This window comes from Phoenix dactylifera, chromosome 1 (assembly GCF_009389715.1).
Source record: "Phoenix dactylifera cultivar Barhee BC4 chromosome 1, palm_55x_up_171113_PBpolish2nd_filt_p, whole genome shotgun sequence".
In the NCBI taxonomy this organism is placed as follows: Eukaryota; Viridiplantae; Streptophyta; class Magnoliopsida; order Arecales; family Arecaceae; genus Phoenix; species Phoenix dactylifera.
In genome coordinates, this window is record NC_052392.1 from 38,643,291 (window position 1) to 38,852,241 (window position 208,951).

The 208,951-nt window shown below is 39.2% G+C and overlaps 15 protein-coding genes and 1 long non-coding RNA gene across 37 annotated transcripts; 9 read left to right on the forward strand and 7 right to left on the reverse strand.

Annotated features, from left to right (window-relative positions):
* The first annotated feature begins 5,244 nt into the window (after positions 1-5,244).
* Positions 5,245-10,687, forward strand: LOC103719497 (11-beta-hydroxysteroid dehydrogenase B). The gene is made up of 6 exons (XM_039134085.1): positions 5,245-5,598; positions 7,208-7,400; positions 8,294-8,379; positions 9,134-9,265; positions 9,403-9,567; positions 10,142-10,687. Exons 1-6 carry the CDS (start codon positions 5,299-5,301, stop codon positions 10,391-10,393), a joined length of 1,128 nt encoding a protein of 375 aa, XP_038990013.1. The 5' UTR covers positions 5,245-5,298; the 3' UTR covers positions 10,394-10,687.
* An 896-nt stretch (positions 10,688-11,583) lies between these two features.
* LOC103719506 (ethylene-responsive transcription factor ERF020-like) lies at positions 11,584-13,233 on the reverse strand. The gene has a single exon (XM_008808785.4). It carries the CDS (start codon positions 12,783-12,785, stop codon positions 12,303-12,305), a length of 483 nt encoding a protein of 160 aa, XP_008807007.2. The 5' UTR covers positions 12,786-13,233; the 3' UTR covers positions 11,584-12,302.
* A 3,428-nt stretch (positions 13,234-16,661) lies between these two features.
* LOC103719496 (protein ABHD11) lies at positions 16,662-26,023 on the reverse strand. The gene is made up of 13 exons (XM_008808772.4): positions 25,660-26,023; positions 23,088-23,234; positions 22,860-22,886; positions 21,852-21,942; positions 20,594-20,637; positions 20,047-20,145; positions 19,365-19,422; positions 19,227-19,279; positions 19,014-19,115; positions 18,079-18,144; positions 17,757-17,881; positions 17,489-17,660; positions 16,662-16,951 (listed from the first exon to the last, which is right to left on the reverse strand). Exons 1-13 carry the CDS (start codon positions 25,798-25,800, stop codon positions 16,877-16,879), a joined length of 1,200 nt encoding a protein of 399 aa, XP_008806994.2. The 5' UTR covers positions 25,801-26,023; the 3' UTR covers positions 16,662-16,876.
* Positions 26,024-27,122: 1,099 nt separating this feature from the next.
* On the forward strand, positions 27,123-30,097 carry LOC103719495 (pentatricopeptide repeat-containing protein At1g71490). The gene is made up of 2 exons (XM_026809401.2): positions 27,123-29,544; positions 29,614-30,097. The coding sequence occupies exon 1, from the start codon at positions 27,187-27,189 to the stop codon at positions 29,368-29,370; it is 2,184 nt and encodes a 727-aa protein (XP_026665202.2). The 5' UTR covers positions 27,123-27,186; the 3' UTR covers positions 29,371-29,544; positions 29,614-30,097.
* Positions 30,098-32,180: 2,083 nt separating this feature from the next.
* LOC103719493 lies at positions 32,181-42,716 on the forward strand. Of its 7 annotated transcripts, none has more exons than XR_005515038.1 (11): positions 34,476-34,539; positions 34,976-35,066; positions 35,534-35,720; positions 36,550-37,338; positions 38,719-39,075; positions 39,530-39,591; positions 39,692-39,789; positions 39,900-39,993; positions 41,543-41,635; positions 41,881-41,966; positions 42,047-42,716. XR_005515038.1 is itself a non-coding variant. In XM_039134098.1 (7 exons), the coding sequence occupies exons 2-6, from the start codon at positions 35,649-35,651 to the stop codon at positions 39,738-39,740; spliced, it is 1,329 nt and encodes a 442-aa protein (XP_038990026.1). In that variant the 5' UTR covers positions 34,455-34,539; positions 35,534-35,648; the 3' UTR covers positions 39,741-39,789; positions 39,900-39,994. The 7 variants fall into 7 exon arrangements, 1 of the variants encoding a protein (XP_038990026.1); XR_005515039.1 differs by lacking the exon at positions 34,476-34,539 and adding an exon at positions 34,541-34,658; XR_005515036.1 differs by lacking the exons at positions 34,476-34,539; positions 34,976-35,066 and adding an exon at positions 32,181-32,342.
* A 2,103-nt stretch (positions 42,717-44,819) lies between these two features.
* On the forward strand, positions 44,820-50,257 carry LOC103719492 (cytochrome c). 2 transcript variants are annotated; one of them, XM_039134107.1, is made up of 3 exons: positions 44,820-45,046; positions 46,053-46,186; positions 46,913-48,701. In XM_039134107.1, the coding sequence occupies exons 1-3, from the start codon at positions 44,935-44,937 to the stop codon at positions 46,928-46,930; spliced, it is 264 nt and encodes an 87-aa protein (XP_038990035.1). In that variant the 5' UTR covers positions 44,820-44,934; the 3' UTR covers positions 46,931-48,701. The 2 variants fall into 2 exon arrangements, with proteins under 2 accessions (XP_038990035.1, XP_008806985.1); XM_008808763.3 differs by lacking the exon at positions 46,913-48,701 and adding an exon at positions 49,842-50,257 and having other exon boundaries at positions 44,821-45,046.
* A 4,419-nt stretch (positions 50,258-54,676) lies between these two features.
* Positions 54,677-101,142, forward strand: LOC103719491 (non-lysosomal glucosylceramidase). Of its 5 annotated transcripts, none has more exons than XM_008808756.3 (20): positions 54,677-54,818; positions 72,817-72,875; positions 79,351-79,455; positions 81,799-81,855; positions 81,988-82,058; positions 83,815-83,914; positions 89,454-89,521; positions 89,666-89,766; positions 89,859-89,962; positions 90,045-90,098; positions 90,310-90,365; positions 90,480-90,518; positions 90,680-90,824; positions 94,467-94,648; positions 94,731-94,801; positions 97,899-97,971; positions 98,053-98,114; positions 98,207-99,131; positions 99,662-99,952; positions 100,699-101,142. In XM_008808756.3, the coding sequence occupies exons 2-20, from the start codon at positions 72,831-72,833 to the stop codon at positions 100,973-100,975; spliced, it is 2,826 nt and encodes a 941-aa protein (XP_008806978.1). In that variant the 5' UTR covers positions 54,677-54,818; positions 72,817-72,830; the 3' UTR covers positions 100,976-101,142. The 5 variants fall into 5 exon arrangements, with proteins under 5 accessions (XP_008806978.1, XP_026665199.1, XP_008806979.1 ...); XM_008808757.4 differs by lacking the exon at positions 54,677-54,818 and adding an exon at positions 59,791-59,971; XM_026809397.2 differs by lacking the exon at positions 54,677-54,818 and adding an exon at positions 60,125-60,258.
* Positions 60,503-72,808, reverse strand: LOC120113254. The gene is made up of 2 exons (XR_005515058.1): positions 71,320-72,808; positions 60,503-60,583 (listed from the first exon to the last, which is right to left on the reverse strand). It is a non-coding gene; the product is annotated as an uncharacterized LOC120113254 (long non-coding RNA).
* A 4,526-nt stretch (positions 101,143-105,668) lies between the features above and the next one.
* On the forward strand, positions 105,669-152,054 carry LOC103719489 (phospholipase SGR2). 9 transcript variants are annotated; one of them, XR_003387977.2, is made up of 24 exons: positions 105,672-105,858; positions 106,520-106,827; positions 107,299-107,399; positions 116,628-116,792; positions 121,237-121,392; positions 122,088-122,159; positions 122,240-122,389; positions 125,763-125,813; positions 127,017-127,187; positions 129,817-129,966; positions 134,893-134,958; positions 135,054-135,653; positions 135,861-135,960; positions 136,072-136,184; positions 136,396-136,468; positions 137,703-137,805; positions 138,663-138,756; positions 138,874-138,936; positions 139,380-139,428; positions 139,529-139,629; positions 145,931-146,022; positions 146,130-146,403; positions 148,996-149,073; positions 151,638-152,054. XR_003387977.2 is itself a non-coding variant. In XM_026809395.2 (23 exons), exons 2-22 carry the CDS (start codon positions 106,584-106,586, stop codon positions 146,359-146,361), a joined length of 2,916 nt encoding a protein of 971 aa, XP_026665196.2. In that variant the 5' UTR covers positions 105,671-105,858; positions 106,520-106,583; the 3' UTR covers positions 146,362-146,403; positions 148,996-149,262. The 9 variants fall into 9 exon arrangements, 5 of the variants coding, with proteins under 5 accessions (XP_026665197.2, XP_026665196.2, XP_026665194.2 ...); XR_003387978.2 differs by lacking the exon at positions 151,638-152,054 and adding an exon at positions 149,756-149,871; XM_026809395.2 differs by lacking the exon at positions 151,638-152,054 and having other exon boundaries at positions 105,671-105,858; positions 135,861-135,927; positions 136,069-136,184; positions 148,996-149,262.
* Positions 152,055-152,269: 215 nt separating this feature from the next.
* On the reverse strand, positions 152,270-156,007 carry LOC103719505 (receptor-like protein EIX2). The gene is made up of 3 exons (XM_039133183.1): positions 155,308-156,007; positions 154,396-155,241; positions 152,270-154,185 (listed from the first exon to the last, which is right to left on the reverse strand). The coding sequence occupies exons 1-3, from the start codon at positions 156,005-156,007 to the stop codon at positions 153,017-153,019; spliced, it is 2,715 nt and encodes a 904-aa protein (XP_038989111.1). The 3' UTR covers positions 152,270-153,016.
* Positions 156,008-159,885: 3,878 nt separating this feature from the next.
* On the forward strand, positions 159,886-163,869 carry LOC103719487 (mitogen-activated protein kinase kinase kinase 18-like). Of its 2 annotated transcripts, XM_026809392.2 has the most exons (4): positions 159,886-161,771; positions 162,315-162,454; positions 162,542-162,776; positions 163,503-163,869. In XM_026809392.2, exon 1 carries the CDS (start codon positions 160,624-160,626, stop codon positions 161,692-161,694), a length of 1,071 nt encoding a protein of 356 aa, XP_026665193.1. In that variant the 5' UTR covers positions 159,886-160,623; the 3' UTR covers positions 161,695-161,771; positions 162,315-162,454; positions 162,542-162,776; positions 163,503-163,869. The 2 variants fall into 2 exon arrangements, with proteins under 2 accessions (XP_026665193.1, XP_008806975.1); XM_008808753.3 differs by lacking the exon at positions 162,315-162,454 and having other exon boundaries at positions 159,889-161,771.
* On the reverse strand, positions 163,720-169,288 carry LOC103719488 (TVP38/TMEM64 family membrane protein slr0305-like). 2 transcript variants are annotated; one of them, XM_039134153.1, is made up of 7 exons: positions 168,842-169,288; positions 168,178-168,230; positions 166,308-166,400; positions 165,990-166,213; positions 164,898-164,994; positions 164,192-164,302; positions 163,720-163,885 (listed from the first exon to the last, which is right to left on the reverse strand). In XM_039134153.1, the coding sequence occupies exons 1-7, from the start codon at positions 169,227-169,229 to the stop codon at positions 163,862-163,864; spliced, it is 990 nt and encodes a 329-aa protein (XP_038990081.1). In that variant the 5' UTR covers positions 169,230-169,288; the 3' UTR covers positions 163,720-163,861. The 2 variants fall into 2 exon arrangements, with proteins under 2 accessions (XP_038990081.1, XP_038990087.1); XM_039134159.1 differs by having other exon boundaries at positions 164,898-164,964; positions 168,842-169,286.
* Positions 169,289-170,939: 1,651 nt separating this feature from the next.
* LOC103719486 (putative pentatricopeptide repeat-containing protein At5g52630) lies at positions 170,940-173,765 on the reverse strand. Its single transcript, XM_008808752.4, has one exon. It carries the CDS (start codon positions 173,424-173,426, stop codon positions 171,147-171,149), a length of 2,280 nt encoding a protein of 759 aa, XP_008806974.2. The 5' UTR covers positions 173,427-173,765; the 3' UTR covers positions 170,940-171,146.
* A 988-nt stretch (positions 173,766-174,753) lies between these two features.
* Positions 174,754-180,786, reverse strand: LOC103719485. The gene is made up of 4 exons (XM_039134167.1): positions 180,555-180,786; positions 180,427-180,480; positions 180,242-180,293; positions 174,754-175,153 (listed from the first exon to the last, which is right to left on the reverse strand). Exons 1-4 carry the CDS (start codon positions 180,647-180,649, stop codon positions 174,971-174,973), a joined length of 384 nt encoding a protein of 127 aa, XP_038990095.1. The 5' UTR covers positions 180,650-180,786; the 3' UTR covers positions 174,754-174,970.
* Positions 180,787-182,791: 2,005 nt separating this feature from the next.
* Positions 182,792-185,772, forward strand: LOC103719484 (probable protein phosphatase 2C 74). The gene is made up of 5 exons (XM_008808750.3): positions 182,792-183,492; positions 184,185-184,358; positions 184,779-184,949; positions 185,054-185,233; positions 185,342-185,772. The coding sequence occupies exons 1-5, from the start codon at positions 182,866-182,868 to the stop codon at positions 185,483-185,485; spliced, it is 1,296 nt and encodes a 431-aa protein (XP_008806972.2). The 5' UTR covers positions 182,792-182,865; the 3' UTR covers positions 185,486-185,772.
* An 11,282-nt stretch (positions 185,773-197,054) lies between these two features.
* LOC103719504 lies at positions 197,055-202,752 on the forward strand. Its single transcript, XM_008808783.2, has 2 exons — positions 197,055-198,030; positions 202,381-202,752. Exons 1-2 carry the CDS (start codon positions 197,236-197,238, stop codon positions 202,510-202,512), a joined length of 927 nt encoding a protein of 308 aa, XP_008807005.2. The 5' UTR covers positions 197,055-197,235; the 3' UTR covers positions 202,513-202,752.
* The last annotated feature ends 6,199 nt before the right edge of the window (positions 202,753-208,951 follow it).

Genomic DNA, 208,951 nt, shown 5'->3' on the forward strand with positions numbered 1-208,951 from the left:
CACTCAACTGGGTTCGGACCCAAATCAATTTGGGCCTAATTTGGTTCGGATTTGACCCAATTTGTAGTTTGGGCTCGTCCGGACTTAGCCCAATTAAATTGGGCTCGGGTTCAGGTTCAATTGGGTTCAGATCCCACTCAATCCCTCATCCGGGCTCACCCAACTAGATTGGGTCCGGTTTAATTGGGTTTACTTAACCCATTTCGATTTTTAGGCTTAACGGGTTGCGGGTTCGGATGTGGATCCGAACCCGATTTCGGCCCGTTAACCCACTCTTTTCTTTTCTCTTCTCTTTTTCTTTCTTTTCTTTTCTTTTTGTTTCTCTTTTTCTTTCTTTTTCTTCACCGTTTCTTCTTCTTTTTTTTTTCTTCTCCTTCCCGAAGCTTCCTTTCATCCCGATCTCCCATTCCTCCTCTCCTCTCCTCTCCGGCAAAGGGAGGTCGATGGTCTCCTCCTCACGGGGAGGGGGTCGGACCGCGATCGGCGACGCCCGCAGCCGAGCTCTCGGCTTCCTCGATCGAGCCCGCGGCCGAGCTCTCGGCTTCCCCGGCCAAGCCCGCGGCCGAGCTCTCGGCTTCCCCGGCCGAGCCCGCACCGGCGACGCTCACGGCCGTACACGGGCAAGTCCCCTCCTCCTCTCCTTTTTCTCTCTCTCCTTGGTTCCGATCGGAAACCCTAGCCATTTCGGCCGGTCCTCCGGCCTTCTTCTTCTCCTCCGGCCGGATCTACGGCCTCTTCCTCCTCTCTCTTTCTTTCTTTCTTTCTTTCTTCTTCCCTTCTTCCTTTTCTTTTCTTTGGTCCTTCCCTCCGGCACCACCGCCTCTTGCCGGAGAGGAGGCAGTGGTCCGGCCGGGGCTGGCGGCCTTGTGGCCACGCCGGTTGCCGGCTCAACCTGACCGGCGGCCCGGGGCTGCCCTCCGAGCCCTAGAGTAGCCGCAGCCGAGGCTGCGGTGCCCTGCAGGCGGCTCGGCCCGAGTGGTCATCGGGCCTGGCCTTGGGCCGCGGCCATTCTCAGGCCGGTCCGAGGTCTATGGGTCCGGCCCGTGACCCTTCTCCCTTCTGCCGGTCTCCTCCTCTCTGTCCCATAGTTGAAACAGAGGGGAGAATACCCCACAGAGGGTTTCTCCACTCCCTAAAATTTTATTAAAAAGGGGCCTCTTACCTGGATTTTTGCCGGTTACCGTTGGGCAGTTCTTCCCCCTGGTAGTCCCTCCTTCCTCTTGGAGCTTCAGGGCTCCTTCGCCTTCGGCTCCAGGGCTTCGGCTCTCTGTGTTCTAGGGGGTCTGTGATTTTTGGTTACCGGCAGAGGCTTATATAATTTGTTTGAGGGATGAGGCTTCCTCTGAGAGGTCCCATCCTCTCCTAATTTCCTCCTTGCTCCGGGACTGACAGCTGCTTCCCCCGGTCTCAGGCGCGCCGGAATCGGCTGCCAGTAGGGGGTTGAGGTGGCGGCTCCAGGTTTTGCATGGCTGGGGGCCCCTCAGTGAGGTCCCATCCCCCCTGCCCTCTTAGCTCCGGGAGCTTCCAGCTGCCCCCCCTTGCTCTGCCGTTGCGTCTGGCCTTGCCACGTGGGGCATGAGGTGGCCCTCCCCTGTCGGCCAATTGTGGCCTCATCCTTTCTCTTCTCAGCATGATGTGGCAACCTCTTCCCGGTTGTCACTCTAATAGTACTGCCCACAGTAAAAATTTGGGCCCAAACCCCTAACTGGGCCTACTTCTTATTGGGCCTAGTAGGTTGTGGGCCCGGACATTACAATTTTCGCTCCTTATTCTACTCAATCCACGACATCATACAAAGACCATGTCCACCGAGTCGGAATCCTCTAGGGCACATGTTTTGCACCACATAATATCATGCAGTTCTAGATAGCTGCTACATCATTCATATCGGAGATGGATGCATGTAGCTTATGTTCATGGCTTGTCATGTTTGGCACTCACTGTGACCATATCTATTCTCGAGATAAATCACAATCATCTGTCTCCGAGATGGATGATGTGGCAACTATCCTATATTGTCCTACATTTTGTGATACAAAACTAAATTGTAGAGGATCCTACCTCTATATCTACTAGTCACAAGCTGCAATTCTATCATGTTACATGCATCAGAAAAACTACGTAGAATTAAAACTTTAGTGTGAACAAGTTTTTCTTGAAGGTTAGAAAATAGTCCTTACATTGGCCTTCGATAATATTGATTACGGGGGAAGAAAGGCATCGGAGACATTTTGTAGCTAGATGAAAATCAATTAACATTATTCCAAGGAGGATTGGCTGGATTGTTTATTAGGTAATTAGGTGTGACTTTTTATTTTTTTTGGATAAAGGGGATGTAAGGATCATTTTTTTTCTATCTTCAAAAACAAAAATAAAAAATTTTCATGGCGATGAGCACGATTGTTACTGAAGATAGCCGTGGTGGCAATAATAGCGGAGGCAGTGACGATTTTATTAAAGGTAATGGAGTTGGTAATGATAGAAACGGAGGAGTAGTAGAGAAAATAGATGGTAGCAAAAGGTGATGGAAGTGATAGAGGGCACACCAATATTAGTGGTGGTATCGAAAGGGATGGCAGTTGTAGTGTAGGAAGATGGAGGTGGTGATGGAGGTGACAACGTTAGTGATAATGACAGCATCGATGATGATATTAAAAATCATAAATATCTTAGTTTTTAAAATATTGAAAGTTATTATTTATATTTTTAAAATGATAAAATATTTTTTTTAAAAAATAAAAATAATAGCATATAACATGCTTTTTCTTAACGCCCTTTTTATATTTTAATTTTAGAAATAGAAAATATAACGTTTTCGACCGAGACAACTACGTAATGGCTTGGTCCATTCAACGACACCTCAACATCTGGGAACTGTCACAAAATAGTTGTGATAGCATCCGCTAATGACTACGCTGTTCAACACGCGGCTGTCCATTTGCCGAGTCATTGAAGGGCAGCTTGTGCTTGGCTGGATCACATTTTGCTTAGAACCTGATGTCTATGAAGCTCAAACTACCTACATATAAAAACATCATATATATCATAACTTTTTTAGTTGTTAATATAAAACAAATAATTATTGTTATATTAATTTGTCAAATTAATACTAATACATATTCTACATCAAGCTTGCATATTAGTCATTCCCAAAATGAGGTATGTGCAAGAAAGTCAGATTTTGCTTGAAACTAGCTAATTTTGGTTAAAAAGAAGCTCATCACGAAGTTAACTCATTCGAGTCAGCTGTATCCGACCACAACATGAATAGAGATTGAAGGACTGTTCCTAACCACAAGAAAATATATTGGCCTAGTGAGAGAAATTTCCATGAGGCTCCTATTGAAAATATATATTTTGCCTAAAAATATTATATCTTTATTTTATAAAAATATTATAAAAGAAGTATTCGCTTGAATCAAACCGTGTGATTCGCCCTAAGAACGTAATTTACCTCCTATGTGTAAATTTGAGACGATCTCGTCCCTAAGGTACAATAACCAGGCTCAGTCCGATTCTCTTATAACAAGCACGATCGCTAGAAAGTAAGGTTGCAAATGGGTCGGGTCGACCCGTGACCCAATCCGTGTAAATCCGATCCGAATTTAAAAACCTGCGGGTCCGATTTGGGTTCTAAAATTGAACCCGAATCATTTTCTGGGTCGGATCCGAGTTTACCGAACGGATCCGATCTGACCTGAATGGATCCAGAGAGAGAGAGAGAGAGAGAGAGAGAAGGGGGGGGGGACACTCGGCCCGTCAGGATTCTCTCTCGATCTATTACACCGTTGATACCTCTGGTGTCTCGGTAGCTGGCCTTTTTTTTTCCTTCTGTTTTTAGGCTTTTGTTTCTTTTAACTTTTGAAGGGCGAAAGTGAGGGAACACTGAACTGAATATGGGTCATGTGCCGGTTTTCTGCAATGGAATTGGATTTTGGAAGAAGGTCTAGGATTGTTTTTGTCCTCGTGAGAGGGGAGCTAGGAGACACCAAGTTCCGTCCAATCAGTCATATAAATAAAAAGTGGCCTGGTATGACATTTGGCTTGTAGACCGACTTAGTTAGTCATGGGGTCACCTGTTCTGACTCAAGGTAACCCATGACTTAGCCAGTCTTTTCGAGTCATGGGTCGCCCAGCACCTCATAATTATGATATGACCAAATTAGATTTGCCCAAATTCTTTTTCCAAAGCATAAAAAATTGGATCCGATTCGGATCCGAACCCGATCCGATCCTCCGATCCGATCTTCAACCAGATCGGGTCTGGGTCCAAAATTAGAATTCGAACAAAAAATTGGATTAGGTCGGAATCACTCAGAACCCGACCCGACCCAATCTATTTGCACCCTTACTAGGAAAGTTTTACCAAACCAACTTCTTCATATTCCAAATGAAAATAAAACGTTAAAAGAATTTCGGAAAAAAAGAAGAAAAAAAGAGAGAGTAGAATTCTTTGTCTCTCCTCAAAAAACAGAAAAATAATAATGTGAATTAAGTAATCCAATATTGGACCCAGAGCCTATTAAATATTTATAGACTCTGTCTGGTGATCGATGTATGGTGCAATATTTTTGAGATATACGATGTTCCAAAAACATCGCATTTTTATAGAAGCTGAGACCAACATTCTTTTTCGAAGAGTCGCAGTTTTTCTGAAAAAAAAAGTCCCAAAAAAATAAATATTTTAAAATATTTAAACTATCAAAATTTTAATCGGTAAGGATTATTTATTTATTTTTTGAAATTTATTTTTTTAAGTTAAAACTCCAACAGCTCCTAGGATTGCACTTGAAGTACATTCGTTGAAGGAATTTTCTATGGCCTTATTCCCTTCTTCAATGAAAAAAAAAAGAAAAAGCAAAGCAAAGACAATGAAGTCATGCCATGTCATGCCAACATCAGCTTGATAAGCACAAGGACCCTTTAGTTTGTCATGAGATCGATATGACCATGTACATCCATCCGAAGTCCCAGTCGTTTCCAAGCAATCAAAGATTCAACGAACAAGCCCAAGCCTAAAAAGCTTACAAAAATGGGGTCCATTCCTACGCATGAATAGTTCAAGCTGGGTTTTTTTTTCATGTGGCTCACAAGATGGCCCAGGCCATGGCAACTTTTATCATGCATGGCTGAGTCCAGCATGAGTTCAGAAAGAGTGGCAACAAGACGAAACGGCTTTCAGAACCGATCCGGAAGGCTAATAGCGCAACCCGGAACCGAATTCAGAAGCTCCAAAATAACTCTTCCACCTGTCGACACACTGCCACCTTTTCAAGCACAACGTGTTCTTCCATTCGCATGCACCTCTACTTTATTCTCTCTCTCTCTGTGTATGCGTGTGTTCTCGTGCTTATCGCCTCCTGGAAGCACTCCTCCCATCCCCACTCTCTTCTCTTTTCTGTGTTATTTGGGGTGATGGATCTTTTGAACTCCATCCTAAATTTTGTGGTGCCACCAACGAGCATGGTCATGATGGCCCTTGCATGGCCGACCCTGTCCTTCCTGCACTCAGTGGAGTGGATATTTCACAGCTTGTACAAAGAGAACATGGAGAACAAAGTTGTTGTCATCACCGGGGCTTCTTCGGCCATCGGAGAGGTAATTCGCATAGAACAGTTAATTTGCATGAATTCTTGGTGTTCTAATTATAAGTCAATGCGTGGAATAGACATGAATTCCCCTCCCCCCCCAAAAAAAAGGATGATGATTTTATTACTTTCTACTCTTTTGTTCAAAATTTTCTGAATTGGTCCTTGTTGTGTTCAATAGCAATTATATCTTATTATTCAATAATTTTACTTTTAGAGCCACTTTTCTCATGGTCAATGTTTAGAATATAGCTACTCTTGAGATAATGAACCTAATTAAGTTAATCATTTGATGTTAATAGCCACTGCTTTAAAAGATTGCCTGTGGTATTTTTTTTTTTTTTAAATTATTTGGTTCCATGAAATGTACCACTATTTTGCTTGGAATCATCAAATGCATCTTGATCAACCTATGCTCAAGATCTTAGAGGCTAATTAATTTACCTAGAATTACCTACCCTGTGCTAAATTGCTAAGGTTCAATATCCTATTTTCAATCATGATTTATTTTGAATGGTATCAGTACTCTTTTCAGAAGATGAAAAGAAAATGTTGGTCACTGTCCTGACTCCTGTCCCACATAAAACTGGACAAACAGATGTGGGCATATTTGCTTGTTCCCCTGTGTCCTGATCCTCTATTAGGCTTTGGGTCCTTCATCTTATTGTATAGACACAGTAATAGTGCAGGTCTAGAGCATAGTAGCAAATCTTGTTCTCAGACTAATAATAGCAAATAATTGCCTAGAGAGGTTTTCTGTATTTTACTTTCCTTCTGTTCTTGAGGAGAAGTTATCAAAATGAAATCATTAGGACTTCATGCAAACGAAGTAAAGAAAGTGAATAAGTACTCTAAGGATTATAGATCCTCATAGTTTTCACCATAATGTATGTCCAAATGCCAATGTTGATTATATTCAGTAATATATATATATATATATAAAAAAAAGAAGAGAACTCTTTTTTCTTTGGTCTTACTCATTTATGCAAAATCTATCACTCTAAATAATAAAAACATAGATATTATTATAGTTTATCATGAGCCATCATCATGATTAATGGTGGCTTGAGTCAGTTTGCATTCTCTTTAAGTTAATCTTTAAGTCCCTTGGCTATCCTATTAGTTAGAACCTAATTATATAAATATGTTTACTAGTCTTAAATTGAATACAGCTAATGGAAGTCAAAGTAAAAACTAGATGATAAAATGATCAAGCAACTACTCTAAAGGGCACCTCCAAGAAAGGGAGCAGTACTTGCATGGACCAATTTATCCTTGCTAACAAAGGACGCGGTATGCATAAAGGGTTATTATGAAGTTGTTAAGGTAGCTCCATTTTTACTCCTCTGTCCAACAAAATCTTCAGTCGCCAAGGATATCTTGTTAGGAAATGACTATTATTATTTGGATCAACATCTGTGGACACCTTTTCAGTGTTATCTTTGTAATTTATAAACAGAAAGCTATCTTAATGTAGGAAAATCATCAAAGTTATTAATATTTCTCATGGTTCATATTTTACATAGATGCATGCATATGTAAATTATCAGCGTCTGATCATATTTTATTAATCGTTTTCCCCCGTAAGGATCAAAATGATTGAGTAACTGCAATTGCAGCAATTAGCTTATGAATATGCAAGGAAGAAGGCAAATCTGGTGCTGGTGGCAAAGAGGGAGCAGAGACTGAGAGGGATAAGGGAGAATGCTAGGCTCTTGGGTGCAAAGCAAGTCATTGTGATAGCTGCTGATGTTGTCAAGGAGGAGGACTGCAGAAGATTCATCAATGAAACTATCAGTTACTTTGGCCAATGTGAGTACCTCTCATCCATCTCATCATGCATTATGCAGGCAAAAATCACATAGGTGAAGGTCTGGGAGAAAAAGAAAAGCCTCCGAATTACTTTGGTTCGCCATTGCAATCCATACACGTGTTTTCAATTCACTCCACATTATAACTATCGCATGCATTTGATTTACTATGGAAGGTCCTTATGAATTATTCATAAATTCTCCCAAGTACTTATGAAATTTGCATTCGTTGATCAGTTGCTTGAATTCATGTCAAAATGATCTTTAAGTTGTATGATATTTCCCATATTTATAAGGTATTTGAGACTTTATCAAAGATCCAAGCATGTCATTGATCTCATTTTTGTCTTTCCAATGTCATGCTTTTTCTTTCAGCTGGCACTAGTATAAGATTTATTGATTTGTTTCTTATGTGTTTTCTTTGTAATTTGCTTTCTCGAAATTATTTCTGAAAATTCCATGAATCCTTCACATTTTTTGGAATTTCAGATTTTTCCTCCTATACGGTTAAGTTTTTAAATTGTTAACTGTTACAGAAAACATAATAGCCAAGAAATTGTCAAGATGGGTGATTTGCAGCTCTTTGTTCTGATTCCTCAATGAAGCATGTACCAAAGAGATGACCAAACTATATTAGCAGTACAAAGCAACTTTCAATTTAATGGAATAAAGTGAAGAATCTGAGCAATTTGACAACTCTAGCAAATTCAATCAAGGAGTTATATTTTTATATTTTAGATTCAATAAAAATTTAGCAATCTCAAGCTTGTGACTATTAAAGTAGGAGAACTGTAAATACTAAGGTTACACAAAAAAAAAAAGTCCAAGAGTTTAGTTTTTTCCTTTTTTTTTACTTTGCATATCATTACTTTATTTTTATTTTTTGACATGCAGTGAACCATCTTGTGAACTCTGCAAGCTTGGGCCATACCTTCTTTTTCGAAGAGGCAACAGACACTTCAGTGTTTCCACATATGATGGTACAATGACCGTTTAACTAATTTTCCTCTTAACTCATTAATTATAATTTCAGTAGATTCAGAGATGCAGAGGGTAACTACATTGGTTGAGAGTCATGGTTTTACTTTAGAAGGTTTGAGTGTCTTAATGTTTATGAAGCCTGAGTATGAAGGTAGGTCACTAGCTTAATCTTACTGAGCTACAGTTATATGTGTCTGGAAAATTGCAGAACACATGAAGATTTAAAATTTATTAAGATCCTCTATATTGCTTTTCTTCCTTTGTTGATTGAAGGGTTTTGTTATCTAGAAGAAAGGCATTAATCTTCTACTTGTAAATAACAAACATGCTCAATTATATTCTGCCACACCAACCTACATCAGCAAGTTGGCATCCTTCTCCCCAGCAGTTAATTCTTTGGTTCAAGCACTTTCACTACATATTTGCTTTCTCGAAAAAGGAGGAAATTGTCACATTGTTTTCTTCCTCCACTAGTCAATGTAGAGGCCTGGATATTCACAAAAGACCATTTTTTTAACAGTTTAAGTAAGTATTTATGGAGTGTCATGATATAGAAGTATGAAATGTTTATTTGCTGTTGCAATGCTAAAAAGGTCTACTTGATCTTGAAATGCGACCAATCTCTCAAAGTATAGAGCATGAGCCTTATGAATCCATCATCACCAGAGATAATTTTAAGGGCTAGCTAAAGTATTACTGCAAGCTTTTCCAACTCTTTTCCTGCAAATTCCATTTTGAGTGGGTTTGTATCAGGATATCAATTTCTGGGGAAATGTGTATCCCACGTATGTTGCCCTTCCATACTTGAGGCAAAGCCGTGGTCAGATCCTTGTGAATGCTTCTGTGGAGAGCTGGTTACCTATGCCAAGGATGAGCCTGTTTGCAGTGAGTACTGAAAGAACACTTTCTAAGTCTATTACTTCAGGAAGAAAAGAACAGAATCTAAGCATAATCAATTAATAGATGAGCTTAATAATGAACACGAATTGTGTAAAGCCATCTCTTCTTTGTTTATTTATTAGGCAGCCAAGGCAGCTCTGATAAATTTTTACGAGACACTTAGATTCGAAATGAAGGATGCTGTCGGGATCACGATTGCAACCCATGGCTGGATCGGTGGCGAGACAAGCCGGGGAAAATTTATGATTGAGGAGGGCGCAGAGATGCAATGGAAGGAAGAAAGAGAGGTAACCACTGTTTTTAATAGACTATAAGCAGACCCAGACACATCAACACACACATATTGAAAACATGCAATTCTGTAAGCAAATTTATAGAGCCAACATGCATGCTTTTGTTGCCTCATCTGTATATATGTTTGATGAGGCAACCCCTTTCTAGTTGAAGATACACTATTGGTCCATAATAATGTTTTTGTCTTACATTTAAGTGCTTGATATTTATGCACAAACTTGATCTTTGTAAAGGTATATTTTTGGGTTTTCTTCTTATTGCATCTTCAAAGTGTTAAAATTTTTAATTAGGCCATCAAACTTTTCGCCATTTATCCATCTTTTGGTAGTGTTGCGTTAGTAGATATATGGTAGAAATACATCTATGCCTTCATACACATCGAAGTGGAATGAGAGAACTACATTATTCCTCTTCCTTTATTGACAATTTAAGGTTCTTTTTTCTAAATGACTGTCAATATATTATCCACCTTCACCATTTTCAGCTAGTCTAAGGGCTAGCATTCTGGGATAAAATTTTAGAGCATGTATAATGAACTAACAATATCTTGTACTTCTTTGTGTGCAGGAGCCCCTTACAGGAGGACAAGTCGAGGAGTTTGCGAGGAAGATGGTCTCTGGGGCTTGTAGGGGTGAAGCATTTGTCAAGCATCCCAGCTGGTATGACATATTTCTACTCTACCGGGTGCTCATTCCTGATGTTCTAGGTTGGACTTTTCGCTTGATATTCTCGAACACGGGAACTGGAATGCCGCCGCCACCTCTTGATGCCTCGCCTTCTCGAAAGCTCCTCCCAGGGCCTCAACCAATGGCTGAATAAAGCTTTGTAAGCAATTCAGAATGCAAGGTTTTGTTAGTTTTTTTGGATGAATTTGTTCTTGATCAGGAGGAAGGAAACTGAATTCTGTGATAGCTAGTGCTTGAATAAAACATGAACTAGTCTTCTTTCAGAGAGTTGGTAGTATTGTCCTATCAGAATTCTATTAAGTACTTAATTAACCATTGCATCCTTGATGACTTGTAGGACTGGTTGCGGCTCCATAAGCTATTAGAATTATACTCTTGAGAACTACCAGGTTGAGTTTATCAATAATTAAGACAGTAATGGTAGCTAGTGCTTTTCTTCTTCCTTGGTGAAAGAAGACCTTTGCAGAACTTTTGCCACATTTGTGTTGTAACCAAAAAAAAATCTCCCCCTGTTGAAGGGAAGCTGCTCAAAACATTTGCTGGTTAGCTCCAATTTTATCGAGGACAATGAAGCAGAGTTATAGTAGGATCATGATTTATGGTATAGTTTTCCATGAGCCCATCATGGGATATTGGGTTTGTGTGTTGAATGTTAAGAATCTTAAAAAATTAAATTTATTTTTGTCGGTGTAAAATGATTTTTTTTTCTTTTAGCGCAAAAGCGGCCTCTTCTGATTTTTTTTTTTTGAGAGTAGACCAATTCTGAACTTTACCAAACCATTATAGACCCATCCTCAAATAAATGGTATAATAATTCAACACAATTTCAACATACATAATTCATTTATTTAAAAATAATAGGAAAATATGTTTTTCTTAAAAAATTATCAGTAGAAATAGACCTATTCTCAATGAAGAGAATTGTTTTAGGGTTGTCTTTTCGTCTATCTGGACAATTTGTTTAAAAATTTATTAGTTATTTATGACCTGCATCTAGCACATGCTATGCTTGTCTTCTTATTTATGGAACATATGAGAAATCAAGAATTATTCCGCCCCCAATCTCCTGCATGGGGTTTTCTTTCCTATGATATCATTGTTACTCGAGATGAAGTCAAAACAATTTAGGTTGGTCTGATTTCAGCCTGCAGGAGCTGAATGCACACAAGGTTTTGCTCCAAGATCGACCTGGTTACGGTAATTTCATGGATCAAAAATTAGAGATTTAATAATGCTGAATATCCTCATTCGCCATTACTTAGATATTTGGTATTTAATTGCCATCTTTTATTGTAGAGACTTGTTGCAATTAGTATGTACGAGGAGGGAAATTAAACTCATAGATTTGGTTTTGCCAACTAGTTGTTGCTAATCCAGCAGTTTGGACTTCCTCACAGCCTAATAGAGCTTAGGTCTAGTGGTGTGATTATATATTGCTTATGTCCACTTTTTTAAAGATTATTTTGACAATTATAAGGTGTATTTGAAACTTTATTCACGGTTTATTCCCTAATCAAATCCTGCCTCTATCCAAGGAATTGATCCTTAAAAGCTTGACCTCTTATGCATGCAAGTCTTTGGATTTCTACCTGTACAAAAAGCTAAGCCACTAGTAGTCAAAAATTTTCATTGGATAGATCCTCTCCCACTTCTCCGTACTTGAAATAATAGCTAGTGATGTACACCACAAGTTCCCGAAAGCCACGTTTTTCTCTTCTTTTCTTTTTTTTTTATGTCACCAGATGCTGAGTTTGAAACGGAAGCAGGAAACAGTCAAAAAGTCTTCAAGCGATCAAAGTTCTGAACCATCCAGATATTAAGAAACAGCAAGAGCAGTATCTCAGGATTCTTTTTCTAGGAAAAAAAATTTCTAACCATTTTTTTCAAATAACAAAAGTCATAGCATATTTCCCCCCACTTGAAGTGGATCAAATAAGACCTTTCAGTATAGGCTTCTTCCCTCCTTAAAAACCAGGAATCGAACTTGTCAAATGGTGTCAAGTGTAGCTCTTCATCTCCAAGTTTAACTTCTGATAGCGATTCTACATATAGATGATATCCATGTCTTCATTGCATATATCTCCTCCAAGTTCACTCCCCTCATACAAATAACCATGCTCTCCACCCTCTCTCCCATTGACATCCTCCATTGCACCAACCTCAGCTCTCTGTGCCGGCGGCTGCATTTGGGCTTGGGGCACTCGGACCGCCAACTGCGCGTCGACCGCCATCCCGGAGTCCGACGCCACCCTCTGTATCGACGTCGGCGACAAGCCAGTCCATGGACACGTTGCGACGCGGTCGGGGAAATTGAGACCTTGCGACCAGTCAGGCCCTCTGAGGAAGAACACGGCGGTGTCATGGGCCACCGCTGCAGCCTCCGGGGTAGCGTAGGAGCCGAGCCACAGGCGTTCGTGGCTTCCCGGGACCCGGATCTCCGACACCCATTTCCCCCATTTCCGACGACGCACCCCTTTGTACTTCCTCTCACCGGCGGTGGCGGCGCCTTCTTGCGTTCGGCTCATGTTCACCGGAATCCGGCAGGTGGTTGGCGTTTATGCTTGGTCGAGCGTTCTTCTGTATCTCGAGCTAGGGATGTTTGAATTGGAGCTCATGTGTCTGTAGTTATATGAAGAGAGAGGGTGGTAAACCCCGGGGTGGACTTCTTGGATTTTTGTACAGGGGTTGACCAAGAATACTATTACCTATTGGGATGGGCATTTGGGTTCTTGGTCAATATTTTCGAAGTCAAAAATCGGTGAGGGAGGAGGAGGGTGGAATAGGTGGCTAGTATTTGCCATGCAATCTGAATCATATGGATTGGATTGGGATAAGGAGAGCACTTTGGTTTTGAGAATGGAGTCAACGTGGAAGAATGATATAAATATATAATATTACTTTGTGGCCTTCGGAGTCTACCTACAATTGGATTCAGCTTTGGGGGCTCATGTGTGACGTGGATGCTCACGCATGAATGTATGTAGCATATATCATCGATATAAGATGTAATGTTTACATTTACAATAAAAATTTTATTATTTGAGTTCCAAAATAAAAGCCGACAACATTGAATAATATTTATAAGGTGTAAATTATCTGCATACAAATAATTATGTACTTTAGAAATTGTTTACCTGTACATCAAGCTTTCTCTAATATATAGTGTTTTTTTTTTTTGGAAAAAAAAAAAAAGAGGAAGTGAACTACTTCCCCCAACGTTTATTAATATATAGTTTTTTTTCTGAGAAAAAAATATAGTTCTAATATCAGAATGTATCTGTTGATATTAGTTAGGAAAAAAAAAAAGCTTTACCATCAAAAAGAAAAACCACTTGATGGTAGAATCTATTCCAATACCAAAGTCTATTTAGTACAAAGGGTTTGTCTTGTACGTGCCCCTCGCCTGAGGACGATGCCACAGCTTTGCCACGTGGCTTATTCTAAGCGTTTCACGTCACAAAGTTGCAAAATATAATAATTTCCAAAAGTCATGGTTTCTTCTCGAAGGTGTCCACCGTCCACGAGACCAAGGCCATGCACTCTGGATCACGTGTTAAATTGACCACCCTTTTTCTTTTGAACTTTTTCTTTTGATGATTTCTAAATTTGGTATCACCATGTCGGCAGTTTGGCTTCCACATCAAGATTCTCAAGTCAAAATTTACTAAGATTAGGACAGTTCATAACCTATTCTAGACATATTTGGTTGGAAAGAGTTGAATTCTAAAATAAAAACAAAAATGAGTGGCTTTAATTTCCACCTTTGGTTGGAAGGAGGCCCATAGAAATAGATATATCCCAACCATCAAAATCAAGTCCCTACTTTTCTCTAGTATTCAAATTTTATTCAAATTCTAATCCTGATGCCAAATTAACGTATCGGAAAATATGGTCATTTCGATTTTTATTCTAATTTCAATTCTGAGTCCTGCATCACCATGTCGGCAATTTCACTTTCACATCAAGATTTTCAAATTAAAATCCACCGAGATTAGGACTGTCCATAATTCATTCAGGATATGTTTGGTTGCAAGAAGTTGAATTCTAGAATGGAAATAGGAATGAGTAACTTTTATTCCTACCATTTGGTTAGAAGGAGGCTCATAGAAATGAAAATATTCCAACCATCAAAATCAAGTCCCTACTTTTCTCTATTATTCAAATTATATTCCAATTCTAATTCTGATGCCGAATCAACATACCGGAGGATACGATCATTTTGATTTATATTCAAATTTCAATCCTGAGTTCCGCATCACTTTGTCAGCAATCTCACTTCTGCATCAAGATTCTCAAGTCAAAATCCACTGAGATTACGATAGTTTATAATCTATTCAAGACATGTTTGGTTGGAAGGAGTTGAATTTTAAAATGAAAATAAAAATAAGTGACTTTCATTTCCATCATTTGGTTGGAAGAATGCCCATAGGAATGGAAATATCCCAACCATCAAAATCAAGTCCTTATTTTTCTCTAGTATTTAAATTCTATTCCAATTCTAATTCTGATACCGAATCAACATATTGGAGGACATGGTCATTTTGATTTCTTTTTTAATTTTAATTCTGAGTTCTGCATCACCATGTTGGCAGTTTCACTTCCGCATCAAGATTCTCAAGTCAAAATCTACTGAGATTAGGATGGTCCATAATTCATTCAAGATATATTTGGTTGAAAGGAGTTGAATTCCAAAATGAAAATAGAAATGAGTGACTTTCATTTCCATCGTTTGGTTGGAAGGACGCCCATAGGAATGGAAATATTCCACCCATCAAAATTAAGTCCCTACTTTTCTCTAATATTCAAATTCTATTTCAATTCTAATTCTGATGCTGAATCAGTATATCGGAAGATATAGTCATTTTGATTTCTATTTTAATTTCAATTCTGATTCTAGTGATGAACCAAATGCAGCCTCAATAGATTTAAACTTCTTCCTATTGACGAACCAACCAACTCATGGAATCATTTGTTAACAATTCTTCAATATTTTTTCATTTAGTTGTGAATAATTGATTACCAAAATATAAAATTCATGAATAATCAAAAGTTTCTTGATTAAACTTGTCAGTGGCTTGCAACCATCTACGCTACCAAACACCATACAACTTCTAATGAGTTTGCGCTCTTCCCCAAGCCATTTCCAGTAGAACTCGACGCGTGGGAGTGGAAGTAATAAGAAATTAAATAATAAAAGATTTTTTTTTTGCATGAATATCCTATTAAATATCGAATTTTATATGAATATCCTTCCAAAAGTATTAATTACATATATATCCTCATAAAACATATGTTTTGCTATTTTGGCCATTTTTTTATCTTTGTTTTTGCATATGTACCCACGTCATATAACGTCGTTAAAAAATTAACAGTTTCAAATTAAGATAACCAACATATCCTTAATAGATAGATGTAAAAAAAAATATTTATAAAACGATCACGATGAAGGATAAAAAAGTAATTTCAAAATTTTATTCTATTTTTAATTTAAATAAATATTGTTTTTATTAACGGTGTTGAAACAACCGTTATATTACGAGCATTCATGCAAAAACAGTATTTTATGAGGGTATGAAAATAAATATAAGTTTTAAGAGGGTATTTACACAAATTTAAATTTTTAGAAGGGTATTGATGTAAAAAAAAAACTCAAAAATAAAATAAAACGAAACTTATTGGGGCGGTTGCCAACAGTTAAAGAGGAGGTTAACGACCGTTGCCATAGGAAAGCTCCTAGCCATCCTTGCCACCCATTTCCCACACAAATCCTTCAAGCTTTGGCATCTCCTAAGACTTACGTGTTTCCTTTGTTGTCCTTGCTGTCGGCCTAGTTTCTGTCTCTTTTATGATGCGTTGAAGACTTTGCAAGTATGATGCACATGTTTTCATAGCGTAAATTATGATGAAAATAGTTTACAATTTGATGGCATCTTTATATCTAACCTAATGGTTTGGCAGTCTTTTCTGAAAACAAAAATTTGATTAGAAGAGAGAGGAATTGATTGAGATGCATCGATCATGGTTCGGGCTTATAAGATACTGCTCAGGTACAAATACAGAAACTTCTTGTATGAGAAAAGGAGAACTTTTTATTATTTGTATCTCATCGGTTTTTAGCCTTCATGGTTGATGTTCTTAAACATTAAATTATTATCTTCGGCCGCATATCTACATTTTTAAACATATTATTTTAATGGCATAGAGGTCGACAGTCTTTTTTGAAAATTAAAAAAAAAAATAATTTGGATGGTTACCTGAACTTTCTTTTCATCATGTTGGTAATGCAAGCTATGGAATGCCCATAGATCTTGCAATCAAGAAAACAATGGAGATTGGTGCCAAAAGCTGATTAGTCTTGCAATGATAGAGAATGAAAATTCAAGAAGATCATTAGAAGAACATATCATTAGAAGAGAGATGCCTTCATATAATTGAATAGAATTATAAATCTGCAGAAAATAGGGTCGAAAGTCGATCATACATAATTAAATGGATCAATGAATAAACTTGTGTTTACAGGAAAAAACTTTGCAGTATACTTCCTCTTCTATTTTTGTGTCCGGTGGCATGGCCTCCATATCGGAGTTCGTGTATCTGAGCCTAAATAGCACAGACATCACATACTGGGTCTCAGTAGCTGGAAAGAGGAAGAAAGAATCCTAAAGAGCCCATCCGGGTTGTCTGCATGCACCTGAAAGGCAAAACTAGAGAGTGAGACGCATTGTTGGAGCTACCTCACGATTGCCATGCCTAGGAAAAGATAATAACATGAAGCCGAGTTCCAAGCCATTCTTAGAAGAAGAAGAAGAATAGTTTCCTATATTTTATCGGAGATAAAACAACATAGATTAGAAGATTGTAGCAGATCAGCCCATAAGATCATGGAATGTAGAAGAGCAACAGGCATATCTCAGCTTTTCAGAGAGGGGAAAAAAAAAAACTCAGTTTGCCAAAAGAACTGCCCAAAGCTGAAATCAAGAATGTTTTTTCCGGCCGATTTAACTACAGGTAAATATCAGCTTTTCACAGAGTAAAAAGAGTTTACCAAAACGAGCTGCCCAAAGCTGAAATGAGTATGTTTTTCAGGCTAATTTGCAACCCCAATGTTCTTCATTGCATGGCCACCCACCCCAGGAGGATGACGAGAGGGTTGGAACAATGGACATTATAACCACAAAGCCTATTTGTATCAGAAGCAAAATGCCATAAAGTAAGCTAGGTAGCATACCCAGTGTCCCGCATCTTCAAGTACATGCATCTCAACTCCAGCTCCCTCGTCTGCAGCCAACTCCTCTGCAGCATGAATCCTTTGAAGATCTTCAAGAGCCCATCTGTGCAAACTTCTTTCAGCTTTCAAGAAATTCACATGAACCCCCCGGGGCACATTCTCCACAGTTTCCCTGCGCATGTTAAAATAATGGTCAGTAGTAGAAATTTAAATTAAGATAACTTCCAATAATCTTAATTCAAACATCATATCGCTCAAGGGGTATCACCAGAGAATTGTTTCTTCATATGACTTGTACATCTCAGCAATGCCCTTGAGGTCAAAAATCCATGAGAAGCCTGGTGGCAATGATGAACCAGTCTGACTAACTGGCCGGAGATTTGTCACCACCCACTGAGACAAGTAAAAAAGGAGCAACCTAATTAGCCTGCCAAGCAAGCAGCTGGACCTATTTTTCCTCCTTTTTCTTTTAGTCTTTTCCCAAAATCCAACTAAGCCAAACTGCTATAACTGGTAGTCTTACTATGCACAATATCATGTCTGATTATGAGAATTGCTACAAATGGTCAATATTCATATTGAAAGTATACCCTTGCCACATCTGTAGAAAATCCTTCTCGAACTAGAGCATCCACCACTTCATGCTTTGATGAAACCTGCAATGAACTCAAGGTTTCAATCCAAGAGCAGCCATGAAATCAAAGCTTCAATTCAAGACCAGTAATATAATGTTAGTGAATTTTGAACCAACTTGGTAAAGCAATGAATGGTGGGATGGAGAAAGGGAAAGAGAAGAGGAAGTTAGGGAGACCATAGTAATGGTTTCAAGTTTCAACATTACTGAATCCTTTATATAGTGGGCATTTCTACAGTTAAGGAAGAAGTTTGAGGGATTATACAAAGCTCATAGATCCCATAAGATTTTTAGGATATTACAACTCTACTCCAGATGGGATCCAGTAACACCCCCCCCCCCCACCCCCCGGGCACCCGCCCGGGCAAAATAAAAAAATAAAAAAATAAAAAACAAAACTCCACAAAAAAGAAGAAGAAAAAGAGAAAAGCCTTCCACCTGCAAGGGAGATTCTCATCAAACAGGTCCTACATCTTAAGACATGATCCAGTATACTGTATAATTGAATGGATCAAAAATGTTTTTCTACTAAATATCATATGATACATTAAACGCCACCAACCACTGAGTGTAGGTTTATAATGAAGAAACATTTTCTCAATAAATAAAAGCACTCAAAGATCATGATTTGACAGGAAACTCCACCATATGGTGACTGGTAATCAAAGTATAAGTTCAACCCGCCAGTATGTGGTTGCCAAGCAGTATATTTTTTTATTTTAATTCAAGTAAGAATATCTTGATGTCCTACGTAGCAAATCTGACACTTTATGTTTGCCTTGTCAAGTAAAAACTCAATATATTTGTGAACAAGAAATGATAAATCTGTGTCACTTAACATTTTTGCATTATGGATAATAAATAGAACCAATTTACTGGGAAAAATCTTACCTGTTGTGGCATGCTACTTAGAAAAGAAATCAGTTCACCAGGATGATCTTCACCATCTCCACCAGGGCGAACTTTCCCAGGAGTAGCATCAAGAACCCAGACCTTCAAAGAAGAAAGCATTATTAAATAAAAATGTTTTTAAAACATTGAATCAAGTAACAAAGATATAGGACAGAACATATAGGGTCATGAACTATCAAATTTTAATCTTACCCTGACAGGTCGAGCAAGAGGTTTTGCAGCTTGTTCTACCATGCTTAAGGCAACTGAGCAGCATATGTTACAAATGCACAACAGAATGATTTAGTGCAAAATAATCTTATTTTCCATAGAACTTGCAAATGAAAGTACCTTTGCCACCAAAACTGTGACCAACTAAGACTCGAGGGGTTACTCTGAGTTGTGCCACCTGTTTCAGGCAAAACATGTCAGTTAAATCCATTGTAATAACAAAGAAAGAATGAGATAACAACCTGCAATAACTCTTAAAATCATAAAATAATAAGAAATAATGGTGATTAAACTAAGGTCGATGCACAGAAACAATAATATGCATAGAAAATTAACAACCTCCAATAACTCTTAAAATAATTTTCTATATCCATGTCATTCTTAGGATGATTCTTTATCCTCGTACATAACCCAAACATCGATTTTAAGTCAGACAAATAGACTAAGGTCTAAAGCCAAATAGATAAAAGTATATGCTCGCAACTTGAACTAGCTAAATAATTCATTCAATATTAATATCTCTGCATAGGGTTGCAAGTATGTGCCTTCATTAGATATGCAAAAGATTTCCTAGGTGGGTTCTCATAAAGTTTGTCATTTCAAAATTGAGTACTAAATATGTTATTCTGAAGAAAGATAACAGGAGTGTAGAGTGCATGCAAAACCTTTACAAGTAAAGATCAAGAGGGTTCTCATAAATTTTGCGACTTCAAATATGAGTATTAAATATGTTATTGTGAAGCATTAGATAAGAGGAGAGTAAACTACACGTGAAACATTTACAAGATCAAGAAATACGCACGAGCTTTAGAACATCAAGAGCAGCTGAAGCAACAGTATGCGGTCCATGCTTCTTAATTGATGCTGAATCACCATGACAACGCAAATCAACCAAAAGAAACTGCACTAGCCATAGTGGACAACAAAATTGGTGAACAAGTATAACAATAATCATTATAAGGATGCACAGTAATATCCAAATTTTAAATGTGGGACCATTTGCTAAGCAAAAATATATGTATGCTGCTCAAGTAAAAGCATGACCAAACATGAAAAGTGAACTAAGCATTAGGTGGTAGAGAAGAACAAAACTTGCTTTGTCCATGCTTCGCTACCACGAAATGCAAGTCTGTGATTGGTGATCACACAAGGTTCTCCCATAATTCAAGAACTGGAAGGAGCAGTTATAGGACTGGAAAGGAACATAGAAATGCATAGATAGGAGAAATAACAACTAGCCAAAGCAGTGTTCAGGGCAAGTGGAGACAAAGATGTGCAGAAATGGAAAGAAAGAGGTGTGACGAAGTGATAAGTGACAAAGAGGTCTCCTTAGGTAGTAGGTAAAATACCTGCCACGTGGGAAATTCTTGAGCCAATCTCCTTGCAAAAGATCCTGAGAAAATTTGAGCCATCACTGACATGCATCTAGAAGAAAATTCAAAAATATACTGAACATACATAAATTAGAACCACAACTACATTTGTGTTTATGTAAGTACTTGAAGATATTCAATAATGATGTTTCACATATGTATAACTTTTCAATAACCAGATCAGAACATTCCCAATTGAGAAAATTGAGAAAATGTATTAGTTCTCCAAGCAGATGGTCTATACCCAAAATTTGGAGACTCTTCACGCATAACAGTTTGTAAATCAATGAAATGGAAATGACTTCTCATAAACAAGGGGACTAGATATATTAATAAGCAATAACATTGCAAGGGTGGATTAAATTTTAAAGAACCAGCATTTTTGCATTAACCATAGCCAACCCACTGTGTGGTGGAAGTGTTTGATGCATCAAAAACATGTAGCCTGCTAATGGTAGAAAGATATGTAAAGATAATGAGGAGCATCCTACGGATCCTTTAAAATTGAAAATAAGGAAAAAAAAGTCTGCAAATAATTTCTTAAAATTTGGTAACAAGAGGCATTGGCATTTTTCTTTTCCATTAAGAGTGCAAAAAAGTAAGAATTGAGGAAATACATACATAAGTTGCCAGACCAAAGATTTTTTAAATAGGGAAATGTTATCCCCATTAAAAGGGCCAATCACCTGGTGCAAAAGACTAATGCCAACATTGCACAAAATACAAATCAGTAACATGACAGCCAATATTTACAAATATACAAACTGACTAAGGCTAAGTAACTCAGAATAGTTGAGTTGGAGACTTGAACCAAATATTAGTATCAAAAGTAATCAGCATTTCTTCAATGAATAGTGAGATCTGTTCTGTTAAGCAGGGCCATTTTCACATGTTAGGTTCTGGAATCCACTCATTGTAATGAAATCTTGCATGAAATACATTAAAACATGCAGCAGAAGCTTTCAGTACTAACAATATGAATAGGAAAAGACCTCGACCACAAAACAGTACCAATCTTTGGTGAGCAGCCATATTTGTTCATTGCTTTAAACTATAAAATTCAGTCAAAGATTAATCTTCTTAATTCAAATGTGCAAATTTATCCAAGAATATCTGACAAGTAAAATTGAATGAGGGTGATAAATTTATGCAAGCATGATAGAATTATAATCTTGGGAGGAACCACAGCATTAAGGAAACATCAGGACATTAAAAGTACAAGTAGTTTACTAACCCCAATTCTTCCTGCCACCAAGAATTCCATGCAGGAGAACAGCAGTAGGCGGATCAGGCACTGACTTGTCCATAAAAGAATTCCACTCAACCTGTTCCAAAAAAAATAAGAAAAGATTAGTATATGAAATTTATACAGGCCCCACAGATTATGCTTGACCAGAAGTTTAATACATAAGAGACCCATTAAGCTTTAATCAAAAAACAACTGGAAGACGGTGGTGATTATTTGGCGATCATCCTTGCTGCATGCTATGGCATATGCGAGTAATTACTCACTAGTTATTTGGTAATCCATCTAGTATGGAATTCCCACAAGGCACACTCTACTCTTAGGTGTAACTTGAACTGTAAGTGACATGTAAATTCATCAACTGAATCGACATAATAAACATGATAAGAATTTTAGAATCTGAGATAAACATCATTTTATCAAATTTATAAGCCATGATGCATCCTCTGACCATTTGAATAATGAGGTTTCTACTGTGTTAAGGAAACATGATATAAACGCAGTTTTTCCCCCCCCAAAACATCCACAAATCAGTCTACTTATACTGTCTTCTAGCACGTACCTCTTTGCAAGAGAAAAATTTATTATGGATGATGGAATAGCATGAGTATATCCTTTTTCCAATAAATGTCAAGAAAACATTACGCATTGCTTCTACAGAAATCGCTATTCTGGTGAAAAATGGTCTAATAATCCACAAGAAAAGGCTAAAAGATAAATATTAAAAATCGTTGGCATTAAATTACCCTGCTTATGTAATATGTTCTGAATTTGCAGAAAATTTGACCGGTCATAAATGTCACATTACTCTAATTTCAATCTCCACTGATTATGACTACAAGTGAAAAGTGTCAATTACCGATCGAATAGAAACAGCTGAATTATTATATCTAAACAGTATGACAAACAAATAACATTTACAAGAAAATTCAAATACTCATGAAGTCAACAAGCAACCAAAAAGGTGAAGGGAGGTGGATTTGACATTGAACTTACAAGGCTTCCTTGAACCAGATCATAAGCCTGCAAAAGATAAAGAGCTAAATTTAATTTAGTAAGAACTAAGACATCAAAACTCTAAATTTTTGAAAAGACATCATTGTATATAATCCTTCAATCAACTCTTCTAAAAGTCAAATTAATCTTTGCATATTTTAACATTTTAGTAGTTATTATCCAAGTTATTTCATCCTTGGTATGTCCAACAATAAAGTTACAAATTACCAGCACTCCGCTAGATTTGGCGACATCTGGATGCTGAACAATTTTCTGGCCTAGTAAAGCCATACGAGTGCTAAATCTTTGATGGGATTCCAAAGGTTTCATCCTGGAACTGTTTGCAAATAACCGGCCAACATGGTATGCCTCATCCTAAAACCAACCACAGAAATGAATGTAAACAGAACAGAATTTCCTCATAACAGGTTTCTATAATAAATGGAGAAGAGAGAGGCAACTGCCATATAATCACCTCTGTTTTCAGAAAGAAGACAGTGCCTAACATCAAAAAAAAAATCGACACAATCAACGGCAGCCAGATTATTATTTGCAAGGATATTAGGCTCATTCCACTGAAAGGACCACTCAGATCACTGACCAAGCATTTACTTGCAGGTATAATTGAACTGTCAAAGTTGCAACAGCATGATAGGTTTTACCTTTCTGAGACAGAAATATCATAATTTACCCATTCTTTCAAAAGGCCCAAAGACAAAATCTGAAAGGGTGGATGCTGCACCTTCAACACAGGTGTAAACAGGCAAATTATCACGGCACAGAGTTGCTATTCTTCATTATTTAAAATTAAACTAATACTTTTTTCTATTTTAAAAAAGAAACACTTAACCATTGAGTTGTCATGGTCACTGACAATCTAACTCATTTCCACCAGTAATCCGATCCATTTGCATCCCTAAACAAGTTTAGTAATTTTCTTTAAGGAAGTTATCATATAAGTGGATTTCAGGTGTACCCTAAACATGCACCTATGAAACAAGACTACAACCTTAGCCACATCTCAGTTGTAGTTACTAGTAGAAGAATGATTTGTTTACATTCTTTTATACTAATCGTAAACTTCAATCTTATAAAGTTTCAGGCAAACCCAGTCAGTGGGGCATATCCAAAATTTCCCCCCAAAATCCTCCAGCTCAAAAACCGCAGAGTTCCACTTGGAAACAAGTCAGAACACCAAGATACCAACATAGTCCAATTATGTAGCAAGGCATGTTCAATTCAGAGTAATGGATGCAAGAATGATTGAAGTGCACAAACATGTAAATCCTCCATGATGAGTTTTCAGAATGTGTTGCAAAAGCCTTATTAAGGGAAATCAAGCTAGGGATGAGCAAGCCTCAAGTATTAATAGCACTATAGTACTGCACCAAAAACCTTTTTTAAAAAAGAAAACTATCACTGTAAAGTATACCTTGCTCCGTTATGTTATTATAATGTGAGTAATGGGCTGAACTTTTACTTGAAACTGAAACTGAAATGCTTCATTTTCACTCAACCAATCCAAAACTAGGGTCAGTTTTGGACTTTAGACTGAAACAAACTAATTAGGCCAACTGCATCATATAACAGAGCAAGTTTATCAATAATTCCAATTCCATCTCTCATGATACAAACTAGATAGAGCCAGTGTCTCTCGCTTTTTCAAGCCATGTGTGCTGTCCATAGAAGATACTGAATGAGAATTAATAGCTTACTGTTACTGGTTACGGAGCCAAATGACCAAATAAGCTACATCCCACTTGACACATGGATCTTGGGTAGACTCAACCTGATCCACCTTGTGTGAACATAAAATTGTAAGTTCATATTAGAACGACTGGCTAACTGATTGTAGTTTAAAGTTCTGTATGCATTTAAGTCTCATAGTAATCCTCCTAAAGGCCCCTCACTTCACCTGCTTTCTATATGGGCTTTGCAATTTAGCACAAGTCCTTCCAAGCAGACCTAGCCATGAGTATTGCAGAACCAGAAAAGATCAGCAGTTGTCCATAGAGTGCATGCTGACTGTAGATAAATGCGCGCAAGCATGTTTATACCATATCAAAGCCTAAGTTGTTGAAGTTCAGCAACATGCAAACTTGCGATAGTCAAAGAAAACAGTAGTTTTGGTAAATAACCTCGGCATTATGTGCTGCTTACAGCTATCACTAATTAAGATAGACTAAAGCTTGTTTCAACCCAACTACCACCTAAGTTTTAGGTTAAGATAATATGTTCCTCCCATGAACTTTAGCTCATATTATTGATTATTGGAGCAGTAGTTGAGCTACAAAGCTCTATAAGCACACATGACTGAATTGGCTTCTACCAAAACAGGGGACTAAACTGTGAAATAACCAAAATCCCCCTCTCATCAAGAGCTATTATTCACAAACTTGTAAGAAAATTTTTGCTATTTCACCAACATCAAGCTTCCAGATTCCTTTTCTATAAATTCAAACTTATTAATTAATCAAATTCACAACAACTGCTAAATTATAAGCACGCTCATTATTATGATCTTAACTGCAGTTATTGCATTTAAATTTAGGATCATCCACGCTAATAACCAGCAGATTTTTGCAAAGCATTCGTCAATGTAAATTAAGAGGAAAAAGGGAAAAGGCACCAATTTTGTAACTAAAATTCGAATCCGATTCCGAGATAAAAGTTTACCACACCTGCAATCCGATTTCCTCTCGCCAAAAAACAAAGCAAAATTGTTTTTTTCTCTTCGTAAATGAGCAAAGAACATAGGATTGTATTTAAAAAAGAAAGCAACTTCAAGATCCGATCGAACCTTTGAAGACCTCAAAATCCGAAGCGTCACCCTTCGATCGATAGAGGCAGCAGCGAAGATCCCCATCCCCTTTCCTCCACCACCAGCCACCCACCTCGGCTCGCATCCGCACATCACCCCAAGATTCGAAACCCCCGCCATTTCGATCGAAGGACTAATGCTGCGCTCCCGTAGAGGAAATCAGGTTTCGAAATTGTAGAAATTAGGGTTTCTCCGCCTCTCCGATCGTTTTCGTGGAGGAGGGCGGAGAAGCCGAAGTCGGCGACGCGAGCGTCCCCGACCACGTGGCGCGGCGGCGTTACAGGCAGACCGCGTGCGCCGTTAAGACAGTGGGCCGGGTTGACCCATGATCCGGACCGATCCCTTTCCGGATTTGATTCCTAAAATTAGATCTGTCCTATTTTTCATGTTAAATCTAAATTTTCTAAATTCCGACCTAATCCAATCCGAACCTAATAAACTATCAAAGTGCTGGCCCAGCCGCCCAGCTTAGTGCTTAAGGCTCCGGCCCAGAGTGCTTAAGAAGTTTGTTTTTTTTTAAAGATGTAAAGGAAGACAAAAAGAAGTCATCCGATTTTTATTGAAGATTAGAGTACTTAAGAAGTTGAGAATCTCTCGTCTATATGACTCTAACTCCCTTCTATTCCATCGGTTTCATATTTTGATTTTCTGCTGAACTTCATCTCTTGCTGTCTTCCATCCAGCTAATCATATTTTCAGTACCATTATTATGTTTTCTACATATTGCTACTTCTTCTTATTACATATTTTGTGCATATTTAGTAGATTTTTTATTTTTAATTATCAAAAGTAGAGTATAAATCTTCAAAGAAAACAAAAAAGAAAAAAAAAAATCCCTTTCACCTTCCTTTTCAAAATAAATTTCTCAAATCTCACATCCCTTTCTAGTCCTCCCAGCTCCATCTACATATAAGATGCTTGCTTGGGTGTGGGAAGGAGAAACCTTGAAGAACTTACGGCTCGTTTGGTTCGCGGAAAGTATTTTCCCTCCTAGGAATATGATTCCTGGGAATCAGATTCCTAGGAAGAGGATACCTAGGAAAGTATTTTTGGCATGTTTGGTTAACCATGGGAAAGTGACAAATTTCCAAAGTGCTTATGTTTGGTTGACCATCCACTTTCCTAGGAAAGTTATGTATAATTCCTATTATGCCCTTAATAAAAATTAGGTCTTTAATGCCTCTTTAATGCTTCTTTAATGCTGAAGGGTTTTTTTGGGAAAAAATAAAAAAGGAGTGATTCCCACCTCATGGGAAAGTAACTTTCCCATGTTTCTCATGGGAAAGACTTTCCCATGAAATGTGGGAATCATATTCCCATGGGAATACAACTTTCCCATCTCTCTCCTTTGAAAACTCCAACCAAACAAGAGGCATTTCATTACTTTTCCGTTGACCACACTTTCCCCCCTCCTTTTTCTGCGAACCAAACGAGCCCTTAAGGATTTTGGCTGCAATATAAGCAAGTCTAATATGAAAGTTGGGAGCACCAAGCACCCAAACTTTGATGTCCACTCCATCCCTTCTCTCCAAAACCCAAGCCCATATCCAAAAACCATGGAAGAACCCCCTTCCACTCCCCCACCCCAACATTCCAACTCCACAAGCATCAAAATCCCAAGTAAATCAAGAAGAAGAACAATCCCCCAGCGTTCCTCCCCTCTCCAACCATCCCCTTCACTCCCTCATAGACTCCATCAAATCCTTCTCCTCCCATGGCTGCCTTTCCAAGGCCTTCACCACCTTCTCCTTTCTCCGCCTCCACCCCTTCTCCTGCGCCCTCCTCCCCCGCCCCCTCTCATACCTGCTCTCCTGCTCCACCTCCCAGAGAGCCCTCCCCGAGGGCCACCAGCTCCATGCCCTTATCCTCTCTCTTGGCCTCCAAGACCACCCTTCTCTTCTCCCCAGGCTCACCACCTTCTACGCCACCTTTGACCTCCTCTCCGACGCCCGTGCTGTAGTCTTTTCGTCGAACACCTTCCATGTCCTTCCATGGAATCTGCTCATCTCCGCTTGGGTTCGAGATGGCTTCCCTGCGGACGCCCTCCTCGCCTACAAAGAGATGGTTCGGAGGGGCGTCGAGCCCGATCACTTCACTTTTCCATCCGTTCTCAGGGCTTGCAGCGAGGTTCTTGACCTGGATTTGGGAAGGGAAGTGCATCGGTGCATCGAGAACAGTAGCATGGGGTGGAATTTGTTTGCTTACAATGCTTTGGTGGCAATGTACTGCAAGTGCGGGGAGCTGGTCCTTGCCCGCAAGCTGTTTGATGAGATGCCTGAGAGAGATGTGGTGACTTGGAATTCGATGATCTCGGGCTATGCTTCAAAGGGGATGTGGGAGAAAGCTTTTGAATTGTTTGAAATGATGCGGGCGGAGGGCTTGGAGGTGAACTCCGTGACTTGGAATACAATCGTTGGAGGCAGCTTGCAGATGAGTAATTATGGAGAAGCACTGAGACTGATCTCGCAAATGAGAGCGAGTGGGTCTGATATGGACTTTGTGACATTGATTGTTGGCTTGAATGCATGTTCTAGGATTGGGTCTCTGAGATTGGGGAAGGAGATTCATGGGTTCGCAATTCGTACCTTTTGCGATGGTCTTGAGACTGTGAGGAATGCATTGATCACAATGTACTCGAGATGTAAGGATATGGACTCTGCTGATGTTTTGTTTCGGATGGCTGAAGTCCGGAGCTTGGTGACATGGAATGCTATGATTGCGGGCTTCGCCCTCTCAGAGAAAGCAGAGGAGGCTTCCCAGGTTTTCCGAGACATGATCTACTCAGGAGTTGAGCCAAATTATGTGACAGTTGTGACCTACCTTGCTCTCTGCGCTCGTGTTGCAAACCTCCAGCACGGGCGAGAGCTCCATTGCTTCATAACCAAGCATGGATTTAAGGGCTACCGGTTGTTGTGGAACTCTCTCATTGACATGTACTCAAAGTCAGGCAGGATCTTGGTAGCTCGAAAAGTCTTTAACGTGATGAGTGACCGTGACGAGGTCTCCTACACTTCGATGATTGCAGGGTATGGAATGCAAGGTGAAGGAATCACTGCATTGAAGCTTTTTGATGAGATGATTGATAGTGGGATCAAACCAGACCATATAGCCATGGTGGCTATCCTCTCAGCTTGCAGCCACTCAGGACTTGTATCCCAAGGCCAGACACTCTTTGAAAAGATGCTCCATTCTTACAACATTGTGCCGCGAATGGAGCACTACTCTTGCATGGTAGATTTATTCAGTCGAGCAGGTTTATTGAGGAAGGCAGAGGAAATTCTTGATAGAACACCATTCCCACCGACGTCTGCAATGTGGGCAGCTCTTGTTGGGGCATGTCAGGTCTATGGGAACACAGAGATTGGGGAGAGGGCAGCGAGGAAGCTGATGGAGATGAGGACCGACAACGCCGGGCACTATGTTTTGATTGCTAACATGTATGCAGCTGCCGGGTGTTGGGAAGAACTAGCGAAAGTGAGGACAGTGATGAGAGACCTGGGGGTTAGGAAAGCACCAGGTCTGGCATGGGCTGATCTGGGGAACGGATTCCATCCATTTGTTGTGGGTGATAGATCAAATCCGCTTGCTCCTGAGATCTACGAGATGTTGGAGGGGTTGACTGACCAAATGAGGGATGCTGGATATTTTGGCAATCTGGATTTGTGGTTAGAGGAGGAAACTAAGGGTTAAAGTTGGGGAGAAAGTCCAAGTTGTAAGTAGAACTCTGAGATGAAATTCTCAAAGACGAGGATTGAGGAGGAAGTCTTCTTTTATATTTTTTGTACATAAATTTATAACATCCTCCATTCAGATGATTGGTTTGACTAATATTGATGGTCATGGATACCAGAGGAGAAATTTAAGGTCCTCTTCTCTGCCTACTGACTCTTATGGGATGTCTTCTGCAACTTATTGTGTTCTGATTTTCTTCAGGAATCATTTTATGACAAGAACTGCAGCAAAAGCTGGTGATTTGGCACATTTGGATTGACCTCTTCAATTATGTTGTTACCAATGATGTTCGACAGAATCCACACCTGTTTATCTGCCGGCGATGCTCATCCTAAATGACTGGCTTTAGAGTGGATGTGGGTGAAAAAAGACTAGAATGCAAAAACAGGAATTCCATGATCAGAATCTGGTTATACAAGGACACTTTAAACATGAAGCCCGCATCCCAAGCTCAAGCTACTAACACCAGAAAGCTCCCGGAACTGATGAAGCAGTTGGGCACCTACAGATAATTTAAATTGAGGAAGCAGGAAAGAGAAGAAAATTCATTTTTCTTAAAGTTCTTTGGAGCATATTTTCAGCGATTTGTTTGGAGATTAAAAAAGAATACGGGGGTCAATGTTTCTTGGATTTTTTTTTTTCCTTTTTGTTATGAAATTACTATATTATGACTTCTTTGCCTTGAGAGCTTTTCAGTAAGATTTCGTCAAGGGGCTAAAAAATGGTTCACCAAGTTCTAGGGAAGTACTAATTCTAGACCACAGAGTTAACTAGTTTTATCCACATCTTGCATGGATTTTTTTGTGTGTGTCAAATTAGGAGGGGCTAATCTCACATGGAATAAGCTCTTGCCTATGATTTGTACCAGGATAACATAATCAAGCTTCAAAAGGGTCCTATTCGCTGTTTATGTGGAATTGCAGATGGGAGACAAATATGAAGCTAGAGAATTAGTATAGTTTACAATGTAATTATTTATTGTATGATTCTAGTGTTATCATTTATTTTTTAAAAATTTCGAATGAAACTTTCATGAACCACAAGCACAAGCAGATCCAAGAATATCAGTGAGAATAATGATGAGAAAAATTTGAAAGATGAGAGTTGCCACCGGCATTGAGAGACTAGAGATCATTCTAGTACACTTAGCCAGAATGTGGAGATGGATGGACTTAATTTTGTGGTTGTGTCCCTCAATCTCGGGTCCATCTTTTATAGAAGTGCTCCTGACATTCAGATTCCATAATGAGAGAAAAGTTGCAACAACTCCATTTCATCCCTTCTCCAACGGATAGATTAGTTCTGGATAAATTAATTTTCAACTCAATCACAAGGGCCAACAAATAAAAATTCTAGCCCTTAAAAAGATTATAATCCTGATTCCTAGGCACATACAATGCATCCGAGGTAAATCATGGATGGCTCTAATCGTAATCATGTGAGAGATGTCTATGATTGTAGTCTGACCTTAAAATTCTAGATGTGTATTTTTATTAAATTTCTCTCCAGTAAAAGCTTGAGGTGTGTTTTTGAGAACCCGACAAGCAGGAATATTAGACTTTGTACGGAGGCTCAAGACCACAGATGAAGCCTCCGAAGTTCGCTGTTTTAACAGCAAAGCACCAGTGAGAGCCAAGCTGCTTGGGGAAAGAAAACAAAAGAAGTAACATGCCTAGCCACCCCACGGCCTCTATTTAATTGTCTCAACACCTTTGTCCTCATTTGTATTAATTAAATAAACGTAACCAGAAAAAGTCAAATAAAGGAAACCAAGATTACTATATGAATCTTGTGGGGAAAGATTAAATATAACGAATGAACGACCCTCAGCAAACAACTCAAAGAAGCAGGTCAATGCCTTTGTAATATATGTCAATTATGAGAAAATTCATTGGCTTGAGGACTCATTTAGTTCGTAGAAAGAAAAAAAAAAAATTTTTTTTTTACAGTATTTAAATAATTGAAATAAAAAAGTAGCTTTTTTTTTATAAACATAAGATTTTTATATTTTATGTAAAAAAAATTCATATGGAACATAGAAAAATCTAATTCTCATCCTACTGAGAATTGGATAATTTTTTTTTCAAAAATCCTCTTAAACTTTTAGATAAAATAAGTTAAAATCATTTTCTTTATTAAGAGCATAATAAATATTTTATATAAATTTTTTAAAAAAATAGATACTCAATCAAACATAAATCATTCTATAATGTGCTGATCTTTTATGGTCAACTAAACATACAAAAACTATTTTATCAGATATCATCAAGATCCATCTATCTAAATATCATCATATACATCTAGAAAATCGTATACTTTACAAGAAGCCTGTACAATTCGAAAAAGAATTTTTATTAATAAAAAAAATCTACTTCAACTGATATGCCTTTAGGCACGGCCATACATAACATAAAAATTACACTTAAAAAAGATGGACAATTAGCTAGAGCAGCAGATGCTATAGCGAAACTGATTGTAAAAAAAAGGATAAACCGGGCCCGAGCGATGCTGAGGCAATCTTTCTTCGTTGTCTTATGGCTCATGGCAGCTAACTTTTACACCTTTTTAGGGTGGGAATGACTCAGAGATTTCAACCCAAGTCCAAAGACATCCGGTCAAAGTAATACAGTGCTGGTCCCCAATGCTCTCCCGCCGGTTTCAGATCCAGCCAACTAAACGCTTGGAGATCCACCAAATCAACGGCTCTCAGTGAATCACGGCACGTGAAGTTTCTGTCTCTTCCTCACGTGAAACCATGTGCCCGCGACCTTCGGCTCTATGTCTACTATAATGGTTTTATCTCCTTGATATCCAAGAGAGAAGAAATTTCTTCCATCTGCTTCCTCCTGTCTTCCAAGAAGGCTCGAAAGCTCTTCCTCCCTTATCACTCAGACCTAAAGATCTATCTTCTCCTCGGATCTCATCAAATGGTACGCGCTTTTATCTTCCTTAATTCCTCTCAATCGTAGCATCGAACGATTTTTTTTTCCTTGATATAGCATCAAGACTCTCCATTGATTTATTTAGTCCATACCTATATTCTAACTTATCGTTAGCTCACAATGAATTACACCACCATTTTTTTCATAGATTTTTTTATGAATAGCCATGTGTATCAAATTGGACATCGAAAAGACATAAACTGAAATTGAAGTGGGTGTTGATGTTATTTAGGATAATTAGTGGAACAAAGACCATAGTTCTTATTGAAGTAGTTCTTAACAGGTTTTTAAGTGTGTTGGATTTCGGTTTATGAGCTGTTTCTGAGGAAATGCTCGGATCTGCATGAAGTTCCAGGAGCATCAAAGTAGTGGAAAACATCGATGGAAGTATCGCAAAAGCGTTTCGTACTTTTTATTTTTTTGGGTATAACGGTCGCTCATATTAATCTGGCATGAAAACTGCAATCAACTAAGTCAATATACAATATATGGAATAAAAATGGGATACAATATCAGCCTATGTCCATAAGATCTCTCTGGAGTGATGAGCAGCAAAGAAGGCAACTCAATCAGCCGTCATGTTCACCTTTCGGTATACATGACCAGCTTGAAAGGAGTCAGGATCTCTCACCATCCGCTGTATATCGCTCGGGAGAGTATGACCGTCGATCTGTTTCGCGCTTTACACAAAGGCTCTTTCTTCATTTAGCGGAATTCCCGGAGAAACACACTCTATGGGAAACGTCTTATTGTCCTCCAGCTGCTGGCTCTCGTAAATTTTTCAACCCTCTTGACTTGACGAGGTGATGGCCAAAGCCCAACTACTAATTAAACGATTGGTTAAATCCAGCCGTTCGATGCAAGTTGATGGATGAACAGCATTGATTCAAGCATGGGCCCTTACGGTATACAAAACTCGGCTATTCTGCCTTTTGGATCGAGAAGGGAATCCCCTGCTCCTTTTTGTCTTGGTCCTTTTCAGTTGAGTTCCTTTTTGCGCTTATTTTATCTTTTCACCTGATTCTTTGGGACATCATGACCCATTGTTAAACCTAAAAGATAGGCAATGAAACCCCAATCATGGCTTTAGTGTACTTCCTTGTGGGGGATCCTGCCAAGCCAACGCAATTATCTTATCCAACTGCATAGCTTATCCTCAATTATAATATTTGTGAGATATCTTGTACATGGATCGAAGAAGGAAGGTATTTCAGAATGGTACTATGAGGATCCATGTGGGCGTGTATTTAGTCCTATATCAGTTATTCGCTAGAGAAATTTTGGATACTTATACAGAACTAAAGAATTCAGAAAATATTTTCTGCCTAATGAAGTATTTTAAAGCTAAAAAAATGTATACAAAAAGTATGTCACACATGAACTTTCCTGCTAGGAGTGTATGTTTAACCATGACTAACCTTACATCTATTCTCACCATACCAATCTTATTCAAGATAGCCTCATGAATACTCAAGAATTAAATAATTGGTCACATCCATAGTTGCTGTTCCTGTGGGGAATGGGGTGTGTGTGCATGCATGTGAGCTGTCTTTGGCCCATCTCTCCACCCGAAGACAATGACAAAACCTATGATCAAGTGAGTCCCAAAGACGTAGGAAAATGAGCACAGAAAGGCAAAAGAAAGCCCGCTTTATTCCTCTCCCACTTCAATAATTAAGAGTCCTTTTCATGCCAGTAGAAAATCTTGCATCGTTTAAATCAATAGCTTAATCAAGAAACCATAACTCTAAAAGCATGATATTCGTACCCACCAGTATCCTTACATCCACCCCTTTTCTTCTTTTTTTAATTAAAGTTTTATGTTAGGTACAAATGGAAGCATTTCGTTTTTATTTCTTTTTTTTTCTTTTTCCCGGAGTCGCTTTTTTTTTTTTTTTTTTTTTTTTTTGGCGCAATATGAAAGGATGAGGAGATTTGGGGTCACAGATTGCCGGTTTCCTTTCCTGCTTTGTTAGGGTGCGAACTGCCGCTAAAAAAAAAAAAGAAAAGAAAGAAAGAGAGGGAGATTTGGGGTGGAGAATGAAAAATTGGAGTGGGAATATCGGTGCCCTAAGAAAATGGTAATATTTAACGCTACTGGTTGGAACGGTCCGTGCACAGCTCTGCTCGCTCGGGGCTGCGGTTTTGGCGGTTGAGGTATAAAGGATTGAAATCGAAGGGCTCGGTGAGGTTTTCGCCGTCGTTTAATTTCACTCGCTTTTGATCTCGCCGTCTGCGAAGGGGAAATTTTTTCCTGAATCTTTTTTGGATCACAAAATGGATGATTTGACGCCTAGTACCAAGGTTCTCGAGCTAGATTTTCTGGGTTTTCTTTCTTTCTTTCTTTCTTTCTTTTGGATTTGATTTTATGGCAAAGATTTGATTTGGATTCTTTGTGTTGATATCTTTAAATTTTTCATCGTCTTCTCTCTTTTTTTCGTTTGGGCGAATTCTTTATTTCTCATTTGCGCTGTTATTTTAGATCTTTCTTCCTTTTTTTCCCCCGATGATGCTAGGGATTTAGAGTGAATTATCGAGTGCCGGATTTTGGATTTTATAGGATCATTGAAGAGCTGCATTGATGATTTTTCCTGATTTTAGTTCCTTTTTATTGGAAATAGGAATTCGCTGCTGCTATTTCCACGAATCAAATTTCTGCTTGAGTTGTGAAAACAAAAGGTTACTGTTCAAGAATGGGAGATTGAAGAATAGGTAGCAAGATTCGAAGCCATGATTTTCTTCTTCTTTTTTTACCGATTGTTTAGCATGTTCAAGAATGTGTTGAACTCGTGAAAGTAGATTATTATGATATGTTTTCAGATCTTGTTTGACTCTGACAGTAGTGAGTGTTGGGGTAACTTTGGTTTACTGTCTTAGCTTATTTACAGAACTTTGTTTATTTTGGATTGTTTAATGATCAGAGGAGCCTCTTGTTGACATGATAGAGTTTTTGACCCAATGCTATTACAATGGTCTTTACAAACATTACTTAAAACTTTATCGATGATTTAGAGTATTGTGAAAAATCATCTCAATTTATTAAATTTCCTTTACCAAAGTTGTATTCTGTCTTTGTTATTGTCACAATCTTAAAAAGTTCATTATTCTCAGTATTTTGACTTTTGCATTATTGAGTTTAAGGACTAAAATTATACTTATTCTTTTTCCCTTTAATGCAGGGATTTGCCCTTACTTATCTTTTTGTAGAATGGAAGGCAATCTCAGGTGATTGATCTTGCCTCCACAATTGTTGTGCAAGTGTGCAACAATTCTGAAATAACTGGTTGATACGAAATGGCGACTGATGTTGATCAGACTTTTTATGGATGGTCTCAGGATGAGTCATCTGATCAAGATGGTTCTCAAGTAATTTTTTTTCCTAATCTCTCTGGATTGTTCACCATCATAATTATCTGTCTTAAATTTTCTTCCATGACTTTAGAGTGCTAAATTTTAACAGCAATTCATTCTTTTGTATATCAAACCATCTATTCTTTGCTCTTTAACCTTATTATGATGACATTGTCCAACTTGTATAAATGCTAAGTACAATGTTAAGATTTTTATGTATTACTTGTTTCAATTTGCAGTTCATATTTTATAATGTGTGTTCTTATATGTAATATACTGTATCAAATTCTACATCATATTTACAACAGAAATGGTGTGGGTTCCTTTTATTCTCTGTTTTGCTCTTATTGGTTCTATATTGTCTGTTTTCCTCCCCTTGCAGTCTCATTGCCATGTTTCTGAAGTATACACAATTGGAGCGATCTAAACTTAACACATCTGCTTATCAAGTTAGACTGCAACACAAAAAGTCTATGATGGATATAATTTTCCTAGTCTGTTGTTATTGGGGAGTTAAATGGGTGTTTGGGGCATTGTTAAGTACCTGAATATCATAGCTCTGTATTTCCTGATCTACTTCATCATTCTTCTCGCCTATAGAAATCTGAACATGTGATACATTAGCTTTCAGCTGTGGTAGGATTTCTTTTTCTCCTTTTGTGCCTTAGTTTTCTGTTGATTGATGTGGATATTATATAAATTTTAATATAAAAGGTTGGGTCAGCAGAGAATGCAGCATATGGTACAAAGGGGCCTAAGAAAGATTATTGGGATGTTATAATTGTTTAAATACATTATTTTCTTTCATTCGTGCAGAGTATTGATGCTATGAATCTGATTGCAGGAAGCTTCGGTCTCCCAAATGCTTGATCACGGGTCTATATCCTTTGGAAGATTTGCAAGTGAGCCATTGTCATGGGAGAGAAGGTCAGTCTTCGCTCATGACAGACGTCAGGAGGAACTGGAGAAAGTTAATGGCTTAGTTGCCAAAAAGAAAGCATTCTTTGAAGAATATTACAAAAGGCTTCGAGCTTTGAAGGCCTTGCAACAGAATCAGCCAACTGAGCTCACATTGGATTATGGTGGTGATGGTAGTAATTCTAGCCAGACTGGAGAAGATGATGAAACAGCTTTGCAGGTTGGAACTCTTCGAGATGAGGCAGCAGAAACTATTGATGCCTCTTCAGGGGAACCTGCAAATGAACTTACCTTCACGCAAGATATGAATTGCAGCGAAGATCTTCAAACTAGACAGTTGTATCCAGCATCCACAACATCAGATATTGACTCATTGAGAAAAAATATAGAAAAAATCGAGCTGGAGAAAAACTCTAACCATGCTGTGCGGACGCAGGACTTGGAGACAGAATCCTTATTGCCAGTAACTAGGAGCACAGAAGAAATTGAACAGAACTATATCAGTAGTGTTGATGACAAAGAGATTCTGAGGGAACAAGAGAGTTCAGTGTCTAATGTTGAACCTGGACCTGCTCCCGATGGGTCTGTCTCAAACCTGACAAATTCAAGAGCCAGTGAATCTCAGCTTGCACCAGATCACAACTTAATACCAAACAAAACCAAACTGGCTGTTGAGAAATCTCCAGACTGTAAATCAGATCCTGAAGTGAAGAAGGTTTGTCAAACTTGGATTGTCTTCTTGCATTTGTATAAAACCTTCTTGTTGCTTTGAATAGGCTGGTCGGTTTTTCTTTACTAACCAAATAAAATTAAGACTGCTAAGGACCTGAAATGTTTCTTTCAGTATGCTGCGGCCACTCCAACTCCCCAAGTAGATTCCGATGTCCAATTTTATTTAACAATAAAGACATGCTTGGGGCATGCTCAGGCAACATCTTATTTAGGAGGATTATCTTGACAACCATGGATCATCTGGTCCAGAAATTGACCGATATAGGATTTTGGGTGCAGTGGTTTGTACACATTTTCCAACTATAATAGCTCCTCTTCCGTAATCCGGCTCAGGGCTAAACCAGGGCCTTATTCTTACTGATCATCTCCACAGAGTCCCAGCATGATTTCTTGATTAGAAAATGTTTCTCCATTTCATCCCTTTAACCATCCAGTTAGATAAAACTCATTTGTATATTACTTATGTGACCAGGGAATATATCATGGCCAGCACCCGTAGTTTGAAGAAGCATAAAAAAGAGAAATTGGCATAACCCATACTGTGGAATTTTGAAAATGTGAAATATTGCCTATCATACAGTTTTTTTTTTATAGATGTATACTCAATGTATATGCTAAGTATTGTTTTGTTCCTACTGGTCTAACAAATATATTCAGTCAGGATGGTAGTTTAAGCCTCATACCATATACTGTAAGAGTGATTCTCAAGATTCTAGTCAGATCACGAGTAAACATCACACCGCATATATCCTAGAGAGCTTGTTTTATGATATTATTCTCCTTTTAAGGGCCTACAGACATCTGCATTTTATTCAAGTGATCAATGTAGATATTCAATGCGGACAGGAGGAATTGATTGTTCCCCTCTCTAGCAAATCATATTAATAAATACGTGGTTATGAATATGATTTGATGTCATGAAAATAAAGCTTCATGATGAACCGAGGAGTCTGCAACTTAAGGATTCTTTCATGCGATCGCACAATTTAGCAATTTGCTTGTCATGTTTGCTATGTTTATTTCCACATGCAAGATGGTTATCTTGATTGTTTAGAGTCATTTAAGATGCTGAAGTTACAGACCACAAGATAAGTAGACCTTTACCATCACCTATGGGGCACCGAAAGTAACAGTTGATTTTTCACACTATTTGTAATGCCCCCTCTGCTTCTGTCATTGCTTTTAATGCATATGCTTTTGTAAGATTAAATGCAGTGTTTCTTGTAGAAAACATTAGAATGTTGGAACAAAAAATCCACTTTGTTAAAGTCCAGATCAATGACATCCCAGCTGCTTTTTTCTTTTCTTTTTCCTTTTTAATACTGGATGACCAGGTTTATTTTTCATTTGATTCTATTTTCAGGAGCGTGCTGCTTCTGTTAGGACTGGCCTGGAGCTAACACATGGAACAAGGAGAGAAGTGGTTAAGTCATCGAGGGGAGCCGAACATCCAGGACAGAAGCTTATTGGCAAGGCAGATAGCAATCCCCATTCAGGCAAAGCAATTGCCAGTAAAGGCACAGGCAACAATACATCTGCCTCAGTTGCTTCGCGTAGGTCAGTTACAGAAGTACGTTCCAGTATTACTAGCGCACCACCATTTTCTCTTTCCCTGGAAAGAAGATCAGGCATTAGGGAAAGTGCGGTGAGATCGGAATCCAAAACCTCCAACAGATTAGCATCATTGCAAAATCGGGAAAATGGCGGGTCAAGTGTGCAGGTGAGTTCAGTTGGTATTTAGTGTTTGCGAGCATTTGGCTTGGTGCATTTCCTATCTGCTTTTGATGTTCTTTTTCTTCCAAGTAATCTGTGTATTTTCTTGCTCCACTTGATGTTTTCTGTCAAAGTCATCTCAAGCCATGTAATTCAAGAATCCATGAAATGTAGAGAGCACAAAATTTTAACATTTATAGAGCCAGTTCAAATTTCTTTTTCCTATGTCATGTTCTAGGGGCCACATGATGTAATTACTAGCATTTCCTGTAGTTACTCACGGATGGTGCTGTGGCTACAGTGTCTTTACTGATTTGCTCAATATTGTAATCTTTGCACCTTCAAACTCACTTTTTCCTTTTTTTCTTATTCTGAAGAACACTGGTACGTCTTCTGATTTCAATTATCGTGATAATCTTGCTGTGATCGCTGATTCGCTATCCCAATTGCCATTTTTATAGGGTGGTACAAAGAAGACAATTGCAACCTGTTGCGTGAAGAGCCGAGGACTACAAAATAAAAGGTCAATCTTGTTACAAGATCATGGCATCATTTGGAGAAGACATATGTTGCACTTTAGATACTCATATTGTTGCACTGCAATATCTGCATTTAATTTTCAGGGACTGCAAAGAAGTGATAAAAAATCTTTGCCATCGGAGAGCCAGGTGACCAGCCTGAAGGGCAGAGATGCGCATGTTCTCAGACAATCCAAGTCAAGGTTAAAAGCTCAACTGCATACGAGATTATTATTTTCTAATGTTTTTCACTTGTTTTCCAATCGTGCATTAGAAGACTAAAATCCAAAAACATTTTTTTTTACATTTCCAGATCAAATAACCTTCCTGTGAGGAACAAGTCTAACTCTGATGGTGGATCTGAAGTACAGTTCATGAATACCATCCAAAGGAACAAACCAAAGGAGGTAAAATGGCATACATTAGATGCTTCTCTTGTTCAGCAAATTTTATGTTTAGGTGCCATGCCTAGTTGGGACAAGCAAAAGTTGTTTTACCTAGTAATCATATATTGATTCCATTTTACTATTTTCTCCTGAAATTTGATAATGCAAAGAGGTAAATGGTCTACTTTAACAACTTTTTGTGCTGATTGTTTGTTTTATGTTTCATGCATAATTTGGCAATCTAAAGAAAAAATTTTGACTTCATGTGATCAAACATATATTATTCCTCCAAACAGTTAAAGTATCATAATAATTTCCTAGCAAGGGAAAGTGTCATATTGACATGATCAGATGTGGTTAAAATATGGAGATAAATTTAACCATCCCAGTAATATGGGGTTGCCTTCACAAAATCTGCTTCACTAGTGGTTTTCATTCGACATCCAGTCTTTCATAATGGAATACCTTAAGCAAACATTTGTCACTTATTTCTCTTCTCTGTATAATTTATTAGGATTTCGCCAACAATCTCTTGTAATGAGCTGTATCAATTTACACATATCTGGACCATGAAGTTTTTCCTCAGTTTATCCTCTTGGTGTTATTCCTATTACTGTTTCAAAGTTATCATTGAACTTTATCCTTAGTTTTGCAATTCATTCAATTCAACTTCCTCATGTGTGTTAGGTTTACCATATGCTCAAGGGCCTGTTCCACCACCTAACATACTAATTATATAAAATAAAGCCATCTTTGTGGTCATCTAATATTTTATGTTTGCTCCTGATCCTTTGAGGAAATATGGTCTTTGTAATCTGGCCAGTCGGATAGAAGAATAGATTCGGTTGCAATTTATTCAATAATACATTCATCAATCAGTAGACTCTAGTAATGTCAAAACTGTCAGTATGATTTTGTCATATTAATGTTCAACAGTACAGCCAGTTTAATGCTAATTTAGATTTATGATATCTGAGCAAATCAGACTGATGATTTGGCACCATAGTACTCATCTCGTGGATGTGAATTATCCATTGTTTTGAATCTATACAATTTTACCCTAAGATTTAGATGTTTCTTTTCTGTTTTTAATTGTTGTGCTGGTTGTCCCATTTAATAATGTTTTTGGAACTCTTATATGTTGTAATTGCAATTAGAAAGTTGAGGCTTTAATGTGTGATGCATTTTCTGCAAGTAGGAAGACATCGTTTGAGTTCCTGAAGTATTAAAGCATGTAATCTCATGTAAACGAGAGGGTTTTAGTTTTTGATTCATAGTCGAGGGGACTCTCTTGTGATGTGTGGAACATAGTGGCTATACATTACACTCAGCACAACTGATCGACATGCGGCATTGCAACTCAAATAGTTCTTGGTGGTTGAGTCTCGTGGATGAGGAGGGGGTTTCCTGTGACATAGAGGAGGCCATCTCTAAAGTTTCTGCAGTAACTCTTCCACTGGCAACAGACCTTGCTTTATCTTACTAGCAGAGCTGGAAACGTAACACTTTTCTAGATTGTCGTAAATTCTCTCTTAGATGTTTTGTGATTCTCATGGAGTTGATTGTGCAGGAAAAAGGGGACATAAGGTTGAAGGAGCCTCGAGGACCTACTAAGAAGATCGTTACTCCTGTCACTGGAAATCCTGGGACACGGTATAAAAATGTGAGATTCATTCCCATGTATCCAATAATCATTATTATTGAAGAACAGTAGTTCATCGTGAAACCGTCTGTTGTTGCTACTGAGCAGTAGTGCCTGGCGAACATCAGATGACTGATAACTGTGGGTCTGACACATTCCTGCGAGTGTAACACCTTCTTTTGACACTTGCACAACGGGCAGTGTTATCTTGTGGAAAATAGGAGTCATGCATCTTTTTCTACTCACTGTTATTCTGAAAACTACAGGCATTTCAATCCTGGACTGGTGTGCAATCAAATGGTGGGAGGAAATCCCAAGCCAATAGTATGTCACTGGATGGGAGGAAGCCAAAGTACGCCACTCTTTTGCACCCATTGAAGCTTCTAGTATTGAGGCCTTACTGCTTACTTTTTTTTCATGTTGTCTATACAGGCGTGGAACACCACCGTGGCGATGACTTATCTGAAGATGCAAAGCCTCGGGCTTTCTGATTAGTAGGAACATTGCATCTGATAGCTGCATTCATGCATGTGAAGTAGTATCAGTACCTGTCTACTGAGTATTGTTGTAATATCTCCGCTGAGTGTTGTTATAATGCCTTATTTCTCTCGTAGTTACCATGGCTGCTGCTGCTGAACGGTGTCAATCTGTAGTTAGTTCTTGAGTTGCTTTAGAGAGGTGGTCCTGTTGCTAGAAGTGCCATCAGATATTCTAAAGATAGTGTATAGCTAAAAGGGAAATGGATGGACTTAGAGAAATAGAGGTTGAACATACTAGATTGTGAAACTTCTAGTTTTGATTGATGTGCTCTGCTTTATGGTGGTCATTCAAATGGATTTCCCGACCTGCAGCCCAAGCAAACAAAATAAGCTGGCTAAAAGTGTACTCTATTTCAGGAATAAAGTCTCTTGATGCTTGGGAGAAAGGGTTGTCATTGGTGCAATTCTTTTAAAATGAAGCTCCACAAAGAACAACTTTCATCGATAAGGTTGGTAAATCAGTTTGTTCCAAATTGTGCTTCACATGTTCTTCGTGCAATCGATGAAAATTTTATTGATTGTTAATATAATCAGTACAACATTCTAAGATATACTTTTCGACTTCTATCTTCTTCAATAATGCAAATGTTATCCTTGGAAAGAATGGATAATGCTAGTGCCGCAGAATATGAATTACATTTAGGTGTCACTGTTGGATTCTGCACCTCTGGGTTTTTATCTTCCTAATGCTGTCTTATCAGAGATTTGTTTCCACTGCATAAAACCCTTTTCAACAAGCCTTGAACGTGTGAAGAAAATGAGATGAAGAGTTGCGCTAGGAACAGAAGTAGTCATATGTGTCCGTGTGGGCACCGTAGAGTATCGCCTAGGGGAATTTCTTCTTTTCTAAAAGGTAGGACAGTAGGGAAAGACAGGAGGGGACTCTAGTAGTAGAAGTCCCCTGCCATCTTGCCTCGTTTCTTACCGTTTCAAGATTTGTATCAGGGGTACATGATATTAAAAAAATAGTTCCCAAGAGGATTTCTGTTCCTTTCTATCTGGCAATATAGAAAGAGGTTTGTAGTTGCTGACATGGCATTCCAGAACATCATGTTATATTAGCAAGTAAATTGGTGAGGCACTATGTATGTATAATGTATTATTAAAGTATTTTGTTTTTTTTTTTTCACAAGACAAGTACCTCAGGACACGAGTACGGACACACCCAATAAAATTTGAAAACAAAATATCGCGGAGAGCTGTAGGTAGCTCTCCCTCCTGCATCCATAGAGTACTGCTTGAGTGACTAGCTATATAAGAAGCCACCCAATCTGTGACTCTGTTGGCCTCTCTATAAACATGCTATATCTTAGAAACATGCTATATCTTAGAAGATCTTATCCTACTTATTTGGTATCATAACAGGTCATCTATTTTTTTTTCAACCAAGACAATAACCAAATATGTCAAAGAAGTATAGTTCTATATCCTACTTTACCATCATGTTATTAACATCGGATCCCGACATGATGCATGCACCATCATCCCCATTTTGAAAACTAGAAATCACCTAACCATGTTGATGTTGGGCTGTAGAAACCTTCTACTACTAGATATCCATATCTAATGAGGGTTTTAGTATGAAGCGGTGGATACAAAATGTTAAGCATATGACCTATATGTGACCAAAGTGATTGGGAGACTTGCCTTCTAAAAGTCTTTCTACTCATCCATATTTTCCTTGACTAAAGTTTGGGAAATACAGTACACATGGTGTGAAGACAGATGACAACCTAACCAAATCCTCACCATATGCATGGAAGTTTAAGTTTTACATAAGCTTGCAATTTTTATTTTATTATAATAAAATTTACTAAATATTTTTTAATAGTATTATATCAAAATTTTGACCTGTGTAAGGCCATAGGTGCAAGTATATCTATTTGGTCATTTGTAAGCCTTAGTAAGAAAATATAATAACTAAATTTGAATTAATAGAAGTGGCTTTTCAGGTCATGCATGTCTATAGAGAGGCTAACAGGACTGCAGACTGGATGGCCTCGTACGTGACGAAGCACTCTGGAGACACTTTTTGGGTTGGAGAGAATGAGGTGCCCAGTGCGTTTTATGATATATTGTATCTTAATTTTTTTAAATATATCCGTATTAGAAGTGTATGAATCATCTGTGTCAAAAAAAAAAATTTTTTATGTAAAACGGATTCTATAAGGATCAAGAGACACTTATTTGCCATAAATTTATTTTTCAGAATTTTGATCATGATTTTTTCACACAAATTATTTCATAAAAAGCAGCCAATCTCAAATAAGTGGTCCAGATTGTTGCTCATAAAACCATCGAACGAGTCCATGAATTTTGTGGTCCAGATTGTTGATCAAGCAAATTACATTAGCCTACATTAGCCCACATGTTTCTTTTTGCACAAGGATTGAATAATAATTCTGAATAATAATTTTAATCAAACTTGCCTACTTTCACGTCGTTCCAACAAGAACCGGGAACCTTCGCCAGCCACGCTTCCAGACACGTGGCACCTTTTCCTACCGTCCAACCCACCAAACACGAATCCAAGCTTCCAGAACCATCGTTTATTCCTAAATTACCCCTAACATTTTCCAATCTTCTATTACAATAAAGGTGGATAACAATGCCATTTCAAGAGTTGGGGAGGGTATTGTAATAATTTCAGCGAACACCTATATATATAAGGGGGAGCGGCACGCGACCCTTGGGAAATCATAGTTGCTGGTTGGAGGCGGCGCCGAGAGGGTAGTCGGTCTTTGCCGCGTGAAAGGAGCAAACCCTAACCCTAGATCTCAAATGGCGTCGTTCGCGGAGGCTCCTCCCGGCGATCCGAAGGCCGGGGAGAAGATCTTCAAGACCAAGTGCGCCCAGTGCCACACCGTCGAGAAGGGGGCCGGCCACAAGCAAGGTGAACCTCTCCCCCTTCCACGATCTCCGTGTATTTCTCTTGATCTTTTTATGTGCGATTGATTTAGATCTAATGTGTTGTTTTCCACTGATTTTTGTGAGAGTCCTTTGTTCGAATTTGTTTGATTTGAACCTTCTCTGATCGGTGTTCTGTGGTTCCGAAGCTCGATCTGTAGGTTCTAGGCCTATGAAATTTTGCTTCCTTGTTGTTTTCTTTCTTTTTTTTTCCCAGGTGATTGTTGTTTCTTAATTTATTTTTATGTGACCGATGATTTTCTTTCCGGCGTTATTTTATGCTGAATATTCTGTAGTTGAAGTCTTCGAGGGTTTCTGTTGGATTTGCAAACTCCAATATATTCCCCTTCTGTTTGTGGGGGTTATCTTTAATCTATATGTTTGCTGATCTCATGGCATTCTTTTTTATATACAGCAAAAGTTTTGATGTGGCTTCTACCCCCAATAAAAAGTTTTAATGTGGCTGGTACTAGGGCCCCAGAATTCATTGCTTGAGATTTGCTGAATCCAGTGAACACCTGATACGTCTCTATTGTCTTTCATAATTAGACACTGCTAATTTTGGAAATAAGGATTGTTGCCCGATTTCATAGTTGGCTTGTTTCTTTTCTTTCCTTTTGTGCTTTGAGGTTAATTAGCATCAAAATAAACCATGTATGCTGGTGTAAGAAATTATCTTGAATGAGAATTCTGCCATTGAGGCTTTGGGAGATAAAAAGAGGATCGACTTTTATTATTGGTTACGTATCAAAACCAGTGAGTTTCATAGTGCTCATAATTCATAGCATTTGTTGATGATCTGTGGACTGGTAAAAAATTATTTCCTGTTTTCATTCACAAACTCATGTTTACATTTGCTATTTCCAATGTTTTGGCCGTCTTTATGTGCATTTAATGCAACAACTTCATCCGTCCTTCTTTGGCTAGTAATAGTTTAGTGTTAATTGTGCATAAATTTTTGTGACAATTTTTTCGTTTTGCTCTGTATGCAGGACCTAATTTGAATGGACTTTTTGGGAGGCAATCTGGTACTACACCTGGCTATTCATACTCTTCTGCAAACAAGAACATGGCTGTGACGTGGGAGGAGTCAACTTTGTATGATTACTTGCTTAATCCTAAAAAGGTGTGGAATCCAAACTCAATATCATTGATTACATATCGAACTCAGTTATTTGTTTATTGTGTTATTATTTATAAGATATGCAACATGATAGCTAACACAAGCATTCAATTTTTTTAATCAACCAGTTCAGATTTTTTTTTTCATATACATGTTAGGAAGGGTTGTGTAATCTAGATTTTCCACCTGAACTAAGACAGTAATATCAGAGACGAATTGGCACTAATTTTAGTAGGATCTTCTTGGTTGCTAGAATCATTATTTTATTGGAAAGATCTGTGGATTCTACATATTGGATATTAAGGAGTCAATTATGTATTAATATATTTCTTTGCTGTCAAAAAATCCACTGGAATAGTGAAATATATACAAGGCATGAAGTATGTGAGGGACATATTGTATTCCTAAGAGGCATAGATAACCTTTATTCAGTATTCTGATTGATTTATAATTTAGTAAATCAATTGATTTTAGGACATACTACTTTTTGAGGTACTTTTTCCCCTCTTCTTCTTTTGAAAGAAATCAGTTGAATCAGTGAAATGATAGCTTCTGTTGAATTCTGCATAAAGTTGGATTCAGCAGTGGGTGGGGAATGGCTTGTGTTTTAGTGATTGTTCACAGCTTTAGGTGCTTAAATGGTTAAATATTCTGGTGGATATCTTTGTCTCTTTAAATTTGTCGTGACTGCTGGGTTGGATTAATCAACTTATCATGCTTGATATACAGAATCAGGCTGATCATTAGGAAATGGTGGAAAACTTGGCTGATATGGGGTTTCCAATGAGCTTCTAAAATGACTAGGTACATGATCTTTTAGTTTTTCTTTTCTCTCTCATAAATGGAGTGTGGACCATGCTTAGGGTTGTCATCATGCTAGCTGGGCTTACGCCAAACCTTAACCTGATCTGGAACCATAGGCTTCATGAATTGGGCATGGTACCAACTGTATATGTCACTCCTCTTCGTTCTTGTCAAGTGGCTATATTGTTAGCTTTGTTTTTAAAGTTTTTTTTTACATCTATTGGTTTTCTTTTTTTTTTTCTTTTCCATGTCGTGCAATTTTAAGTTAGAAAATTAAAATAGTTTAGAACCTGAAGAAGGCTTGTTGGAGTTTCATCATTGGAGATGAAACAGGAATGGCTTAGTAATCTTGTTAACTAGGATGTGTTTTACATGATTGATAGTGAATTGTGGTGGTATATGGCGAGGCAGAATGTCTACCATGATCCACCATTGTAAGCTAGATAAAATTTGATTTGATTTTGTTGTATAGCTAGACTAGTAGGTAACCAGCTTGTTCTTGCTACTGGATCTAGTGCCAAGGCAGCTAAAGTTTGCAAGAATCATTTTTATTGGTCGCAACACTTTTCATGTAACTAAGGAGTTTATAGCTTAGTGAACTTGTGAGCTAGGTTATATTTTATAGTTAATGGTGTATGCTGGAAAGTGGAATGTCCACCAAGATTCACCATGATAAGTTGGATATGTCTTGATTTGATATAGTTGTGCTGTAAACTAGTGGCTCACTAGCTTGTTCTACCTACTTGACCTAGTACCTTGGCAGCTAAGGTCAGCATGTATAAGTTTTAATGATGTGAACACTTTTTTGTTTGGGGAAAAGAAAACATGGCTAGCAGCATCCACATTGACAAACAATGTTGACACTTTCATGGAACGAAGAAGCTAACAACAAAGTAGTTGATACCAATGCCGGCGGAACCAATTCGAACCGGCCAGTTCCGTCCGTTTCGAATTGTACCGGTGGCTTAGAAAACGAGACGCATTCCCGGAGACGGAGAAGGAGAAGGAAAGAGAGAGCGAGCGGGGAAGGGAGGGAGGGAGAGGATGCTGGCGGAGCCCGGTGTAGGCCGTGAGGGGGCTAGCGCCGGCGAAGAAGGCCTCTTAAGCGAAACAAACGGTCGGTCACTTAAAAAAATTCATGATTCGTAAGTAAAGTTAGCAAATCGATTGTCGACTTCACTTACGAATTCACAAATTTTTTAAGCAGCCTTTTTCTCTAGCACCGGCCCCCTTGCAGCCTCCGTCGAGCTCCGCCGACTCTCCTTCGGCGTTCTCTCCCTCCCTGCCTCTCTCTCTCTCTTTTCCTCTCTCGTTTTGCCACTCCCTTGTCTGTTCACTGTGTTGGTACGGGCTTGGCACGATGCGGGCCCATACCAAACTGTCCTGTCGAAGAACCGGTACAGAGTCCGGTACCGATTTCTCCGATCTTGGTTGATACATTAGTTGGTGGGAAATGCACATGGGACCTTGAGAGCGTGGCAATGGGTGTCTATAACCTGTTTCCTGAATGTAGCCAAAATTCTTTACTTGAGATCCAAGGAAATGAACTTGAGTAGCTTCTAGGTTGTTTGGGTCCTAGAAGCACATGCTAGAAGCTTTCAGCCGGGTCCGGTACCTATAAGAGGGAATTGATTTGCGAGAGCGAGAGGGCAGAGGGTCATAGGGCACAATCCATACCGGATTAAAGAATGGCCTCTTGTAGTCTTTTTTTTTCTTTTTCAAAAAAAAAAAATCCCACCAGATCGGACCTGCAACTCTTGTACTCCCTCTCCCTTTTGCTTGCTCCCTCCCTTCTCCTATGATGTCTTCTGAACCGATGTTGCCAGATTTAGCTAGAAATTCCCAAACATGCCTAATTGGTTATATATATCCACAACCCAAGATGCTTTGGAAGTGTTTGAAAATATATTTTGGCACAGGCCTGTTGCTTCCCATGATTGAGGGTGCTCTTGACCTCACAGATTCTAGATGATGATGACGTAATTTTGTTTACTTGCTGGGACGAATTTTTTGGGGGGTTGGTTTTGAAAAGCTCACGAGTAGATGATATCTATTTAGATTTGCATTATGGTGGCAATTTAATGTTGCAATGTTATATACTCTGCCAAGTTATGGCTGTGTTGAGATCAAAGCTTTTCTTCTTCACGGGAGTCTTTTACTGAAGCCTTGTTCATCGTGGTTCATGGAGATGGATGGAAGGATTGTCTCTGGATAGAAATGTGACGGTGGGCTGGGGATGAGGTGGGGCCATGGAGTCTAATTAGGTGAGGCAAACTGTTTTTTCCCCAAAATTATAAATTGTTTTGTTACCTGTTCATGGGTACACAAATGCCTTACCTGTAAGGAGCCTATGGATGAAGCATTAATTTTATGCGCGGGTCTGCCTAGGCTGTTATGCCACATATATCATGCTCGATGATTGCTTGTATCTAATGAGAAAAAAAGGTAAACTTATAATGTTAAGTATTGCACGTCTCATGCTATGCTATGTCACAATCATCTCTCCGTTTCTACCCAATGAGTGAGAGAGAGACTTATGATCCTAAGATTTGCATGCCTCATGCTATTATCACAGTCATCTCTCCATTCCGCCCATAACTAAATCATATCTCGTCCAAGATTCTTCGTACTGGTTACATTCAATTTTATCTCTGCAATTTTTTCGCATTCTCATTGTTCTTTAGGGGTGTAGGGAACTGGAACTGGAGAAGTGTTAAATTATTTTGTGTGCATTCGTGGTTCTCTTTCCATAATCATTATTTGTAGTTTTCCGCATGTAACGACAATGAACACACATTTGGAAACTATGTGGAAATCTTGTATGATGTCTCATGGGCGTTTTCTGGTTGTGCAGTACATTCCGGGTACCAAGATGGTTTTCCCTGGACTGAAGAAGCCGAAAGAGCGTGCGGACCTTATTGCTTATCTCAAAGAGTCCACAGCACCTTAAATCCGTTGCATCCTATTATGCTGCGGACAAATTTTTTGGGCTAATAAGACCTATAGGGTCACCTTGCTTTTTTCAAAGCAGTGGAGCCATGATAACATTTATTCTTTAACGAGTTCCTCTTGAATTGTTTCCCTCCATCATGGGATTGTTTCCCTGAGATAAATTTATTTTGACTGTAAAATTTAGCCTTGCATCATTTTCAGGAATACACACTTGTGGTGAGATTATTTGTGACATCCAGCAAATGCCCCAAAATAAACAAATAACAATTATTCAGGACAATCGTTTCCTGCTTCGGATGTTGTACGCAGGAACTTGTTTGTGGTCGGTTTGCTTGTTATGATTTTTGAGGATTGGAGATGGGGATGGGGATTGGGCTGGACTTTGGGAAAACGTGGTTGGGTGTTTGGAGCTTGTTCTGCTGGCAATTTATGTTTTGTGTGGCTCTCGCCTATGTGGGTATTGGCAAAAGTTTAGTTTCCTTGGGGAAACAGAGCTTTTTAACCCAGTTTTGGGACTTTATAGATGTTTTAAAAAAAAAGCTCCCTATTAGCACATACCATCATTATATATCATTATATTATTTTGTTAGCATAATTTTTGGAGATCATATAACAATCTATATCATTTATAATATTTTTTTATTAACATAATTGTATATTAATTTATATTATTTTTTAATGATTTTGTTAGAGTAATTTTGTAGATCATGTGATTTGTATTAGTCTATATTAGTTTTTTATATAAAGTCTATCTATGTGTATAGTATTTGAGATATACAGAGATGGCAGAATAGAGAAATAAAATTATATATTTTTTAAATATTTTAATATGGTATTAGAGCTATCGATTATCTAATTTGCTGTTGCCATTTCTTTCGTTTTTGTAATGGTTGTCGTTGCCATGTCTAAAAGTTTGGAAGATTTTTATTTTTGATTTATTATTTTTTTTTGGATGAATCTACATTCGAAGATTTTCTATTTTTTGGTGTATTTGTAGATCCTCTATTTTCTAGTGAGTCAGATTTCATATTTTTTAGTAGATCTATGTCCTCTATTTTTGAGAGTTTAATTTTTGAACTTTTTTTTCCAACAGATTTACAGCTTTTTCACATCGTTTTTCTTCTCAATTTCAAAACTTCAGTTGTTTATTCTCACAGTTGTTGGACCTCTTTCATTTCCAATTTTATTTACTGTCTCCAGCTTCTTTACCATCCATTTCGAGATATTTTGTATGGTACTTCCATCTATGAGAATTGTCGTTATCTTTTATGCCATCAAGCAAATCAATCAGTCACATCCTAGATACGTTAATCTATCACGTCAATTAGACACATCAACAGACATACCAGTTTATATTAGTTAGCTATGTTTAGTCTGCCACGTTAATTAGTTCTTTCAGCATTGTTCTGCCATAGCAAATTATATATTGTTAAATCAGTTTGATACATCAGTCTACCATATGGGCTATTGAGTTGCTATATCAACTTATAATATGCTACATCAACTTTTAAGCTGCTATAACAGCTTGTGCTCTACGCCATATTAGCTTTTGATCTATCACGACGTTAGCATCTGAGCTACTAAGTCAGTTTCTAGTTTATCACATTAGTTTCTGAGCTACTATTTTAGCTTTTGATATAGTACATCAGTTTCTGGGTATATTCGGGATTTAGTTTTCAAACTTAAGTTGGCACTTAGAGTACTATATTAGGAGGATATTAGCATAATTTTAGGGATCACATAACAACCTGTATCACTTATGATATTTTTTTTTATTAACGTGATTATATCAACATATTTTTTTTTTTTGCATTATCTTGTCAAGATAATTTTAGGGATCACATAATAACTTGTATGTCAGTAATATTTTCAATTGCTAGCGTGATCCTATATTAACCTATATTATTTTCTTATATGGAATCTGTATACGAGTATATATAACTCTAAGATCTATTGAAACGGAACAGAGAAATAAAATTATTTTTTTTATATTCTCATCTTTTGCAAATATTTTAACACTCTAAAAACGTTTTAATTTTTGCTTTCGTCTCTATTGTCCCATCTTTTTCTCTTGTGCTCATTTTCTTACGTGGGAGCCAAGCAAGTCTCCGGGGTCATTGTTTTCCACCTGTATATCGGTAGAATAGATGTTGATATAATGTGTCATGAAGGCCTATAGTCAATGATCTAGGGGCTTTTTGTGAACGTAGGCCTTTCAAGATGGGGATTGCGGATTTTATTTACTAAGTAGTGCCTTGGGTGATGCCAACTCCGTGCAGGAAAGCTTCAAGTTTCTGATGGCAATTGTTGGTGTGACCGGTGGGCCAAGGTATTTAACAAAAAAATTGAAACGAGTGGTTTTTAATATGATTCTGATATTATTAGTTTAGTACGATACTTCCGTTTCAGCAAACAATAGTAATAAAAAAAAAGAACTAAATTTATTAAGGATGATGTTTGAATGACAATAGATTTGTTTTGAATGATCCGAAGCCCCTGGATCCAACATTAATACATTTATAATGACGGAAACTGCTGGCGATATTGACATGTTGGGCTGGCAACGTGGACCGATTACGCACTCTCCATAACTTTGAAAACCTTTATCCAGATATCATCATGAAATATTACGAGCACCGGTCAGATTACCGGAGTCTAGTCTTACTCGCTTAAATTCACAACTAATAACCATCTAACTGGCATGCGGATTAAATAATGCTGCTGATGCGCATCTTATGAGGATCCATGCGGAAGTGTGTTTAGTTCCGGAGAAGTATATGAGGAGCTATGCAGACATGTCTTTAGTCCCATCTTGGTTATTTGCTGAATAGTTCTTGGGTACTTATATAGGATAAAAGAATCCAAATAATATATTCAGGCTATTCATTTTCGATAAGCTCCTGGATTATTACAATGGTATTAAAGTGGATCCGGCCCATAACATATGTGTACTAGGGGACACTGTAGCACATATTTATTGAAGTTGACTATAGGCCTGATCGTGGTGGTTGTGATTAGATTTGAACTCTTAGCCTGATGAGAACGTCAAGACTTAAACGAAAAGAGTATATGAGGATACATGCAGTTGTGTGTTTAGTCCCGAAGAGTATATGAGGATCAATGCGAGTGTGTGCTTAGACCCACATCGTTTATTCACTTGGTAGATCTTGGATATTTATATAGGATTAAGAAATCTAAATAATATCTTCGCCTAGCCATTTTGAGTGAGCTCCAGGTTGTTACACATCTTGATTTACGGAACATATAAAGAACGCATTATGTCATCAAGGACCAGTTCCAATGCTCCAATGTCAACGAGTAAGGACTTTAGGGCAGTCAGGATATCCCAACTTGTGTCTGTAGAATGGCTTTAGTCCTTGGGTTTTGCAAGTTTCAAGGGAGGTTGTTGACCATTAAACCAAGGTGAAGCTTTTTCCTGTTTCTTTCTTCTAGATGGCCTTGGTATTTTTATCACTTCACAAGAATTTTGACGAAGACTGACTGAGAGCAGTTTCATTTGTTTAAGCAAAGAATAACGCAGCCTTTGAATGGAATTTCTTATAACTGGATTACTTTTAGCAAAACATCTTTTGCTTAGCAGAAAGAAAGTATAAGCAATTTGAGGGTAAAATAATCGGATAATAATTTAAAGAAAGATAACAAACTGTAACTTGAGATATTTGAGAATTCTAGTTAAGTGATATTTGCCTAATTTTCTCAAAAAAATGGCAAATCTCTAATGAGAAGAAAAAAGATCTTTTTGTATTTCTTGATTCATGCTTGCTTGATTTTTGAGAAAAATGGTTGCAATCAAATTATTGGAAACATAACAAAATTGTTGTGGAATAACAGTTTTTATTTTTTTTTTTATTTTTGATTATGAAATCATTGTTAAAGATAAGCAGTACATACTATTTGTTTCTTTATGAACGCTTGATGAGCAGCACTTGGTGCTTAGATCAACTTGCATATTAGAGCGAAGTAAGATTCTAAGTCCTTCAAATTAACATGACAACCGGGGCAAGTCTTATAAATCCCAATTCGAATTAGTAAATGAATTCTTAGTCATTTTCAAAAATATCTTGTCCTTTTAGTTACATCATTTTATTATGACTATATGATTTATCCTAGCTATAACCTTGGAACACCTTTATATCATCCTATATATTATTACTTTACTCTAACGACATTCGATAACCCATGCTATTACCTTATTTTTTTTTAAAATAAAAAAAAAGAGTCTGGAGAGCCCCCTTCATCAATTTTCCACACCCCCACAATGCATGATATCAGCAGGTGGATCCACTTCGCATCACCTTTACTTGTTCGTCATTTTAAATTACTTTGTGTTTGTATATATAGATGTTTTTTATGTCAAGAAAATTCATAGTTGAAAACTTAGGTTCATGATATTAGATAGATTTCATAATATAAAATTTTAACAACTAGATTAACCATTTTTCCAATATGGACAACTTTTTGCGTGTCCGAATACCTTAACTCATCCAAGAATATTAAAAGTGCCAAGTTGTTTGGTAGAAGACATTCATGTAGCTCTCTTGGTGCCAAAATGTCCAAGAATATTATCTTTAAGCATAAATTACCATAGAATAAAGCAGTCCCCTATTATCAAATGAGCTTCCAAGACCTATGACATAGAAAGGTAGGTGACCTTTCTAATTGTCAAATGGATGATGCTGCACCAACCATGGGGCTGTGGAAACTTGTCCTGGCTTGGGCGTAGGAATCGAACATTGGAAAAAGAATGAAGTAAGAATACAAAGTCTATAAATAAGCCTCAGCTCCCGGCTATATATAGCTGCTACTCTCTCTGAAGCTCTCAAGTTTCTCCCTTCATCACTTTGATTGGCTCACAAAGGTAAGGCTCTTGATCTTTGGATTTCTTTTGTTTCTCAATCATCCCTTGGATACGAATTTCCTGCTCTTGTATGTTTGAATTGTGAAAGAGATTTCCTGGTGGTTACTCTTTTCTTCTTCTTTTTTCCCTTCCTTTTCTCAGATGTGCTTTGTATCTATATGGTTCCATTTTCTATGCCTTCTTCCCCACCTTTAGTGCTTATTGTTGTGGAAGAATGAATTGTAGTTTATCAAGAGAGTCAGCATGCTGCTTCTTGGCCACACCCACCTTGATGCTTGATCTAAATTCTAAAATAGAAAATTGATGCTCTTATCTCTACTTGTCAACAACTACATCCCCTCTCAACTTTTCAGATTGGCTAAACAAATTACTCTAGAATTTTTCAATGGAAAAAAAATAGAGGGGAAAGATTATTTTTCTAGATTTTGGTGGCACTAAGATTTCTTAGTTGGGTATAAAGCTTTAGATATCAAGTCTGAGTCTGACACCTTTTTATTGGTAGGAAGAGGGACAATTTCCCACTTTCGTTTCCTGTAGCTTGATATTGTAAGAAAATAGAAAATATATAAATAATTCTATCTCATCCTATCAACTTAAGTTTTTAGAATAAATAGTAATTTTTATATGATATCAGAGCAGAGATAGTCTTATTATTAAAGATTTCATAGGTTGGGCTTACTTCATCCTATCAGCTTAAGCTTTTGAGACAAGTGGTGATTTTATATACCATTATAGAAATGGTATATAAAATATTATAGAGATTTACAGTCCACATTAAAAAGTTCATTTTAGCATTGGACTACTCACATAGGTGAGCACATTTTTTTTTTAATGATGCAACGTATATTTTTATCTTGAATTTACCTTGCTAAGGGTTTGGTTTTTTTATTGTTGCTGTTTGTTGGATAAAAAATTTATGAGAAATGGGTTACTTAGTAACTTAACAGACTTCTCCCCTGTCTGGCCACATATATAAGATTTTAATCCAAGTTTGAACCAAAAAGTTTCACCATCCTGACAAGCTATTGGCTTCGATCTTGATTTCTTATTTCGATATCGAGCTTGTTTAATCAAATGACAACTATAAACTTCAATCTTGATTTTTATTTTAGACGTGTGGCTTGCTTAAGCAAAGTATGTCTCTATGTTCTCTTAGAAAATAGAAAATGAAAAAAATCAAATCAACTCGTCTATATGGAGAAACTAAAAAGCTAAATTAAGCGAGGAAGGTGGGAACCCACTTTTCTGCTTGGTTCCAATGAATCTAATGACTGCATGGAAAGGCAAAGCTAGTGAAATAATTAAGTTTTTCTCCCCTCTTCCGAAGAACAAAATATTACAATGTTCAACTGGCCAAAAAATGTTGTGGTTGAAACCGAAAGATTCAATATTTATTCATGTGCATCAAACTAAGTGCTGATATGACCATAAGTATAGTTGAAATAGATGGTTACGGACCAAATACTAGTATACCCATATTCGTAGCTATATTTTTCAACACATATGAATATATATTAAACATTAAGCATATTTGTATTTGTTATAAATGGATTGAAATATTAGTCGAGTATTAAATATATAAATATTCTTTATATCTGAATATAAATTTAAGTCAGATAGAGTGGAATTCTATAAGAAAAATTGAGATAAATAATAGTCATAAAGGATGGAAAAGGAGTCGGCTATCCAAGTTGCACGCGACACACAGATAATTAGGTATGGAATTAATTAAGGCATAGTTACTAAATCTATATAAAAATCGACCCAATTAAGGATTTGCACCACTTGTCATCTAACTAGATTTGTATTAAAATACTAAAAACTAAAATTATTCAAAATAAAATATATAACATAATTTTTAAAATTATCAATTTTTCTACATCAAATACCATCATTCCTTTTTAATTAAGCATATATAAAAATTAATAACACTGCTAATCAAAATTATGAGCGGAGAAATGGCAAGTCGGAAAATTTGGAAAATATAACAAGAATGGCGAGATAGCGCAGCTAAGTATTTGCAAATCGTTAATGGTAATTAGTATTGTGCACCTCCAATACCAAGCCAAATATTAGAAAAATGAATTTGAGGTTAGGGGAAGTGGAAAATGTCACGGTTTCCATCATACTAGTACGACAAGAAAGCAACCTTAACAGATGTCTAGGATAATATAGAGAGAACCAAATGGAGGCATTCCTTTCTTTTCACAGTGCGAGTCCAGCCAATATTTTAGGGAGCCTGAAAGCACTAGACTTTGGCATTCTGAAACAGGGGGACAGTAACGTTAGGTATTGTGTTCTCATATCATAGTAATCTTTTTTGTTTGTAGTAAAAATCGCATTCATATAGTTCTTACATGAGTACATTCTGCCAAGTCAAAAGTAATAAAATGATACAAAGAAGAAGGAATCTCAGTGACACTAGTCCAAAAAAATCTCTACAGAGTGCCAAGCCATATAGGAGGCGACTCAGTCTGCAGTTCTATTCATCTTTCGATACACACTATCATAATAATCTTTGGTGTCATTTTCTGATATGAGTCCTGCGTGCATTGTATGCTTTATATGAGGTCTATGACCACCAAACGTGTAGTCATTTGGCTCCATTCGGCACAAGTCTTTTTCTTATAAAAAATAACTCGCTCGTAGCCATTTGAAACCATTTCTCGGAAGTCCTTTTCTTGGGAAGAACAATTGCACATTCCCTTTTGACAAGGTGCAGATTCCATTGCATGATGAAGAAATAAATTTAAGTTCAGCTACCGAAGACGTGGCTTGAAGCTTTAGATATTTTACGTGTTTGTTGGAGCTTTCAATGTCTTCCACATGTTTTGGAAGATGCATACAAACAAGGAGAAGATGATTGAAGGATAATAAAAGAATATTTTATTGCATAAATGTCTTTAAAAATTATATTTTATTCTTCGTACTAAAATTTTATTACATAAAGATTACTAGAAAATTATTTTGTCCCTGTAATAAAGTTTTATTACATAGTGAGAACAGTAGGAACCAACATGTAATAGCATGCTTAATTACATCTGTTTTGCACATTACATGCTTTATTTATATGTTATTTAATCTGTTTATGTACAAATAAAGTATTGTCGGCCTGATTTTATGTTCTTGATTGACACTATTCGCAAAGAATTGAAGGTTTTTGGTTTGATTGCGACCTCGGGTATGAAAAACTAGAAATTTTCTATAATATGTAATTTTGGATAAATATAATTGATTCAATAAAATTTTGATAGTGCCATAATTGCATACCTGAGGTATTGAAATATTGAGTCATTACCAAAGAAGCATCTTCCAATTCAATGCTTAGATGGATGAGATGGTAGAAGTGTGCACTAGATCAAATGGCACTTTTATGCCCAAAGGTGTGGTGTTTGCTTGAACCCGATGTGCATATCTTGCTAGGTTCAATGGCGGTGATATATCACTAATCAAGTATTGCTATTAGCATGTTATGGCACTCGCCTAAAATAACGAAATAATGATACAACTGATTGCCCGCCAAAGTTAAATATAAAGAAATTAATTTACTTTGGACAAGTTTAATTATTATTTTGTCTCATTATTTGATGATTATACAAGCATGTATTATAGTCTCATTATTTGTTAACGATGGGACCTAGCTTATAAGGGCCTTTTGGTTGCATATTATATGGAATCTTTTGTGGATGGAATATTTTTACGTAATTTGAACTTTTTTAATTATAAATCAGTTATTTGATGATTTACGTTGGACGTACTTGTAGTAAACCAAAAATATATCCAGTTTTTTCTCAAACAAAAGAAAATGCATAGATGTTATTGGAGAGAAAAAGTCTAAATCTGGCAATCTAACAGCTAAGCATACATATTAAAAATATGGTAATGTACATAGTATTATTTTTATATTATTAATTTAATCTATAATCATATTATTATAGATTAGTCTAATCTAATCTATAATAAAATTAAAGTTTTGTCCTTACTAAAATGTGATGCTAATTGCGTATGGTATATTTGATATTCTGAAGATTTGTATGGATGTATGTTTATCCCATGCCGGTTGTGTGGTGCCATAGATTTTGAATATAATTATACAAGAATAATAAATTCAAATAATACCTCGTGATTAACCTTTTTCATAGAGGCCTTTGATTATGACAATATTTTAGAGCTGACCGAGTAGATAGACATGTGAAAAAGGGATAGATGCACTGATCACTATTATAATAATAATTATTATAATAATAGCTATATAATAATAATAATTATAATAAAAATTATAATAGTTATTATTATGTGAAAAAGAGGGGGCCGACGACGGCCAGGCTAGACTGGTGGAGAGGAGGAGGAGGTGGGATGGGGATGGGGGGTGGCTAGATTGGTGGGGGGAAGGAGGATGGCTGGAAGAGGAAGTTGGGGTAGAGAGACCGGCATCAGACGAGAAAAAAAAATATATTATATTATATAACTACCGGAATAAAATCGGGATCGGGCTTGGGCTCGGGCTCGGGCTCAGGCTGGACGATGTAAATCGGTTCTTGAACTATTAATGGGCGAGCTTAAATTTTAGGCCTAATCTGATCCTTCGAGTTTAAAAATCAGACTCGGATCCACCCCAAATGATTTGGGCTTAGATGGGCCTGGCGGGCCGCTCAGATTTTGATCAAGTCTAGTTATCGAGCCGGAACGCCTCATCAAGTCTACTTACCGTTAAATAGATGTCAGCTTATCCTCTTATTATTGCTATTCGTCTTCGGCGCAAAGCACGTGCGTGGGCAAACTGTCAACCCACGTGCCGTGCCGTGTCCGGTCGGCCGGTCAAGATCCGGTATCGGAGCCTCGAGATCCTCTTCATCTCCCGTAGCCGTACAGTTACGAGCGCCATCCTTTTTTTTTTCGGGAAATTACTTTCCCGTCCCTCAAAAGACCCCGCTGGAACAAGAGGTCTTTACGAGCGCCATCCTTTGGGATAAGAAGTTGCTTGAACGAAGAACAAGAGGTTTGACCATTGCTCTAAGATGAGACCCACCGACGGTCCAACTACCACCGTTCGGATCTCTTTCTGTCCTCACCAAACTCACGGGCCCACAACCGCATCCCGCCACCCCCCACCCCTCTCTCTCTCTCGTTCTGCGGTCGGTTAATTTCCAAAGGTTAGAGTTGTTGATCCTTGCGGCTCTTGTTCTTGTTGTTTTGTTATTCGTCTATTCTATTGTAAGGTTTTGCGCGTTGAATTCGTGTTTGAGATATTGATGTTGGAATCAGTTGTGATTTTTGTTTGTTTTTTTTTTAAGATTTCTTTTGTTTAGCTAAGAAAGGAAAAATCTTGGTGGAGAATGGAACGCAGAGTCTCAAGGGAGCAGCTATAATCTTCTGTGCATTACAGCGAATCTAGTGGATGGGTCCAGTGGTTGAACTATAAAATCGAAGAGGAGTTTAGGTGTTGTTTGATGTTTCCTTTTCGATCTTTATTATCTATTTCCAGTTTTTTGGTGATTAATGAGGAGGCATCATTCAACTAAGGGATAGCTGGGGAATTAGAAAGGAAGAGACAAATAACAAAGATGTCAAGGAATAAAACAAAAGAACAAAAAATAGAAAAATGGAAATACTCCAGTAAGATTGAACCAAGTGTGTTTCAAAATGGTCTGATATAGTAATAGTCTAAATAACTGGTTAAGAAAAGATTATTTATTGATAACTTGAGGTCTGGGAATCTCAATCTGTCGCAACCTGTTGCGCCCCAACTATATAACGAAATGGACCTGTTGCTGGAAATTGGACCCGGGGGCAATCTTCGGTCGAGGAGAGGGAGCGGGAGGTGGTTACTCACGGTGGGGCGGTGGTTCGTCGACGGGCGGCGTCCTCCGTCTGGGGCGATCGGCGAGAAGGAGCGGCTGATTCCCGCGGCTGGGCGACGATCCGACAGTGGGCGGCGTCCTCCGTCTGGGTGCCTGCACACGAGCCGGTGGCCGGGTCTCCCGGCGCCGGCCCTCCGACGCTCAAGTCAGGGAGGGGGCAAATCGTGTAGAGTAGAGGTAAACGGTGCGTCTCCCCAGTATCGATTTTCCAACCCCCTTTTATAGACCGGGGGTCGGTTTACCTGCGATGTAACGGGGCGAAGCCGTAGTACGGCTCGGCATGTCGTTCAGGTCGGCGCTTGGTCAGGCGAATAATTGCACTGATGTCGGCGATGAGGGCGTTGTACAACCCGAACTAGCACGCTACCAGGCGAATTTATTGCATCAGTGTCGGAGGTATGGCCGAGATCAGAGACTTATCACAGTTGACTAGACTCTGCTGGGCTTATTTGCCGTGGAGAGCTGGGAGTCCGTAGATGACAGGAGTCACGTGCATTAATTGTTGAGTGAGCCGGAGATCCACATTTATTGTGGAGTAAGCCGGAGATCCGCATTTATTGTGGAGTAAGCCGGAGATCCGCATTCATTGTGGAGTAAGCCGGAGATCCATATTTATTGTGGAGTAAGCTGGAGATCCATATTTATTGTGGAGTGTGCCGGAGGATCACAGCGGTCATGCGCAATAAATGCCGGAGGGGCGTCATAGTACGGTCTCTGGCCGGACCTCGGAGACGTATAGCCGTAGTAGGTGGCTGACAAAAGTAGGCCTCGGGCATTGGGGTTTCTCTTAGGTCGGAGGTTCCGAGTTCGGGTGCCGACTTCGGCCTTCCAGGGTCGACGATTGTGCGGCTTCTTTGGGGCATTCGTGTCATTTGGGGGAAAAACCTTATTCCCCCAACACTACCCCCCGACTTCCGAGTTCGAGCGGCTTGTGGGCTCGGACGTAGGAAGTAAAGTCCATCGTTAAAGTTGGGGGGCGAACTTCGTCCGCACCCTCATGTTTCTTGGAATTTTCGTGGTAGGACCTGCGCCCTTGGGCGTTTCGAGGTTACTTTGTTCGGCGAATTAATGATGGGGTCCATATCCCTACGTCTTTTGAGGCGACTATAGCGGGGGCGGTGTCTCTTGGATTACCGAGGTTGGTTTGTGAGGCGGACCCAGGATGAGGGTCCTCGGGTTCGACGGGGTGGCGCCTCGGCCCCACAATCGAGAATTCCCGCTCATCAATGAGCGTGCCATTTTGGGTTTCAAAACGGACACGCGGCATGACCAGGGGTCGGACGCTTCCGATTTCGTGTTACCGGGTCATAATTTCGGAGGAGTGGAGGCCACACCGGGGCTCCACGTGTCCCAGATTTTATTAAACGAGGGGAGCGGGGGTGCCGTCCGCTCATTCTTCGAGGCGATGGGGTTCTGTGGACCCATAATGAGGTCCCGAGATCCGATGGGACAACACTTTGATTTCGTATTCGATTTATTGATCCGGAGTGGATGCAGTGCCTCGGCCTCAGAGGTCGCCACGTGGCGCAGCCCGATCGGGGGATGGGAACCGACCCCATCGATCTGGGCCGTCAGGGGGGTCCGACGTGCGAGCCCTTCCCACCATCCTGACATCCGAGGCGGGAATATATGAGCAAGACCCCGCCGAGCCTTCGACGAGGGTAGCCGAGGCGGACGGTGTCATGGAGGTGGCTCTGGCGGCCGAGACGGACGCTGTCCCGGAGGTGGTGCCCGAAGCTCCTGCTCCCGACCCCGAGCCTGTTCCGGAGGAAGGTCTTGAGGTCATCAATGTGCCGGACGACCCCCCGGATGTGGCTCCCGCCGCTTAGGACTTAGCGTATTTTTCTTTCTTTTTCATTGTATCCGAGGTCGGCCCTTGAGCGGCCGACTTCCAATTTTGTAATTGGCCTTCCGGCCCTTTGTTAATGAAAAAGTATTTTTGCCATTCCGTGTTCATCTTTCCCTCTGTTGTCGTGACCGAGGCCAGGGCCTTAGCGAACAGCCTCGATGGCCTAGCTTTGCATTTTAATTTCCGGGCTGCTTAACGAAGTTGCCCTTCTTCCCGGGCTACGTCTTAGCCTTCTCGGGTTCCAGTCATCCCGACGAAGAGGAGCTCCGAGTCTTGAGTTTTTTAGAAAATTTCCCTAAGTCCTATAGCTCGGATTTGGGAGACGTGGAGGTCATCGCGTTTAGCCTTTAGGGAAGTCCCAAGGTGTCGAGGTCGGGCCTTAGCCCTTTAACTAAGACCGGACTAGGTCTGTATGTGCCGCTAATCGGGGAGTTTAGTCGGGTCTCCGAACTTAACTCCAAACTCCTCAGAGGGAGCGCGGGCCAATAGGCAGGTTATTACCGAAGGTTTTCGTAGTTATTGTTCTCGGACTCTGCGAGGCTTCGGTGAGCAAGGCTGGGGTTTCCAGAGATTGCCTTGGTACCCGTGTTTGGCTGGCGCATTCGTGGCCGGGACCACTTTTTAGCCGGACATAGGAGTTTACGTCGAAGAGCCAAGTCGGGCACTAATCTATGAAATCCTCTGTACCAGTTTCGGAGACTTGACGACCGGTGCATGCATAATGTAATTAGGAGGTCGATCCTAAGCCGACCCGTTAGAGAGGCCCGACTTTGGGGCGAGATAAGGCTTCAACATTAAGATTCCGTTCAGCAATATGTAAATAAAATTTGACAAGGAGGGCGTCCAGTTGAATGTACCTCTTTCATTCTCAGAGTTATGCTTCGCATGGTGGAGTAGGCTGCTTCCCTTCCTCGTCGACCTGCGGAGTCATTTTTGACTTTAAGGGGGCTCGGGCTTCTCACGGACCCGATAGCACCCGCCGAGGTTGAGAGGGCTTGGGGAGGCTTTATTGATTTGTAGCTCTTTGCGAGGTCGAGGGAGTTTGAGACCCTGTGGTCGGACCTCGGGGCACCTCAACTTTGGCCGAGGGGTCTTGTGTCAGGTCGGCGGGTCCGCGGACGCTTTGCTGACCTGTGGTACCTCCCGAAGTCGAGGGAGTCTGATTCTCTACGGTCGACCCTCGGGGCATCCCGACCTCAGTCGAGGGATCATACGTCAGGTCGGCGGGTCTGGGCACGCTCTACCGACCTGCGATGCTTTCCGAGGTCGAGGGAGTCTGGTTCTCTACGGTCGATCCTCGGGGTATCCCGACCTTAGTCGAGGGGGCGCTACGGGGGACCGCGAAGGTACTACCCCGTTGTTGGTGATGAGCGCCACGGGGGCCGCGAAGGTACTACCCCGTCTTCCCGAAGTGTCGAGGGGTCTGGGCACGCACTGTCGACACTCGGGGCGTCTCGACCTTAGTCGAGGGATCGCTCGCTTCGGGGATCGGGGATCGTCGACCGCTCCTGGGGGTCCACTTCGTGGCGCCCCAGGTGGAGCCACCCTTTCCACCCCTCACGGCGCCTTCCCGAGGTCAAGGGAGTCTGGTTCTCTACGGTCGACCCTCGGGGCATCCCGACCTTGGTCGAGGAATCGTTCGTCAGGTCGAGGGGTCTGGGTACGCACTGTCGACCTGCGACGCTTCCCGAGGTCGAGGGAGTCTGGTTCTCTACGGTCGACCTTCGGGGCATCCCGACCTTAGTCGAGGAGGCGCTACGGGGGGCCGCGAAGGTACTACCCCGTTGTTGGTGATGAGCGCCACGGGGGGCCGCGAAGGTACTTCCCCGTCTTCCCGAAGTGTCGAGGGGTCTGGGTACGCGCTGTCGACACTCGGGGCATCTCGACCTTAGTCGAGGGATCGCTCGCTTCGGGGATCGGGGATCGTCGACCGCTCCTGGGGGTCCACTTCGTGGCGCCCCAGGTGGAGCCACCCTTTCCACCCCTCACGGCGCCTTCCCGAGGTCAAGGGAGTCTGGCTCTCTACGGTCGACCCTCGGGGCATCCCGACCTTAGTTGAGGAGGCGCTACGGGGGGCCGCGAAGGTACTACCCCGTCTTCCCGAAGTGTCGAGGGGTCTGGGCACGCACTGTCGACACTCGGGGCATCTCGGCCTTAGTCGAGGAATCCTGCTCCATTCCACGTTTCGTCGTCTTGCGATCCTTCCGAGGTCGAGGGAGTTTGGGACTCTACGGTCGAGCCTCGAGGCATCCCGATTTTGGCCGGGGAATCTGAGGATCACAGACGACCCAATATTAAAAGAGGATTACAGTTATCAAGGTGAGAGAAATTTTTGCAGAAAAAGGAGCTGAGTCCATTGTCCTGATTGTTTTGAACCCCTTAGGGTTTCATTGGTAATACATCCGTAGATTTTCGGAGTTCCAGCTTCGTGGGATCAGAGTCCCCTCCAGGGACTTCAATTTGTACGCCCCTGGTCGTTGTACCCGGGCGATTTGATACGGCCCTTCCCAATTTGGGGCGAGCTTTCCTTGCTCGGTCGGTTGAGAAGCCTCGACTCTCCTGAGGACGAGGTCCCCTACTTTGAAGAGCTTGGGCTTGACTCTGGAGTTGTAGTATTGGGCCGTTCGCTGTTGGTATCTCGCCATGCGAACCCGGGCGACCTCTCTCGTTTCTTCGACAAGGTCCAAGTTGCTCCTTAGCTGGGAAGAATTGGTGTCGGGGTCGTAATGCTCCATTCTGGGAGAAGGCAGGCCGATCTCCAGCGGGATGACGGCCTCAGTGCCGTATGCTAGGTTGAAGGGGGTCTCTCCCGTGGGTAGTCGGAACGTGGTCCGGTACGCCCAAAGGACATTGTACAAGTCCTCGACCCACTGTCCTTTGGACCGATCAAGCCTAGCTTTAAGTCCCTGCAAAATAGTTCGGTTAGTTACCTCGGTTTCCCCGTTTGTCTGGGGATGGGCAACCGAGGTGAAGCGATGATGGGGTAGTCCGAATCGGCAGATTATAGACTTCCATACGAAATCCCGCATCCTTTGCTCGGTGATCCGGGCGACAGGTTCGGCCTCGACCCATTTGGTGAAATAGTCGATGGAGACGACCAGGAACTTTCTCTGTCCGGTGGCGAGGGGAAAGGGCCCCAGGATGTCGATCCCCCATTGGGCAAACGGCCAGGGGGCGATGATGGAGGTCAGCAGAGCTGAAGGTCGGTGCTGGATATTGGCGTTTCGCTGGCACCGATCGCACTTGCGGACGAAATCTGTTGCGTCTTTTTGGAGTGTGGGCCAGTAATATCCCTGCCGCAGGATCTTATGGGCCAAGGCCCGGCCCCCCAGGTGATTTCCGCAGATCCCTTCATGGACCTCTCGGAGAGCATAGTCCGCCTCGGAGGGGCGGAGGCATCTGAGAAGGGGGGAAGTAAATGATCGTCGATAGAGCCTGTTCTCGTATAGGACATATCGGGGGGCCTGGCGCTTGATTCGGCGAGCCTCCATCTCGTCATGAGGTAGGGTTCCGTCCTGAAGGTAGCAGACGAGCCCGTCGATCCAGCTTGGCTCGGAGCCGATGCACATGGTAGGCTCGGGTTCCTCCGTGCTGGGGGTCTGAAGATACTCGAGCGCGGTTCCCTTAGGAAGCTCGCTCATGCGGGAGCTTGCCAGCTTGGATAGCTGGTCTGCCCTGAGGTTTTCCGTTCTGGGAATGTACTGAATGTTGAAAGAATTCAGGGCAGATATGAGTTCCCGCACCTTTTGGAGATACTTTTGCATGGATGGCTCTTTAGCTTCAAAATCTCCTTGGACCTGGTTTACCACCAGCTGGGAGTCGCTGAATGCCGTCAAGTCTCCCACGTTTAGTTCTTTCGCCAGTTTGAGCCCGGCGATCAGGGCCTCATACTCGGCCTCATTGTTCGAGGCCGGGAACTCGAGGCGCAGGGCTTGCTCAGCCACCACTCCGTCTGGACTAGTGAGGATAAGTCCGGCCTCGTTACCCCCCGAGGTCGAAGACCCGTCCGAGTGCAGGACCCATGGCTGCCTCGGGGCCTCCTCCGCGGGTCCAGATGGCAGGTCGGGGTCGTCCGGAAGGGTGCACTCCACGATGAAGTCGGCGAGTATCTGAGCTTTGATAGCCGGCCTGGGCCGATATTCGAGGTCGAATTCCCCGAGCTCGACCGCCCATTTGGCGATCCTCCCCGCACGATCCGACCTCTGCAATATTTGCTTCATGGGCTGGTCAGTCAATATAACTATCGTGTGGGCTTGGAAGTAAGGCCTGAGTCTCCGAGCCGAGATAATGAGAGCGAAGATGGTCTTCTCAAGTTTAGAATATCGGGTCTCGGCATCCCTGAGAACCCGGCTGGTGTAATAGACCGGCTTTTGGAGCTTGTCCTCTTCCCGGACGAGAACTGAGCTCACTGCGGCTGGGGAGACGGCCAGATATAAGTAAAGGACCTCGCCTTTCCGGGGCTTGGTGAGCAGCGGGGGAGAAGCCAGAAGGCTCCGAAGATCTTCAAAGGCCTGCTGGCATTCTTCTGTCCACCGGAAGTCTTTCGGCCGTTTGAGGCTCTTGAAGAAGGGGAGGCAACGCTCGGCTGACCGAGAGACGAACCTTCCCAGGGCGGCTACCCGCCCCGCGAGCCGCTGCACCTCCTTAACTGTCTTTGGAGGCGACATCTCTTTGAGTGCCCGGATTTTCTCCGGGTTGGCCTCAATTCCGCGCTGGGTCACTATGAAACCCAGGAACTTGCCCGAGGTGACCCCGAACGCGCACTTCGCCGGATTGAGTTTCATTTGATATTTTCTGAGCTTGGCGAACGTCTCGTCGAGATCGGCTATGTGGTGTTCCGCCGCTCGGCTCTTCACCAACATGTCGTCCACGTAGACTTCCATGTTCCGGCCGATCTGGTCTTTAAAAATCTGGCTGACCAGCCTCTGATAGGTGGCCCCAGCATTTTTCAGGCCAAAGGGCATCACCTTATAGCAGTAGGTGCCCTTGTCGGTGATGAAGGCCGTCTTCTCCTCGTCTTCTGGCGCCATTCGGATTTGATTGTATCCTGAAAAGGCGTCCATAAAAGTTAGCAGTTGGTGTCCCGAGGTGGAGTCGACGAGCTGGTCGATGCTCGGGAGGGGGAAACTGTCTTTTGGGCAGGCCTTGTTCAGGTCGGTGTAGTCCACACACATACGCCATTTTCCGTTGGCCTTCTTTACGAGGACTATGTTGGCGAGCCAGTCCGGGTAGGAGATCTCCCGGATGAAGCCGGCTCCGAGGAGTTTGTCCACCTCCTCGGCCGCAGCTCGTTGTCGCTCGGGGGCGGAGCCTCTTTTCTTCTGCTTTATAGGCCTGCTGGTTGGTTTCACCTGAAGTCGGTGGACCATGACCTCAGGGTCAATTCCTGGCACGTCCGCGGGCGACCAGGCGAAGACGTCGGCATTATCCCGAGGAAGCTGACGAGGCGATCCCTCTCATGGGCGCCGAGGCCGGAGCCGACCTGCACGGTTAGCTTGGGAAAATTTTCTCGTAGTGGGATTTGAATAAGGAGCTCACCGGGCTCTACTTGCTTCTTCCAGGGGGTGTCCCTTGCATCGAGGGTTTCTATGGGGAGTGAGGGGCGCGTCGGGCGGTCTGGCGCCTCAGCTGGTTGTTTCACTGTGTGGGCCGCCATGTAGCATTGCTTGGCGACCAGTTGGTCTCCGCGGACCTCGCCTACTCCTTGGCCGGTGGGGAACCGCATGAGTAAATGGCGGGTTGAAACCACGGCTCGAAGGGTGTTTAACCCTGGGCGCCCAAGGATGGCGTTGTAGACCGAGGGCAGACGGACCACCAAGAAGTCCATCCTCACAGTGCTCTCCCGGGGGGCGAGGCCAACTGTGACAAGGAAGCTAGCCTCACCTTCAACCGAGACCGCATCTCCGGTAAACCCGACTAGCGGGGCATTGATTCTCCGGAGATGTCTTCCTGTCAACCCCATTTTTTGGTAGGCATGGTAGTACAAAATGTTGGCTGAACTTCCATTGTCAACTAGGACACGCTTTACATCAAACCTATTTACAATCATGGAGATGATCACAGCGTCATCGTGAGGGGTCTCGACCCCTTCTAAGTCCTCGTCCGAGAACGAGATGACTTCATCAGTACGTGGGCGCTTCGGGGGTGTTCCCTGGGCGGCCGTTCCTGCCGAGGCCCGCCCGATCATGTTGATGGTGCCGGCGATGGGCCTGTTGTCGCCTGGATTTTCGGTTGGTGCGACATTCTCCGCCGGCCTTCTTTCCTCAGGTCGATTCCTCACGAACCGGTTGAGTACTCCCCGTCGGATGAGCGCTTCTATCTCGTCCCGGAGTTGGAAGCAGTCCTCCGTGTCGTGCCCACGGTCTCGGTGGAAGCGGCAATACTTCCTGGTATTTCGGGGAAATCCCGTGTCTCGCATAGGAGGCGGGGGTCGGAAGAAGTCCCGACCCTCAATTTCCATCAGGATCTCGGCCCGGGGAGCATTGACGGGTGTATAGTTCTCGTACCTCGCCTGGTACGTCCGGGGCCGTGGTTGAGACCTCGGACGAGGAGGTGTCCTTTGCTGAGGTCGCCCCTGCTGACGGGGCGGACTCCTCAGTCTGGGGAGATTTTTCTCTCTGCGGGGAGACCGGCTCCTTTGTCGGCCGCGCTCCTCGCGGCGCTTCTTCTGCTTCTTAGAGGCGGGCTCGATTGCTCCCCGCCTGGAGGCGACTGCCTCCTCGGCCTTGGCATACTTCCGGGCTCGGGCCAGCATTTCGGTGAAGTCGGCCGGGAAGCTCTTCTCGATGGAGAAGAGGAATCGGTAGGAGCGAACCCCAGTTTTCAGAGCCGACATGGCTATCGACTGGTCTAGCTCGCGGACCTCCCATGTGGCGGCGGTAAAGCGGTCCAGGTACTCTTTGAGGGACTCCCCCTCCTTCTGCTTGATGTCCAGGAGGGAGTCTGATGTCCGTCGCTGGCGCCGGCTGGCAGCAAAGTTGGTGGCGAACTGCCTGCCGAGCTGCTCAAAGGAGGACACCGTGTTCGGCTTCAGTCCAGAAAACCAAAGCCGAGCGGTCCCTCGGAGGGTCGCTGGAAAGGCTTTGCAGAGTATGGCCTCCGAGGACCCTTGTAGGGCCATGAGGGCCCGATAACTCTCCAAGTGGTCGAGGGGGTCGGTGATTCCGCTGTAGGGCTCCACCTGAGGCATTTTGAATCTCACGGGAACCGGCTCGTCCTCGATCTGGCGGGAGAAGGGGGACTTGGCAGTGAACTCAAAGTCCCCTTCCTGTCTTGCCTTCTTGCCGTGGAGTGCCGCAATCTGGCGCTCCAGATGCTCAACTTTTCGGTCGAGCTCCCCCACCCGTGGGATTGTCGTTGTGGTTTGCGCCGGCCCTTGGCGGTCCGGGGCTGACTCCGCCTCGGAAAGTTGGGGTCTCCGATCGAAACCTTCTCTCGGTAACTCCCTACGGGGAGTAGCCCGTTCTCCGTTGTTGGCTCTGGAGGAGCCATGCAGATTTTGACTGGGGAGAACCGGGCCGTTGGGGAGACACTCCGGCGGGGCCTGGGCCTGCGGGGGAAGCGCCGATGAAGCTTCCACGCGCCGTAGGCCCTGCACGGCGGCGGCCAGGACCTGGACTTGCTGTACCAGGGCATTGAACTGTTCCAGCTGGACCTGAGGACCTGGGTCAGCTGGAGTTGGGAAATTCTGGACGGAGTGTCCAGGACTTTGCGGGGGACGCCGGGAGACGTTAGAGGCTCCCTTACTTCTCAACTTCATGACTGCTACTCGGGCCCTTCCTCTAGCGCCAACTGTTGCTGGAAATTGGACCCGGGGGCAATCTTCGGTCGAGGAGAGGGAGCGGGAGGTGGTTACTCACGGTGGGGCGGTGGTTCGTCGACGGGCGGCGTCCTCCGTCTGGGGCGATCGGCGAGAAGGAGCGGCTGATTCCCGCGGCTGGGCGACGATCCGACAGTGGGCGGCGTCCTCCGTCTGGGTGCCTGCACACGAGCCGGTGGCCGGGTCTCCCGGCGCCGGCCCTCCGACGCTCAAGTCAGGGAGGGGGCAAATCGTGTAGAGTAGAGGTAAACGGTGCGTCTCCCCAGTATCGATTTTCCAACCCCCTTTTATAGACCGGGGGTCGGTTTACCTGCGATGTAACGGGGCGAAGCCGTAGTACGGCTCGGCATGTCGTTCAGGTCGGCGCTTGGTCAGGCGAATAATTGCACTGATGTCGGCGATGAGGGCGTTGTACAACCCGAACTAGCACGCTACCAGGCGAATTTATTGCATCAGTGTCGGAGGTATGGCCGAGATCAGAGACTTATCACAGTTGACTAGACTCTGCTGGGCTTATTTGCCGTGGAGAGCTGGGAGTCCGTAGATGACAGGAGTCACGTGCATTAATTGTTGAGTGAGCCGGAGATCCACATTTATTGTGGAGTAAGCCGGAGATCCGCATTTATTGTGGAGTAAGCCGGAGATCCGCATTCATTGTGGAGTAAGCCGGAGATCCATATTTATTGTGGAGTAAGCTGGAGATCCATATTTATTGTGGAGTGTGCCGGAGGATCACAGCGGTCATGCGCAATAAATGCCGGAGGGGCGTCATAGTACGGTCTCTGGCCGGACCTCGGAGACGTATAGCCGTAGTAGGTGGCTGACAAAAGTAGGCCTCGGGCATTGGGGTTTCTCTTAGGTCGGAGGTTCCGAGTTCGGGTGCCGACTTCGGCCTTCCAGGGTCGACGATTGTGCGGCTTCTTTGGGGCATTCGTGTCATTTGGGGGAAAAACCTTATTCCCCCAACAGGACCTATATATAAGGTCCACTTATTAAACCTCATAAATAACCTGAGCCATTTGTTTCCATGATGCTTTTCCTTATTTTTTCCTCTTGTTGCATCACCATCTAGCTCCTCTAGTTGATGATTTTTCCATTATCGCCTATTGAAGTGGCACCTTCTGCAAGTTTAGATGGATTTGATGCTCAGCTATGTTTAGGGCTCATGATCATTCTCCCTCCTCTTGGTTTAGCAGAAATGCTCTGCCACATTTGATATCTGATACCCCATTGGAGCTTTGATTTAATTTGATTGCTGGACATTTCCATTCAACCATCTCTCAGCTCTCGCCAGGATATTATGCATTATATTCATGTCATGAACTAATTTCTCACCCCCCTCAATCTACTATGTGTTTTTGCATCCTTCAAATACCTTTTAGGTATCGTTTTTGCTCACTTCTATCTTTAACATTTTCCGTTTTACACTTTTTTGCCAACGGTTGACAAGGAGGGTGAACCTACCAATTTATACTTCAGTACTGACTTAGACATCTTAAATAGACTCTTTATCCTTTTGTAAGGTCAAGAAGGATGAAATCATCACTTAAGTACAAGCATTGTGTGACATTTGGCATGACCATTGAGTTAGTCTTTTTTCCTTGTTTTCTTTAGATGCAGTGTGTTGCTTCTTCAGTATGAAATGCAATTTCCATGAGCGATGAGTACAATGTAAAAGATTATCACCTTGTTTGACATTATTATCTAGCTGTGGTCCAAGCTCTCTACCTCTGATTTTAGTGATTAGCATATCACTCTGCCTTATGATATCCAAATTTTTGATATCAACCTGGCAAACTCCCAGTTTATGTCCCTTGTGAATTTGAAAAGAACACTGGATGGGTGGAGGAGCCGCAGACTACTAGTTTCTAGCATATATGTTTATATACATATTATAACTATTGTTCTTGCTGTGGCAATATTGTTTGCGGTGGATAAGTTCTACTGTATGTGCACATATTTGGCTATTTCTCCTCACTAGTTCATTATTGCATTTGATTCAACTCTTGCTCGAGTTTTGGAATATTGTGGATATATATTAAGGTGCCATAGGCTGCCACGGTAATTGCTCCATTGTGATATGGATGTCATGGATTCAAAATGAAGAAATGGCATCGTCGTATATAGAGGGTAAGGCTGTGTACATCTGATCCTTTTCAGACTCCGCAGTGGTGGAAACCTCATGCACTAGGATGCCCTTAGGCTGCTAAAACAAAATATGTTATCTAGTACTACAGAAAAGGGATTTATTTGTGTCCTCAGTGAGATATTTTTATTCCCAGTATCTTTTTTGGCACATTACCTTAGATCATTAGTATCATGTTTTAGACTTATGCAAGACAAAAACTTCGATGAGGGGTAGATATTTTTTTCTTGCATGTTTGGTAAGTAAGATTTGACTGTTGAATGTTAATTGACATTCTGAACATTTGTTGATCTAAGTTTTTATGTTTTCTCTTGTTGTTTCAGATAATTTGGTCAGGATGACTGAGACTGGATTTGACAATACAACATTAAATGCTCCTATGGTATGACAGTTTAAGTGCAGTTCATATCTTGCTTAAACTTACTACTGAGAACTACATGTTTATTTGTTTTGTTCATTTTGCATGGTCTTTTGGAACATATTGCAAAATCTAGTTTGCCGGTATGGGCCAATAGAAGGAACATCCTAATACATTTTGTTGTAATTTTGTCAACAGAAGGAACTAAGTGTAGCTTCAATGCATAGATTTCCTTCCTTGTATAAAAGATGGACCATAATATTGTATTGTTATTAACAAATATAGATGCAAATAAGTTGTACTATTTGTTTATTTTGTACATAAGTGCTATAGTTGGTTCTCTTCTTTAGTGATGATAAGAGTGCTTGGCAAATAAGCGGAAGCATGCTCATTTTACTTGTCAAGAAGAAGGTAAAAAACTTAGATGATGTCAGCATGTGTATTTAAGATCAAAGGAGGCCCACTTTAGGGTCTGGATTCATATTTAGGGCCAGAAAGAGAAGGAAATTATGTGAAACTACGGGGAAGGATTTGAAAAAGGTTTTTGTTTGCATATTAGGTGTCCTTAATAGAATGGATGGTGAAGAATTCATAAAGCCAAGCCTACATATATGCACCCAAAAAATGATATATTAAAAAACTGAGAAATATAAAAGGATTCTTGACAAAAAATAATTATATTTCAAAAAATAAAAATAAATATCATGTCATTCACAGTACCAAGTAGGCAATATTTCTTCTCTTTATATAATACAAAAGGCTTGGAGCAAGGTACGCCAACCATCCTAAACCGCTTGGTTCGGGGCATATCGACCCGAACTGGTTGGTTATCGGATTGGTTTGTGGGTTTGGCATGGCAAGATATTCAAATAGGGCCGAACCAATCTGAAACTAGTAGAACCATCTAGTTCTGCTCGGTTCGAAATGGTTCAATCCGGTTTGGAGCCCTTGCACTCTTTCTGTCCCTTTTCATTCTTCTTTCTTTCTTTCCTTCCTTTTTCTTCTCCCTTCCTTTCATGCTTTCCTTTTTCTTTTTCTTTCCTTTCCTCCTTCCTTTCCTTTTCTTCTTCTTTCCTTTCTTTTTTCTTTCCTTTTTCTTCTCCTTTTCTTTCCTCCTTTCCTTTTTCTTCTTCTTTCCTTTCTTTCTTCATTTTTCCTTTTCTTCTTCTTTCGTTCCTTCTCTTCTTTCCTTTTTTCTTCTTTCCTTCCTTCTTTTTCCTTTTTATTTTTCCTTTTCTTTCCTTTTTTCTTCTTTCCTTCCTTCTTTTTCCTTTTACTTCTTTCCTTCATTTTTCTTTCCTTTTTTCTTCTTTCCTTCCTTCCTTTCTTTATTTTTCTTCTTCTTTCCTTTCTTTTTTCTTTCTTATTATTTTTTCTTTCTTTCCTTTTCTCCTTCTTTCCATCCTTTTTTCTTTCCCCTTCTTTTTTTCTTTATTTTTCTTCTTCTTTTCCTCCTCCTTTTTTCCTTTCTTCTTCTTTCTGTCCTTCCTTTCTTTCCTTTTCTTCTTCTTTCTGTCCTTCCTTTCTTTCCTTTTCTCCTTCTTTCCATCCTTTTTTCTTTCCTCTTCTTTTTTTCTTTATTTTTCTTCTTCTTTTCCTCCTCCTTTTTTTCCTTTTTTCTTCTTTCCTTCCTTTCTGTCTTTCCTTTTCTTCTTCTTTCTGTCCTTCCTTTTTTTCCTTTTCTTCTTATTTCCTTTCTTTTTTTCTTTCGTTTTCGTTCTTCTTTCCTTCCTTTCTTTTTTTTCCTTTTCTTCTTCTTCCTTTCTTTTTTCCTTTTCTTTTCTTTCTTCTTTCCTTCCTATTTTCTTTCCTTTTCTTCTTCTTTCCTTCCTTTTTCTTTCCTTTCCTTTCTTCTTTCTTTTTCTTTCTTCTTTCCTTTCTTTTTCTTACCTTCTCTTCTTCTCTACTTCCTTTCTTTCTTTTCATTGTTCTTTCCTTCTTTTTTCCTTTCCTTGTCTTCTTTTTTTCTTTCCTTTCTTTTCTTTCTTTCCTTTCTTTCTTCTTTCCTTTCCTTTTCTTCTTATTCCTTTCCTTTTCTTCTTATTCCCTTCCTTTTTCTTCTTCTTCTCCTTTCCTTTTTCATCCATCATGAGAACCATACATCTCAAATTTTTGTGCAATATTAATTGATTAATTACTCTCATTTTCCATACCCAAACATGATGCATAACATCGAGATGGGCACCTAAATAGCCCCACCTAGGGAAACACCTAGGTGGCCAAAGTGGCTATCTATTAAAACATTGAATGCTTGTGACAAGTTTTATTGGTCATAAATATGTTATAAGTATGCCAATATATTATATCAAATGTTTACTCAAGAAGCTCTTATAGATAAAAATTTGTGTTTACAAATTTTTTTTATGGCTTAACTACCAACAAAAAAATGTAAACTTCACATAATTTTAGGAGATATTGGTGCACAACATTTGCAAATTTCATTATGAAACAAGAGATTTGAGATTTATCAACAATTTGAATCACTTTGGATCAGGGGTTAAAGTATCGATACTCATACTCATACTAGCAAGGGTCACAAACTCACAATCTTAGTATCTGACCCAATACCTGCACTATATTGGTATAGTGTCAATACGCTCAAGTATGGGGTTGGTCGGGCATAGTGACCTCTCGTACTAAGTATAGATTTGGTACCAGTATGGTATGGTATGCTTGGTATAGTATAGTATGCCCAATACGGGGTGGTGTGCGCCGATACTGCGAACCTTGCATACCGTTACTTTTTCGGTGGTACCATACTAACAGTTGTCATGCATATCAGTATCAGCACGAGAAAACTAAGATACATGCCATGCACATTATGGTACCCAAGGGTATATTGGTATAGTACGGTATGGTATAGTCAATATGCATTGGTGTATATTTGTAATTAAATCCTTGGTCTGGAAGGATCTACTTTAGAAAGAGATAAGATTGGTTAGAGACAAACATTGGGGAGGTAGATAAGAGATTATTTTCTAATACTTATGGGAGTATGCCATTAGAATATTTTTATTTACTTAAATCGATGTTAGTTTTGATAGAAAAATGTAGATACCCAAGGGCTCAACTCACTCTTTTCTTATATGGTATAATTAAGTCCATTTTTCCCATAAATTTGGGATTTTCATTAATATGTTATTTGTTATTCAACTACTTGAATGCATGGACCTTTTTTATTTATTTAAATCTTATTTAAACATGATGTATGACTATTGGAAAGTTGCAAATGGATAGTAATTTGCGAAAAGATGCCAATAGCCTAATATATACAGATGGAATGGAGCATGAGCCCTTAGACACATATGAACACAATAGATGACTGAATCAATCGATCTACATGAAAAATATATCACTACTTAATCCAATATACAGTGATTTTTCCAAACCTCCCATTTCTGATCATGCCTTTGCAATTATCATCAAGTGAAGACCAATAGTTAGGTCACCGGATAGTAAAATTCACGATAGTACAAATACTAATGGAAGAAGCCAACATGATGCTTTGTGGAGTAGAAATAGTTAAAGGATAACATAGTATAAAGATAAAAGTGACTGATGGCATCGCAACAACTTTCGGCAAGTTTCATATATTTGTGATTGCTCGTCACTTGATTCTCTATGATCTTAATTGCGATCACATGTGCTGCCTTCCAATTGCTCTACCATCCTTCCTTTGTGAATACCCTTTCTTTTGTTGTTCTTATCATGCATGCGTACAATGCCATAGCTCTCCCCCCACTCGGTGTCACCTCGCCATTTAACTTTTACTAGATGGCTTTTGGCATTGCAATATATTAGACTCCGTATATTGCTTAATCTTCTTTTTATCTCCTTTAGATTTCATGTCTCATTATTAATGACCATCTTTCTCAGCATCCACGATGTTACATAATTACATGATGTATGCTTTCATGTCTCATTATTAATGACCATTCTGACCTTCATTGTTGGTGTTGTTCTGTCCACTTTTGACTGTCTTTCTCAGCATCTGTGATTGGGACTTGCCTTTGAGTCATAACTGCATTTTGTTTCTACTTCATGGATTGCACTTATGATTCATCATCTCATGTATCATCCCTCTTATATCTTGGAACTAAACTGATATGCTCAAAAATTTTAGTTTCTTCTTTGACTAGCACTCTAGTCCTTTCAGCCTCATATTTGTCTCCTGGACTACATTTCTTTTTTGCTTAGAAGTAGAAAGGAGAGCTTTCTGCGGTTATGTTAGGGGTAATAATAACATGATCAAGGTTCGTCGTCTCAGTACCGGACCCCGTACCAGTGCCACACTAGCACAGTGTCAGAACAATACGATGCAAAATTTTTTGGTTACCGAGCATCGGTATTCCACCCGTATCGAATACCGTTACTGAACTGGTATGGTACGGTACCGTATGCCCTGTGCTATCCAGTTCAGGCCGGTACGGCGTACCTTGAACATGATAGTGCCTCTAGGTGCAAGCTTGCTTTTTGGACATCTTTAGCTAGGTTTCCAATTAGGAAGTAAAATTAAATGATAAAATACCACTAAAAGTGAGGGGATGAAGACCACTAAAACCAAATAAGCACAACAACACATAATAAGCTTCAAGCTACATTTAAGGCTTGAATGTCTAGGTGAGTCTCCTTGAAAACAAGCTTGCCAATTGTAGACTTGGAATGTAAATTTTGGTCTTAATGAAGCAATTTGTCCTTATTTCCTCAAATTGAAAGTGAAAGCAGTGTGGTGGAATGATAGTTGTCATGTTCTGTAAGTTTGGCTAGAAGTCTGAAACTGAATTGAAATGGAGGTTCATTTATAATTTTAGCTGAAATTAACTTATGATGTCAAATTTAAAGAGGTTCGTTTATAATTTTAGCTAAAATTAACTTATAATGTCAAATTTAAAAGATATACATATGTATACTATGAATATATATTGGCAATCTTGTTAGAATTTGAATTTTACAAGTTTTGAGAGAACTAGAAACATATAGTGTCCAAAAGAAACATAGAGAAGTAATTTTTTGAAAAGTTGACTCTCCTAAACCATAAATCACTTATATATTTAGATCACCATGTGCTAGATTGTCATTAAATAATAAATGATATACTGCACACCAAGGTTTGCTGTGCCGGTACAGGGCACCGTACCGGTTGTTTAGCGGCATAAGTTGGTACGAGCCCGCGCCATGCCATGCTGGGCCTGTACCGACACAGGCGACCGTGGGAGAGAGGAAAAGAGAGAGCGAGCGAAGGAGAGAGGGAGAGGTAGAGGGAGGGGGGCCGGTGCTGGTGCAGGTGGCGGAGGCCGCAGCCGAACTCCTATTTCGTTCCAAACAAGGGTCCGACCACTAAAAATTTTTAAAAATTTTAAGTAAAATCGGACGATTGTTTAGTGAAGTCGGCAAACGATATGTCTACCTTACTTAAAATCGCAAAATTTTTTAGCGGCCGAAGCCCTATTTTGAACAAATCAGGGATCCGGCCGCAGCCTCCGTCATTTACACCTCCATTGGCCTCCGCCACCCTCCGCCGGCCTCCCTCCCTCTTCCTCTCCCTCCCTTCCTCCCCCACTCGCTCTCTGTTTTCTTCTCTTTCCCTCTCCTTCTCCTCCTCTGACGACGACGTCTCAGTTTCTTTGTCGGAACCATCCCGGTCCCCCACTGGTATAGCTCAGGACGCCCCAAACCGGGCGGTTCGGGACGGTTTCTCCGACCTTGCTGCACACTAATAGGATGCGAAACATGATATCTAATTCATTCTGTTGACTATTTTTATTTTTCGTCTTAAACACCAAGACCGGCCACTTTATGTGCGAGCAGCCTAGCAATTTCATACAATGAGGGTACTTGGTACGCTCATTAAAGATTACAAAACACTCTTGTCATCATTACACAGCACTCTTGCCATCCGAATTCTGAAAACTAAAGGAAGCGTTCATACTTCGTATTCATCTGAAGCCACTCTTGATTGGATGATGAGATAATTGAGTTACACTTTTTGGATTTATCTTATCAACATTCAATTGTATGAGAAAAACATCTGATAATCTGCACTTAGGATAATATGTGCCCCGAGCTTCATATACCACCGATCCCCTAAAAGGTTGCCATCTTCCATTGGCATACTTCTTAAAATATTTATATAAATTATATAAAATGCTTTTATTGAAGGAATACAGAATTCCCTTAAATGCTTGTTTTTTGATTGTTTATTTTGTGTTCTGAATTAGCTAGTAGTTGAGGCTTCGAATGCATCTTTTTGGCATGAAAATTGAGAAATACTACTGATCCTCCAAATGACTTAAATTCTAAGGTGAGAATAAACCTTAATGACACCTTAAAAAGAATATGCATGATAAATAGAGAAGTTGTTGTAACACTGATCACAAAGAGATAGAAAATGCTCCAATAATTTTAATTTCTTCAAGTTACATTTTTTCAGTAAAATGTTAGTCATCTTCAGAATTTTATCTTACATTGCTTTAATTAGCTATTGCTCTTCTTGATTAAGGTGGATCCCGGACAACCTGCCCCTTTGACTTGGCAAAAGAAAATAAATGATGATGGGAAGGCAAAATCAGAATTTTCTCTAAACATCCTAGACAAGCTCATTTTGGTAAGTATTTAACATTAGATGATGTTTTTAATTAGAGCAATACATAGTACTACATTTTAATGAGATTGGTTATTAGATGAGCAAATTGTAATTGCCTATTATTATCGATTTGGTTTTTTCCTTTCAGTAATTTAAATGAAATGCTTGTAGGTTTTGAGCTTCTTTTGATTTAGTTAAATTGTCTCAAATTGCAACCACCATACCTAGAGTATTGTATCATTTGATTATTGTCCAAATTACACTCTTAAGTCTTAATCTATTTTCTTTTAGATCTTAATGCACTTCCCTCTTATACATGTCTATACTCATGATTATTGAAAAAAGAACTTGTATTGTAGACACCTTCATCGAGCCTGGTTTTTCTTCATGAGTAAATTGTAATCACCCCACTGGGCAAGGCGGGGTCGAGGGATTTAAGTATACCCGCTGGGTGGGTTAGGTTAGGGGTGACCTAACCCACCCCACAAGGCAGGTATGGGTCAGGGATGGGTATGTAGTTCCCCATCATAGGGAGGGTGTGGGTAATGGCATGCCTGCCTCATACCCACCCTATTGCCATCTCTGTTGCTAGGGTAGAAATTTTAGCTCCACTCATTTTATCCATGTGTCCTTCATCTCCCACACCCAAAGCCTTAGCCATAAACCTTATCCATCCAAAACCAAAGCTTAGCGACATGAACAATTCTTTTCCCATCTCCGATATTCTGAAACCTTGGATATTCACTATTAACCATCCAAAAACAAGCCTTTGCTTCTGTTATAGTGTCCATGACATGAAGGCCCATCCTAAAGCCAGTACTCTCAAAAATAAGTACTTCCCACAGTCTCCAAATTTAAGATCTTAGCCAACAACCCTAACCGCTTAACTTTTTCAAATGCATTACCTGACCAGTTTCGTTCTCTAATAGCCAAACCAAAGGTCTTGGGTGCTAGATGACATCACTAGCATCTATGGTTGTTGCATTCCATTTCTCTTTAATCTTTACTCTCTCTTCATCTCATTTTTTGTTTACTTTCCTATTATACTTTTCAACTGTCTCTTTAAGCTATCTTAAAGACTGTTTTTGTTGAGTTTTTCTGGGTACCTAACACCTTTGTGCTGCACAATGGACTCCTAATTCATCCTCTAGTATGCATGCTGGGACCTTTTCCCTCTATTTCCCTTAATTGTTTCTAATTCTCTCTTTGATTAGGTGTCTTGGCATCCTTAATTGTCTAGTGGCAGTTCTATCGCATCCTATATCCTCTTATAACCTCCCTCTCTAGAGTCTGAAGAGCTTTCATCACTTTTGTCTTCAGAGTAAACTCCAAGAACTGCACACTTTGTAGTGTGGATAGCTCAGGTTCATGCCCAGTCTAAACAGCTGAATTAGTTATGAGCTTACATGTTAGGTGCAAACCCAACCCGTACACTTAATGACTTGGGCCAAGTCTGTTTTCAGTCCATTGTTGAGCTTGGTTCATGCATGTTTTCTGCTGAAATCATTATCCGAAAAATATTTTTTAATCAGGTCTTATATGTCTTGATTGGTCCTAAAGAAGTTGCCTCTACATATGTTGGGCATGGGTCATGTCATAAGTATAGTTCAAATTCGGGTCCCAACCCATTTTTATCTCTATGCACAACATACTTCAAGATTGAGGTTACATGGCAGTAAACATATTGCAAACAATAATGCAATTAGCAAGTAGAATCTACAGCATATCTTTAGCAAAACCAATATGTATTTTAACATCTGTAACTTGTTATTAAGTTAGATGCTGTGTGTTCATTTATGATTGTCTCTCTAGCTATATGCAATCTTTTAGTCATGCAGCAATTGCAATTAATTATCAAAAGACATCACTTCTACAGTCACTTTTGAAGAAGGCATTCTATTAGTTGGTCCAATTAATTGGAGGGGTGCTTCCTCTTGTCATCTATTACCCATAACTTGATGTAGTGAAGGAATCTAAGTTTCTATCTATGCACATATATTTTGAATGATTTATTTGAAAATGCTCATAAATGGAATTCTCCTATCATGTCTGATCTGAAAGATGCATTTTCTTGTTGCCTAGTTCAGATGGGGTCCTCTGATTGACTGTGAAATCAGAACTTTGGTTTTCTTACCTTTGATTTTAGTTTATCTAAAAGTAATTTAATCCCTTACTATTAATATGGATGGATCATGAATAGATAGGTAGATGCATACATACATATATACATATATTGTGCATTTTTCAGAATCAAGTGTTTGTTATTGCATCGGCATGCATGGAATGGTAGGTATTTTGCATGCACTTTCTTTTTCCCCCATCACTGTCCAGAGTAGCTGACTCTTTTACCTTATTTTATGGAAGGCTCCCTTTATTTTTCAATTAGGCCGCCATTACATAGAAGAAACTGCAAAAGGACAGGTAAGCTATTCTTGAACTGCTAGTGAAGTCTGTTACATTGATAAATGTTTGATTCATGCTTTCTGCATAATTAGGCAATATTCCTATTTCATGATCTTTGCAACAACTTTTTGTCATTATTATCCTTTTCAGGTTGCACTATACGACCCCTTTAAAAAGTGGATGTCTGTGTCTTCTCTAGGCATTCCCTTAGGTGGCATCGGGTAGGCCTTTACATTTAACTGCTGCAAGTAATATTCTACGCATTTATTGACCTGCATCCATGTTTGATCTGATGCTTAGTGTAAAGTTCACAATAACAGATTATTGTGCAATCTGTTACCATGCCGTCCGTGCAAGTGGTAAAAGTTGCTTAGCTCCTAGTTACGCAATGCAAATCCACATGCAATCTTCCTTATGCTTAAGTTCACAATAACATGCTTAATTTCTATAACTAGGAGCTCTCCATGCAAGCTATGGAACTCATTTGTACATTAACCTGGCGAGTTATGTGTGTCCATAAAACTCTATGCATGCATGAGTGCATGTGTGTCTGTCTGTATTTGACAATGCAATTCATTATGCAAAAAAACAAGTGAAGTTAAATGCATATTAGACTATATATAACAAATTCATGTACAAGTGAATTGTAGCTAGAATGACTAGTGCAAAGGCCCATCAGGCTCTACAAAGGAAAAAAGGACGGAGGGGTAGTGATTCACCAAAATGCAATCCATAATATACAGAACAACTCCAAGGAGCGTTATTCCTGTATGCGTGTCATTTTAGGGCAATAAGCAACATTGTAAGGTCAGGGTATAGCAATGATTGCTAAACCGAGCCGAACCAGCCGGTTCCACCTGAACTGAGCCGACCCGGTCGACCAGATTGGTTCTTCAATGGAAAATGGTTCCGGCCGAACTGACTTGAACCGGCCGAATCGGCCAAAAATTGACGAAACCGGACAGTTCCGTTTGGTTTGAACCGATACCGAACCATACCGGTCGCCGACCAGTACGTGTCTCGATACTGGTTCGACGAACTTTGGGGTATGGTAAGGTGGAGGACGATTGCTAACCGTAGTTGAGCCTTAACAACTACATAGAGAAGAGTAGAATGAATGCTGGTGAAGAAACATTGCTAATTAATATTACGTATCAAGGATATAAAGGGGAAGGTTTGAGATGTTCTGCATTGCCATATCCACAAAAGATAATGAAAATATCCATGTTTGTGTGTGGTGGAACATTATTTTATGAAAGTTTAAATTGATTTATGTAGGAAATCAGGCTGTTCTTGTATTTCCAAATCAGCAAGTGTTATCTTTTGTTATTTACGACATTCACTACCTTTTGCATAGGCATGTTATTGTTTTGTGTTGGGTGGGACATTAATTTATAAAAGTTTAGAACTGATTTGTGCAGGAAATCAGGTTGTTCTTGTATTTCCAAATCGGCCAGTGTTATCTTTGTTATCTACAACGTTCACTACCTTTTGCATAAGCTTGTTATCATAAAATGCATGGAACCATTTCTAGGATCAGTAGTAAATGTCTGATCTAGAAAAATGGAGGTTGACCTGCCTAACAACCTACCTTACACATCTCATTTCTTTTTTTATAGTTTGTGCCATGTTACTGCTTTGCTGACTATATCGCATTTATGCTTGTATGATGCTTGCATTATGTATGCATGCATTTATAGTTTGTCTTGCTTTATCCAAGCTCTTTCTTTGAGTATCATATACTTGTGCCATTCATGACACATTATAGATAATAATTCTTTTAAGGGTATTCATCTCATAACTGTACCAGTAGATATGCGATAAATCTTGGTAGTGAGTTCTTTTTCAATTTAATAATTACTGTTTTGCTGTGATTATCTCAGAAATAATTTCTCAGTGACAAATTTTTGAATCCAATGCTTGGAATTACTGCAATTTCTATTTTTCCCCTTATGGTTCTAAAACTACAACTTTCAGTGCAGGTAGTATAGGAAGAAGTTTTAAAGGTTATTTTCAACACTGGCAATTGTTCCCCAACATATGTGAAGAAAAACCTGTTTTAGCAAATCAGTTCTCTGTAAGTTATTTATTGATGATAATATCATAAAGATTAATAAGTAATGCATTTTTGACAGGAATGCTTTCTATTTTATCTGCTTCTTACTTTTGTGACATTTTGAAACTATACCTATATAATTTAGTGAAAAAGAAAGATGTGAAAGAGACAAAGTCTCATTCAGAAGTAATAAAGAGAATCTAGTGTAAATGCTATGGTGTTTTGTTAGATGTACACATTTTTTGACTATTCCAAGTTTCCAACCATAGTATGCTAAACCAGGCCGAACCATCCGGTTCACCTTATACCGAACTGAACCGGTGCAGAATCAGCATGGTTGGGCCGTTATTTTCGAAAAAAGCCACGAATCGCTCCGAACCGAATGGTTTGGAGTGGAACCGGTGTGAACCACTCGGTTCGCAGCGGGTTGAACCAGTTGCACCCCCGCCCTCCCTTCTTTCAAAAATAGAGAGGCCTAAGAAGGCCTCCTGAGCCTTCTCATGAAGGCCATCTCAAAGTTTTCTTCATTTTCCTTTTCAAACCCCCTCCCTATTTTGCTAAAAAATCGGTGATTTCGACGATTAAAGAAGGGTCCAACCCAAAACGTGGTACAGTGGCTCTCTCCCATCTCATTTCTTTCCCTTTTTTTCCATGTCGAAAAATGTCGAGAAAATTGAAAAATAAAGGAAGATCACGCCAAATTTTTTGATTTTGGTATGATTTCATGATATATTGTAGATCCATGGATGATCTACATAATGAGACTAAATTTTTTAATTTTTATTAAATTTATAATTTTTAAATTAAAAATAAAATAAAATTTAAAAATAACTATAAAATTAGAAGCTCATTTAGAGGATGCAAGATACTCTAGATCTAAATTTGGTGTCCATTTATTTAAGTTTGGATGTGATCATGCATATAGTGGCCTAGGCCCAAATTTGAATAAAATTGAAAAATAAGTAGTCTTTGATACAGGTCCATGGACTGAAAAAAATATATGTAACATCCATTTTAAGATTATACATGGATTTGAGCTCAACTTAATTTGATAAAATTTTTATATTTTAAAAAAATAAAAAAATAAAAATATATATTTCATAAAAAAATATAAAAAATATTACTATATATTAGATAATTCAGAAGTATTTTCTGAAGTAGAAAACACATTTTTATGAATTTATGATATTATGATTATTTTTTACTTAAAAATTTATTAAAAGTATAAAAATAATAAAAATATAAAAAAATTATTACTATGCATTAGATAATTGAGAAGTATTATATGAAGTCAAAAAAATTTATTTTTTCATCATAACAAAATTTTACTATTTTTAAAAATTACTATTCATCGTGTAATTAATTGTATCATTGTATATTTTGTATCTTACTAATTGATTTTAGAATATTTTTTATTGCTTCTCGTAACATGCGAAGCTAGGATCATTGCTTTTTTTCTTTATATTTTGCTTTTGACCTAATGCTAATGCAAAAGGCTGGGAGTAGCAAATCTAATGATATAGATTTTTCAGATTTTTGCCTTCTTAAGGTAGCATTATTTTAGAGCAATGCCACAGTAATGCAGAAAAATTACTCCAAAATATCAGAAAACATTATTTACGGTGTACCGGGGTGATAGACACATCAAAAGGCATCAATAAACATCAAATTAAATCTAAAATTTTCAAAAAACCCAAACAATTGATTATTTTTCATTAAAGCTTAAAAATTAAAAAACAATAAAATAGCATGTTGGTTTGGAACTGGCACGCCATTGCATACCGTATATCGATACAGTACCGGTTCGGTACCATACTGAACTGATAGCCAACTGGTACCGATCACGGTACCGGTTCGACTAACCTTGATTTCAACATTTCTTAACGTGAATCAGTTTTGTTCATGTTTTTAAGAAAATTCTGTTATTAGATCAGTTGCGGTCAGTTTGTTCTCAATTATTTGTGCATACCATTGAAGCCTATCCCCAGATAAATGGAGTTTTCTCAACTTCTTGTCGAGATAGAATATGGCAGATTTTGCATGTGGCTGTCAACTTATTATTAAACCAATTCATCCCAAATTCTTAGCCAAGCAAATATAAAAAAAAAGAAAACTGTGCTGAAAACAGAAGACCAATTAGCACGTAGAAAAGTCTATCCTTTTCATCATAAATAAGTTCTTGTAACCAATAGGCCTGTTAACGAGCCGAACCGAGCCCGAGCCTGGGAGGCTCCGGCTCGGCTCGTTTCACAGAATCTCGGGCTCGGGCTCGGGCTTGGTACCGAGCTCTGTATTAGGCACAGCAAAGGCTCGGGCTTGCTTGGCACAGCAAAGGCTCGAGCTTGAGCTCATAAAGCTCGTTTCAATTACGAGCTCAAGCCCGAGCCCGAGCTCGGGGATAGGGATGGGGATGGGGATGGGGCGGGCAGGGGAGAGAAGAAAGAAGGAAAGAAAGAAAGAAAGAAAGGGAAGAAGGAGAAGAGAAGAAAGGAGGAAAGAAAGGAAGGAAGAAAAAAAGAAAAGAGAAGAAAGGACTCACCGGTTCGTCGTCACGTGCGGCAGCCGCCGGCTTTGGCCGCGAGCGCCGCCGACACGGGCGTCGGCCGCAGGAACGGCCGAGGACGCTGCGGGCTCGGCCGCGGGCACCGCCGGCCGTGGCCCGACCCTCTTGTGTGAGGGTCTCCTCCCTTGATTCGCCGGTGGAGGAGGGCTTCTCCTCCCCTCCTCTGTCGTGTTAGAACGGGAAGGAGGAGTCGGGAAAGAGAGGGAAAGAAAAGGGGAGAAAGGGAGAAGAAAGGGAGTCGGGAAGGTTCTTGAGAAAGGAGAAGAAAAGAAAAAGAAAGAGAAGGAGGGAATGAGTTAACGGGTTGGATTCGGGTTAACGGGTTGAGTCCGAACCCGAACCAATCTAATCCGATTTAAAGAAATTAAATGAATTTGGGTTAGCTTGGGTTGGGTCTGATCTAAATCCAACTGGGTTCAATCAGATCATGGAATGCCGTACCGGTCCGTACCGGCCGGTACGGGCCGGTACGTACCGGTCCGGCCGTGGACCGGTACCGGAACGGATAAAAAACCGGTATTTCCCGGTTTTTATCCGAACCGGCCGGTACGGGTGCGTACCGGCCGGTTCGGCGCCCGTACCGGCCGGTTCGGCGCCCGTACCGGCCGGTACCGGCCTCGTACCGGTGCGAACCAGCCGGTTCACACCAGTATGATTTTTTTTTTTTTTTAGAACTACAGCGCCGCGCGCTGTGGTTTTTGAAACCACCGAGTACCGGCCGGTACGGGACCGGTACCGGCCGGTACGGACCGGACCGGACCGGTACCGTACCGGTCCGGCCGGCCACCGGTACGCCGACCGGTACCGGTACGGCGGACCTTGAATCAGATTGGGATTTAAATTGATTAAGCCAAATAAAGTTTGATTGGGTTGAGTCCAAGTTTAATTGGGTTTGAACCCAATTAAATTGTTAATTAAACTGAGCCCTCATTTGGGCTAGTGAGTTGCTCGGGCTCGAGCTCGGGATCGGGCTCGGATTTAAACGAGCCTCATTTTGGGCTTGGGCTCGGGCTCGTTTGACTAACGAGCCGAGCTCGAGCCAAGCTTTTACCAAGCCGAGCCCGAGCAGCTCGGCCCATTAACAGGCCTAGTAACCAAGTAGCAACTCTCTGAAATACCCGAAGATTATCTAAATTGAAGAGGTTAACGCACAAGGTTTAATATTGGGAATTTCATTTACTTCTGAAGCACAGTTATAGCCCAAAGTGTCAAAATGAAAGACTGGCACTTGCATCCTTGCATTCATGATTTTCACATTTTATGCAAATCTATCATTTTTTCTATGATTTTGAATTTGTAATATTTCCATCAATAACACTCATAGTAGAGTTGGTATTGCTTATCTAAATTCGCCACAAATGTTTGCTTCTTGGATTTCAGATGTCAAATTCCTTTTTTCCTGGTGCACTTTTCATAATTTTGAATAGAACCTTGTTGTTCATGTCCTATTTAGCTAGTTTCAGAAATTAAAAAACATTCAGGATTTTGTTGCTCCCTATTTTGCTTGTTTCATTCAATCAGCTGACTGAATTGCTGGATGCAGCATCAGTAAGAAGTTTGATATATGCTATTGACCATTTGATAATTTTAAGTGAATATCATCAAATCAAGTTGTGCTACAATATTTCAATGAAAAGAAGAAAAATCAGAGTGTGGAAGCTTACTGAATACTGTTACCTTGAAAAGCGAAAGAAGGAAAGAACAATGTAACTTAGTAAAGTTTTATAGAGAAGTCCTATTTTTTGAGAGATGGGGTGCAAATCAATCGACCTCTTTCAGTGTGTATAGGTTGAGTCCAAGTCTTAACTATCACTAATAATTGTTTTTATAATTAGATATATTATTATATTATGACTTTTCTTGCATTAAGGTTTATAGTTTAGTAATTTCTTCTGATTGTGTCTGATTATTGATGCTTGTGCTCTCTACCCTTAGTAGGAAATCATATGCATCATGATCTATTTGTTATACATTAGCGATTTTATTATTAAATCATGGTAAATCCACTTTTGCATTTAAAGAGATATCTTTAATTCGATCTTTAATGAAGGACCTTATGCATGACATGCTTGTTAAATATGTAGTGACTATATCGATATCCATGTTTACTTGATATTTGCACTGAATTTACATTAATGGAGCTTTGTTGTCTCCTCCACATGAACATCTTTTTCCTAACACTGCATGTCATTTATGAACAAGCTCATTAGTCAATATGCACATGGTTTATGTTGTAACTCTTTCACATGCATCGGTATCTATAAGGATTTAGGACCTATACTGATGCTCTTTTTTTCTTTTCTGTACCTCCATGCTGGTGCCTAAACTTTGATTAAAATGGTCCCACAAGACTTTTCTTTGTACTGTTATTTCTATGTCTTTATTTGTAACAACATGACACATGTTACCATAAGTGATGGACAATGTTTCTCACTGTTGCTGTCTTTGTTCCCTCATCTCCAGCTTTGGCTTTACCTATGTTGCTTATACTCCAACACTTTTCAATATTCAAGTGTTACTTCAATAAAAATTTGTTGTCACTTTTCTTACAATTACTTAATTTCATTAGAAATGGTAATATATGATGCATTTTCATCCTCTCCAGTCTCCACCTTAAACTCTAGTTGCGGACAGTTGTTCATAAGTTCGGATGGATGGAATTTTATAAGCTTGATAATAACCATGATAGAGGATAAAGTGAGTATAAATGCATGTTCAGATGGTTAAGCCATGCATTCTTAGATCAAAGAAAGACCTTAATTAGATTGAAGCTTTAAACATGCCAGATATACATAAGAATATTTGAATGGAGGAAGTGAGAAGGGATTTGAAGATAGTTTCCACCAACAGGACTCCACTGTAGATAATAACAAATAGTAGAGAAGTACTTAGAGAGCTTATATGCAATAGATTGGATGTGGCTTCTTGTTTAATTAAGTTTACTTGCTCTTTCATAATAAGAAAAAAAATGTGAAACTAAGTATCATTTTTGTTTAGGTTTTTGTTTCACGCCCTAATGGTCAAAAGTATTCTACTGTACTGTCTCCAAGGAGCCCAGAGATTAAGTAAGCGAACTCTTTTATCTGACAAAATTGTCTTACTTTTGGAATGCAGTTTTGTGATTAAAATTTTAATTAAGACATTTCTAGATTCATTAATTCAGATTCAAATGGTTCTTATTTAGATTGACTCTGTTTCTGCGATATCAGAGAAAGTGAAAATCCTGGCATTGAATCTTGGGACTGGAATCTGAATGGCCAGAACTGCACCTACCATGCTCTGTATCCAAGGTCCTGGACAGTGTATGATGGTAATCATTATAAAAGGAATCAAAATATTAAAACTGATATGTCATCCAAAACCTTGTGTATCAATAGTAACTTTTTATCATTGTCAATGTAGGTGAACCAGATACAGAACTCAAAATAACATGCCGTCAAATTTCACCAGTGATACCCCACAATTATCAACAAAGTAGCTTTCCTGTTGCAGTATTTACATTTACGGTGCGGAAAGTAGTTATATTGAGTTTATTTTTTTTTCCATACACTAGTATAGTTTTCCTTAAGCTGCTTAATTTTTTTCCAGCTAATGAATTTGGGGAAGACTCCTGCTGAAGTAACACTGCTTTTCACTTGGGCCGTAAGTCCTATGCAAATACTTATTTTGCTGCTTCTTGACATTTTCTCCCTAATAGAATCTCTAACTGCATTTCCTTTAAATTCTATCAATCTATTTGATGTTGTATGAATGCTAATCGCTTTCCTTTGACTCCATAAATCTGTATTCTCACATTTCAATGCAATATTTATAAGAATGGGGTCTGACTTATTGGATTCCATTGTTCATACAGAATTCAGTGGGTGGAAACTCTGAAATTTCTGGAAATCATTGCAATTCCAAAATGAAGTAAGTTTGTAGACAAAGGGATTTCTTGACCATCTATTTCTTTCTTATACCATCAATTTTATTCATGTATGTATATCTAAGAAATATATTTCATATTTTATTGCATTATGCTAGAGTACAAGATGGTGTGCATGGGGTACTTCTGCATCACAGGTATCTTCAGAGTCTTAACTCCAAACTTAGCCACTACTCCATTAAGTGTTTCAATTCCTCAAAAATTACTTCGATATTCAAGGGGCATTAGATTGGCTCTAAATATATGAATATTCTTGTGTATGTTTTCTTTTCTGAAGCAAATGAATTTATAAATGCAGAACTGCAAATGGACAGTCCCCAGTAACATTTGCAATAGCAGCTCAAGAGACAACTGATGTTCATGTTTCAGAGTGTCCTTATTTTTTGATATCCGGGAATTCCAAGGGGTTTACAGCAAGGGACATGTGGGATGAAATTAAAAAGGTTAGATGGTTTATAAATTCTATTTGCAATTCTTTTGCTTTGGTATTCCCTGAATTTCTTTTCCTACCAAAGATTTCTCTTGCAGATTAACCCAATCATTTATAAAGATGTTCTCTTGCAACTTGACCATTTTCATATTTCTTGTATGGTGCATTTGAGCCATGGAAAGATACTCATGAATATCCTATCATGGTGCTCTATTACATCAGCACTTTGCGAGACATATATGACTCCTTATGAGATTATGAAATTTTAAAAGCAATTCCTACAACTTGACTATGCGCCAAAATGCGAGGTCCACAATCTCGGTACCTGGTATCGTATCGCTTCAGTACGATACGATACGGTATGCCTCTGCCTCAAAATAGCTCTCTAGCCATTTTTCTCAATTTTTATCTTAATATATCTTGATATAGGTCAGTACGCTTCGGTACGGGCCAGTACACATCTTGGTACATCTCAGTATGCCTCGGTACTGGTCGGTACATCTTGGTATGGGATGGTACATCTCGATGCGGAGTGGTACGGGATTTGTATTAACTCGAAGTTAAGTTTTGTACTTGTTTTCTCTTGGTACGGTATGGTAGACCATGCCAAAATGTTATTTGTTTCTTTCTTGGGGGTCAAGTATCAATTATATTATAGCTTAGAGAAAGCACAACATACAAGTTAATATTGGACTAGTACATTGTAAAATAAGGAGATATAGTGGGTATTTCTTTACGAGGGTGTTTGGTATGGGCCTAACAAATAGAAAACCATTTTCGAGCTTGAGTACACATGTGAAGGAAAAAAAAGGCAAAAACACACTTGCATGCACGCGCGTGCACATACACGGAGCATATGGGTAGCTTTTCTATCATTCTTTTATTTCACCTTTACATTGAATTCAAGTTGAGGTTATCTGATTTTTGTTTTAGTCTACATTGACTCCATTTTGCTTATATAAATTCAGAGATTCCTATCATACTATAGTCATGTTGGATTTATTTTATCATTCATTTATGTTTAAATCTGTCCTTTCTAGGACTCTTTGGCTTACTAAATACTAGGATTTCATTGATGACATAACATGCCTCAAAACACAAAAACACCAAACACAAGGATCAAGGTTTACCATCTCGATATTGGACTTCGTACCGGTACCATCCTATTACAATGTTGGTATGCGGTATGGTACGAGATGGTGAGGCGTATCGCGTGTCAGTATAGTACAACATTGCATATTGGTTCGATACCGGTAAGGTACAGATCTTGCAAGAATCTCAAAGGGCGCGGATCTTGCAAGAATAAAGTGCAATCTCTAGAACACATGAAAAATAAAAATCATGTTAGGCCAAATTTAACAAAGTATTGAGAGTGACTTGAGACAAATATGATCACAAGAAAGTTTTTGAATCTTGAGAAGATTATGATTCTTCTTCGTAGTGACACCATTTTTCTATAATGTGCTCACAATTGTTAAGATTGATGTAAGAGCAAAACATATTGCCAATCTTAAAGAAGAGGTACTCCCTGCTCATTGATGTAGGAAAGATGAAAATGTTGGGACCTTTTTTTTAAAGTAATATCGAGGATGGAAATCTAGACCTCCTTCAAGGGCAAGCCCATAGGGGAGAGGAGCCGACCAATTGAGTTAATAGTTCATGGTGAATGTTGAGACTTGGAAAGATGGATGGTACAACTAAAGAGGATTGTGAAGTGTATTGTAGGAGGCACAGAAGCTTCCCTAAGGAGAAGGTGAAGTAAGATCAACTAAGATGGTATGACAAACAGAATTTTGTAGGAGTTTGTAAGGAAGTTGATATGTACCTAAGGCAAGGTTCGCTGTACCGGTCGGTACCAGTCGGTACCGAGCGTACCGTATCCGTACCGATGGGTACCGGTATCGGTACACCAATGTCGGTACAGTCGGTATCGAGCGTACGGTACCGTACCGACACTCGATACGCCTATACTAGTGCAGCACCGGTACGGGGTTCGGTACCGGTACGGCGAACCTTGACCTAAGGTAACATGAAAAGAAGTTTTGTGAGGATTTGGAAAGTTTTTCAGTAACACCAGAATTGGATCTCAACAAAACGATTATTAAGGATACATAAAGCCATATGCCATATCCAAATTAATTAGGATAAAGCTTGATGGTCATGGTTATTTTAAGTACTCTTACCATCTGAAGTAGGCTAAAATAGCTAATGAATGGAAGCAATAAAATCTTGATAGAGGCAGAAATTATCAAGATTTTATGAGTTACATCCAGGTAATGCATGGGAACAAGGTTTGCTGAGCTAGTACTGAGGAAAGTACCAGCTGGCGGCTGGTTTCATATGGTACTGATACATATCATATTGAGCTGAGTTATACCAGAAATGGGGGAAGGAGATGGAGAGGGGGGAGAGGGAGAAGGGGAAGGAGAGGGAGGGAAATAGAGAGGGAGGAGGGGCAGAGAGGCACAATCTCATCATCACGGAGTCAAAACCCTAGTTAGTATTATTATTGTGGAGTTGTTGTCATTGCAAAGTTGGTGGTAGCACCGAACAATTGAGAGAGGGGGGCAAGGGGAGACGAAGCTTTTAAGAGTAGAATCAAGAGAGAGGGAGAGAGGGGGGAAGAGAGCCGCATACCTCAAAGCCATTATTGTCTCTGTGTTGTTTGCAGCAGTGGAGCATTGAGAGATAGGGGCGAGGGGAAAGGAAGCTCCTGAGAATAAAATTGAGAGAGGGAAGGGACCAGGAGGGCAGAGAGGGTTTTATGAAAGAAGGGAGAATTGGATCGACCCACCAAACTATCTCGGTAACCATTATGTCCAGTTTGGTACACCTCAAAGGTTTTGCTTTGAACCGTCCGGTTCGCACCAATTTCACTTCAAGCACGGCATGTTGCCCCAAACCATCACTATCTGCTTTGGGATTGTTTGGAGGTCCTTTCATGAGACATTAAAGAGATACATGATAAAATTAACCACTTTTGGAAGGCAAGAGTATTAGATCTCATATAGTCATATATTAGGAGTCAAAGACTCTTGAATTTACTATCATGAATCTAAGTGAAGTGGCATGATAGTCCAATTAGGAACAGGAATCCAATTTCAGTTCTGTAATCTCATAGTCTGGTGACAGTAGAGGACAAACAAGTACAGTTGCAATGTAATCCTGCATCCAGAATACTTTCATAGTATTTGAAATCAAGATGCATACCCTTGTTTCCTCTGCCTATTTTTCATTGTCCAATTCATTTGCTGCAGATGTGACCTAGAAATTCCAAAATTTCGTTAGCTGTTTATCAGTAGTTTTTCTTTTATATCCTAATTTGTCATTAGGCCTCTCGTGAGTATGTTTTTAAATATTTAAAAAGAACCTTATTATCAGTAGCATACTTCCTTTTTTGTGATTGTGGTATTATCTTATGTAAACTGTACCCTTACAATTATTGTTACTGTCTACAATTGTATTATCTGAAATTGTTTCTCTTTCCTTATCAACTCTATTATATGTTCATGATGTGCATAGTGTTATATGTCAACGTTCAACCAATAGGGAAGTTGCATTAAATAGAATCAAACTTTGACGTCAAGGCTCGACACTTGCTGTTAAGTTTCCCACTTTGTGTTCACAACTTTGCCATTTTTTTATATTGCGCTAGCATGGATCCTTCTGCCACCTTGATTACATGGACACACCAATGCTGTCGGAGCCAGGATCGTCTATTGGAGCTGCTGTTGCAGCTTCGGTGACAGTACCATCTCAAGCAATTCGGACAGTTACATTTTCTTTGGCATGGGCTTGCCCAGAAGTAAAGTTTTCTAGTGGAAAGATTTATCACAGGTGAGTGGGTCAATTCTGGTATAACAGAATATTGAGGAGATATGCAATTTCAATGATTTTGCTGATGAAAATATAAAAACAGGCGCTACACAAAATTTTATGGCACTGATGAAGACAAGGCAGCTGCAAATCTTGTTCATGATGCTCTTATCGGTAAGCTTTCTTCAGAGAACTCATATGATCATTGGGATTTTTTCCTTATAGAACTATGATAACTAGCTCTTGTACATCTACTTCTGACTATTTTGGCAAGCATTTATCCTTGGAAAGTATATAAATTGTTGATTGGCGGAAAAGAGCCGCAAGCAGTTTCTGTTAACTAATCAATTGAACCCAAAAGCTTAAGCTGATAGGCAAAGGGTCAACAAATATTAGGTTCAACACCCCTGCTCATGTGCAGCCCTGGTTGTGGAAGGACCATGTTGACTGAAATGAGTGAAAAATAACAAAAATAGTGGCTGAAATGAGTCAACGAATAACTGGGATAGTTAAATAAATAATTAATATAGAGGGTATTCAACTTGCAACCTCCAACAAACCTAAGTTTAACTAGCCTATTGACCCCTAAAGCTATAGCTGATTGGGGAAAGGTCAACAATGTATGTAAGGCTTAACAGTTTGATGGATGTTGATATCATTAAGATTGTGTTTTGGTGATCCCCATGTGCGTGGAAAGAGTTTGGAATATGTAAAGATGATTACGTAATGCTAGCAAATTTTTTGAGCATTAAGATGAAAACAGATGTGGATAATTGCAATCATTTTGAACAAGGTTCACCATCTCGGTACCGGACCCCGTACTGGTGCCACACTAGCACAATGTCGGTATGTAATTTTTTTGGCATACCGAGTGTCGATATGCCATCCGTACCGGGTACCGGTACCAAACCGGTATGGTACGGTACGCCCCATACCGTCTGGTTCAGGCTAGTATGGCATACCTTGATTTTGAAGAAGATTTATGGCTGGTCACCTTTTGATACTTCAAAAGGCCTATCAAGAATCAAGAAAGATTTTGCGAACATGATTTTTTTAGCTTTAAACTATCTGGAGATATTGTATATTACTACAGAATACTCACCATATGTCCAGCTTAACATAGGTGCAAGATTCTCCTTTTTGGGGCCAATCTCTTTAAGCATCAGTTTGTATCATATGATACTCTGTCCATGTCAACTTTGTACTGTTTGGTGTTCAACAATATTTAGCCATGTTGCTTGAAGCATAAAGTTTTTAAGCATAAAGTTTTTAAGCAAACATGACATCATCCAATGCTTATTAATTTGGCAGGTAACTGATGCTTTTCTTCGACAGATTCATTTTAATTTTTAAGGACTAAATGCATGCTTTATATGACGAGAACTAACCTCAAATTCATATTAAGTTGTTTTTGTATAAAATGATTCATTATAGTAACATGGTTTATTTAATCATGAACTAGGTTCCCTCTGGACAAAATCAATGAAATCAAAACAATTAATATAAATCTTGTATGATTTGATAGAAAAAATAACATTATAATTTTATTACTATATCCATTGTATAATACATACTGAAAAAAGAAAAGATATTGAGAAATGGATAGGTTGAATGCTAAATCAAAGTCCACATCATCATCAGGTCAGAGATCAGAAGACAACTAGCCCATAGCCCCATACAATTGTCTAACTTATGTTTGTGCCGTAGTTTTCACTGATTCACCTTTCTTTATTTCAGTTGTGATGAACGTGAGATCAGTTTGTCTACTTATTCGTAGTCCAAGTTCTAGTTTTAATGAAAAATTAATAGCTAGTTATTGATTATGTTGCTTAAGAAGTATCTTAAAATGTCATAAATCGAAGTGTTTTAGAAATCTTATTTTGAATTTTAGTCCATTACTCCACACAAAGCACGCATTTATCTATCTTTTATTTTATATGAACTTGTAGAAGTGTATTTTGAGGAGGCAAGGTAAAATAAATAGGTAGAGTGCCCACATGGTCATGACTCATGAATATATAATAGTAAGTCAGCTTCCCAGAAGAGATCTATTTCAAGATCTGGCAGACTCCCAAAAAAATGAAGTGTACATTCCAACGTTTGTCAGCAGAGTTTACAGTATAAAAGAAGGCTTAGAGAACAAGTTGGTCATGCATTATTTTTTAGAATATGTTTGTGTTAACAATAAATACCTTCAAGGCAATATTGACTTTTGTCTAATACCAAGGAGTCAATCCCTAAAGCCATTTAGTTTTAAAGCATTTCAGTAGTGTTAGTTGTTAACTCTATAAAGAGCCACTTCAGGCTCTATTTGGTTTCCAAGAAAATGAAAGAAATGAAAAGCAAATTGAAAGACAAAAAAAAGAAAAGAAAATTGAGAAATTTCTCTTGTTTGGTTAATATTAGGAAAATCGCAAAATTTTAGAGAAAGTTGTTGGATGTAAATTAGTTATTCTGATTGACTAACCTTTCATTATGTTCTCTCCAAATCACTTCCTATCGGAAAAATTTTGGGCCTCTTGGTGAAAATATTTGACCTTAGGATCTGTTTGGTTGCCAAGAAAATAAAAGAAAAGAAAGAGAAATTTGTGGAAGAAAAATGTTGAAAGAAAAGAAATGAAATTTGAGTATTTTATCATGTTTTCTTGAAGTATGAGAATTGGAGAGGAACTTGTTGAGAATGTGGTCAAGACATTATTAAGTTAGCTTGAGTCATTTCCTGCTTGTCATTTACTTTCAAAATCTCTATCTTTTGGAGAAGAGAAATTTTAGACTTGTTGAAGAAAATTTTCACTCTATAATTTCTCTGACTTTCTCTTCCTGAATTTACATTTTATTATCAAACAATGGAAATGAATATTTCTTCACAACAGACTTTCTTTTCTTTCACTTTCTCTGCAACCAAAAAGAGCCTTGATTTTCTTGTCTCTCCTTGATTCCGATAGAAAAGAAGATTCCCTCCAACGAACTTCATTTTCTCCACTTTCTCATGAATGAAAATGGAGCATTAAGAGACCATAATTTTGCTTGAGCAGATAGAGAACAACAAATATGTATGGATTCACATATTGACTGTAGAAGCTGCTCTAACGGAGCCCTCTGAGTTGTGATCTGCACAATATTTTTTTTTTCCGAGATTGTTACAATGAATGTTCCACCAAAATATAATATCATTATACTTAGTTTAATTAAAAATCTTATCTTGGTTATTAATATGAACATTTTTTATCTTGGAATTTCATAAATCTTTTCTCTTCTTGTTTTAACCTAGAACATCACCATTGGGAGTCTCAAATTGAAGATTGGCAAAGACCCATTCTGCAAGACAATAGGCTTCCAGAATGGTATATTCGAAATTTCTCCCCCATTAACCAACTTCTTATCTTGCAGCGGAAGCAATCTGAACTTTTTATGGTTCTATTCAGGTACCCAATCACTTTATTTAATGAGCTCTATTATCTGAATGCTGGAGGATCAATTTGGACAGGTAATATGGGATTTTTAATTGATTATTTATGTTGCCCTAATAGATACAGTTTAGTTTGTTATGTAAGCATAATCAAATTTTCTGTTATTCAGATGGATTGCCTCCATCACAGAGTTTGGCAGCAATGGAGAAAAGGAAATTTGCCCTAGATATGTCCAGTTCAGAATATAAAGAAATGAATGGTTTCATCCCAATAAACAATACAGCTTCTGATATCCTTAACAGCTTGTCATCGATAACTAAGAAGTTAGATTCTCGTATTGCATCAAGTGCTGCTCTCGGTACGTCATTGCTTCAAGAAGGAGAGGAAAATATTGGTCAGTTTCTCTACCTTGAAGGGGTAGAGTATCACATGTGGAACACCTACGATGTCCATTTCTACTCATCATTTGCTATGACCATGCTATTCCCCAAACTTGAACTTAGCATCCAAAGAGACTTTGCAGCAGCGGTAATGATGCATGATCCTTCGGAGAAGAAATTATTTGGTGGCACGTTGGTCCCAAGAAAGGTTCTTGGTGCCGTTCCTCATGATCTTGGAACAAGGGACCCATGGTTTGAAGTAAATGCTTACAACATGCACAACACAGATAGGTGGAAAGACTTGAATTCTAAGTTTGTTTTGCAAGTTTATAGAGACACAGTTGCAACAGGTGACAAATCCTTTGGTCGAGCTGTTTGGCCTTCTGTCTATATGGCAATGGCTTACATGGATCAGTTCGACAAGGATAAAGATGGAATGATTGAAAATGAAGGTTTCCCTGATCAGACCTATGACGTATGGTCAGTTACTGGTGTGAGTGCTTATACTGGGGGCCTCTGGGTGGCTGCTCTACAGGCTGCTTCAGCCATGGCAGGTATTGTTGGTGACCAAGCTTCTGAAGATTATTTTTGGAATAGATATCAGAAAGCAAAAGTTGTATATGAAAAATTATGGAATGGTTCTTACTTTGAATATGATAATAGTGGTGGATCAATAAGCTCATCTATTCAGGCTGACCAATTGGCTGGACAATGGTATATTCTGAATCTCTGATAGACTTGCTATACCTTTTCGCTACTCATCTGAACTTGCTGTCACTTTGAGATTTGAGATATTTGAAATGAAATGCTATATTTTCTTTGTTTATTCTTACTGCTAATGGATACATTGATGGCTGTAAATTTCTAAACTTCTTATAGAAGTTTGTTTACATGCTTTCTTTTTTTTTCGCTTGAAGAATGTAATATGCATAGCCTGCATTCTATATTGTTTATTCTCCTTGCCATAACATTATATTTTGCTTTATTTCCTAGTTCTTCCATAGTACATGGGTAGAATATTTTGCAGCTAGCTGTATTATCCTAATTCTTGCCTTGCTGTATTTAGCTGTAACTTGATATGATGTCACATCCATTTCTACATTGCACTGTATATTCAGGAATTTCAATCCATCAGCATAGCCAACCTTTTCTTCTACATTATAAATTAAGATGTTTCACTTATAGCTATTGTAATTACTTTGGAGTTTGCTGTAGTGAAAATTCATTCATACACTCCCTTTTAGGTATGCTAGAGCATGTGGTCTTCTCCCAATTGTTGATGAGGACAAAGCACGAAGTGCATTTGAAAAGATTTTTAGCTTCAATGTCTTAAAGATGAAGGATGGGAAGCGAGGAGCAATTAACGGGATGAGACCAGATGGTACTGTTGACTTTTCATCACTGCAGTCAAAGGAGGTATGGTCTGGAGTGACATATGCTGTTGCAGCTGCAATGATCCAAGAAGGCATGACAGAAACAGCTTTCAAAACTGCGCAAGGAATATACGAAACAGTCTGGTCTGAAGAAGGACTTGGGTAAGCTTTGACTTCTCTTCCACTTCTTTATAGGACATTGGGATTAAACTAGTTGTACTTTGACAATAAGTTCTTGTTTGTTAGACAACAACTCCATCATAGCAGACTGGGTTTGAAATTTGAATCTAGGCTGATTGCTGATTGTTCTTTTTTCATTTCTCTGCATTATGAATTCATATGTACAGCTAAAATGATCGGATTAATAGAATGGGTCAACCTAGCACTTGTGGGACATAGCAGTCCAATTTGATATTAGAATCCTGCTTAGAGTATATTATTTATGTGGTATCAGGACAATGGGGAAGTCTTGTACTTCTATATTTGGATTGTGTTGATTGAGGTTTCTAGCAGAATGGGAAAAACTGGCAGAATTTTTTTCACTGAGGTCTCGACCTGACATGGACTTATTGGTATGACTGAAGTTATCTGTTCCTCATGTTTCTTTTCCCTGCCATCTCTCAAGCTACCTTGGATTTAGATTTTTGCTTCAATAAGCAGCCGTTGAAAATCATATCTGCACTACTTAATACATGTTTTCCAAATTAAGGTTACATAATGCATGTTCTTCTTGTGCTCTTAGTGGAAAATCTCTCTCTCTCTGTCTCTCTCTTGTGCATGCGTTAGAGAGACCATCACATTTTATGATATCGAGCTTGTTATATATTAAACTACCTCCAAAAAAAGAATGTCGTGTTCTTGCTTCTACTTTGTGTTTATGTTTTCTTAATTTTTAATTCCAATCACAGGTACTCCTTTCAGACTCCTGAAGCATGGAATACAAAAGACGAGTACAGGTCTCTGCAATATATGCGCCCTTTGGCCATATGGGCAATGCAATGGGCATTATCCCCACCAAAGCTCTGCAAGGACGAATCAAGGACGGATAGAAACAGAGATTCGACCACTATGAGCAATGTGGAATTCTCTAAAGTTGCTAAATTTCTCAAGTTGCCAGAAAAGAAAAATACTAAAAGGACACTTCAAGTCATCTTTGACATTGCTCGTCAGAAGCTATGGACATAATAATGAATCATCTAAAACTTCTTGCTTGGACAGGCAGATGAATTTATTATTTGAGACATTTGAAATTTGATCGGAATGTACTAATAGATTATACATGCAAAAACAGTAGTGATTATAAACAAATAAATGACTATTGTCAGTTTATAATAGAGTTATTGTTACTGTCACGTCTCCGCCTGCGCAGGGCACGTAAGGCACCTAGTGCCCATATGAGAGGGGAACACGAGGCTCCTCTGCCAGATATTATCCGGTTCTGGGGCCCGCACACGCACACACACGCCGCTCAGATCTCTCCCCGGTTTTGTTTTCTATCCAAAACGCGTCTGCAGGATTTGGAGACACCCGTCTCATATATCTAGGCTCTGGAACGAGTCTAGCCGATGTGGAATCTTTCATTCACCCATCCTCGGACTAGAGTCATTCTTAGCTCTGATACCAAAATATCACGCCCTGCCTGCACGGGGCATGTGAGGCACCTAGTGCCCACGTGGGCGCCACATGAGAGAGAAACTTGGGGTTCTCCTGCCAGATATTGTTCAGTTCCGGTGCCTGCACGAGCGCACACGCGCCGCTCAGACCCTCTTCGGTTTTGTTTTTTATCCAAAATGTGTCTGTAGAATTTAGAAACATCCGCCTCATATGCCTAGGCTCTGGAATGAGTCTAGTCGATGTGGGATCTTTCAGTTACTAGATTGAGTCAAGTTGAAGGGAAAGTTGCAAGGTGAAAGTCAAAAAAGTGAGTCTTATGGAAGAAATTGTTTGTATAGTGTTTAATGTTGCTTTGCAACTTATTATGATTTGTTTTGTCTTGCACTACTATTTTGCTTGCTTGTCTCAATAATAATCATTGAAGTGACCGAGGAAGCATCCTTCGTGTTGATCTGATCAGGCAGCATGAAGAATTTTCTTAACATGCTCAACTTTTTAATTTCTCAAAAGAAATTTAGAAGATGGAAAAATTGCAAAATTAGAGCTTAAATCCCATTTTATTTCATTGATGATCTACAATTAAGGCACACATCATCTATTTATAATAGTGAAATCCGTTCTTGTATAATTCAGATCAAATTTTTTTTCTAATTCTAACAGGACTCTCTTTCCTAAAATAGATATAACTAGTAGAAATAAACTTGAAAAAGCTAAAATTCTTCGAGAGGTGAATCTCGACTTTTAATCAACTCTACATTCTATCTTTTTGCTTGATTCTTCTCTAATTGGAAAATATACCTGGTCAAAATCTTATCTGAAAAAAAAAAATGATTTGATCGGTCCATCAACTTGCCCACAACCACAAAATAAAGGGTAGTAGCATGCGAGCCACGGATTCCATCAACTTCTAAGTTTTATAAACTTGAGTCAAAAATAAAATTTAAAACAATTAAATCTGGGCAACCACACTATAGTTTTGGTGAATGAAGGCCTCCTTTTTTGGGGAAAGAAATGATGCTATCTTCCACAAGGGCATTCTAGCCCATTTTTCTCGTCATACAAGAAAAGACATACCATGTCTACGTAGGGAGATGGCATTGTTCCCTAAATTCATAATTTATACAATTAAAAGAGAAGATCCACCATCTCAAATATTTTTCACCATCCAAGACTGATCAAACAAGGGAGCTAAGAGTTGAGCTTTTAGGGATTGACAAAACAAGTGGACATTTACAATGACTCAAAAGATCAATCAGCAGTCCCGTCGAAGCCGTACAGTGACAAAGATCAAATGGTGATGATTAATTTGGTGTGCATTAGCAAAAGTAGCACAAGCCAAACCTGGTCGATTAAGTGCAATGGGTTCCTGAGCCACCAATCCATATACCATGGGTCTGCACATAGTACCTATTATTTCTTTGTAAGAAAGAGGGGCCAAGCCCCCAGAGATATGAGAACACATCACAGATTCACAGCCTAGCAAACAAGCAGCCTTGTGCATTCAGAATGTACAAACCTAAATGAAGCATTCGAAGACAAACCAAAATACACTTATCAGCATACTTTTAAGACCACTGTTGTGCTTTACTACACATAACACAAGGGGAACAGAGGGAACCAGAATGAATAGACATAGAAGTTCTATGGTAAAACATCCATAAAAAAAATCTTGAAAAGCATGAGTCTCAGGGACCAAATTAATAAAGCCTAAGATCCTAGATGTTAAAAAATGAAAACTGCATCCAGAGCTTTAATACTAACTCCTAAATGGCATCAGTGGTGACAATACATCTGGACAGGATCATACTGCGCATCAAATCCAGGCTGCGGAGATAAACCCTTGGTGCAACCAATCGGTGCAGTCTCTGGATGGCCATCATAGGCTGACTAACGGGATATGAACTGCTCATAGACTGTTGGATTTGATGGAGGCTGCCCATAACTTCTCTGTCCATGACCTGCCTGACTGTTAACTGGGGCTTCCCTGTATCCTGAACTTGAAAGGCTATCGCCATAGCCCACATCAGCTGATCCTCCTTGGTGCCAACAGTTTACATTATTTGGGACTTGTTGATCTCCATTGCTACGTTGGGATGATGGATGCTGCCACAAGGACCAGACTGTGTTTCATGTTGAATGTAGGAAGGTACTGCCGAGCACCTGGTCCATACCCAGGAGCAACGTGACCACCATGTCGAGAATAATCAGCTGGTGAAGGTTGGCCATACCCATAGGTTTGGCTGTAAGCAGGTGCAACTGCCCCACAAGACAATGCCCATAGTCCTCTGGTAGATGGTGTCCTCGCTGACTGGCTCCACCATAAGCAGGCTTGCTATAAGGTCCAGGCTGATGGAGATAGCCTGACTGGGATCCTGGCTGAGAGCTTATGGGATGTTGTCCACAGAGCTGCTGAGTAGGTGCTTGGCTGTCGTGCTTGGGCTCATCATACCCCATCCATAGTTCTGTTCGTTAAGGACAGATTGTGTGTATGGAGTTGGTTCTCCATAACCTGGAGCTTGTGGCTGCACATCATTATGGTTCACAGAGTTGGGTGACTGGGTGTTCAATGGCTATACTTGTCTGTAGTAATCATAGCCACCTATCTGTGGAGCGTGAACAGGAGGAAAATGATGCGGGAGCGTGGAGAAAAGAAGGAAGACGCAACGCTGTCAGAACTGAGGAAAACTCAGAACTTGGTGAACGCCGCGAAGATCACGCGGAACCCTGCTTTGGAAGGAGAATCAATCCTCAAAAAAGGCTGCCGTGGGTGTTGGATCGTCCTGTAAAGGCCTGTATCAAGGCGTCCAAGCAGGAGGTTCAACGAAGCAAAACAAATCAATCCAAACTCGGTTTTGTGGAAAAACAGGGCACGGGAAAATATATAGGGGATACGCTGAAGCCTCAAGCGCTCCTCTCTTCATTCACGACGGCTGGAAAAAAAAAAAAAAAAAAAAAAAAAAAAAACCAAGAAGAAGGGCACAGCCCCTTCCTACGATCCTTATATAGGATCACAAAGACAGCCTAATTCCTTTGGACCCAAAGAAAGCTAAACCCAAACCAACAAAACTTCTAATCCCAACTTAAGCCAAATCCAAAACAAACATAATTCAGCAATCCACAAAGACTCCACACTCGGTCCAACCAAAATATAATTCTAAAACAAAAAGAACTCCTAATCACGGCTCCACGGCTGGGTTTTAATGACGTTCATCCCTACCACACCCTGAATTCCAGAGATCTTCCACGTCCAACGCTCTATTCCCCTGTTCCACGGTTATTGTTCGATGGGAAGAAGGTCCTATTCGATGGGGAAGGACCTGTCCTGCATCAGCCCTCTCCACTTGAAAACAACTCGTCCTCGAGTTATTGTTTAGATATAGCTGATTTTCGATCAATTCACCTACCTCCTTTGATACAATGAGAAAAGACTTCCCCTCCACTTTAGAAGCTTCGAGGGTAGTACTTTCATTCCCTGGCACTAGTAGAATCTTCTTACATTGCCAATGAAACATATAAGTGATATCTCGACCCCTGTATGTAATATCCATATCATACTGCCATGAACGTCCTAGTACACCATGGCATGCATCCATGTTTACCACATTACACAGAACCTTGTCCCTGTAGTACCGCCCAATCGACAGTGGCACCCTGCAAATCTTGTATATAGATGCAGACAACCACTCTTATATATATATATAATCAAAATCAATCTCCCGAATTTATTTTCCATAAAAAATCTACTTTGACTTATCAAATTTTAAAATATTTGTTGTCCATGTAAACTGATAAATTATACTCATTTTTTAACTGGTATACAAACACTTCTTTAGATTTTTTTACCTAAAATTATAAAAAATTTGATCTTGCTTTTGATAACCTTTGAATAGGTGCAGAGATATGGAACAAGTCGTAGTCCACAGACCAATATGAATCAAAGTTTCAACCTTATGCTATCAGCATCCAGTAGGAAGCAAAGAAAATACATGAAAATTTAAATTTAAGAAGTGTTGAATTAATGTAAGCTATATGCAAATAGACTGTCCACTTCACCAATGCATCATAAATCCAAGCCTAATCCTTCTGTGTTGTCCAATCAGACTCCAAATAGAAAGAGCCGTTGTTCCCCTCTTGATAACTTTCAAATGGCCACGGAGATATACCGTTCAGATTCTTTGATGCCCTCGGTTGAACGGACCTGAGCCACCTTTGTAACAGCTAGAGTTTTACAATAACTTGGAAAAGAAAAAAGAAAAAAGAATAAACTCTGTGCGTTTTCGGTGGCGGCGGGGGACCGATAACCGTTCACCTTTCCTTTTCGACGCAACCGCCGTTCTCCCCTCGGCTCTTCTCCTAAGTACCAAATTCCCAACCCGTCGTTCAAACCCTAACCTAACTCTCCTTCCCTTCTCTCCGCCCTTCTATCCCCATTTGCCTCGTTCCGTGATCGCGCGGTAAGCTTTCTCCGCTGCTGGATCTCTGCGTTAATTGCTTGCGATCTCGCTCTTTCTTGCATGGGATTCGTCCCTGCGGCGTGTTTTCGTTTTCTTTTTTGTATCTTTTAACCAGTTTCATTTGGTTTTGGGAGAGGAGGTTTTAGGTCAATTATCGTTGTGCAATAGTTCTAGCGTCGAACGTTTTCCTGTTTTTGGATCAAGATCCGTTCTTGTCTTGTTTGAATGGTTATTTTTGATCTGGGTTTGCTTTGTATCGGCATCTACTCGATTTCATAGGCGGATTTTGAGAAATTTATCCTCTCCTCTTGTATTTTTAGGGTTTTAGCTTACCTTCGATGGTTTGCAGGGTGCGCTAAGTTCATTAAATTTCATGCTTTTCCTTTACCCTTCTTTAATTTTAGGTTTGGCTTTATTTTCTTGTTAGACTTTTCACTCATCTGAATTCCTTCCTTTTCATCATGTTTCCTGTTTCTTTTCTTCTAATTTCGTTTCAGCGACGTCGGGCGGCTCTTAAGTTTTTCAGTTCTTTTCTTGTCAAGATTGAGGAATACTCACTAACTCGATTTACGTTGTTGGATTTTTTTTTTTTTTAAATAGTCCGAAAATTTGCTTGGGCATCGCTTGATAATCCTTTTGTTTTCCTATTATTTTTGGCTAGCTCAGAGGCTTCCAGCTAGATTTTCGGCTCTGTACTCTTATTAAGCTGCTGTAACATTGTTCTAATGGCAAATCTTGAAAAAAGACGTGAGAATGAAGCAATAGCTTCAGTGTCGGAGGCAGCTAGTTTTAGTCAGGTGGAAGAGACTTCACCGGATTTATTGAAGAACACTCCTTCTAACATAGCCAGATTGGAAGATGTGATTGAACACTGCAAGGGTCGGCAGAAGTATCTTGCACAGACAAAGAGCCCATCTGATGGGGAGGATGTCCGTTGGTACTTCTGCAAAGTGCCTCTAGCAGAGAAAGGTCAGTTAGTATATTTGAGATTGATTTATATTTTAGCTTGTAGTTTCAGATTCGATCCATATGAAGCTGGCTTCTAGATGCAAATAGTTGAAACTCTTTAGGCGCAGATGCTCTCGCTAGTTGCAATTATGTTAAAAACATATGAAGCCTCAAGAGACTATAAATATCTAGCAAGTGCCGACACCATTTCTATTTTCTAGCACTGTTCCTCTGCATTCCATTCTTTTCTTGAGTTCTGCTGGAAGCTTTTATGACCATGGAAAAAAATTGAAATCACCATATAGCAACTTGGAAGCTGATCATGAACAAATGCTGTTTTAGTAGAAGTGGCAATTATGCTTTTGCTTTCCCTTTACATGACGCCTTGTTGACATGAATAGTGGTGGGTCTATATGAGAATTGTAGTTGCTGCTGCAAGCTATGGATAACATATGTTTTAGTATAGTTGTTAAAATTTTGTTTATTTTACAGAACTTGCAGCTTCAGTTCCTCAAACAGAAATAGTGGGGAAAAGTGATTATTTCCGATTTAGTATGAGAGACTCACTTGCACTAGAGGCTTCTTTCTTACAGGTAATTATTTCCTACTACAGAATTGGGTTCTGTTTTTTGAGAAAAATTCCGTGGTCTTAATTAATAGCGTCTTGGCATGCTATCTTTCTCATAAATCATTTTCTGTTGTGAGCTTAAGCTTTGTATTTATACATTATGTTTATTTCTAGTCTTTTATCAGATTATTTTGGTAGGTCATTCTCGTCGAACTCCTACATGCTACTTGTAGGGAATCTTTATGTTTTTAGTCCATACATGCACTGACATCCACCTATAAGAGATTCAAATAATGTGGAACAAGGAGAAAGAAAGCATGAATACTTAGCAACAATATATCAAAATGTGTAGGAAAAAAATGTTTCAGTCACTCATGCAACAGCATTGTTGCAATTTACCTAGCAAACACATTCTTCTGTGGTGTCCCACTCTGAGTGAATCATGCTTTGAGAATTTCTCCAGCTAGAACATGTGAAGTTTGAGACTCTGTAAAGACACTAATTAGATGAAGAGTTGACAAAGGGCCTGGTGATTATAATGCTAGGGTGAAACAGCGGATGTGACAATTGATCTTAATGCATTATTTTATGTTATTACAGTTCTGTTCTTGCCTTTCTCAGAAACAGGAAGGTCATATTTGAGTTTGTTGTATCTAGCAGTAGAATTCTTAGATCTTCAAAGTAGTATTGCATGCCTATATGTCACCATAATAGGTCTAGTTGGATTAAAGTATGATGCAACTACTGCATGGTAAACAATCACGTAGGTCATCATTAGTTAACAGAACATAGAGAAATATTTGATGAACAGATGCATGTAAGCAATGTTGGATCCAAGTAGTAGGATGGACTAGGTTCTGTATGAGCCAAGGTATGCTGAACCATGCTAAACTAGGCAGTTCAGGGTGTACCAAACTAAATCGGCTAGTAATTGGGACGGTTCGGCCAATCAGAGCAGTTCCGCTCATTCTGGTAAAATTCCTTACCCATTGATTACCCCGACTATGTTGACTTCGATCTCTCCTTCTTCCCACTTCTTTGAACTCTAGCCAATGTTGTCGTCCTTGATTGACGTCGACACTAATGTCGTTCCCTTCAGCGTGTTCGAAGTGGTATGCCTCTCTCCTTGTCACTTTCCTTCTTCCTCTTACCCTCCCTCTCCCTCTTTCTCCCTTTCACCTTCTCTCTCCTCTCTGGTTCTCCTCCTTATAGGGTTAGGGTTAGAATTTCTCCCTCTCTCCCCTCCTTTTCTCTTGATTGTTCATCTTCGGCTCAGTATAGTACATATTGGTATTGTACTATACTGAGGGTGGCTAGTATGACCATCGATACCGATTCGGCGAACCTTGAACTATTTGCTGATAAGAGGGTGGTGCCATGAGGAGACTTTCAATTGTTAGGCTCTATTGAGATTAAACTCATTTACAATAAAAGGATCGAATTATTAGCTAAGCATGTAGGGAAAATTAGATCCAGAATTTATATTCTTGGAAAGTGAACAATAATGTGCTTAGACCAAACTTGTGCAAATATATTTTTTGAAGATTGTATCCCAGTAGAGTTTGCAGCATCATGATCATTGACATAAATATAAATGGGTAACTTGAGACGAGGAAGAGTATATGCTGGCATAGCATAATAAGGCCAGCCTGAAGGATGATTCCTTCAAGTTTTGAGAATTCAACTACAAGTAGTTTCCATTAAATCAAGGAGCACAGAAATAGTTAAATGCATATGCAAAGGATTAGGTGGGTTATGCATGTGGATCTTGTTTCAATCATTGTGAAAAGGAGCTTTTCAGATGAATTTGAGAAATAATTAATGTGTCATTTGATAACAACTTCAGCAAAGGTCCTGCTGTTATTATTTTAGTGAATTTGCAACCTTTATGCGAGACTTATACGGTTTTTTAAAATTATAATTCTTGAAGTCAATCTTGAAATTGTAAGTCCACTTGCAGCAAACAAAATTTAAATGTGAAAGAAGAGGCATGTGGTTTCGAGTCCAACAAATTCCAAAGCTATCATCTCCTGCCATGTGGACTGCTATCGATCCGCATATGGCCTGCTTATCCTGATAAGACCGAATGATGCAAAAAATTATGGGTATTTTGCAGAGAGAAGATAGTTGTGAATTTGGAGGTTGTTGATCATAAACTGTGCCATTCGGCACAAAATAGAAGATGGAACTATAAAATGCACCTTTGGAGTATGCAAACAGTGTCAAGATTTGGTATTATGTATAGGTAGTGGGATGTGAGAGCACCTTTGATGTTCATAGGTATAAATACTAGCAGGATAAGAATAAGTATGACATGAAATCAAAAATACCTCTTTAGATGGATGGTATGAGTAAATGTAAAAACCTGAAATCATAGGCCTTCAATTATATGGAGTAGGAATGGAGGTGATTGGAGAAGGAAAAGAATGGTGCTGCTTGTTTGTTTGAAGGTTATGTGGTGAGAGACATGTTTGCGTTTCAAGAGAAGTATTTGCAAAGTGTTAATGGTTGTGCTTGATATATGCCTTGAGAAATTGCATTTAGCGTAATGAGTAAGAAATTTGTGTGATATGTGGAAGGGATGTGCTGTTGTTAAAGATATGAATGATAAAAGGAAAGAAATGCCAGCCTTTTATAGTGTATGGAATGATAAAGGGAAAGAAATTCCAGCCTTTCAAAGGTTATGAGGATGTTTATGGTCTATAACAGCTCAGTTGTAGTAGAACTAGTATTTTGATATTTTACGTTAAGCTGAGAGGTAGTAAAAAAAGGCATTTGACAGGTATTCATGATAAAAATCAAATCAAAAGATATTTATTTGGGGATTATAGGGTGAGCTTTATTTATGAAGTGAAAGCAAGCAAGAGCTGTAATGTAATTATAATTGGTCAGCTACATCAAGCATTTTATGTTGAGTTGGCTGGTTAATTTGTTTTTTACTTTGTATACTTATAAAGCTCTACCAGAAGTAGAGGTGAGTTCCTTGCACTCTTAATGATATGATCAAGAATTATCACCTCTGTTAAGCTTAAAGCCCAGAAAAATTGATGCCCCATTATGTACAGGTATAAGCATAAAGGCAAGGCTTCAAATAGGTCTAGCACTGAGGTTCTATTTGGATGGTGGAAAATTGTGTTGGTCTGATAAGATCTTTTGTTGGGAGGGTTTTATTTAAAAACATTTATGAATTAGGGTGGGTGGAAGAGATCAAGGAAGGTAGGCAATAACTAGTTTTATTTTTAGGGGATAAAATCAATTACCTTGGAAAAAATGGATTAATGATCCTCGAAAAATAGGGAGCAAGTGTCGACCGATTGTTGTGATCTCATAGAGCCACTTCTATGTATTTTTAAAATAGAAGACCCCACTAAGATCTAATTAGACCAATAAAATCTTTTGGATTCCAAACAATCCTTTAGTGTCTTGTTAGGTGATTATGGTCTCCCAGAATAAACTAGTTCATGGTATAGGAATCTATTATTGTCTTGATTGAATTTGTGATTCCAATATAGGAATTCCAGGGGATTTTAAAACTGGGAGTTTGGTATGGTGTTGTTAGTACTATACTATTTTGATGCAAAAGTGGCATTGGTATGAGATATTTGAATGCTGAAACCATATGTATTGGTACTTATTTGTCATACCAGCTCATACTGTTCCATATAGATGCATATTGATGGCGATGAAAGTATGATTGATATTGATGTTTTACATTCTCTTTGATGCTATCAGTTTTGGTATGTATCGTTGGTACCAGTGTCATGCCAATACAATACAATTTCGATGGAAGTATAGGGTTTGGTCCTAGTATTTAAAATCTTGGGACTAATGGAGACCAAGTTCATCGAACCGGTACCAAGACCCGTACCAGTCGCTGACCGGTTTGGTACCGGGTCGGCTCGGTTCGGGCTGAACCGGCCGGTACGGCTCGGTTCCGCAATCCTCGATGGAGACATGATTGACTATAGACTAATCAATTTCATTACATCTCACATTGTTACTTGTGCCTAAAATGTAAGGGACCTAGGAAGATGATGTTATGTTGAATTCATTGTATTCAGGGTTATCGTGAGAATTCCCCATTTTTATGAGAATGTGGAGGATCCTCTTATATTCTAATATCTTGAAATTAGTCCCTGATACCTGTACATTATCTAACCTATAACCTACATGCATCTTGGTCCTAAGTCATAGATTTTGACACCAGAGAAATATTTCCTTCAATAACTCCACAAACATATATATACTTATACGAACTTTATTGAAGCCCAGGATTAAGGCACTGCTAGAAACAAACATGTACTACTCATTGCATATTGTACTGGTTGGAGTGGTACATGACACCCTTAAAATTGTTCTAGAGGTAAATTGCCCTCACCCAACTCATATTTCTTGTATCGCTTGGTGCACTTCTTTTTTTCTTTTTCGTTAGTTTTTGCTTATTTATATCGGTTGGTGATGGCACAAGCCAACTTGTACAATTCTTGTCTATAGTGTGTAACTTGTGAACTGCTGATTGGTATGTAACTTACCTCCATTTTTTTTGGTACACTTACCTCCATTTTTCAATCCTTGATTGAAACACTATCAAATTCCCCTTGACAAGTTGGAGCCAATATCATGTTCAAGAAGAGCAACTATTTTGATAGTCAATAGAATCATTTTAACTGGTCTATTCTTAAGCCTGGCTAACAATTTATAAGAATGCAATCATGTAAAGGTGCAAAGTCTCTGTTCTAATGCGTAATGATAATTCGTACCTTTGTGGTTGTCATGCACAAACAACGGCAATGTAATTGAACTATTGAGACTCACCCTTAGCTGTAATAATTGAGGTTTTAATGTTGATGTCCCAAAATAATAGACTGTGGAAAATACTTTTTACCATGATCCCAAAAATAATGGCTGTTACGTTTGTTGGCTGGATATTTTCATAAATTGAGTTATGGTTGTTATGATGGTTGTATTTAGCTGCTATAACATGAAATAATGGTCATAATTGGGAAAATTTACCGTGATCCTCAAATAAATTTCCATATAATAAAGATATTTGCTCAAATTGGTAGGAAGATATGATTTGAATTCCGAACTCCGCAAAGTTGAATAATAGCCGTTATTAATGGGATGACTTGAAATCAGAGCAGCTATATAAGATCTTGACATTTATATAAATCATATGAAATGTAGGGTTTTGAGATGAAAGGCTGCTATAGTGTATGATGCTTGACTGTTATATCAAACTGTCATGACAATTTTAGGGGTAAGGAACTAGATTCTTAGGCCTTGTTTGGTATCACTTTTTTCCTATTTTTTATTCTTAAAAGTGAAAACACGAAATTCGATATCTTTAAAAGTGACTTCTAGAATTAATGGAAAAAGTCAAAGTGACAAAAATTCTTCCTTCTATTATTTCTAAAAATAACTTTTGAACCACGAAACTAACTCACCAAGTCAATTCCACCCCCGCCATATAGGAACCCTTCGGCCTCTTCCCCAACAACTTGACTTCAAGTACTCATGGTGCCGGACTCCATTGTGTGCCTAGATGCAATTGGTTCCCTATTACTTGCCTTCACTCCAATTTTTAATCATGCCATTCCATGCGAGTTAATAGAAACTAAGAGAGAAAAAAGGAAAAAAAACATGTGGAGGAGGAAGGCGGGGTGGCGGCGGCCGATGGTGACAAGGGTGCAGATGAGGGAGAGAGAGGAAGGTTGGGGCGAATTGCAGTAGAGGAGGAGAGGATGAGGTGGGTGTCGCCAAGCATGGATCTTGGAGCGGAGAAGCAAGATTGAGGGCAAGGAGGTGGACATGGATGTGGCGGACAGTGGGGAGGTTGTGTTGCGGCCTGTGCCTCCTTATAGGAGACCTTACAAGGCACGTCCTCCTCTATTCAATCCTATTGGAAAGCTGCTAGAGTGGATTGATCCTGGTGCTTGAGGCCTCGACCTCAAGTATAGGTTCCGATGAGATTGAGTGAGGGTGATAAATGATGATGATTGGTATGGCATGGACAAAGGAAAATTTAGGGGAGGGTGCAGATGAAGGCGAGGTGGGCGGTGCTGCGAAGGGGGTAGGGAAAGCGGAGGGTGGAGAGGAGGTTGGGGGGTGGGGGAGGAGAATGGAGGCAAGGGTGGAGGCATTGAAGGAGGTGAGGCACTGGAGGGGGGTAACTAGAGGGGCCACGGGCATGGTGGCACGGTGAAGGGTGGTGATGTTTAACCATTTAACCCATTTAACTTTTTTCAACGTGTTTAATAAAATGGTCAAGTTTGGATGTGGTTTTTTGACCCATTTAATAAGCAAGTTAGGTTCAAGTTGATAGATTTTCATTTATGTATCCGAGCTGGCCTATGTTTTGTTCGGCCCGACCCATTTGCCACCATGTAGGGGTGGCTGCCAAGAGCACTGTAAAGTGGGTTGTGGTGGTTTGTAGCATATCTTAAGGCGAGTGGGGGGTAGGAGGCGATGTCAATGGAGAAGCAGATGTAGAAGTTGAGGGTGGGCCCCACAACTGATCTCGTGGCACACCTACCAGAATAATGCGTCGACGATGAGGAAGCTCTTAGAGGCTGATCCTAGATGTTGTTGGTGTTGGATTCATCTCATAATGGAATAGAATTTTGAATTCTATAGCTTTTGCTGTATGATACAAATTGATTTATGTTTAGATTTTTAGCTACATGGTTTTGGTTTTGCAAATCGAAGTAAATGCAGTCAGAGTGGTGGACATGGCCTTGAGGAGGCTATGGATCTTGAACTTGTTGTACTTGGCTTGATTTCAAGGATCGTTATGTCGATATTGGAGGCCCATATTGGTTGCTTGCCGTTTTGTGCTAGGCCCATAGTGACAGGAAAGCCGGAGAGGGCAGGGAAGAGGGAGAACGAGAGAGAGGAAAATACAGAGAGGGGGAGGGAGAGAGGGTGAGGAAGAGGGAGAGAGAGGGAGAAGGCCGGCGAAGGCTGGCGGAGGTCAGTGAAGGGCCGGAGAGGGGTGCAGAGCGGCGGAGGAAGGGTTCCACCCATTCTCCTATTTTTTACGAAACAGGGGTCTCAAAGGGGCCCCCCTTTTCATTTTGAAAAAATCAAATAAAGTCGACAATCCCCTTGTTGATTTCGCTTAATTTTTCAAAATAAAAAAAAGCTAAAAAGTAAGTGAAGTTGGCAACCCCTATGCCGACTTCACTTACTTTTTTCAAAATAAAAGAAGGGCCCTCCTCTGGACCCTTGTTGTGAACAAAATAAGGAAATTGGAGGGTAGAGCTCTTCCTCCGCCCCTCCAGGCCCCTGACCCTCCATGCCTTTGTCGGCCTTCTCTCTCTCTCTGCCTCCCTCCCCCTTCTCTCTCTTTTCCTCTATTTCCTTCTCGCTCCTCCCCCTCCCTCGCCAATTTCTCAATGTGAAGGCCTGAGCCGTGCTAGTTCGTCTCCAGTACGGCTCAGTACACGCTGAATTGGGCAGCTAGAAATGGTACCGCCAACCTTGCTTGATCCAATGGTGATCCTTGATGAAGGGCGGGGTGCTTCTTGTTCTTGGGGGGGGGGGTCGTTGCTTCAAAGGACTTCTCAGCAATGGCCGCAGACAAGGAGAGGAGAAGGAGCTTGGCATTGTGTATCATGTGCTTTTGGATTTGATGATAGTCTGCTATGGGAAAAACACCACTAGAGGGATTTCCCATTTTGCCTACCAAACATGTTTTTCTTTTCTTTGTTGTGGAAAATAGAAAAAACAATTGTCATTACCAAACATGTTTGTCAAATATTTTAAGAAAAAAAGGAGAAATAGAACTTGTTTTTAAATTTTTTAAAGAAGTAAAGTGACAACGATGCCAAACTCAGCTAGACACAAATATGTACTAGTGAAACTATTTGAGCAAATGGACAAGACAACTTCACCTCTCCATTGTAGTTGTAGCGAGACATTGTCAAATTCTAACTGCAATTACATAATTAGATCAATTCTTAATTAGATGTTTGATGCATGAAAATTTTAATATGAGGGTTTAGGCCTGTGCATTATCGTAAGGGGGAGGGTACAAATCATGTATTGCCTTAATGAGTTTTAGTTCATTATCTTTGTTTCTTTAGATCTTTTTTCTTGATTATCTGGATATATCAGCAGCTTTCTCCTCTTTTGGAACTAAGTAATTTTTCTTTATGGAGCATTAAGATGTAAATTACCTCTTCAGACTATTAGAGGCCCTAGATGGAAAGGAATTCTCGTATAATTTAAGTTAATGGAGCAGGTGTTCCTCTTTGAATGTCTTATTGCCAATTGCATTTAGAATGGTTTCTTGATTGTGAAATATTTTGGTGCTTCCATGGTGCTCACTTGAAGTAATTACTCATAAGGCTGTGATTCTGGATGCTTCATTTACCATGTTGAAGTCACCTTCACCATTGATTTTTTTTCTTCTCATCTAATGTATCATGATACTTTTTTATGTGAAGAAGTGTGCAGTCGGGGCTAATTTGCATGCTGAGCTGTAAAGGATGCTGGTCTCAGTGTATCCCTGATAGGTAGCAGTGAACTTTATTGGATGTTGGGTCTCATGGATGCTAAGGTTTTCCAATTACCAGAGATGGCAATGTAGAACTTTCAAGCCATCCAACTTTCCCAACAAGTGGATTGGGGTCATGAATCTGCCAGTATAACTGACATAAATGATATGACTGCAAGCAAAGCTTGCTAACATAGTTTCACTTAATTGGCTGGCTGGAAGTTGACCAGCCAAATTCTTGTCAAGTTAAATGTGTGGAAGTAGAGCAAAAAATTGGAATCAACATGCGCCATATGTAGCTGAATCAAGGCTATGCAACAAGGTACGAGGGACAACACATTTAGGGAAGGAAAATAAAAATCAGAGCCTCACCAAAATTTTTCGCCTCTAGTCACTCCCTCATAACGAACAGATCTGTTTAAGGCATGCCTCTCAATTTTACTATCTTTCCATGTTGTTTAGCTGATATATTCTTTTCCAGTTTTATATGGCATAGTTTTGAGATTCTTTAATACATAAATTCATGTTAGTGGTATGGATATCTTAATAATTATACACTTAAATTGGTATTGGTTCATCTAGGTGGAAATTCTCTTTAGTGGACACGATTCATGACTCAGTTTTTACTTTGGATGCTAATCATGTTCTTAAATACATGCATGCTTGTGCTAAATTTTTCTTCATTGTCCAAAAGCTATATTCTTTTGTATATCTGTTCTGTAATTTTTTTCTTTCTTGGACTACTAATTTTAGAGGGAAGAAGAGCTACTTGCACATTGGTGGGGAGAATATGCAGAATGCAGTGCAGGTCCAAGTGGCCCTTCTACGGCTAATATGGCTACTGGCTCTAGATCTGATGATCTGTATGTGGTCGAGGAAGAGAGGGTTGGTGTCCCTGTAAAGGGTGGCCTTTATGAGGTATTCTTTTGCACTTGAAGCATTAAATTATTTTTTGAATATGATTCTTTTTTGTACTCCTGCCTTTTATCCGATCGGTGTCATCTTTCTAGAATTTGTCAGGAGCTTAAATGCTAACAAAAATACAAAATGACATATACATTCTTGAAAAATTCCCACAAATAATTCATGTTGAATGAATGGGGAGGCTTGGAATGTCCAAATGAGTACTTGCATAACTCCTCTGGGCAAATACACTACTATGATTTTAAATGGTTTAAAATGATTTTCATTGATGGTTAGGATGTGTTCTAAATATTTTTTATAGGTGAATACATTTGGAGAGTTCCTTATTAATATTTTTGTAATTGTTATTAACTATGAAATTAGTTTCTAAGGGTTCTCCTAGATCTAACTAATATTCTGATCAAAGCATCATGTTGTCAATCTTTTAGTATTACGAAATCTTCCTTAGCCTTAATGATGAACTTAGGCAGAACCAAGGTATGCGGTACCGACTGTACCGACGTACCGGTGGGCATCGGTACCGGTACGGTACCGAACCAAACCCCGAACCGAACCGGTACTGTACCGATGGGGCTAAAAGCCAAAAAAAATTGGGACCGGTACGGACTGGTCGGTTCGGGCCGGTACCGGTTCGGTACGCGCCGGTACCGGCCGGTACGCGCCGGTACCGGTTGGTACCGAATTATGTAGCTGTACCGTACCGGTGGGGTCCGGTACCGGTATGTACCGGCCGGTACCGACCGGTACGACAGACCATGGGCAGAACTCAATTCTCTTTAGATCTGAAATGACAACTAGAGATTGAATTCAAAGTCAGATAGCACTCATTTAGTATCAGTTGTTGATTTTAATATGCCTATGACGATCAACAACTATTTGGAATTACTTGTTTAATTCAATCTGAGAAGTTGCAAACCAAATGCTATACCAACTATTTGAAATTACCGAACCAGGTCGAACGGGCGGTTCGGCCCGTACCAAACTGGCCCTAGCGATTCAGCCCGTACCAAACTGACCTGGTGCAAGATTGGGTTGGTTCCATGTGGAGTTCGGTTTTGAACCTAAACTGGTCTGAACTGGGCCGGAATCGGTGTAAACCAGCTAGTTCACATTGGTTCGAGTTTGAGCCAACTCAATCTCTCTTTTTTTTATATGCGTTGAGTTGGGAAGACCTGAGAACCATCCCAACTCTTCTATTGAAGTGTTCTTCAACCCGCCCTCGCCCCGCCCCTCCACGCCAAAAAATGCTTCCCCTCCCCTTCCTCATTTTCTCCTCTTTTTTTTTTCAAAGCTGAAAAATACTTCAAAATTTTCAAAATAAGGAGAGATTATGCCAAATTTTGATTTTGGCATGATTTCATGATATGTTGTAGATCTATGGATGATCTACATAATTTCACTAAAATTTTTAATTTTTGGATTATATATAATTTTTAAAATTAAAAAATTATTTTTGGATTAAAAATAAAAAAATAAAAAAGACTGTAAAATCAAAAGCTTACTTAGGGGAATGCAAGCTCTTCTCTAAGTAGATTTGGTGTCCATTTATTCAAGTTTTAATGCGATCATGCATATAGTGGCCTAGGTCTAAATTCAAAAAAATTGAGAAATAAGTAGCTTTTGATGAATGTCTACGGGCTTAGAAAAATATATGTAGCATGTATAGTAGGGTTCTACATAGATCTGAGCTCCTGATTATGCTAATGATTCAGATCTCTACGAGAGGCATTGCCACTCGAAGAGATTTTAAATATCGGTAGGTATGTTGTACTTTAAATATATATAATTGACTGTATTATTTTATATTTTGTATCTCAATAATTATTTTATATTTTGCATCACTCTAAAATATCAAGAGGCATCATTTACACGTATCGTGATTATAGAAACATCAAAAAACATCAATAAACGTCAAATTATACTTAAAATTATTGAAAAAGTTGAAAAAATGATTACCAATAAATCAAACCTAAAATAATATCGGAAAAAAATTTGCCATGCCGGTTCAGAACCGGCACGTCTTACCGTACCGTGTCGGTATGGTACCAAATTGGTCGTCGACCGGTATAGAGATCCTGGTATCGACTTAGCGATCCTTGTTGTGAACTGAATGTAGAGATTAAAAAAGAGATAGCTATCATTGAAGAAATTATCATCAAAGGTCAATTCATTATGTACCGACACTTCATATTGCATTTTCTACTCCTTGAATGATTACTCTATTAATCATACAGATGGGTATTTACTATATTAAAACATACAGATGGGTACTTATATTATCCTTTTGTTATTAAAAACCTTGAAGAAGAAAACTTTGGTAATGCAACTAGTATTTACTATATTGGTTCGACTCAATCAGTGGATGGTTAATGGTTTATTTAACGGAAGATCATCAATTGTAAAAGGATTGAAACCTGATGGGACATTTGCCATCATTGCTAAAGATATGAGTAAGGGAATAAAATTATATATTTGGTAGATCAAAGTAAGAGTTGAAAAACCAACCATACCACAATATGATACTTACAATACTGAGGCATGTCGAGGATGTACCAGCACTGTACCGTACCATGTATTGAGATATATTAATAAACCATGAGTATATACTCGGGCATACTGCAGTATGTACCATACAGAGATGTGATTGGTATGGCCTTATACTGCAATATTTCAAACCTTAGATCAGAGTAAATTGAGGAAAGCTAAAACTCAATTATCCTGGATCAACAGTGAAATTGCAGTTTTAAGAATTTTATTAGGTTAGGTTTGATAAAAAAACAAATAAATAATAGGTGTGGGCAGGGTATGCCATACCGGCCGGTACGGGCCGGTACAAACTAATCCGGGCAGGGACCGGTACCGGATCAGCGTGGGATCCAGTACCAGGAGCTTTTCATTGAAAAACTGGCCGGTACGACTGTCGTATTGGTACGGGACAAGTACAGACCAATACGGGACTGGTACGTATCGGTTCGGGCCGGTACCGGTACGCCGACCGGTACCGGTACGCCGAACCTTGGGTGTGGGCCTAGTGGACCTAGATTTTTGGGCTTTGATTGGCCTAGTGACAGTTTAGCCACCAATGAGTTCCATTAAATGAGATAGTCAGTCGGGTTTTCACCCAAAGGCATTTCATATTTTTCATTTTTTTTTTTTTGAGGTTCTCAATATATAAGTTTTATGAGTATTTGTCTCCATTCAGACATAATGCATGGTCATTTTGGCTGTCTTGGATTATGTGTATGTTTAAATAATTTTAGCAAGGCTTGCAGGGTCTAAATTTGTAGCTTATAGGTTGAAGTCAAAAGCCTATTGTTGTATCTATATAGATATTATAGAAAGAATATTTTAGGTGGTTTAGCATGTATATTTAAATTATTTTTGCACATATAATTTTAGCAAGGCTTATGGGGTCTAAATGTGTAGCTTCAATCATTATTTAGCATGATTCAAGTCAAAAGCCCACCATAGGGCTTTGGATTGGCCCAGTTACTCAGTTTGGCCAACAATGAGGCCTGTTAAATGAGACAGCAAGTTGGGTCTTTTTTTCCCAAAGGCATTTTACATTTTTTTATCTTTTCTTTTTCCTTGTCTCCATTCAAACATAATGGATGGTCATTTTGGGTCCTTTGTTTATGTGTAAAAAATAAATAACTTTTGCATCTATAATTTTAGTAAGGCTTATGAGGTCTAAATATGTAGCTTATATATTTAAGTCAAAAGCCCATTGTCGTGTCTATGTGGAAAGAATATTTTTGGTGATTTAGCATGATTAGATGGAAGTTTATGATCGATCTTGGTCTTTTTAGTTTTGTTGCACGAAAAAGCTTACTTCTAAAAGAATGGAGCCTGAGTAGTGAGTACTAATGTTTATCCTATGATCTTCCTTCTCTCACTATCTACTGACCCTTTTGTTGTGAATTTGATCTCAGGCTTTTTTTTAAGCATTTCCCCCAAGGTTCGCCGTACCGGTACCGAACCCAGTACCGGTGCCGCACTAGTATAGACGTACCGAGTGTCGGTACGGTACGGTATGCGGTACGCCAGATGTACCGATATTGGTGTACCGATACCGGTACCCATCGGTATGGGTACGGTACGCTCGGTACCGGCCGGTACAGCGAACCTTGATTTTCCCCCTTAGCTTCAGGATTGAAGTCAAAGTTCAGATTTTAATTAAATTGCATCTATTCTGGAACCGAGTCTCTTCATTGTTTTTTGTAAATTGTGCTGAAATTTGCATTAGCATACTCGAATTCGCATTATTCCCAGAAAAACCTCTTCACCTTCTCTCCTCCATTATATATAATGCTATTACCTAACATAGGGTATGGATATGTCTTCATTCCATAGAAGAGCTGATTGGCCACAGGGCAGACAACCTAACTTTCAAATGTAACATATATTTTGTGATTATTAACTCTATGGATGATTACAGGTAGATCTAACTAAGCGCCACTGCTTCCCAGTTTATTGGCATGGTGAAAACAGACGTGTCTTGAGAGGCCACTGGTTTGCTTGTAAAGGTGGCCTTGATTGGCTTCCCCTACGTGAAGATGTTGCGGAACAATTGGAGTTGGCTTACCGCTGTCAGGTACTGAATTTTATGATACAATATTTGCAAACTAATTTCTTGATTATAGTACAACTTCTCTTACTCTCTTTTTCTCCTTGCATACATAGAGGAATATGGCTGCATAAAAATCACACATTCATATATATGACATGTAATTTTAAATGATACACAATGAAGGTTTTTAATTTTAAATTACTTGTTAGATAAATAAAATGGCAATTAGTATTCTTTCAGAATTAGTATCTGTGAAGATAACTTTTGGATAATTATTGTATAATTGGTTAATAACTGTTGGATTGCATGAACCTGAAAAGCTCCGCTAATGTGCAGATGGGCGGAAGTTTGGATGTTCAAAGCATGCACCATACAGTCTTGGAAACTTGGCTTGATATAAACTCCATTTGGTGCTACTGATTGTAGTTTCTGTCGCTAGGTTATGTAGTTGATTTTCATAGGTTAAAGCAAAAGGGCAACATAATGTTCTCCATCACTATACTTTGTCCTGTGACTTGAATATGCGTGGAATTATTGACTTGTGAATCAATAACTTATGTTACTGCTATCCTTTTTTGAAACTTGAAAGTTGAAAGTATGATTTAGTATTTTACTTTCTCAAAATATTGTATTGCTTCATTGTTCCTATGATGCTTAACATGTTATGTTAGCTTGTTGTATGGTAAAAGCCTTGATAATGTAATTTTCATTGAGTCCAGGTTTGGCATCGCCGGACATATCAACCTTCAGGCCTTTTTGCTGCCCGTGTTGATCTGCAAGGCCCCACACAGGTGTATAAATATATAATGTCCATGGAGTGAGGAAAACTCTTATTACCTATATATTGTTGCTAAAATGATTTGCTGCACAGGGCTTGCATGCTCTTTTCACAGGAGTGGATGATACTTGGGAGGCTTGGTTAGTCTCTCATAACTCTAGTTTTACTCTTAATGCTGGAAGAGGAAATGGTGTCAAGCTAAGACGTGGTTTTTCACCTTCTGGATCTCTGAATCCAACTCAGGTCTGCCTTTTATGGCAAGTCTCTTGTTTACTAATGCATGAAATCCACATATATATTGTCTTGTCTCCTTTGTCACACAAATGATGAGTGCCGCCGGGACCCCTTTCATTTGAAGTTGGTTTATCTGCTTAAGTATCGAACCCCCTATTTTTTGTATATTGCTGGGAGATTGTATCTTCCTAGTTGATTTAACTTCTTTTTACCTTCTTGCACTCTAGGCTACCACTAGTTTACCAAGAATGCATTTTATTGAAGTTGATATGATCTGATTGTAAAGAATTTTCATTTAAGTTTCATCACTAAAGTTCATTTCCTTATAAGTCTTGCTGGTGCATAATTAGATATTAACTGACTATGCTGCATGCCTATCAAGGGACATGCCATGTGTAGTCCAGGATTGTTTCAATTAATCCACACATGAAGTGAACATATGCACATCTTGTATGGATTTGATGCTGATAAGTTCTGGAGATTGACACATAAGCAACAAAATAAACAAAAAGAAAACAATTATTTTTAGATTGAAAACAATTATTTTCTTGATCTTGTTGTGTGTTTTGCTTTAGCTTTGCATTCTCTGATCTCCAGTAGCTTAATTAGGTTATTTTCAGTCCATCAAGGTAGTATTTACTGCTTAGCCTGAGAGGCTATGACAGTCTAGGAATTGTCTTTGCTAGTTTGCATCTAGTTTAATATTATAGCTCTTATCTTTTTTTGTTTTCCTTTGGCAAAATCTGATTTACATAACAGAAGAATGTAACTCATACTAAAAGTATTCCACATGCTATATCAAACCCATCAACACAATCTCAAAAAAGGACTGAATGGTAACTGAAAGGGAGCTGATAGGTGTACTAACTACCAAATAAATGAATGATTTGAATAAAGTTCCAGAAAAAGAGGACTTTGATATGGAAAATGGAGCTTTAAACGGCAATTAGGAAAGGAAGCCAGTGATAATTACAGCAAGAGAATTAGCAATTAAGGTTAAAACATATATAGAGTATATAAGTACCGAGGAAGTATTTATGTGTGGGTGTGTGTGTGAGAGAGATGGCTTTGTCTTTCCAAAAAGAGTTCTTGACAGGCACAACGAGTAAATTTGGATATCATGACCATGCTAGTCTAGTACTGTGTTAGTACGATATGGTATCTTACAATAGCAACACTTGATACGGTGGCAAATACCAGTACTTGTGCTTGTGGGGTAGAGTTGAAGAGATCGAAGAGAGGTGGTGGATGAAGGAGTGGTCGATGTAACACTTAGCAACCTTGGTGTTGGTGTTGGAGGAGACAACGTAGTGGAGGTGCTTTTAGACAACTAGAGGTGGGGCCAAGCAAGATCGAGGTAGGGATCCTTCTCTAACTCGGTGCTCGAGGATCCAGTAGTCTTGCAAGTTGCTAGTGAGAGGTTGTGGAAGATTTTGGTGCTAAAGATGTGGACGAGCTCCTCTTGAACAGGCTTGGTGATGCAGCTGGAGTTAGATTAGATGAAGTTAATGAGCTTGAGGAGGGTTTGGCACTTGGCCTCCTTGCGGGTGGATTTGAGGGTGTAGATCCAAAGCTTGTGGAGGAAGAGGCTTGGTGGTCGAGGACGAGGTCACCGCGGGAGAGGGGGAGGTCCTCAATCTTGGCCACAACATAGAAGATCTAGAGAACATGGGATGCACCTAGATTGACAATTGCTAGTCAATATTGCCTAGAATTGGCAGAACCAAGGTTTGTCGTCTCGTTACCGAACCCCATACCGGTGCTACACTAGCACTATATTGGTATTTGGTATGATATGGTACGGAATCTTTTCGACATACCGAGTGTCGGTACACCATCCTTGCCAGATACCAATACTAAACCAGTACAGTACGCCCCGTACCGCCTGATTCGGGCCGGTATGGTGAAGCATGGGCAAAATTATTGGTTCTACTTGGTCTGGAGTAGTTTGGCCCCTTTCCACTCCAAATTGAAAGACTAAACTATCTTGGTGCCTAGCTAGTTCAGTAGAGTATGTCTCAAATTGCCTGGTTCTTGATGGTTTGACAATCTTTTATAGGGAGTACTAAGGTATAATGACTTGGTTGATATAGTATTAGTCCAAAATCATGTCAAATATATAGGCTTCACTGGATCTAAATTCTCATTTTGTAGAGCTTAGCAGGAATCCGTAGTCGTAGATTCTATATATTTCCACTATAAATTATACTTGAATAGGAAGTAAAAATGGGATAATGGGAGTATACAATAAATAACTAAACCTAGCTTACTGACTACTTAAATTGCATTTGAGCACCCTTCCTTCTTACTTCTTAGCTTGCTTTATTTTCCATGTATGAATGATTAATCAGCAATTTTTGTAGTGGGGTTGGTACTTCGAGATGTGCCTGATTTTTTCGATAGTTAGGACCTTAGTTTTTGAGTTTTGAAATAAGGGATGGAAAGGAGATGAGAAATGAGTGTTGGAAATACATTGTGAGAAGGAATACATGTGGAGTGTTAAAAATTAGGTTGAAGCATGCATATAAGATAAATAAGGATTTAAAAGAAATTGTATCTAAAATTAAATTGATCTATACTTGAAATGATGAAATAAGAGACTTAATTAGTAGATGAACATGGTTCTCAATGATAGGTACATGAACAGAATGTTTGGGAATAAGTTTGGGAGAGGGAGAAATATTTGTAGCAAAAATCATGGAACTGGTGCACTAATGAGAGAGAAACATGATTGAAATAAAGAGGAGGTATTAAATAAATAAAATGACCTCAACAAGGAAATTCAAGCCTTCGCTCTTTGCAATGCTTAATTGAAAAAGGAAAGGAATTTCCATATTTTTGGTTTTTCAAGTGAGAAGCTGGTGATGTTGTCATGCTCGCATTGACTTGGTGATAGTACATGTACTATGGCATACTGTGCCAGTAATTAGCAGCAATTAGCATGGGAGCTACTTAGGCCTTTTGAAAGATAATGCACGACAAGTATTTGTTTTCTGTCTTAAATTACTACCTTTAACTGCTTTATATTATTTGATAGACATGTTTTGAACAAATCACCATCGTCTTAACTATGTGGAGAAGATCTAGGATCATATGTGGAGAAGATCTAGGATCATATATCATCCCAAATATCTGTAATGACTGCTTTAATGCTCGCAATTTTCATAGTTTTGAGCAATTTATCAAATGGACTAGGATTGTTGTTTGACATTTTTTTATTCATCAATAAGTTAGAATTTGTTGATATGAGCAACTTGTTGTCCATGTCAGAAGCAAAAGTTAAGTCTAAATATTGCAAAAATTGGTCATGCTTGAAAACTATTGGCTTGTTATTTTAGATCTTGAATGGTCAAGTGATGGTCATTTTGATGCTTTTCTCCAGGATGAATTGCGCCAACGAAAAGAGGAGGAGATGGATGATTATTGTTCTCAGGTTTTTATATTTTAGATTTAGATATTATGCATCACTTTGCAAGCTATTCCACATTATATTTTTCTTCTTTTCTTTCTGTCTGAAATCGCAGTTAGTCACCATATGATTTTTATGCATTTTACCTGATTTCTTGCTTTAGATGAATGTATACCTATCTAATGTGAATAATTCTTTGGTGAGAGGATCAGCATGCTCTTTATGTTGATAGTAAGAGGTCCTTTTAGATGATATTCAAACTAGTTTTAATCAGCATAACTGACATATAGAAATCACAATTGCTTATTATCTGGGCGTAATTGTGTCCTAGGTATGTAGATTCCTTTTTGATTTTGTTTTTGGTGACGCTCCCTATTTTGGACGATCGTAAAGGAAGCAGCGAGGCTTCCTCTTAGCATTTTAGTTGTTAAAATAATTGAAGCTACAACCTTACCTTTATTTCATCTTTTGTGTTGTTATATTAGGTTCATGTTGGGTTGGACAAGTCATGAAATCATTAGGATATGATATTTGGTAGTTTTAGGTGTCTTTCTGTATAGGTTTATGTGCTATTCCAAATTTTGCTTTATAGAAAACATTTTAGAGATTAATTATTTGCCAATCAGGAACCCTAGTTTGCTTGGAAAGCAAGTCATGTAAAGTTTATAAAAGGATATGTTAGGGTTGAATGAAAAAGCATTGTATGCGACTTGTTTTGAATGAATGAAAATATTTCTTTAGGTCATGCTTGACTTTTCTTATCTTTCTCTCTGGTATACCTATTTTCTTTTCTATTTCTTTCTTCTTCTTCTTTTATTATTTCACCTTATTTCATCTTTACTTCCTACTATTCTCTCTTATTTATGCTGCTATTCTTCTTCACTGGGTTATTGGCACAGCAGATTGATTTTCTGCAAGATGTTAAATCAGATCTATGCTGGAGTTAGCTTTAAACTGTTTTAACCCCTTGCTGTCCTACATAAAAAAATTCAAGTTGGCCCAAATCTTTTTGGAGGTTGACAAAGCTTATACTAATTTAGCCCAAGTTGCCTCCAACCCAAATAGACAGGAGAAAGCTTTTTGACCAAGATTGATTTCCATGTTTGTTGGAATGGCTTAACGTCACTCAAATTTCAATACAAACTTAACGGAAGTTACAATCTTTCAATCAATAAAAAAATGTATCCTAACCTCGCTATTTATATTGCTTTATTTGTTGTTTCACAGGTGCCAGTCGGCCACCTAGTTTTCATGGTTCATGGTATTGGACAGAGGTTAGAGAAAGCTAATTTAGTCGATGATGTTGGTGATTTTCGTCGTATAACAGCTAGTCTAGCTGAAAGGCACTTAACTCCATACCAGAGAAGCACCCAGAGGGTCCTCTTTATTCCTTGTCAGGTAAAGACAATATATTGCTTTTCTTTCTTTCTTTCTTTCTTTCTGTTTTACTGAAGTTTTTTTATATGGAGAAGATGATTCCCTCCCTCATAAAGTAGATATTTATAAAAATCTTGATTTGCTCCAAAAAAAGGAGTTGCCAGAATGCTACTCATGCACCAGCGCTAATATTTTTGGCTGATAAACTACTATAAAATTACAAGTGGGAGACCGGCCAAAAGGAGTAATGAAGAACAATATAAATTTGAATCAAAGAAAGTGCAGAAACACTGGACCTAACTTCACTTACTTTTTTTCCATACTTTGTGAGATATCCCTTATTTGCCATCTGTCCTAGAAACAAAGTTAAGTACCAAACCTCCTACTTGGTGGTCTGAGGATGTATTTCTTTTTGTCATACTTTGTGGAATATTCCTTACTGGCTATCTGTCCGACTATCTGTCTGAGAAACAAAGCGAAGGAAATTACCATGCCTACTACTTACTGGTCTGAGAATGTTTTTTCTCATCCATCCATCCATCCATGTACCTGCATCCTTGCATGCTTGAAGGCATCTTTCCATTAACCTTTTGTTGGTTTTAAATTCAAGTCTCTATTTAAAAAAAAGGGGTGGCTCAGTCAAGGTCTGCTGAACCGACCTGTACCGGTCGGTTCGGCCCGTACCGGACCGGTACCGAGCCGCACCGGTCCGGTACAGGGGTATAAAACGGTTCCGACCCAATATGGGTCGGAACCGTTTGGTTGGAGCCTCGTACCGGTGCGAACCGGCTCGGTTCGCACCGGTATATGTGTGAACCGGTGCGAATCGCTCGTACATGTGCTCGGTTCGCACCGGTTCGCTTCTGAAAAATAGTGCCAGCGCTGTGGCACTTTGAAAATGCCACAGCACTGGCCAGAGGCTGGCACTTTCAAAAGTGCCACACTGGGGCACTTTTCAAAGTGCCACTCAACCCGATTTTAGATATTCGAGAGTGCTTTAAATGTATGGAATTGATTGTATCTTAATTTGAAAATATTTTATGTTCTTCATCTCATTATTTGAATCATTTGGAAGTAATAAGTTGCATCATCTACTTTTAACCTTAAACCTAAACATAAAAACATCAAAAATATCCAAAAGTGAAAGAACTCCAAAAAAAAAAAACGACGATGGGGTCGAAACCAGGCCGAATGTGCCCCATCGGTACAGTGTCGGCTCGGTTCGGCACCGGTACCATACCGTTACCGGAGCCGACCGGTACGTCGGTACCATCGGTACCGCGAACCTTGGGCTCAGTGGTCAAGGCTCCTACTGCTGTGGGGTCTAGAGAGGGTTAGATGTACGCACCTGCTTGCAGAGAGGCTATTGCTGTGTTTCTAAACCATGACCTCCAGGTCAAAATGGAGCAACTTTACCTTTGCGCCAATGCTCGCCCTCTAAATTCAAGTCTCTATTTGCCTTTTAGTAGGACATAATGAAAACAAACAATTGGAAATACAATAGCTTGCAAGGGAACTTGTGGCCTCCGATATTTTATAATCCTTGGCATGCCCACCTCGGCTGGCCACTTCTGCTTAAAAGGTGAGATGCTAGAACATGGAACCAGAAGCTTAATGTTTTTGGGTGAATTGATATAGATGAATGGCGAGTTGCTTTTGCTGTTAAAGGTCTAATTTTTATTTGTCCAACTCTAAAGAGGAAAACTTTGATAAAATTCTCGTAGTTGACCTTTTTTGGGATTTCCCAGTCAATGGTTTTTCCCTCTTATGTTTGGAGCTTCTTGTTTTACTCCTGTTTCATCTTACATATATTGTAACTTCCAGAACATCTTTCAGTTCATGAGGTGTCCACGTGGCTAGGTTCCTCCATTCACTAGAAAGCTCTTGACTGTAAACATCCACAAAATATTTGTGGTAACAAAAGCTGACTTCTTATTGCTCTCTAGGGATGCTCACATTGTACCAGAGAAGGAATGAAGCTGACACAAAATCTCTAAATTCCCTAATGAATTTGTCAATCACTGGATACCCAAATTTGAGGACGACCATCATAGTTGTGGCTATGAATTTAGGTTCTGCTTTGAAAACAGGACTCTCTTAACCCATCCAACCATCTTTTGTTCTCATACTCAGTAACCGTTAATTTTTTTAATATCTAGAAAAAGTAGTGCAATCTGATTATCCTTAAACCACTATATTATTATTCTAGAACATAATTCAATGCCATTTATGTTCGAAGATAACTTCTTTTTTATGTTGACATGATAAATAATGTCCAACTTTGGCCTTTAAAAGTGCCTGTTGCATCAAACTTTATGTTGCTCTGTTTTTGCTTAAACAGAATTCAGGTAAAGTAGAACTTTATGTCTTGATTCTTGTTTTCGCACAATTCATAAACCAAGAATGGACTTGTAGTTTTCATGCATACAGCCTATCTATAATCTTGTGCTTCTTTTTCTCCAGTTCACTATGTGATTCCAGATTATTTGATGGAAATAGTGTAATTTCTATTTTGTATCTATAGTCTGTCAGAAGTAGTCTATGATGCCATTATCAGTTTATTTCTGATCTCATCTGTCTGGTTTGTGTAATGTATTTTCTTTCTTTCTTTCTTCTCTTGCATGAATTCTCATGTCATTTGTATTTCTAGTGGAGAAGGGCTCTGAAGCTCAGTGGTGAAAGTGCAGTTGAAAAGATCACCTTGGATGGTGTCCGGGGTCTGCGTGTAACATTAAGTGCTACAGTTCATGATGTTCTATACTACATGAGCCCAATATACTGTCAAGATATAATTGACTCGGTAACTTTTTTCCTTCTTTTCATGGACATTCCTTTGATGTATATGTACTTTTTTTGGTTTACTGACTGCTAATATTCCCGAACCTTTACCATTATTAACTGTGTTGGTAGGCTAATTAGAGAGCAAGATTATTGTCTTAGGCAAATCGTCTTATATCTAGAATCACCTTAAATAACCCGTACCCTTTTTTTCAATAATCTTTTTTCATTTCCTTGTAATCATGCCTGTAATTGTATTGTTGTTCGCTGGAGCAATGATAGAAAGCACAATGCAATGTGTTCTTGGAAGCAACTGGAAAAATATATTTGAAAGAATTGTTGCGTTTATAAAAGAATGAGCTTGGTAATGGTTTTTGGAGTAAAATTATGGATTTGCATGCTGTAACATCCTTTCTCTACTTGTTCACTTCTTTTGTGGGGATTTAATCACTTGTTAATTCTTGATTTTCTACCTCCTTGTGTACTATTACCTGGCACTTGTGAAGGCATACACTGCTTTTTATGGCCAGATCACCAGTTCAAACATCTAACCTTTATAGTCTCATGTAAAGCTGCAAAGTGCTGGATTTTGTTTGTCTAGTTCAATGTAACTTTTTTATTAAGATTATGATATCCAAATTGTATGGTGTCCAACCCTGATTCCTTCAGGTGCATCCACAAGGGAAGGGCAAAGGCTTATAAATGGTCAAAATCCTTATACTGTTAATAACTAAAAAACATCAATTTGAGCACTTCTAAAGGAGTGTTAGCGGTTTTCTTTTTTATTGTTCTGTGTTCTGTAATATCAGTTAATTGAACTTTCAGGGTCTTGTGATTGAGAAAGTAATTTGCTTTTAGGAACTTCATTCTTAGGAAATGTAATTCTTGTTTCCTTCAAGAAGAAAAATTTAGAGATCTTAATTTTCTCCAGTAAATGGCTTATTTGACAATGCAGTCTACCCATCTGGTGGAATTCATATTTCTAAAATAAATCCATTTTCAAAATTGAGGTCGTTATCCTTTACCTTAACCATTCCATGGCTTGATATTCACTTAGTTTTATATGCCAAAATATTTTCTTGTCAATTTTTCATCTTTGGTCTTGAGCATGCCATTTGAAGTAGTCCTTTTGAAAGGAGTTTGCTGTCATGACATTGCATGCAGATGTTTGATGTTTTCCTCCTCCCTTTCCTCTTTTTTTTGTTGATGTGCATTCTAGGTGAGAGGGATATATCCCCTACTGATTCATTATTTCCAAATTTCATTTGTATGCATGATAATTTGGATACCTGTATTCTGTATTACATATGAAGAGGGGGGGGGGGGGGGTAAATTGGGTTCTCTCAATTTTTAGCTTATGTTAATTGAATGCGTGTAATGAAATTGAAAAGCACACAACACAAACACACAAGAAGTATAGTGGTTCGGTGCTCTCCCAAGCACCTACATCCACTCCCCAAGCGTCTTCTTGGGAATTCACTATAATCCGGCGGATTACAGTTGGATTGTTTTCCGGGCTCATAATCCAAAACCTTTACAATTTGATTTTTTGGGATCACCAATAACCTATGTTGGTTTTGCGGGCTCACCAACAACCTACAATGTTGGTTTTACGGGCTTACCAACAAACCTTTACAACAAGATTAACAATTAAAGGAAGAGAGCTCCTAAGAGAGCAAATAAGGCAAATATGAACAACAAAGAAGAGTTTAGAGAAAGTTTATCGTTGGAGGAGCTGTTCTCTTCTTTGTCAAGCTTGCTTCACTTCACAAGGGTTGGCAGAGCTATTGATGATGCTTTGAAGCTGCTCAACCACTTTCTTTTGGCTCTAATGATGAAGCAATTGAATGAGGCTTTCTTTTCTAGGGTTTTCTCTTAAATAAGCTTCTTGATTTTTCCAAAAGTTCTTTCCTCTGATAAATAGTGCCTCTTAAATACTTTCCCAATCTCAGATGATCACTTCCTAGGTGTTGGATTTGAAAAACTAGCCGTTTCTAGCCGTTGGAGACCTAAAAGTACATTTGCAGAACTAGCCGTTGGGTTGTCTCCCATGCTGGGGTCGACTCAAGCTTTACTGGGGTCGGCTCAAGTCACTGTTCATTTGTCTTGGGGTCGACTCAAACTTTTCTGGGGTCGGCCCCTGCTACAGTGGGGTCGGCCTTCTCAAGAAACACAGAAGCTTGTTTTTCTGACTCTTCACGCTGAGGTCGACTCATGCTTTCTTGGGGTCGACCCAAGCTTCAGTGGGGTCGGCCCTCTCAGGAATTCCAGAGACATGGTTTTTGAGTTCGTTTCCTGGGGTCGGCTCATGCTTCCTTGGGGTTTCCTGGGGTCGGCTCAAGAAAACTTGTGGTCGGCCCTCTCAGTAATTTCCAGAGAGTTGTTTTCTTTGAGTTCACAAGTTGGGGTCGGCTCATAGTTCTTTGGGGTCGGCTCAAGGATTATTGGGGTCGGCCCCAGTTACTGTTCATCTGTGCCATTTTTGCAAGGATGTGCTAGATCGTCCCAAAACGTACCAGGGTCGACTCCAACTCTGTGCCAAGTGTGTCACTCCGTTCCAGTGCGTGCCATATGTATCAGAGTCGACTCCAAACTTCTTTGGGGTCGACTCAACTCACAATTTCCTACATCTTAAGGTTAGACTAGTTCATAGGATCAATAGTACATATTTATAATAATTTTGAGTGTATGGCACGATAGAACTTCATACCCTTAACAATGAAAATTACAGTTTTGCCCTTTAGGTATACTTGACTTGAAACTTTGCCGAAATAGATTTAAAAGCTCTCTATCATTTTCTACTACATGTTTTATCTCGTTGTTAATCATTGAGGGTCGTCTTGATCTCATTTTCTCAATGTATCGTGAATGTATTGAGGGTGTACCATTCCTTAGTGATGTATCAAGTTAAATTGTATTGCTAATTTGATATTCTTTCTATTGTTGTGTTAATCATCGAAATAACATTATCATCCTCATAATGGATATAAGAATCGGATTTAAATTCATACCCAAGTGTCCAACTCTGTAGGAAGAAAAAGTAGATCAAGGGATGCATAGGATGAATATAATTTTAATTAAATTAGATGTATTTATACCTTCATCCTTGTTTGTTTAAATGTTAGAAAAAAACTTTTTTAAAACATTAAAAAAGATATTATTTGTTAATGTTTTGATACAAGTCTTTTGTCCAAACCTCCTAATTAACTTACTGATGTAAGAAAAAGAAATTTTTGATAAGTTATTTCAGCACCCACTTCCTTGAACAAGCTCCGAGAAGAACAAATACTGACTTTTGATTCAAAATGACCTGTAAAACTCAATGTTGGAAGAATCCAACTCTCAACCAATCTTCAAAAGCTGCAACCAAAGAATTTCATGAGTATTCAAGTGTTTGAAATGTATCCAATTTGGATATCTATCTGACATGGATTTTTGGAGCTGGGCGTAAGTGTCTGTATGACATAACCCTTATTGAACACCATCTTAACATTATCTAGCAATTGAGTATAACCGTCATGCAGATTGACCTAAGTCCAATAAGGGTGATTACCACATGCTGTAAAGGCATTCCTCAAGTCATTGTTGGGCCATTCTTGGCCTATGCTTTGCTGTAACTCACTTGAGTATCTATTCTATTTCATTTAAGTATATATGATTCTCTGACCTTGAATTGACTGATTAACACTTTGTAAGACCTATTTCTATTTGGAACTAATGGATAGCTTATCTTTTGGTACATTAGCCCCAAATAACAAGAATCAAACAATAGAATATATGAATGACTATAAGTATTTGTAGAATTTAAGAGAAGAATTCTTGAAGGGTATGCGTTTGAAGATAGGATCCTGTGATCCTACTCAAACAAAATTGAGCATGAGAATAGCAGTCAATTGAAACTTTGCTAGGTGAATGGTTTGATACAGACAAAATTGATCTGAAATTCTAGAAGTGAAATTGGAAGAAGGAATTAGTATACATCAGAAGATATCAAATCAAGGCAATCAGTACAACTATGTTGCTTCTCAGTATAGGCACCTTCTTGTTTCAATAGTTGATCTGCTCACACAATCCACCTAATAAGGCTTGTTGTAGTTATTGTGCAGTGTTGCAAATATTATGATGCTTGAGAGGGTACTTACAGATTCTGTGCATTTGAGCTGTATCTTTGACTGGAGATGCATTTCAACATTTGTGTTTGCTAGTTCAGATGAGAGATGCTGAAACCAACTTTCATTAATGCCCAACTTTTAGGAACCTTGGGTGAAAGATATCACACTATTGTAGAAAATAAATCTTATGCTTCTCTTGGTTTGCAATGACTTTGTATCATTGATATTGGCTTGGACGTCTGAGCGATCTATCGCCACTCTTTGTGGATAATTTCTGTATGATTTATGGCATGATTCATGTAGGTTATGTGTGTCTTCTACTTGCATTGACACAACTTTAGCTTCTATATAGACAAAACCGTAGCTAAATTGTATTTTTTGTTACCTAGTGATTTTACAAAAGCAAATGATCTAAAAGAAAATTGTTTGCTGGCCATATCACTGACAGTGGTACATGTTGACTAAAATTGGGAAATACTGCAAAAGTGCAAAGGATTTTAGAAACTAATGCATTCCAAAATGTTTGTATTCATATGTATTAAAATATGAAGATAATGAATTTAATCATTGTTATAGTGGCTAGCACAGGAGCAAAACCCACCATTCGGCATCTTCAAATGCACCTTAGGGTTTAAAGGTTAATATTGAAGATAGCATATCTGAATAACAAGTTTTGCCTAAAAAATTAGCATGGTTAATAAAATTGAACAGATTGCACCAGTGAAATTTTCCAATCAATAGCATGAAAATAAAAAGGAGGGAGCGATCTAATGTTACAAATCCGAATCTCAAACTGCATTAGTAGAGCTCTTTTAACTTATAAATCATGCTTTCAGGTTTCAAACCAGTTAAACAGATTGTATGCGAAGTTTCTCAAAAGAAATCCAGGCTACAATGGGAAGGTTTGTAGTGAAATGTATAAACTGAGCAATATTTGTCTTCTTTGTTGTCATGGCAACCTTGGGTGGGTTTTACAGATGCATGTTACTGTTTTCAGGTTTCAATATATGGTCACTCATTAGGAAGTGTACTGTCTTATGATATCCTTTGCCATCAAGAATGCTTATGTTCACCTTTTCCTATGGAGTCTGTTTACATGGAAAGGATACCAGAGCAAGAGTCTGTAGCTGATGCCTCCTGCCAAGCTTTTGTATCCAGTGGTACCATGACTTCTCAAAATAACAACAATAACATAAATGGTGCAAATTTGGAACAGCTGGCATGTACAGCTACGGAAGGCAGTTCTATGTCGCATCCGTATATCATGGTTAACGAGCATAATTCTCAAGACATTTCAGCAGACGTGTTAGAGGATTCCTCAAATAGTAGTGGCTTTATGTATCCTAAAGAGGAGTCTGATGATTCTGTTCCACGAAATATAACTGAAAAGCTAGATATTGATATGTTGGTCACGGAGGAAGCTGGAAAAGAGTTTGGTCAGCATTCTGGAGCTACATTCAATGCAGAAGAAAGAGATTCTAATGCAAGTCCAACCACAGGAAATGGAGATTATGAAGGTGATGCAGTTAAAGTTGCTGGAATGATGTCTAAAGACGTAATTGATAAAGACAAATTAATCTCCTTGTTGGATGAAGAGGTATGGATTAATTGCTGATCTTTCAATAAACTAATAACCTTTTCATGATAAAATATTGGAGATTTTATTTATTGATTTTGTTGATCTTACGACATGATTTGAAATGGTGATTTTTTTTTGTTCTATTATAAATATTTTTGTTTCTTTCTTAAATGTTTTACGTGGAAGTATGACTAGGAATTCATATTGTAAATGTGTGTGATACAGGTGAAGGCCCTTAAAGTGAGGATTGCAGAGCTTGAACATAATCTTTGCACTACAAGTTACCCTAATTGTGAGAAAATTGGCAACCGTGAATTTGATCAAGGCAATGAATAGTTTTTTGATTACCATCATAACTCTGCAGATTTTTGCTTGTATGTAATACCCTGTAGTCATATAACACGATTTTCTTGGGCTTGTCTTTGTTCTGTAGCAGGAAAAGAGGTTAAATCTACAATTAAACAATCCTCTCTTAGCAATCTCTCTACAGAGGAAGATGACAAAAGGAGCTATACACCTTATGTTAAATACACTAAGCTAGATTTCAAGGTAACATGGTCTAATTTTTTTTTTCTCATCTATGCGATTTGTTATTACATTCCACCTCTTCTCCCCTGATTTTGGGAATATCTTCCATTCCAGTCGACCTTCATATGTTAGTCTTTCCTGTATCATATGTTTGTACATGGAGTATGCTGATATTGTTTTCATTTCTTTCTACACTGACATGTTATGTGGCACATTTATATATGCCCATCAGGTTGATACATTCTTTGCTGTCGGATCACCTCTTGGAGTTTTTCTTGCCCTTCGGAATATCCGCATAGGAATAGGTAAACAAGCCTTACTGCATTTTCTATCTTTTTTTTTTCTTATCTTGATTTATGGTGCTATTTTCTGTTTGATTACCCCATTGATCCATGCTCAAGAGCTGGTTTCTGCTTATTTTTCTGTTCCTTCATGGTCTTGAAATTACACACCTCATGATGAGCCCCTTATTCCTATTTGGAAAAATATATGTACTTAGTGAAAAAAAATGTGATTACTAATTCCTGTAAGTGTTATTCAGTCTCTCCTCCTGCTAGAAGTAGTAGATGAAACTTCTTTTATATCCTTCGGCTGAACTGACCTTAAATTTACAGGTTTGGATCCTGAATAAGGTTAGGTTTTGGATCTCTGAAAACAATCTAAACTGAATGGATTATAAAGGGTGGTTTTGGATATTAGCAAATGACCTGAGAAGCTAAGGAATATGGCTTCAGAATTTTCAGGAGCCAAATCTGACGACCCAGAATAGTACATTTATAGGTTATATCTCATCGATGATACCATCAAGGCTTTTCCCAGTTTTTGGATTGTGTTTCTCTGTTATTAGATTCTTTTGATCTAGTGGCAAAGATTTATTTATATGCCTTAGTATTTTGTGTTGGGTAAAGTAAACACATGAAACCATAAAGATACAGTGAAATAAACACTGAAGTCATGGAAATACAAAACTACATGTTATTTAATTGAAGTACCATTAGCATCAACAACTCAAAATGAGAAATTAAGTTTCAAAGGTTGTTGTGGGACCTGTCTTGGTGGTGCGTTATTGAACTGCGGTTATAAGGAAGATCAATTTTTGATATATTATCTTAAAGCCTAGAATTTATTTCTTGTGAGAAATGGATGAGGCATATTGATCATAGTCTCCTATCAGAATGAGCTTTCTCAGTTTACACTAGTTGATGTTTTGGTCTTTGTACCAGTAAGAGTTCACCTGCTCTGTTTCCTCCTAAAACACTGTGTAGCGGTTATGTGTTCATGAAGGCAAGTTTGCCAAAGGTAGCAAAGTGGTATCAAGTCCTAAACTATCAAAGTAATGTGTATTGCAATTATCAATTGCTAGAATTCATATGACAGCTTGTCATGGTTAGGTGTTGTTTGTTTAATATGCATCTATAGTGTTATGTCAAATGCTGATTGTTGCAATTTGCAACAAGTACTATGTTATATGTTCAGCAATTTCTTTCATGTATCTTCACTCCTGGCAGCTTTCTTAGAACCATGATCTTTGATTTAAAGGCAGGGGGCAAGATTATTGGCAAGATGAAAAAATATCTGAAGAGATGCCATCTTGCAGGCAGATGTTTAACATTTTCCATCCCTTTGATCCTGTGGCTTACAGGTTTGTCCTATATCTACTAGCTTTTTCTGAATTTAAAATGCCCATTTCATTTGTTGCTGTGGAGACTTGACACTTGCGATAATACCTTCAAAAGTTGTTTCACTCTATAATGTTAAGCATAAACAAAATATGCATGCTAGATCAAGGTCCACCGTACCGGGTCCGGTAGGCGTACCGGTTGCCTACCGGACCGGTACGGGCCGGTTCGTACCGTGCTTCGGGCGGTACGAACCGGGAAGCTCTTCCCCGCCGGAACCGGGGAAGAAGAAGAGAACCAGAGGGAGCGCGGGGAAGAGAGGGAGCGAGCCCACCTTTGGCCGCCATCGGAGAGCCGCGGAGGGGCGTCGGAGGCCGGTGGGGGGCGGCGGAGGCCGGCGGGGGGCGGGGGAGCCCGCGGGGGCGCTGTTTTAATTTGGGGATTTTTAAGTGAAGTCGGCAACCGATTTGCCGACTTCACTTAAAATCCCCAAATTAAAAAACGCGGCCGCGGCCTCCGCAGCGCCCCCACGGGCTCCCCCGCCCCCCGCCGGCCTCCGCCGCCCCCCACCGGCCTCCGACGCCCCTCCGCGGCTGTCCGATGGCGGCCGAAGGTGGGTTCCCTCCCTCTCTTCCCCGCGCTCCCTCTTTTTCTCCTCGTCTTCTTCGTCTCCGGCAAGAAACCGGCCTGTACCGGTTTCCACAGCTCCGCCGTACCGGTAGTTGGCCGGACCGGTTTGTACCGGCCCGTACCGGCCGGTACGGGCCGGTTCGGCATACGCTGTGCTAGATCATTTGTCATGTCATTTGCTTGTTAATGTGAAGTTCTATTTTGAAATGAGGGAACATATTACATGAATCTAGGCTGGGCTTTCATACAGAGTAGAACCACTTATCTGCAAAGAATACATCAGCAAGCGCCCTGTTATTGTACCCTATCACAGGGGTGGGAAGAGGTTGCATATTGGATTTCAGGTGATATCATCATCCTATCAAGAAACTGCTGAAAAAGACCAGATAGTTTTCATTTTATATATCCTGTCATTTCCTTTATAGCCACCTAAATTATAAATCACTTAATATTTAATGCAGGAATTCACTGAAGATATAGCTGCACGTTCTCAAGCCATAGCAAGTCACTTAAACTCTTTGAGGGTAGGCTTCATCTGTTAGTCTCAAAAAATCTGTCATTATTTCCTTCTACATTAGATATCTTCGTGTATGCTCTGTTCATTCAGATCAATGAGCTAAGTTTTTTTATGGAAATCCCTGTTCTCAAGCCATAGCATATTATGTTTATGCTGTTAATTTTATAGATCGCTGGAAAGTGATACAAATTCTTATAGTTGATAGTTCCAACATATGAGCTGAGTGCCAGAAGTAATTAGAAAGTAGGACTTCCATGTTTGATGGGAAATATATAGATAAAAGATATGTCTCAGCTTCAAAACTTTGTTGGGTTCATGTGAGTGAATCCAGCATTGAAATGCATATGTAGAGCATTATGAGTTTTGAAAAATCACTTGCAGATCAACTTTTTGTAGATTTCCAATCTATATGAAATCCCTATCTTATAAGCTCTGATGCTGTTTCAATAGGTCAAAATGGTTAATGTTTTTCACTCACGAGACAAGGATAACATGGACGGTTAGTTCCAAAATCATTTATGTTCTCTTATCTTTTTATTAAGGGTGTCATTAGTGTTTTAATAATAAGCATTTTTGTGGTGATTAACTATACAATACAGAAGCAACGGAAGAAGTCAAAGAAAAAGAAAGATCGTATGGCTCCATTATGATTGAAAGACTGACAGGCAGTGAAGATGGTCGAATTGACCATGTTCTCCAGGTGACTGAATTAGTTTCTACACTACCATATATTTTTCTGTTCTCTATACTTGACCTTCTGCATTAGGATATTTGGATTAGGTAATAGTATAGTTGTGCTGATAATTGAATCTATCATGTGTCTGTGAGGATTGAGTACCTTTGATCTGCGTAATTACCAAATAGATTATTGTTCCCGTTAACCTGCTTCGTAGTATTCATGTATCCTGGTAGAAACTAGATAAGGTAAACATTCTTGTTAAGTAAACTTTTTGATGTTTTGTTTTTGTTACTTCAGTTCTTATAATTAAAATACTAATATGTAACTTGATCCTTGTAAGTTGATTTAAGATGCCTTAGGTGGGACTCACCAAGTTGTTAGAATTGCCTTCCTATTTGTGTTTTAAATCATGATGATATGACAACTGACCAACTAAAGCAGCATATCTGTGGTTGGTAAAAGATTTCATCAAGCTTATTCTAATTGAAAGAAACAGTTAAGATTTAGAAGCAATAACAGGTGCCTTAACTTCTATTGATAAATATGTTTAGGAGGCAAAAATGGAAGTTGGGAATTTGCTGGTGATTTTTTGATAAGCAGGGCACCAGAAAAGCCAGTATGTTCAGTACTATTTATGATTTCTTTGTGGATGCCTTCCCTCTTTCTATATCTATATACACGGAATCTGTCAACCAAGATATGCAATCTTGGTGCTGAAGACCATGCTGGTTAGGTACTGATATGGTATGGTACCAAACGAAACCGTATTAGAAGTAGATGTGTATCGGTTCACTATTTTGGCCTTTTTTATTTTTTTCGATTTTTCTAGTTATGAAGATTATTTTAAGGACTTATAGATCTTTAATTATGGTCTTAAGGGTATCTTAATATTATTTTATTTCATATTGGTCCCAAGAGACTGTTGATTGCTTGATGGATCAATTATAATAATTAAACATAAACAATATATATTTTTTTAGGTTGAGAATGCATGTATCAAATTGATTTGCATTACAAAATACATACTGACATCTAGTTCCTAGTGGAGTGTCTGTCGCTCGTAGGTATTGAAATCTTTTTCATAGTTGGGGCCTTGGACGTAACTCCAACCCAAATATTGCCCACCCTTGCATCAGATAATCTGAGCATCCTAGATAGCCACCATGATACTGATCCTTTCTGATACTATGTTGTGCATATCACTCCCATTTGAGGGAAGGTTATGATTGCAAAATCTAACCCTTAATTTGGTTGAGTCTGTGGGGTTTATTAGCCACTCAAACTTGATGCTTCAGACAAAAAATATTCATATGGGTCGTACCCTAATTTTGCAGAATGGGATCCAATTTATGATGAAGATCCAGATATCTAGGGACGCATGCTATATCATCAATTGTAGCAATGTGTTGTTCTGAATCATCTCGAGGGTCTGTCTCCTATATGCTATCTCATCCTTGTAGGCTTTACATTGCACATGGTGGTCTGTATTTTGTATGGTATGACTAGGATGCGACTCTCCAATGAAAAACCAAGCGGCTGAGTCATATGCACCCCCATCATGTCTACTACTACCTTTCTGGCCAATAAATGTATCATTGCTCGAACTATCATCAGCATCATTGCTTGTATAGTGTGATGATCTGGACAGCCAGTCCTCAAAGAGCTCAATGGTCTCAGAATCCGAACAAATGGTCTCCACATCAACTCTCTTCAATGAATCTATAGCTTTCTTTTCTTTTTCTTTCTTGTTGGTCTGGTTTTCACTGGCTGTCCTTGCATGTGTGGCTATGTTGGGTGGCTTGACTAGGCCTACCACTCTGAGTGGCCCTTCCTTCCCGACTGGAAAGGGTGCCATGGTGCATCTCCTATCTAGTAGATATCTCAAGGCCTTTCGATCTTGATCATCTCCCCCCGGCCTCCATCGTTGCTCCTGTTACTGGTTGTTGGCTGGTTGTGAGTGTGGCATGTGTTATGCAACCCATTGCTTTGCATTCATCCTAGTCTTTTTTGATATACACTAGTTGGGCAAGGAGGCGATCCTAGCTCAAGTCAACCTATGGCGGCTGCTTCTGCATCTTAAGCCAACAAATCATCGGATCTTCATTATTATATGCATGGTCTTTATGAAGCGGACCGTCATGCTTCAACTCCAACTCGTAAATGCACTTCAATCTAAGCCATATATCAAGTTATTCAATCTCTTCTATGTTAGGCGGGTCATCTATTTGCTATGTATTAAGGAGAAAGTTGACTAGTTGTGCTCATAGCCATTGGAGGAGACACCATCTGTGAGATGATCTGAACTACTAATCTTCTAAGGTTTATGGATGACAACTCAAACCAATGCAGTCAAGTAAATTAGATATTAGATAGTGTTTATCATCAATCACTGTACCCGATAATGTTGGTGTCAAAAAAATACTCAGAACTTGTATTGTCTTTGCTTATTAAATTGCCTTTCACCAAAGCTGTGGAATCCCTCTCTAAAAGCTTTAATCTATGAAATGCATGTATGGCATTACATACACGCTTGAATTGACAAAGTAATGTTTTTAATTTCTATTAAAATTGACTTTATCTCCTCCAAATATCTGGCAGCAATGAGCATCAAGCTCCATCATGTCATTGTGTAGGGCACTCAATAGCTCCTCATCCATGTCCATTACTGGACACTATATTGGAACTTTTACTTGAGTTAGTAGGCTGCTAAGATATGTAATTGATTTGATTAGAAAACACATAATTGGACAAATTTATTTTATAAGAATAAACATAAATTTTTTTGTAGAATGAACACATTTAATTTATAAGAATAAACAAGCATTAAGGCTTCCACTTCGATTACCTACTAGAGGCAACTTCCTGCCTATTTGGTAATCCGATCTCTCCTCAATCATATTAATAGACTCGTTAGTATATTTCGGATTCGCCTGATTGTACCTTTGGCAGAAATCATCGTATGATACAAGCCCATTTGGGGATCCATAGATTGAGGACTTGATGTACGGGTGCAATTGCCTTGACTACTTTCTCGGCCCACTTCTAAAATTGCAGGCTTGTTACCAACCCCCTTCACATGACTCTTTTCCTTGCCACTACATGTATATGTACTCTCTTGCCACTCATGAATATCTGACACGGATTGCCTTCTTCTCAATAAGACTATCAAGTGCAATTTAGTGCATGGCGAGGTGGGTGACTACAAGCCTAAGTATCCCCCCTCGGTGTGCTTTTTCATCAAATCCAGTATTCATGTGATTATTTCCAAATTTAGTGATGGTTTGAGTTATCTCTACCACTGGCGTCACCTACTGGATCCTATCGATGTCCATCAATATCAGTTCTATGCAGTGGGCAGCATATAAGGTCTAGAAAATATATGAACACCTGATCATCAAAATATCTCCAACAGCTTTGTATTGTACTCCTGCATAATATGCTTCTCTATCTGATCGATTACTTGCTCCATTAAGTTCAGAATTTTCTGAGTATCGATGCACGTTTCTAGGCCTCCTATGGAAGTGTCTTGTTATCACAATATGTCCAAAAAGTGATGATGCTTTGCATGTTAGGCCTTTTATCAGCTATCAATGCTGCATCATAAATGTCCCACTTGCTCTTTTATGAGGCTATTCATCTATCTAGCTTATGATTAGCAACTCGCCATAGGTGTTCTTTGGCCTTGGAGGATCCACACCTTGACTGGCTTTCTGGATAGTGTTGATAGTAGAATGGTAATAGGTATTGCTGCAGAATCTGCAGGGACATGGTTGCAGTGGAATCATGAAGCAATAGGTCTCCACATGTCCTGTTTCTATCTTCAGGAGTATAGATTCAAGCCTCTACTGTTTTTGAGTCTTTGTTTGGAAAGGCACGTGGATCTAAGTCACAGGATGTGTTCCTTGCTGGTATATCTCTGGCCTTCTTTTCTTTCTTGTCGGTGAGGTCCCAAACCTATATGCTATCCAACTGCCATCTTTACCAACAACTTGACCGGCTTCATCTGTAGGCTAGATTTGTGCAGAACCGAAACCAGAACGCCCTTGTATAATGAGGATCTAAATTGTGCCCTGTACCTGGCAATCTTCTTCTTTTGCCACTAATCATTCAGATTGTCCCACATGGCAGCCTGAATCTACCATCCTCCATGTCATTAAGAACTGATGCCTTATAGTCTTGTTGATCCTTGAAGTAATATAGTGGTTCAGCTACTCAACGAAGATCGATATTTGCTTGTTTTTCTACACTTTTTTCTTGCTCTCCCTGATATCATGAAAGTGCTTCTTGTAGTTGTTTCTTACATGTAGCCATCTCAAGATAATCACTAGATAGTTGTTGCTTCAATCTCATCACTCCATCTTCCTCCACCGTGCATCGTACCACTTGCACCTCTAATGTTGCTAGTCCAAAATAAATTTAACATGATCCAAACCTATGTCAATATCCTTACCTTTCTCCTTTTTTAAATCCATTTCTGTAATTTTAATTAATATACATCATAAACAATCTCATTCATCGCCATAAATTATGATTTTTAAAAAGTAAACAAAATTTTATATATTTTTAGATAAATTAGTAACTTTATAATTTAATTTCACTCAATATGTAATAATTTATTGCTTTATATAACTACTATGCATGTTGTCCAAGAACTATGCCTCAATTACTGATATACATTACAATATTTTTCACGGTTTTCTGTTGATTAATAATTATTTAAGTAATTAAATACTTAAAATTAGATAATTTATATTGTAGTGCAAAAAATGGTTGAATTACTTCAGAAAATACATCAACATTATCTATACAAAATTCTAATTTTTATATTTTATAATTTTTGAATATATTAATTAATTTTAAAACAATAAATTATTATTTAATTATAAAATATCTAAAAAATGATATTAATTCAGATTAATGTAGAACTCTACAAGTAAGGTTTGCCGTACCGGTACTGGATCTCGTACCAATGCCGCACTAGATAGGCGTACCGAGTGTCGGTACGGTACGCGGTACGTCAGGCATATCGGTACCCACGGATACTGGTATGGTATGCCCGGTACCGACCAGTACAGCATATCATGCCTACAAGAAATACTATATATATTTTTCAGCCTATGGATATGCCTTAATCACTAATTTTTGTAATTTGTTTGAATTTAGATTCGTGTAGCTATCATCGTGCGCAATTTTAAATAAATTGCCATTGAAATAAGGTAGCAAGTAGCATGCATACATCTAAACATGCTACCATCTTCTTACAATTTTTGACTATTGTTTTATTTATTATGATATTTTTAGATCAAAAATATATTTGTAATCTAAAAATTACAAAATCAAAGAAAAATTACAAAATTTTGGCATTTTTTATTGATGTTACCTATTTTGGCACAAAAATGAAAAAAAAAAAGAAGAAGAATGAATAGGAGGGAGGGGATTTACCTAATTTGACTTGGATTTATGCTCAAAATCAGAAAAAATCAGCAAATCTTCGCTCTTACCTGATTTTTTCCTCACACAGCCCACTCTTTGAAGAAAAAAGAGGAGAAGGTCATGTAGTAGCCTTCTCTCTTATTGGAGCGGCCTGAACTACCCTTCTCCAAACTAAACGGTTCTATTTGGTTTGGTTCAGACCAGTTTTTCCCACTTAACGCCTTGAATAGGCACGCAATTCCGTACTAGTTCGAATCAACATGCTTTGAACCAGGTGGTTCGGGTCTGTACGCCTAAACCAAGTGGCCCGAGTTGATTTGGCATACCACGGTTCCAGCACTATTTAATATCATGAATACAAGACGGTAACTTAAGATCGCACAATGTGGATTGAGTATATATGGCCTATTGTGCTTTTACATTTTTTTCCCCACTTAATGCATAGGTATAAACCAAGTAGAACACTTGAAATTTGATTTTTCTAGAGGTTGTAAATCATGATTAACAGTGTGAATTCTCAATTTTCATGCTCTTCATGTATTTTCATTGATGGAATGGGTTCAAAACCTACACACATGATTGCATCTCAATTCAAGATAATAGTGTATATTGGCTAAACTTAAAAGAAAAGGATAAACATTATGTGACTTGCAAGTTTTGCTTTAAACCAAAATCATTATATATTTATTTCATTATGTTGTGGCAAAATTGGAAAAACTGAACCATTTTCTTGTCATGATTATGCCTTTGTCAAATTCATGTATAGGGGATGTTTATTTGTCTTGTACTATTGTTTTCTATATGTCCTCTTAGTGTATGATGTTAGTCACCTAGCCAAAATACTGTTAAATGGAATTTTCTTTACCCTATCTTTTTGCTGGCTCTGCAGGTGTTCGTATTATTTGTTTATGATTTTTTTTGGTTAACCATGCAGGACAAAACATTTCGGCATCCCTACTTATCAGCTTTGGGATCACATACGTAAGAATCAACTGAACAAATTATTACTTATTTTTATGCTTTTTATATCAAAATATTTGGCAGGTCCTTTTTCATTTAATGACTTTGCTTGGATGTGTATCCAACAGTAATTATTGGCGTGATCACGACACTGCTCTCTTCATTCTCAAACACCTCTATCGTGATATGCCTGAAGAGCCCCCAGCAACTGAACAATCAAGTAGTGGATGGCGATCCAGGACTCAAAGAAGGGCCACAAAACTAATTTATGACAGGGATGCTATGGATGAAGATACTCCGTTGACATTCTCTGATAATTTACTGATTAGGGAGTTTTCTAGGAAAGCAAAAAGATCATGAATGCCACATAATGGTTTTGAAGGCTTCTGCTGCCACAATAGGGTAATCCTTTGCTTTGTATAATTTATATTCATATTTGTTTATAAGGTTGCCTCTATACTGTTCTGTTGTATTGTCCTATGTTTGTAAGGTTGGCTTTTGTATAGTACAAAAAAATAGTCTATCCCGACGCTTTTTAGAGCCTGGACCAATGCTTATAAGTGTCGGTAATTTTGGCGCCGACGCTTTCAAGAGCGTCGCGTAGGTGGCGGTGGAAAGTTTTTTTGAAGTTATGTCGACGCTTTTAAGCGTCGGCCTAGTTTGGAGTCCGCGGACGCTTATTAGCGTCGGCGAAAACCAAAAATAGGCTGACGCTTAAAAGCATCGGCATAATTATTTTTTTTAAAAAAAATATTTAAAAACCCAAACCCTATAGGCCTTGCGGATGGCTTCCTGGGCGGTTCCTGATCGTCCGGAGGTGAGGAAGAAGAAGAGGAAAAGGCGGGGGAGGGGGCCAGGGGCCATCGTAGATTTTGATGAGGAGCAGCCGATAAGGAGGAGAAGTTCACCAGATTTTGATTATATCTAGCTTGTCGTGCTTCCTCTGATTGATCTTGGCGTGCATCGTCGCCGCCATCATAGAAATTTCCACTCAAACATAAGATATCTTCGAAATGGGGCAAAATGAAACAAGATTGGGAGGAGAGTTTAAGGCTCACGAGATCTGAAGTTGATGGGAGAACATCTCCTCGAAGAAGTTGACATGCTATTCCCATCTCCGGCGGCCGCTTTCGGAGAAACCCTAGCAAGGAGATGTCGGGATTCTTCTTCACGAAGGAAGGGGATCACGCTGAGGACCCCCTCCTCCTCGGTCCACGGCACGGCCTCAAGGGACCGAACACAGTCATCGAAGAGGAGCTCCAACGCCATCGGAATCATTTCCAGGGCGAATCACGCCGGCGAAGTCGAGGGTGTGAAGGAGGGGGAGAACGGCGACGTAGGCGTTGAATGGGGGGCAGCGGAGGTCGTCGAAGGGGGAGATCTTGAGAAAAAGCTGCCGGATCCCGTCTCCACCGGGGTCGGGGTGGTGCCATCGGTCGGAGAGGGGGGCATAGAAGTAGCCGGAGCGGTGGGGCGGAGGTGGAGGTCGAGCGATTGGACGGAATCAGGGTCGTCCGGCTGGAGGACGTCAGCGGTGGCCGGGTCGTTGAAGCCGCAAGGGCCGGGGGCAAAATGGCCTCCGTTAACGCTTTAGAGAAAGCGTTGTGGGGCGGGGATTTATTTGGACTCCGACGATGCTTTTAAGCATCGTCTAATCATTCCATTTGGCCGACAACACTATCTAACCTTCTCATTGTATCATCACCACCGACGCTATTTTAAAGCGTCGGCAAATTTTGGCGTTGGAGCCAAAATTACCGACGCTTCTACCTAGCGTCGGCATGTAAATGTCTAGGATAGCCAACTTTTTCTGTAGTGGTACTGTCAGCATTCTAGCCCATATGGAATACATCATGAGGTTGATACTTGCTAATCCACTAGGAGAAATATAAGAATGACAAGGATATAGTATTGATGCATATTCCACTGCAATGTATCTGGATAGGTTGTCATAGGGATTGGCCAACCATCTTGGCTTTCAGCTCATAGCAATGTTATCTGGACATTTCAATTGTTAATGCTGACATTTCTTTGAATTCTTAGTTGTCAGATCCTGAAATGGTCTGGTCTGTCACTCCAAAAATAAAATATGTTGCTTACATCTGTTAGAAGTGTAGGTACTAAACACACCTTTCAGTAGTGTCTATTCAATTGACTTTTTAGTGAAAGGTGATGAAACTTCAAAATTCGAATATTTTAGGCGACCAACAAATATTAAGTTCAAGTTTCTAGTCGCATCTAGTCAAGTATTATGGCATTTTCCCAATCTTCCGTCCATGACTGAAGTGCAACTTTTCAAGCGAATGTTTGGGCTGGTCAACTTGGTCGTAAAATAGCATTCAGTACATGCACATATTTCATACCGTAAAGTTCACTTGTGTATTTTTGGGTTGAAGCTTCGGATACTTTAGGAAACCTGTATACTTGGCAGTTAAGCCAACTCTTATTGCAGTAAAGTCGGGCTTGCAATGCCCTTTTGGGAATATTTTCTTTGCTTTTTTTCCCTTTTTGAAAGGGGAAGGGTATTGTTTGGTACATGCAGTAGCGAACCATCAGACTGGTCTTCGTTGCAGTATTAGGGGTGCTAGATTGCAAGAAAGAAGCTTACAAACATAGTTGCCTTTCTTTCTTTTTTTGGTTATGTAATTTCTTTTATACATTTTATGTATGCTTTTTTTTTCTTTCTAATATGGAATCTCTAAAGAGAATATTTGAAATGACAAGAGTACAGTTAGAGGTTCCAAATTATATTGATACATTTTATGAGCACTTTTATATGTACATAATAATTAAGATTAATGACTTGAATGTTTCTTCTAGTGTGTAGCTTACCAATAGAGTTTTATGGAAACGAGAGGTATTTGTTTAATGTTATACCATGAAACCAGAATAAATGGAATGCTGCCTTGATTCATGCTTGGTGATGCAGGCACATGCTAGTATTTATTCCATGCTTTTCGCAACAGAAGCTAATGACTTTCTTACATTATGTAGGGAGAATCACATTACGTGGAAGCATACGGAGTCCCTAGGAAGCTTGTCTGTGTGTCAGAATCAATTGCCGATACCTGTGTAAGTTTGTATATAAACCTATTTTTTAACATGCAAGTAAAGATGCAAGTAAAATCTCCTTTGTCAGAGTCAGTCCAAAAGCTTAGGAGGACTAATCTTGTCAGGATAATAAACTTAAGTAGCATTTTTTTTATTAGTCAATGTGGGATTATGATAATCTCCCCTATCTAATCTCGTGACATCCTTATCACGTGACACCAGCAAAAGTTAATATACATAATGGACTCTAAAATCTTAAGCACTTGAGAGGAGGGCCTGTTTAGACCAGTAAACCTTTGCGGCATCTTTTTTTTATTAGTCATTGTAGGACTATAACAAACATGCAATCAACCATTCTTTATGCATATACATCTCTAAACCCTAACACATTCAAATATGCAGTTGCATGCATTCCATCATATATGATATTCGTGGATAAAACATTTCGTGTCTTTTTTTTATTTCTATTTCGTACCTTTATTCTACATGTTAGGAGTAATAAAATCAGACATAAGCAAAGAGAACCTGCAAAATTTGCTCCACAAGTTGGCACCGTGATTTACTGATTCCCTACAGAAATCATGTTCACCTTTTCTGTGGCCTGTGCAAATAAAACCCTTGCTGCTGAAGATGTTTGCATGCCCTTGTTTGGCTGTTGTGATTCTGAGGTTTTTGAAATCTTTGGCTGTTGGCTTTCAATCAGATTGAAGCTCAACAACAGCAAGAGAGAAGGGAATCACCATCACCATCACACTCCTGCATGGCCTCACACTACTTTCGAGAGAATCCTTTATCTACTGTTAGCAGACTTGACCTCTTTATGCTCATCTTTGTTAACCCTTCCTGCACTTTTCTTCCCGGCGGGGTGAGTCGATGCCTCGCGTCACTCGAGGGCACTCATTGAAGAGGATCACTTTAGCAATAAAACATGGTCATATTAAAATACCTCACCAACAACCCAATGCATATTTTTGTTCCCTAAAAAAAGAAAAAGATCTATAGGACACTAACTTAAATAAAGTCTAAGCTGAAAAACCAGAAGCAAACAGGACACAGATGACATGGATCACCATGACAGCGGGGAAGAACTCACCTTCCTTGGCGCCGATTCTCCAATGATCGGGCAGCTTATGCTGCAACGAGTCCCACCGGTGGTGCCCAAAGATCATGAAAAGAAGGCCCATATCTGTCCTCAGGAGCAAAGAAGGCCTCCAGGCTCGGTAGCGGCTGCAGCCAGCAATAGTGCTGGCCATGGCGGCACAGCCGCCTTGCAACTGGCAATCGGCAGCAGCGACCGGTGCAAGAGAGGAAAAGAGGGCCGAATAGATGTTTTTTTTGAGCTCGCCGGAGTCCGACTTTCAGCGTGCTCGCCACCTGCCGTTGCAAGAGAGAGGCCGAGAGCCTCGGCGGTGAACACTGGCGGTGGAGGCAGCCGCAAGAAGAGAGAACAAAAGAAATAGGGCCTGTAATTGGGTCCAAGTTCTTCATAATCTACCCAAATCAATAACCAAGATGAAAATGCATAATAAACTTTAGGGTAAAACCCTCTTCATTAGAATTATGTCTTGAGCCAACCCCCTCATATAACTGCTTCATTCGATATTGTGGCTGCAGAAATTTGCTGATTGAGTCGGGGCACTGATTGAAGAGGATCACTTAACAATAAAACATGGACATATTAACCACAGTACACGATGAAAATAATAGAAATGATGATGAAATCTTGAGAAAATCTCGATGGCAGGTAACATCAAATAATTTATACTTCAAAAAATTTAAAGAAAGGAGAATCTTGGCCACAGGGGAAAACAAATGGAGCCGATGCTTGTAACTTCCAAAAGGCATTCCAAGGATCAAGATGGAGCTGCAAAGATAAATGTCAGCCCCTGCCTAAGGAATTCGCATTATATATAAAGAATGTAGTGAGATAATAAAGAGGCAACAAGTTGCGTAACTTACTTTAAAAAGCATAAGCAGTTGGAATGAATAGCATGCGAGACACCTTTAATTTTTTAATCCATTCGAACACCACCACCATGATCATATATATATGATGTGCAAAATAAAAGTTTTCACGCACTTTTCGTGTTAAAATATCATTTCATTTGCATTAGGACAAAAAAGGCTTCAATGCAAACATGACATCCGATATTCTGTTGTATAATAGGATCAAATTAAACTCAAAATACGCTTTACACTTCAATATTTTCTTCTAATTATTTTATTTATTTAATCTTTATTTCATTGATTATGACATACAAATGAAGAGAGTGTTTAATGAATTCCTTATAAAATGCATTATAACAAAAGTATGCTAAAAATGAATAGATCATTTATCAACGTAACTTATTGAAATTTTGTTTGCACCTTATATCACTGGGCAAGATCTTGATATGCTTGTAGTAAAAGTTTAAACCGGAATAATACTTACTGCCACATTTAGCGGTGAATATGCCAGAAAACAAGCTGAGGTGAAGTCAAAGATCAAATCCAACATATATCAAAATTCCATCATTACTCACCAGTGAAGCAACTTCTTGGATTGTAGTGTTAATGGTGGGAAATCATGTTTTGCATAATTACAGAATCAAATGGCTTAAAACAAAATGACGAAGGAATCACAAACTTGCAGGTAATATCCTGGTACGAATCATTCATCACTATCCACCCTTGCACTGCCTTCTATTTGATTGATATTTATCTTTTGATTGTTGTATCTTATATTAAACATGAGAGAGACTTAGAATCAATACCAAACAAAGAAAATAAGCCCACCATTTTACACAAGGGAAGGAGAAGTTAGGCAAGGAAAAAGCACATACTTTCTCCTATAAATATATCTTTTTTGTGCGACAAATTTGAAGTTTGTTGTCTTCTTGTACTAGGTTTTCTTTGGAGACTCTCTAGACAATTTTCTCTTGCACATGTTGGATTCTTTCTTTAATGTACTCATTTTATTAGGCAAACCATCTTAAATCTTAGTATATTTGCATTGCTTGTCCTGTTTTTGTTTTTTTTATTTATTATTGGGATCTTTTCTTCTTTCTTTTCTAATTTTCTAGACTCCATTATAATGTCCTTGTTCTCTTTTTTTGTACCGACAATTAAAAAACTTAATGTTTGAAGCAAGCACTATGTTTAAAAGCACATCAACCTTAGCCTTGTTGGTAAAGCAAATGCTTGATGATTACCACATTTTGCCTTGAAAATGATAATGCCACAATGTCCATGTTACTCTTTTAATTTGAAACAATATACATACATCACCCATATGCCAATTTATAAGTTTAATTCTAATGGCTTATATAAGTCATTTAATATTAAATTTGTTTTTTTTTCTGATGTGGATATAGACATTCAAACCCATTAATTTTAAGCCTTATCGTATGCCAAGTTAGACTAATTAATCAGGAACATTTCCAATTCAGCTTAAAATAAACTTTGAATGTATGATTTCTATTCAAGGGTCTTGGTAATATATCCATGACATCTCCCTCTCCTCCCATGCTTCTTCATCATATATAGGAGTTTCCGATTTATGGTTTCATAATCTGATATGAACTTTAGATGCTTGTCTTCCCTCTGTCCCTTTAAGCAACTTAGAGTTTGTTTTGTTACATCAAGTTGCACTTTCAGAACAAGCTCAAGCTACTCACATCAATTAACAATAGCGAAGGAAAAGCAATTGATGCCCACCTAACAGATTCAGGTAGCCTGCAGCCTCCTTCCTGCATACTAAACTACTTGCAATCTTTGCCCACCATGTTGGCTTTTTAGCTCAGTCACCCAAAGGATGAAGCTAGACCATGTATGATCCAGTTATATGCGCATACATAGTGAAATGGTTTTACAGCGTAACTATTAATGATAAGGGGCTTGATATGGTTTTACAGCATTGGCAGTCTGGAGAAATTTTATAGAAATGTAAGTGTACACAATAGAAGTGTCAATTACTACTAAACACTCAACTTCCACCTCTGCTGATTCCAACTCCAACAGCTCGGTTTTCCTCCATATTCCTTTTCTTCAACCCAGCTATTGTTATAGCCACTGGGACATAGAGTCTATCGAACCAGTTGTCGGTCATCTGGAAGTAAGCATTCCTCCATGAGCTCTTGAGCAGCAGGACACCAAAGACAACCCAAAACCCCACAACAAATCCCAATACCATGCTAAGATAAAACCATAACATTTCATCATCATCTTCATATTCCTCATAGTTGCCATGATCTGTTTCATTGCTGGAGCAACTCTCTGAAATTGGAGGCCTGCAGAGATCGAGATTGCCGACATAAATGGATGGATCTTCCAAGGTTTGGAGCTGATACCCTGTTGGAATTCTCCCTGATAGGTTATTGTAGGACATATTCAGGTGGCTTAAAGAAGTCAAGTTAGAGATGCTTTGAGGAATGGTGCCAGAGAGCTCGTTCATTGAAAGGTCAAGAGACTCCAATGATTGCAATCCACCAATTCTGTCTGGAATCTTCCCTGTCAGATGATTTCTGGACAGATTTAGATTATTCAATGCCAAAAGGTTTCCTATTTCTTCAGGAATCTCTCCACTTAGACTATTGCTTGAAAGATCCATACTCTTCACAAGATAGAGGATCTTGGAATACTCCTGTTCTTCTCCCTTTGTAATTATGTATAAGCTCTCATTGTAACTATAGAGGCCATAATTTGCAAAAGTCCAATACTCAAAGCTACTTATAGATCCCTGCATTGTTGAAGCCATTGCACTGAAATTGCCAAATGATGGGGGTATGGATCCTGATAGATTATTATGTCCAAGATCCAAGATCTGAAGCTTGCTAAGTTCTGCTAGTTGTGGAGGAATGTTGCCAGAAAACATATTCGATCGCAGCTGAAGTACTACAAGATCTTGCAAGCCTTCTCCTATCCATGCTGGTAGATTCCCGGAAAATTTATTTTGAGCAAGATTAAGGAAAGTTAAACCATTGCACTGCTGCAAAGATGAAGGAAGTTCTCCAAAGAAATTGTTATTGTTTAGGTGCAAGGATTGAAGTCTAGATAAAGAACCCATCGAACTAGGAATTTCCCCAGAAAGGTTATTATTGGCCAAATCCAAAGTCAACAGCTGCGAGTACTCATTCCAGCATCGAGGGAGTTCTCCTGATAAGAAGTTGTTCGATAGATCGAGAACAGTTAAGAGACGTTAATTCACAAACAGATGATGGAATGCTTCCATTTATTAGATTATTTGGGATTAACAGGGCATAAAAAGACATCGACGTAGCTAAGGTTGGAGGTAGTGGCCCTGAAAAAGAATTATTGGAGAGATCCAATATTTGAAGGCTGCTTGGTAGAGATGGAACCAGATACCCTCCAATTGGTTTGAGCTCAACTCCAAAAGATACAAGTCTGTCATGAGCTCCAAGGTTAATGGCAAGTTTCCAGTTATCTGATTATTGGATAGGTCAAGAACAGTTAATGACAAAGAAGATGAATTCCAAAACCAGTCAGGCACTGCATCTGCAATGCTTGTGTTGGACAAATCAAGTGTCCTGATGCTCATCTGAGATTGAAGCCATGCCGGAAATTTGGGGCCCAACCGACAAGAACGAAATCCAACAATTTGGAGTTGAAAAGGAGGGACCCAGCTTGGGTCTACCTCCAAGATCAAGGAGTTCAAGGACAATATTAGTAATTTTAATCCAGTAAGGTTGGCAAAGTGAGGTTCAGATACAATACCTTCAAAGGAGTTATAACTTAGATCTAGGTAAGTCAGGCTAGAGAGCTTCCCAATCCCTGAAGGTATGGGGCCATCAAGTGAGTTTTTGCTGAGATCAAGAAAACTGAGACTGGTCAGATTCTCAAGCCAGCCGGTCAAATTCCCTCTTAGCTTATTACCCCACAAGTCCAGGGATCTCAGGCTGCTCCACATGCATCTTGGCACTATTTCTGCAATTTCTCCACCAAGACCATTCCTTGACAAGCGTAGAGTATTCAAGCTGCAGAGGTTTTTGATCGATCTCGGCAGCGCACCCTCGAGGCCGTTGTATCCTAGTGCTAGAACTTGAAGCCAGGTCAAGGTTCCAAGTGATTCAGAAATTGGACCATGGAATCCATTGCTCGAAAGATCGAGATAGGTAAGGCTGCTGAGATTCCACAGCCAATTGGGTAAGGTAGAGTTGAAGTTGTTATCGAGAAGATCGAGTGTTGTAAGAGCTGTAAAGTTGACAATGGGAAGATAAGTGGGGATGGCTCATGAAAGACCACAGGATTATTCCAGACGCAGCACTGTCAGAGAAGGCAGCATATTGGCTGCCTGCAGCCAATCCGCTGCAGTAGAAAGGTTCACCGATCTCAGGTCGAGGTGCTTCAGAGAAGAGAGACGGGTGAGCCAGTGAAGGTTATCAACACGTACGGCTCTTGTAATAAGAGAAGGCAGCACAGAGATCAAGATAGCGGATGCTGGAGAGGTTGCCAAGGTGAGGCCGGGGGTACCGAGTCCACCGAAAGCAGCTCCAGAGAGGTTAAGGTACTCTAGTCTTGTGAAAGAACCAATGAACTCTGGGATGGGGATTCCGCCAAAACCATTCATGCTGAGATCCAAGTGTTTCAAACGGCTTAAAGCAAGCAAGGATGGATCGATCTCACCACCCAACGCCCACCTGCTTCGGTTGTCGTAGGGGTTCCGAAGGTCGAGCTCCACGACATGGCCAGCGTCGTCGCAGCTGACTCCGTTCCATGTGCAGCAGTCTAGGCCTTGCCACGAGGCTAGGCGGCGTTGGGTGGTGTTGAGGCCGGCCTTGAAGGCAAGGAGCGCCGTCCTCTCGAGCTCGAGGCAGCTGCTTGACGCCATGGTTTGGTAGCTCAGAAGCCGGAGCAGGAACCAGGGAGTGGAGCGAAGCATCATGGTCTTGCTCTTGAGGATCTCGTTGCTGACAGCAAACAGTCTGGAAGAACGCTCGGTTGCTGAAGTTACAGGCATGATCTCACACTTTAGCAAGGAAGCTAGGATGCTATTACTCTGGTTGCACCTTATAACGTACGGGATAAAAGCCTGCATGCATGGTAGCGCAAAAGATAGATCGTCAAAGAAAAAGAAGGCGCATGGAATCTACTCGAGGTTGAAAATGTCAATTAATTTTCTCTTAAAAATTGAATGATGATGAAACAAGGGGAAAAAACTATTGCTTTTATCATTGTTTGACTCTCTATCTTCTTCCTTGTCGAGACAAGAATCCATTGACCCCCAGCTCCAAACCACTCCACCAAGAAATTGATGAAATCATGGTGATGGTGAAGCCAGCGGGTGGTTGTAGACTAGGGATATTGTAATACTACCGACGGTATTGAATGAAGAAGACAACGAACACTAGATGGTAACCTTGAAATTGAATAAGTTACGTTGAAAGGTAGGTTAAAGTTGTCGTTTAGAAAAAATTGAATACTAGAGGAGGATGACACCTGCCGAAGTAGGGAGAGATTTTGTGTTGACGCAAGAGGCCTGGACTCAATATATCCTACACCACATCAATACTGCTTCTATCTGTCCTGGTTTTTTAATATACTAAAACAACATCGGTAAATTACTTTCCCATCCCTCTAAAGACCCCGCTAACTTTGGACCGCGAAGCAAATTCCCCAAACAACATTATAAGATACAACCCTCATGGCCAACTTCAGGGCCGGCTCGGGCCTTAGGCGACTTAGGCGGTCGCCTAAGGCCCCCGACCCACGGAAGGCCCCCATCCCACGGTCCCCACTGCATAGTTTTTCTTTTTTTATTTAATCTGTAGCCTTCTGCCTTTTCCATCCGTCTCCAATAGCTAGAGTCGTAGCTGGGCGCTGGCCTGGGCAATGGGCCATCAGGAAGAAAGGGATTTGGTTGGCTTGATACACGCCTGAAGCCACTCTCATCTTTCATCCCTTCTCTTTTTTGGTTTTGGTCTTGGTTTTCCTTCCCTCACATTACTCCTGACCCTGCTGGGCCATCAGGAAGAAAGGGGGATCGGAAATGGACTTCTTGGAGGGTGGAGATTCTTTTAATTTTCTCCTCTCGGTTTCTTCTTCCCTCTTCCCTCTTCCCTCTTTGGGTGGTACAGAGAGAAAAGGAGGGAGGGGGTTCAATGGCTGCTGTGTGATGTTGCAGTCGCTGCTTGGGTACTCACTTGAAGGGGAGATGGTGGGATGGGACTTTTATTAATTAGATGGAGTGAATTTCCCATAATGCCCCTACTTTCTTTTATAGGAGGCCCCTTTCTGAACAAATTCTTTTTTTTACCTTGGCCATGAAGTGCCATGGATGACCTTTTTCCTACTCTGCTCTTGCTTGACGGGTAAACAGTATTGTCAAGCATTATCTCAGTTATTTAATCAGTTTCATGGCCCTTCTTTTAGGATAATTATTTTTCTGTGCTCCCATTGAAGAATTATATTAAATTAAAAAGGTTTCTTGTCTGTTTTTGTTAGATTCATGCATCTTCGTTGAAATAGTGTACTTAATAGCTATCTATTTTCATATCATTTTTTAAGTATTTTATATTTATTAAAAAATTTATTATTAAAAAAAAAGGCCTCATTTATTGGATTCGCCTTAGGCCCCCAAATGTATTGGGCCGCCCCTGGCCAACTTGGAGGAAGAGGATTAACCAGTCCAAATTTATGCCTGCAGAGAGCCTACAGTCCAGCCACCTGATGTCCGCCTCTAACCATGATTATCTGGATGGTGCTTCTTCTGAGAAAAAATTTAGGTGCTAATCTGGATTGTATTGTATGTCTCTAAGGAAGACTTCTCTCCACGTTTATGTTATTTTAGCTATTTATCCTTTTTTCTGTGTCTTTCGTATCATCAATGACCAAGTTGCTAATTATAAATCTACCCTCCTTGAAGGGGTGTTCTTTTTTTTTTTTTGGTGCAAGATCTCTGGGAAATGTAAGATCTGGCACAAGAAGAAGGGACGATCCATATCATCTTGACTTGGTTCTATATATATATATATATATATATATAAAATGGACCCATAAAAAGTAGAATTTGTACTTGTGGAAATTATCAAATTTATCCTAAAAGTGGAAGAACTACTGAAACTCCGCAAGATAAGCCTATTTGTATCATTGATAGGCAAGGGGGTAAGCGAATATGATTGTGTTTGTTTGTTAATGAGCAGATTGATAAGTGCAAACATCCTCCTGAAGTTATTCAATCCTATCACACCAGCAGCAACAAAAAAAAAAAAAAGGCATTCTTGTCTAGAAGAGTTCCTAATACAATTATGATCAATTGGAATCAGGAATTTTGTCAATTTTCAAAGAAGGTTCTTAACATGTCCGGGATAACAATATGATACATGTCCGTAAGCAACCATGCATGTTGTTGCTTTCAATTAACAAACCACATTGAAACGTGCCTTCACGTAATTACGCAACTCAGGAGTTTTTCTCCTGCTGGCCTGCTGCTTGGAGGAAACCTAGCCCCAACCTGTAGCCCCGGAGACCCACAACCAACCCTGCTCTGCGACCAAAAGCACATTAAAAAAAACAAGACATCTTTGCGGTTGTTGCGACAAACACCCATCATCTATTGGAAATATTTTGCCAAAAACTACTATATTTTTATTTTATAAAAATATTATAAAAAAAATTATTGAAATATAATCAAAATATTAAAAAAAGGCATAAATTAAAGCATGTGATATACACTACCCTAAGAACGTGATTCGTTCCTACGTGTAGATCTGCGGCAATCTCATTCTTAAGGTACAACAATCCGGCTCAGCCCAATCCTACTCTAACGCTGGAAAGACTTGACCCAACTAACTCCTTCAGATGTCCGGATAAAAAAATACTTGAAAGAGGCTTGGAAGAAGAGAAAAGCAAATAAGAGAGAAAAATTCTCGGTCTCATCTCGGAAAGTAGAAAAGTAGTAACGTGGATTTAGTAATTCAATACAATAGACCAAGATCCTATTTATAGATTCTGCTCGGGATATGGTGTGATGTTTCTGAAAACAATATTTTTTTTTTAAGAGTCGCAACTCTTCTAAAAGAAGCATCTAAAGAAAAAAAAAAGTTATTTTAAAGTATTTAAACCATTTAAAATTTAGAAAATAAAGCTGGTTTATTTTTTTTAATTTATTTTTTCAATAAATTTAAAACTCCAATAATCTCCAAAAAAATAAATTTTTAAAAAAAAATATCTTGGCAACTTATATTGTGCAATGGGTGAGGTATCCTGTGGACTTGAATCTCACTTAGTGTTAATAGTATCCATCTAAGAAAACCATGATGAGTTAGACTTGGAACTAGATCCTTTAACTCAAACTTCTACTTACCACCCATAGAGTACGGATCAATTTGGTCTTTGTACGATCGGCGGCATTTAAAGGCCTTACACTAACTATTTTGATTTTTCATAAAAAATTTATTAAAGTTAGCCTAAACTTTTAATCGCGGCCTATATGACAATTCTCACATAAGTAAGTCCTCCAAGGATATTTATGACCTAATACCCTACAAAATTCCTATCTTAGACTCATTAAGAGTATATCTCAACATTTCCAATACCATTGATAAGAACACTCGTCATAAATGAGAAGAGATATACTCCAAAAAATGTGCTATGGCACGATCACTCAGTCGACTTTATTTCTACTATATCGAACCTTCTTAATAGAATCTCCTATCATAAAGGTTGGGTATCCACTGTCGGTGAACCTTCTTCGGGGTTTGAAATCCGTTATGACCCGTTCGGGGCCGGAACCGTATTTAATAGCCGAATCGAGTTCCCTACCGGATCAGTTCAGTACGGGCCGAACCGGGCCAACCTTGTTTTAAATTTAGATTTGTTTATAAATTTAAAACTCCAATACCATCAAGCATGGATCTCAATATCGCTAGGCCCATTTCTGGGACCAAGCTTCTAATTTCTTTCAGAACCATCACTCCAAGCGGACCTTCCCACCAATAATAAAGAGGCAAACTTCCCCGCGACTTTAAATCACACCCAATCAAAGGAGGGAAACTAACTCTCCACCCTCCAACCGTCGCCTCCTTTGCCTATTTGAAGAACCCAGAAAGGCTCTGCAATGGTCACAAGAGGTTCTTCGTAGAGTGGGCGGCTTTCTGAGCAATTAGAAAGCCGCTCCATCTTCCTCAAAACTCTTCCCCAAGAATGCCAAATTCACTCTTTCAAGAGCACAGTTTGATCGTGAGAGAGAAACTTCGTAAGATTAGAAGCATTCATTTGTCATCAACATTTCTTTAAGTGGTGTGCTCCATTTCCTATATACAGAACGTTCTCTCTTCCATATTGTTGCAGTTGTTCAAGAATTTTCCGTTCATATTGTTCCAGTCTCTCTTTGCTTTTCGCTTGTGGATATCTGGGCTCCCTGTTTTACCTTTGATATAGTCTCTGTCTCTCTTTTCTCGCTATCATAGAAGAGAAACAAATCAGTTCATTCCTATCTTTTTCGAAACACCAGCATCTGTATGTATTTGGAAAGACCATCAATCCTGTTTCCTGGGTTGGATATCCAACCCGGCATTACCTCCACCCTCGATTTCCTTCATCCTCTGTTTCTTTCCCCGAGGAAAGTTCAGAGAAATGGCCCGAGCCGCCTTGAATTATCTTCGCCCGAAGGACTGGGTTAGAGGAAAAGCAGTCGGGAATGGGTCCTTTGGCATCGTCAGCTTGGCCATGAACAGATCGACTGGCGAGCTCTTCGTCGTCAAGTCCTCACCATCTGGAACGGGGTTAATATCTCTGAAGAATGAGGCCGACATCCTCGAGAGTCTGAATTCGTCATACATTGTTCGAAGCCTTGGGCATGAAGCTGCAGACAGAGCAGGAAGTCAACAAGAATTTAACTTGTTCATGGAATACATGGCTGGGGGGAGCTTGTTGGATATTGTGGAGAAGTTTGGTGGAGCATTGGAGGAGTCAGTGATTAGATCCTACACCAGACAAATTCTCAAGGGGATTGCATACCTTCATAGAAATGATATCGTCCATTGCGATATTAAATGTAAGAATCTGCTCTTGGGTTCATCTGGGAACATCAAGTTGGCTGACTTTGGGTGTGCTAGAAGATTGAGAGGATCTTCAGAGGTTGATGCATGTTCGAAGAATTCGTCGCAAGTTGGCGGGACTCCATTGTGGATGGCACCAGAGATTTTGAAGAATGAAGGGGTCGGATTCCTGTCAGATATATGGTCTCTTGGATGCACTGTGATTGAGATGGCCACTGGGAGACCTCCATGGACCGACGAGGTATCGAACCCGATGGCAGCAGTATATAAGATTGCATGCTGTGATGATCTTCCAAAGCTCCCATCCAGTTTCTCCGACGAGGGGCTCGATTTCCTCAGAAAATGTTTGCAGAAGGACCCAAAGAAGAGATGGAATGCTGAGCAATTGCTCAGCCATCCATTTATCACTGGGAGTTCGAATCAAATGTGTTTGAAGGAGGCATCTTGGTCGCCAACAAGTGTCTTACATGCAGGTTCCAGAGGGAACTGGCCTTTGGATGAATTGGAGTCACTGACCGAAGAAGAGATCTCGACATGGAGACCATTCTCGATGCGGTCTGGGATCCCCAAGTATCTAAGAAGAATGTGCAGCAAAGAGATTGATGTACAGGCAACAGAAGGTTGGATTGAGGTCAGATCAGGATGAAAATTTTGATAGGCATAGATGACAGCAACCTGTATATGGACAAAGAGAGGGATCTGGATGTACAGCTCAGTTTATAGGTAGAATTTTGTTCTCACTGTTCTTACTCTTCTCCTTTGTCCTACCTCTATTTGAAATCCAAGGATAAATAATTGTTAATTTTCTTTAATTAGCATCTTTGCATCCAATAACGAAATTTTGCTGCATGACGATTTCCTTTCAGTTCCCAATAAATCAGTAAGTATGAATTCTATGCATCAGAAGTGTCATGGTTTTCATAGCCAGGAGGAAAAGTTGATGAAATAATGGACCAAAATAATGGTCCTTCTAAAAGTTGTTCTAAAAGTTGTTAGTGAGGCTCCTCACGATGGTACATATGGATGATGGATGTTTAAAAAGTGGCCATCATTTAGCCATTACTATGCCATTATAATCTTCATATAACAGGAATAGTCTTGTAAATTTCCTTATCTATCCAATCATCTAAATCAGATAATACTGTTCTGAATTCAAATATATAAGTTAAATTATATTCTTTGAATAGTTATGTAATCTATAGCACATAATTTTACCATTTCCTGCATTCTTTCTGGTGCTCATGGCTCAAAATGACCATTATACAGCCATTACTTTATATTGAAAATTCAGTCAAAGACTTCAACAAGTAACAAACCCCCGCCCTCCTGCCAACAAAAAAGAGAAAAAGAAGGGGAAAAAAAGAGATTTGACTGCGCAAATAATGGCTATTATTTATTGAAATATGGTAATGAAAGTTTTAGGCCAGATTTGGCTGTCAGAATCTTCTTATATTTTATTAGAGAAATTTTACTTCTGAGATTTTTCATACCAGGGATGAAGGATGATATCTGAAAGTCAAGCACATAATGGCAACTTATCAATCATGCAATTATACAGCTTTGGAGGGTTGATGAGCCATTTATTTGTGGAACAGCACTTATCTCTGAAATAATTAATTCCTTCTAGCATGGGAGGTAAAAGTAAGATGGAAACTAGAGGTGGATTGGAACTCAGAAGGAATGCTAATCTTGAGGTCAAGGGTCACTTTAAAGGGTGGGAATGTAAAGGTATCTCCTGGTCTCAACGCTTACTGATATTTTCCATTTTACTTTTTGTCCAAGTCCATTGGACTCCCTACAAACTTTTGCTGATTTTGATATCTGGATAAGGCTTATGATTTTGAATCATTCTGGATGTTGGGGGGTAGAAATAAATTAACGCTTACCAGAAGTAAACCAATGTTTAATCGACATTTGGAAAAATATTCAATATGTGTTTTCATACAGAGATTATATCCTAAGCTTGGTCCACTGTTTCCTTCTGCTTTATATTAAAGTTATATCACGGGCATACACACAGAGAATACACTTAAAAAGAGGAGGATATATATATAGGATGTTTGATATGCATGATAATTCTGACAGTAATCTCCATATCAAATAGACAGTAACCTCTATATCATGCAGTTCAGATGAATAAATACAAATTACCCAACCAACACTGATGCCTATGTGTTATAAATGGGTCACTCTCTTTTTCCTAGTACTACTTTTTCAAAAAGTTCTTGATCAATTATGATACTCATCTTGGATGTTTAAAAGGATAGTTAGAGTTACTAGGTACTCCAATTTCATCCCCAAATGATTCCCAAATTTTGTACAAACTCCACAATTTCAAATCCAATGGAAAGTTAAGTTGCAAAGAAGGAAGACTGAGGGCATCAAATAGACTTTAGGATCAACTGATGACAAGAAATCTATTTAGTCATTTTGTAACTCATGATGTTGGTTCAGAATTAGGTCAAGATCAGAAAGCACGGAGGAGAATGTCTTCAACATCATCTTTTATGGGATTTTATAGCAACAGTTGGCATCAGAACAGTTGGGCTTATTATCCAGGATCATCTTGGCATGAGGGTGTTTGTTGGTGCTGTCAACTTTGGCACCAAGAAAGCAGAAGCTGAGCAGTTGGCAGAAATTACCCACAGGACTAGGTAGAAGAAATTCCCAATGACTGGGAAAAATTAATTGCCTTATATTATATTGCATCAAAAGATGCCAGTAATGTACAAGGCAGTTGTATACCTTCTAAATTACATTTTGTATCAGGGGGGCACCCATTTTCTTGTAATCTCTTGCAACGAGTTGTGCTTCTACTCAATATCCTTCACAGCATCCTGCATCACAGTTAATAAATAAATATGAGAAATACAAGAGTGTACATAATTTGTAATTTTTCAGGAAGCATAAATAAATTCCCAAACACTTCAATTAAATCCTCAAACTCTGAGTTATATAGCGAAGTTTCATGTAATACAAGCTTTATTCCCATTTGCTTGCTAGAATACATGCACAGCATATAACAAGATATATGATTATTCGTATTCGCCATTAGTTTTCACTTTCACCTTCAGTGTTCACTTTCATACACATTTGCAACTACATGCACACAATTAATTAATAAAACAGGGCCTAGTCATTACCTTTGCAAGCCGAGTTACATAAGCTGCGGCAATGGCTGTAAATAACAAGCCTAGTCCAAGAGTCACTAATTGGCCATTTCCTCTTGGTAAGCCCACTTCTGACTCTTCTTGCTGCAACAATGAGGGAAACAAAGTCATGGTCAGACAGCAAGCCCTCTTCTTAACATACCAGTTAAAGGAATGAAGATCCAAGCAAAATAGCATCTATCAAGAGGTCACAGATGGCAAATGGAGCTGAGTTTTGGGACCTCAGATGGCTGGATTGCCTTCTCAGAATAACTGATATAGCCTATCCTTTGCGTCATGGCAACATTTGTATCATTGCAGCTTAACTGATAATTAAATAATTGAAGATCATAACATTTATTTTTTCTTAGAGCTGATATTCTCTCAGAAGCAAGGTATGTACACATATAATTCCCAGTCAGATTGATTAGTATACATTCAGACTTAACCAACTACTTCCTTGGGAACGTACGAAGAACATGACAATCTGCAAGGACCATAGTAGTAGGAAAACCAACAGAAAATAAATCAAGGACACAGGAAAATATAATTAATAGCAAAGGATGGAGCTTGACAAATCTACCAAAAAAAGGTAATAGAAAAGCAACTTACAATTTAACCAAAATACTAAATTCATATATTACCAAAACAAAAGTAGGTTAAATTAACAGACATATATGAAAGCCTATAAACAACTTACAATGATAGCTCGGCCAAATGCACCTGCACTTACATAAGCCCATGTCCCTGGAAGCATCCCCAACCAACTGCATGCCAAGTCATGTTTAATCACTGAGCTATTGAGAGAAATCAAAAACTCTTCAGTATTGGGGGAAAAATCAAAATTCCTGATTCCTAGCTGTTTAACAACAAAGTGATTCACAATGGCATAACGAAAGGAAATAATCATCTAACATAAATTAATTTTAGGAGCAACAACCAGCATTTTTTAACATTAGAACATGTTACGATGATTGATTTAATATTCCTCATCATAAAATCAAGTTATAAGTTCCATTTGGGTATATCACATTCAACCAAGGCCAAATCAATCTGTCACAAGATAGCTACCGTCTAGCGATTCCATATGTTCATAATCACACCAATAAACTAATGGCACATACATATACCTTCTCCAAAGTGTGTGCACATTCAGATACAATGCTTCACCAGTTACTCTCCATATTTAGTTAAAATTTGAACCTTCTATTTTCCAGAAATCTGTAAGAAGCCTGATATATTTTCATTTTCCAGCTTGTATATCCTTCAGCAAAAGAGAATGAAACTTGAAAATTTGATCCTAGGTCAGTATATACTTGCCTAATGACATATTTAAATATTGCTATTCTCCTTTAGATTAACATCAACCAATGCATGCTTGCTAACCTCAAGTATGATAAGTTATACAGGGCCTTTTTTCCTTCCTGTGAAGGCTAAATTTTTCTATAGATTTAGCAATATTCTTTTCTGTTTTATGTCAAACTACCACAGGAAGAAGGGCAGGGGCTGGGTTGGGGTCAGGAAGGGAAATACCGTGGGTTCTGCACATCTATCAACACATATTATATTGTTGTTGTGGGTGTTTTTTTCTTAAAAACCTTAAACACGCCACCATCTCTTTTGTTCACTCATATTTTCTCTCCAGTTTTTTTTCATTCTCCATCTTTTTTCTCCAACTTGTAGCGTGAGTTTGACTTTGAGTATGTAACAGTTTCTTTTGCCTCCAGGGCTGATAAAACATAGAAATGATCAGTAGTGAGTATGATAGCAAGAATGGAAATTATTAACTGACCTGCCTAACACATAAGGTACGAACTTCACTGACGTCAAACCGTATAGATAGTTTCCAAGAGAAAATGGGAGCAAAGGACTCAATCGCAGGAGTGTAACAACTCTGAAGCCATTCTCTCCAATTGCTTTATCGATTGCCAAAAACTTTTTGTTTCCTTCAACCAATTTGAGAATACGTTCTCGGGCAAAATATCTAGCAATAAGAAAGGCTACAGTTGCAGCCACCTACCAAAGTCAAAAAAACATCATATAAATCTTCAGCTAATCACTTTTAATTTCGTTTCAGACACCATGAAAATCATTTTTGAAAGCAACCTACTGTCCCACTGATTGAAACAATGATGGTCCCTGTGACACTTCCAAATAAAAGTCCCGCCGACATAGTTAATGGGATTGCTGGAATTGCAAGAATCTAGAATAAGATAAGCAGTTCACAGTTAGTACTAGCATGCAAAGAATGCTAAGGAACAGACAAAGCAAAATTTATGATACCCCCTCTTTCTCTTTTATCTCCTTCCACAAATCCTAAAGAAAGTTGCATAGCTATGCAGTCCAGCAGAATGATATAAACTTAAACATTTTTCAATTATAATACATACAACAGACAAGACTTATTTGCTGTGAAGAAGAATTAGCAGTTGCAGCCTTCCCTATACCTGCACCTAATCCATTAAAATCCTTCCTCCACCGTACTTCCATGTCCATCATCTTCTATCCGTCCCTCAGAGATCTATCAATCCATTAAATTTTAGGTGGTAGCAACACAATTTATCCTCTGGCAGTGCAAAAGGGCTTAAGCAAAATTTGATTTGTCCAAGAACTCAGATGGCTAAAATGAAGCCAATGGAGGAAAAAGCGATCATCTACCTTTTAACTTCATAAGTTTCAAGAAAACAGGTGTAATCTAGTATTAATTAGCTCCACTTGTTCTAATCCATGGCTTATAAAATGCCTCAATTTGCCAAAACTAACAATAACCATAACTGACAATCTTTAGCTCAGTCACTTATGAATCCATGGATGTCATTATAAGCATACTGAAGTGCTCAGCTCCAGGCCTATCATCAGGATTAAACTATTTAAACATGTCAAATTCATACACAAGCATCAGTCAAGTTGGAAATTGCAGTCATATGGTTGCTAGGATAATGTCTGACAACATTAGAATGACCAATCCTCAGATTATCAAAGTAGGGACATTGCAATGGGAAATTGGTGTTTCTCATAAGGAACAGCTCAATGTTGTGATTCCACCTCATGAAACCACAGTCAGAGTCAGGTGTAGATACCATATTTACGGCATCCAAGTGGTTCCTTGACATGAGAGCACAATTACTCAGTGCAAATTAGGCTCCATAACTTTGGGTCCAAACACTTTAAGCCATACCCATTAGCAGGGAGCTAATTCAATCATCGAGGTCGACTCTAGGTCAGGTCAAGGAATGCAATTATCCAATATTGGCCATAGAAATGATCAGACACAGAACCTTGGACCTAAAAATCACCACATTTGACTTATCACGTTTTATGATATTATCATTAATTTTTTAAATAAATCAGTTGTGAGATTTTGTATGCAACAATTTTATTGTGTTAATTTTTTATTTGATTCGGGATCACAATGGGCATGATTGATAATTGTGTATATCATACCCAGCTCTGATGCATTATTAGATAAGCTTATATCAATTAATGTATCTCAGTCTGGTATGTGATGAAGGACATGAACTTTGATTCCATGATCACTTTAAAACAAGCAAATCTTAGAGGCATTTGGTCTCGTCTTTGTGGAAAATGACCACGACTCTTACAAGAATATCAACAGGGGGTTAGTTGATGAAAAAAGAAATAAAATAAAGTAATGCTGACCATGACTATTAATGCAGTGTTCATAGCATACTCTTGCTAAATGCTAGGTTGAAGTGGACACTTCAAGATTTCAATGCAACATGCTGGACTAGTCCACAGAAAGTCAGTTACGCGGGATGGATAGCTTATTTTGGAAACAAAAAATGCAGAAAGTAAAAAAGGTAGAAACTATAATGTGAACCTAGGTACATCATGTGATTTGTAGGCCTGTCTAAGCAATTCCTTCACGGCATTTAATGTCGTTTCTCTGGAATCTTAAGTTTTCAGAGTTAGTCTGAATGAATGGTACTTTAATCAACAAAATTTTGATAATAAGATACCTCAAGTCCAGCATAAACAAGTACAAACAGAGCATATCCAGCAGGACCATAACCTGATCACAGAAAGCATAAAAATGTTCCAGCATCAGAACCAGCACAATATTATTCACTGCAATGCAAAGCTGAATAGAGATCACATCAAGATAGAAACATATTATGCAATAACATTAAATCAAATATTGTATAGAGATGCATCGTGAGTGGTATCATCATGATTATCTGATCATAATCATCATTCTTTATTACTTCTAAGCGAGCCTGGCTCATAACAATATATGTGCTAATGAGATAACATTCTTATCACTAATGGAATATATATATTCAAGTTCTCCATTATTTGACGTGATTCTTAGATAACTACCGCAAGATATATGTTCTCATCCATGGAAATTGATTTATAGGCACTGCGCCACCCCACCCTCAAATTGGACCCACCTAAATCCCAAATGTTAGAACGAATCCATGACAAAAAGCCACCAACTTCCACCAGAATCACTCGCAAGGCTTCAAATCTCCCAAATTCGACGCCAAACCACCAAATTCAATCAAGATTACAGCCAAAAAAATAAAAAAAGCACTAAATTGTCGATAGAAAATTTCTCAGAACCACTAAATTCAATCAAATCTATCTTAAAAAAAAAAGCCAACTTGAAAGCAAAAATACCTTCAATGAAACCGGAGAACTGGGTGAGAAAGGCATTGATCTGGTCCTTATAGACGTATCCCACCGTCCCGAACCCCCCGATTACTCCAACCAGCAGAAGCCCCGCGAGAACGGTGCCCTTCACGGCGTTCTCTCCCCCCAAGCCCCCCTCCCCGTCCTCGGAGACGGACCCATCGTCCCTCCCCTTCCTGTTGTCGAACTTGAGGTTCCGGGGGACGTTGGAGGCCTTTCGAAGGGTGGCCTTCTTCGTCTCCCGGAGGGAGGAGAGGGTCCGGAAGGCGTGGGAGCGGCGGGGGCTGAGGCTAGAGAGGGAGAAGAAGGGAGAAGGGGAGCAGGAGAGGAAGCGGCAAGGGGAGAGGGAGGAGAGGCATGGCCTCATGGACTGCATTAGAATCGGATTGCATGGTGGGAGCTCATGGGCTTGGAGTGTAGAAAAGGGTTCAGAGAGACAGAATGGATTGGTGTTGGATTCGCCAGGTGATCGGAAGCAGTTGGAGAACATGGTTAGTCCAAGTGGCAACATCTTGATCATTGAGTCTATGTTTTCTGCCGTACGATGCTAGATTTTAGTCCAACTGGCGCATGCTATTGGGCTCGAGCTGACCTCAGATTTTTTTTTTTTCTTTTTTTTTTTTGCCACGATCAAAATGTTGAATGTATCCTAAAATTCGAGGATAGATTTGGACCACGAAAAAAAATATAATCCACTATTTTTTAAAAAAAAAATTCTTTGGTTTCCCTGGTCTTCCTCATACAAGAGAAAATAAAACTACTTAACGGCGCTTGCATCCACACTAGTCATCTTTCTAGAGCCATACTGATTGATCCTTGAATAACCAATTCGCTAGTCAATTTTTTTTTCTCTGCCTACATACATACATACATACATATAATATCTATATATATGGCTATACTCAGATTCGGACACAAATAATAAAAATTCTATATCAATGTTTTAAGCTATTGAATATAAATTATATAATCTCCTATTTTTAAACTATTTGCGTAAAAAAAATCTAGTCATTATAACTCTCAATTATGAAAACAAAAGTAACATCTAAAAAAAAAAAAAAGGAAAGTAGGATGCTCTCCACTAGAGCCTCTTAATTCTCCAAAGCATCGAACAAGATCACACTAAACAACTCTTCCTAGCTAAATCTTGGTCTTCCATGTGGCTAGCCACTCAAAAGGCACCCTGTGGGCTGAAAAGAGGGAGTTGCCAAGGGTACTTCGAAACCTATTGTTTATTGATTCTATTTGGTGTATACATACTCGTAACGTATGGAATATCCATTTTAGAAGAAAAAAAATCTTGGCCTTCCGCAACTGGAGAACAGCCACAATAACACCTTCCCAAGTGACCTGAATCTCTGCAACCGCAATTAAGGGACCATATGGCAGCAAGAATCCAACCCTGAGCAACTTCGATCACAAAATTACACCCAGTAGCATGACACTCTTGTGGGAAGGCTCCATCAAAGTTCACCTTAGCTATTGAAGACTCTCCTAGGACCTACATGAGATGAAAGACAAGTTTGCAGTGGAGGAGATGGCATAGTTTTAGAATAATCAAAGTAACAGCTCTAAAAATTTTCATAAGATGGATATAAGAAACTCATAACTCTTTCTTCATCCAATATCTAATAAACCAAGGATTCCAATTTATAGAAATTTTTGAATTATTAATTTTTAGAGCTAGCACTTCTCTTTTTTTTTTTTTTGGGTGCATCAGCGGCTCATACTTGACCGATATGGATACAGACAACAAAATCAGAAAATAAAATGCTGCGCTAAGGCATAGGCATAGCCCCATGGTCTATCCAGAAAAAAATTTCAGAGTGATGAGCCGCAAAGAAAGCAACCCAATCTACAGTACCATTCTTCTTTCTTTTTTATCTTTTTTTAATAATGCATAAATGGAATTATAACTTTCCAATTTTTTGAAACCACACTGGGATTAGGCACCAGATAATAGCAAAGACCGATAAGCAATAAACAATAGAAAAGATCTCCTCCTATGACCGATATAACACACAATTGATAGCAACAATAAACCACGACACGAACAAGAAGCCAATACAATATAATTTAGTGCAGAAAGAAAAATTCATATCCCTAGATTCTATTCATAACATGAACTAGGCACGTGACATGGCTGCACATTTTTTAAAGGTTAACATCTTGAAATATGCAAGGCCTTTTGAAAAAAGAAAAAAAATCATGCACCCAATTCATATAAATAACAAAGTATTAGAACCAAGTATTCATCTTATAATTAACAAATAATCCCATATCCATTAGCATGCTACCAGTAATCCCCACAAGAACATATCCCCTCGTTAACGTGATGAAAGCAATTGGAGTCCCTCAGCACGATGCTCCTTCCGTACACCTTGGACACCATCTTGATCGCTGTGTGACAATCGCCACATACCCTCAAGTTCTTGTACACCCGGATCACCGCGCCACGTGGCATGCTGATGAGACCAAAGGCCACGGCCAGCTTCTCACTATGGTACGCCAATCCCATCTCCTTCCCCTCATCCCCCACATCGTGCAAGGCGAATCCTGTGTCCGCCACGTACCCCTCCTCCTCCTTGATCCTCCTCAACATCTCTTCAACCTTCCAATAAATCTCACCCGTCCGTGCATGCCCCCGATCCTCCACGTGGAACACATGCACCACACCACCCATCTCGATCCAGCTACGACCTGGCTCCTTGATCACCCCTCGAGACTTCATCAACGATCGGATCCTCGCCACATCACCCCATCTCTCGGCCGCGGAGTACATATTCGAGAGCAACACGTAGGGCACCGCGTCCGTTGGATCTAGCTCGAAGAGCACCATAGCCGCCCGTTCCGCAAGTCCTATATTCCTATGTACCCTACATGCAGCCAGCAACGCCTTCCACACGGTCGCGTCCGGTTCGGTCTCCATCCGGTCTAGCAGCTCTGCCGCTTCCCCGATCTGACCCGATCGGCCGAGGAGATCAATCATGCATGCGTAGTGCTCCGGTCCGGGGACTATTCTGTAGACTCTCTCCATAGACTCGAAATGGGCTCGACCGGCCTCGACAAGACCGGCGTGGCTGCACGCAAACAGTAACCCGATGAAAGTCACATAGTCCGGTTTAACTCCGGTCCGAGTCATCTCATTGTAAAGCCGAAGGGAGTCTCTCCCCCGACCATTTTGAGCGAAGCCCATGATCAAAGCCGTCCACGTGATGGCGTCACGCCAGGTCATCGAATCAAAAACCGTCCAAGCGTCATCCATGCACCCACTCTTGGCGTACATGGTGACCAGCGAGTTCCCCACCGAGAGGAACGAGTCGAACCCGCCCCGAATGCTATTAGCGTGGACCTGCCGGCCGAGTTCGAGCAGGGTCAACCCGGCGCACGAGCTCAGCACGCCGGCAGTGATGAACTCGTCCGAGTCGATGCCGAGTTCTCGCATCTCGGAGTAGAGCTGGAGAGCCGACTCGTGTGACGCGTGGCGAGCAAGGCCGGCGAGGAGGGCGGTCCAGGTCACGACGTCCCTCTCGGGCATCAGGTCGAATACCCCGCGGGCGCAGTTTAAGCTCCCGCACTTGGCGTACATGTCGACAAGGGCGTTCGCCACGTGCAGGTGGGCCTCGAAGCCGGCTTTTAGGATCAACCCGTGGAGGGAGCTCCCGTTGGGCGCGTCCCCGGCGGAAGCGACCGAGTTGAGGGCGGAGGGGTACGTGAACTCGTCCATCTCGAGCCCTCGGTGGCGCATTTCGGCGAACAGGGAGAGGACGTCGGCATATAACCCGCTACGCGAGCACGAGACAATGAGAGCGTTCCACGAGACCGAGTCGTCCGACTCGGCCGATTCAATGACTGTTCTGGCGCTGGCGAGATCGGAACATTTGGCGTAGAGGTTAACGAGAGAGCTGGTGACGAACGGGCTGGAGGCGAAGCCGGTCCGGACGGCGCACCCGTGGACCTGGCGGCCAAACCGGAGCGCGCGCTCGGAGGCGCAGGCGGCGAGGACGGTCGGGAGGGTGAAGGGGGTGGGGCCTACGCTTTCCGTCCGCATCCGGCGGAACCGGTCCATAGCCCCAAGCGTATCGCCGGATCGGGTAAGGCCGGCGATCAGGGTGGTCCACAGGACACGGCTGGACCGTGCCGATGGTGGGGCGGAATCGAAGACGAGGGCAGAGGAGGCGGCGTGGCCGCACTCGGCGTACGCGTCGATGATCGCCGCGGCGACAAGGGGATGGGAGGCGAGGGACGACTTGAGGGCGAGGGCGTGGGACTGCCGGGCGGGGCGAAGGAGAACGGCAGAGGAGCAGGCGCGGAGGGCGGCGCCGAGGGAGTAGGGATCTGGAGGGAGGCCGGCAGCGAGCATGCGGCCGAAAAGGACGAGGGCAACGGAGGGATCGCGGCCGCGGCGGGCGTGGGCGGAGATGAGCGTGGCCCAGGAGAAGGCGTCGCGACGGGGCATTCGGTCGAACAGGCGGTGGGCGTTGTCGAGGCTCCTGGAGGGGAGAAGAGGGTCTGATTGGAAGCATGGCTCGAGGTTGGGGGACAGCGGCGTGGCGGAGGGACTGGCGTTCATGCTCTCACTCTACTCGCATGGTTTTTGTTGGGTTGAATGTTGGCATTTGCAATGATGCAAATAGGCCTCATATCATATCAGGTTTTTATATGTGTGTGTTTGTGCAAACAAAGAATCTTCTTCAGACATGGGCTATATGTGCCTGGTTGACTGGCTATTAGGATGTATAAATGCATGGATTATGGGAAGCAAAATGAGTTTTTTTTATAAAAAAATTTCCCCGGAGAAATAGTTAGGTAAGAAATTTTTTTATTGTTGAAGGGTAATAGTTAGGTAAGACCTAACTGATTATATTTATAAATATAGAAGTAGAGGTGAAAGTGGATCGAATAATTTTTATCTGGATCAGTTTTCATATCGCAATTTATCTGAATATAAAAAAAAATAAGAACATCCGACTAATATCTATATTTTTATTTATAGCCATAAAAAAAATGGATATAGATATGGATAGATAATTATCTAATTCGTATCCGAATGTCCGATTCTATTTGAAACCCTATATAATTTTATATAGCACTTATAGCCTTTAAAAAAAATATGACCATATTAATATACTATTAACTTAATGTACCATCCACTTTGTAATATATTTGATTCTTTGAGCATAAAATTTAATTATCCAACTTATATCCATACTTTTATATATATATATATATATATATATATATATATATATATATATATATATATATATATATATATATCCGTATTTCCGGTGTCCAATTTGTATTTATATCTGCTGAAAACAAAAATGAATATAAATTTTTATATTCAACTAATATTTATCACATGGCGACTAGCACAAGAACAAGACTCTAGTAGGTCACCGAGGCAAGGTGGTCAAGAAACTATTCCAACTCAATTGGTCAATTGGCTTAAGAAAGCCTTGTATTTCTTTGTTTCGATATGGCTCAGCACATTACAGCTGCAACACAGGCCCAATCTATTCTCACCTGGGCTTGCTTAAATGAATTGCTATATTCTGAATAAATTGCTCATAACAAAACAATTTAATAGAGTTATTTTGGACAAACCTGCAAATCTTAATTTGGTTCTGCTAAATAGAATTCTTACTTAATCACATATTAGGGACCCTAAACTCCATGTGTCCTTGCTTTGTAATAAAATGATAATTAAACATTGGCTGTTTATTATAAATTCAAGGCCCTCAGTGTCATCCTTTCTCATAATTCTTCAGCTTCCATTGATAAAGATGCTCCTGTTAGTAGATAGTCTGTGATCAGTAAAACCATCTCATAGATATAGCAGGTTCAAAAATGTTACTTCCCTGCCAAGACTATGAAACCCTAAAAATTGTAAATACACTGTAAAGTGGTCTAAATTTCCCCTATGAAACATTCAATGAAGTTTACTAATCTTAATGAGAAAAAACTGCATAATAAATTTCCCCTGAAATACTTTGGCAGCGTACATTAGCCTATCAGAGGTTCTTGTTACAACAATGAAGCTACTAGGGTATTACAATGGTAATCTGAGGTCACATAGCATGTGTACTATCCATGGGAGAGTCTAATCTGAGGTCACATAGCCTGTGTACTATCCATGGGAGAGTCCCTGCAGAAGGTTATAAGCTTGAGATTAGGCCTTTGTATGGAATGCCCTAGTTTCTGAAACTGAGTGCACAGATTTGTGTGCAACGCCTGAGGAGAGAGCTCTTTCGGGTTTTCCAAAGCGCTGATCACAGAGCCTGCTGCAACATTAATCTGTGGAACAACAAAGAAAAGGTTAAATAAATTACCTTAGAAAATTTTTTTCATGAGAATAGCTTAGAATGAGGATTGAAAATGAATCATGTACAAATTATAGCAAAAGGCTAAATGTTTATTCTCTTATGGGCATAAGAGTTTCTTAAAATACCATCATCATAATCATCCAAGTCATTCCCCTCAAAGAGCACGGGATGTAGAGTACAACTCTAAGAAGGTTACCACTGAGTGCTTGCTCACTCTTTGCCGCTTAGGCAAGAGGTGAGGAGTTCGACTCTAGTTGGAGTCAGCCTTTAACAGGTGCGGTGGACATAGGGTAGAAGGAGAGGATTAGCCACTCCTAATCTCCTACCAAAAGGAAAACATCTAAGAAGCTTCTGTGGAAGGGGAAACTTTAATGCCCAATGCCAATATCAAGTCAAGCCTATGAATTTGGTGTGGAATTCCTAATGAAGGCAAATTTAAGAAAGAGAGGGACAAACGCTTGAATAATGCAAGGCTAATTAGTCGTCAGAGAGATCTATTTTCACGCTCATGCAAAGAAATAACAACCCTTCAAAAACTCTCCAAAACTTGGAAAAGTCCAGACAAAGGGTTAGGATGATTAATTTAATATGGAGAGTTGTATTTGCCTCAAGGCACAAATAAGCCAAGAAGCCAAGTAATTGTTTTTACTATGATATAAATCTCATAATATAGTAGATAATAGTGTGATAACACAATATGAGAAATTAAAGTGATGAAAGTTGCACTGGTTGGAAATAGTAGAGTCTCTGATTTCTATGAGCTGCTGAAAACTTCTATGGTTTAGATGCAAACTATCTATCCCATTACAAGATTTACAAATGGGGCATTGTTAGCACTCACTTATGGTATTAAGGATTCTAGCACTTGTTTTAGTCAGCTTTGTTCTTAGCAACACTCCCCTTTGCAAGAAAACTGAGCATAATAATTTCCTAGTCAACATACACTACGAGGCTCCAATCATTCATCATATAGATCAAACATATGAAAAATAGAAATAAACATGAAATCAGCCAAATATTGGTGCTCATAAATGAGTGTCACAAATATAGCCTTGTGAACAGTGAAATAGTAATGGTTCGGCACAAGCTTATTTGAAAAATTCACTATAAACAGTTAAAAACCTTATGCATAAGTGTAGGATTTCCATTTTTCTTAAATTTTAAATTGAGAAGTTAATCTAAAAATAAGTGCAGTTATACATATATGAGACTCCATACAAAAAATCTCATTTATATTTTTTTCATGTGCCATAAAGGCATTCAGCAAGAAATTACTTTGTAGTGGGTAAGATTATCATGGACAACACTACACACCATTCTCCCATTTCGGACATTTCTTCTAGAAGGATGAGGACGGGTTGATACATTCTAGTCTAAATTATTTTCAGGAGTTCAATTAAATTCCCAATAACTTGGGGATAATTGAAAGTCATAAAAAGGCAAATTTTTGATATCCTCCAAGATAATGCATCTGCGCGTCAAAGAAGAGTAGCCCGCCCAGTAAATAAAGGCACTTGCATTTAGAAAGAGCAGCGAAGCAATGTGACGAGCAAATTCTCGTCTCGAGATGTTAGAAGGTGCAAAAAGATACCTTAATATGATCAGGTGCTCTGTTTATCAGGAAAGCAAAAAAAATAAAATGATTGGAAAAAAGTTATTGATGCATCTTCTATAAGCTTACACCTAAAAAGAAGATAAACCTTCTTGGAGTTGTGGTCGTCATTCTGACAGTAATTCATAAGATTCCACAAGTTAACCACTTACCCTCTTCAATACAATTTAAAATATTGATGCAAAAAGATACGTTTCTAATAACAGAAAATCAGGTATTTTGAATGTTCCAAAGGAATGATGGAATAGTGGATGAGTAAGAAACTTTATCCCTTACAAATTGGGGAAGAGAGTGTACAAAAATTAAGAATAGAAGTACAGGTGCGGCAAATATACAACCGATGAAAATAAAATCTTATTTAATAGTCATTTCTAAATCCATCTGAAAATGTTGTCTTTTATGATAACTCACAAATAAATACATCATAACAAGCTTACAGCCATGCTTGCTAGTCCACTTTAGGAAAATATTCTGGGCCCTGGTAGTTGAATATATGAGCAAATCCATTGGCTCTCCTCTTATTACTGTTTCACAGTAGTTGTGGTTCCATAATCACTAAGTTTAGTTTATCTTTGATACCTAAGAGAATTAGGAATGTAGTGATTTAAACAATCTAGATTCCCACCTTTGTCATTAAACCATGGTTCCAATAAAAATGTGAACAGTGAAAATATGTCTGCTACACCACACAACATTCACTGATAATTCTTTTGCTAAATCAAGTTCCACACTATTTTTGGCTTCATGGGCACTAGGTTCATCTTAGCTCCCTATGAGGTACGAAAATGTATTTATACAAAAAATCATGGATTCCATAATGTCATGAAACCATGGAATGCCGTACCGGCCCGGTCCTAGACCGGTACCGGAACCACAAGAAAACCGGTATCTCCGGTTTTCTTGTGCGAACCGGCCGATACGGAGCCCGTACCGGTCGGTACCGGCCGGTACCGCTTGATACCGGCCTCGTACCGGTGCGAACCGGCTGGTTCGCACCGGTACGAATTTTTTTTTTTTTTATGAACCACAGCGCGAGGCGTTGTGGTTTTTGGCTCGTGGTACCGGCCGGTACTGTACCGATACCGGCCAGTACGTACCGGACCGGACCGGTACCATACCGGTCCGGCCCGCCACCGGTACGCCGACCAGTACCGATACGGCGGACCTTGTATGAAACCATGGTCATACAAGAAGTGTTTAACATTGCAATTATATGTGCCAAATCACACAAAATTGAATCAGCATAAGGTACATAAGTGGAAAAACCTAATAAAGAGTTATTTGAAGTCCTAAATTCTTCATGATCACTCAAGCAAATTGATTAATGCAGCTGCTTTTAGGATTGCAGCAATATGGAGTTACCATAGGGCAAATGGGAACAATGTTACATAATAAGAAGCTTTGTCAATCATGCAATGAGCTTATAGATACTTAGAACCCCTAGTTGCAGCTCTCTTTAGGTCATGCAGTAAATACAACGACATGCACAAGTGTCTCATTGATATAACAAGAAGTAAAATATTTCTCTTAACTGATAGAGGAAACCATTACTGCAGCATTATTACCTTTCTTAGCAAATTTTTTGGCATATTAGGTCTGAGATTAATACATGTTTCAGCAACACTCTTGTATGAAGAACAAGAACTACTCTAATAAGTGCTCTTTTGTTGGAATGACTTATGTGCTGCTGATTGCATGACAAGTTTTCGCGTTGATGAGAACTGGATGTGAGGAAGTTGGCACAGGAGGAGGATTTCAAACATATTTTTCTCCAGCCCATAAAGTTATTTGCTTGTTTGTCCAGGCTTGCCATCATCATCCGTTTGTCAACATGCACTAACCAAATAGTTTCAATGAGTATAACTGATTCCAAGCTTCATATCTTTATAGCCCACTTGGTATATGAACGATGTTCAAAGATTTGATTTTGTTCAGATATATTCCAATTTTGGCAGTTCAAAGGTTTTGACTCCAATTTTTGAGAATTTCAGCTGGTGAAATTAAGGAAACCATAAAATATAAAAAAGAGAAATTAAAGGAAGGAACATATTAAATCACATCAATTCACAAAAATAAATTAGTCATATTTTTATATTGTATCCAAGACTTTTTGGTATATTATTTTAGTAGTTTCACATATGCATGCAAGCACAGGCGCATATGCATGCACAACAAACACAAACACACACACAAGAATGTAGCACACGACCATTTAAATGTCTATGAGATTTTAGTTCTAAAATTGCCAAAATTATTTTTAAAAAACTAGATTTCTTTGGAACAGATCATCAAAATCTTTCCATATCTAAACAAAACTTGCCACAATAGGTTTCATTCATGGAACAGAAATGATGACAATAGAATAAACTAACATATACACAAGTTCTGGCTTGGTGAGTCAATTCCACAAAGCTCTAGAACTGACTTAATTTTGGGCTAGTGGCTTCTGAAACCACAATATGTCACTCAATTCAGAGTTTTGATCGAAATCAGCAACAATATAAAACAGCTAATTGTTCCCCTTGCAAAATTTATCTATCTAAATACAGCTAATCTATGCCCTCCTTTCTTTCAAAAACTCTACCATTAGTAAAGCATCCAAACCACTTCTTTTGCTACCCACAATAGAAATACATGGAAAGCATCAACCATGTTGCTGGAGTTATTGTACCTATTATAACTCAATCATCATCGAAAACCAATTCCATTTGAAGCAATGTCTTTGCAGCAGACCATTAGAAGGTTATATAACCTTAAAACCATCCAACTAACCAGAAGACGGCTTATATTCTGTGAGGAAACAATAAGCTGCTAAAACCTTTCAAATAATAGCTATATGGATATTTGGATATACTCTATCTGCTAGGTACAAGTACAAAACTCTAACTTAAAAAACCTAGGGAAAAAAGAAAAGTTTCATTTCCAGCATCTCCAATCAGCTTCAAATTCCCAAAATTAGGTAACTACGTATTTCTATAAACTCTCCGAATTAACAGTATGGAAATCCCTCTCCCTCAGAAATTTGGGCACTAAGTGATCTACACCATCTCTTGTATAAATCCTCAATCCACCATTATTATTTCCTTCTTTCGAACATGTATCAAACCCAGCTCTTCCTGCTTCTCCCATGCTTTAAGCTCTTAACTAATCCCTTATGTCTTCAACTCCTCAACATGCATGCCTAAAAGAAAAGCTTCAACTTTCCAATTTTTCATAACAATCTATTCATTCCCAAGAAAAAATTCTGCAGCTTGTTTTAGTCACAGTGCTTCTGGATTAAATTAAAGTGCACATCATGATTTTAATGTGCCCATAAAAGAAATTATTGGAATTTAAAAAAAAAATAAACATACGCACCATGCATGTTGGTTGGATTTTTTTTTAAATTTTCGAAACCCATCACGAATCTAATATGAAATAAACCAATATATAAATATATGTTTGTACCGATTGCGAAGCGATCTTCAGCAGAGACTTCGCGATGGGCAAAATGCAAAACCTGTATCCAAATTGAAAACCGTAAAACTAAGTCGAACAAAAGAATTTCCAAACATTTATTCTATATATATCAAGAGATCTGCATCAAAATTTATTGAGAGAGAGAGAGAGAGAGAGAGAGAGAGAGAGCTCACATTCCTCTTCCACCGGCCAAGGCTTGTTCCGAGGGATCCTTCCATTCATCGAAACTGTAACAAGACAAGAAGTTAATTTATGAGATGAAATTAAAACAAAAAAAAAAGCGATGAATCGAGAGAGATACATCCAGCCGTAACGCTTGTCGAACAACAAGCGTTGCGTAGGCCGTCCGGTCGGCGTCGGCAGATTGATGGACGGCCCTGATGCGCTCGCCTCCATGTCAAGACTGGGGTTTTGGGTGGGACGAGGGGAAGGCGAAGGGGGAAAGCGGACGAGACGCTTCCGCTTCGCCTTGTGATAACCTTTCCGTGCTCGCACATGAATTGTTGTATAGAAACGCTGAATCTGCCGTCGGTTTTGTTCATTAAATGCATCAGGCCCGTCCGTTTATGAGGTCCAAATGGAGGAAGCGTCTGGATCTCTCGCACGGTTGAATGGGTGGACCTTGGGGACCAAGGTTCGGACGGTGATTGCAGCTGAGGACTATTAGATCTTTGATATCTCGATTTTTTTTATGTAGAACTACGAATAGCTTGGACTAGCATGTGCTATGCATGGCGTGAGCTGCGAGCCCGTGCTGTCATGCTCAAGGGCGATTTGGCTATAGTTATTACTTAAATTCAACAGGGTGTTGAGGAGATGGGCGATCTGTTGCTCAGAAATATTTAGGCTATGATCAATGATAGAATGGTCTTGCAAGCAAAGCACGTATATTGTAAGCCTATGAAATTAGGTTTTTTGCCTAGCAATAAATACATCGACGATCGTGACTTTGACAATACCCCCTCATCGCCCGGGCTAGCATGCGCGCATGTGGTCACCAGCGCACTACCTCAGAATCCAACTTGGGCTTCTTGGAAAAAGTTTCCATATAAGCAAGAAGACTTAACAAATAGGGGTTAAGGTAGATTTTATTTTCTAAAATTTAATTAAAACTCTAACAATAACCACGAGCAGTTAAATGAGTTAGATAATAATGTTAACGGAGCAAGATGTTAGAGCACAAATTGGATGTCGTACAAAGTGGGTTCATTGGATTTCACCTCTGGCACAGTGGGCAATCCCTTGCTAGAGCACTTAGTTCATGAATAGTTGAAATTGTCAATAGATTTTTCACAATCATTTAGAGGGTTATAGTCAGAAAATTCTGACAGAAAATCACGATAAACACAAAGGTAGCAAAGTTTCTTTGGTTTCATATACACAAGCATTCAAAGCTTTAATCATGAAAAAATAACTTGTTTTTTGTTCACTCTATAGTTGGATTTCTTGCATCCTCCTGCATCAGAAATCTCATCAAGCGAGGCATATTATTGTGCCCTTGGATTCTTCTCGCATTATTTGGTATTATAGCTTTTCTTTTGTTTTTGATCAAAATAATGGTCAGCCCACCATAAATTTCATTGAAGAGGTGAAAATTATAGAGTACATGAGCAGGGAGGAAACTTCAAAGACATCATTTGGCATTATAGAGAAATAATATCTCTGAAGTTTCCTTCCTATCAGGTGCTCTAAGAAAAATTATTAATAATGTACATGCACATCACTGAGTTACTTGATTTGTTGTAAAACAAGATTCATTAATTTACACAGGGTGCATGAAGCAACGATCTTTGGATCCTCTGAAGATGACATTAATGCCATTAGTACTTTTCCATAAGAACAGTGACTAACTTGAAGGTCTACTAGTGTAACAATAAAAAAATAAAAAAAGGACAGGCGAGACTCGCCTTGGATCCTCGACAGTCCCACTCGTCTCTAGTGGCTCAAAAGACTAAGAGCAACATGGCAATTCTTCTACCAATCTTTTTTAAATAAAACTCCATTTATCTAGAAGAAGTTGATCCAGTCTTAACGCAACCTATCAATTCTAAGTAGCCAGATGTGTTAGTTTTAGCTTCATTTCATGTCATTCTAGAAAACTTTGTAATGGTCAGTATTTGCTAGAATATTTTTTTTCTTCCCTTTCTGACTCTCTCATCATTCTAGTCTTTAGAACAATACATGACTTGCCCATTTCAGTATTAAATTAGATAGATACAAGCATGATAAATTCCAGGGAATCTTCTTGTTATGCTATCACCAAATTGATTGGGAAATGAGCAACTAAGAACTGGCCTTACTACTAGCCCGGTTCCCCCGTTCATTGCCGACCGCTTCCTTAGCATTGAAGGCTTCTAACCTCTTTATTCCTTCTCCACCTTCCAAAAGTTTTTTAAGTATTACAAGATTTTAGAATTCTTTCATCCTTGACCGGTCAAAATCGTGATACAATCTTGACAAAGACTCTTTCAGCCACCTTTTCCACTAGCCTATAAAATCCATGCTAAGAGGCTTGGTCTTGGGATAGAAAGATGCCCTGCTTTTTCACCACCCGAAGTGGCCTAAGGACCGAATACCAAAGAAGAGAAGTTCAGTGAGAAAAGACCAGGGAAATGGCTGACGAGGTTGATCTCCTGCGGCCTCTCGTTTCCACCCTCGTAGACTTCATCCAAGTTCCTAGAAAGAACGTATTCGTGGCTCTGAGCTCCAGTTCTCCTTCATATCCTCCTCTTTCATGGGAGAGGTTCTTCGTCGAGCCACCTGCTTTACCTCCGTCAAAGAAGCCGAGAGATGAGGCATCCTTGTACACTTCAGAAGGATACGAGCGAGAGAATTCAAAGCTATGGAGGCAGGGATCGATCTCCAGAGGTGAAGGCTTTCAAGTGGAGAATTTGGGTAGCTACTATGCAGTGACGCCACCTTCTAGTCTCCAAGATGGTGATGCTAAGGTTGCTATTTTCATGAATGAGGAATGTAAGAGAGGATTGGAGTCTTTGTCAATAAGCATGGTGGATGAAACTAAGATGTCACGCAAGGTGAGAAAGAGGCCAGCAAGGATAATCATACCGGAGTCTTGCGTGAGTATGTGTTTTGGTGAGGTGGGTAAGGGGAAGGACTTGGTTGAGAAGGAGATCGAGGTTGAAGGTGCTGAGTATTGCTTGGCAAGCAGGAAAGGAAGCAGGTCTGTGATGGAAGATGGCTATGGGGCCATAACCAACATCAATGGAGACTCAAAACAGGTAGAGGCGTAATCTCTCTCTCTTTCTCGATCTCTCTATCTATCTCTATATCTATCTCTCCATTTCTCTCTTGGAACTTCCTAACACATTAGATTATTGAACTTGATAAAGTATGCTTGGCGTGAGAAAAGTTCTGGGTGCTTTTTATCATATTACTTCAAGATTCATTGATTTACTAGTTCTTCCAAAATTAGGAGGAAGGGAGGGGGGGGGTTGTGGAAGAAGCACAAACAACCCCTGCTCAGGGTGGGGGAGAGAGAAGAAATCTCTTTCCAGATACAATGCGGATGTCAGAACAAATATTTTATTATGCATTTCATGGAATCTAAACAGATTATGCTGCTGCATTTAATTCTTGTTATGTACACTCATGAATGAAAATAGAAGTTAGTATATGAAAAGAAAATTGATTGTATGCACAAGAAAAAAAGGTTCATTGGGCTCACCAAGGCTCATTTGCCAACTCCACAACCAACTAATCTGCTATATTTGGCAACAAATCTGCGAGCTGCACCAATCTGCTCTCACCGCATGGCAAGATAGCATTACTCTTTTAATAACCATCGGCCATGGAAACCAACATCCACCAATGTCCATTGTGGCCTACTTCTTATATCTATTTTGTGCAGACTATCAAAATTAAACTTAGCATAAGAGACACCATTATGATTCACTCATTTGGATTTCTCCAGGCTTTTTTTGGTGTGTTTGATGGGCATGGAGGCCGTGCGGCTGTGGACTTTGTCACAGAGAAGCTAGGGAACAATATTCTAGCAGCTCTCTCTCAGCTAAAGGAGAAAGAAAACCAATTAGAACTTGCAATCAGAGCAGGCTACCTGACCACAGATAGCCAGTTACTTAGTCAGGTATGGTGCACCATGCAAAAAATTAAACCAATACTGAGTAAACTGTTTGGCTATGTATGGTTCAGCAGTTATGTTCATTGCTACAATCAACCATCATTACCTCTGTGTTTCCATAATTCTGTTTCATCTGGTCATGTTGGACTAGGAACTATTGATGGTTGGTATCTCAAAATTCATGAGCAATGGATATCTTTAACCATTTTATCTTGTTACTTATATAAGATATAAGCAGTGGGTAAATAAAATGAAATATTTGTTAAAAAGCTCAGTTTTCAGCAGTCATCAAATGCCTTCCTCTGTTCCTAACCTAATAGATGACTTGGTCAAATTGACTAGAAAATAAACCTGCTTCTTTAGTCTCATTTTTTCATTCTGTAGCAATTGACAAAAATTGATGGCCCATTCCTTGTGCATGAACAGGGTGTGAGTAGTGGAGCATGTGTAGCTACTGTTCTATTGAAGGGTGGGGAGCTACATGTAGCAAATGCAGGTGATTGTAGAATAGTCATGAGTAGAAAGGGTGCTGCTAATGTCCTAACAAGAGACCATCGTCCTGGAAGAGAAGATGAACGAGTTCGGATTGAGAGCTCGGTAAATTTCTTCCGTAACTTTGATTAACTTTGATCGTGCCATCCACGGCCATGGCCCTTTTAGCATGGTATTCTCAATTATTTTATGGACTAATCTCAACGCAGGGGGGCTATGTCAGTTGCCACAACGGTGTGTGGAGAGTGCAGGACTCCCTGGCCATATCGAGAGCAATTGGTGATATAAGCATGAAAGAATGGATAATTTCTGAACCTGAGATTAAAAGGCTCCATCTTATGTCGGATTGTGAGTTTCTGATAATAGCTTCTGATGGACTGTGGGACAAGGTTTGTGTAGTATAAATTTCCTGTTTTCTATCTTTTTCTCTATCTCTTTGACTACTCGATACTTGATAGAACTTATGTCTCTAATTTGCTGAATTTGGACTGGTTTAGGTTACTAATCAGGAGGCAGTGGATGTTGTCATGAGACACAAAAACTCCATAAAATCTTGCAAAGACCTTGTGGACATCTCTTCTAGTAGAGGCTGCAGGGATGATATAACAGTCATGGTGGTGGACCTTCAAAGATTTCTGTAGGTGGCTAGATTACCTTCTAGCAACAACAGCTTGAAGCAATGACCATAGGTAAGACTTAAAAAGAAGAAAGAGTGCAGATTAAAAGCTCGGCGAGGAGATTTTGTACATAGTAATTTTGTTTATTAGGCTCAGATTATTTCTTCTTTTTTTTTACCACTTTGTCACGTATCACTTGGTTGGTCTCACCTCTTAACTGACAAGTAGAAGAGGTGGAAAATAATGAACAAAAAAGTTTCAAGAAATAAAGATGACAACTAAAGAAGTTTCAAGAATTGAGGATGACAATTTGTTGGAAGCTATTAGTTCTTCGCATATATGAAGCTCTTTTTCTCTACATTTGCATTTAGATAGTACTAGCAATACCAAAGAACTTAGCAGTGGTAGAAGCAAAATGAACTAATCTCAGTATCAAAAAATCAAAATTTTGTTCCTAGAAGCTATGAAGCATCTTTCAGAAAATTTGAATATGAATTAGAAGCATTGAAGTTTCAATATTTTTCTTGGTATCCCACGATGCTGGCCAGGATCAGACTTCATGCTTCAAGTTTCTGATTACAAGCAATAGCAATCGAAACGCCATCTTAGTTCTGTTTTCAAGTCAAATTCTTAGCAGCTTTTCATAAAATGAAAATTCTATGTTTCTACTTAGTGTTGCGGTCTTCATTGCAAATTTTGTGCGGCAGATATTTCAGCCATTTTAGTCCTCACTGATGGACCTCTCTTTAGGGGCTCTTACTTGACCATTTCAGTCATGGGATATATGAAATGAAATTTCCATGGCACTCCTGATTTTGTCCATATTCCTTCTCTTCTTCACTATATTCCCTCTCTTGCCACCTGAAGGTTTGACAACCAAGTTTCAAAGACTTGTGGCTTGTGTGGTAGTGAGTGGCACCACCCAACATCAGGAATTTGTGTACTTTTTGTGTGGGTGCATGTTTAGTTCCATATTAGCTATGCACCAGATAAAACTTAGATACTTATATAGGGGCTAAGGAACCCAAATACCATCTTCTGGTTAGCTTTTTTGGGTGAGGTTCTGGGTCGTTGCAATTTTAGGCTCAGCCAATACAATTGCTGCGAAGGAATAACAGTGATTCTCTAAGGAGAGTGCTTCATATCATACATCAATCACCATAGGTAATACCTTTGTCGAGAATAATGATTGGAGTGCCATCTTCTTGAATTGAACTTGAGACATCTCCCAGCACAAGTACTGGATGGAGAGATGCCGACAGGCAGACTGGAGTCTGTTGGCATTCCTCATTTAATTTGATCTCGTCTTTCATTAAAGTGCAGCATAAATTTTTGGATCCCAGGTTCCACCAAAAAGTTACAACTGACTCATTGACAATTCTGATCTTGAATGTATTCCTTGTTACCTCATCCGTAGAGATAGTAAAGCTCGACGTCTTTGATATAATGGAATCTATCAGTATGCTGAGATTTGTAATTGGGTTTTCATGATCATGACTACTTATGCACTCAACTTATTGTTCATTCTACGATGAACCCTAATTAATTATATCTAAGGCAGAGTCACTAATCATTATCTAGCCATAGTGAGCCCATATTTGCCTAGTTCATTGGAGTGTCTGGTTTCATTTAAGTTCATAATTCATTCTTTTGATTTGTATAAGAATCAGAAGATACATATGAAAAATTCTCAAGTAGAATAGCTTGAATTTGTATCCTCCTTCTATGTTCATCTCTCTAGCTTTGGTTTCGAGAGATGAACATTAAATAGCTATCATGCTTCATCTGGCTTGTGCTCTGTCTCAACAAATGTCAAGTATTCATGGTTGGTTTCCAATAGGTATGTCCATCTTCCTCGCTGTCAATTCAAATCAACGCCAGCTGCTTGGCCCAGTGAACTGTGAGGGAAGGACCAAAAATTCCTAATCCTCTCATTTTCCTCATTTCACAGTATACTGCACTATATCTCCAATGATAATTCCAAACCCACTTGTTATTTAGTGAATAGATATGTAGGTAACCATGAGTCACCCTTTGCGATCTTGAGACTTGGCTTAACTTCACTTGTCCAGGGCTTGATCTTTGGCTAAACTATAAAGCAAGGTTCGTCGTACCGGTCAGTACTATACCGTATCGAACGTATTGTACCATACCAGTACCGAACCAGTATGCACTTTTGTACCGTACCGATACTTAGTATGCCTTGTTGTCTTATACCGCACCATGTACCAACGTTGTAATAGGATGGTACCGATAAGGGATTTGGTACCAAGTCAGCGAACCTTGCTATGAAAACACGCAAGCATTGTATGCAGGTACAATAACTATTAGAAAACTTCATTACAACTTAGAGCCTCTTCATAACAAACTACTCTTTGGATTGACAGACTACATATATACCACCTCTTATGGGACCACGTAATATCTCAAGTTAATTCACCAAAGTGTCACCATACGCCCATTCTTGTGGTAATTGTTCTTTTTAGTTGCATAATGAAATGTTAGCCATGGGGATTAGGGATAATAAACAATGGCACTACTGATTTTAAACAGTCTAGTAGCAGCCCTATTTGTAACATAATATATTGTTACCAGCTTACTATTGTATTATACAAGCAAATGGAAACCAACAACTGTGTGGGGCTGGAGTGGTCTGCTGCCCACTTGTTCTAAACCTTAGGTTTTCTAAATCCAGACATCAACAAGCCAGCCTTTGGACCAAATCTCGAGGTGGGCCTGCTTGACTATAATAAAAAATACTCCTTGAATTGTTGAAAAATATCAAGTTATCCAGAATATTCTTTTCTTACCGGAGTAATTTTCAGTATTATTTTTGTTAAAATATTTGTAGAAGAAGAGAAAAACAAGAAAAGAGAGAGAGAGAAAAGTAATTTTATTTTTTTGTTCCGTCATATTCGGTACATCTTACAGATTATATACACTTGTGTACAGACTCTATATAAAGAAAATAATATAGACTGATATAGTATCACACTAACAATGAAAAATATTACTGACCGATACAAGTTGTTATGTGATCTCTAAAATCACTCTAACAAAATTATAATAATAAAAAAAATAATATCGGTTAGATACAGAATCACACTAATAAAGAAAATATTATGGGTGATGCGTGATCCATAAAATTATGCCAACAATTCTTAAATTTTAAAATTAACTAAGCATCATTCAAGCCACAAGTTTTACATGTTTTTACTTTCTAAGCAAGCGGAAGTTCTATGTTTTTTTGAAAAAAAGAAATCAACTAGTAAACACTTGGGGCATCTTGCAAGGTTTGAACCAAGAAACCTCTTCCTGAATGTAAGTTTTATCTGTTCTAGCCTCTCCTATTCTTGGTTTTATATAAATAGAATATAATATATCAATAATTTTATTATTTTTTTATTTTTATCATCTCAATTATTTCCAACATTTTTATGGATTCTGTACAATTCTTCCTGAATTTTGAGTCTTCGACTCTAGCCTGATTGTTGCCAAACTTGTGACTGCATTGTTGATGATATCCCTACTTTCGAGCATATTAGATAGAGGATGCACTACTATATATCAAAGGATGTCTTGTGCATTCACATTATAGTAAAGGCATACGAGACCTTGTTTATATATCTCTTGGGTCACCTTCCCAAGAATTGCTAACCTGGAAACATTGGTGCCTCCTAAGTACACCGAAAATATTATTTCATGCATTCCCAACAATAGTTGAAAAGCTGGTTGTAACCTTCTATAAGTAAATGCCCGTAATCAAGTTAGGTGTCACCTGTGCTCTCTGTATATCTGCCTCTCTTTTTTTTATACATATGTGACCCTTACATAGGCTAATAGTAGCTGATCCAGTCCATGACAAATTCCTTTCAAATATTTTTCTCCTTTTTGTTTGTTCTGCTCTTGTTATTTCTCTACCATTCAGACAGCAGCTGGCCCAACCCTTGACATTAGCTCTGAAACTTCTCTTCTTAGTATAAGAAGTGAGAGGTTTTTGAACAGTAAAATGAGACCAAGTCCTGCTTTTCATCTCAGGTCTTAGTATCTTCAAGTCCAAACCACTTATGGTCCACCTAGAAAATGATATCTTCCCACTCCACCTCACAAAAGGACATAGCCGGATGAAAGAATGCGAAATAAAGAAATAATAATAATATATGAATTTTCATTAGTTGCCTCAAAAGTGTGCAAAGTATGGAACTCTTAGGATCTTGAGAAGTTGAACTGTATGCTATTCTGCTTCTGAAACTCACTCTAAGCCAAATGTGCAACCACAAACGGAAAGCATACAAAATTCACGGTGCCAATGCTCTATATGCAAGAATAAGGTGAATGAGAGTTTTCTCTTAATATTGCTCTACTTTTGTTTTTTGGTAAGGCTACTCACATAGCTCTGACATGAGCATAGCCAGCTACATCACTAGCAAAAAAACTACACAAAATAGAAGGACGTGCATAAAAAGGATTTCTAATCAAAATACTTAGAAGTGCTAGGAGAGGATTTCTGACGTGAATAGAGCTAGAACAACTAAGACGTAAGAGGGAGAGGATAGAAAAAACTACCGTATAGTCTCTTACCTTCTCTTAAGCACATGTTTGAATCTTGGGTGATCCAGATCAGGCTAGCCCATCGTCGGCGATCCAACCAGACCTAAAACAACTAGAAGCCACATGCATTTGAACTTGATAATTAAAACCAGGCCTCTTATATCCAATTTATTTTCTCTTTAGCCAGCGGTTAAAACAGTTGATGGCATCCCATCAGAATTGCTCCCTTCCTTAAAATAGGTTAGGGCCAATCCTGTCATCAATAGGTTTTGTTTGTGCTGGATTTCAGATGGATCGAGACCCAATTTAGTATTTGTCTTGGCTTGTCATGTTAATTAGAGAGTGTGCATGAGACTCTTCCTTCTCCAAAATTTTGGGGGATAGAAGTCCAACATCCCGTTCTCGCAGAGATCACATCTTAAGATACTCATAGGCTGATTCCTACCTAAGATTGCGGTAGTTAAGACCCTTGGTTTCCTCTAGAAGCTCATTGCAGTAGTTAAGACCCTTCTTTTCCTCTAGAAGCTCATCTCTGACTTGCTGACTGTCATCCCACCTGCCTCCACTGTTCCAGAGCTTAATTTTCAAAATACCTTTAGACCCTTCGCTTTTGAGGTCATCGGACCGCCGTCATGGAGGCACGTAGCGATGCCTCATAGGCCTTCTCGATCAGGATGGTAGATGAACCGAGCACTCCAGCAACCCTACCAGCTCGGCGTCTCGGTCGGAGCAATTTCCGACGGCGACCCATAGAATCATATTCCAATAAAATCTTAGTTTGCACCTTCATAATCAACATATATACTGTAGAAGGTATAATCATATATAACAGCTTCTATGTTTAAAATATTATGTTTAAAGCATTAATATTAAGCTTGTATGACCATATCATTATCAGTTACTATAATATATTATTATTTGATAAGCTGCTGGGGTGATGTAAGTGGCTTCTCAAATATTTAAATGTCCTGGTCGCTGATTAGATGCATCATTGCTTGTGTTTGCAGTCCTCCATGGCTGCGGTCTTCCTCCCACCGAAAGAAATCTTTCTTCCTTTTCAGTGGGTCCCAGATGCCAACAGGAAATCCAAACGAAGGGCTCAGGTCTCGCGAGAATGTCAAACGTCTCGACCGGTTGTAGTTATTTATCTATTCCTCGAAAGCGTCTCGGCCTTCATCCAATGAGAAGTTTGGCCAGGAATCTCCGCAAGCGTTTCATCAAGTGGGGTTTCTTCTCGAATGATTCCCACGCTTTCTTGACGATGATGGGAGGAAGTGATGAAGCATCCAAGACCCACCGCATGTAAAATACGTTCAAAATTCCTGGTCAGCAAGGGAGGCGTGGCCACCTTGATGTCTTCTCTTGTGACGAGAGTATTGGAAAGAAGTATGGGCTACGGGGAGAACACGTTGAGTAATTCATGCTACAAGCTTCACATATTTCAAATTTAACACATGAAACTATGGGCCAGTGAGGAACGCTTAGTTTGATGGGGAGCTACTGGATTTGGTATGAAATTTTAGCTGCATGTCATGGACATGAGAGAATGCAAGCAAGGCCTTGTGAGGCATAACAACAGCATCTTCCTTTCCTTTTTGGGCATCATCACCTATTGTAAGCATGTTGCTTGAGGGATATGATTTGCTTGGTTGTTTGTTACGTCTTCTTCTTCTTCTTCTTCAACTTTGATCGAGCCTCCAACTTCGGCTTGGTGTTAAGCATGGTGTGATCATTCTTATTTGGAATGTCAAGATAGTGTTTGAGATATAGAGAACAGTGTTAGTTCAAAGCCCTCTCTCCATGTATGAAAGGAGGTATCCGAGCTCAAGCTAAGTTTGAATAGTAGACGTTTAAGCTTGGCGCATTTGTGAAATTGAATTCGCTTGTTATGGACTTGAGTTCGAGCTACTTTTTATATATTTACCAGTGCTAAATATTCAGACTTGGCTCTTTTATAAGCTGATCTTTAGACGAGGTTTAAATTTGGTTCATCCTGGTTTTTAACTGAACAAGCTCAATCAATCCTACTCTAATTAAAGGTGAGATTGAGCTGTTCATAAGCAAACAAAGTTTATTTGCAAAGCTAATCGGCCTTCTTCGTTTTACCTCGAATATTATAGGTTTTGAGGATCAAAATAATTGCCCACGATCACCTTTGATTCTGTGATCGCCTTTGATTCTGTCTCCATGGAAATTAAAGAATGCATGTAATATGGCTTGGATTTGTATCTCTAAAATCTCGCCTAACAACTCAGTCCGCCAATCAGATGATGATATGTGTCCATCAAAATCAACGACCAATGAAATTTCTAAATAATTAACGTGACTGGCTACAACTCGATCGGCACAATCTCAATGTGCTTGAAAAAATTATTGTAACCAAGCAGATAAAAAAAGCATCGGATTATAGTGCACCTAAAATGGAATATCCTAACCGCTCCAATCAATAGATATAGAAAGAGCTCAACTGCTCATCCGTGAATCGCATGATCCTAACCATGCAGATTCATTTAAATAATTGGCTCATTTATTGGCTGAGCTTTAAATGAAGTTCAAATCTGGCTCATCTTGGTTTTTTAACTGAACAAGCTCGATCAATCCTACTCTAAAGCTGAGCTTGAGCTGTTCATAAGCAAACAGAATTTTTATTTGCAAAGCTAATCTACCTTTTTCACTTGACCTCGAAGTTTGTAGGTTTGGAGGATCAAAACAATTGCCCACGATCGCGTTTGCTTCTGTCTTCATTGAAATTAAAGAAAGCATGCAATATTTGTGGTTTCAAAGGATTGAAGAATAAAAGAACATATGACCTCGAAACCTTTCTTTCCAAGCAGTCCAACCAATCCACCCTACATCTCCTGCTGGATCCCAGTGGGAAGGAAGGAAAAACAAGAAAGGGCTCGTAGAAGTCAGTCCGAAAGAAGAGAGATGCATGTTCTCTGCTCTAATATTTATCTCTTCCAAAACAGACTTAAACATGAATCTTTGCTCCCGGTGATGTTAAAATCACCGCTTATCCGAAAAGCTTAAGCTAATAGAATGTGAAATTTTTTAATAATGAGGTTAAAAAATGCGGAGACAGGACTCAGAACCTCTGATACCATATTAAAATCTTCACTTATCCCCAAAACTTAAATTTATAAGATGAGATAGATTTATTTATATATTTTATATTTTTTATAGGTAATTAATCATAAATGAAGACGAGACCATCGCAAGGAAAAATCATAATGTGTTCTATTTTTGCGGTCACTCATTTCTTAATAAAATCCCAATCCAATGATGCTAATTAAGACAATCACCCGACCACTGAATTGCACAATTTTAATTAAAAATACAATATTTAATAAATTAATCGGGCAAAGAAAATCTTTCATATGGTTTGCTTGCCAATATAAGCGCTTTCCTTCTTTTACATGAAAATGTTTTTATCTTTTTTCTAAATACTTCATCAAAAATTTACTTTAATTTTATACATGGACCAAAAGTTTTAGATAAAACTACTATAAAACTAAACATTATAGAAAAGTAGAAAGAGTATTACGGATACTCAATATGGTTTTTTTGACTTGTAAGTATTATGTTGTATATTTTACACCCGACATCTTGATATTAGATTTGCAATTATGTTTCTGGATGTCAATAATTCATGCATGCACTCGCATTACAAATGTAGCCAGGAGCCCTGCGACAAGACTAACCAAAAAAAGAAAAAACCAAACAAATACATAAACAAGCTTCAATCTTAGTCTTTTTCTGATATGATATACCGTACTGAATCGAAATGGTATGAAACGTACCATACCGTACTGATTTAATATCGATATATGGTGTTTCTGTATCGAGTGTATCGGTATAGTGACAGAATAGCACCGACACAAAAGCGGAGATGGTATAATTTGTTTTCTTTATGTGTGTGTGTGTGGGGGGGGGGGGGGGGGGGGGTGATAAACGCATTAGATGGCCAGCCCCAGGCCACCCCTACCTAACTGAAGAGAATTAGGCCACCAGGATGCAGCAAAAGTCCTGAGATTTTTTCTTCTTCTCCCCTTTTTGGTAGGCTTCCTTGACAAATCTAATAACCTTTATTGGAACATTGAGAATCCTAAATCAATTCTAACAGTGACATCTCATCACTCAAAAATGCACTCATGCGTTCATATCCAGGGATGTCTCAAGTGTACCTCATTTGGTAGCTCTAAAATCTCAACGACCAAACCACAGCTTTGGAACCTATGAACGAGCTCGAGGAAATGAACTAGGTTGGATTGGATCTAGCTAAAGCGGACCCACCATTTTGATCAAGATTAAACAATGGTGGCGGTTTGTAGTGGGACAAAAAAAACCGATAAACTGGTTCGGTTTTCTTATAATTAATTGATCTCATTCGTATGAAACAAGCGCAAGGAACGAAGCTTGGCGAGTCCGTTTCTTGGCCGGCGAGATTTACTGCGCTACGAGCGGAGAAATGAAGGCAAGAGCGCTCTACGAAACGTTCTCTCACGCGTGTCTCGATATTTAGAGGAGCTGGTCAGGATTACTGTAAAACCGCTGGCTGGAATCAGTGGCTGGCTGCACTCGTCAGCATAGAAACTTTAGACTGGTTTGGATAGCTAACCACCCTTCAAATATATCTAATTATTAAAATTTATTGTCTTATCAGTTAATTAGTAAATAATTTTATTTGTTGTTTTGGTGGTGTCGCCCTGGACAATGGTCCAATTTAGATGCAGAATTGGTACTAATCGCTGGAGTTTCCAACTCGTCTGCCATTCAGATTGGAGAGATTAGGTAGGATCATTAACCGCCTCTATAATTGGTAGAGTTGAATAGCGGAAGAACGGCTTTGAACGGTGCTCCAATGTTGGCTCCAGTCTGAAATAGAAAAAATGAAGAAGTCCCGAGACGTATCAGATGAATATCTTCATGATAACGAAAAAATAGATAGGGAGAAAAGTTTGCTTGGTTAAAATTATTTCATCCTGCCCTAAATCAACTCCTCCCGTATTATATACTTCTCAAGTTAATCCACAACGTTTCGAACTTAATGAAGTCGATTATAGAAAACTATGCTACCGTATCTCAGCGGAAAAAGTCTTAAATCTAACTTGCATGTCCTAACGTACTAAATATGCTGGAAGTCGGCTACAGTAGTAATATTTGTAAGCAAAACCCTAAAAATGTTCTTTTTTTAAATAAAAAAATAAAAGAAAAAAAAGAAAGGCAAGCCGCGCACAACCCCAACCAAAGTCTCTAAAAAGACCTCCCAGGTGGTAGCACAGTTGGAACGGAGCTAAGATTCTACCGGAGTGGCCCAGATTCGAAATGCGCGGGCGTTGATTAAATGCGGAGACCGGATGCCCTCCGTCTGATTTGTCCGATGGAGTTGCCATCTGATCATTCGATACTGAGGTGGTGCTGGAATGACGTACTTATATATGGAAAGAGTTGCCATGCTGGTAGAGCTCCCCACGGGTCGGAAAGGGTATTAATGTATTATCTATCCGCATCGGACATTTCCTAGTGGAAAAGAAGCCTCGTGGGGGCTGCTACGCAGGTGGGGTTAATTCCCCTCCCCTTTTTCTCCTTTTTCATAGCAAAAAAAAAAAAAAAATCTTTGAAAATACTTCCATGCCTATATGATGATTCACATCGCAAAGGACTCTAATGATTGAAAACGGAACTAAAGCCGGCATCCAGCCATATCAAGCCACCATCAAATCCACTGGATCCTGTGCCAACTATTACTGCCAAAGCACTCCTCAATCATACAAAACCACCTCAGACTAAACCAAAGCTTAACCTTAAATTTTGCATACTAATATCACTAGCAAAACCTACATAACATGCTACGCACTCTTAAGCTCCTTCAAGAAGAGATCACATTGCCACTTTGCCAATGCCAGGCTAACCAATTTACTATAAGCTATTTGTGAAAGTAAACTGTGTCATGGATGTTCGAGTCCCCGTGCGTTTATTAATTCGAAGAATTTAACGTCTGATTCTTTCTTTGACCAAACTATAACATGTTCTCTCACCATTAGCATTTAGGTTTTAGTTCTATACATATTCATTCAAGATTTGCAGACACTTACACTTGTATTGCACAAACTTATAATTATTCTTATACATAGTTATATTATCCCTGTACACACTTATATTTGTGTGTATACAGTTGTTTGTATCTTTACGCAGATTGGGTTCTAACCATGTATAGCCATTGTGAACCAAAAATTAGAGGAACTTTGGAACTTAAAAGCACTTGTTAAAGTTTGAGTCAGCAAGGACTAAATGTTCTAATTTGTTATTAAATATGTGAAGTAAAATTTTGACAAGAAATTATTGATGGACCAGATCTAATAAATTAAGGGATTTTTTGCATAAATACCTTTTCAAAATTGATATTTGCATGTATACCCTCATAAAACACTTATTTTGCCATTCTATTCTTTTTTTATTTTTATTTTTGCATGTATACCCATACTATCTAATGACGTTAAAAAATTAACGGTTTCAAATTAAAATAACTAAAATACTCTTAATAGGTAGACATGCAATAGATCGCGATTCCGATAGCAGGAAAAGAAGACAGGGACAATAGCGTAATTTTAAAATTTTATTTTATTTTTAATTAATATAAATATGATTTTTCTTAACATCTTAGAACAACCGTTATATTACGGGTAACAGAATTTTACGAGGGTATACATGTAAATATTAATTTTGGAAGGGTATTCATGCAAAATCCAATATTTAAAAAGGTATTCATGGAAAAAACCCTAACTTAAATTCGTCTATTAGATCTGGTCTATTTAATAATTTTTTTAATTTGAAGAATGGTTTTGATGCAATATTGAGGTTGTTCTATTGCGATTTGAGAGTCATGATTCAAAATAATGAAAAATGAACTCTAAACGGCCCTTGGTATCAAATGTTATATATAAGCACTAGAAAGCCTTTTGATGTGTAAAAATGAACTCTAAACGGCCCTTGGTATCAAATGTTAGTCATCTCGCGCAATATTGCAGATAAAACTCCTATCGTCCATTCTCTCTCTCTCTCTCTCTCTCTCTCTCTCCATCACTTTGGACTGAGAACTTCGAAACGCCTCTTTTGCCTTCTATTTTATACCCTCAGGCTAGCCTCTCAATCGCCAGATTGGCTTCGTTTCTCCGTCTCTCCAGATTCAGGCCTCTTCCCTTCTTGTTGTTCTTATCGGCGCCATGGAAGAGCCCGTCGATTTCCAGGACTGGGAGCTCCTCCAGACTTCCGAGGTGGCCGCCGCCGCCGAAAATTTGAAGCATTTGGGGGAGTTGGAGGCCGACTCCGACGACGGCGGGGCCATCAAGTCCGACTACTTCGCGCTGGACTCCGACGCTAGGTACCCCAAAAGAGCCGCCTTGGCAGGAGGGGACAGCCAGGAGGAAGAGGGCCTCGCCGACTCCGATAACCCTAGCTGGGTCGACCCGGAATCCGACTCCCAGTACCTCGGCCGGCCCAAGGGGGTGCTGGGACTCGCCGGGATCGGATTACCCCGCAGGGATTTGGGCGGGTTTTGGTCGGATGAGTCCTCAGATGGCCAAAGGTCCCAGCTTGTTAGCGAAAAGGGGGATCTTGGCCATGCGGGGGATTCCAGGTTTGAATTGGATTTCGAAGGGATCGAGGATGGGCATCAGAATTCCGATAACAATGATGCGAGCTGTGGAGGGATTGGGGAGACTGGCGGAGGTGAGACGGGGAAGAAGGAGCCTGGTAAAATGGACTCTGATGCATCGGTGGAAATGGTGGACAAGAGAGTTCCTTCAGAAACTGTCTCGGTTAGTGGAGGAGAGAAGAGGGTGATGGTGTGGTGGAAGCTGCCGCTGGAGCTCCTAAAGTTCTGTGTTTTTAGGGTGAAGCCGGTTTGGTCCATCTCCATAGCTGCTGTGGTTTTGGGGTTTCTGATGCTGGGAAGGAGATTGTATAAGATGAAGCATAAGAGCAGAAGCATTCCACTCAAGGTCAGCATCGATGACAAGGTGAGTGTGCTTTTTTATATATCAGATTGATTATTACTTCTCTTTAAATAGGAAAATGTAAACTCTAGCAAAAAAAATATTCTTCTTTTCTATTTTTTCCTTGTTGATTCTGGGTAAATGCGTGCTTATAGGCTTTACCATAATGCGTATGTATTGCTAAACCACAGCACTTATAATTTGCACACGATTTTCTAATGACCTTAAGATTACTGGAAACTTTGAGCTAACGATATGCTATTCCCATTACTCTTCCTGGAAATTGTCTAAAAATATTAATGGGTTCTTTATGAAAGTCCATGAAATTTGTCCACATGAATTTTATTTTCTTAGTTTTATTTCTGAGAGTTTCTTGTAAATTTTCACGTGAAATTTGTTTACTGAGTTGTTGGAAATTTCGTAATTATAACTTCTAGAATTTTGTTTGGTTAACACTAACTCGAAATTAATGCATCACATGTCCACCTGCTGAAACTGCAGCATATGCCAACTGCTGTTTCACATGCCACAAGAGTTTCATATGGGCAGTGGCCCTGGAGGCCGACGTTCATTTATTTGTTGTCAGGATGGACCAATAAATCATTAGCAATGGAGAAATTAAAGATATTAATACTATATCAGGAAATAAGGACAAGCTGAGGTCTCTAGTAGATTGTTTGGGTCTAGCATTGGTATTCTTTAAACATGTCTCCTTGTCGTGTTTCCTTCCTTTAATAAGCCTTCGCATCTACAACTAGAAAAGGATGATTTTGTATTTGTAATTCTTGGTTTATACTTGGTTGACTTTATGCATATTGTGTTTGTATGCATTGTGATATATGCATGCAATTATCTAAGAGAATTCTACAGGTAAGAAGGAAGAAGCTTGAAAACCTTGAGAAGCTTTATGAATAAAAAATTTGGCATGCACTCATTTTATGAGAGGTGAAAACAACTTTTGACAGCCATTTAAATGGTGAGAAAATATTTACATGAAAGGCAATCCATGTTTCTTTCTAGTATATTCCTTGCTAGTCTCTAATGCCTTTCCCAAATCTGTTGGTTATTTTTAAAAGGTGGCTATAATATGCAGTCTGTACATGCAGACATATTTGTGGTTACATATTAATTAAACAAAATGATAACAATGGTAGTACTTTTTTTGTAAGATAATAATGATATTAATAATAATAACAACTAACAAGTAGTGCTTGCTATTGACTACTTCAAACCTAGCAGCAATTGCTATAACATAATTTAACACATTAACAGTAATAGTACCCATATCCTGTTCGTCCAGAACCCACATTCAACCTATCCATCAAATTGTTCCAGCTCCATCCACAAGCCCACATAAGAGTAGGCTGCATATACGGCCTCACAATGCTGAGAAAGCTGAATATACAGCTGCTCTATGCTAAAGAAGCTGCATGTGGTGCTGCATAATGGTAAGTGGACCGTCTTTTCACCCTATATGCAGTCTGACCACATGTAAGCAATGCAGGGCGTTTAGGGGACTGCATCTGCATATGTGGCCTTCAATCAATTGTGTCATAATCTCTTTGCATATTGAACTTCCATTGGTTCTTGTAGTCAATTATGCTACCAGCCTCCCCCCCCCAAAAAAAAAAAAAAAAAAAAGAGGAAAAAAAAGAAGAAAAGTTGAAGATTTGATAAGAAAGGAAATGCTTTTTATGTTAGTCAATCTACTACTTCAAGGAGTACTCAAAAAATTGAAGAAGAGATGTCATCTTTGCTGAAGGATGACAAAATGATCTCTTGCTGGTTGCTTTATAAAGAGACTAGGCAGCGAATTATGGTGTCTGCCATTTTATGGACTGTAAACGTTTTCATGGAAAGAATCATTTTAAAGCTTGGTTCAGTATGCTCTACGGTTGCTTAAGAACATTGAAACTGATATCATGAGATTTTTTTAATTCTTCTGTGGTGGACAGCAGTCCAACTACGCATAGGTGGGGGACTTTTTACTTTTGGAGACCTATGCAGTGGTTTTGCTGCTCCTGCTTATCTCATATTTTTTTATGATCTTATTATTTCTAGAGACTCACACTCTCTTTCATAGAAAAGTTTCTGATTACTGTTTTCGTTCCTTGGATGGTTTTGGAACATGATAACAAGAATGGTCAAATGTATGCTTTGTGCCCTTTTTTTTCTTTTGTTGGAGAATGCTTTGTGCCTTTGCCTGCCATTTGTTTTTCGTACTTTTAGCTCATTCTTTGAATGTTCTCCTGATTTAGTAAATAATTTTAACTAAAGTGCTGGAAATAGTGATAGAATCATAGTGTTAGTGAATTAAGAAAGATTAGTTTCCTCTTGCAATGGTGTAAAAGACCCACTGTTGCTGTTCTTATTTTTGTTAATGTTCTTCAATTATATTCCTTTTTGTAATCTGTGTTTAATCGTAGGGAACATTAAAACTGCCTTCCAAGCAATCATTGTTTTTAACATTATCGCATGGCTACTAAATATAAAATTCATTTTCCCACATTAAGTGTGCAGGTTGACATTACTTCAATTTGATTAACTTAGAAAACATATAACAAAGTTTTTAAGCGTATGACAGTCTGGACTTGAACATATGAGTGACACTATGAGATTAAAGAAAAGGGTGCTTGCATGAAGTCTTGGCGAGGACACAGCACATACAGCATCCAGTCATGTGCAGTGTACACCAAATTTTAGGAAATAAAAAGAAAGAAAGCAATGCATGTGAAAAAAAATATGTAGTTCGGTAAAAATATTAAATAGGAGATTATACCATAGAGTCAGAGGGAGGTTCTCTAGGTCCTAACTCGGACACAGGCATGCACATAGAGGTAGAAATAGAAAGAAACAGGATTTATTATGGAAGAGTTTAGTTGCCAGTTTTACTGGGAAAACTAGTCAGGACGTGAAGAAGAATTGAGAGTTAGGATAAGGTCAGAGAAGTTCTATTATTTTGGGATTGGCTGACTGGAAGTTGGACAAGATGAAAGAGGGAAAAAAAGTCAAAAAAATGTCCATTGATTAATTTCTTGTTTATGAGTTTTTTTATGACAACCATATATTTTCATCATAGGGGGAAAAAATGACTGGGTGTAAATCCCTAACTTCTGTATTTGTGTGTGCGCGCGCGCGCGCGCGCGCGCGAGAGAGAGAGAGAGAGAGAGAGAGAGAGAGAGAGAGAGAGAGAGACTGAAGAATGATGAATGAAGGAAGGAAAGGAAACAATGAAGATCTTTGAGGAACAATTTGGCTTTGTTAGTAGGTTCAGTCATTGAGGCTGTTCTTGAATTGAGGGGCAGGCCGGCAGGCGCGTGTGTGTGTGTGCATGCGCGTATCAGAGGGAGGAATGAATAATGAATGAAGAAATGACAAGTTAGACAAAAAATAAAGGGCTTTGTCAAAAGGTTCAGTCATTGAGGCTGTTTTGAATTGTGGTTACAGACTGAGTGAGTTTTTGACAGGAATGAAGAATGAACTGGGAGACGACAATTTAGACAAACAATGAAGATATTTGTGGGACAATTTGGCTTTGTTAGAAGGTTCAGTCATTGAGTCTGTTTGCTAATCATGGTTGTAGGCAGAGTGAACTTTTGACAAGACACTTTACAAGACACTTTTGACAAGACACTTTACCTTTAAACCAAAAAAATTTCCAAGTTATGTTTCTAAGGCACTGTTTTTGTGTTCTACATGTTTGCCTGTGCTTTAATTTTACTCCAAGCTTTCCACATCCTGTTCAGTAACATTTTTGGTTTTTGTGCAGTTATTAAGCAGAAATGGGTTGAGCTTCTTTTTCAGTTTCATGCTTTGACAGTTTGACTGTTCTACATGAACCATAGAAGGCTCTTGTGCAAACTTACTTGAAAATACTAACTCAAACTGGTTTACACTGCTATGCATTCAGTTAGATTTGTTTTAAACTTGGGTCCAGTCTATCCACTTCCTAGTATAATTCTGCTTCACATATTGGTGTCCTTAAATGCTTTGGTCTATGAATAACTGAGAGCTTGTTTGTCATATCTTTTGTTATCTTGCTTTTTATTTTTAAAAATAAAAAACATGGAAATTGAGGCAAGTAACATGTTTGCTGCAATTGTTTCTTTTTTTTTTATTTTTCAAAATTTATTCAATTATTTCTAAAAAAAGAAAGAAATCCTTGCTTTTATTGAGACCGCATTTTTTGTCAGCAACGAGTGTCATCAGCATTTGCTAAAGTAGGAACACTGCTGACAAAAAATGTCTGGTTTATGATACACACATACATCGGTGTTTCTCACCAAGATAGTTTCATAGAAAGTGATCAACTCCACGGTCCAGCAGTTGATTACCTGAACGACTTGCTCCTCTGATGAGAGTTAAATTTTGCAGAAGGCAACCCAGTTCAAGATCCATGCTGCACGTATCAATGAAGCATTCTCAGTGGTGAGGCGTGTTCCCATCATGAGAGCTTCACTCTCAGCTGGTGGTGTGACCCCATGGCCTGTGGCAGGCTTTCAATGAGTTGATAAGACCAAATGTGTTGAAGCAATGTACTTTGCAACGAACTTTTCAGATACATTATTGGCATAGGAGGTTTTTTTTTTTTTTACCCCTTTTTTCTTTTTCAGTTCCTCACTGTTGTCCATATGTCTGCAATGGTCCCTCTTGCAGTTAACTAGATAAAGTCATCGATGCTGTTATGGTTATTATGTAACCATGTCTTTATAAATAAAAATTCCCTACTTGCCAAGGTGTCAGCAATGCATGTGTATGAGTAAGCTATTTGTGACGATGACATACGTATAAAATGTTGTTCAGATATTTCCAGCTGAGAATTGGGGCCCTATCGATGTTTTCTGGTGCTCTGATTCCGAAACATGTTAGCTATGGAGTTCTAAGAGGCACCAATACCAGTATTGAGATTGCAGTAGCTATGGGTGCTGTTATTTTCAGTGAGAAATATTTGTTGCTCTTCAGAATTACGTCGGAATTGAATTCATGGAGGACTATAAGGTGCCCTATGAAGGGGGAACCAGTGTCAGGGATATTTCCTGAGCACCATCACCCTACTACTGCTGGTTCTTGGCATGGGGTACCAAGGCATTGGACACTCAGTTACTGTAGGATGGACTCGAGCTCCAGGGATTGTCACTTTTTACAGCAGATTGTAGGAATAAACATCTGTCTGAATGCCTAGTTGGAATGCTATGTGAATTTGATATGTGATGAGTGGGAAGTCATGTGGAGAGTACAATTTCATAAAATTCTTTTGTCAATTATATCAGCATCACCCTGAATAGCCTGAACAACTACTCCATGCAAGATGGCTGAAAGGTGATGTTGAGGCTAGCAAATTGATGCGTTATCCTTTTTGTCAATGTTCCAATCCAATAATAGGAGTATGGGACAGCAGATGCTTCCATTTTGGTTCTTATGCTCTTCTATTGCTAGTATTTTCTCCAACCAATGAGAATTTTTTTATGGCAGAATGTTTGAAAAGATCGGGGAACGTTATCCAGAAGACAGTCATCTATCTTTGATCCGGGAACGTTATCCCAAAACACAGCCCTGGGATAATTGCAAGGAGAGGTTGCAGAAGAGGTTGAAACTTATCTGTGACCACTAGTATGTCCACTAGTATGACCACTCATGACTACTACTAAAGATTTAGATTGAAATAATTTTTTAAAAATTAACATGAATCATCAGATAAGATAGTAAGAAATCTCTCTCTTACAGATATATAGATTTATATTATTCTATTGTTATATAAAAGTGATTTAATTCGAGGTTTTCTAAGGTTGATGGACTCTAGGGAGCCTAAAAAAGAAGGCACAATGCGAGACTCTAATGGATTCTTATTGGCTCTTTGAATAATTTAAATTATGTGATACATTAGAATTTTAATGTAGACAAATTTAAGTTTCACTAATACCAAAAGAAGTCACCAAAAATTTAGATTTCAGACGTGTAACAAATATTATTTGTATAACTATGGAAATCATGAAAAATTTAATCTAAATAAAGTTCATCTTTCAGTCTATTTCTCGGGGTTTTGCCATGCAATTTCCCTCTTAAACTCCTCGGGTTCATCAAAGTTAGGAACATTTAGAAAATTTAAAACAGAGAAGTTAAATATTTAAGAGAAATATAATTAGTTAAGGTTATTATTGTTAGCAATATATCAACTAAATAAGTAAATAAAATTATAATAACAATTAATAAAACAATCTTAAAAGGAATAATATATATATATATATATATATATATATATATATATATATATATATATTTCTATTGTTAGCAATATATCACCTAAATAAGTAAATAAAATAATAATAACAATTAATAGAACAATCTTAAATGGAATAATATATATATATATTCTTTAGCATCAAAAGAAATTTATTTTAGCACAAAAAAAATATATTCTATAGAACATGTAATAAATTTAAATCATAAAGAGTAAATGTTACAGATCTACTAATATTAAATTTGAAATAAAGGTAAATAGAGATAGCCTGTATGAAGGCAGGTCGAAGCGTGTAGACGCTGTCCTAAAGAAGTATTTGCCCCCACAGCGCGTAGACGCTGTCCCAAAGAAGTATTTGCCGGCAATCTTCCTTAGAGATACGATGACCCAAAGCTTCTTTTTCGGTACGTCTCGGAAGAAGCTTACACGAACCTGATTGAACTTGCAGATCTAGTAAAGAAAGAAATAAAAAGAAAATAGAACTTCGTTGAATGAAGGCGCAAAAATAAAAATAAAAAAGTGGCTAAGAGGAGGAAGAGCAATTTTTTTTCAGAATTTTTTTTTCTTTTTCTTTCGTCACGAAGAGAGGAGGAAAGGGAGGGGTTTTATAGCCCTCTTGAGCCAACGTCTCGTTGGCCTAAAAAGGTGGCAAGGGGCAATCCGCGGACACAGTCAACCCGTGGAGGGCACCAGCGCGGGATTATAAATTTCTTTGGCTGGTCCATATAAATTTCTTCATTTAAGTCTCCATTTACAAAAGCTATTTTCACATCCATCTGCTGAATCACTAATCTATGGATGGAGGTTAATGCTACCAGGACCCTAATAGTAGTAATCTTAGCTGCAGGTGTATAGACATCAAAGAATCTACCCCAGATCTCTGAGTAATACCTTTGGCAACTAATCTAGCCTTAAATTTATCTACAGAGCTATCAAACCTAAGTTTCTTCTTAAAGATCTATTTGCACCCTATAGTTTTACAGCCAGAAGGAAGATCGGTCAGTTTCCAAGTATAATTTTGGATAATTGACTGCATCTCATTGTCCACAGCTTCTCTCCAAAAAGGTGAATCCAAGAATTTCATTGTGTCCTCAAAAGTAGTTGGAAAGTCCTCTATAAGAAAGATATAGAAGTCATCTCCAAAAATTTTCTCTATCCTGGATCTCTTACTCCTTCTAGGTTCTACTTCTACTTCTATTTCTCTTGTTCTTATTCTATTAAAGCTACTAGCTATACCACTATCTACTCTAGTCCTAAATGAAAAGGTTTCCTCAAAATATATTGCATCTCTGGCTTCTATAACAGTGTTGTTACTAATATCATTTTTTTCTGAATTAATCACTAAAAATCTATTGGCAATATTGATTGGCTGCATATCCTATGAATATGGCATCCACTATTTTAGGTCCTATTTTCTTTCTTTTAAAATCAGGTATTTTCACTTTTGCCAAGCAACCCCACACTTTCAAATAGCTAAGATTAGGTTTTCTATGTTTCCAAACTTCATATGGAGTAAGATCATTATTTTTAGAGGGAATCCAATTGAGGATATAGCAGGCTAAACTATAGCTTCCCCCCACAAATTCTCTGGTACTTTTGAGCTTATAAACATGGAGTTAACCATATCCATTAAAGTCCTATTCTTCCTTTATGTTACTCCATTTGATTGGGGAGAATAGAGAGCAATCACTTCATGAATGATTTCATGATCTTCACAAAATTGAGTTATATCACTATATGTATATTCACCTCTCCGATCTGATCTAAGAATTTTAATTTTCTTCTCCAGTTGGTTCTCAGCTTTGATCTTAAAAATCTTAAATTTGCTGAGCACCTCATCCTTAGTTTTAATTAAGTAGATGTAACAGAACTTGGATAGATCATCTATGAAGATCACAAAGTATCTGTTACCTTCCCTAGAAGTTCTTTCAGAGTCACAAACATCACTATGGATCAACTCTAATAGATCTGAATCCCTATTATCAAATTTAAAGGCTTCCTAGGTAGTTTGGTTTATACACAAATTTCACATTTCTCATGGTTCTTAAGATCACTTTTTGGTATTAGACTTAGGTTCATAAGTTGCTTAATTGAATTATAATTTGCATGACCTAATCTACTATGCCAAATAGAAGGAGGTTCTATATTCATAATCAAAAGATTTTCATTCATTGAAGGAACTATAACATTCAACTTAAACAATCCTTCACTAAGGAATCCTTTTCCAATAAATATCACACCATGAGAAATTACAACTTTATTAGACTCAAAAACAAGACGAAAGCCTTATCGGACAAACAAGAAACTACTAATAAGATTTCTCCTAACAACCAGAATATGTTGGACGCCGTGCGGGAACAGGACTTTTCTAGAAGTAAGCTTTAAGTCCACACATCCCATTCCTAGCACACGCGCCTCCGAGCTGTTTGTCATGATCACAGCTCCTCCACTTGAGACTTGGTAAGAAGAAAACCAGCAGCGATCCGAACAAATATGAATACTAGCTCCGGTATCAATCCACCAATCAAGTGCTTGTAAATCATGTTAACTTCAAAAGTAAAGGAAACAAATATGAAAGCAGTCTCAGAAGAGCCAGGATCGGAAGTCACCATATTGACTTGAACACTGGTTGTGTTTGGACCTTTCTTCTTGGATTGAAGAGGTGCAGTCATCTTATAGAAGCATTGGGGAGACAAATAGTTGGTCCAGCCGCACACAAAATAGAAACGACTACTACCTTCCTCTTTCTTCTTCTTCTGCTCTTGGGATTGGATAGGTTTTCCATTATAGTGGTGGTTAGGTTTTCTAGAGTTGTAGGGTTTCTTTTTGAAATGCTTATTTTGGTTATGACGGAAGGGTTGGTTCTGATTTTTCTTAGGTGGGGCCTCTATATTATAAACATTATTTTTGTTTTCAGTAGAAGTTTTGCTCATGAGCCTATGCTGCTCTTCAATTCTAATGGAGTTCAAAACTTGGGTTAGGATGAGACATTCTTGGGTATGACTCAGAGTCTTAGCAAAATCAGACAAAAAATTAGGTAGTTTATCTATCAGACAGGCTACCTTAAATGATTCATTCAAATTGGTTTCATTAGCCCTAAGTTGGTGGATCAGGATTTCAAAATTATGAATTTGGTTATTCATAGGCTTTGAGTTCACCATCCTATAGTTATTGAAGTTGGAGGCCTTGAACATCTTTATTCCAGCATCATCAAGACCATATTTGCTTTCTAGGATGTCTCAGAGTTCTTTGGCACTCTTGGCTGTGTAATAAATGTCAGACAGCCTCTCAGAAAGAGCACCTAGGATTCTATGGACGCAATGATAGTCAATCTCATCAGGTGTCCTAGAGGGTGTGCTGGTGGAGGCAGAAGGTTCAGTCTGGAAGGAAGATGAACTCGGATTTGGGTTGCGGCGAGTAGCAGGTCGTGAAGCAGTTGGCTTAGACCTATTATCAACTTCAGTAGTGCTCTCACCTATGGCTGAGATCAAGCCTAATGTAGTGAGCTAGAACCGCATTTGGTTCTGCCACCTGCTAAAGTTATAGCCATCAAATTTTTCAGGTTCGGCACTAAGGTGCTCACTAGTGTTAGAGGCTATAGGTTCAAAATTATAAAATATAGAAAAGAGGCAGAAACCTATATGAAGGAAAAAATTTATGTCAAAGGATTGCACTAATATTTATATTGAACTTTGGATGTCGAGTTAATATATCCAAAAGATAATAGCCAGATCAGCTCCAGATCGATGGTGGAGCACTAGGCTCACTTGAGTACCAGCCTTTTTTGGGCACGTATGCTTTTTGGACAAACTTTCTTAGACACTATTAGTTAGTGGATATAATTACTATATATCACACAAATTCAACTTTTAGAAAAGTCAAAGTGCAAACTTAAATTAGTTATTGTAGATTAACCAATTTTCGAATTTCCGTTTGAATAGGATCTGAAAATTACGTCTTGAGGAGTATGATAAACCTCTTGGAGGTTAAGTAAATTATTATCTTATTAGAATAATTGATTACTAAGTTTGTGTTAACAAAACAACTATTGTAATTAAGATCTAATGTGTTACAAATGTAATAGAGAATTTAATAAATTATATATATTACTAACAAAAGCAAATACTTCTTTGGATTGTTAGCAATATATCACCTAAATAAGTAAATAAAACTATAATAACAATTAATCGAACAATCTTAAAAGAAATAATATATATATATATATATATAATATTCTATTGTTAGCAATATATCACCTAAATAAGTAAATAAAACTATAATAACAATTAATAGAACAATCTTAAAAGGAATAATATATATATTCTTTAGCATAAAAAAAAAAATCTATTTTAGCACAAAAGAAATCTATTCTATAGAATATGTAACAAATTTAAATCATAAAAAGTAAATGTTACATATCTACTAATATTAAATTTGAAATAAAGATAAATAGAGATAACCTGAATGAAGACAGGTCGAAGCGCATAGACGCTATCCCAAAGAAGTATTTGCCTCCACGTACGGATCTTCTGGCAATCCTCCTCATAGATACGACGACCCAAAGCTTCTTCTTTGGTACGTCTCAGAAGAAGCCAATACGAATTCAAACGAACTTGCAGATCTAATAAAGAAAGAAATAAAAAAAAATAGAACTTCGCTGAATGAAGGCGCAAAAATAAAAATCAAAAAGTGGCCAAAAGGAGAAAG

Excerpts from the sequence above, each read along its gene's own strand:
- LOC103719504 (XM_008808783.2), top strand. The coding sequence starts at position 197,236 with ATGGAAGAGCCCGTCGATTTCCAGGACTGGGAGCTCCTCCAGACTTCC. Across the intron at positions 198,031-202,380 it reads AGGTCAGCATCGATGACAAG|AAGGCAACCCAGTTCAAGAT; the intron begins GTGAGTGTGCTT and ends TAAATTTTGCAG.
- LOC103719505 (XM_039133183.1), bottom strand. The coding sequence starts at position 156,007 with ATGCCTGTAACTTCAGCAACCGAGCGTTCTTCCAGACTGTTTGCTGTC. Across the intron at positions 155,242-155,307 it reads GCCTTCTCTGACAGTGCTGC|CTCTTACAACACTCGATCTT; the intron begins GTCTGGAATAAT and ends TCAACTTTACAG. Across the intron at positions 154,186-154,395 it reads GAGCTCAAACCAATTGGAGG|GAGAACTCCCTCGATGCTGG; the intron begins GTATCTGGTTCC and ends ACTTCTTATCAG.
- LOC103719489 (XM_026809393.2), top strand. The coding sequence starts at position 106,584 with ATGGCAAATCTTGAAAAAAGACGTGAGAATGAAGCAATAGCTTCAGTG. Across the intron at positions 122,160-122,239 it reads ATCTGCAAGGCCCCACACAG|GGCTTGCATGCTCTTTTCAC; the intron begins GTGTATAAATAT and ends TTTGCTGCACAG. Across the intron at positions 135,961-136,071 it reads CAACCGTGAATTTGATCAAG|GAAAAGAGGTTAAATCTACA; the intron begins GCAATGAATAGT and ends GTTCTGTAGCAG.
- LOC103719506 (XM_008808785.4), bottom strand. The coding sequence starts at position 12,785 with ATGAGCCGAACGCAAGAAGGCGCCGCCACCGCCGGTGAGAGGAAGTAC.
- LOC103719496 (XM_008808772.4), bottom strand. The coding sequence starts at position 25,800 with ATGGCGGGGGTTTCGAATCTTGGGGTGATGTGCGGATGCGAGCCGAGG. Across the intron at positions 19,423-20,046 it reads CTCTTGATGTTCTAAAGCTC|GTGGCACAACTCAGAGTAAC; the intron begins GTGCGTATTTCT and ends TGCCTGAAACAG. Across the intron at positions 18,145-19,013 it reads TAAGTAGCATGCCACAACAG|GTTTCATCAAAGCATGAAGT; the intron begins GTAAGATTTTTC and ends AGTTCATTGCAG.
- LOC103719491 (XM_008808756.3), top strand. The coding sequence starts at position 72,831 with ATGACTGAGACTGGATTTGACAATACAACATTAAATGCTCCTATG. Across the intron at positions 79,456-81,798 it reads TCCTAGACAAGCTCATTTTG|GCTCCCTTTATTTTTCAATT; the intron begins GTAAGTATTTAA and ends ATTTTATGGAAG. Across the intron at positions 89,522-89,665 it reads CCAAGGAGCCCAGAGATTAA|AGAAAGTGAAAATCCTGGCA; the intron begins GTAAGCGAACTC and ends CTGCGATATCAG.
- LOC103719497 (XM_039134085.1), top strand. The coding sequence starts at position 5,299 with ATGCACCTCTACTTTATTCTCTCTCTCTCTGTGTATGCGTGTGTTCTC. Across the intron at positions 5,599-7,207 it reads CTTCTTCGGCCATCGGAGAG|CAATTAGCTTATGAATATGC; the intron begins GTAATTCGCATA and ends CTGCAATTGCAG. Across the intron at positions 7,401-8,293 it reads TATCAGTTACTTTGGCCAAT|TGAACCATCTTGTGAACTCT; the intron begins GTGAGTACCTCT and ends TTTGACATGCAG.
- LOC103719485 (XM_039134167.1), bottom strand. The coding sequence starts at position 180,649 with ATGGAGGCGAGCGCATCAGGGCCGTCCATCAATCTGCCGACGCCGACC. Across the intron at positions 180,294-180,426 it reads TTGGCCGGTGGAAGAGGAAT|GTTTTGCATTTTGCCCATCG; the intron begins GTGAGCTCTCTC and ends ATTTGGATACAG. Across the intron at positions 175,154-180,241 it reads TGAAGATCGCTTCGCAATCG|ATTAATGTTGCAGCAGGCTC; the intron begins GTACAAACATAT and ends GTTGTTCCACAG.
- LOC103719488 (XM_039134153.1), bottom strand. The coding sequence starts at position 169,229 with ATGCAGTCCATGAGGCCATGCCTCTCCTCCCTCTCCCCTTGCCGCTTC. Across the intron at positions 166,401-168,177 it reads TTGTTTATGCTGGACTTGAG|ATTCTTGCAATTCCAGCAAT; the intron begins GTATCTTATTAT and ends ATCTTATTCTAG. Across the intron at positions 163,886-164,191 it reads ATGTAACTCGGCTTGCAAAG|GATGCTGTGAAGGATATTGA; the intron begins GTAATGACTAGG and ends ACTGTGATGCAG.
- LOC103719495 (XM_026809401.2), top strand. The coding sequence starts at position 27,187 with ATGTCCACTCCATCCCTTCTCTCCAAAACCCAAGCCCATATCCAAAAA.
- LOC103719484 (XM_008808750.3), top strand. The coding sequence starts at position 182,866 with ATGGCTGACGAGGTTGATCTCCTGCGGCCTCTCGTTTCCACCCTCGTA. Across the intron at positions 183,493-184,184 it reads TCAATGGAGACTCAAAACAG|GCTTTTTTTGGTGTGTTTGA; the intron begins GTAGAGGCGTAA and ends GGATTTCTCCAG. Across the intron at positions 184,950-185,053 it reads GAGTTCGGATTGAGAGCTCG|GGGGGCTATGTCAGTTGCCA; the intron begins GTAAATTTCTTC and ends ATCTCAACGCAG.
- LOC103719486 (XM_008808752.4), bottom strand. The coding sequence starts at position 173,426 with ATGAACGCCAGTCCCTCCGCCACGCCGCTGTCCCCCAACCTCGAGCCA.
- LOC103719492 (XM_008808763.3), top strand. The coding sequence starts at position 44,935 with ATGGCGTCGTTCGCGGAGGCTCCTCCCGGCGATCCGAAGGCCGGGGAG. Across the intron at positions 45,047-46,052 it reads GGGGGCCGGCCACAAGCAAG|GACCTAATTTGAATGGACTT; the intron begins GTGAACCTCTCC and ends CTCTGTATGCAG. Across the intron at positions 46,187-49,841 it reads ACTTGCTTAATCCTAAAAAG|TACATTCCGGGTACCAAGAT; the intron begins GTGTGGAATCCA and ends CTGGTTGTGCAG.
- LOC103719493 (XM_039134098.1), top strand. The coding sequence starts at position 35,649 with ATGGCGACTGATGTTGATCAGACTTTTTATGGATGGTCTCAGGATGAG. Across the intron at positions 35,721-36,549 it reads CTGATCAAGATGGTTCTCAA|GAAGCTTCGGTCTCCCAAAT; the intron begins GTAATTTTTTTT and ends ATCTGATTGCAG. Across the intron at positions 37,339-38,718 it reads CAGATCCTGAAGTGAAGAAG|GAGCGTGCTGCTTCTGTTAG; the intron begins GTTTGTCAAACT and ends TTCTATTTTCAG.
- LOC103719487 (XM_026809392.2), top strand. The coding sequence starts at position 160,624 with ATGGCCCGAGCCGCCTTGAATTATCTTCGCCCGAAGGACTGGGTTAGA.